Raw genomic sequence first — 288,358 nt, 5'->3', positions numbered from 1 at the left:
ACAGCCAGACTGGTCAGCAACATCCCCCTCCATAGTCACTGAATACCTTCGAAAACTCCACTGGCTCCCAGTCAACAAGAGTATAACGTTCATGCTCCTCACATGTGCCTACAAAGCTCTCCATGATGTAGGGTCAGCATAACTGAACCAGCCCCTCATTCCACATATTCGCCAGACAACTTCGCTGCACCTAAGTTGCCATTGCCATCGTCCCAAAGATCTACAAGACTAGAACTGGAGGAAGATCCTTCTCCTACCTCGCAACCAGGACCTGGAACACCATGCCCCTCTACCTTAGGCAATCCCCTTCACTGACCCAATTCAGGAAGGATCTAAATACTAGGTTTCTTCGACTGAACCTCCATGCCCAGATGGATCAGCAGCCCCCACCTCAGCAACGTATGCACTGCTATACAAACCCCTGATTGATTGATTGATTGGTATGTCTAAGTGTGAAAGCTCTCCATTAACAATTTAGAGGGGATTATAAATTGTAGTAATATTTTTGGTATCCAATGAAAATAATGAGGGGCTCTCTATCGACTTACACCAAGGTGAAGCAACATTTGCCTAGCACAAACTGAACAAATGCATATACTGTATTCATTCTTACATTGGGATTTGAAAAGGTCAGCTATTGATCATGTGATAGGAACAATTTCAAATAGGCATACCAGTTTTCCCAAGACCTTCCTAGCCCCATTAGCTAACATGCAGAGCCTGTGTGCATTTTTATACTTCCATATCAACCTGGCAAGAGGGTTTTCCGTTTGTTTACAAATAAGTCACCCCTAAGGTAGGCCCTGTATAACCCACAAAGCAGGGTGCAGTGTATTTAAAAGGCAGGACATGTTTTTCTAAGTTATACATGTCCACGTAGTGAAAACCCCCCCAAATTGCCACTTTCAGAAAGCTGACATTTACTTGCTTTAGCCATTTGGTGCCTGCTGCCTGTCTATGTTCAGTCTGGGTTGGGAGGCAACTGAGCTTTATGTGTTCCCCCTAGACAGTCACACGAAAAGGACTCTTAGGTGTGACTGCAGTATCTTCATGGGAGATTAGGAGGGAGGAACTGGGCAAAGTCACATGCTTACACCTGAATAGGCTGGGCCCTGTCCCCATTCATTGTGCTACATACCAACCTGTAGTGAGTCTGGAGCCAGGGCAGAAAGGTTGGACATCTATGCACTTCACACTTTTCTTTGAAGTCTCCTCCATTTCAAAGCCACAACTGTGTAAAAGTACTGGACCCATGACACCACAACTTCAATACACTTCTGGACCAGGAATACTCTGCCAGGAAGAAGAGGATCTGATGTGCTGCTCAAGGACTGCCACCCTGTTGGAACTGCTGGTTGCTGCACTCTTGCCTTGCTGTGTCGCCCCATTAATAATAATGGGGTGACCCATTATCCCTCAGAACTTGGGAAATCTAGTTGTATGCAACAACAATTTGTTCTGTCGGATAGATTATATGTCTATTACAAAACATTATGTTCCAACATTTCTTACAGAATTGGCAAATGAATTGTGCTTAATATGAACAAAATAATACTATACCACACCAACGAGAGGATTTTTAGGAAACAGTATATTATCAATCATATATCATGAAGTGATGCAAATAATAACATGTTACAGAAACACACAGAACCGTTACGAAACATATACAATAATGAAATGGAAAATACCGAAATGGACACAAATTAGGACTAAAACAGAATAAATACATACAACGTTACACAAGTTGACATAAATGACTCATTAAGGTGTCCCAAGGAAACAGATGTCTGTACAAGCAGATGCCCTTTTTAACTTGGAAATGAAACGATTTGACAGGTGTCAGTGAGGAATACTAATCAAAAATGTATAATGAGCGTGTACCTCAATCTCCACAGCAGTCTCACCTGTGAATATGGTGAAAGGTAACATCAACTGTAGGTATCTAGATCCGGCAATTAATGTAATATCAAGAAGTAAAACAGGGCCCTTGTCATTCTGGCCTAAATACAGAGAAACAATGGGGGGAAGAATTGGTAAGGGAAATTTATCAATCCCGGTAGTTTAAGATTTGTAATTACATAAGCCCGGTCCTTTGGTGGTCTTACCTTAGGAACCTGGGAGAAAATCATCCAAGGGTGTATTTATAGAGCTCACGATTTAGCTCTGAACAGCTAATGATGCATAAATCAATCTCTCTGAGATCCAAATTTAATTATCTGTGGACAAATGTTTACAAAATCATTGTAGTGAATAACCTTGTGACAAAAGACGATAATATAAAAAAAATCAGTTAAAAATGCTGGCCAGGGGCGTGGTCTGGCCACGAGAGAAGATGGCCGCCTGAGCTGTAAGTTCCGCTCCTTGACAGGCCCCAGACTCAGGCAGAGATCTTCTGTATGCTGCTGGGAGAACGCAATGGGTCCTCTCACCCCTCGTCTTCCCTCCATACAGCAGCGAAGCACTGATATCTACAGGCAGTGACTTGCCTGGAAAGCAAAATCCCATGCAGCGGGGTGCGGGCTCTGGGCCTGACATTTTGGCAGGAGCCTCATCCCTTGGGTTGAGGCGTTTCCCTACCCCCTCGTTCCTGTGTGCTGCAGCTCACACCCCACGGCCCGCCTCCTACACTGCATTGAGGGCGCCTCAGGGTGAGCGGTTCCCAGACCTGACCAGCAGCTGTGTGCTTGACTCTTCAGGAGGCTCTCCCAGAACCCCGCTTACCCCTGAGGATGGGCCTAGCACGGGCCCCAACATCAGAAGTGTATGGGTGGCACCGAGGAACCAGAAGCTGTGAGGCTGAAGTTCAATGTAATAGCCTCGACTCCAGCGGCCCCATTCTGCTCCTCAGACTCCACGGGTGCATTTTGCTCTCTACACTGTGCATGTTGGAGGACTGGGACGTACTGGAAGGGCCTAGCAGCTGCCTGGACATGTATAGGGGGTCCACACTTGCATGTACCCTCTTGCAGGTGAGCGGAGGGGCAGAGGGGACACACCTGCACACAGCAACACCACCCTCCTCCTCTTTCTCCCACAGACCCAAGACCCAGAGGGGCGGGAGCCAGACAAAAGGAGGCGGCTAGTGAAGTCTGGGACATCCCAGGGACTTTTCCTATTCCTGTACGCCCTACCTCAAGGCTAGCAGTGTTATACATGCCCCGTCATCCTCAGCCAACCAACGCTGCCTCGCTCCCCGAGACAGAGTGGGGAAAATGCCAGCCTTTACATCAGCCCATGCCAGCACTACTGCCCAATCTGGTGCATGCCCGTAATCTGTAGAGCATTGCTTTGTGCCCTGCTTACTACTGGACCCTGAGAGGGGTGGGAAGACGACCCCCCCCTGACTGTGTGCCAGACAGGAGCCAGTGTACTCTGCCTCCACGCCCCGGCGGGCTGCTGGACCCGCGGTGTCAGGACGGAATGGAGGAGAGGCTGGGCAAGGGGCCCCCTTTTCCGTGGCTTCTGGGGACAGCAAATCTTCCCTCCCTTGTACTATGAGCGTCGAAAGCAGTTTAGCCTAGATGCCATCCTCAATGAAGAATTGAGACAGCTGCATCCTCGGCCACAGACACCTCTAACTCGCCTACTAAAGTCATCTCTGGCACCGCCATCCCAAACACAGAGGAGGCCAACAACCCACCACCTTGATGGCTCTCTCTTGCTGAAACCAAATGCAATGGAACAGGAGGGAAGGACATTTTCACAACCCATAGGGCGAATGTCCACTAGCAAGCACCCAAGCAAGCCTTCCATATAACTTCTCTTTGCAGAAGCACTCAAACAGCCATGCACCATGGTCATGAAGTGTAAAGTTCCTCCCACGAGTACTGTATTACCTCCACTCAGGGCAAGAACATGGACCACATCCTACAAATATTGGCAGTAAGCCGGCACCTGGAAGGAATGTACTCTAACATCTCCACGCTTACGGAGGAGGCAAAATTGAATAGGTCAGACATTGTAGGTTTTGACATACAGGTGGAGGGACTGGTCCAAAGAGTGAAAGCAGTGGAAGGCAGACTTGACGAGGGTATGGAAAAGGACCATGAGCTCCTCTTCCTCTGCAGCAAACTCATGGACTTGAAGAACTGCAGTCGGAGGGACAATATTTGTTTTTTTGGATTCCTGGTAGCGGCGGAAGGAACAATTGCAAGGTATTTCTCAGAGACATTCTCCAGAGAATTACGGGTCTCACCTTTGAACTCCAACTGGAAATGCCAAGGGCACTCTGCATTGGCCCTCCCATGCAAGGACTCTGCGGCGCCAGTTTGAGCCCTCATTGCCTGTTTCCTGCGCCATGAACAAGTGCAACGCGGTACAAAAGGGGGTGGTGATGGACGGAGCATCTGAACCAATCAAACACTCATACCCAGTCAACAGATCTGCGTTTAATCCATCACCGTTCTTTTGCCCACTCTGCCACCCCAGTTCAGACATGGCCATATGCACAGTCTGACCCTGTGCCTCATGGGAACAGTCCAGCCCGAACTGCCAAGCCATACCTTCCCAGGACCAGATTCAAGCTTCCTAGGACAGGTTTCTGGCATTACAGCCGTCTTCAGCCAGGCTTGCTTGAATCCAGTGGCAAAGTGAGCAAGGGGCTCACGTCTGAGCATACCCTGCCAACTTATGGTGACAAAGCGTAACAAAAGGGGGTGGTGATGGACGGAGGTTTAATTCATCACCGTTCTTTAGCCCACTCTGCCACCCCAGTTCAGACATCAGTCTGACCCTGTGCCTCATGGGAACAGTCCAGCCCGAACTGCCAAGCCATGCCTTCCCTGGACTGGATTCTAGCTTCCTAGGACCGGTTTCTCAGATGTGAGTCCCATGCTCTCCACACCACTGGAGTCAAGCTGTCCTGGCTGAAGATGGCTGATAGCCAGAAACCGGTCCTAGGATGCTTGATTCCGGTCCAGGAAAGACATGGCTTTGCAGTTTGGGCTGGACTGTTCCCATGAGGCACATGGTCAAGGCTGATTTGCATATGGCCATGTCTGAACTGGGGTGGTGGGGAATGCAAAAAAAAGATTGAATTTAGGCCCAGATTTCTGTACTGGGGTGAATGTATGACATTGTTTTGCATTCTATCCATCAGCAGTTGTTTTTGCATTTGTGACCCCGAGTGGGATGGGTATGCTCAGACGTGAGTCCCATGCTCTCCACACCACTGGAGTCAAGCTATCCTGGCTGAAGATGGCTGATAGCCAGAAACCGGTCCTAGGATGCTTGTTTCCGGTCCAGGAAAGACATGGCTTGGCAGTACGGGCTGGACTGTTCCCATGAGGCACAGGGTCAAGCCTGATTTGCATATGGCCATGTCTGAACTGGGGTGGTGTGGAGTGCAAAAAAACGATGGATTTAGGCCCAGATCTCTGTACTGGGGTGAATGTATGACATTGTTCTGCATTCTGTCCATCAACTGTTGTTTTTGCATGAACAAGTGCAACAGCTGCTGTCTGCGGCTGATACTCAGGGTCCATTCACAGATCTGCATGACAGTGGACTTTTCCAGAGAGACCAATGACTGCCGCAAGTCCTTTCTCTCCCTTCAACCCCAGCTACGACAAATGGATACTAAATACGACCTCTATGAGCCTGCTTGCTTACGAATCACCAGGGACGGTGTCTCCAAGCACTTCAACGACCCAGAGGACCTGCCCCTGTTCCTGGACACTATTAAACAGCAGGACATGGAAGTTCGTTGCCCCACGACTGGACAAGAACACATCAATGGTTCCTCCCTCCTGCTCCGGGAGGCAGGTGACGAACCACTAGTGGGTCACCGAACCGAGGCAGAGACTAAGAGAGGGCAGTACGCCCCCAAGGGGACAAGGCCTTGGCCCTTCAGTCAGTGACTGCTTTTATCCACAAGCAAACCAGAGAAAAGTCTCACTCTCCTTTAGAAACCCATCTCTGAGGCGAAATAAGGGGATGAACTGTGTGCTGCTGTCCTCCTCCATTGATGTTATTTAGTACTGATGCTGCAATATGAGTCTTAGCAGTTTCCAGCCGTAGGACAGCTGAGTGTCACTATTATTCTCACTGTATCAGCTCCATGCATCATTGCCCACATTATCTGTGGTTGATGTTGATGTTATGGCCCTTGGTACTCCTATTAGGCTTCTTGCTTGCCTGATCACTGTTATGCTTATTGTTATGCTTACTCTTATGTTCCTTGTGGCATTGTACCATCCCCGTCTGTCTCTCTTCCCTCTCCCCTCCCCCTGGAGATGACAGCATTACATTCTTGTTGCCCCCTCCCCCTGTTAATACTATGGCACATCCATCATCATACTCCTTTGGCCCAAACCACCACCCATTTCCCTTCTTATAGTACGACCGATTAATTAAAGTTGGGCTCCCTTCTGCTTGGATGCATGCAGGGGCACGCGTGACTACTAGAACTGTGGGACATCCCCTCCGGAGCCAGCATTGTCTGTAAACACTGCCCTTGCCAGCCCATTCCTAGACCTAGCTGTTCAGGTAGGTTGGTCCGACATTGTGGAGTGTTTTGTGTGCGTGGGTGGGGAACTTGAAGGTGATCCTCTTGTCGATGGGGAGCCAGGGTAGGTTTCTCAGGTGGGGGTTTTAATTAGTACATTTAAAAAATAGTTTTCATTTATTTATAAAATGAAATAAAGTTTGTTAGTTTTGTATTCATTTACTTTTAATAAAATTTGGTATGTATTTTGCTTATATCTTTAGCACCAGTGAGGATTCTTCACAAAGCTTTCCAAAAAACAGTTTTTTGCACCTCAGCTTCCTCATAGAAAGTTCAGGGCAGACACAATAAGGGGTCCCAAAACATGTTTCCCCTAATCATCTTTTAATAGGTATATTAATCGCAGCTACACCTCACACCACTGAACTGATTTAGACCGCATTTCACAGAAAGCTAGCTCTTGGTCCATAAAAATTACTTTTGTACCTTGGGGTAAAACTGTCAGGTAGTTTTTGAGCAATTAATGTTCAAAACTTTGTACATATCACACAGTGGAGGATACATGGAACAGGCAGATCTCATTGTGAGATCTGAATGGCTACCACAACATCAACCAGGATGTGGTGGCAGCTATCTTAGGACTCGGGACTCAGCCCTGAGTCCTAGAATAAAGAATAAAAAACATAAGGGGTCAGAGTAGGCATAACCTGACCCCCTTGGCCTGGTGGTGGGTGCCTGTTATTAGGATTGACTGTTTGTGTATTATATTGTGCAAACCTGGAAAATTGTGGAACTAATCACTGAGGGAGCTCAGCTACCTCCACCACTATAAACCTGTTTTGTGATGGCCCATCACTACAGGGTCATGAAGTCATAGTGGCAGTCACCCATTCTATTGGTATTTTATCTACTAAGGTCCTACTCAAGTCTGCCATGGAAGTTCAAGGTAGGTAAATCAGACATGCACAGTGCAAAAACTCTCTGCGTGCCTGGGTGTCCTGGTCTTGTTCCTCAGAGCAGCAATCTTTAGGCAACATTGACTCTGATAACTAGAGCCTTGGTGTGGCCAAAAGTAGAAGAAAATTAAGGAGAGTGTTGTAGGAAGTTAAGGGCCAGATGTATCAAGAATTGGTTTTGCGATTCTTAAATAGCAAATGTAATGTGTGTAGGATTTGAAAAAAAATTGCGAATCCTACATATTCCTTAATAGCGAATAGCAAATTTCGATTCGCTATTAAGGAATACCTTCCCATTCATTCCTATGGACCTAGAGGCTTAGAGGCCCATAGGAATGAATCGGATTGCATTTGTGAGTACTAAATAGGTACTAGCAAATTGTGCATGCAATTTCAAGTGTGCAAGGGTGCCAAAAGGACAGCCAGTTGCACCCCTGAAATATGCACGTGTGCACATGTGGCACTGCGCCACATGCCACTTAGAAAAATGCTAACACGTAAATTTTTAAAGGAATTAGCAAATCACCACCAACTAGAATTTGGTGGTAATTTATGATTCCTAAAAGCCAGGTCACAATGTTTTCTTGCTTCCTGCATTGGATTTAAGGAATCACAAATTGCGATTCCCTAAATGCATTTGCAAAATAGGTAATCGCAAAAATTGCGATAACCTATTTAGCAAATGTCTTTTGGGATGATCCACCCCAACAGGCTTTTTCCCGTTCGCAAACGGGCCAATTCACAGAATCGGGCCATTATTGTTCAAATTCACCATTTAATCCTTCATCAGGTTGAAGGATAATCCAATTAGATTGTTTAGTTATTATACCATATATTCTCTCCAATGGGGATTGCCTAATGTATTTAGTTGTTTCTATATAGCTATAACATCTTTGCTCAATTCGTATCCAAGATACTTTCTGTCAGAACCCCCAAGGGTGCAGTACAATACTGCACTTAAAGATCTTACATTATCATTTTGTTCAGAAACAGATCTGGTTTAAGGCCATTTTCTTGTGTCATAGAGCTTTCCATAGCAAAGGCCCTTGATGTTCATTCAAGAAAGAGCCAGATGCTGCAACCAGAGGCGTGTGCTTCATTCAGCTGGAGGACACCATGCTACAACTGAAAGAATCCACTACTCTCTGGGTGGCATTGAAGCTGTGGAACTAACTTCTGTATAACCTATGGATGGAATATAATTGTAGGAAATTTGGCTTTTGATTGAGGTTGGTGACAAGGAACAAACACAATCCTTGTTAGGGTGTACCACAAACGTCACAAAATTTACTTGTGCTTAACCATCTTGTAGCTTGGCACAAAAGCAGTCAGGGTTAACTTAGAGATAAATGTTAAGCACTTATGCAACCCACAAATAGTAATAAAGTGAAAACACAACACAAGAGAAATTCTACACCAATTCAGAAACATAAAGTAACATTCTATAAATAAAATTATACCAGAAAAGCAAATATTCAATCACTAGAATCAGAGATATTAAAATTTAAGTTTTTAGATAAGCATAGTATCTAAAATCACAAAGCACCACTCGCAGTCATCTTGTCGTGTGAGACACAAGTTCAGGATGACTGCGATGGAGCATGAGTCAGATACAGGCACCAGGTTAGTCACGCTGAAACGGTTACCTTTTCAAAGTCTGGAATGAAGAGTCCAGTTCGCGGTAGAGAATGCTGCGAGGAGCAGGGAGAGCGGTGTGCATGGTCATCGCTTGAGCACCAAGAGCAGGCCTGACGTTGAGGGTTGGTCATCCCTGTGGCACGAAAGTCTGGTTGGGTGTCATGGATATTAATTCCCAGAGCTTTGCATTGATGGTCACCGCAAACTGTCTTTGCTGTAGCGCTGAGTGCAGATCTCGTGTTACCGATCATCAATGGTGGTCGCTGCTTTTGCTGGAACTTTGTTTGGCGGTCACCGCAGGCAGCAGAGTCTTAGAAAAAACTGCTTCGTTCACAGTCATGAAGTGCCCAAAAATTCTGGATTCCTCCTTTTCTTTCAGACTAATGCACTCTAATGCCAGCAAAGGGTCCATCATCCAGGGAGGCACCACTTGGGGATCAGGGACACACTCTAGCAGAGGCCAACAGGGCTCAGAAAGGTCCAGTTGTAGGTCAGGCAGGTCCAGTTCCAACACGTCATATGGACAGTCCTAGCTTGTTGTGTCTCTGTTTCACAAAACTGGAGGTCAGCCTGCTGGCCCTTGGAGTCACTCTGTTATGTATCATTTTAGGACCCTATCATAATTTTCCCGATTCATGCCCTTATATAGGTATAAATCACCAAGGGGCCAGATGTAGGTGGTCCAATACCGGTCTGTAATGGCCTAAATTACCGAATTTCGGCCATTACCGACCGGTATTGGGCATTTGGGATGTAGGTGGCCTAAATTGCAAATTCGGTAATTTACCGATTCGGTATTTTAAGGAATCTGTAAAAATAGCACTAAATGCTATAGGACATGAGCAGTAGCCAGCAGCCTGTTCCTTTGCTCCTGCAGTAGGATTGTTTCCACCAAATTACTATTTTTTTAAACTGGCACAAACACGTAAATTTGGAAATTTTCCAACCCAAGAGTAATGTGTAATTTCTCCAGTGGAATGAATGTTTCTCCCAGGTCTATTTAAACTTCATACCTTCTATGAATGAAGTAGTAAAGTTTGAACAAGACTAGGAAAGGAAATAGTAGAGTCTGAAAGGATGAGAAATCACTGTGTTCACTACATGCAACACAATCATGCAGGTTAAGTGGCCTAATAACTCTCCCCAGCCAATCACATCCCACCCAGCTTTCCCCTAAACAGGAAAATGTTAAAGAAGGCCAACCATAATTCCCAAGGATTTACTCTGTTTGTTGTAACCCCTGACAAAGTAGTACTTTGTGGTAGATGTGGCACAGGTCCCTCTAGCAATGAGTAAAACTAACATAACATGTCATTGCTTAAAATGTTCAGTATGGCTTAAGGCCTCATACATATTTCGTAATTTGTAATGGGTATATGGTATTTCATTTATCTACATTAACAATATAACAATGTTAGAGCATGTTTTGGTAGTGTAATTTTAGCATTAATGTTTTCAATTCATCAAATGAGGCATTTGAAAGAAGACACATGTTTTTGGATGAAGATGCAAGGCAATTCACACACTTCTATTCTGACATTATATCCCAGGGCCAATTTTTCCTAAAATTAGGTTGAAACATATTATATAATGGATGTTTACCAGCTTCACTAGCAGATAGTATCTTCAAAGATTCCAAAGACAGCATCTACCATAAACAGCCTGCACCAAGGTTGTGTTCTATCACTTATTATCTTGTTCTTTTGGGAACAGTGACATAAAGATGAGAACCAGTCTTGGTTAAGCAGACTAGAAAGATACTGGCAATGTACATGTGTGCTATCTGGGAAGCTCCTATTTAGGGCACAATGTTGATGCTACTGCAGCATTTATGTAGGAGAAGATAAACATAGGATTCCATTAAAGATTGTTCCATAATTTGTTTTCAGGTCACGTATTACTCACATAAAACAGGGCTTTAATATTTCAATAATGCCTTTTAAAATAGCACAGTGTGGATTTCTTGTGCGTATGCATCGTTCTGGAAAAAGAGTACTAGCACCCACTGGATATATAAATGTGTTTTTGAGAAAATACCTTTTTTCTAGTTATGAACCCCAATATTTGCATGTCTGGTTCTTTGGCTTTAGAATCCCCTACACTTTACCATTGTAAAGAGTGGTAAAGTATAGCACTTTCCCAGTAAAACATGTGCCATACAGTATAACTCTCTATCGGGCCTATTTACCTTCCTAGTGGTGCACTGTAAATGGTGCTTAAAATACACCTATAGCATTAGAATTATAATGTCATATAAGGCTGCAGAGTATAGTTACACCACCCTCACATGTGACAAAAACATAGGTGTGCCAGGAGGACCACTGGGTTCTGGCCAGGCAGCAGCATAAATGCACCGCAGAGACACACTTGACAGGGACAGATGCATGAAGGAAAAAACTCTTGGTAGGTATTTATAAATCACCCCTAAAGTGTGTCTTGAATGCCCACAGGGCAGGTTCTTAATATATAAAAACAGTGCATGCTACAAGCTTGGCTTTGTGAACCCTTAAAGTGAATTAAAAGCTAAAGCAAATGTTGCCGTGTAGGTTTTGTGTATTTTGTCCTAACATAGATGAGATTGAAATCTTAATTCAATATCAATGCTGATTTAGGAAATCAGGTTTGTGATACCTTTCAGTGAAAAGTAACTTTGCTAAAGTGTACTTTAAGCTGCCAGAGCTGGCTCAAAATCAGAGGTTAAGATGAGAATCACTTATAACTGAGCTATGACCTTACTAGATTCTGTTCATTAAGTTGGTTACTTTGTCATCTTCCCAAATTAACAACCCATTTTATGACATTGCAGAATCATAGGAAAAAGTATCAAATCTCAGATTCTGTATGTTCTTTGCACAAGAAAAGACAACCAGTTACATCTTCAGTGCAGCACCTCAATTGTAGAACTGGCTTGCCGAGAAGCAGGTACTTAATGACAGACATATTGAACAGTGACTGTATTTGTGCTTGGAGATTTCACAGTTATGGATATTCCAACCTTATGTATGTATGCTGCAGAACTTGCTTTAGTTACAAAATACTTGAATATGTCACTGTGGTATTGAAATCCATATTACCGTGCCAGTAATTTTAAACTGCAGCTTAATATCTTTGAAAAAGTTAAATTATGATAAATACATTTCTAGACCAGATTGTTTAGAATTGCTCAGTATTAATGCATTTCTACACATTGATCTGAAGCACACCATTACATAAACAGACTCTTTGCTAAAAATAGATCCAAAATGAAAACTACACTTTCTAGATTTAAAAAACATTCTAATTTATGGATTTGAAAAAAAAATCTCAGTCGGATGTACTGCCCTCATAAGTGGCCTCATAGTCCCTTATTAGGACTCGTCAAGGGGGGAGAGGGAGGCGATTACAGATCTGGATTGTTTTCTGCAAAACCTGCAATACTGGTATGTGCACAGTACCTACTGCTGTATGAAATCTGACTTTCCTGCATGGTTATTCCATATTTCTTCCCTTCTCTATGCACTTTACCACAGCTAACCAGGAGTAACATGCCTGTGTTCCCCCTTTAAACATGGTTAAATTGGTGTATTCCTAATTGACACATTTATCTCACCTTCACTACTTAGTATATGGTGTAGAAAATGCTTGCAGGGCTTGAAGATAAAAGCCACTTGTAGACTGCAGCACCTATTATGCCATCCACAGAGTGATCGTACAAAACATGGAGTCATGCTTACTAGTGTGGCCTGAGAGGAGGAACTGGAACCCTGATTGACAGACTTGTTAAAATCACCCTTTTGACAATAGGAAATCCTGATTTTAAATATTAAATGTCATCAGTAAGTGCAGCTTGCTCCTCACAAGGTAGCATACATAATATGTAAGAGTGGTACATGTGTGACATTAGAAAAGGCCCAATCGCCTAGTGACTATGCCCAAAATGACATTGTCACTGGTCAGGCTATAACTGGCACATAGGAAAAGTGAAATTATTGACATACACTTTGTTCAATAACGTTTGACCTGTCTCAGCTAGAGACTCAATTCAAAGACATATCTATGTTCAATTAGAAATCCAATTGAATAGTGAAGTTGGATTTGTATTAAATGTTTTGGTAATATAATGTTTAGAAGGTTCCCTTTAACCAGTCTGACACTGCTGGGGACTCATTTGCATTAGCGCTCCAGAAACAGCCCAGCCTGTATCAGGCCGGAATATGGTGTAAAAGAGGTGTGAAAACTGCCTACAGAGCAGGGATAGTGGCCTTGGATTGGGGATGTGTTTTGTTTCCCCTGGCATGAAAACCCAGAGGGGTGGGCCCAGGAATATGATTAACTTCAAAGAGTTATGTCCTTTCACAGTTAATGTCGGGGACACCTGGAAAAGCATCAGCTACTTGTTTCCCTTGTCAGGCTGGCTCCAAACCCAGTGGGAATAAAACTACCCCAGAACCAAGTTTGCATGACCACAGATGAAGGTACTGTTTATTAACCTGACCGCATTTCAAAAGGGTTTCTCCATGGAGTTTGGGAATAAGGTGCACTGTGGGATTGCTTGCAGTAGGGGAAACAGGAAGTGCTGCAAAAGTAGGTAGTGGGTCCCTGAGAACTTTTACTCCACTGGTTAAGGAAGAGACTTTGGTCACTGCAATCATACCAATAGGCAGGCATACATGTGGTACCACGAGGCACCATCTTCGGAGCTCTTTCTGGACCTGCAGATGATCAGAAGAGGACTGGATCTGCTATCTGTAACCTGTGAGGAGGCCTGAAGGACTGGACCCCCCTTGTGTCTAGAACAATGACGTGGACTGCAAGGGTCAGTTGGCTGACTTTGATTGTGGCTGCAGGGCCACAACAAGCAGCAAGAGCCCTTTCCCCTAAAGTGACCAGCTAACAGTGGCAATGAGACCTGGCCTGGACAGTGCTGTTGGCCTCTACCTGACACCCAGAGTCTCTAAGTTTCTTCTCCTGAGGTCCTTGAAGATTTAGAAGTGGAATCCAGTAGTTGCTTAACCACCAGAAGGAAGTATGGATACTTATCCTTTAGAGCTTCAGCAGGACCCCAGAAAATCAAAGATCCATGCACCTCCAAGAAAAAGACTAAGGCCAGATTCATCAAACAAAAATCCGCTCGCAAAGGGGCAGATTCTCGGTATCTGCCCCTTTGCAAGTGGTATTTTTGCATTTGGGAAGCATCATCTCCACATATCTAATTTAACGTGGGATATTTATTATTTGAATTATTTAAGTTTCATACTATTTTTGTGCTACATAAATACTTTACACAATGTCCTAAGTTACGCCTCTATGTTCCGTGGTCTATCTACTGGAAAGAATTGCTATTATTCCTTGAGGTGGACAGTTATCCACCCCAAATAATAAGCCAATGTGTTACAACTGCGATATCAGAAATGAACACACCACTTGTTATAAGGCTCTTTGTGTAATAAAATTAAAATTTTGGTTGGTGTGGTACGGGTCTATCACCAGCCCCGCCCGTACCTCCCGTTCTCGGACGCTCACCCTTCACGGCAGCTTGCGAGGAAGCGTCCTTGGACGCGGCCCTGACAACCAGCACCCCACCCCTCTCTGTCTTCCAGGGGCCAATCAGGAACGGACGACTCCCGGAACCACAACCACCTGATCCCGGAAGTCCCGCCTCGGAATCACCGCCGGAACCAGGAAAAAGCGGAAGCACAGACAGAGACACGTTCGGAGCAGCGATCTCGTGGCAGGCGGCTCGGACCGGCGTTGTAGCAGACCAGACGAAGGAAGAAGAAGAAGAGTGGAGCGAAGACTGGTGGAGTCCAGAGGAGGAGGCTGGAGAGCGGCCGCAACTCACTTGGGAGTTGCGGCGGAGCGTGTGAGTACTACCTAATCCACCTCAGTAGCACACTAGGTGCCTTGTAAATATTGTACCTCCCTCTCTCTTTAGTCGCACCAGGCCTGGCCTTCACTGTATAGACTTTGTATAGCACGTCACCACTTGTATAGCACGTAGTTCATAGGTTCCCGCTCACGATCCCTCACCTGACACCCTCTTCCTTTTCCCTTCCGATTCCGTCCCGCTACCCGTCCCTCACTGTCGCTCTCACCTCCTGTGCACTCCCGGTGCTGGTTACGGGACAAGAACCTAGCGAAACAGGCTGGACTAACCGCTCCTTGTGTTCTATCCCATTCCTCCGAGGACCGCCCAGTCCACCCCCTCACCGGAGTACCAGTTCCATCGCCCGAAGGAGACGACCGAACATCATCGCCAGGAGCTCCATTCCCGCAATACCTTCTCCCCGCTTGTAAAGACTTTGTTCTTGAGACAATTAAAGACCCATCATTGCACACTACATACGGCCTCCTTGCCTGATTTTCCGGCCCGCCATAGTTCCACGATCACAGTTGGAAAGTATTTTAGCGTACAATATTCTTTCTAATACAACATCAAATTTTCACTCATTGCTTAAAAATTTGGAAATACTGATGACCTCTTTCCATACACAGCAAATATTTTGGGAAGTTGCTCAGACTATGTGCCTGAATTCTTTTGTTAAAGACGCCTTGCTCCATGAATTAATCTGGCAATCTCATAATGACCAGGTACAGTGAGATTAAGTCAGCTTGGAAAGTTGTTTGCCTGCTGGGAACAATTTGGCCTTTAAAGACTAAGGGCCCAATGTAGGTAAAAGGCATTTATCGATTCGTAAATACCGAATTTTACCGATTCGGTATATACAAATCGATAAATGCTATGTAGGTATTTTTTCCAATTTTATTACTGAATCTGTAACATTCGGTAATTACCGAATCGGTATTTACCAATTCGGTAATTGCCATTTATTCCTATGGGCCGATTCGGTAAAATTACCGAATTTACAAGGGGGACAGGGTGTCACTTTGACACCCTGTTGCACCCCTGATTCAGGCTTGTGTGCCATGTGACACACATACGTGCCCTCAGGGCATGTATGTGTGCCACATGGCACATACATGCCCTTAGGGCATGTATGTGTGCCACATGGCACAGGTGTACATGCACAGATGTGCATGTACACACAAATTCGTTATTTACCGTCAAATAGTATTTGATGGTAAATAACGAATTTCTAAGGCCCTTTGGCACTGTTTTCAGTGCCACCTACATTTCAAATTATCGGTAATTTTGCAGAATCTGTAAATAAATGTTCCCGAATCGGTAATCTTGAAGCCCCCTACATCTGAAAATCCAAATACCGGTCGGTAACGGGCGAAATCGGCCATTACCGACCGGTATTTGCCGTCCTACATCTGGCCCCAAGGCTTTAAGAAAGTGATATCACAAGCAGCATATTTTGTATGTGTTTGTTAAAATGAAAACTCTGCCTTGATGCTAAAACTGTCCATGTTTGCAAATTGTGTGGGGTTTTAAGTGTGATCATGTACAATTAAAACAATAGGGTTGAAGACCAGATTGGTAGGGCTACAAATGGCAATGGCAACATTGAGAGAATGGATAAAATATTTTAAAATTTCACCTGTAAAAACATACATGGTAACCATGATTCTTAACGGCATTCAAGTGATGTTAAATGAGGCAAGAACAAGAAAACAGGCATGAATATTGGCTGCAAGAATGTCACTTTTACATTAATCATGCCCCTTACGTTTTTCACTTGATAAAATCATTTTTGCAACCTCAGTGATGGTTGCTAGCTCCTATCCTCCCAGAATTTGAATTATGTTATGCAGATTTGTAGAGCCTACTATCACCTGGGAGAGCATCCTGGGGCTGAGCAGGTGTGAGTCTTGCCAATCCTGGTGCCTAATGCAATTGCTCGATAAGCCAGACCTTCAGCTTCCTGCGGAATTCAAGAAGTAAGCTGTGACAGGTCATTCCACTCTTTAGGAGTGATGTAAGAGACGGCTCAACAACTGGTCTGGTTTTCCATATGCATGGGATGTGCACAACTAAGATTCCAGATGTGCAGAGTTGTCTGGAAGTTTTGTGAAGTAGATGCAATTGTTGAGTTTTAGACCTAGTCTTTTTGACAAGTTTATCCCCAGATGTTTTGCCTTTTGCCTCCTATTTTTCTGATCCTGCTTTTTTGGCTTTAGGATTCTTGGCACTTTACCACTGCTGATCAGTGATAAAGTGCACATGCTCTCTCAGTAAATTGTGATATGCTTGGTTATCCATGATTGGCATATTTGATTTACTGGTAAATCCCTAGTAAAGTTCACAGTGTGTGGTAGGGCCTGTCAATCAAATGCTACTAGTGGGCTTGCAGCACTGGTTGTGCCACCCATGTGAATATCCCTGTAAATGTATCTCAGATCTACCACTGTAGTGTCTGCATGAGCAATTGGTAACTGCCATGTTGTGCTGGCAAGTGCATCCATTTGCCAGGCCCAAACCTTCCCTCTGCTTACATGTAAGGCACCACTAAGGTAGCCCAAGGTACCCTCATGGGCAGGCTGTAGCGTTTGTGAAAGGTAGGACATGTACTAGTGTGTGTGATATGACCTGATAGTAAAATACAGTGTATTTCTTTTTTCACTGTTGAATGACTATCTGTCCTATAGGCTTATAATGGGGTTGCACTGTACCATATTTACATGTGTAACTTTCCATAGGGACAAAATCATGTTTGGACTCCCTGGACTCAGAATGTATTAACCCCCTTTTGGTAAAGGTGGTTTTTAAATCCTGTGTTTGAAAATGCCACTTTTAGAAAGTGCATGTGGGGAGCGTGATAAGCGCTCCACTCCCGGCTGCACTGCATGAGTGGATACTAGATCCTTAGCCTTCATTTTTTAGTTTTTTAAACATAATCCTTTTATCCTTTTTAAACAAACTCGTCCGATAGCTATTCACCAAATTTATCATGTTTTCAAGTCATCTTTCGAAAGTCCACACTGAACTTTAGGTGCTTTTTTGCTCAGTTTCTCATTATCACGTGTGCCCATCCGAGCCTCTTCAGAAATAACGATTACAAAAATGCACGAATTGGTTCCAAGCAGTCTTCTTTATTAACCCAATGCATTTCGGGCGTATAAAAGCCCTTCTTCAGGGGTAACTGTGAATTAACAAATATACATATTACATTTTGGTCATTACATTGATTAAATTAAAATAATCTGCATTCTGCGCACAATACTCTAAATGCTGTGGCTTCCCACCATTTCATTCATTTCATTATTTACCCTTTACCGATCAGATGAAATAAAACAGTGCTGTGAGTAACTGCTAATATTCACGGATCAACAACCTTTTCAGCCTCGGCTTTTTCCTCGAATCTGCATGCTCAAAAATCCCCATTTCTTTTCTTTACTCAGCCATGACACATATTACGTCTTTATCAAACTACATTGTTCAACACATATCAAAGATCTTTGGCCTGAACTTCTCGGGCCACCCACCCATTTCTCATAAACTATTTGCTGTTTCCAAACTAGCGGTCAAAGCCTTTGATTTTCAAGTCTACATGTATCACGTACCTGCTCATTTCGTATTAAACGCTGAAGAAATCAGGAGTGCAGACCACCTCATGCATTGTTTAACTTTTAGAAAGTGAGCATTTTCTTACTTCACCATTCTGTCTGCCTCTGGATGTTTGTGGATTTAGCGTGTGGTGTGTGGGTGAAAGGAGCTGAGATGTGCATTCACTCTAGACAGTCACTGATGGGGTTGAGGTGTGCCCTGCCATGCCTGGGTGACTCATCACAGGGCTGAATAGACATGGTCTGCATTTAAAGAGTGGGTGGAGTGTTACTTCCACCTGAATATGCCGTGTCTCCTTTTGAACAATGCTGTCAGCGCACCCTGTGTTCATTCTGCACCAGTGATTGCAGAACTGGTTTGGACTGGGTTCAGAGACCCTTGCCAGAAAGAGAACAAAGACATTTCGATGTATAAGTATTAGGCCTAAAAACCCTTTGGATTATTTTAAGGAACAAGAGGACCCTGCCAAGAAAAAGAGTGGAAGGACTGTGTGAGGAGAGCTGCCCTCTCTGAGTAAGGGGTAGGTTGGCCTGCAGTTGCTGCTTCCATCTGTGGTGGAGGAAAAGGATTGACTCTTTTTGCCCTGCTGTGGCATCCTACTTGCGAATGGAATCTCCAAGGGCCTCTGTGTGCTGGCCGCCTGTTTTTGGAAGACTCAGGGATATCAAAGTCTTCATTGTGCTTTTACTTTTACAGAGCTTTGTGTGCTTTTCTGTGCCAGCACTCGGGGTGCCTTGCTTTTGAAAGAGCGCTGTGTGTTTTGCTCCACTACAGCACCCTGATCTTCACCCTTTTATTTAACTATTTTTTTCTTATTATTGGAAAACCAAGCACGTATTGAGTGCTTCTCTTTATAGTTAGCGAATGGGAAGCAATGATTGTTTTGACCTTGCCCCTTGTCTTAGAACAGAAGGGAGGGGAGAGCTGGGTCACAGGAAGTGCTCCCCCTCTCCCAGGTGGTCTACTGTCAAAATTTCCTAATCAGCAGCCAAGCATCCCTGGGCTGCTACTGGATATCCCATGATAGGAGCAGGTGAGGCCCAACTGGCGGAGGATGCCGGAGCCTAGTGGGCTCCCAGCAGCAGCCATGGGCCATATCTAAATCAGAACCCCCACCAGTATAATCTCCAAGGTGGAGAGAGAACAAAGCTGATTGGCTTGAAGCTGCTGCAGCTCTAGACAGGAAGGAATCACGGCTGGGGATTCCGTTCCTCCCTCGCAGCGCGACATCACAGTAGGTGGGGCCAGCCGTCCAGGACAAGCCTCAGCAGCCCAAGGGAAAGCAAAAGGGCCCAGCAAGAGGCCTTGCAGGGAGCTGAGTCAGCTTGGCCTCATTGGTCAGGTACGGTAACTGTCCCATGTGGTAGTGGGCAGCTGCCTTGATCACAAGGGTGATTCTGCTCTCACGCGTGGGACCCTGGCAGGTCACCCTGCCAAGGAAATGGTCCTCCCCTTACCACCATACCTCCAGAAAAGCACGTAACATGGTCTCAGAATGTACGGGACATTGAAGGGGGCTGCAGCTGCCCCGCGCGTTCGTGAGCAACAGCAGTGTTGCTGCCTACCCTCTTTCTATGGCACCACAGTTCTGGGGAATTCTTTCCTGGTAGTTGCAGGGGGCACCCTCAATGGAGGATCCCCAGTTACAGGGTGAGATGTGGGGTCTCATGGTGAACAAGGTGACATGGAGCGTACCGCTGCTGGAGCGCTGAGCGCGCATTTTCGCGTATTCTAGCGATTTTAAAGAAACCTGTTCTTTATTTAGTTTAAATGTATTTTATTCTCCCCTGTTTTTATCCCTTACTTGCACTCTAATTGTTTGCTCACCGCCGCTTGTGTGGGTCCGGGTCCTGGGGTGGGCTGCCTGGTTCCAGGCGCCATCTTTGAGTGGGGTGACTGTCTGCTGGAGTTACCTTCAGCTGCCTGCGCTTTAGTGCGCAGTAGCCAGCGAGGAACGCCTATTTAAGGCGAGTCCTTTAGTTGCTCGCCCTGACAAGGAGCGTACCGCTGCTGGAGCGCTGAGCGCGCATTTTCGCGTATTCTAGCGATTTTAAAGAAACCTGTTCTTTATTTAGTTTAAATTTATTTTATTCTCCCCTGTTTTTATCCCTTACTTGCACTCTAATTGTTTGCTCACCGCCGCTTGTGTGGGTCCGGGTCCTGGGGTGGGCTGCCTGGTTCCAGGCGCCATCTTTGATTGGGGTGACTGTCTGCTGGAGTTACCTTCAGCTGCCTGCGCTTTAGTGCGCAGTAGCCAGCGAGGAACGCCTATTTAAGGCGAGTCCTTTAGTTGCTCGCCCTGACAAGGAGCGTACCGCTGCTGGAGCGCTGAGTGCGCATTTTCGCGTATTCTAGCGATTTTAAAGAAACCTGGTCTTTATTTAGTTATTTAGTTTAAATTTATTTTATTCTCCCCTGTTTTTATCCCTTACTTGCACTCTAATTGTTTGCTCACCGCCGCTTGTGTGGGTCCGGGTCCTGGGGTGGGCTGCCTGGTTCCAGGCGCCATCTTTGAGTGGGGTGACTGTCTGCTGGAGTTACCTTCAGCTGCCTGCGCTTTAGTGCGCAGTAGCCAGCGAGGAACGCCTATTTAAAGCTCCTCCCTTAACGTAGCGGGTTAGCGTAGCGGGCGCGCATTCGCGTGGCCGGAGTCGTGCCAGAGTCCTGCCCGTCTGCGCCCGTCCGTGCTAAGGCCGTGCGGGACGCTGCGGGTTGGTGGGCTTTGGCAGACGTTACATCTTCTTGCGCGCTGCTATGCTGACTTATTCCAGAGAGAGCCTATACTCCATCGGCCAGGTTAGTCATAGGTGTCATCTCCCGCCTGTTCATCCGCTCTGTGGCCCGTATCTGTGCCGCTGCGGTGGCTGGGCGCTTGACTCACCGGGGCTTGTCCTCTGGAAGGCTTCATTAGTTGCCCACCGCCCTAAGGGCTCTTTGCCCTTTCTGCGGGTCTTAAATCTGAATGTTAGATCAGCATTGAAACATCATCAAAATATTTACGATCTAATTGAGGATGAAGCCCCGGATGTTATGGCCATTACTGAAACTTGGCTTCAGGATGCGGATGCAGCTATTACCAATCTTGCATGTCCCCCTGACTATTCTATGTTTACTCTGAATAGATCTTCCAGAGGTGGCGGTATAGCTCTTATAGTCAGGTCGTGTTTTACCTGCGTATGGAGTGGCCTCAACATTGCCGGCTGTGAAAGTGCCTCTTATAAGATCTCAGTCAGCCCTGAGTTTACGCTCTCTGGGATGGTGGTGTATCGTCCGCCGGGTAGCGATGTGGTATTCGGAAATTCTTTCCCCGATGTTGTTGGCACACTGGTTACAGGGTGTTCCAACTATTCCATCCTGGGCGATCTGAACCTGCATTTTGACACCCCTTCCAACTTGACGGTACGCAGCATCTCCGCTGACTTAGAGGCCTGCCAGCTTCTTCAGCTGGTCTCTCAGCCTACTCATATAGGAGGACACATCCTCGATCCCTTTTTTACCAATCTACCGGAGACTAAGATTATATCTATTTCTCCGTTAGCTTGGACCCACCATTTTTTGGTGACTGTTCAGTGTCCTATCCCTATGACCCCCTCCACCCCTTTGGCGAGACGGGTGCCTAGGAGGCTCTGGAACAAACTCAGGCTAGAAGACCTTCATCGTCTTCTAGCGGAAGATCCGCTGGGCCCACTGAAAGGTGCGGAAGAGGAATACGACCTCTTTTGCTCTTGGATTACCAGGGCTCTCGACACTCTGATTCCCATCATATCGAGTAAGATCATTACGAGAGAGTCGAGTCCCTGGTACGACAGTACCTTGCGCGCCTTGAAGGGAGTTTGTAGACGGGCGGAAAGAGCATGGCGGAAGACGTATGGGGCTGATTTAAAAGCCGCATATGCTCTTTCCGTCAAAACCTATCATCGGGCTATTTGTCGAGCCCGAGCGGCATATTATGCTGCAGAAATACGTAACAGCTCAAACCCGTCGAAGACGATCTTTAAGGCCGTGAAAGATCTCGTGGTGAAGCGAACTTCCTCTGTGGTTGTGAGTTCCATCTCCCACTGTGAATCCCTTGCTTCATACTTTCTGGGAAAAGTCCAAGCAATCTATCGGGCATTCCCTAGCACAGGGATCAATTTGGGAAGTTCCAATGGGACGGTACATCACTCCACCCTGCTCTCTTTTCCCCCTCTGACTCCGGAGGGGTTTGACAAACTTGCTTTGCAAGTTAAATCTGGCTCTCCATCTGACCCAGTAAGACCGGCCCTCTTTAGAGACCAGGCCTTTATGGGACGCTCTGTTGTGTGTTCCCTTGTCAACCTCTCCTTGGAGTCGGGGGTGGTTCCAACTAAGTGGAAGCAGGCGGTGGTGTCCCCTATCATCAAGAAGCCTTCCTTGGACCCGTCTAGGCCTGAAAGTTATCGTCCCATCTCGCTGCTGCCCTGGCCGGCAAAGATAACAGAGACCCATGTCAACCGGGCCCTGTCAGAATACCTCACCCGAACCAATGTCCTTGACTCCACACAAAACGGCTTCCGTGCTGGGCACAGTACGGAGACCGCTCTTCTTGTGATGGTGGAACATCTCCGTGCGGTGTTGGATGCTGGTCAGACGGCGGCGCTGATATTGTTAGATCTCAGCGCCGCCTTCGATACGGTCTCCCACAGTATCCTCCTGCATCGGCTCGAGGAGATTGGTGTCGGCGGCCAGGCCTTGCAGTGGTTCCGCTCCTACCTCGGCAATCGTTCCTTCTGTGTTGCCATCCCTCCCTTCAAGTCCAATTTCCAGCCACTGGCCATGGGGGTTCCGCAGGGATCCTCGCTGAGCCCCACGTTGTTTAATCTATACGTGAGACCGCTGGCTGATGTCGCCAGGCAGTGGGGCCTAACTTTGGTCTCATATGCCGACGACACTCAGCTAGCGGTTACTCTCAGCGGGGATGCGGAACTAGATGCCCCCAGGTTTCAGGATGGACTGAAGGCGGTGGCTAGCTGGTTGACGGGGAACTGTCTCCAGCTGAATGCCACCAAGACAGAGGTTATGATTGTCGGAAGGGGAGTGGAACTTTGGGGTGACCATTGGTGGCCATTAGAGCTGGGACCAACCCCGACTCCGGTGTCGGAGTTGAAAAACTTGGGAGTCTGGTTGGATGCTGGTCTCACCTTTGTAGGACACACTAAAAGAACAGCTGCCTGCTGTTTTGGGCTGTTGAGAGGCTTAAGACCTGTTCTCAAATATTTTGATGCCCCAACCAGACAGCTAGTGATCCAGGCCACTGTTATCTCTCGCCTGGATTATGCTAGCTCTCTTCTGGCTGGGGCCAATCAGGCTGAGCTCACTCGCCTGCAAAGGGTGCAAAACGCTGCGGCCAGAGCAATTGTCGGCCTGCCCAGATTTTGTTCGGTGGCGAGTGTTCTTCGCTCCTTACACTGGCTCCCAGTGAGGAAGCGTATTCTTTTTAAGGTCCTATGTTTGACTTTTAAGACTCTGAGAGGCATAGGCCCTGAGATCATGTCTCGCTTCCTTTCCTTCTATGTCCCCACCCGCACCCTCCGCTCTCAAGGCCAGGCCTTTGTTGTAGTCCCCAGATACAGGCTCTGCCGTATGGGGGGACGCTCCTTCTGTGTAAAGGCGGCACTAGCGTGGAACTCTCTTCCGATGGAAATCCGTCTGCTGGAGGATCTTTTCGTTTTTCGGAAAGCCTTGAAAACTTTCCTGTTTTAGTTGCCTCTTTTCAGTCCCCAGCTTATTTTTGATGAGCTTTTCATTTAGTGTGGTCCCCTCTTAGTAGCCAGCTTCCTTCTGTTGTGTTATGTTCCTCCTTGTCAAATGCGCCAGGACGCTCCTTAGCTGGAGTAGCTGTGCGCACAACAAAAAATAATAACATAACATAACATAACATAACATGTCTTGTTAGGTATTGCTTAATGGTGGTAAAGTAATTGATACAACCAAATGTGCTATGAAAAATTGCCCTATGTCAAACTGATGATTTATGGTTGTTGCACCCTCATGACAAGTGCCTCGTGGAACAGTAATTTATGTGATTGTGACCTAATGTGTTCCATGCACCATACAAAGTGATATTCCGTCTAACTGGTATGTTCAAAACAAGTGTCTAGTGGCACAGCGACTTATGTGATGTGGTCTGATGTAAGTTACATGCTACGAAGTGATTTATGGCCTAATGTATTTTTATGTACATTACAAAGGCTAATGTGATATACCCTTGAGTGAAGTCTCTATTTGTGGTGTGGCTAGTGTGTAATTAGGGTGTGTGTGTATTGCGCAAAAGCTCTGTTAAGCTACCAAGGGGGTGAGCAGGGGTTACCTTGGGTGTGTAACTCCCTTACCCTGACTAAGAGTGGTGAGTTCTGCCGGGCTTAGGTGTATACCCTAGCCAACTAGACACCCGATTTCTAACATTGAGGTATGCTGGGCCAGTGTTATGTAGGCCATGAGTCGCATGATGAAGTGCTCTTCTTGAAAATCATGATTTCAGTCTTGAAGGAGTTCAGCTTAAGGCAGTTGTCCTTCTTTGAGTGCCGATTTTAGTCATGCAGGCATTGAACTTGGATTTGAGTACTGGATGTCTTGTCTGTAAGAGAGAGAATGAGTTGTGTCTCAACAACATAGGAGAGGATGTTAATCTGAGAGTGGATGATGCTGGCTAGAGGAATCAGAAAATAAGTTGAAGAGATCGGGCTTATGGAGGATCCTTACAGAACTTGTCAGATGAGGTCAGGGGAATTGGAGGTGTACTGTGCAAGGCAAACTCACTGACTCATTCCAGTTAGGAAGGAGCAGATACATCGGAGTATATGTACCTTGATTCCAATGTCATTTAGGCGATGGCTGCGAATGAGGTGGGAGACCATGTCAGAGGCTGCAGAGAGGTCCAGTAGTATGAGGGCTTCATGTCTCCTCTGTCTAGAGTCATGTGGATGTTGACCACGGGGGCAATGAGTGCAGTTTCCGTGCAGACAGAGTAGTATCAAGGAGTTGGTGGTAGTTGGAGAATTTAATGATGTGTCTGTTGATGTTTTTCTCTAAAACCATGGCCAAGAATGGTAGCAGGTAGATTGGTCTGTAGTTGGTGAGTTTTGAAGGGCCAGCAGATTGTCTCTTCAGAAATGGGAGGACAGTTGTGTGTTTCCAAGCATCTGGGAAGAGGTGGGGGCCTTCAGAATGGGTGTGAGCATGTCGCTGATGGATTGCAGTCCGTGGTAGACAGAATGGATCTCTGGGACCCTGAGTGGATGAACTTCATGAGGTGGTGCTTTCTTCTGGGGTAGTGATGGGCCATATGGTTAGCATTGGTTATTTGGATAATATCGTAAGGCATTTAGTGAGGTGTTTAGGGCCAGTTGCAGTTTGAAATTACTGTAAATTGGGTGATTTGGATGCTTAAGAATTGAAAGAGATTGCTGCAGGGGTCTTTCGAGGGGGTGATTGAGTTGGAGAAGGCCGCTGGTGAGGTGAAATCCTTCACAAAGGCAAATATTTATTTGCTTCAGTTGGTGCTGACATCAACGTGGTACACCACAGTGGCACGTTTGGTGGTTCAGATCATTTGGTGGTAGTGTTTCAGAGAGTTTTGAACTTGCTATTGCCTGTATTGCCTTAGCTCATTCTACTTTTGAGCTCCAGAATACCTGCTGCTGACCAGTCAAGAAAAGAATGAAACCTTTGAGGTTATCACCTAATGAACACGAACACAAATCAAAATTGGAAAACCCGGCAGAGAGGAAACTTGTAATATGCTTGGCCGGACGGTTGCGGCCCACCAAGCATATTGAGGCCTCTTATTGCCGCTCCTATGCCAGGGACCGACGGTTCACTTGTGGAGCCAGTGGACCTGGGGCGGTCCGACAACCTGAGTCTTAACAGGCGGTCGGACTGCCAGTGCATTGGTGGCTGCATCTGCCACCAGCGCGCCACCATGAGTCTGGCGGCCCAGACTCGTTATTGGGCCCTAAGGTTTTATGTTATCTGGATGTACAACAGAATGAACAAACAGCAACTTTATGCATTAAAACTAAGAAACCTCTATTGATGAAATTGACATTTATAATGGTGTTGTCAAGACTGCCAAATACCTGTTTTTATGCAAAGTTTTTGTCTGAGTTCTTTCTTGGATTGAGAAATACATTCTCAAGGCCCTTAAATTTCCTATCCTAGTTACACCTCATATCACGGACTGCTCTTTTTCTCCTATTTTTAAATTCAGCTTAAATGGTAGGTACACTATTTGTTGGTTTGCCTTGCCGCTTTCCTTTCTCTTATCCCTTATCTTTCTACACCAATTCCACCTCTGAATTTTCTGTTCTGTCACTAAATTTTGTGATGGTATCCAACTTGCTTCCCTCTTACTCACATCATACTTTTTCGTCCAGTATATGCACTCTTTACCTTCCATCTTACATATTTTGCATTGAAGTCTCTACATCACTTGATATATTCTCTGTTCCTACCTATATCTTGGTCATGATAGCAATAGAAATCAACCTTCAGTGATCTAATCCTATTCATTTTAAGTTTCATATTCCCGTTTCCCGTTGTCATTTTTGTGCAGAAATTTCGAATTTTTCTGTAGCTAACAAGTTTTATTGGATTTGATATCAGCCGCATGGACCTAGATTGTGAGTTATTTTTGTAAATATGCTCCCCAAAGGTAAATACCCTCGCATGTGGCAGATTTACTAATATAACTAATACAAGGAATAAACTAACGTTTACATTTACACTCACAGGTTTTAGGGGGCACTCTTGGAAACCTTTTGGGAATTATTTCCGACGACCATGCGTAGACTTTTCTCCTTAATAATATATACGACGCAACTTTGCATGTGAACATTCCATCACATTTGTGTAATTGCACCTATTTTCTTCATGGTGAAAATATGTTTCTTATTTATGGAGAAAATCTTTACTCACACCTTATACATATTGGGAGTGTTTCCATCCTATTCCTTCCTTAGATAGTGAATTATTCCAGCTCTTTCCAGGAATACATATCCGACTATTTTCAGGGAAGTAATGAGTTGGAAACACAAGTGTAAATACTCACAAACTCTCACGACTGTGGGTGTTTCTTGAATTTTCTTTGCATTCCTGCCCTGGAATGCACACTCCCCACAACTGGAATCAAATTTCCCATATAAAATACTTTATAATTTCGGGGGAGTAATGTGTATGGATAAATAGATTTACAAGCGCAAGTTTTCACTTTTAACACATTATTCGCGGTTTTAAATCAATACATCTTAATGTGTAAATTGTTAAGTATAGAAATGGCTACGTGAATCGGGTATATTGTTTTTTCTCCATTATATTTTTTTTTAAAAACGTGTTTTGTTGATTTTAGAAGTCAGTCTGAGTTGTTCAGATTGGGATTCCACAAATTAGAAAAACTTTCATTTTGAAAATAACTATCTAACACGCATTCATATGTTTAGGACGACTATCACGAGATGTACACAGTTTTCAATTGTAGAAATATGGATGGCAACATTGGCAAAGATAAGTTTATGAACGTTATCTCAGAACACAGTACCCCTCTTTAATTATCCCCAAAAAGAGGTGCTCACCTTCCTCGTACATGCCATTGCTTTATTTGTCTAGGAGAGTATTAATCAAAGGCCACCCTATCCTCGACCCTGCTGTGGGGAGTAATGAAGTCTTTGTGGGTTCGATAACAGGCTAAAGCACATGATCGATGGACCCAGGGATTAGTATGGTCTCCAGAGATGTCGGCACTGTCTTCCATGATGCACTGCTTGTGTGACCAGCTGGAAAGACCAGGAAAGGAAATACACCACAAGCAGCCGCGCTCAAAGATACTGCCACCTGAGGCAGAACAAATGAATAAAAAATGATGGCTTCCTCTGAAAAACCCTTTAGTTTGTCAATACAAATAATGTCTTATGTAGTCTAGTGATGAAACATAGTAATATTGGTCTCATGTTTGTTTTAGCTTGATTGCATTAGCTCTGTTCCTTGGAACAGCAATTCTTATTGGCATGGCGATTTGTAATTTTGCATCTCATTGCCCACGAATGGCTCTGAGCCAGTTTTCAGCTATATTATCCTGTCTCTTTTCAAATGCTCAATCTTGTACAGCGGCTGTTTTTCTGTTTAGCATGCTGCCTTTTACTTCACTCAATTTATAAGAAGGCCTGTCGTGCCTGTGCATATACGATAGTTAGAAAAAAAAAGAAAGACTAAATAGCAGCAGAGATAATCTTGAATTCTATGTTTTTGATTTATTGATATATCAGATTACAAGGCTGCTTCTTGGACAGCTGCTTGTATTCAAGGGGGCTTATTTATGAGCCCTTGCGTCACTTTTGCGCCGCTGGTGCGTCACTTTTTGTGACGCAGCAGCGGAATAACAAATTATCCTTGTTGCACCATATTTACAAAGTGACACATCTACCTAGATGTGTCACTTTGTAAACCCCTGCGCTACATTATACCTGCATCAGGTATAATGTATGCAGGGTGGGTGTTCCCACATAAGTAAGCATTGTAGAAGTGACGCAGTGAAATTTACAAGATTTCACTGCGCCACTTTTAGGGTGAAAATGCGTCAATACCTTACGCCTGCCTAACAGCAGGAGTAAGACTGGCGCAGGAGCTTTCACATGGGGCTTGCCCCATGTGAAAGGACACATTGCTGGAGTTGCGTCACTTGTGTGACACACTCCAGATATGCGTCACTTTTGCGCCTGCAGATACGTCCAAAATACGGACGTATCTGTAACTCCTTGCGACAAGGTGCGTCATACTGTAAATATGACGCATCCATCATGTCGCAAGGAGGGCGCACTGAGATGTGACGCATCGCTGCTTTCACGCAGCGATGCATCACTTCTCATAAATGAGGCCCTAGATGTTTTGTTGGCCAGTTAAGTGACTTTTTTGAATCTCACACTGGGATAATATGAGGGAAACATTAAGAAATAAACCTGAACCACAGAGGATTCAAGTGGCTTTACTTTAGTGGAGCATTTGTAAACATAGTAAGCAGCATAGTTCTTTATTATGCTCTGTTGATTTTTAGGAGAATGTTCAACCCATTCCAGTTATTGGTTTTCGATAGACATTACTTAACCCGGTAGACCACAGAGTCTACTACATCACAATACATTAACTGTCCACAGCTAAACTCCCTCTCCTATTTGCAGACTTTAACCCCTTCGACGCTCATCACAAGCTCAGCTCATCATGAGGTACACCTCTCGTACACTCATGACGAGCTGAGCTCGTCATGAACCCCGGGATTCCGCAATCTTCAGCGAACCGCGGTAAATCTGACCGCGTTGATGGTGTTCAGCTTACCTATGACCATGTTCACCTCTCTTCTGTCTTTTGGTTAGATTTGCACAATAGAAATGCCATATACATACAAACATTCATACATACATAGAGACAAAGACCAAGGCTAACAGCTACAGTTTTTATCAACAAGTGTACCGTTATGGGAAATGACTTGTTAAGGCTCGTCCTCAACTTGTTTCTTTCATACATGGTGATGATCCTTTGGCTACAGTTGCTTGAAACCTAGATCCAGGCACGTCACCTTCACAAAAGAAGCATCCAACACATATTAAAAAAGCTTAAACAGACTGGGGACCACATTTACTTCAGGGTTTCCATGTGGCAAATTCACATGAATTGGCGCAAAGTAGAGCCAAAACACTTTTATTGGTATTTACTTTCCAGCACAAAAGTAATTTTGTGCTTAAAATGTGCCCTTTTAATAGAACAAATAGTGGTTTGAGCTTATTTGATCCACTTTTTTGTCAAAGGTGTAACTTGGATGGATTTTAGCGCACGGACATCTTAATCCAATATACTAAATTAGGCAGACTGTCTTTGTGTAAAAAAATAACACCTCTTGAGGCAGACACTAACCAAGATAAATGCTTTAATTTCTCCAAACATTACACAAATCTGCTCCTAGCGCCTAATCTTAGACTTGAATACCACAATGTTAATAAATTGCATTTACAAGTAATGAATTGGACCTCGGGATTAGACTCATAGAGGAGGAGATTGGATAGCGTCCCTTGACTTTTTGACGTAGACTATGGGCTATCCCCAAAATACCAGCATACCAGTCTGAACTCAAGGTGATTTTTGGGCTCCCAGGGGTGGGAAAACTAACCTGGTTTGCACGCATAAAAGACCTGTGACTCAGACTAGGTCAGCCAAACCTATGGACTCTTCCTGAGGAAGTGTCCCCGACAATATCGCGGCTCAAAACTAGTTAAAACTTACAGACTGGTTAGATTGGCTGAAATTCAAGTGAGTACAAAACCAGGCCTTTTAACCTCTGATTACCTCAATTTTAAAGACCAGTATTCATTTGAGGCCTTCCTTGATGCTGTTCTTCCGTTCATAGCAAAAAACACAGTTGATGGACAGAATGTAGAACAATGTCATACATTCACCCCAGTACAAGGATCTGGGCCTAAATCCATCGTTTTTTTGCACTCCACACCACCCTGGGTTAGACACTGGCTATATGCAAATCAGCTCTGACCCTGTGCCTCATGGGAACAGTCCAGTCCGAAATACCAAGCCATGTCTTTCCCAGACCGGAACCAAGCATCCAAGGACCGGTTTCTGGCTATGAGCCTTCATCAGCCTGGATAGCTTGACTCCAGTGGTGTGGAGAGCCTGAGACTCACGTCTGAGCATACCCAGTCCACTCGGGGTGAAAATAGCAAAAAACACAGTTGATGGACAGAATGTAGAACAATGTCATACATTCACCCCAGTACAAGGATATGGGCCTAAATCCATAGTTTTTTGCACTCCACACCACCCTGGGTTAGACACTGGCAATATGCAAATCAGCTCTGACCCTGTGCCTCATGGGAACAGTCCAGTCCGAACTACCAAGCCATGTCTTTCCCAGACCGGAATCAAGCATCCAAGGACCGGTTTCTGGCTATCAGCCTTAATCAGCCTGGATAGCTTGACTCCAGTGGTGTGGAGAGCCTGGGACTCACGTCTTAGCATACCCAGCCGACTCGGGGTGAAAATAGCAAAAAACACAGTTGATGGACAGAATGTAGAACAATGTCATACATTCACCCCAGTACAAGGATCTGGGCCTAAATCCATCATTTTTTTGCACTCCACACCACCCTTAGACACTAGCTATATGCAAACCAGCTCTGACCCTGTGCCTCATGGGAACAGTCCAGTCCAAACTACCAAGCCATGTCTTTCCCAGACCGGAATCAAGCATCCATGGACCGGTTTCTGGCTATCAGCCTTCATCAGCCTGGATAGCTTGACTCCAGTGGTGTGGAGAGCCTGGGACTCACTTCTGAGCATACCCAGCCCACTCGGGGTGAAAATAGCAAAAAACACAGTTGATGGACAGAATGTAGAACAATGTCATACATTCACCCCAGTACAAGGATCTGGGCCTAAATCCATCGTTTTTTTGCTCTCCACACCACCCTGGGTTAGGCACTGGATATATGCTAATCAACTCTGACCCTGTGCCTCATGGGAACAGTCCAGTCCAAACTACCAAGCCATGATTTTCCCATACCGGAATCAAGCATCCAAGGACCGGTTTCTGGCTATCAGCCTTCATCAGCCTGGATAGCTTGACTCCAGTGGTGTGGAGAGCCTGGGACTCACGTCTGAGCATACCCAGCCCACTCGGGGTGAAAATAGCAAAAAACACAGTTGATGGACAGAATGTAAAACAATGTCATACATTCACCCCAGTACAAGGATCTGGGCCTATATCCATCGTTTTTTTGCACTCCAAACCACCCTGGGTTAGACACTGGCTATATGCAAATCAGCTCTGACCCTGTGCCTCATGGGAACAGTCCAGTCCGTACTACTAAGCTATGTCTTTCCCAGACCGGAATCAAGCATCCAAGAACCGGTTTCTGGCTATCAGCCTTCATCAGCCTGGATAGCTTGACTCCAGTGGTGTGGAGAGCCTGGGACTCACGTCTGAGCATACCCAGCCCACTCAGGGTGAAAATAGCAAAAAACACAGTTGATGGACAGAATGTAGAACAATGTCATACATTCACCCCAGTACAAGGATCTGGGCCTAAATCCATCGTTTTTTTGCACTCCACACCACCCTGGGTTAGACACTGGCTATGTGTGGGCTGGGTATGCTCAGACGTGAGTCCCAGGCTCTCCACACCACTGGAGTCAAGCTATCCAGGCTGATGAAAGCTGATAGCCAGAAACCGGTCCTTGGATGCTTGATTCCGGACTTGCGAATGACAGCTTGGTAGTTCGGACTGGACTGTTCCCATGAGGCACAGGGTCAGAGCTGATTTGCATATAGCCAGTGTCTGACCCAGGGTGGTGTGGAGTGCAAAAGAACAATGGATTTAGGCCCAGATCCTTGTACTGGGATGAATGTATGACATTGTTCTACATTCTGTCCATCAACTGTGTTTTTTGCAATTTTCACCCGAGTGGGCTGGGTATGCTCAGACGTGAGTCCCAGGCTCTCCACACCACTGGAGTCAAGCTATCCAGGCTGATGAAGGCTGATAGCCAGAAACCGATCCTTGGATGCATGATTCCGGTCTGGGAAAGACATGGCTTGGTAGTTCGGACTGGACTGTTCCCATGAGGCACAGGGTTAGAGCTGATTTGCATATAGCCAGTGTCTAACCCAGGGTGGTGTGGAGTGCAAAAGAACGATGGATTGAGGCCCAGATCCTTGTACTGGGATGAATGTATGACATTGTTCTACATTCTGTCCATCAACTGTGTTTTTTGCAATTTTCACCCCGAGTGGGCTGGGTATGCTCAGACGTGAGATCCAGGCTCTCCACACCACTGGAGTCAAGCTATCCAGGCTGATGAAGGCTGATAGCCAGAAACCGGTCCTTGGATGCTTGATTCCGGACTGGGAAAGACATGGCTTGGTAGTTCGGACTGGACTGTTCCCATGAGGCACAGGGTCAGAGCTGATTTGCATATAGCCAGTGTCTAACCCAGGGTGGTGTGGAGTGCAAAAGAACGATGGATTTAGGCCCAGATCCTTGTACTGGGATGAATGTATGACATTGTTCTACATTCTGTCCATCAACTGTGTTTTTTGCAATTTTCACCCCGAGTGGGCTGGGTATGCTCAGACGTGAGTCCCAGGCTCTCCACACCACTGGAGTCAAGCTATCCAGGCTGATGAAGGCTGATAGCCAGAAACCGGTCCTTGGATGCTTGATTCCGGACTGGGAAAGACATGGCTTGGTAGTTCGGACTGGACTGTTCCCATGAGGCACAGAGTCAGAGCTGATTTGCATATAGCCAGTGTCTAACCCAGGGTGGTGTGGAGTGCAAAAGAACGATGGATTTAGGCCCAGATCCTTGTACTGGGATGAATGTATGACATTGTTCTACATTCTGTCCATCAACTGTGTTTTTTGCAATGTTCATCCGTTCATGGTAAGGAAACTCTATGCCCAGTTTAGATTGGTTGTCTGCCGGTTCATGCATTTACAAGCAAATGGTCAAAAGATTCTCCTGTTGGATGTCCTGCTTGTAACAGCCAAGAAGAGTCACCCATTCTTGTTTTCTTCTTTTTCCCTGGATATAATGTAGCCAGGAGGTATTGGCTCTTACCAATATTCAGCAACTTGGGGTACAGGCAGTGCTGGTAGGCCTTTAGGGTTTTGAGAACTGACACTCATCCCCAGATTGTTTTTGCTGTGTCCTGTTTCCTCAACTCTATGTGGCAGAGGCGCCCCAAGTTTTTAAACTCAGCCGCGGTAGGTAGGGGAGTACCTGCCGGTGCGGTGACGTGGGGAGGGGCAGGGCGGGGGTTAGCAATGTATGGATAATGGAGGTTTGCAGGTAAGTAAACATTTAAATAAATCAAACAAATTTCATTGCGCGCACTGCATCCCCAAATGCAATGCAGTGCGCGCAACGAAATTCGTTTGATTTATTTAAATGTTTACTTACCTGCAAACCTCCATTAGCATGTAGTAACTATACAAGTGCAGTTTGTGAATAGGTTTTGCCTTATTCTGTAGCGGGAGGGGGGGTGTTCTTCCCTAAAGCCCTGCTAAACCCCTGTTTGCCATTGCCTCCTTTCTTTTTATGTCCCTCCCCTTTAGTAGTGAGTATTCCTCATTGTCCGGTCACTCCTAACTGTCCTTCCCACATTTAATACTGAAAAGTATATCTGCTTACATGAAGATCTCCTCATGGGGGGGGGGGGGGGGGGGGAAATGTGAGCTATGCAAATAAAAGATACAAGTGACGTAGACATTGACCATCACATGCAGGACTGTGAATTCTGTAGTGTGTTAGTAGTACTATTGTAGTACTATTAAGTATGCTGAAAATTGCAGTTTGTTCACAGGCCCAAATGAGTCTAGATTTCATACGGGTGAGAAAAGTATCAAAGATAACCACCGCCTACAACATTTTAAGTCATTGTTTGGGATGTTGCTTCACTCTAGGTCTCCGAATGATGGGCAATTACATGATTCTCTGCACAAATTATGCAATATAATTGAATATACAGTTTGTAATAAAATAGAATTGAACGCTTGCTAATATCTTAGTCATGTATGGAAACTCAATTTTCAGAATGTTTTCACACAGCAATGCAACCAATGAGCTGTTCTAATGGCAGCTGAGGAGCCGTATGCAACTGAATTATCTAAAACAAACCATGCATCTAGTTGCGGTGTACTGGTCTTTATGCATTACCACATGTGTGTTTTGCACGTGGCAATAGTGATATTCTATTATATGGCCTTTACAATGAACTCTGTACTAGAAACTTATGGCAGTCATTGGGATTTACACTCTCTCAGACCCGATTCGCAGGGTCCCTGGGCAAGAAGAGTATACTGGGCTTCGGCTGTGGGGTCTCGGTGTGTGCCTCTAATGTCTCTGAGTCCATCATATTATGGCTTCTGAATACTGTGCCAAATACAACACATTAAAAACTTAAAACATATTCGTAGCAATTATGTAGTGGCCCCGGGGCGTGGCAGGTGCTGAAGCACACACAAATAACCTGAAAGGACATCATAAGGCATTTTAAAGTATTTACATAAACCTTTCATTGAGCAGACTCAAGTATCAGAGAGCAAAAGCAATTGCTCCTGCAAACTAATTCTGGTTTTGTCATCACACAGAACTACATTTACATTTATCTTTCTGTATAGTATGGGCCTTCTGTTTAGTGACCTTATTGAAAGTCGTGCTTGAGTACAGGAAAGGGAAAAAGAAGGGCTAAGGATTTTTGTATAAAAAGTATCCTATCAGACATTAACTTTTGAAATTTTGCTTCCTACAGTGTGTAAACATTTGGAACTATTTGACAAGCATTGGAAGTACACAGGAGGTACATTTACCCTTTTTTCACCGATTTCTAGTACTGTGAAAGAAAATTAAAAGGAATTGATTTTACTTAGAAGTACACAAGGCAGAGAAATCTCTTATTAAAGTGCATTATTTTGTACTTTTAAAAGTTATCATCGTGGGCATGGCCAAGATGGTGAGCGGGTAAAACATGTTCTGCATCGTCTCCCCGCTCCCAAATGCCTCAATCTGCCCATAACTGCACAACACAGCCCTACAGGGTGTGAGAATAAGCACAGGAACACCTCCAGCCTGACAGTGCTACTTAGCAAAGGAGATTTGGGGCTGGAGGCTCGACTGTGATCCGCTCTGCAGTCTATGCGGTGGCGGGCCTGCTTGGAGAAAATGGTGGCCGAGCTCTGCTAGCCTAAGATGGACTCCAGATGGGAAATGAGCGGACAGGATCGGGGCCCATGTGGACCCCCAGGAAGGCAGCCAACTAAACCCTGACACCGCTTGGCGGAGGTGAGGAGCTCTAAGGGACAGCCCAAGCAGAGCTAGGAGCGAGATGGCAACAGCTGGACGCCGGAGCAGAGAAGGAGGAGACAGGCCTGGTAGGCCGATAAGGCTGCAGGATTAGTGCGGCAGTGACCGCACTAAACAGGGAGGTCCGAGGTATCCCTGTCAGAGCCCTAGGGTATCGGCCAGAGAATCAACTGGCGCCCAGATCCACTCCGCGGCTGACAGGGATACCTGCAGCTGGCGTCACGGATCAGAGGCGAGCGAAGCAGTAAAGCCTGGCCTGGGTGTGGCCTGGGGGGCAGTGAAGGCCGGGCCCACAGAAGAGGAGTTGGCGTTGAGAGCTCCGGAGCCCCGAGGAGCACAGCGGAGTACCAGCCAGATGCACCGGCTGGCACCCACAGGCCTGGAGACTGGAAGTCATGCGGGCCTGAGAGCCCCATAGTGAACCCGACCATCCTAGGGAGCATCGGAGAGGCCGGCAGCCCCCGCCGAGCTCAGTAGTGCGCAAGGGAGACCAGAGGCAGAGGGAGAGTATTTTATGGCCTATGCATGAGAGAGCGGGCGTGTTCAACGGGGGGGGGGGGGCGTGCTGGGTATTTAACAAACGGGCATAGAGGCCTTCGTGCCTAAAATGGCTGTCGTGTACGTGCGTGCATGGGCCTATGCTGGCGGGATGACACGGTCAATTCTTCGCGGTATTCGTTCTGCTTACAGCGAGGGGTATGGTGAACACAAATGAACGCCGCTTATGTACATATACATTGTCATTTTCCACAGGCCTGGGCAGACGCAACGCCAAGGTGGGCAGCAGCGGTGGGGTTCAGGCAGCACCAATGTAGCCGGGTGCAGCCGATGAGAGGGAAAGACACTGCCACCCATGCCCTAGTGATTCTCATCAGGTGGCAATGAGCAGCGGGTAACGGGGTCCAGCAGTCACAGTGTGGCTGAGGGGTAGTGCGGACTCCAAGGGGGCTGGCACCAATAGTAGGCCGGTGAACATAGGCCTCCCCCTGAATGGACAAAGCCCATTAACCGCGAGTAGCCCCATCGACAACAAGGGCGCTGCAGCAGCATTCTGCGGAGCTGGGCTGACCAGGTGGGATAGCGGCCAGGTGAGTCGATTGGCGCGTTTACGCCTGAGCACAGAGATTGGACAAGCAACTACTCATAGGCCACTGCAGAGTGACTGGGGAAGGCCGCTGGCCGTCCACAAAGACCAGGCAGCTGGGGAGAGGCCTATACGCCACCCAGCAGCAATTGATCCTTGTTCGGCGCCACAACATGATTTCAGGAGACAGGCGGAACCAGGGTGACCAGCTAAAAGGAGCGATGACGCAAGGCCTGTGGAGAGGGGCGAATGCCATAGCAGGATCATGGTAGACGGCCGCAAAGCTTAACGACCCTTAGTATCATAAGGAAAAAAGCGAGAGAATGAGACCAAGGAAGGGCCACATACTTAGACCCAGGAACGAGCTATCTCCCACAGCAACATTCAAGAAGAGACGGATAGGGGACGGACGGGTTTTGACGGAAGCCGTCTGCCCGGGGCAGAGACACACCAACCAGGTATTTTGACTGGTGCCCACGCATGATGGAGCGGCGGCAAAGCCAAAGCTCGGAGCAGACAACACCGCCAGAGGCACGATTAAGTTGGAAGCAGGGCGTTGCAAAGCTACACCCCAGATTCTTAACTCTCCCCGGCCTGGATGTGTTCGCTGTGGGGGAAAAAAGAGTGGACTCTCAAAGATATGTTGGCTAAGGCCCCAACGACGGACGGAAGAGATGATAGGTCCTCCCCTGAGAGGCACCTACAACTTGACCCGGAGAGCACTGAAGCCCCTGTCACCCATTCCTTTCTGGAGTCCTTATTCAACACCCTAGAGGAGCACTTCCTCACACTCAAAAGCGAAGTTGCAGGAGAGGTGAAAGTGATCTGAAGGGATGTCAACACGATCAGAGAAAGAGTGGCAGAGATAGAGTACCTGGAACAAAGCAGGGACGAGGAAGTGACAATACTCCAGCAAGAGGTGATCTGCCTGAGGGAGCAACAGTTGGACCTTCAGTCCGAAGCAGAGGATCTTGAAAATCGCTCTTGGCGAAATAAAATAAGGGTGAAGGGAGTACCGGCGGACGCAGAGGGAACAGATATGGTCCACTATCTGCAAGAGCTCTTCCGAGACATTTTGGGGGCCATGCCAAGCATAGAGATCCGTATTGGCCGGGCACAGAGTGGGGTTAAGAAGACAGGCCTCGGCGCCCCCGCCTGACATTTTAGCTTTTTTGCCGGACTACCCCTTAAAGAGCGTATTCTCCGAGAGGCAAGGGTGAAAAAAACACTCAAATATATGTGCCACTCCATAGCTCTTTATCAAGATTTGGTGGCTAATACTCTATAAAAGTGGCGAGACTTCAAGGAAGTAACCAGCCACCTGTGAGACAAAGGAGTGGCTTACTCATGGGGCTGCTCGTTCCATTTAATTTTCAAATGGGACAGCAAACTCCACCAAATCAGATCCTTTCAGGAGGCCTTCAAGATAGTCCGTTTATCATATTCTAACTCAGAGGAGCCAATCAGTCCGGAGCGCCATCCGGCAGGAGCGGACTGGCAAAGAGTCGGAAAGAAACGTTTTCCTGCAAACTCATTGGGGCCTGACCCTAATACTATGGCACAAGAGAGTAGCAGACCTCGAAGCAGTCCTGAAGGACACCGCGTCCCAAGATGACTCATGATCCCTGGTTGGGTTGCAACGATGATGATTAGTTGGGCTGGGGGTTGTCGGGGGTGAGGAGACAGGGATTCTTGGGCCATGATGTGTCCCTGCTTTCTTTCTTAGCAAGACGTGCGCGATCGGACCTGGCAGGCGATGGACATTACGGGGAGGGGTAGGGTGTTTAAGTTGGGGTTAGGGAGGGAAAAGGGGGAACTGGTGTGCTACAAGGTTCAGGATGGTTGTCGGGGCAGGGGACAGGGTTGTCACAGTTTGGTAAGGGGGAGAGTAGAGACCCGAGCTAAGCGAGAACACTCTTAGCGAAACGGTGGAGGGATTGTGTTGGGATCACATGACGCACGCTCCTTTACAAATTTTCACCCTCAACATTAAGGGCTTAAACAATCCTAATAAACGAAGGCCGTACTACCCTATTTAGAGAATTTAGGGGCGGAGATATGCCTACCGCAAGAGACCGACCTCCTCCCTAAGGATTGGCACCACATGAGATCTAGGGCATTCCCTCAGCAGTTCTTTTCCTCAGCACAAGATAAAAAGGCAAATGGTGGCGATTTTGGTGGCTAAGCGGTTTGCTGGGAAGGTGGTAGATAAAGTGGCGGACATAAAAGGGCGCCTTCTAGCTTACAAGTTCTGGGTTAGAGGATCACGCCTACAGGTCATACGCGTGGCTGGACTACATGCTAGGTACCACAGAACTTCAACACCTGGTCCAAGACATAGATATAGTACCAGGAGCACTCTCAGACCACGACACAGTGACAATGTCCCTTAGGGAGCCTCAACTATGGAACAGACCCAAGGGTTGGAGACTACGGGAAAACATGCTATATAGACCGGAGGTGAAAGCCCATACTTTTAAATGCATCACAGACTACCTTGAGCTGAACGATTTCCCCAATATATCCCGGGCCACTCTAAGGGGGCATTAAAAGCAGTGGTGCGTGGGAAACTAATTGAGATATCAGCGGCCGAAAACAAGGAGCGTAAGATTAAAAGAGAGCAGCTAATGGCGCAAGTTCTAGAACTACAGAGGGTACACAGCAGGACAGAGGCACCTAGGGTTTGGCGTCAGTTGAAGGCGGCACGGGCCCAACTGATGGGCATTGACTTAGACAGGGCTGAATATACAGAGCTAAGGCTCAAGCATTCATACTACATTGAGGGGGTCAAACAGGGCATATGTTGGCAAGCAATTAACGGGATTGCACCCAGCACATGAAAGTGCAGGCCATCATGTCGCACACCGGGAATGTAGAGGGAAGCGATGAAGAAATTGCGAACGTCTTTCTGGCAATCTTTGGCGAGCTATATCGTACAGATGCTCCACCTTGTTCCCACATAACCACCTACCTACAAGGCACACACATGACTGCGCTGAATCCAGGAAATACAGAATCTTTAGAAGCCTCAATCAGAGTGGATGAAGTGGTAGGAGCGATTTCTTGCATAAAACTCATGAAATTGCCCGGCCCAGATGACTTCTCAAATACTTCTGTTCTAGCTCCCCTTTTGACGCGCCTTTTTAATTCCTTTACGGGCCCAGGGGCGATCCCACAGGGTATGTTGGCAACCTCCATTGTAGTATTGCCAAAACCGGGGAAGGATAAAACGCTTTGTGGCTCCTTTAACCCGGTATCACTCTTGAACATAGATTTTAAACTATTAACAGGGATATTAGCAGCCCTTCTGGGGCCCCTCATGCCGGGCATCATAGAACCGGACCAGTCTGGCTTTATCGAAAACAGGCAAAGTAGTGATAACACCTAACACATCCTCCACTTGGTCGATAAAGCCCAGTGTACTAACATGAAAGCTCTTCTTCTATCGGTGGATGTCAAGAAGGCATTTGATCAGGTGGACTGGGACTACTTAGACCAGACTCTGGTACATTTCGGCCTACGAGAATGGTTCAGGGCATGGGTGTTGAGCTGTTATAATACACCCAGGGCGATTATTAGGGTCAATGGGGTCTCATCCCACTCCTTCGAGATCCAATGGGGGACACAACAGGGATGCCCACTGTCATCCCTCCTTTTTGCGTTATTCATTGAGTCATTGGCCCAGAGGATTAGGGTCAACCCCACAATTCTGGGTATCCCATTTGGGGGGGAAAGACACACGATTAGCCTTTATTCCGATGACATCAATGCATTCCTGGAGGCACCAGACCAATCGGTCCCGGCATTTCTGCAGGAACTGGAGTACTTTGGTAAGTTCTCGGGATTGAAAGTCAGTGTGGGGAAATCAATGGTTCTTTGGCTGAACCAGCAGGGGACAATCTCTATGTCAGGAGGGAGCACCTATAAGGGGATACAAGTTGTGACCGCTATGCGTATCTTGGAATTGCACTGGCCTCATCCGTAATAAAACGGTCAAGTTAAATTACTCCAAATTAATCACTCATATCACCATAAATCTGCAACAATGAGGACACCACCCATTCTCCCTCCTGGGAAGAATAGCGGCGATCAAAATGTCCATCCTTCCCAAGCGCTATATCTTTTTCAGACGATCCCACGGTGGAACCCGCCGGGTACTCTCCAGCAATTACAGCTGGGGATACAACACTTTGGGCAGGGGCACGACCTCGGATGCGAAAGGAATTAGGCTTCCTTATGCCCGACGAGGGAGGATTGGGGATTCTGTGTCTACTGGAATACTTTAGGGCAACGTAGCTCCGGTACTTTGTGGAATGGCATCTGCCAGAATCAGAAAAGAGATGGCTGTTCCAAGATAGAGTGCTAGCTAAACTCTCCCTCTGGAGAGTTCCTTTTCTCAAACGCATGGATAGGCCCTTACATCTAAAGGGATCACACACACTACTCCAGGTCTGGGATGGAGTCACTGACACAAAGGGTCTGTCGTCTTTTCCCTCACCCATGACTCCTCTGCAGGACAATACAGATTTTACACAGGGGCTAGACGAAAGAGCGTTTTCTGAGTGGAGGGGTACCGAGTGGAAAGCGTGCAGGACATTTTTTCGACCTTGATGGGATTATTTAATTCCCTGACCCTAAAGCAGATTATAGCCTTCCAGAAAAAGAACTGTTCCACTACCTGCAACTCCGGCATTGGCTCCTCCAGCTGTAGGTCTGGGCATATGTGAGCAGGAAATTGACAAAAAACGAAAGGTGACTGGTGACAAAGAATACGAATGATCTCTGAACTTTATGAGATGACGGGGTATATCATCAAAGCCATGAGATAATTATCGCTCAGCGCTCTTAGTGCAAGGATAATTATCGTCAACCAACTCTGAATTTTATCAGGGAGATAGCGTGCTATCAGCAACACTTATCTCCAAAGCGATAAAATTCAGAGCGCAAGCTGACAAATGTGCGATTATCGCTGGAAATACAGCGATAATCGCACAAGGTTTGGCAAAAGCTTGCTGATACGGCAAGACATACTTAGCCATGATATCCACCTTACATAGGATATCATGGCTAAGTCAGTTTTGAAACAGGCGTAAGGAAAGTAGCGATAACAGAGGTTATCGCTACTTTGCTTGTCGCTCTGCAGGTTAGCGTGCGTGTTAGACCTGGCATCTTTGGCGTGGTTACCCCTATCTTTTTGCCTCTACCTCCTGTATTTTTGATGCTGTGCTGGATTTCGTTTTTGCTGGTTTAGATGCTTTGGACACTCTGCCACTGCTGATCAGTGCCAGAGTGTAAGTGCTCCCTATGAAAAGTGGTATTCTGATTGGATATACATGTTTGGCATATTTGTATCACCATGAAGTCCCTAGTAAAGTGCACTGGGTGTGCCAGGGCTCGTGATGACAAATACTACAAGTGGGCCTGCAGCACTGATTGTGCCACCCACAGGAATAGCCCTAAAATGATGTCTCAGGCCTGACACTGCAGTGCCTGTGTGCAGTTTAGAACTGCTGTGTCCTCCTGGTCAGTGTCCCCACTGACTAGGCCTAACCCTTCCCTTTTTGTGCACATCAGTCACCCCTATGGAAGGCCCAAGGTACCCCCCCGGAGAGGGTGCAGTGTATGTAAAATGTAGAGCATGTACTAGTGCAGGTGACATGCTCTGGTAGTGAGTGGCAGCCATTTTCGTTTTTCACTACTGTAAGGCTATCTTGCTCCATAGGATAACATGGGGGATGCTGGCTGCAGTGGTTAACAGCATTTCTTCCCATAGGAACAAGATAGGACATAAGTATCTAGTATTCCTGAACTCAGAATTTAATAACAAATCTTTTAGGAAAGGTTGTTTTTAAATCCTGTGTTTGAGAACAGCACTTTTAGAAAGTTGCTGTTCTCTTGTCTGACCCTTCTGTGTGCCTGGGCCTGTTTGTGTTTTGACTGTCTGGTTTGAGAGTGACAGGGGCTGGGGGATTCCCCAGGAGGCTGGATGAGTTCGCACTAGGCTGAATGACTGCAATTGCAACTGGAGTGGTGGGAGGAGTTAGAACCTGGGCCTGAATAGGGCTGTGCCTGCCTTCCACAATGCTGGCTCCACCTCCTGCTGGGCGGCTGAGGACCCTGCCCCTCTCTCTGAAAGGTAAGATGCAGCCAGCAAAACAAAGTACTCAGGAACCACCCAGAACTGGTTCAGACCGGGCTCAGGGCCCACATGCACCAAGAGAGCAAAGACTTTGAGGGTATAAGTACAGGACCCCTGACACCAGAGAATTAGTTAATCCTGGAATCAAGAAGGAACCTCTGCCAAGGAGAAAGCTGAAACTGAAGAAGGAAGACTGTCCTGCTGTTGCTCTGCTGGACTGACCTGTTGCTTTGCTGCCAAGGAGAGGGGAAGGACTTTGCTGCTGAGCTGTGTCCCCAGTCTTGAAGGAATCTCCAAGGGCCTGAGTAGAGCTGGCTCCCTGTTCTGAAGTCCCAGGAACAAAAGGACTTCACCCCCTGCTTCCCTGAACTCTGCTGAGAGAGTTCTGTCCTTCCTAGAGGGCTTGATCTAGTTGTGGGGCCTCTGGAAGTTGTACCTGTGCTGGGAAGCTTGAAACTAAGCTTGAGAGACTTTTGAAACTGAAAAGTGTTGCATCGCTCGCTTGCGGAGCGCATCCCTGACAGTGCGAGAAGTTTCCCGCCGCTACGGAGGTCGAGATCGTCGCAGCGCCTGACGCCGCTGCCAGAGACGTCGCATCCTTCGTTTGCGGGACGCACCAGACCGGTGCGGGAGAATCGAACATCGCTGCGAGTATCGTCGCAGAGCCTGTCGTCGCTGGGTGAGAACGCTGCACCGCTTGCTTGCGGACCGCATCACGTTGCAGCGAGCATCGTCGCAGAACCATCGCATCGAGGAGCTGCGAGAAAGAGGATCGCCGCTGGACCGCCCATCGTCGCCCCGGAGATCGTCACAGCCCCTACGAGATCGTCCCATCGTGCCTTTGCGAGAACAGACTTCCTACGGAACCTACGCACCGGAAACCATACAAGTGGCCTTCCTCCCCTTACAGACCGGATTCGTCGCATCATGCCCGCTGCTGCAGTGGGACTGTCGCATCGCCTCCCCAGGGTCTCAGGAGCAACGCATCGCTTGTTTTCCACCGCACCAGCTTCTGCTTTTGGAACTTTGTTGCAACTAAAAGGTACTGTGAGTAAACGTGACGCAACTGTGAACTTTTCACGCATCAGTAGAGAATTCTATTGCAACGTAGAGAATTCTATCGCACCCTAAAGAATTTTAACGCAACCTTAAGAACTCTTTTGAAACCATATTCTTGAAATGTGTATGTTGGATTTTTGTTGTTTTGGTCTTGTGTAGTTTAGATTAAAATACCTTTATTTTCTAAACTGTTGTGGAGTCAGTTTGTGGTGTTTTCACTGTGTTACTGTGAGTGTTGGTACAAATACTTTACGCATTGCCTCTGGTTAGCCTAGATTGCTCGTGCCAAGCTACCTAGAGGGTGAGCAGGGGTTATCTCAGAGGGTTATCTCCTTGCCCTGACTAGAAGCAAGGGTCCCTATTTGGACAGTGGTACCTACCTCTGCCAACTAGAGACCCCCAGATCTAACATTGGTGGTCAGGCGGTGGGATTTGAACTTGTATTTGTACTTGACCCACAGTAATTGGTGTACATCACTAGTGAGTGCAGACCACTACGCCACCGAATACTACTGGTTTTTGATTTTTGATTCTATTTTTGAGTAACTCTTCAAAGCATCATGGCTGCAAAAGGAAAGGCACTCAGTGAGGGGGCAGAAGTAGTGCCAGAGTTTTCCATTGAGGATTTGTATTCCTACCCAGAAGACATCTTAAGCACTTCTGCCAGAAATTTGGGTGCCCCACAAGAGGCGCCAGGAAAGAGGAGCTGCAGAAAATCTTGAAGGCCCATTGGGTGGCACAAGAGGGAAATGATGATGTGGATGTAGAGAATAGTTTTCAAGTTGCAGATCTGCCAGTGGACAGAGTAGGCTCAGGAGCTGGCAGCAACCATTCCAGCAGGGGCCTCAGCCACTGCTGGAATGTTACAAGAAAACCAGAGAGTCAGAGAATATGAGTTAGAAGTTCTGAAAATGAAAATGAAGCAATTTGAAATGGATAAAGAGAGAGAAAAAAGGCGGCGGAGGAGAGCAAATGTGCCCGCGCCTTGGAGGACAAGAAATTGCTTCTGGCTCATGAGTTGAGCATGAGAGAACTGGATCTTAAAGCCAAGGAGGTGGATGCCGCTTCTAATGGTGGCAGCGCGCAGCCAGTGCAGGGGGGTAAAGTATACATTCCCAAGGACCTGGTGCAGAATTACCATAGGAGTGAGGATATTTAAGTAAGTAAGTAATAGCTTTATTTCGATTACAATTGATATCATAAAAGCATTACATAAACATTAAAACAGTTAAAAAGTGAACATTATAAAATACATAGCTATATGCAACACTTTAGGTATTTAGCTCAATAAAACAGTGTAGGATGGACTCAAACAAGGTAGGATAGTCTGTTAAGTCTAATACGCCATGCCCAGCCTAAAAACTTAGCCATTGCAATAGCGAACAGGGGACGAGGGTTTGATTTAAGAATTCCTAAGGCCTCCCTGTGCGACCTAGTCCCAAGGACTCTACAGAGTTGCTTCAGCCATCTGCTACGGGGTGCTGCATTAGGCCAAACATTCAAACAGCAGATGGGGAACTGTCTCTAATCTGTGTAAACAGCAAGGGCAAAAGGGAGAAGTCTGTGCCGGGACCTTCCAGTTGGCAGTCACAGTTCCCACTGGAAGGACGCCTACCCTGAATTTGTAATAAAGGGCCCTATCCCAAGGAACTGTGATAGAATCCAAATATGGCTCTCGTAAGTGCACATCTTTTACCAAAAGAAATTCTGTCGATGACCTACACAGGTTAGCGTCCTTTTTTCTGCCCTCAGACACCCAAGACCAGAATAACTTTTTTAATATTAACTTTGGCGGGGCAGATCTGTTGTCCCAATCATCCTCAAGGCCCAAGTTAATTAAGAGATGTTTGACTTCCCTTAGCCACTGAATCTTGGCCCAGCCGGGTGATGCAAGTATCTCTTTTAAGCCATCCGCATAGCTGGACAATTCAGGGACTCTCCAGATACAGGCCCATAGGAGGAGCGGGCGCAACCTCGCTTGATCACTGATCGAACAAATGCCCATATCTAGTAAAAGGGGAATAGTTGGTGTATTATGAGGAAGGGCCATTAAATCTTTGAGGAATTTATTTTCGGAGCGGGCCAGGTGGTCCACGTTCTGCACACCCCATAATTCTGCACCATAGAGAGCTGCACTAATTCCCCGTGCCCTGTAAATGTCCAGGGCCGGTGCAATTGGTTTGTGAGAGGAGCCACAATGTTTCTTAAGAAGGGCACCTGTCACTCTCTTATGGGACAGCAACATCTTTTGGAGATGGGATTTCCAACTCATGGAGTCGCAGAGACGGATGACAAGATAGTCGAACTCCTTGACCCTCTCGAGTGGGACTAGATCAAGTGTAGGTGATTTGACTGATTTCCTTGGGGGATTTAAAGCCAGGAACTTCGTCTTCCCCATGTTTATGACCAGACCTCTTGAATCACAGAAGGTTTTAAAGCTGTCTAGCAGACTCTGTAGGCCCGCTGGTGTCTTAGAGATCAGGAGGGTGTCATCTGCAAATAAGAGGGTAGGTGTTTTCTTCCCCGCCAGGGAGGGGGCATCTGCTGGATGTTGTAGCAGATGCTCCACCACTCCGTTGATATATAAACCGAGAACAGAGTAGATCCCCCGGAAGGCCATCCGGGCCCGCCGCTTCATTCGGGACCTGGCGCTTGATCGCCCATTCTACTTCTTTACATGTGAATTGGGAGTCCTCATTGGGCTCCGATTTACCCGGGGCGTGCTGACCCACCTCGATAGGGACATAGGCCTCGCTCACTGCATAAAGCTTAGAAAAATGATCAAGCCATGCTCCCTCAGTTATGTTACACGTTATGAGCGAGTCCGTAGGTTTGTCCTTGTTTCTTATTAAGTCCCAAAAGCCTTTGGAGTCCTTCCTAAGACCTGGTTGCCAGTAGATCCTGCCGGAACTGGTTCTCGTGTTCAGCCTTGGCCTTTGCCAAGATCTTTCTATAGTGACGCCTAGAGCAACTAATCTGAGCCCCATCCTTAGCTTTTACCGCCCTGATCAGTTCTTTTTTGGCGACACTACAGGCGTGCGAATACCAACCTGTGTTGCGCATTGGTCTACCATTTGCGCTGCGCCTTGAGCCTGAGGGGTAAGCCACAAAAAGTTCCCCCAACGCGGTGGTTGCTTCGTAAAACCAGTTAGGAACCTCAGGGTCACAGTCAATGGGTCCTAATAAGTCTAACCGCGTTGCGATGTTAGTCATTATAGATTTGGCCTCCCAGATCTTGGCGTCATTTGCCACAAAGGTATTCCATTTTAACCGTCTGGCACAATTAGAGGGGATTACTTCATGTGTTGTTTTCCAGACGTAAGGAGTTAGGGCTGAGGGAGCACCCTTCATGAGGGAAGACAAGGACAGGAGTAGAGGATTGTGGTCACTGACAGGGGACTGCATAACTTCCATATCGGTTAAGTGTGCCCAGAGTCTATAGTTCAACAGAATGAAGTCAATTCACGAGGAATGACCCACTCTATTGTATGTATGAGCTCCTAACTGGTCTGACTTAGTTCTACCATTGGTTGCCCTAAGGCCATGTTCCAGGCAGAGTACATTGAGGTCAATAGCATTTTGGGACCAGCTTCTAATAGGGGCCAGTGAGAGGGGTGGAATACCTCTCCAGGCATCATCCTCCCAAGTGCCCAATATATCTTCGCTAACCAGGGGTTCAAATGTGCAGTTGAAATCCCCTGCAAGTATCACTAAGGCATCGGGCGCGCAAGAACTAAGGCCCTCCTCAATACCCGTAGTGAACAGTGTTGATGTTCTACCCCTTGCCCCCCTAACATAGATGTTAAAGACTTCGAGGCTACTCCCCCCCTGTGGCATTCTAACAGAAATTCTCTGTAGATCCGGTGACTTATTAGCTATGTGCCTAATAGTAAGACCTAACGAGATATTTGCCCAAATAAGGAGACCGCCAGAAGGACGGCCTTTCCCTTCCTGTGATTGTGTTGCAAGAACAAAATAGGTGGTAAACCCCACCTTATGATATGGTTCCAGACACCAGGTTTCCTGGAATAGGCACAACCCGAAGTGTTCAATAAAGGAATTCCAATCGGGTATGTCTATGTTCCGGGCAAGGCCTGCTATATTCCAGCTGAGTACCTTCCGACCCTCCCCATCGGTTCTATTTAGGCCCTGCACCTGATCGTTTGCGGCGTGGACCAAAACAATACTAGGAGTTGTGCTGGGAACAGCACTAGAGGACTCAGCCGTAGTTAGGGCAACAATCTCAGTTGCGGGCTCCGCCACCGGAGAACAAGATAGCTCTCCCCCCGTGATCAACAGCGGTGATGGAATGTGACTGTTGGCCAGTTCGGGTGAAGGAGGTTCTGGGGGAATAAGTCCCTCTAACTGTAGCCTACCTGTTACAAACAGCTCCCCGGAAATGGGGTTACACTTGGCGTTGTCGTGAGATGGGACTACCTGGCTTGATTTGTTGTTGTTAAGGCGCTCAAGGATTATATCAGCTAGTCGGAATTCGGCTACTCTACCCTCATTAGGCAAAGCCCTATTTTCCGATGCATTGTGATTTTCAGGAATACATCGAGATTGCGCAGCAATAAGATGCTGTGGAGATGGGGGCAAGTCCTCAGGAAAAGCTGTACAAGGCGCATTATTAATGAGTCAATCGATATCTTCGAGACAGCCGAATCTATTGTAGGTAGGTGCCCCATCCCACCTACCTTGAGGATATTTATGCCTGGTTCACTTCATATGAGATTGCATTGAGGATGAATGGTGTGCCTGAACAGCATTGGGGGGCGGGCCTGTGGAAACATTTTGAGGCTTCTGGGAGGAGTACTCTAGAGCCCTTAGAATTAGCAGGTGCCATGACCTACCCCAACATGAAGGAGGCCTTATGTCTTAGGTATGGCCTTACCTCAGAGCAGTACAGACTGCAGTTTAGGAACTCCAAGAAGAGAGAGTCTGAGACTTGGATGGAGTGTGCGAATTTGTACTCGCGTGCACTGGAAGGTTGGATGAAGGGCAGTAAAGTAACTGATTTTAAGGGGTTGTTGCATTTAATCTGTTGGGAGCACTTGAGTAGTCTTTGTGTTCCAGAGCTGCACCAGCATCTTTTAGACAGCAAGCTGACAGACCCCATTGAGCTTGCTAAGGATGCGGACCGCTGGACCAGTACCAGGGTCCACAGAGGAATTGTGGGTACGACAGCTTAAGGTGGGCAGGGTCCCCAGCAGAAGAGTGGGGGGGACAAGGGTAATCAAAAGGAGTTCTCACAAGGGCCCCAATATAATTCCCAGGGAAAAGAGTCCTAACCCCCCAAACCTAAACAGCCATAGCCCTCAAAAGGCAGGCGGGACAATAGAGATAGAAGGAATAACCAGGGCCCCCCTACCTGCTATCACTGCAATGAGATGGGCCACATTGCTCCAAGTTGTCCCAAGAAGAAGACCGCACCCACTGGTGCTCCCGCCCCAGCGTTAGCTAGTGTAGCTTTGGGAGGGGATTTGGTTCTAGTAACAGGGGGGAGCTAGCAGTTATAACCTTGTCTCTCTAGGAGACCAAGAGATGGTCCAGGAAACCTTACTGTCCTCTAACACTAAGAAATATGGGCAGAAGGTGACCATCAATGGGAGGGAGATTGAGGCTCTGAGAGACACCGGAGCTAGCGTGACATCCGTGAGGTGTCAGTTGGTGTCCGAAGAGCAAATCATCCCTGGTGTACTCCGCCCTGTAGTGGCAGCTGACAGCTCAGTGCGCTTCAGCAAGCTGGCGCGTGTTCCCTTTGCATGGGGGGGAGTCTCTTGTCTTTTGGAGGTAGTTGTCAGTGATGCCTTGCCTGTAGGCTGTCTGTTAGGTAATGACCTCGAGAGTTCTCCATGGAAGGATGTAGAACACAGAACTCACTTGGAGATGTTGGGTTTGCCTGCGTGGATCTGTGTGTCCACACGTGCTATGACAGCCAGTAGGGGGGATTCAGCAGAACTGAAGCCTGAAACAGTGGCCCAGAGACCTGCCAGGAGAGGAAGAGGCAGAGGGCGTGGGAAACCAGCCCCAGCCGTTCCCACGGTCCAGGAGGAAGCAGAACCTGGGGGGGATGCCCTGGAACCAACAGGGGAACAGGTGGCCGAACTGGGATACTTACCTGAGCTGACCCTTTGGCAGCAGGAAGGTGATCCCTCCAGGGAGGAATTCTGCAAGGCGCAGAAGGAATGCCCTTCCCCCATTGGTCTGCGGCAACAGGCTGTAGATCAGGCAGCAGGTGGAGCAGCCAGAGATCACTTCATCTACTGGGAAGATGACTTGTTATATAGCGAGCCTAAGTTTGCTGAGCCCGGTGCAGCCCGTATGCTGGTGGTACCCGAGCGCTTCAGAAACTTCCTAATGGGTCTGGCTCATGACGTGCCTCTTGCAGGACATCTGGGGCAAGACAAGACCCTAAACCGGCTTGTCACCTACTTCTACTGGCCCCAGATGAGAAAGCATGTTGGTTCCTTTTACAGATCTTGCCAAACCTGTCAAGCCAGTGGCAAGATTGGAACAAAGTTGAAGGCACCCCTTCAACCCTTCCCAGTAGTGAGCACCCCTTTCGAGCGGGTGGGCATAGATATTGTAGGGCCCCTGGACCCCAAGACAGCCTTAGGTAACAGGTTCATCCTGGTCTTGGTGGACCATGCCACCCGGTACCAAGAAGCAGTCCCTCTCAGGACAATCACAGCACCTGTGGTGGGCCGTGCATTGATGGGGACCTTTTCCCGTGTGGGGTTACCCAGAGAGGTGGTCTCCGACCGGGGTACCAACTTCATCTCTAAGTACATGAAGTCTCTGTGGGAGGAGTGTGGGGTAACTTATAAGTTCACCACTCCTTGCCACCCTCAAGGAAATGAGTTGGTTGAAAGGTTCAACCGGACCCTGAAAGGTATGATTATGGGCCTAGCAGAGCCCATGAGACGGAAGTGGGACGTCTTGTTACCATGCCTGTTGTTTGCCTACAGGGAGGTGCCTCAGAAGTCCTTAGGGTTCAGTCCCTTTGAACTCCTGTATGGCCACCCTGTTAGAGGACCTCTCTCACTGGTGAAGGGGGGTTGGGAAAAGTCCCGTGGGAACACCCCCCTGGATGTGTTCAGCTATGTGCTGGCCATCCGAAACCAGACACAACGCTTCAGGAAGCTCGCTCAGGCGAACCTGGAAGCAAGCCAGGAAGAAATGAAAAGATGGTACGACCAGAATACAACTCTGGTCGAATTTCAACCTGGGCAGAAAGTGTGGGTGATGGCGCCAGTGGAGCCTTGTGCGCTCCAAGACAAGTGGACTGGGCCATATGAGGTGGTGGAAAGAAAGAGTGAGGTAACCAACCTGGTTAACCTGAGGACTCCCAGGCAGCCCCTGAGAGTCTTGCATGTAAACCGCCTCAAACCACACTTTGAGAGGTCTAAAGTGACTATGCTCATGGCTACAGATGCAGGAATGGAAGAGGATAGTGATCCTCTCCCTGACCTCCTAGCAGTTAAGGAGCAAGATGGGTCAGTGGATGGTGTGGTCCTCCTGCCCACCCTGACCCCAGAGCAGCAGAGGGACTGTCGCCAAGTGTTGGGTCAGTTCTCCTCCCTGTTCTCCCTGACCCCAGGTGTCACCAACTGGTGCGTCCATGACGTGGACACTGGAGACAGTCTGCCTGTGAAACACACATTTTACAGGGTAGCTGACAAGGTCAGGGCCAGCATCAAGGAAGAGGTTTCCAAGATGTTGGCGCTAGGGGTGATTGAGCCCTCCAGCAGCCCCTGGGCTAGCCCAGTGGTCTTGGTGCCCAAGAAAGCTGCTACGCCCGGTGGCCCTCCAGAACTCAGGTTTTGCGTGGACTACCGTGGGCTCAATGCGGTCACGAAGACTGACGCACACCCCATCGCCGGAGCTGATGAGCTCGTGGATCGGTTGGGAGCTGCCCAGTACCTCAGTACATTTGATTTGACTTCTGGGTACTGGCAGATTGCCTTAACTGATGGGGCCAAAGAGAGGTCAGAATTTTCAATGCCAGAGGGGCACTTCCAGTTCCGAGTCATGCCCTTTAGGTTGAAAAATGCCCCTGCCACCTTTCAGAGACTGGTCAACCAGGTACTGTCCGGGCTGGAGGAATTCAGCGCCGCATTCCTGGATGATATTGCTGTGTTCAGCTCCACGTGGGAGGAACACTTGCAACACCTCTGTGAAGTGTTGAAGGATCTGCAAAGGGCAGGCCTCACTATAAAGGCCAGCAAGTGCCAGATAGGGCAGGGATCTGTGGTGTATTTGGGACACCAGGTGGGGAGCGGCCAGGTGGCGCCCCTACAGGCAAAGATTGATACCATTCTGGCTTGGGAGCCCCCCAAGACCCAGACAGAGGTGAGAGCCTTTTTAGGACTCACCGGGTATTACAGACGGTTTGTCAAGGGATATGGCACCATTGTCGCCCCCTTGACAGAACTCACTTCCAAGAAGTTGCCCAAAAGAGTTGACTGGACTGACGCCTGCCAAACTGCTTTTGAAACCCTGAAAACTGCTATGTGCACAGCACCGGTGCTCAAGACACCTGACTTTTCCAGTGAGTTCATAGTACAGACAGACGCTTCAGAGCATGGTGTGGGAGCAGTACTCTCACAAATCACTGAGGAGGGAGGAGACCAGCCGGTAGCCTTCATTAGCAGGAGGCTACTCCCCAGGGAACAGAGGCGGAGTGCGATTGAGAGAGAGGCATTTGCTGTGATCTGGGCCCTGAAGAAGTTGAGGCCCTACCTGTTTGGGACTCACTTCCGTGTTCAGACCGACCACAGGCCCCTCAGATGGTTAATGCAAATGAGGGGTGAGAACCCAAAACTGTTGAGGTGGTCCATCTCCCTACAGGGAATGGACTTTACGGTGGAACACCGGCCTGGCACAGAACACGCCAATGCTGATGGTCTGTCCAGGTTTTTTCGCCTTAGTGAAGAGAACTCCCAAGAAGGTGGGCAGTTCTCCCCACTTTCAGCTGGAGGGGACACGTGTTAGACCTGGCATCTTTGGTGTGGTTTCCCCTATCTTTTTGTCTCTACCTCCTGTATTTTTGATGCTGTGCTGGATTTCGTTTTTGCTGGTTTAGATGCTTTGGACACTCTGCCACTGCTGATCAGTGCCAGAGTGTAAGTGCTCCCCATGTAAAGTGCTATTCTGATTGAATATACATGTTTGGCATATTTGTATCACCATGAAGTCCCTAGTAAAGTGCACTGGGTGTGCCAGGGCTGGTGATGACAAATACTACTAGTGGGCCTGCAGCACTGATTGTGCCACCCACAGGAGTAGCCCTAAAATGATGTCTCAGGCCTGACACTGCAGTGCCTGTGTGCAGTTTAGAACTGCTGTGTCATCCTGGTCAGTGTCCCCACTGACCAGGCCGTACCCTTACCTTTTTGTGCACATCAGTCACCCCTATGGAAGGCCCAAGGTACCGCCCTGGGCAGGGTGCAGTGTATGTAAAAGGTAGAGCATGTTTTAGTGCAGGTGACATGCTCTGGTAGTGAATGGCAGCCATTTCTTTTCGTTTTTCACTACTGTAAGGCTATCTTGCTCCATAGGTTAACATGGGGGATGCTAGATGCAGTGGTTAACAGCATTTCTTCCCATAGGAACAAGATAGGACATAAGTATCTAGTATCCCTGAACTCAGAATTTAATAACACATCTTTTAGGAAAGGTTGTTTTTAAATCCTGTGTTTGAGAACAGCACTTTTAGAAAGTTGCTGTTCTCTTGTCTGACCCTTCTGTGTGCCTGGGCCTGTTTGTGTATTGACTTTCTGGTTTGAGAGTGACAGGGGCTGGGGGATTCCCCAGGAGGCTGGATGAGTCAGCACTAGGCTGAATGACTGCAAATGCAACTAGAGCGGTGGGAGGAGTTAGCACCTGGGCCTAAATAGGGCTGTGCCTGCCTTCCACAATGCTGGCTCCACCTCCTGCTGGGCGGCTGAGGACCCTGCCCCTCACTCTGAAAGGAAAGATGCAGCCAGCAAAACAAAGTACTCTGGAACCACCCAGAACTGGTTCAGACCGGGCTCAGGGCCCACATGCACCAAGAGAACAAAGACTTTAGAGTTATAAGTACAGGACCCCTGACACCAGAGAATTAGATCATCCTGGAATCAAGAAGGAACCTCTGCCAAGGAGAAAGCTGAAACTGAAGAAGGAAGACTGTCCTGCTGTTGCTCTGCTTGTCTGACCTGTTGCTTTGCTGCCAAGGAGAGGGGAAGGACTTTGCTGCTGAGCTGTGTCCCCTGTCTTGAAGGAATCTCCAAGGGCCTGAGTAGAGCTGGCTCCCTGTTCTGAAGTCCCAGGAAGAAAAGGACTTCACCCCCAGCTTCCCTGAACTCTGCTGAGAGAGTTCTGTCCTTCCTAAAGTGCTTGATCCAGTTGTGGGGCCTCTGGAAGTTGTACCTGTGCTGGGAAGCTTGAAACTAAGCTTGAGAGACTTTTGAAACTGAAAAGTGTCGCATCGCTATGAGGAAAATTGAATTTTGCCTTGTCATGTGTGCCTACGTGTTCCCCATCCTATGTTATATGTGCATGATCGATATGCATATATCCCCCTATGATCGATTTAAGACGCAATTATAGTTGTGTCCAACTCTAGTATGCCAGTATCCAGTTCTCGTGAAAGCAACGAGTATTAGGCCTATGTTGCCAACGTTTTACATTATGCACGTTAATTCACTGCATTGTCCCCGTTTCTAGGCCTCAAAAGGGCCTGAGCACCAGATTCAAGCTCCAGTCTCCTGAACCCACTCCGAGGAGCGATGCAGCCCCCACCTGCATCCCTGACCCTTCACTTACTTCCTGCCAAGCAGCGCGGTGCCCGGCCTGGCTCTGCCTGCCTGTCTGCCAAGAATATGTTATGCTTCTAGTAATCAGTTCAGCTCTCCGTCTTCACATTCCTAAGCTACTGAACCGCATAAACATCTCCAGCTCTAGTCTAGTCTTTCTGTCTCCATGCAAGAGAATTACTGTATTAATATTCATGAAGATTCATAGCACACGCAATACATGTAGAATATATGCATGCACCAGCCTTAGTGTCAAGTAGCCTTTGCCCTGATAACTTTTAGATTCTATCAACATGTACTCCAAACACCAGATACCAGATATGCTATAGGTACATGTCGTCCTGACACCGCAGACTTTAGTCTCCTCTTCTAGTGCAGAAGTCATAGCCCCCAGTTCTCCCCGGTAACACGTCATTGCCCGTTTGCGCGCACCACTAGGTTAAAGGTCCCAGCTGCTCAGGTAGCCCCCTCCATGTTTCCGCCCATTCATGACACTTTTGTGACGTTCTCATCACATGTCTACGTGCACGCCCTGTGCACGCCTTCTTTTCACGCCCATGTCTTCTTATCTTACGCTTGTCACTAGTTACGCCTACTGTATGTAATGTAATAGAAATGTCTTACTATATATATGTTGAATTGTGATGAAACGGGTGCAGCTGCCTTCCTTCCTATTTTATTTCAGGCTGTCCCGTTCCAGTCCCTTCCCTTTTGCCTGAATAAAGCCTGTTCAACTCGGATACATCGGATCCTGCCTCTTATTTATTGAGCTATCTGTTATTGTCAATATATTCAAAAATAGTATCGGTAATTAATTATTTATTTACCACATAAAATGGCACCCGAATAGGGACGTGCCCCTTCCTCACGCGCTGGCGATGTACGCAGGTCCCCTGACCCTCTGCAGCCGTGACGGAACTCTACTGCGCACCGGCAGATATTTCTGCTTCAAGTCTCCCTCAGGCCCACGGAGGAGACGGAGACTGCAGTCCGGCATCCAGACGAAGCGGTGTGGAATGCGGTTCGTCCCGACCAGAGCCCAAGCCGAGAGTCAAGGTCCGAAGTATCCGGAGGCCCACCTGTTTCCGAAGTCCGAAGTTCGTAGTCCGACGTCGTAGCAGTCTAGTCCAGTCCGAGGCCTTCCAGTTTCTGCTTCCCGGTGAGTACCATTGCGGGGGAAGTATCTAGACAGGAACATTAGTTTGTTCCTGGTCCGATGGGTTTGGGTACACAGATCCAGTCCGAAGTATTCACCTAGGTGGGTACGGTATGATGTGTCTCTTTATGGGACCGGTATGTTCTGTACTGTTTTAGCAGTGCATCCAGTAATTCTAGTAAGTTTCGTTCTCGAGAAATTCATGTGTTCTGTTTTCAGTGTACCAGGTAGTATTTCTGTTCGAACTGTTTTTAATGTATTTCTATGTCGTGGTATGAGTGATTTGTTTGCCATATTATTACTGTGATTATTGTGTATTGTGTTCCAAGTGTATTACCGAAATGCCTCTGTTCTCGAAATTACGTCAGTTAAAGACCAGAAAAGGGTTACTCGAAGAAGCAGTTCCTGTCCCTCCTAGGGACAGTCCAGGACATTTTATGTATCACAAGTATGGCTTAGATGCCATAATATATCTAGACTTATGGGCGGACTATACCAAGGAACTAGAAGAGAAATATAGATGGCCCGTATCAGGTACATGGGATGCCGAGTGCATCATGAGAGTAGAAGAAGCATTATGGAAAAAGAAAGCCCGACAGTCCCAGAAAGATGCCATCGAGTTATGGCGCAAAGAATCTCATAAAAGAACCGAAAAAGAATTCAGAAAAACAGAATTAAGTAGGGAATCCTCAGAAAGAGCCCAAGAAAGGGAATTAATCGAAGAAGGTGAACGAGTTAGAACAGAACAGTCAGACAGAGGAATGCCCTTATTAAAGGCATGTATCCTCTTCTTGCCGAGGGCTTGCCAAAGGCAACCCCGGAAGTACCCGGTAATTTACCGCCGCCATTGGTCCCGATTAAACTACGTCATAAACAGACCGCAGCTGACATATTTCTTTCGTCCTATTTGGACGACACAGTCCCAGCCTATGCCAATCCTGTTCCGCCTGCTCCCGTTAATAATGTAATTCCTGTCCCGCCAACTACTGTTCCCGGGGGTCAAGTTCATATTCCAGCACCCCCGGACCAGCCCACAGTAAATGTACCCGTTTTGCCAGTCACTCTGCCAGCCCGTACAGTATTAACTGACAATTCCAGCTCAGGAGGGGCTGAAGGAGGTGCTCCTATCACCCCGCCTCAAGTTAGACGACTGACGGTGCATGACGTAGCGTTACAGCGTACGCCAAAAGTGGCGACATACACAGATCTCAAGCGACTTCTTACTGACTGTATATATGATCCAGTTCCAGGCGAAGATCACATGATCTTATATTCAGTACGTTTAAGACGGGTGGCCAGCTTTTTGATCACCCTGCCTGATATGAAGGAACATCTAAACAGAATATATCGTTTTGTCCGTACAGGAGAGAATCCAGGAAGTATTCACGAAGCTATGTCACAAAGGAAAGCCGAGGTTCAACTTATGATTTTAAAGTTCTTGATTAACTGTTTAATAAGAGAGCAAGATTATCCAGATAAAGACCAAGACGAGATGAAAGTCCTGACCAGGTGGAGTGACAATATAGCCGAGGGAAAACACAAGACACAAGGTAGTGTAGAGAGTATGTACAAGAAAATTCGTAAGGAAATAATACGTATACACCAGAAAGAGGAAGCAAAAAGAGCAACCGAGAAAGAATATGACTCTTCCAGTGAAGAGGTAGACAGCGAGAATCCTTCCAGAATAGCGTATGTAGGTAGAACTAGACTTATCGACCGACATTCACGCCTAGATTACAAGAAAGCTTTTCCTCCTCCAGTACCAGAACAGTGTTCTCTTGAGCAAGTATTCCAAGCCACCGATCACATTCTGAAATTACGAATTGGGTATAGCGAGCTTAGTACAATGCATGAACAAGAACTAGCCCGATCAGCAGTCCGATGGACTAGTGATTCTACCACGTTTCCAGACGAAATAGTGGCCCAAACGTTTCTGAAACTGCCCCCAGCCGAGCAACGTCTGGTGGGTATGTATATGATCCAGCACCTCATCACACTGTATGAGGATCAGCATTCCGATCCAGGTCCTCTACATGATGTACTGAACGAGTTACTCCTAAACAGATGGAAAGGTCTAGGTACCGATTTAATTAATGTTATATTAGAACAGCGCCACAAATTCAGAACGTTTCTGAATCCACATTTTGTTCCCGTTCCACCCCCAGAAAGAAAATCATTCTATATCGACAGACAGAATCCGTTACGAGAAGTACATCCAGTTAAGGTAGAAGGGGGTGGTCTAGAACGAGTATTTGTTTACACCCCTATCACGAAAATAGAACTCTTGGAAATGAAAAAGTGAATTCCCTGTCACGATAAAGATCCAGCAGGGTTTCACCGTGAATTAAAGGACATGCTCCGTATGGGAGAATACACGTATCCTGACATCATTAAAATGTTAAAGGTCCTGTGGCCTGCGGGCATATATGAAAAACTCAAAGAAAAAGAATGGGAGGTGGGAGAGAAAAAGATAGATTGGACAGCATTAGAAACTGAAGATAATACACGAGTACCAGGTACCGGTCTTGGGGATAAAGCTAAAGCTTTGCCCGAATTGTTAATACAAGTCTTGCCAAGATTACTAGCCACGAAAAAGGAAGATTGGGATGCCATCTCAGCCTGTAAACAGAAACAAGACGAAGATACTAGTGATTTTTATTCTAGATTTGAGAAATGTTTCATTATTAATAGTGGTCTGAAAACAAGTAGTGAATCGTATCCCCATCTTTTTGTTACCAAACTAGTCGAAAATTCAAGTCCACAAGTTAAAAATAGAGTACTGAAAGTCGAAAGTACCTGGCAAGCTAATACTCCGTCACAGATGCTCCAGATGCTCCAGTATCACCAGAACAGAATCAGGGAAGAGCAGGAACACGAAAAGAGACGTATGAAAGACACGAAAATGAAAGTATTAGTTGCACAGTCTGTTCCACAAGACAGTCAGAAGAGGGGTCCGAATCAAGCCAGTCATCCTGCAGCTCCCGTTAAAGGGACATGCAACTACTGTAAACAGCCAGGTCATTATATAAACGAATGTGCAGTTCTGAAACACAACATAGCTACTGGTAAAACGAAAGAAAGACCACGTCCGCATAGACAAGAACAAGTTTCACAGACTTCCCAGCCACCGCAGAATGCACAACAGACAGCTACAGTACCGCAGCCTATAGCTGCAACACAACACGTTACACAGCAGATGTACCAGTACGCACAGTCAGAGTATCCAGATTATCAGCCGTATTCATGAAACAGCCTAGAGAGGGAGGTAGGCTTGCCTCTCATCGAGATTCCTGTAGATCAAGAGGGTCCCTATGTACACAGTCAAGTATTAGGGAAAGACAGAAAGTTTCTGATTGATACAGGGGCAAGTAGGACTACCATCAGTCATGACGAGGTTCCAGGGGCTCCGCTCTCAGGCTCTAGAAATGTTTCCCTTGGATTTTCAGGAAAGCCTATTGTTAATGAAATATCGAAACCAGTTACTCTAGAAGTTGGTCCATTGTCCCGAACTACAGACTTGTTACTCACGAAATCATGTCCAGAAAATTTACTAGGCATTAAGACCCTGAAAGAATTAGGAGCAGTAATATGCTGCTCCCCAGAAGGGGTACGACTGTTCCTGAGAGATTTTAAAGGTCATTATGTATTACGTGATTTTGATCCAAGATTATTGAATGTACCGCAGCATTTATGGGAGCAAGGTCCAACTGATGTAGGTTGTATGCATATCACACCCCATCGTGTTACCCTGAAGCCAGGTGTTGTATTACCACGAATCCGACAGTACAAATTGCCACCTGAGGCTGTAGCAGCCTTATCCAAAATTATTGACGAGCTTATTGCTCAAGGAGTGGTTTTAGAGACTGACTCCAATATATGTAATTCTCCTATCATTCCGATTCTGAAACGTACTGATCCCAATGCACCTCCAGTTTATCGATTAGTGATTGACCTTCGAGAACTTAATAAATGCATCATACCCCAGTACCCAGTGGTTCCAGATATTTCTTCCCTATTGACTGCCATTGATTCCGAAGTTACGTTCTTTACAGTTATCGATCTCAAGAACGCATTCTTTAGTGTCCCCATTCATCCAGACAGCCAGTTCCTTTTCGGATTCTGTTTAAATGGAAGAAGCTATAAATTCACACGAGCACCTCAAGGTTTTACAGAAAGTCCTAGTATTTACAGTCAAGCACTTAAAAGACAACTAGACAATATTCACATGCCAACTGACACTGCCCTGCTCCAGTATGTCGATGATCTACTGATCACAGCCCGTTCTGAACGTGACTGCGAACGTGCGTCACTTACAGTTCTGTATTTTCTGGCCGAGATGGGGCACAAGGTGTCCCCTTCCAAATTGCAATTCTGTGTCCAGCAAGTGGTCTACTTAGGACACTTACTGTCCAAGAGGGGTAGGCAGTTGACACCTGACCGTATCCAGTTAATAGCACGTCTTCCACAGCCCAAGACTCAGAAGGAGGTACGAGCTTTCATCGGCCTCACTTCTTACTGTAGACAATGGATTCCTCAGTATGCATTTTTAGCCAAGCCACTGATACAGTTAACGACACAGGAGGCAGCCGTATCGACTGTCCTCCCTTGGACCCAGGAACATACACTTGTTTTCAATGAGTTAAAGAAAGCTTTATGTAATGCACCTGTTCTAGCAACACCAAACTACAGTAAGCCTTTTACACTTTTTGTCACTGAACGTGATGGTACTGCATTATCTGTTCTTACACAAGATCAAGCAGGACAATACAAGCCCTGTGCTTATTTTTCTAGCACATTAGATCCAGTGGCCCAGGCTCTGCCTGCGTGCCTCAAGTCAGTTGCAGCCACAGCTCTAGCTATCAGACAAAGTGATTCCATAGTGTTAGGACATTCCCTGACAGTACAAGTTCCACACTCCGTGGAAGTTCTTTTAAACCGAACACAGACTCAGCACTTGACAATTGCACGTTTAACAGGTTATGAACTGACACTGTTGCAGCCACACATAGAAATCAGACGCTGCAACATTTTAAATCCAGCTACACTGTTACCGTCAGTTACCTCTAATCCTGCCACACATGACTGTGTGGAAGTTGTTAACACTACGACAAAGCCAAGACAAGACTTGACAGACATTGCATTACCTAATCCCGACCTGACACTTTATGTGGATGGTTCATGTATGAGAACAAGTACAGGAGAACTAGTAGCCGCGTATGCAGTGACTACTGAAACCGAAGTTATAGAAACACATCGTATAGACACCCTGTCTGCTCAAGCAGCAGAGCTCGTCGCTCTGACCCAAGCCTGCATACGTGCCAAGAACCTGAAAGTTAACATATACACGGATTCACGTTATGCATTCGGAGTCGTACACGACTTTGGAGTGCTCTGGCAAGAAAGAGGTTTTATGACTTCTCATGGAACCAAGATTCAGCATGGCCCCCTCATTCAAGCTCTGTTAGATGCAATACATTTACCGACAGTTATCGCTATCATGAAGTGCAAGGCACATACGAAAGCCACTGATATAATTTCCCAGGGTAACGATCTAGCAGATCGAACAGCCAAGCTTACAGCCCAGACTCCAGACATTCCAGTTAACACCACACCGACACACATTCCAGATCAGACTACTTGTATGACAGTTAAGGACCCAACACAAGATGTAATAGATATACAGTTACATGCCACTCCAGAAGAAATCAAGAAATGGTCTGAACAAGGAGGGGTCCAGACAGATCAAGGATGGTTGACGAAGGGAAAAGCCACGTGGTTTCTCCCCGACTCTATGGTTCAAGTCATTATTAACACCGCACATAGTCCAGCACACTTAGGAGAAAAAGCCATGTTAGACAGTATTCAGAATCTCTGGTTCAACAAGCATTTACGAGCAGCAGCCAAGCAGAAAGTACGTACCTGCATGATCTGTTGTCAGTTCAATCCAGGTAAAGGTATCCCGGTGGAACAAGGTGGATTCCATCCTCCTGACCACCCTTTTGAAGTCCTCCAGATGGATTATATTCAGATGGAGCGATGTTGAGGTTTCAAGTATGTCCTCGTAGTTGTATGCACTTTGTCCAGGTGGACAGAAGCATATCCAGTTCCAGATTACACAGCCGCGACCACTGCCAGGCAGTTGGTTCGTGAGTATTTCCCCCGCTATGGATTACCTAGGGTCGTGTATTCAGATAACGGCCAGCCATTCTCATCCGAGCTCATGAAACAAGTTTCCCTTCTGTTAGGGTACCAGTGGAAGTTCCACTGTGTACGACATCCCGAAGCAGCCGGTCTCGTAGAGAGACATAACCAGACTCTGAAAATCCGAATCGCCAAAGTATGCGCAGAGAAAGGCGTAGATTGGATGGTAGCACTGCCAGTCGCCCTTTTCTATATGAGAATGGTTGCTCATTCCCGTTCAGGTCTATCTCCATATGAGATAGTGTTTGGTCGTCCCCCAAATATGTGGGGTACACCTAGACCCCGTACAATTACCGATGTTGACAGTAATATGCTGACAGATTATTTGGCCGCCTTGATGTCTGCACTACAATCTTGTCGTTCACAGGTTGCCGCTGCATTTCCAGACAACACCGAAGTGAAACCGCACGAGGTCGTTCCAGGTGACTTCGTCCTTGTGAGAAATTTTGATCGTTCAAGTCCGCTGGAGCCCCGCTGGAAGGAGCCCCGCCTTGTTCTTCTCACCACCCGGACAGCAGTGAAAGTCGAAAACAGAAAAGGGTGGCTACATGTGAGCCACGTAAAGAAATTTCATGGACTCAAACCAAAGACTTTTCTCAAAGACTGCCCCGTTCTCAAGGACTGCCCAGACACTGAATCTAAACTTCCCTTGTTAGAGAAAACTCCGCAGCAGGAGTATAAACAGAAATTGAGGTCTAGTAAGTCAGCCAGTTTAATTGTCTAAGTCCCTCTCGGGTGAAACGGTTAGACAGGTTCCTGACATGTATGAGATAGACCCACACAGTGAGAGAGTTAGTCAAAACTCTAAGAGATGTATCATTACTCTGTTCTTTCTATTATTTCTGAGTCTTATGGTTACTTGCATAAGTTATGCTTTACATTTATGTTTTCCTATTTCACATGTACATATGTTTTCTAATGTGACAGTAGAGCACACATTTAGTGACCTGCCTCCTCACGAGTTATCATATCGTCTTGCTATGCGTAATAATACTTTTATCCGAATGCTGCACTATTCACACCAGACCAGCAATGCCACTAATTGTTGGGTGTGTGGTCGACTCCCCCCTTTCCAGACACCGAAGGGAGTTCTGCCACTCTTTCCCTATCCGTTTTCACATAATGGTTCGTGTGGAGCATGGTCCACGTTAACGTCATCCTCAACTGATATGTCCCTTCTGAATCAAACATGTTTCCGAGACAAGCAAGGTCTTTCCCATAGAACAGGGTTAGATCTGGAAAATGAAGTATATGATTTAGGTAATTATTCCTCGAATTTCATGGTTCTGAATGTTCAGTCCGAGACTACTCCAGATTTGCCTGCTATTTCAGTTCTACCAGTTAAAGGCGAATTATGTGTCAGAAAGAATGGTTCTGCACATGTAGGACATAGTGATTGTACTACTATGGTCGAGTATAGTGACAGTGGGAAATCTATTTTCAAAGCCTCACGTCATTCTTATTTTGTGTGTGGTCAGACCGCATATGTACGTCTGCCCCTAGATTGGGATGGAACTTGTTACATTGCCTTCCTACTGCCACCAGTTTTCCTAGCCCCATCCGATTATCACAGAAACACACATCTAGTACACGTTAGACATAGAAGGGAGACTGAGTCCCCAATTGTCGATCAAACTGAAACTGCCTTAGAACAATATCAAGACTTCAATAAAGGTTTCTTTTTCTTCATAGGTCCTGTCCAGAATAGTAAGTTAATACGTAGGCTAACCAGAACCCTTGAAGCAGTAGTGAATGAGACTACTTCCGCTCTAGGTAATTTAACTGAAGAACAATCTGCTATTAGATTTGTCGTGCTCCAGAATCGTCTCGTTCTTGACGTCATACTGGCCGATAGAGGAGGAGCTTGTAGAGTCATCGGATCTAGTTGCTGCATTTTCATTCCTAATAACGCGCCGTCTGTTTATTCAGCTATAACCAGACTTCATAAAATTGCCCATCAGTTACACCAGAATCCAGGCACCTGGACATGGTCCGGTTGGCTCTGGAGTATAATATCTGCCTGGGGATGGAAAGTATTGTCATTCCTAGGTATAGCAGTAATGATCATATTCAGTTGCTGCCTATGTTTACAATGTGGGCCTGCGATTTGCGGCTTGTGTGCTACCTCTTGTATTCCTAGTCCTAAGTCCCGTTCCAAGACAATTCGAGACGAGCAAATGATGCTATATGAACAGATAGATGGTATCATGAATATTGATGTTTCCTGATGGAAACGTAGGGCACAAGGAGGGAATGAGGAAAATTGAATTTTGCCTTGTCATGTGTGCCTACGTGTTCCCCATCCTATGTTATATGTGCATGATCGATATGCATATATCCCCCTATGATCGATTTAAGACGCAATTATAGTTGTGTCCAACTCTAGTATGCCAGTATCCAGTTCTCGTGAAAGCAACGAGTATTAGGCCTATGTTGCCAACGTTTTACATTATGCACGTTAATTCACTGCATTGTCCCCGTTTCTAGGCCTCAAAAGGGCCTGAGCACCAGATTCAAGCTCCAGTCTCCTGAACCCACTCCGAGGAGCGATGCAGCCCCCACCTGCATCCCTGACCCTTCACTTACTTCCTGCCAAGCAGCGCGGTGCCCGGCCTGGCTCTGCCTGCCTGTCTGCCAAGAATATGTTATGCTTCTAGTTATCAGTTCAGCTCTCCGTCTTCACATTCCTAAGCTACTGAACCGCATAAACATCTCCAGCTCTAGTCTAGTCTTTCTGTCTCCATGCAAGAGAATTACTGTATTAATATTCATGAAGATTCATAGCACACGCAATACATGTAGAATATATGCATGCACCAGCCTTAGTGTCAAGTAGCCTTTGCCCTGATAACTTTTAGATTCTATCAACATGTACTCCAAACACCAGATACCAGATATGCTATAGGTACATGTCGTCCTGACACCGCAGACTTTAGTCTCCTCTTCTAGTGCAGAAGTCATAGCCCCCAGTTCTCCCCGGTAACACGTCATTGCCCGTTTGCGCGCACCACTAGGTTAAAGGTCCCAGCTGCTCAGGTAGCCCCCTCCATGTTTCCGCCCATTCATGACACTTTTGTGACGTTCTCATCACATGTCTACGTGCACGCCCTGTGCACGCCTTCTTTTCACGCCCATGTCTTCTTATCTTACGCTTGTCACTAGTTACGCCTACTGTATGTAATGTAATAGAAATGTCTTACTATATATATGTTGAATTGTGATGAAACGGGTGCAGCTGCCTTCCTTCCTATTTTATTTCAGGCTGTCCCGTTCCAGTCCCTTCCCTTTTGCCTGAATAAAGCCTGTTCAACTCGGATACATCGGATCCTGCCTCTTATTTATTGAGCTATCTGTTATTGTCAATATATTCAAAAATAGTATCGGTAATTAATTATTTATTTACCACAGCTCGCTTGCGGAACCCATCCCCGACAGTGCGAGAAGTTTCCCGCCGCTACGGAGGTCGAGATCGTCGTCGCATCCTTCGTTTGTGGGACGCACCAGACCAGTGCGGGAGAATCGAACATCGCTGCGAGTATCGTCACAGAGCCTGTCGTCGCTGGGTGAGAACGCTGCACCGCTTGCTTGTGGACCGCATCACGTCGCTGCGAGCATCGTCGCAGAACCATCGCATCGAGGAGCTGCGAGAGAGAGGATCACCGCTGGACCGCGCATCGTCGCCCCGGAGATCGTCGCAGCCCCTATGAGATCGTCGCATCGTGCCTTTGCGAGAACAGACTTCCTACGGAAACTACGCACCGGAATCCATACAAGTGGCCTTCCTCCCCTTACAGACCGGATTCGTCGCATCACGCCCGCTGCTGCAGCGGGAATGTCGCATCGCATCCCCAGGGTCTCAGGAGCAACGCATAGCTTGTTTTCCACCGCACCAGCTTCTGCTTTTGGAACTTTGTTGTAACTAAAAGGTACTGTGAGTAAACGTGACGCAACTGTGAACTTTTCATGCATCAGTCGAGAATTCTATCGCAACGTAGAGAATTCTATCGCACCCTAAAGAATTTTAACGCAACCTTAAGAACTCTTTTGAAACCATATTCTTGAAATGTGTATGTTGGATTTTTGTTGTTTTGGTTTTGTGTAGTTTAGATTAAAATACCTTTATTTTCTAAACTGTTGTGGAGTCAGTTTGTGGTGTTTTCACTGTGTTACTGTGAGTGTTGGTACAAATACTTTACGCATTGCCTCTGGTTAGCCTAGATTGCTCGTGCCAAGCTACCTAGAGGGTGAGCAGGGGTTATCTCAGAGGGTTATCTCCTTGCCCTGACTAGAAGCAAGGGTCCCTATTTGGACAGTGGTACCTACCTCTGCCAACTAGAGACCCCCAGATCTAACATTGGTGGTCAGGCGGTGGGATTTGAACTTGTATTTGTACTTGACCCACAGTAATTGGTGTACATCACTAGTGAGTGCAGACCACTACGCCACCGCATACTACTGGTTTTTGATTTTTGATTCTATTTTTGAGTAACTCTTCAAAGCATCATGGCTGCAAAAGGAAAGGCACTCAGTGAGGGGGCAGAAGTAGTGCCAGAGTTTTCCATTGAGGATTTGTATTCCTACCCAGAAGACATCTTAAGCACTTCTGCCAGAAATTTGGGTGCCCCACAAGAGGCGCCAGGAAAGAGGAGCTGCAGAAAATCTTGAAGGCCCATTGGGTGGCACAAGAGGGAAATGATGATGTGGATGTAGAGAATAGTTTTCAAGTTGCAGATCTGCCAGTGGACAGAGTAGGCTCAGGAGCTAGCAGCAACCATTCCAGCAGGGGCCTCAGCCCCTGCTGGAATGTTACAAGAAAACCAGAGAGTCAGAGAATATGAGTTAGAAGTTCTGAAAATGAAAATGAAAATGAAGCAATTTGAAATGGATAAAGAGAGAGAAAAAAGGCGGCGGAGGAGAGCAAATGTGCCCGCGCCTTGAAGGACAAGAAATTGCTTCTGGCTCATGAGTTGAGCATGAGAGAACTGGATCTTAAAGCCAAGGAGGTGGATGCCGCTTCTAATGGTGGCAGCGCGCAGCTAGTGCAGGGGGGTAAAGTATACATTCCCAAGGACCTGGTGCAGAATTACCATAGGAGTGAGGATATTTAAGTAAGTAAGTAATAGCTTTATTTCGATTACAATTGATATCATAAAAGCATTACATAAACATTAAAACAGTTAAAAAGTGAACATTATAAAATACATAGCTCTATGCAACACTTTAGGTATTTAGCTCAATAAAACAGTGTAGGATGGACTCAAACAAGGTAGGATAGTCTGTTAAGTCTAATACGCCATGCCCAGCCTAAAAACGTAGCCATTGCAATAGCGAACAGGGGACGAGGGTCCGTTTTAAGAATTCCTAAGGCCTCCCTGTGCGACCTAGTCCCAAGGACTCTACAGAGTGGCTTCAGCCATCTGCTATGGGGTGCTGCATTAGGCCAAACATTCAAACAGCAGATGGGGAACTGTCTCTAATCTGTGTAAACAGCAAGGGCAAAAGGGAGAAGTCTGTGCCGGGACCTTCCAGTTGGCAGTCACAGTTCCCACTGGAAGGACGCCTACCCTGAATTTGTAATAAAGGGCCCTATCCCAAGGAACTGTGATAGAATCCAAATATGGCTCTCGTAAGTGCACATCTTTTACCAAAAGAAATTCTGTCGATGACCTACACAGGTTAGCGTCCTTTTTTCTGCCCTCAGGCACCCAAGACCAGAATAACTTTTTTAATATTAACTTTGGCGGGGCAGATCTGTTGTCCCAATCATCCTCAAGGCCCAAGTTAATTAAGAGATGTTTGACTTCCCTTAGCCACTGAATCTTGGCCCAGCGGGCAATGCAAGTATCTCTTTTAAGCCATCCGCATAGCTGGACAATTCAGGGACTCTCCAGATACGGGCCCATAGGAGGAGCGGGCGTAACCTCGCTTGATCACTGATCGAACAAATGCCCATATCTAGTAAAAGGGGAAAAGTTGGAGTATTATGAGGAAGGGCCATTAAATCTTTGAGGAATTTATTTTCGGAGCGGGCCAGGTGGTCCACGTTCTGCACACCCCATAATTCTGCACCATAGAGAGCTGCACTAACACCCCGTGCCCTGTAAATGTCCAGGGACGGTGCAAGTGGTTTGTGAGAGGAGCCACGATGTTTCTTAAGAAGGGCACCTGTCACTCTCTTATGGGACAGCAACATCTTTTGGAGATGGGATTTCCAACTCATGGAGTCGCAGAGACGGATGCCAAGATAGTCGAACTCCTTGACCCTCTCGAGTGGGACTAGATCAAGTGTAGGTGATTTGACTGATTTCCTTGGGGGATTTAAAGCCAGGAACTTCGTCTTCCCCGTGTTTATGACCAGACCTCTTGAATCACAGAAGGTTTTAAAGCTGTTTAGCAGACTCTGTAGGCCCGCTGGTGTCTTAGAGATCAGGAGGGTGTCATCTGCAAATAAGAGGGTAGGTGTTTTCTTCCCCGCCAGGGAGGGGGCATCTGCTGGATGTTGTAGCAGATGCTCCACCACTCGGTTGATATATAACGAGAACAGAGTGGGGGCCAACACACAACCCTGGCGGACACCTCTATTTACAGGGATGCGTGATGTTTATTGTCCCTGGACTCCCCACCTGATCTGGGCAAAGTTGTCTGCGTGGAATTTTATCAGCATATCCAGCAGGTAAGGGGGAATGCCCAGTGTATCGAGAACACTCCAAAGCTGCTCTAGTGGGACCAGGTCAAAGGCAGTCCTAAGATCTATAAATGCAAGGTACAGGCTGCCTTTGCCCAGTACAACCACTTTCCAGTAGTGCATCAGCAAGCAGAGTGCTTGCTCGATCGTCCCCGTGCCAGTTCTAAAACCGGCTTGGAAGTCTGACAAAATATTGTTCTCTTCGATCCACTGCGTGATTCTTCCTAAGACAACCTTGCCTGCCACCTTCTGGGAACTGTCAAGGAGGCTTATGAGGCGATAATTGGCAGGGTCGTCCCTGTCCCCTTTCTTAAAGACAGGGACGACCTCAGCTCCCCTCCAAGAATCTGGTAAGGCCGCACCAGCCAAGCCAGCATTCATAACGGAAGCAATAAGTCTCCCCAACTTGACCAAATTAACACGGAGTAGATCCCCTGGAAGGCCATCCGGGCCCGCCGCTTTATTCGGGACCAGGCGCTTGATCGCCCATTCTACTTCTTTACATGTGAATTGGGAGTCCTCATTGGGCTCCGATTTACCCGGGGCGTGCTGACCCACCTCGATAGGGACATAGGCCTCGCTCACTGCATAAAGCTTAGAAAAATGATCAAGCCATGCTCCCTCAGTTATGCTACACGTTATGAGCGAATCCATAGGTTTGTCCTTGTTTCTTATTAAGTCCCAAAAGCCTTTGGAGTCCTTTCTAAGGCTGGCTGCCAGTAGATCCTGCCAGAACTGGTTCTCGTGTTCAGCCTTGGCCTTTGCCAAGATCTTTCTATAGTGTCGCCTAGCGCAACTAATCTGAGCCCCATCCTTAGCTTTTACTGCCCTGATCAGTTCTTTTTTGGCGAAACTACAGGCGTGCGAATACCAACCAGTGTTGCGCATTGGTCTACCATTTGCGCTGCGCCTTGAGCCTGAGGGGTAAGCCACAAACAGCTACCCCAACGCGGTGGTTGCTTCAGAAAACAAGTTAGGAACCTCAGGGTCACAGTCAATGGGTCCTAATAAGTCTAACCGCGTTGCGATGTTAGTCATTATAGATTTGGCCTCCCAGATCTTGGCGTCATTTGCCACAAAGGTATTCCATTTTAACCGTCTGGCACAATTAGAGGGGATTACTTCATGTGTTGTTTTCCAGACGTAAGGAGTTAGGGCTGAGGGAGCACCCTTCATGAGGGAAGACAAGGACAGGAGTAGAGGATTGTGGTCACTGACAGGGGACTGCATAACTTCCATATCGGTTAAGTGTGCCCAGAGTCTATAGTTCAACAGAATGAAGTCAATTCGCGAGGAATGACCCACTCTATTGTATGTATGAGCTCCTAACTGGTCTGACTTAGTTCTACCATTGGTGGCCCTAAGGCCATGTTCCAGGCAGAGTACATTGAGGTCAATAGCATTTTGGGACCAGCTTCTAATAGGGGCCAGTGAGAGGGGTGGAATACCTCTCCTGGCATCATCCTCCCAAGTGCCCAATATATCTTCGCTAGCCAGGGGTTCAAATGTGCAGTTGAAATCCCCTGCAAGTATCACTAAGGCATCGGGCGCGCAAGAACTAAGGCCCTCCTCAATACCCGTAGTGAACAGTGTTGATGTTCTACCCCTTGCCCCCCTAACATAGATGTTAAAGACTTCGAGGCTACTCCCCCCCTGTGGCATTCTAACAGAAATTCTCTGTAGATCCGGTGACTTATTAGCTATGTGCCTAATAGTAAGACCTAACGAGATATTTGCCCAAATAAGGGGACCGCCAGAAGGACGGCCTTTCCCTCCCTGTGATTGTGTTGCAGGAACAAAATAGGTGGTAAACCCCACCTTATGATATGGTTCCAGACACCAGGTTTCCTGGAATAGGCACAACCCAAAGTGTTCAATAAAGGAATTCCAATCGGGTATGTCTATGTTCCGGGCAAGGCCTGCTATATTCCAGCTGAGTACCTTCAGACCCTCCCCATCGGTTCTATTTAGGCCCTGCACCTGATCGTTTGCGGGGTGGACCAAAACAATACTAGGAGTTGTGCTGGGAACAGCACTAGAGGACTCAGCTGTAGTTAGGGCAACAATCTCAGTTGCGGGTTCCGCCACCGGAGAACAATATAGCTCTCCCCCCGTGATCAACAGCGGTGATGGAATGTGACTGTTGGCCAGTTCGGGTGAAGGAGGTTCTGGGGGAATAAGTCCCTCTAACTGTAGCCTACCTGTTACAAACAGCTCCCCGGAAATGGGGTTACACTTGGCGTTGTCGTGAGATGGGACTACCTGGCTTGATTTGTTGTTATTAAGGCGCTCAAGGATTATATCAGCTTGTCGGAATTCGGCTACTCTACCCTCATTAGGCAAAGCCCTATTTTCCGATGCATTGTGATTTTCAGGAATACATCGAGATTGCGCAGCAATAAGATGCTGTGGAGATGGGGGCAAGTCCTCAGGAAAAGCTGTACAAGGCGCATTATTAATGAGTCAATCGATATCTTCGAGACAGCCAAATCTATTGTAGGTAGGTGCCCCATCCCACCTCCCTTGAGGATATTAATGCCTGGTTCACTTCGTATGAGATTGCTTTGAGGTTGAATGGTGTGCCTGAACAGCATTGGGGGGCGGGTCTGTGGAAACATTTTGAGGCTTATGGGAGGAGTACTCTAGAGCCCTTAGAAATAGCAGGTGCCATGACCTACCCCAACATGAAGGAGGCCTTATGTCTTAGGTATGGCCTTACCTCAGAGCAGTACAGACTGCAGTTTAGGAACTCCAAGAAGAGAGAGTCTGAGACTTGGATGGAGTGTGTGAATTTGTACTCGCGTGCACTGGAAGGTTGGATGAAGGGCAGTAAAGTAACTGATTTTAAGGGGTTGTTGCATTTAATCAGTTGGGAGCACTTGAGTAGTCTTTGTGTTCCAGAGCTGCGCCAGCATCTTTTAGACAGCAAGCTGACAGACCCCATTGAGCTTGCTAAGGATGCGGACCGCTGGACCAGTACCAGGGTCCACAGAGGAATTGTGGGTACGACAGCTAAAGGTGGGCCGGGTCCCCAGCAGAAGAGTGGGGAGGACAAGGGTAATCAAAAGGAGTTCTCACAAGGGCCCCAAAATAATTCCCAGGGAAAAGAGTCCTAACCCCGCAAACCTAAACAGCCATGGCCCTCAAAGAGCAGGCGGGACAATAGAGATATAAGGAATAACCAGGGCACCCCTACCTGCTATCACTGCAATGAGGTGGGCCACATTGCTCCAAGTTGTCCCAAGAAGAAGACCGCACCCACTGGTGCTCCCGCCCCAGCGTTAGCTAGTGTAGCTTTGGGAGGGGATTTGGTTTCTAGTGACTGGGGGGAGCTAGCAGTTATAAACCTTGTCTCTCTAGGAGACCAAGAGATGGTCCAGGAAACCTTACTGTCCTCTAACACTAAGAAATATGGGCAGAAGGTGACCATCAATAGGAGGGAGATTGAGGCTCTGAGAGACACCGGAGCTAGCGTGACATCCGTGAGGTGTCAGTTGGTGTCCGAAGAGCAAATCATCCCTGGTGTACTCCGCCCTGTAGTGGCAGCTGACAGCTCAGTGTGCTTCAGCAAGCTGGCGCGTGTTCCCTTTGCATGGGGGGGAGTCTCTGGTCTTTTGGAGGTAGTTGTCAGTGATGCCTTGCCTGTAGACTGTCTGTTAGGTAATGACCTGGAGAGTTCTCCATGGAAGGATGTAGAACACAGAACTCACTTGGAAATGTTGGGTTTGCCTGCGTGGATCTGTGTGTCCACACGTGCTATGACAGCCAGTAGGGGGGATTCAGCAGAACTGGAGCCTGAAACAGTGGCCCTGAGACCTGCCAGGAGAGGAAGAGGCAGAGGGCGCGGGAAACCAGCCCCAGCCGTTCCCACGGTCCAGGAGGAAGCAGAACCTGAGGGGGATGCCCTGGAACCTACAGGGGAACAGGTGGCCGAACTGGGATACTTACCTGAGCTGACCCTTTGGCAGCAGGAAGGTGATCCCTCCAGGGAGGAATTCTGCAAAGCGCAGAAGGAATGCCCTTCCCTCATCGGTCTGCGGCAACAGGCTGTAGATCAGGCAGCAGGTGGAGCAGCCAGAGATCACTTCATCTACTGGGAAGATGACTTGTTATATAGCGAGCCTAAGTTTGCTGAGCCCGGTGCAGCCCCTGTGCTGGTGGTACCCGAGCGCTTCAGAAACTTCCTAATGGGTCTGGCTCATGACGTGCCTCTTGCAGGACATCTGGGGCAAGACAGGACCCTAAACCGGCTTGTCACCCACTTCTATTGGCCCCAGATGAGAAAGCATGTTGGTTCCTTTTGCAGATCTTGCCAAACCTGTCAAGCCAGTGGCAAGACTGGAACAAAGTTGAAGGCACCCCTTCAACCCTTCCCAGTAGTGAGCACCCCTTTCGAGCGGGTGGGCATAGACATTGTAGGGCACCTGGACCCCAAGACAGCCTTAGGCAACAGGTTCATCCTGGTCTTGGTGGACCATGCCACCCGGTACCCGGAAGCAGTCCCTCTCAGGACAATCACAGCACCTGTGGTGGGCCGTGCATTGATGGGGACCTTTTCCCGTGTGGGGTTCCCCAGATAGGTGGTCTCCGACCGGGGTACCAACTTCATCTCTAAGTACATGAAGTCTCTGTGGGAGGAGTGTGGGGTAACTTATAAGTTCACCACTCCCTGCCACCCTCAAGGAAATGGGTTGGTTGAAAGGTTCAACCGGACCCTGAAAGGTATGATTATGGGCCTAGCGGAGCCCATGAGACCGAAGTGGGACGTCTTGTTACCATGCCTGTTGTTTGCCTACAGGGAGGTGCCTCAGAAGTCCTTAGGGTTCAGTCCCTTTGAACTCCTGTATGGCCACCCTGTTAGAGGACCTCTCTCACTGGTGAAGGAGGGTTGGGAAAAGTCCCGTGGGAAAACCCCCCAGGATGTGTTCAGCTATGTGCTGGCCATCTGAAACCAGACACAACGCTTCAGGAAGCTCGCTCAGGCGAACCTGGAAGCAAGCCTGGAAGAAATGAAAAGATGGTATGACCAGAATACCACTCTGGTCGAATTTCAACCTGGGCAGAAAGTGTGGGTGATGGCGCCAGTGGAGCCTTGTGCGCTCCAAGACAAGTGGACTGGGCCATATGAGGTGGTGGAAAGGAAGAGTGAGGTAACCAACCTGGTTAACCTGAGGACTCCCAGGCAGCCCCTGAGAGTCTTGCATGTAAACCGCCTCAAACCACACTTTGAGAGGTCTGAAGTGACTATGCTCATGGCTACAGATGCAGGAATGGAAGAGGATAGTGATCCTCTCCCTGACCTCCTGGCAGTTAAGGAGCAAGATGGGTCAGTGGATGGTGTGGTCCTCTTGCCCACCCTGACCCCAGAGCAGCAGAGGGACTGTCGCCAAGTGTTGGGTCAGTTCTCCTCCCTGTTCTCCCTGACCCCAGGTGTCACCAACTGGTGCGTCCATGACGTGGACACTGGAGACAGTCTGCCTGTGAAACACAAATTTTACAGGGTAGCTGACAAGGTCAGGGCCAGCATCAAGGAAGAGGTTTCCAAGATGTTGGCGCTAGGGGTGATTGAGCCCTCCAGCAGCCCCAGGGCTAGTCCAGTGGTCTTGGTGCCCAAGAAAGCTGCTACGCCCGGTGGCCCTCCGGAACTCAGGTTTTGCGTGGACTACCGTGGGCTCAATGCGGTCACGAAGACTGACGCACACCCCATCGCCAGACCTGATGAACTCGTGGATCGGTTGGGAGCCGCCCAGTACCTCAGTACATTTGATTTGACTTCTGGGTACTGGCAGATTGCCTTAACTGATGGGGCCAAAGAGAGGTCAGCCTTTTTTAACGCCAGAGGGGCACTTCCAGTTCCGAGTCATGCCCTTTAGGTTGAAAAATGCCCCTGCCACCTTCCAGAGACTGGTCAACCAGGTACTGTCCGGGCTGGAGGAATTCAGCGCCGCATACCTGGATGATATTGCTGTGTTCAGCTCCACGTGGGAGGAACACTTGCAACACCTCTGTGAAGTGTTGAAGGCTCTGCAAAGGGCAGGCCTCACTATCAAGGCCAGCAAGTGCCAGATAGGGCAGGGATCTGTGGTGTATTTGGGACACCAGGTGGGGAGCGGCCAAGTGGCGCCCCTACAGGCAAAGATTGATACCATTCTGGCTTGGGAGCCCCCCAAGACCCAGACAGAGGTTAGAGCCTTTTTAGGACTCACCCGGTATTACAGACGGTTTGTCAAGGGATATGGCACCATTGTCGCCCCCTTAACAGAACTCACTTCCAAGAAGTGCCCAAAAGAGTTGACTGGACTGACGCCTGCCAAACTGCTTTTGAAACCCTGAAAACTGCTATGTGCACAGCACCGGTGCTCAAGGCACCTGACTTTTCCAGTGAGTTCATAGTACAGAGAGACGCTTCAGAGCATGGTGTGGGAGCAGTACTCTCACAAATCACTGAAGAGGGAGGAGACCAGCCGGTAGCCTTCATTAGCAGGAGACTACTCCCCAGGGAACAGAGGTGGAGTGCGATTGAGAGAGAGGCATTTGCTGTGATCTTGGCTCTGAAGAAGTTGAGGCCCTACCTGTTTGGGACTCACTTCCGTGTTCAGACCGACCACAGGCCCCTCAGATGGTTAATGCAAATGAGGGGCGAGAACCCAAAACTGTTGAGGTGGTCCATCTCCCTACAGGGAATGGACTTTACGATGGAACACCGCCCTGGTACAGAACACGCCAATGCTGATGGTCTGTCCAGGTTTTTTCACCTTAGTGAAGAGAACTCCCAAGAGGGTGGGCAGTTCTCCCCACTTTCAGCTGGAGGGGACACGTGTTAGACCTGGCATCTTTGTTGTGGTTTCCCCTATCTTTTTGTCTCTACCTCCTGTATTTTTGATGCTGTGCTGGATTTCGTTTTTGCTGGTTTAGATGCTTTGGACACTCTGCCACTGCTGATCAGTGCCAGAGTGTAAGTGCTCCCTATGTAAAGTGTTATTCTGATTGGATATACATGTTTGGCATATTTGTATCACCATGAAGTCCCTAGTAAAGTGCACTGGGTGTGCCAGGGCTGGTGATGACAAATACTACTAGTGGGCCTGCAGCACTGATTGTGCCACCCACAGGAGTAGCCCTAAAATGATGTCTCAGGCCTGACACTGCAGTGCCTGTGTGCAGTTTAGAACTGCCGTGTCCTCCTGGTCAGTGTCCCCACTGACCAGGCCTAACCCTTCCCTTTTTGTGCACATCAGTCACCCCTATGGAAGGCCCAAGGTACCGCCCTGGGCAGGGTGCAGTGTATGTAAAAGGTAGAGCATGTACTAGTGCAGGTGACATGCTCTGGTAGTGAATGGCAGCCATTTTCGTTTTTCACTACTGTAAGGCTATCTTGCTCCATAGGTTAACATGGGGGATGCTGGATGCAGTGGTTAACAGCATTTCTTCCCAAAGGAACAAGATAGGACATAAGTATCTAGTATCCCTGAACTCAGAATTTAATAACACATCTTTTAGGAAAGGTTGTTTTTAAATCCTGTGTTTGAGAACAGCACTTTTCGAAAGTTGCTGTTCTCTTGTCTGACCCTTCTGTGTGCCTGGGCCTGTTTGTGTATTGACTGTCTGGTTTGAGAGTGACAGGGGTTGGGGGATTCCCCAGGAGGCTGGATGAGTCAGCACTAGGCTGAATGACTGCAATTGCAACTGGAGTGGTGGGAGGAGTTAGCACCTGGGCTTGAATAGGGCTGTGCCTGCCTTCCACAATGCTGGCTCCACCTCCTGCTGGGAAGCTGAGGACCCTGCCCCTCACTCTGAAAGGAAAGATGCAGCCAGCAAAACAAAGTACTCTGGAACCACCCAGAACTGGTTCAGACCGGGCTCAGGGCCCACATGCACCAAGAGAACAAAGACTTTAGAGTTATAAGTACAGGACCCCTGACACCAGAGGATTAGATCATCCTGGAATCAAGAAAGAACCTCTGCCAAGGAGAAAGCTGAAACTGAAGAAGGAAGACTGTCCTGCTGTTGCTCTGCTTGTCTGACCTGTTGCTTTGCTGCCAAGGAGAGGGGAAGGACTTTGCTTCTGAGCTGTGTCCCCTGTCTTGAAGGAATCTCCAAGGGCCTGAGTAGAGCTGGCTCCCTGTTCTGAAGTCCCAGGAAGAAAAGGACTTCACCCCAGCTTCCCTGAACTCTGCTGAGAGAGTTCTGTCCTTCCTAGAGTGCTTGATCCAGTTGTGGGGCCTCTGGAAGTTGTACCTGTGCTGGGAAGCTTGAAACTAAGCTTGAGAGACTTTTGAAACTGAAAAGTGTCGCATCGCTCGCTTGCGGAACCCATCCCCGACAGTGCGAGAAGTTTCCCGCCGCTACGGAGGTCGAGATCGTCGTCGCATCCTTCGTTTGTGGGACGCACCAGACCGGTGCGGGAGAATCGAACATCGCTGCGAGTATCGTCGCAGAGCCTGTCGTCGCTGGGTGAGAACGCTGCACCGCTTGCTTGTGGACCGCATCACGTCGCTGCGAGCATCGTCGCAGAACCATCGCATCGAGGAGCTGCGAGAGAGAGGATCACCGCTGGACCACGCATCGTCGCCCCGGAGATCGTCGCAGCCCCTATGAGATCGTCGCATGGTGCCTTTGCGAGAACAGACTTCCTACGGAAACTACGCACCGGAATCCATACAAGTGGCCTTCCTCCCCTTACAGACCGGATTCGTCGCATCACGCCCACTGCTGCAGCGGGAATGTCGCATCGCATCCCCAGGGTCTCAGGAGCAATGCATAGCTTGTTTTCCACCGCACCAGCTTCTGCTTTTGGAACTTTGTTGTAACTAAAAGGTACTGTGAGTAAACGTGACACAACTGTGAACTTTTCACGCATCAGTCGAGAATTCTATCGCAACGTAGAGAATTCTATCGCACCCTAAAGAATTTTAACGCAACCTTAAGAACTCTTTTGAAACCATATTCTTGAACTGTGTATGTTGGATTTTTGTCGTTTTGGTCTTGTGTAGTTTAGATTAAAATACCTTTATTTTCTAAACTGTTGTGGAGTCAGTTTGTGGTGTTTTCACTGTGTTACTGTGAGTGTTGGTACAAATACTTTATGCATTGCCTCTGGTTAGCCTAGACTGATCGTGCCAAGCTACCTAGAGGGTGAGCAGGGGTTATCTCAGAGGGTTATCTCCTTGCCCTGACTAGAAGCAAGGGTCCCTATTCGGACAGTGGTACCTACCTCTGCCAACTAGCGAACCCCAGATCTAACATTGGTGGTCAGGCGGTGGGATTTGAACTTGTATTTGTACTTGACCCACAGTAATTGGTGTACATCACTAGTGAGTGCAGACCACTACGCCACCGCATACTACTGGTTTTTGATTTTTGATTCTATTTTTGAGTAACTCTTCAAAGCATCATGGCTGCAAAAGGAAAGGCACTCAGTGAGGGGGCAGAAGTAGTGCCAGAGTTTTCCATTGAGGATTTGTATTCCTACCCAGCAAGACATCTTAAGCACTTCTGCCAGAAATTTGGGTGCCCCGCAAGAGGCGCCAGGAAAGAGGAGCTGCAGAAAATCTTGAAGGCCCATTGGGTGGCACAAGAGGGAAATGATTATGTGGATGTAGAGAATAGTTTTCAAGTTGCAGATCTGCCAGTGGACAGAGTAGGCTCAGGAGCTAGCAGCAACCATTCCAGCAGGGGCCTCAGCCCCTGCTGGAATGTTACAAGAAAACCAGAGAGTCAGAGAATATGAGTTAGAAGTTCTGAAAATGAAAATGAAAATGAAGCAATTTGAAATGGATAAAGAGAGAGAAAAAAGGCGGCGGAGGAGAGCAAATGTGCCCGCGCCTTGGAGGACAAGAAATTGCTTCTGGCTCATGAGTTGAGCATGAGAGAACTGGATCTTAAAGCCAAGGAGGTGGATGCCGCTTCTAATGGTGGCAGCGCGCAGCCAGTGCAGGGGGGTAAAATATACATTCCCAAGGACCTGGTGCAGAATTACCATAGGAGTGAGGATATTTAAGTAAGTAAATAATAGCTTTATTTCGATTACAATTGATATCATAAAAGCATTACATAAACATTAAAACAGTTCAAGTTCAAGTTCAAGTTCATAAGCTTTTATTCGATTTGCACATACAAATCATACAAGCGTAATAAAATACATAATTTTATAATTTTAATACACAATAATCACACGGATAATACAAAAAAGGAGAGGGAGAGTAGGAAACATATGAAAGTGCTAGTGGGCAACAGTTAAAAAACAACTGATTAATACAACAATATAAAACGTTCATATGTGTACAGACAGGAAATCAGAGAATTTGTCATAACGAGTAAGGTTTCCTGGCAGCTGTACATTCCGACATAACAAATCCGGGCCGCTTGGACTTGCATAAAAGGGTAAATTTTGGAGTATAAAAAAGGGACCATACAATTCATATTGTAGACATCAACATATAAAAGTTAATCCTTATTTACGAAACTATTATAAAACTTTTATGTACAGACAGGGATGTGTAAGGTAATAGCAACACTATACAATTCCTGGCAGCTGTACATCACAGGTACAGACAGGTACGTATAAGAAGGTTTACAGTACTATACTTTTCCTGGCAGCTGTACATTTCAAAATATAGGTGGCCAAAAAGAAACAAATATCCACGTTCTCCAATGAGGATAGTAATGTCAGTGCAGCCTTTGTGGAACGAGTATTATACTTTATAAAAATGGGCTTGAGGTATTTTACCCTAAGAAAGTGAAAAAATCTACAAAAAGTAAAAAATGGCAACAACTCTGGCGTGAAGTATTGTCACACGGGCAGGGTGACTCAGATCTAACTTTCTGGTTTGGGAACGCAACAAGATGGTGAACGATACCCAGTCTGACACGAGTTAATACAAATTGATGCGAGGAGCGGGTCACGTTCACAAGGTAAGGTTGAAGCCCCGGAGTTAGTTTCAGGTCCTTATAGAACTTAACGGTGGCTAGCTTACCATATACTTTATCTCGCTCTGCCTTTTTAAAGTTTAGGAACGTTGACTTGATTTCTTTCTTAGGAATAGAAACTGCCTGCTCGGGATCAAGTGACACATCGATGTTAAATAAAAAGTGATACCAGAAGTGAATGTATCTCAACCACTGAATACGTGATGAGTGGTCCAAACCTATACAATCAAGGATAATATCTTGAGTGAATCGAGTCTCTGGCTTAGCCCAAATAGAACGCCACAGTAAGAGTGGCCGAACGGCTGCTAAGTCAGATATAAACTCGATCCCAACCTCATCATGAATCAATTGAACAGAGGCGGATTAAAACAGTTAAAAAGTAAACATTATAAAATACATAGCTCTATGCAACACTTTAGGTATTTAGCTCAATAAAACAGTGTAGGATGGACTCAAACAAGGTAGGATAGTCTGTTAAGTCTAATACGCCATGCCCAGCCTAAAAACTTAGCCATTGCAATAGCGAACAGGGGACGAGGGTCAGTTTTAAGAATTCCTAAGGCCTCCGTGTGCGACCTAGTCCCAAGGACTCTACAGAGTGGCTTCAGCCATCTGCTGCGGGGTGCTGCATTAGGCCAAACATTCAAACAGCAGATGGGGAACTGTCTCTAATCTGTGTAAACAGCAAGGGCAAAAGGGAGAAGTCTGTGCCGGGACCTTCCAGTTGGCAGTCACAGTTCCCACTGGAAGGACGCCTACCCTGAATTTGTAATAAAGGGCCCTATCCCAAGGAACTGTGATAGAATCCAAATATGGCTCTCGTAAGTGCTCATCTTTTACCAAAAGAAATTCTGTCGATGACCTACACAGGTTAGCGTCCTTTTTTCTGCCCTCAGACACCCAAGACCAGAATAACTTTTTTAATATTAACTTTGGCGGGGCAGATCTGTTGTCCCAATCATCCTCAAGGCCCAAGTTAATTAAGAGATGTTTGACTTCCCTTAGCCAAAGAATCTTGGCCCAGCCGGGCGATGCAAGTATCTCTTTTAAGCCATCCGCATAGCTGGACAATTCAGGGACTCTCCAGATACGGGCCCATAGGAGGAGCAGGCGCAACCTCGCTTGATCACTGATCGAACAAATGCCCATATCTAGTAAAAGGGGAATAGTTGGAGTATTATGAGGAAGGGCCATTAAATCTTTGAGGAATTTATTTTCAGAGCGGGCCAGGTGGTCCACGTTCTGCACACCCCATAATTCTGCACCATAGAGAGCTGCACTAACACCCCGTGCCCTGTAAATGTCCAGGGCCGGTACAATTGGTTTGTGAGAGGAGCCACAATGTTTCTTAAGAAGGGCACCTGTCACTCTCTTATGGGACAGCAACATCTTTTGGAGATGGGATTTCCAACTCATGGAGTCGCAGAGACGGATGCCAAGATAGTCGAACTCCTTGACCCTCTCGAGTGGGACTAGATCATGTGTAGGTGATTTGACTGATTTCCTTGGGGGATTTAAAGCCAGGAACTTCGTCTTCCCCGTGTTTATGACCAGACCTCTTGAATCACAGAAGGTTTTAAAGCTGTTTAGCAGACTCTGTAGGCCCACTGGTGTCTTAGAGATCAGGAGGGTGTCATCTGCAAATAAGAGGGTAGGTGTTTTCTTTCCCGCCAGGGAGGGGGCATCTGCTGGATGTTGTAGCAGATGCTCCACCACTCGGTTGATATATAACGAGAACAGAGTGGGGGCCAACACACAACCCTGGCGGACACCTCTATTTACAGGGATGCGTGATGTTTTTTGTCCCTGGACTCCCCACCTGATCTGGGCAAAGTTGTCTGCGTGGAATTTTATCAGCATATCCAGCAGGTAAGGGGGAATGCCCAGTGTATCGAGAACACTCCAAAGCTGCTCTAGTGGGACCAGGTCAAAGGCAGTCCTAAGATCTATAAATGCAAGGTACAGGCTGCCTTTGCCCAGTACAACCACTTTCCAGTAGTGCATCAGCAAGCAGAGTGCTTGCTCGATCGTCCCGGTGCCAGTTCTAAAACCGGCTTGGAAGTCTGACAAAATATTGTTCTCTTCGATCCACTGCGTGATACTTCCTAAGACAACCTTGCCTCCCACCTTCTGGGAACTGTCAAGGAGGCTTATGGGGCGATAATTGGCAGGGTCGTCCCTGTCCCCTTTCTTAAAGACAGGGACGACCTCAGCTCCCCTCCAAGAATCTGGTAAGGCCGCACCAGCCAAGCCAGCATTCATAACGGAAGCAATAAGTCTCCCCCACTCGACCAAATTAACACGGAGAAGATCCCCAGGAAGGCCATCCGGGGCCGCCGCTTTATTCGGGACCTGGCGCTTGATTGCCCATTCTACTTCTTTACATGTGAATTGGGAGTCCTCATTGGGCTTCGATTTACCCGGGGCGTGCTGACCCACCTCGATAGGGACATAGGCCTCGCTCACTGCATAAAGCTTAGAAAAATGATCAAGCCATGCTCCCTCAGTTATGTTACACGTTATGAGCGAGTCTGTAGGTTTGTCCTTGTTTCTTATTAAGTCCCACAAGCCTTTGGAGTCCTTCCTAAGGCTGGCTGCCAGTAGATCCTGCCAGAACTGGTTCTCGTGTTCAGCCTTGGCCTTTGCCAAGATCTTTCTATAGTGACGCCTAGCGCAACTAATCTGAGCCCCATCCTTAGCTTTTACCGCCCTGATCAGTTCTTTTTTGGCGACACTACAGGCGTGCGAATACCAACCCGTGTTGCGCATTGGTCTACCATTTGCGCTGCACCTTGACCCTGAGGGTTAAGCCACAAACAGTTCCCCCAACGCGGTGGTTGCTTCAGAAAACAAGTTAGGAACCTCAGGGTCACAGTCAATGGGTCCTAGTAAGTCTAACCGCATTGCGATGTTAGTCATTATAGATTTGGCCTCCCAGATCTTGGCGTCATTTGCCACAAAGGTATTCCATTTTAACCGTCTGGCACAATTAGAGGGGATTACTTCATGTGTTGTTTTCCAGACGTAAGGAGTTAGGGCTGAGGGAGCACCCTTCATGAGGGAAGACAAGGACAGGAGTAGAGGATTGTGGTCACTGACAGGGGACTGCATAACTTCCATATCGGTTAAGTGTGCCCAGAGTCTATAGTTCAACAGAATGAAGTCAATTCGCGAGGAATGACCCACTCTATTGTATGTATGAGCTCCTAACTGGTCTGACTTAGTACTACCATTGGTGGCCCTAAGGCCATGTTCCAGGCAGAGTACATTGAGGTCAATAGCATTTTGGGACCAGCTTCTAATAGGGGCCGGTGAGAGGGGTGGAATACCTCTCCTGGCATCATCCTCCCAAGTGCCCAATATATCTTCGCTAGCCAGGGGTTCAAATGTGCAGTTGAAATCCCCTGCAAGTATCACTAAGGCATCGGGCGCGCAAGAACTGAGGCCCTCCTCAATACCCGTGGTGGACAGTGTTGATGTTCCACCCCTTGCCCCCCTAACATAGATGTTAAAGACTTCGAGGCTACTCCCCCCCGTGGCATTCTAACAGAAATTCTCTGTAGATCCGGTGACTTATTAGCTATGTGCCTAATAGTAAGACCTAACAAGATATTTGCCCAAATAATGAGACCGCCAGAAGGACGGCCTTTCCCTCCCTGTGATTGTGTTGCAGGAACAAAATAGGTGGTAAACCCCACCTTATGATATGGTTCCAGACACCAGGTTTCCTGGAATAGGCACAACCCGAAGTGTTCAATAAAGGAATTCCAATCGGGTATTTTTATGTTCCGGGCAAGGCCTGCTATATTCCAGCTGAGTACCTTCAGACGCTCCCCATCGGTTCTATTTAGGCCATGCACCTGATCGTTTGCGGGGTGGACCAAAACAATACTAGGAGTTGTGCTGGGAACAGCACTCGAGGACTCAGCCGTAGTTAGGGCAACAATCTCAGTTGCGGGCTCCGCCACCGGAGAACAAGATAGCTCTCCCCCCGTGATCAACAGCGGTGATGGAATGTGACTGTTGGCCAGTTCGGGTGAAGGAGGTTCTGGGGGAATAAGTCCCTCTAACTGTAGCTTACCTGTTACAAACAGCTCCCCGGAAATGGGGTTACACTTGGCGTTGTCGTGAGATGGGACTACCTGGCTTGATTTGTTGTTGTTAAGGCGCTCAAGGATTATATCAGCTAGTCGGAATTCGGCTACTCTACCCTCATTAGGAAAAGCCCTATTTTCCGATGCATTGTGATTTTCAGGAATACATCGAGATTGCGCAGCAATAAGATGCTGTGGAGATGGGGGCAAGTCCTCAGGAAAAGCTGTACAAGGCGCATTATTAATGAGTCAATCGATATCTTCGAGACAGCCGAATCTATTGTAGGTAGGTGCCCCATCCCACCTCCCTTGAGGATATTTATGCCTGGTTCACTTCGTATGAGATTGCATTGAGGATGAATGGTGTGCCTGAACAGCATTGGGGGGCAGGCCTGTGGAAACATTTTGAGGCTTCTGGGAGGAGTACTCTAGAGCCCTTAGAGTTAGCAGGTGCCATGGCCTACCCCAACATGAAGGAGGACTTATGTCGTAGGTATGGCCTTACCTCAGAGCAGTACAGACTGCAGTTTAGGAACTCCAAGAAGAGAGAGTCTGAGACTTGGATGGAGTGTGTGAATTTGTACTCATGTGCACTGGAAGGTTGAATGAAGGGCAGTAAAGTAACTGATTTTAAGGGGTTGTTGCATTTAATCAGTTGGGAGCACTTGAGTAGTCTTTGTGTTCCAGAGCTGCGCCAGCATCTTTTGGACAGCAAGCTGACAGACCCCATTGAGCTAGCTAAGGATGCGGACCGCTGGACCAGTACCAGGGTCCACAGAGGAATTGTGGGTACGACAGCTAAAGGTGGGCAGGGTCCCCAGCAGAAGAGTGGGGGGGACAAGGGTAATCAAAAGGAGTTCTCACAAGGGCCCCAAAATATTTCCCGGGGAAAAGAGTCCTAACCCCCCAAACCTAAACAGCCATGGCCCTCAAAGGGCAGGCGGGACAATAGAGATAGAATGAATAACCAGGGCCCCCCTACCTGCTATCACTGCAATGAGGTGGGCCACATTGATCCAAGTTGTCCCAAGAAGAAGACCGCACTCACTGGTGCTCCCGCCCCGGCATTAGCTAGTGTAGCTTTGGGAGGGGATTTGGTTTCTAGTGACTGGGGGGAGCTAGCAGTTATAACCCTTGTCTCTCTAGGAGACCAAGAGATGGTCCAGGAAACCTTACTGTCCTCTAACACTAAGAAATATGGGCAGAAGGTGACCATCAATGGGAGGGAGATTGAGGCTCTGAGAGACACCGGAGCTAGCGTGACATCCGTGAGGTGTCAGTTGGTGTCCGAAGAGCAAATCATCCCTGGTGTACTCCGCCCTGTAGTGGCAGCTGACAGCTCAGTGCGCTTCAGCAAGCTGGCGCGTGTTCCCTTTGCATGGGGGGGAGTCTCTGGTCTTTTGGAGGTAGTAGTCAGTGATGCCTTGCCTGTAGACTGTCTGTTAGGTAATGACCTGGAGAGTTCTCCATGGAAGGATGTAGAACACAGAACTCACTTGGAGATGTTGGGTTTGCCTGCGTGGATCTGTGTGTACACACGTGCTATGACAGCCAGTAGGGGGGATTCAGCAGAACTGGAGCCTGAAACAGTGGCCCAGAGACCTGCCAGGAGAGGAAGAGGCAGAGGGCGCGGGAAACCAACCCCAGCCGTTCCCACGGTCCAGGAGGAAGCAGAACCTGAGGGGGATGCCCTGGAACCTACAGGGGAACAGGTGGCCGAACTGGGATACTTACCTGAGCTGACCCTTTGGCAGCAGGAAGGTGATCCCTCCAGGGAGGAATTCTGCAAGGCGCAGAAGGAATGCCCTTCCCTCATTGGTCTGCGGCAACAGGCTGTAGATCAGGCAGCAGGTGGAGCAGCCAGAGATCACTTCATCTACTGGGAAGATGACTTGTTATATAGCAAGCCTAAGTTTGCTGAGCCCGGTGCAGCCCGTGTGCTGGTGGTACCCGAGCGCTTCAGAAACTTCCTAATGGGTCTGGCTCATGACGTGCCTCTTGCAGGACATCTGGGGCAAGACAAGACCCTAAACCGGCTTGTCACCCACTTCTACTGGCCCCAGATGAGAAAGCATGTTGGTTCCTTTTGGAGATCTTGCCAAACCTGTCAAGCCAGTGGCAAGACTGGAACAAAGTTGAAGGCACCCCTTCAACCCTTCCCAGTAGTGAGCACCCCTTTCGAGCGGGTGGGCATAGACATTGTAGGGCCCCTGGACCCCAAGACAGCCTTAGGCAACAGGTTCATTCTGGTCTTGGTGGACCATGCCACCCGGTACCCGGAAGCAGTCCCTCTCAGGACAATCACAGCACCTGTGGTGGACCGTGCATTGATGGGGACCTTTTCCCGTGTGGGGTTCCCCAGAGAGGTGGTCTCCGACCGGGGTACCAACTTCATCTCTAAGTACATGAAGTCTCTGTGGGAGTAGTGTGGGGTAACTTATAAGTTCACCACTCCTTGCCACCCTCAAGGAAATGGGTTGGTTGAAAGGTTCAACCGGACCCTGAAAGGTATGATTATGGGCCTAGCAGAGCCCATGAGACCGAAGTGGGACGTCTTGTTACCATGCCTGTTGTTTGCCTACAGGAAGGTGCCTCAGAAGTCCTTAGGGTTCAGTCCCTTTGAACTCCTGTATGGCCACCCTGTTAGAGGACCTCTCTCACTGGTGAAGGAGGGTTGGGAAAAGTCCCGTGGGAAAACCCCCCAGGATGTGTTCAGCTATGTGCTTGCCATCCGAAACCAGACACAACGCTTCAGGAAGCTCGCTCAGGCAAACCTGGAAGCAAGCCAGGAAGAAATGAAAAGATGGTAGGACCAGAATACCACTCAGGTCGAATTTCAACCTGGGCAGAAAGTGTGGGTGATGGCGCCAGTGGAGCCTTATGCGCTCCAAGACAAGTAGACTGGGCCATATGAGGTGGTAGAAAGGAAGAGTGAGGTAACCAACCTGGTTAACCTGAGGACTCCCAGGCAGCCCCTGAGAGTTTTGCATGTAAACCGCCTCAAACCACACTTTGAGAGGTCTGAAGTGACTATGCTCATGGCTACAGATGCAGGAATGGAAGAGGATAGTGATCCTCTCCCTGACCTCCTGGCAGTTAAGGGGCAGGTAGGAGGTGAATCAGGAGATGCAAAAGGATGCAACAAAATGGCATCCAGTAATGAGAGGGAGAAGGAGTGAATAGTGGGAACAGTGGGGTGTCTCTTCCTTCAATGGGGAAGTGGGGGTTGAGGTTGTAGCATTTAGAAAAAAAGAGAGTTCTGACACAAAGTTTCACTGTTTCAGTATAATAATAGATTTGGAAAGAAATTGTCAATGTACAGGTAATTTTCATTGAAATTCAATATGCACTTTAGGTGGAGACTGAGCACTAGGCACGTTATGTCTTTTTTCCCAGGCATATATATACTTCTTTGCACTTTACATGTCGGCTGCTACAAACATCTGCTGCTTAACGTTAAAATTTCCACATTAGCTTTTGGGAAGTGTTTTTTTGTTTTCTTTTTTCCCAGTTTTCTGTCTGTTACGCTGCCAGGTATAGTAAATGAAGAATATACCTTAGGTGTCTCTGTTATTGAAGTGTTATGTTTCATCTGTTATCTAGAACTGTTGTTCAAATGCATAATTAGCACAATTCGCACTTTAAGTTTCCTAGTTTACAGTAAGAGTAGGCAACTATGTTATTGTAGAGCTATGTCTTTGCTGCTACTTAAAAACTGCTGCTCAATGCACAATTTGCACAATTTCTACAATTTCCACTTTTAATATGCAACTTTTAGCAAGAGAAGGCAACTGTCTTATGGTAGTGCTATGTTTCAGCTGCTATTTTAAACTGAAAGCTCAATGCACAATTTGCACAATCTGTACTTCTTAGGTTGCTAACTTTTAGGAAAAATACATTTTTTTTGTGAGGGATTGTCACAAGTCACTCTACGCATCCCAGCTTTTCTTGAATGTTGAATAGGAATACATTAACAATTTTGTCCTTTAATGCTAATAGCCTAAACAATAGACGCAAAGCCTATGCTGTAGAGAGCGGTCTCAAAGGGCTTTATCCTGACGTTATCTTTTTTTTTAAGAAACGCATTTCCAAAGTTTATCAGAGGCTAATAAAATTCTTAAGAATTGGGCGGGTTTTTATTGTTCATCTGTTTCGGGCTTTGCGCAGAGAGAAGTGAGTATTTTTTTAGGAAAACATATTCAATTTCATGGTAATGCTACACATTCAGATCCAGGTGGAAGATGGAAATTTGTGCATGGAAAATTAAATCAGCTAGATCTTTTACTAGCCAAAATCTATGCACCAGTGATAGATGATCCACTCCCCCATTCTACATCAAAACAAGCTTTATCGGGCATTCATGATCAGATCATATGGGGAGATGATTTTAATTTTCTACAGGATCCCTTAGTTGACTCCACTAAGATAGAAGGAAAACAAAATAAACCCTAGGTTTTTATCGCTCTGTCTAGTTGTAAACTCGATCTAGATATAGTAGACTATAGGCGACTTAAAAATCCAGCTAAACGTGGGTACTCCTGTTACTCAGCAAAATACGATTCAGCATCAAGAACAGACTGTTTTTTTACCTCACATAATCTTATAGTTAGTAAATATGAACATATTGTAAATGCCTTTTCTGATCAAGCCCTAATTAAAATGGAAGTCGCTGGAGGGAGCTTGGATGAAAATGCATTAAGAAGATGGCATTTTAATAAATGTAATTTATCAAATGGCTTGCTGTGCACAGAAAAAAGAACCCAAGTTCAGCTCCTTTTTCTATATAAATAAAGATTCTGCCCCAAATAATATAATCTGGGATGCATTTAAGGACATGTTAAGAGGTATAATTACCTCTAAGGAGATCCTGCAACAAAGGGCTAAAAGAGAGGAAAGATTGAAGATTGAAACAAGACTTGACCACACAAACCAGGTTTATATCAGAAACAGGGATCCTAGAAGTAAAAAGGAAGTAGTAGAAGTAAAAACACAAATGAGATAATTCTACTATGTGCTAGGCGAAATGGCAAGCAGAACCTACCTGCAAACAGTATATGAAGACAGCAAATACACAGGGAAGCTTTTATCCGGACAGGCAAAAGTAAAACAGGTTTGCAAAAGGATCGAAAGTATGTGGGATTATTCCACTAAAACATGTTTAAGTACTACGTCAGATATAGGTGAGGGCTTCCTTGAGCATTACAAGGTAATATACCAATCTAACTACCATGCACTTTATCCATCCACGTTTTCTTGCACAATTTGCCAATCCCTATTTTAGATAAAAACTTTCAAGAAGATTTGTTAGCTGATTTTACGAAGGATGAACTCTATTTAGTGATAAGCTATCTAGCTAATTGTAAAGCAACGGGGGAAGACAGCTTTCCCACAGAATTTGTTACAAAATTCGCAGCAACTCCTAATATTGAAATCCTAAATCTTGCAAATCATCTATTACAAGGGGGTGTTCCACCATTTTCTTTTCATACAGCAGTAGTGGTCAGCATTTAAAAAAAAGAGACGGCTACAAGACCACCCTCAAGGATCGCGGCAATGGAATCGGAGGAGGAATAGCCATCATCCACAAGTCCACCCTCAAGGTTGCCACCCATGCAGACAACACCCTCAACACCGTCGAACACCTGCACATCCAGATCCACACTGACCCCAACACCACCCTCAGAGGAACACACAGCTACAGATCCCCCCGACCCCGGGCTCAATTCAGCGACTCCATTGCCAACCTCGCCAGCACCCACACACTCGCCTCCACGGACTACATCCTCCTCGGCGACCTGAACTTCCACCTCGAGAACAACAACTATGCCAACTCCGCCACCCTGATCGTCAACCTCATCAACCTCGGCCTCAAACAACTCATCACCACACCCACCCATGCTGCCGGCCACACGCTAGATCCCGTCTTCTCCACAGGCACCCACGTCACCTTCGACCACACCACCGAACTCCACTGGACCGACCATCGCTGCATTCATTTCACCTTCAAGAAACTAACCACGCACCACCGCACCCAACAGCTGCCTTGCTGCTGCTGGAGCACAGTCACAGAAGACCGGCTGATAACCACCCTCGCCCAGAACCCACCAACCGACCCCACCAACCCAGACGCCACAGCCCGCAACCTCAGACAGTGGATCGACAACTGAGCCATCACCCTCGCCCCGCTCAAGAAACCCTCCAACAGCCACGCCAGCAAGAGAGCCACCTAGTTCACCGACGAGCTCCAGACCTCCAAACGCGCATGCCGGAGACTAGAGAAAAAAATGGCTCCACAAAGGCACACCGGACAACCACGCAGCCCACAAGCCCTCCACGTGCAGACACCACCACCTCATCAGATTAGCCAAGTGATCCTCCTTCAAAGACCGCTTGGACAACATCGCACACGACAGCAAAGAACTCTTCAGCATCGTAAAGGAACTCTCCAACCCCAGTGCCAAAGCCAGCGACATATCACCCTCACAAGAACTGTGTGGCTCACTAGCCATCTTCTTCCACCGCAAGATCGCTGACATCCACGACAGCTTCAACACCACAACCGCCCCAACCACGCCACACTCCACCTCCCCTGTAAACACCACCAGCGCCATCCGCCTGACCTCATGGTCCACCATCAACGACGATGAGACACGCAAGGTCAAAAACTCCATCCGCTTAGGATCTCCATCAGACCCGTGCCCACACCACATATTCAACAAAGCAGATGCAGCCATCGCACCCCAACAACTGAAGGTCATCAACATCTCCTTCGAAACAGCGACATTCCCGGAAAGCTGGAAGCACGCGGAAATCAACGCCCTCCTCAAGAAGCCCAAGGCAAACCCCAAGGACCTCAAGAACTTCCGGCCCATATCCCTGCTCCCGTTCCCGGGCAAAGGTCATCGAGAAAACCGTCAACAGGCAATTGGCCCGCCATCTGGAAGACAACAACATCTTGGACCCGTCCCAGTCCGGATTCAGACGAAACCACAGCACCGAGACAGCCCTCATCACCGCCACAGCGACATCTGGCACCAACTAGACAATTGTGAAACATGAGTTCTCATCCTCCTGGACCTGTCGGCCGCCTACAACACAGTCTGCCATCGCACTCTAAAGATACGCCTCTGAGAAGCCGGAATCCAAGAGAAGGCCCTTGACTGGACCACGTCCTTCCTTTCCGGCAGAACCCAAAGCGTCCGCCTCCCACCCTTCCAATCTGAAGCCACCGACATCATATGCAGCAGCCCCCAGGGCTCTTCCCAGAGCCCAACGCTGTTCAATATCTACATGGCCCCCCTCGCACGTGTGGCCCGTCATCACGACTTCAACATCATCTCCTACGCCGACGAAACCCATCTCATCCTCTCCCTCACCAAGGACCCACACACCGCCAAAAACAACCTCCACGAGGGAATGAAGACCGTCGCCGACTGGATGAGGAGCAACCATCTGAAGCTGAACTCAGACAAGACAGAGGTTCTTAATCTCGGACCCACCCCCTCAGCCTGGGACGACTTCTGGTGGCCGACCACACAGGGAACAGCATCGACACCCATCGACCATGCACGCAACCTAGGATTCATCCTCAACTCCTCCCTCTCCTTGGCTAAACAGGTCAACGCCATCTCCTCCTCCTGCTACAACACCCTCCGCATGCTCCGCAGGATCTACAAGTGGATCCCGACCAAAACAAGAAAAACGGTGAAACAGGACCTCGTCAGCAGCAGACTGGACTACGGCAACGCAATCTACACAGGAATCCCAGTCAAACACCTACGACGACTACAATTCATCCAAAACGCCTCCGCCAGACTGATCGTCAATGTCCCCCGCCGCAGCCACATCACCCCCCACCTGACAGACCTACACTGGCTCCCCGTCGACAAGAGGATCCCCTTCAAGCTCCTCACCCACACACACAAAGCACTACACAACTCCGGACCAGCCTACCTTAACAGCAGACTCAGCTTCTACACCACCACCCGCCAGCTCCGCTCCGCCAGCCTCACCCTCACCGCTGTCCCCCACATCACACAAATGACCTCCAGAAGCAGATGCTTCTCCTACCTCGCCGCCAAGACCTGGAACACCCTCCCTACCCACATAAGGCAGACCCAAGACCTACTCGCCTTCAGAAGACTCCTCAAGACCTGGCTCTTCGAGCAGTAGCAGCACCCGCCCCCTCCCCTCAGCACCTTGAGACCCTCACGGGTAAGTAGCGTGCTCTACAAGTACTCAGCTTGATTGATTGATTGAAAGACAGCGAGAACGTGAATTCCTATAGGCCTATTAACCTCCTAAATATTGACTACAAAATCTTTACTAAACTACTTACCAATAGACTAAACGAAATGGTTGGTCCACTTATTGGTATGGATCAGTGCGGCTTTGTTGCGGGGAGGCAGCTCCATACTAATACACATTTTCTATTAGAAGCACTATATTTCTCAAATGTAAACAAAACTGCGGCTCAGATCTGGTTTTTAGACGCAGAAAAGGTGTTCGACCTAGTTTCATGGGATTGTCTGTTTTTAGTTCTGGGAATGTTTAGTTTTCCAGAGGGATTTATTCATCTAATAGGACGGCTCTATACGAATTCACAGGTGCAAATTTGAATTCATTCATTAAATATATGCACATGCCAAATCAATAGAGACACTAGAAAAGGGTGTCCTCTTTCTCCGATTTTATTTGCGTTATTTATATTAGCAATAGCAATTATACAGAAAAAAAGGGAACACTGTCCCTGTTCAAGGGATGACAAACAAAAAATTTTACGCTGATGACATTGTCCTTTTTTTAAACTCAAAAAAAGATATCCAGGAGGGAATCATGAGGATTTTGTCCGAGTTTCAAGCAAAATGTGGTTATAGAATAAACAAGTCCAAAACCGAGATCATATTGTGTAATTGTTCGGTCAATTCCCTATTGCCAGAATTTAGTTCAGTATATAGCATTCCTCAAAAGAGATATTTAGGGATTCTTGTGACGGAGAAAGTAGATGATCAATTTTCATTTAAATTAAAACCTGTGAAAAAAAAACGCCTGTTAGCACGATGGAATCAGCTCCCATTCTTAATTCTAGGTTGAGTTGCACTAATTCGTATGGCTATTCTTCCATTATTTAACCCCTTCCACGCTCATGACGAGCTGGGCTCGTCATGCAGTAGCCTCCTGCTACACTGATGACGAGCCCAGCTCGTCATGAATAATGGTGTTCCTGGATTTACAGTACAGGGGAAAAATCCCCATAGCGTTCAAGTGGTTAACTTTCTTTTCAGCGCTGTTCCATGTGCACTACAAGGAGCTTTTTTTAAAGAGATAGATAGTATGTTCTCCTCATTTTTATGGTCACATAATGTACCGAAACTGGCACTTAGCACTTTAAATCACCCTGTTGCAGAAGGGGGGTTGTCGCTCCCAAATATTAGGAATTATTACTACGCAACTTTTGCACATCATAGTTTTATATTTTTCTTTTTGGACCCTCAGAGGGCAGATAATTTCTTTATGGAAAAGATCTTGAAGGAATACAATATTACTGACCCTACAATAATAACTAAATACCCTAATAAAGTATGATGTAAGGCTCGTCAATAGTTACTCATGCAAAAATTCCAGTTTTTAAAAAATGTCGGTATTCCAAGATTTACTAGCTCAACCATGCTGTTCAATTTTTTTTACGGGTGAAAGATGTTTTGTAGAGTCTAGTATTCTGAAAAAATGGGAAGAAAACGGGTATGTGCAAATCTGGAATTTTATTATAGGTAGTTCTTGGAAGCAATTGCCAGAGATCGAATTGCGGCTTCTGCATTCTAAAACAATCTTAAATTGGTCATTTATCAGAATAAAACCCTTGCTGGAAAAATCTGATATAAAAAATACCACAGTTAGAGTAAATATAAGTGAAGCCTTTGATTCCCCGATCCAACGGAGGGTCAGTGCCTGGGTGAAAAACTTTGAGGAAGATACATTTATTTTGCCATGTGATAAAATATGTGAAAGATGGTGGAAACGGGAAGGGATGCAGCTCTCAATGTCAACATGGAACAGAATTAACATCTTTAATGCATCAACACTTAAAGGCGCACATTTTAAGCACATGGAATTCTACTCAAAATGGCTGCTCTATAGGAGCCCTTCCTTCCTTCATAAGTTATATCCACAAATAGAGGATAGGTGTTTTCGCTGCGCAAAGGAGGGAGGGGGCACATGGTCGCATATTGTTTGGGAATGTCCAAAATGTAATGGTCTGTGGGAGGTAATTGAACTCTATCACAGAACCACCTTACACCTTTTAATATCCATTGATGCATCAATAGCAGTTCTGGGTTGTTCCCCCGATTGTTCTTTTTAAAAGATGAAAGCCTATACATCGCAGCATTGGTGGCAAGATCTTTAATTTTACAATGCTGGTGATCTGATATAGCTCCCTCTTTTCAGGCATGGAGAGCAAAATTAAATAAAATCAAAGAATTGGAAATAAAATATGCACTAAGATCAGGCTCAACAAAAAAGTTTGAGAAACGCTGGAGTCTTGTATGAACTCTCAATAAAAAACATTAAAAAAAACAACTGTAATCATACTTCACTAACTATACAATAACATGTAATGAATTGGAAAGTAATAGCAGGACTAATGTCTTCCAACCTGTAAAAATGTTAATGGATGCATTTAAACCAATACAAAAATAAAACAAATGTCAATGGCCAGTCCATTCATTCTCCATGTGCCACAGCACAATGCTGTGCTACCAAAAATGCCTTAATGACACTGCCAGGGAACTACTTCACAAAGTGGCATCCATTGGGCATAGCTAGCACCTTGAGGATGGTACTTGGGAAGGAGGGGCAAAGGTTTGGGGTGGGTTGCCCGTGGCAGGGGGCTTTTTGGTTTTGGGGGGTCTCTGGCTTGGTTTAGCTTTAGGAGGCTTTTTCTTTTTTTGTCTTTCTAGTGCTGGGTTCTGGTGGGCTGGGAAGGCTATTTCTAAGGGGTAGATTGGGAAGTAGAAGGGATGTTTCTGGGTGTGGACAGGGTTTTTGAGACTTTGGGAGGGGGCAGGATTCACAGGGGTAAGGACAAGGGCCAACGTGACAGATTCACAGTTAAAACAGGAAGGGTGTTTGGGATGTAGTTAAGTTTGGGAGGAAGAATGAGTGTAAGTGTGAGATCCGTCTGCTGTCTGCAATGTGTGTGGGTGACAGTGAGCATTTGCATTTTTTGTTGGGAGTGAGTTGAATGTGCTGTGCGTTGTGGAGGGGTCTGTGGCTGTTGGTGCGATGTCTGCGTGAATGCTGGGTGTTGTGAAGGGGATTATGGATATGAGTGTTTGGTCTGCGGGTATAGGTGTGACTGTGGAGGGCTCTGTAGCATTGCTATGGTGCCTTGGGGTATACTGGGAGTAGTGCAGGAGGTGAGTGTCTGCATGTTTATGTTTGATCTATTTTGAGGTTTTGCATGTGTGTGGGGTGCTTTTGTCTGTTGAAGTGTGTGCATGCTTAAGTATGCATCTGCTTGGAATAAGAAAGCGACTAGATAAAGTGGATGGGGAATGGGCAAGAGGGGAGGGTGGATGTTTGAGATGTGTGGAGGCTGCCATGAGGAAGGCGGTCAGAGCCTGAAAAGATCTCTGTAGACATGACATGGTAGTTTCAATGCCTTACAGGTAGACAACCTTCTGGGTCAGCTAATTACTTTACCCCGGATGTCATTCAGGAGTGCTGCCTGACCCACAGAGATGCTCCTCAAGAGGTAAATTGCTTCCTCACTCCGAGCAGCAGGCCTAACAGGGGTAGGGGCTGTTGTGCCTGAAGCGAAGGAGATCACTCCCCTCTTAGGAGAGCGGGAATGGGCCAGGGGGGTGATGATGGAACTGTGGGTGGCGGACAAGGATGAAGGTGAAACTGATCCTGTTGGGTCCACCACCACTCAGGAGAGTCAAACAGAGAATGACTCAGATGATGATGATGAGCTTGAGCTGATATCCTCCGGGACACTGCTGACAGTTTCCTGGTCACTGGGTCCCTTCGTGTCTGACATATCACGTCCTGAACTACTGTGACCAGCTATAGCCCCATCAACATTGGCCCCTTCTCCTCAACTTGTTGATGTATCTAAAATGACATGTAACATGGGTTTATTGCAGCTACATTTCTACACTTGACCATCACAAATGCACTGAAAACACTGAAGAAGTCCACATATAACACCACCTTCATGGTTTATTCTATAGGCTTCTAATTTAGCATGAGCACATACACGCATGTCATTTGACCTTCAAACAGGTGGGTCTGCTCATTTCATAACCCCAGACAGGCCAAAATGCAGTAATGGATTCTCTACACTCCATCTTCATGTCCATACTAAGATAGTTGATCACCTTGCATACTTTGGCCCTTTTTCCGTACCATTGTAAAGAGAAGTAGCCAAATAGGATGGAGCCAATTTTGACATTTTCACAATGCTCACAAAAGGCCCCGAATCAAACAAATGTAATTATTACTCATGACACATGAAGATGTCATGAAGGTTAAGTTGAACACTAATGTACCGTCATTTACTGTTGTGGCAGACATCATGTCACATGCAAATCCTCATTGCACACTGATGACACTTCGCACTCCAAATTACATCGTATGTCCAATACGTGAAAAGTCAAATGACAGCTGTGCACATGTAGTTTATCTATGTATCACATTTTTGCTGACAAAATGGCCTGAAAACAATGCGTTCCAAACATTTGAGAGATAGATACTCTGAATCCACTCAGCACAAGACTCTACACTGGCATATGAACATCCCCAATCCTCCTTGGTACAGGTGATTATGCCAGTCATAGATTATACATCACTAAACAAATACACTTATGAAGGTTTGGGTGTCTCTGAACATCTATAACATGAAGATGTGGGATCACTAGAGTCCCAATGGGCAGGCACATCACGCCACTCTTTGGTATTGCTTACTCAGATTGGCGTGTAAGAATCAGTGTAACCTACGATCCCCAATATTCTACATCTCACTCCCTCATGCATGTCATCAGTCTGTAACTGAGTGTTTAGAACACTATTGCAGAGTATTAGATAGTCATCCTTTTGCCCTGTTCTCCCTCATATTTTGCTTAATGTTACTGGTGGTAACTGACTGACTGTTCCCTGGCCTCTGCTGACAGGCCCATGCTATGTTTAATACACAACACATGTATAGGGAAACATAATGTATCAGGGTACACTTACAATGGGCCTTACAGATCCTATAAGTCCCTTGTAGGTAATGGGGCAAGGGTGATTTATCTACTTACAAGCCCTTGGTAGATAATAAGCAATTGGGTTAGGAAGCCCAGCAAACGTTATGCACTTTGCATGTGTCACTTGTGCAGAGTGGCAAAATGCAATCTTGAATTCTGCCTTTAGATGTAAATCCTTACAATTGGCATGAACTACCCTTTAAGCCCCTAGTAGATAATTGGACAGGGGGATTGAATCTACCTGTAAGACCCTAGTATATAATAGATCGTGGAAGTTTAGAGGGCAGCAGCCTTTGTGGCACTTGCAGGCATGCACTGCTGAGTGCCTGAGGTCATTTAAAAAGCAGCCCTCCTCTGCAGCAATGCTTCCAAAGGTACATTCACTGCAAACTAGGTTTTGGTGGTATGGATACTTTAGAAGTGATAATCTACATTATATTTACATAATGGGTACATCCTCAGTCTCCTCTAGGTTTCCCAGGGGTGGGGGTCGTGTAACTATAAGCAGGGTGCTTATAAAATATTTTTTATGAACCCTTCCATATACAATGATGATAACTGGCCCCGCCGGGTCGGAATTATAACCGGTGGAGCGACCTACACCACTTAACGACACGACTGCAAGCCCTGAGGAGTCGCGTTAACTGTGTTCCAAACGCGATGAAACACGTGTCGGCTGGCTTTTGGAACGATAAAAAATCTGCACAAAAATCTCTAAAGTCTAAAGAATCAACGAATATTGCTGCCTTTGTCTTCTTACTTTTTCTGTGTTCATGTTTACAATATGAATGTTATGATTACTGGTCATGTGTGCATAGGCAATTCCTGTTACTAGTTATTTGTGTGTCCTTGGAACGCACTTTTGAGCGGTTGTAGGGTTTCCCGCTTGCCAGTTGCACCATATAGACACTTTGAAACTATATACACTTCTGCGTATACTATAGGCTGAGCGCCTGGTATTTCTCTGAGAACCAATTGACCCTTTGTGGCTGAGCATTGAGTGGGAACACCCACAGCAGCACCCTTGGAACGCCCCTTCGACGCAAGGTGCTGAGTGTGAAAGGGCTGTATTTACAAGTAGAGGAAATGTCACCCAGGGTGGCTTTTCCTGTCCTTGTAAATATGGAGGAGCCCCCTATGCCACCAGTACGTCATGAAGCACTGGATGCACAGGGGGCTTGCAAATCTGCCCCTAAAAGGGATACATTACGAAAAAATTATCAGAGGCATTGTTTATCTATTAAAGTGTGGTTCAAAAACCTGACCGAACCAGAGCGACAAATGCATTGTGTTAGTCTATAAATGTATTGTGAACCTCTTTCTACATCTTTCATATTTGTATGTTATTTTATGTTTAATGAATGTCTTCAGTGTATGTTAAATATTGTAATTGTATATATTAAAATTTTTGATAAAAAGGTTTCTCATCTGAATAATATTATGATAGGAAAACAAAATGAACTGAAAGAAAATAAAAACTAAAAAGACTTTCAGACCAGACTGTTTAGGTCTTCTGGCCCCTTGTATGAATGTGTATTTTGAATGACAATCAGTATTGGCATTTTCTGTGTTTTTTCCTAGTATATTGGTCCGGCCTTACTGATTAAGGACCAAACCCTTTCTTGTTATTCCAGTCCGATAGCAGGCTTAAGAAAGGACTTTTCCGATGCTAGAGAGAAGAGTGCTAGGGAAATGAGCCACACTGGGAGTTGGTTTGGTTAGCACTGACTGCTGAGCTGAAATTTCAGCCATCATGGATTTTTGAAGGATAGTGCATTCTGGGACAAGAGGATGCCATACTTTGGAGGAAGTAGTCACGCGCCTGAGTTGCACGCTGCATCCCATTGGTCAGGGGTGCCTGCCTCTTGATGCCCAGAAGCTGAGAATAAATATTTGAGAGTTACTTAGCCTCTCGACTCTACTGTTGGAAACTAAAAGGAAGAGAAAGACTGACCTGATGGAATGTGAATTTGCACCCAAAGGCATGCAATCTGAATGACTGCGCCTGCTTCCGAATTTGTTACAAGAGCCCTGGGTACTGTGCCTTGCTTCAAGAACAATTACGGAGTATGGATTCCCTGTTGGTACAAGATAACAGAGCTCCCCTACATCATCCGCTCCTAGTGTCCCCATCCTGGAGTGTGTCAAGTGGACTTTTAAGGATTTGGCCAGGTGCATTGTGGGAAGTGTGGTCCATGCCTTCCCGAGATCATCCAGGAGATTCCAGACCTTTGGATTTCTGTTTTGGATACTTTAAACCTACAATGAGAACTACAGGAACCATCTCCTGAAGTTTGGAGAACTTTAGGGATCTTTTTGCAAAATGCTCCATAAGGTGACCGACCGCAAGAGTCAAGCGACTTCCAGGATTTGACCTGGACTCCCTGAAAATCAAGCCGGTGAACCCTCACCAAATTTGGCCTGGTGAAGAGCAGCGCAGGCCATAGGAAGAAAAAGCTCCAGAAATAATTTTAAGTGTGAAGGTTAAATATTGACCGGGGTCCTCCCGTTTAGTTTTCTGACCAGGGCTCCATCGCGGTTGGCCTAAAACTTTGACGTTGTGCTGGTCAAGCATGACCAGATTTCTCAGAATAGCACTATAAAGTGGTTAATCAATTTGATTTTTGTCATTTTAGTGTCTGTGGGTCCCTAAAAATATTTACTATTTTTATAATTTAGTGTGGGATTGTTATTGTGTATTGTGTCTTACTTAATTGATGTATTGGTATTTTTAAATGCTTTACATACCTTTCTCCCGAGTTAGGCCTGACTGCACGGTAACAGCTACCAAGGGTTGAGCAAGGAACTCATTTATTGAGACCTTTACTAGAACCTGTACTGTGGTAGTGGACGTATTACTGGTGGTAGGTTATTACTTACCCCTACCAACAACCCACTTTCCAACACAGATGAACCATCAACTGTCAAATGCTCACTGGCCAACATGTAGGCACTACTGCTGATGGCACCAGTGATGTTTGCACCCTCATGTCACTCACTGTATGACCAATATTTACCAATTGGAACTGATGTACAGTCACTACATGTACTTAGAACTCTATGCCATGTCACATGCAGTAGAGCCACCATAAAATGAAAGGCAGTAGTAAGGGAATAGCACTCCTCACACAAGCAACAGTAGTTGCCTGTGTGAAACACTTGTCATACAGATTTATTGAGAAAATGAGACGATTACTCACTTCACTCAGTCAGGCTTCTGCACAAAAGGGGGGAATTGGATGTGCACAGGACTCTGTTGTGCCCCAGCTCATAAAGACAATGAACAGAGCACATCAGCATGTGCCTACTACCATACTTAATACTAAGAATGACTCAGCGTGTGTGTGGCACATGGGCCACCACTAATATGGTTGGTGAAATGCATGTCTGTAATACTCAGATTTGGCAAGATGACATGTAATACTCTGGCCAGGGTTCACCCCCATGTCTCTGCTGTTGGACCTTGGTAATTTCCTACACTGACTGAGGCAGCCCACTAACATCATGTAGACTAGGGCCATCCTACATGGAATGTGGTATGTGGTATCATGACACAAAATACACCCTTTTAACTTCTTAAGGATAAACTACCTGTGCATGACTGTCTAGACACCTTTAATGCCAGGCCCACTGCATTGATGAATAAGGTCCATAGAGGGGCAAACCATAGTATTTACAACACCCTATGACACATGTCACAATGTAAGGGCTGGTATGTGTTCCACTAAGAGCTCACTCTCTGAGGGCTGTGTGAACATGTGAAGTACTCATTTGAATATCTTTGTAAGCTATTTTAAGTTTGTGCTGTTTGTACTGCCAGCACAGGGTAACCCTTGTGTCATATGTGGTACTGAAACATAGATGACTTTCAACATATCATTGTGTCTGTAGTGTAATATACTAGCAAGGCTGGGCTATTTTTTCCACATGACCCTCATATTTCCATCAATTCAATATAGAATAGTGAAACTTCTGGCCATTTCATATGTGAGCATAGAGTTGTGTGGCACTTTGTTGGTGTCTGCGAGGTACAGCTACCTCCCTAACAACTGTTTTACAAAGTGTGATGTGGCCTGAGTGATCTGTGGGATGGTACACTTGGCTAACTTAATCCTCAAATACTTATAACAGTATACAGAAATGGCTCATGGTGTGAAGCTGTACATGAAAAAGCACATATTACATTATGATATTTGAGAACTAGTTGTAGCTACCATGAACCTGAGCCCTGCATAGAGTTATGCATGTTTCACAAGTAGAAATCACCCTTACTACACATTCCAATAGTGGCCTTCTCACCAAAAGTCCACGGCCCCATAATCTAAGACATGTGTGCCCCATGTAGGAGCGACACAACTTATGCAATTAACATAAGGCTTGCAGTCTAATACTCAGAGGCACATTGTAGTCTATGGGAATACTAAGCAAGCAGTGAAATGGAGTTCAAAATGTATTTGAGAAACGTACCTGTTCCTCTGGTGAGCCATAGAGCTTGGCATACAGGGGAAGGACCTCATTCATCAGGGCATCCAGCTCCTCTGGAGTTTAGGGAGGGTCTCTCTCCCCTGTAGTGTATGCCATGATTGTTCCTAGAAGTCAAGTTCAAGTTTCAAAACTTTATTCCATTAAAAAAATCAATCATAAAAGCAAGCAGTGCATATACATCATAATAATACAGTATAATATGATTACCCCATAAAAACAGGTTTGGTGCAGCTCAATACAATAAAACTGAATGATTAAAAGACCATACTTTTCCTTGCGGCCACAGATTTCAAAATAAACGTAGCAGTATGAAAACAAATGTCAGGATCATCAAGAGAAAACAACATCCTCATTGCCGAATTTACTGTTGTAGTTGCCCGTTTTATAAATAGTGGTTTTAAATAGGCAACGCGAAGATGTTTATAGAGGTCACACATGAATAAAAAATGTACAGTACTCTGTTTGGTGACCCCATCGCATGGGCATGGAATAGAGGGATAATTTTTCATGGCTGGGAACGCAACCAAATGGTGGACAATTCCGAGTCTCAGTCTAATAAGGTCAAAACGGTGGGATGGTCTGGTGACAACCTTTAAGTATTCAGAAAAACCAGATGAGTCCCTATTGGAGTGATAATACTGAGGGATGGTTAACTGCATAGTAGAGTCTCTACGCACTTGAGCTTTCTTATGTAAATAGGAAAACTTAAGCTCTTTCTTTGAGATATCAGAGAAGCTCTCCTGATCAGCCAGGAGATTAAGATTGAATAAATCCCTGGCTGTTGTCACAACGTAGTTGATCCATGGGATCAGTGAGCTTTTGACTAGGCGGAGACAATCAGTAATAATGCTCCTAGTAAAGCTAGTTTCTTTCTTGTGCCAAATTGCTCTCCACACCAACATTGGTCTTAGACAAATTAGATCTGATAAAAACTCCAGGCCCAGTTCCTGGTATATTATCAGATTGGAGGCAGACGTAGGCAAGCATAACAATCTTTTTAAGAAACTATTTTCTTCTATTTGCAAATCCCCATGGCGACAATGCCCCCAGACTCCAGATCCGTAGAGCGTGATTGCAACGCATCTACAGCGGTATATATGGAGCATATCAAATATACGGCAGTCACCAAGCTTATTTGCGAATTTGAAAACTCCATGGGCGCTTTTAGACATCTTTGCTTGTACATTAGATATCTCCTGTGACCACATACCATTGCTACTAGAAGTAATGCCCAAATAACAAAATTTGACAGTTTCTATTTTTTGTCCTTCTATATAGAAAGATTTCAGTTTCCTCGTTTTCTTGCCACATGGCATAATAAGCGTTTTAGTATTATTAATTTTTAATTTTTTATCCTTGATAAAACCCGCAAACTTGTCCATCAGTTTCTGCAAACCACGGGGAGTTCTGGATAGGAGCTCTGAGTCGTCAGCATAAAGCAGGATGGGAACAGTCTGGCCATCAACCAACGGTGCATCAGAGTTAACCTGCTTAAGCTCGGAATCTATAGTATTAATGAAGAGGGAGAAGAGAAGGGGCGCAAGGACACAGCCTTGTCTAATGCCTAACTTCACGCTGATACAATCAGTACATTCCCCCCCTTGGCCATATCTAATGCGGGCTGAGAGTATAATCTGGCCAGGAAATAAAAAAATTCTGCTGGGGCACCTTGTTCTTATAGGGTTGCCCATAGCAGCGCGTGATCGACAAGGTCGAACGCGCTGCTCAAGTCAGCTAAACAGAGAAAAAGCGAGCCCTGCTTGGCACGGGTATACTTCCCTATTAAGAGATCTAAATGTATACATTGTTCTACGGTGCCAAGACCCTTTCGGAATCCAAATTGGGACCGCGCGAGGATACCACAGCCCTCGGCCCACTCTTCTAACCTGGCCAACAGCACCCGGCTCATAGTTTTGAGTGATGAATCTAAAAGGGAGATAGGGCGGTAGTTTTTGGCATCCGACCTATCCCCCTTTTTGTATATCGGAATGATTACTGATTCACCCCAACTAGGTGGAGTGCTTTCCATGACAGACCACAATGATGTATCTGCCTTATACAGGTCTATTGGAACCCCATCGAGACCAGGGGCTTTAGCTCCTTTGCTAGTTCTAATGGCGAGATCTACCTCCGATGCTGTAATACTTAGAGGGACTATTGGCCATGGGTCCGCCTCCGCCAGGTGTGAATCCACCACTCTCTGCGGGTCAAAAATACTAGTAAAGTGAGCAACCCAACAAGCCTCACTAACTTGGGCAGTGAGGACCGGGGTTTCATCACTCTTAAGAAAGGGACAGTTAACCGTATCCCAAAACAGTTTACTGTCCGATAGTTCAACGGCCTTGGTCAAGTTGTTCCATGCTTCTTCCCGTAGTTCCAGCTTTGGACGTTTTAAATGCACCTTATAAGCGGCCCTAAGGGTTAAAATACTCGACCTATCTCTGGGCCTACAGGATAGAGCCTTCTTAAGCATCTGCAATGACTTGGTACACAGAGAATCAAACCAACCCGTCATTGGTTTATGATTAGTATACTTGGTAATGGTCAGGGTATTTTCGACTATGTTATTAATCTTATTAAAACTGGTTAAAATACCACAAGAGTCTGTACCATCGTCCAGACAAATATACAGGTCGGGCAAGCATGCTGCAACAATCTTAATCAATAATTTTTCGGAATTGTCACCCTTCCATTTTATCCTATGACCATTTGGTCTACAAGGGGCAATATCGGCAACAACAGATTGGACTGCTGGTGCTTTATTACCCCATACAAGCAGTGTTACTGTGACACAATTATGGTCGCTGATCGCAAGATCCAGTACGACCGGTGTGTCACAGTACATACAAATGTCATTTGATACCAAGAGATGGTCAATGACTGTGGCTGTATTCCTCCCAGTGAAGGTAGGGGCTGGATTACCGTCACCATCTCCTAGAGGTTGCAACACAACCATGTCAAATTTTGAAAGGGCGGTGTTCAGAGACTATCCGTAGGGACTATGCTTAAAATGAAAATACCCTTCTCCTCTATCATCATATACCCCGCACACCTTGGTCAATGATAAGGGACACAATGGAATATTAAAATCCCCACCCCACAAAAATACAAAGTTAACATGGTTGGCCCGAACAATCCCATCCAAGGTCTTAACGACCTCACAAACCGCGGTCGTTTGCACAGAGTCAGGCAAATTATTATAGAAATTAATCAATAAGACATTACAGTCATTCTTATGTCTCAACCACAACAATTGGGCATAACTTCCAATCGTGACATATCTTATAACATGCACAGGAAGGTTAACAGAAAGCAAAATAAGTAAACCCCCTTTAGCTCTACCCATGTTTGAGCCTTGTGCAGGAAGGTTATAAGCGACATAACCGTCATAGGTGATGTCGTCTACACTCCAAGTCTCCTGCAGTCATAGGATGTCATGAGATTCCAAGGTTTCTTCCCAGCCCAGGACCCCTAGTTTGTTATTCCAACCAGCGATGTTCCAACTTGCTAGGTTATACCCTCGTCTGTCGTTGTGTGTCCCTGCCTCGGGCATAATATCGCTATCCCGAAATGTAGCATCTACTACCTCTATATTTACTAGATTGAGGGTTGGGTTACTGCATCCTTGCTGGTGGGGTGAACATGTGTTAATTGTGTTACCCTGGTCTACGTACTCGTGCGGTACTAGATCTTCATCTCCACTATGATCACGGTCCTCAATCATATTAGGTGGTACACAATCTAGCAACGTTAAGGTGTCCAGGGATCTTACTTCTACTCCCCCTATATCCTTGGAGTTTCCATATTCCTGGATGGGAAGGTTCCGAGAGATAGCATTTAGGGCTTGGGGGTCCTTCATTGGAATACCACCCACTAGGGGGGGTCAGATCTAAATTCTCCCCAGATATCTCTCCTAGTTTCTCCTCTGTTTTCTCCCTCAATGGTGGTCAATCTACCATCTCTAGGTAGCTATATCTATTCGCCATCGGGATACTACTCCAACCATCCCAGAAAGGAACCTCTCTGGGCCGATTCCTGGCAAAATTTCCCCCCACTCATCCCAGTCTGCACCCCGAAAACGGGGGCCCACTGTATGCCAAGTTCCTTCGCGGGACGGTCCATTACAGTTTCTGGAGGGATAGAAGAAGGAAAGATGTTGTGTACCTATACCGTTGTTAATATCAGCCTGTCCCCATGAGCAAATATAATCAACTGTTCGAGGGTCTTCAAAGTTGATAATGACACAGTCTCCCTGAATCGATTTCCTTCCATGCCCCACCCAAGGGGCCCTGCGGACCATGAGGATCTTACTCGACCAGATGAGCGGTAGTGGGCGGTTCGAGTTTAACCAGTGTTGGACCTTATTTTTTAGTGACCAACTGGATTCTGTGGCTGGATCAGCCAATTCCGGTCATCACAACCACGTAGGGCCTAACCTCGGGGGCAAATTAACGGGAAATCCTGTTGTCGGGGGGTCCCCTAACCCAAATACTGTTGGAATTTAAGGCAGGAGACTTAGGGGTCTTATTATTTTGTACCTGGTTTATCTGTGGAATTGGGTTTGGAGGTCTTTCTACAGTCTTATTATTTTGTTCCTGATTAGTCTGTGGGATTATGCTTGTAAGCCTTTCCACAGTGTGCCTGTCTTTTGCTATCAGGGGTATTGGTTTTACTACTGGCCCTGGAGGTGCTGATTTTTTGACTTGTTGGACAGTTGGTTTGTTACAAGTCTGATTGTTCTGCTTTTGGAGCCCATGATTTGGGGAATTTTTTAATTAGGGCAGTCAGTTCAGTTAACTGTGTTTCAATTTGTAACAATCTTGCTTCTACTGGGGTGAAACAGGATTTAAATAAATCCCGCATTTTTTTTTAGTAGTTGGCTATCAACCTCATTTACGTCATTACCCCCTAATGAAATAACCGATATATCCTGAGTGATGGGACCGGGGGTCTCCTCTGGGACTTGATTATGGGGCATCGTGCATCTATCATCCACCCTTCTCCATGCAGTATGGTCTTGCTTCTCTGCTTGATTATTTTGTGGCTCTCTAGTCTGTTGGGTTTTAGATTTTTTAGTTTTTTCCTTTTATTTCCGCACTGCACCCTCCCTCCTACCCCTCAGCTGTCTTGCTTCCTCTGATGTAATTTGGGTAGCTAAATCAGGGTTTTTTTCCAAATCCGAACTTAACTGGGAGTCGGATAGTAAATGCGAGGCTGATAAATCGACTATATTTGGGAGGGTATGGATGTCGGCACGGACTTCCATCAGCCCATGGTCCCTAACACGCTGAGGTGTTCTAGCGGTTGCCAAGAGGCCCAGGGAAGATCTTTTAGCATTGGCTAAGTCCTGGGACACTCTTCGTTCCATTATAGAAATACCTTGGTCTATGAAGCTATTTGCCCTAATAATAAAGCTGTCCAAAGGGCCTATCAGCTGGACCTCTCCTGCAGCTGTTTTGCTTCTACTTCCCCGTGTTGACATAGTGTAAGCCTTGGCGCTGGGTGTGATCCCTAGCATACTGGTTGCTACTTATATCGAATAAACTGGTTTGACGGATGTAAAATACAAAGTACATACAGTTTTGAATCAAGTCCAGTGTGGGGGCGATTAGAGGGGGGGCCCGGTCCGGTCTCACACGGTCTATAACGGGCTAAAACTGGCCCGCCCTTGGCCCGGGCTTCGCCCGGCGCGCGCCCACGCGCGTCCCGCGGTGCGGTAGCTATCAACTGTTAAGTGCGTTGAGGCAGGGGGGCATGTCTGGCCGGGAAGAGGCCGCAGCTGTGTTAGTATCCGGGCTGCTGGCCCTCACTGTCCCGGTATGCTCCGCACCAAAATCCGCCCACGGCACTCAAGAAAACTGCTGGCGAGCAGCTCCCGCGGAGCGGGGGCGCTAGCAGTAAAGAACAGGAGGCAGGGGGGCGTGTCCGCCCGGGAAGAGGCCGCAGCTGTGTTAGTATCCGGGCTGCTGGTCCTCGCAGTCCCGGTATGACCGCACCAATGTCCGCCCACGGCACACAAGAAAACTGCTGGTGAGCGGCACCCGCGGAGCGGGGGCCACGAGCAGTAAAGAACAGGAGGCAGGGGGGCGGGTCCGGCCGGGAAGAGGCCGCAGCTGTGTTAGTACCAGGGCTGCTGGTCCTCGCAGTCCCGGTATGCTCCGCACCAATGTCCGCCCACGGCACACAAGAAAACTGCTGGCCACGGCTCCCGCGGAGCGGGGGCCGCGAGCAGTAAAGAACAGGAGGCAGGGGGTGTGTCCGGCCGGGAAGAGGCCGCAGATGTGTTAGTATCCGGGCTGCTGGTCCTCGCAGTCCCGGTATGCTCTGCACCAATGTCCGCCCACGGCCCAACGTTCCCAGAAGTCATAAACAGCAGCTGAAATGGAGGAGCTGTTGATAGAAGCAGTGTCAGGAGGCAAGTGAGATTTTTTCCAACCACCGCATGTACTTCACATACACGTTCATCAGCTTTTGTGTACAAAGCAATTGGACATTGATCACCACTATTCCCAGCTTTAGCCTATGGCTGTGACTGCCATTCAAGCAACCAACCACCTTCTGGTTGCCTACCACCACCAGCATACCTTCAACATGTTCAATTAACAAGGTCAGGCATCTGCAATGTTAGTGGGTTGGAAAACTGTATTAGTGACAGTTAAGGGCGTCACCACTACTACAAATGAGGGCAAACATGTTTACCTTTGAAATGCTCCATACCCACATCATGTCTAGTACAAAACTTCAGCTGTGCAGTGCATTACTATGCACATGGGTAAAATATGTGCGGCGCACTGTACACCACGTATTTACATGGAAAGTTATGGTACCCTAACCATAGTGGCAATTTAACTTCTCTGAATTGATGATGTGCACAGTTCTGTTACAGTCCTCTGAAGACCACCTTGGGAATGACTGGTGGATGTTTAAGATATGACAATTATGATGTAAAATGTGTAATGCTTCATGAAGCATAAATGTTCAGGCACATGACTTTTGCCTTACTCTTCACATATGTTACTCTGCACACTGTGACTAATATACTTTTGTGTGTTTCCTCACATAGGTACCTTGGAAGAGGGAGGAGATGTCAGACTCCAGTGTATCACACATTTCCAGACCTAAACACCATGGAAGAGCGACGTGTTATCCAGAAGTTATGTTTGAATCATCAAACAATCTTGAATTTATGTCATTAGTTGGAGCCTGACCTCCTCATATCAATAATTCTACATCATTACCACCACTTGTTAAACTCATGTCAGCTTTAAATTGTTTGACCACAGGCTAATTTCAATTCAATACCACAGCCAGGTGGATTACGACAACCTATGTTCCATTGGGTACTCACTGATGTGCTAGCAGCACTTTGAGACATGTGACTAGCTACATCCAGTTCCACAGACGTGAGGATTTAACCACTGTGAAGGTGGATTTCTATGGCTGTGGTCACATCCCACATGTAATTTGATATATTGTTAGTACCCTGATTGCCTTAGTACCAACACAAGCCTGCGAGCAAATGTACCATAATAGGAGGCACTTCTATCACAATGCAAGTGGTCTTCTAACCGCGTTGGTACATCTCAAACTTCTGTGCCAGGTTAACAGGATCTGCACATGAATTCTTCATACTGTGAAACAGCACCATACCCCAGCTGATATCACAACTACTGCCAGAGAGGGACTTTCTTGTAGGTAAGTGTGATGTGTCCTAGATTTGTGTGGAAAATGTTAGGTAGTATGATCTGAAAGTATGTAACTAAATGTTGCCCTTCTGTCTATCTTCCATCTAGAAAACTCAGCATATTCCATCCGACCATAGTTGTTGACACCTCTGAGGATTCATCCAACCCATGGGACAGTTTGCTTCAACGAGACCCATGGACAAACACAGCTGTCCGTGGAGCAGGCTTTTGAGCTCCTGAAAGCAAGATTCATATGTCTGGACTGGACTGAGGGAGCCCTCATCTATTCACCCGGGAAAGCATGTAAGATAACCGTGACGTGCTGTGAAGACCCACTGGGTGGGGACTTAAAAATGCCAAAAAAAGATGATGAAAGTGGTGAAGAGGACAGAGCAAACTTGTGTCAAGATCTCATCCAAACCTACTATTCCTAAGTGTAAATATGTTGTGAGATGTGATAACTTTGACTATTCTTGCAACTCGTATAGTGAAATTGTAAGGAAGATGTTACTGCTACATACTAGGAATATCTGGGCAAATGTGTTTGTATTGTATGTGTACGTTTGTTCAGCTGTAAATGTTGTCTTAGACTGTCTTATCTAAATGTTGACAATGTGATGTGTGTCATATGTATGATTTCTTAGTTAATCTCTCTGTGTTGGTCTGTTTTAGGCACCTTCATCATGTCATCTTCATTTAACCATTTCAGAGTTGTGACATTAGCAGATATATGATGCTGTTTAGACGTATGTAGTGGACATGGATTGGCCCTGGGAATGTCTGTCACAGAGTTTTGGTATGCAAAGCCGGTACCAGGAAAGCTTGCACAGCAATAGAATGGAGGTTACCTAGCTTCCATCGGACTTGTTCCTTGTGGTGTGTTGGTCCTAATGCAATATGTGTGTGATCATGTGACCCAACACAATGTTGGGTTGTGCCCAATTTATGGCACCCTGCCTTCACATTGGCTAATGCCTCCTTGCCTATCAACTGGATGTAGCTGCTGCTGTGTCTAATTATTGTATGCCAAATTGCTTATAGCACACCACTGACATTTGTTTGTGAAATTCCACCAAATGCTAAAACTGGATTGAAATGGCCCTGTGGTCATAAACTGTTGTAATGACATGTGTCTATGTATTTCTTTTTTTGATGTAGGATTCCTTTTATGAGGTAAGCAATATGGATCATGCTGATGCTGTATACTTAATTTAATGTTTCCTGTTGTGTAGGATATTTTCAGATGTATCCCTTACTTCCATGCTGTGAACATCTGCAAGAGATTATGTGATCACTGACACAGAGTCTTCAGAGTCATGTATTATTTGCTATATGTCTAACATCATGTCAGCCTATGATTTGAAAATTGGTATAAAGATATGCTCAGCCCAGAAACTTGTATGTATGTGTTTTTGTGACATGGTAGTGATCCTGATTTGAATATTGTTTACATACAACATATCCATTCCAGAAGTCCTTAGTTTGACATTGCAAAGTTCACAGGGTAGTACATAGTATATTCACATTGTTATATGTGAGTATTACAAAAGGAGACAATGCTTTTGTGACGTGTGTTTTAAAGAAGTGAACAAGGATAAGATATAAAACTTACCATAAAATTATACAGTGCAAACAAAAAGTGAAGTCTTCAGTCATGGTTGATTAACAAATTGTAGTAAAGTCCAAATTATCAGGAGTCCAAAGTCCAACATACTCCTCCCATCAGGTATGGAAAAGTCGGCAGGAATAGTCTAACAAAGTGAATCTGTAGCACACACAGGAGGACATTTGCGGGAATGTTTCTTCTTGGAGGTGGTGGGTGTTTGCCATCCTGAGCTCCTGGATTTTTGCTTGAATGTGCTATCGGTATGGAAGAGAGTTAATCTGGAGCTGCTAAGACAAGGGTGTGTTCAGGCAAATCCTCCTCTGATAGGGCCTCCCTTCTGGTAGCTGCAGAGGTTCTTGATGGTCGGGATGTACTTGGACCATAGGAAGGAGTAAATGCTGGTGGATAAGCCCAGTAGAGGGTGGTGTTGATTTCCCGCAACATCCCAACCAGGGTGGCCACATCTGTGTGGATTCCAACCACCTCGGTGTGGATGCTGGCGACCTTGGTGTGGATGGCTGCAACCTCCTGTTATGTGTCTCTCGGCAGTCATTCATTTCCCAGATTTAGGTCAGTACCTGACCAATGACACTTTGGAAGACCTGGTAGACGTCCAGTACTTGGATGATGACAGGCTGAGTGTCTGTGGAGTCAGTGGGCTTAAACTACGGGACCACAGTTACCCTTCCATGATGCCTACCCCCACAGGACTGTGCCCTTGACACAGACTACATCCTCTCACTGGGTACTGGTTCCTCGATTACGAGGGTGATGTTAGCCATCTCAGAATCCAAGACTGGGGGGCACAGAACAGGACTTACTGTGCTAGGTGCACAGGTTGGGAGGGTAGTGGTTATCTGTGTTGTTGCAGTTAGGGTGGGAGGTGTTGTTGCGGGCACAGTGATCCCTACTGTTGGGGTCCACCCAGTCTTACCTGATGGGCCAGGACCATCATCTACATCCACCTCTTCAGGAGCGTTGACATAATTGAGGGCTACATCCTGAAGTGGAGAGGAACTCTGTGTGGTTTGCAACCTCTGTGCAGGTGCAGTGACAGATCGACTTGTTAAGAAATAGAGAACATTGCTAATAGTGGTAGTGAGGTATATACAGCCACGTAGTTTGTGTCAAAGTAAATGGGGACCTAGAATGGAGCAAAATAGATAGAGATTAGCATTGTCATCTATTTGTGTGGAGTTGAAGTTCCGTACTAGACATTTGTTAACATTCAATAGATGTAGTAGATTTCCGTAGCTCATTAGATGTGCCGATATGTGGACTTTTGGCTTTAGGGATAGACATCACATCTCCAAAACTGTCACAAACACAGTGTAGTGTCCATTCCAAGGCTTAGTTGTATCTAATACAGGCAAACGCCCAGGTTGGTTGTATATATAGCATTGTTCATCATGTGAGAAGTGCAGAGTCAAGGGGTCACCTGGCACTGCTATTGAACTGAGTTTCCTTCATGGCTCACAAATATCAGGGGTAGCCTCATGCCATAAATGCAGTGCAGGTGGATGCAGGGCACACCACTCTCCTTATCCTACTCTACCTTACTGCCGCATTCAACACCCTGTCTCCCTAGAGACTGGTGGAGTGTCTGAAGGAGATAGGGGTTGGAGATCGGGCCCTGACCTGTTTGCCTCATTTCTTAGTCAGCGGTCTCCAACCGTTACAATGGGAAATTTTTTCTCTGAGTCCTCCCCCCGTGTTTGCGGGGTGCCCCAGGGCTCTTCTTTGAGCCCCACCCTTTTTAATATCTACGTGGTCCCGCTGGCAAGGGTGGTGAAATCTTTCGGATTGGAGGTGTTGTCTTATGCGGACGACACCCAAATCATTATATCTATTACTCAAAAGGTCAGGGACTCTGTGAAAAATTTTAAAGACTGTATGACAGCGGTCTCCTCATGGATGGTTCAAAATTATCTTAAATTAAATGACGAGAAGACAGAAGTCCTGATTTTTGGGGACAACTCTGATATCTGGTCGAGTGAGTGGTTGCCCAATTCGCTGGGCACCTGTCCCACTCCTGTATCCTACGGGAAGAATCTAGGAGTTGTTGTCGATGACGGCCTTTCCATGACTCGTCAGGTCTCCAGAACAGTGGCCACCTGCTTTGGACTCATTCGAGTCATAAGAAAAATTTAACAGTTTCTGTCACTGGAAGCGCGGAAAAAGGTGGTTGTGGCCTTTATATTGGCCTGGTTGGACTACTGTAACGCCCTTTATCTTGGAATTACCAAGGGTCAGCTGCGCCGCCTTCAGCTGGTGCAAAATGCTGCGGTGAGGCTGGTGCTGAATCTTCCTAAGCGTCATTCGGCCTCATCTTCACTCTGTTCGTTGCACTGGCTCCCGGTGGACTGTAGAGTCTTGTTTAAAACCTTATGCCTTACCCACAATGCATACTATGGTCATGGTCCGGTGGGCATAAAAAATATCTTCCAATGGTACGCTCCCTCCAGAAACCTCAGGTCAGCTAATAAAAATCTGCTTGTGATTCCCAGATTTGAAAAGTTGAGATGGGGTGGGAGAGCTTTTTCGTTTGCGGCTGCCAAGGTGTGGAATTCTCTCCCTGTTTCCCTCACGGGCCAACAAGTTCATTCAATCTTTCGTTAAACCCTTAAGACCTGGTTGTTTCCGTGAGACAGGTCTGAGTACGAATGCTGGCTTTATTTGTAGGCTTGTCTGTCCACAGCGCCTTGATGCCCTTGGGCTAAGTCCGCGCTTAATAAATTGCCCTTTCATTCATTCATTCATTCATTCATTAATAGTTTCAGTTGAAGGGTCTAGGACACAATCAAGCCACCAAGTATTCTCATGTATATTTGAGTGGAGCATTGTCTGTACATTGCACAGTCCATGATGAGTGAAGATCGGTAGTAACATGGCAGACAAGTGAGAAGGGGCAATAGGAGTCTATCATCTTGGTTAGAGTTCCAGTCACAAGGCTTAATAGAAATGAATGGGAACTAATGTAACAAAAGTTGAGCAAATGCATGAAAAAATGTAAAAAAAAGTATTAACAATTTAAAATCTGTCAAAACATTAGGTCTGTGGTGGTTTGACCGCCAGGGGACTGCTGCTGCCGCCAGGGGTGGCACAGCGGTAAGTGCTGCTGCAGCACCATCAAGCATATTAGGAGTTTCCTCACCGCCACATTTTCCATGGCGGTGAGCCCTCTATGAATAGTGTGGCAGTGAGGTAACAAAGGGGGCCATACAGGACCCCTGTTGCCTCTGCAGCATGGGGAAGCATGCAGGGGGCACACGATGTGCCCCCTGAAAGCATGCACCCCCAGATTCCTGCAGAGCATGACCTTGACAGTCCATGTCCTGTGGGAACGTGCAATGGCATTCCCATTGCGGGGCCTTGCTAAGACTCATGCATGAGCCTAAGCACTGCACCGTAGTGGGCCAGCCACTGCAGGACAACCTGACCTGGATTTCAGTTGATAACACCTTTTAGATGGTTTGGTTGGTAACACTCCAAGCCTAACAGTCATTTTCCAACTTGAGAGCTTCCTCTGGTGTTGTCATACCCCCAATCTCCACCATTTTGGCCACTAGACTCAACATCTCTTAATTAATTTCGCCCATTAAGGAGGAGACAGAAGCAATCAACATTTATCATAGTAGCTTGGGTCATGACTGTGATTTCCTTGGACTTTAGGGGCAGTGGCAAAGAGATATTTACTTTAATTACAGCTCACTCAATTAGATGGATGGCTACCTCGAGGGAGGTATGGGCATGGATATAATAATGAATGCGTGTAAGGCAGCCACTTGGCTTATCCCCTCTAGATGCATGTCTGACTATATTCTGAATATGACACACAATTCTGAGCTGCCTTTTGATACTTCAGTTAAGAATGCCAGGTCACTGTAATGCAGAATTTATGATGCTAACTTTGTTTTAAGTTGTCTTTATTTAGTGACCACACATGTTTAAAAAAAAGTGGTAAATGATTAAATGTAGAGCAATCCAACTTCATTAGAGAAAACAAAATCCAATGAAACAATAACATTGTGAAAGTATATCGTAATGTTTGGAAACAGAACAATAGCCAGAAATTACACAGTAATTATTTGGAAATCACATTTTGTTACAAACCATGGGACATATTTAGGACTTATGTGGTGCAGGGCGGTGCAGCAGGTCACAGTGAGGTCACCTGGCACATCCCTGGCAATGTAGTGAATGCCCATGCGTTACATTACTCGAGATTTATGAAGTCACGCAGGGCCACACAAGGTGGTCTTTCATGGCTTCATAAATCTCATTTTACATTGTATTCCCCCATGTGACTAAGGGCCATATGTATCAAGGAACCAATTTGCTATTTTCTGTTATAGCGATTTCAGAATCACAAAATGGTATGTATCAAGAAAAATGCAATTTTTTAGCGATTTCTTGATATTCCTTAATTGCGAATTCGCAAATTGCGAATTCGCATTTAAGGAATACTTTCCCATTCATTTCTATCGGCCAGGAGGCCCTTAGGAAGGAAGGAATGGGAATTTTTTCTCAATTTGCGATTCGCAATTTGCAAATCGCAAATTGAGAATAATTTCAAGGGTGCTGGGGTGTCCAAAGGACACCCTGTTGCACCCCTGAAAAAAGCATGGGTGCACATGTGGTGCACATACATGCCTTAAGGGCATGTATGTGTGTCACGTGGCACTTTGAAAAATGCTGAAATGTGCATTTTTTAAGGAAATCCCAACTTACCACCAACCACCATAATTCTTTCATACATACCATTTTGCGAAAATGAGTTCGCAAACTTTTGCGAACCCATTTGATCGTGATACATATGGCCCTAAATATCTATCAGACTAATTGACCTATTAATGATTATATAACGTAAAAAGTCCGCCAGGAAGCGCTCTATGTTATACGCATTATTGCTCTGGCTTCCGGGTGAGTTAAACGGGCAACCATGTTTTCAATAAATGGACTAGGACCTATGACGCCTTTGCTATACAACACTGCAGCCAGGAAAACTTTCAGTACCGCTGTCCACTTTGTGAGAACTAAATGACCTCCGAAGCCTTTATCATCACGCCTAGTTTCCAGGGAGTATTGCTGCGCCATTTCACTTACGAGGAGCTGTGCAGCCATTTAAAATGATTGCTCTGCTTGCAGAAGAGTTATCAGTCTTTGAATTGGAATACTTCGGCGATGAAACCTTTGGAAATGCAAAGCTTATGTTTCTTTGTACGATTGTTACAATGAACTTGAACCGCCTAGCACAAATCAAGCGAGTACATCCAGAGTACAGTTGATCAGCCTGTTCCACAATGAGCAATTGTGAGGCCTTTTCTAATAAGTACCCATTAATTTATTGAGCTTGCGGTTTTAACATGCCTGGGCTGATTCTTTATAGGCCAACTCATTTTTTCCTCCTTTTCAGCTAAAATTAATTAACTGTAAAAACAGTATTTCTTCTGTTGAGCGAACCCAGCCTGTTCTTCGATGATAGCAAAAATAAGATATGCTTTTAACACGAGTCATATGGAGATGCATGTCTATGGGCTGATCCCTGCTTTGTCAATGAACACTCTTCGGTAATGCGGGCATCGTGCTGACTGTTATAATAGCTCAATATAAAAGATACAAAAAAAGCCAGAAACGCAGGGCTTCGACATGTTAATATCAGGATCCAAGGCCTCTCTCTTACTGCCACTAATGGAATTTATAATGTATTCCCGAGATTTTGCCTTTTTCATTTCGACTTGTCCATTTCCTATCTGGTGGCGAAACAAGGAAAGAAAGCAAGAGGGACGGAAGCCAATTACACAGGTTTGCTCCTTTTGATATCATGCCTGTTCGACAGTAACCCTGCTTCCCCTCTCCAGTCTAGGTGCAGAGCTACGCTGGCATATCTGTGCACAGCTCAAAAATAAATCATACATCTCAGAATTAGTTGGGCAGTAGGCTTATGCCTGCTCCTGCTGGGCTTTACACACCCACGCCTGATTCATGACAGCATCCGAAGCATTTATGGCGGTGTAATATTACCCTAAATCTAAAGATTGTCCCCCGCTTCCTAGAAATGCTGCAGTCATAGGTAGGTAGCTGTGTAATGTCACCAATATATTTTTAACGTTTTCTAAACGAAATCTATGTCCATGTGTTAGTGCTTACACATAATAGCAAATAGCATAATTTCGCGAATTTCGTGCTACACGTTATGAGACGTAAATGACGTAAATTAGGCCTTTACATGACGTTGTGCAATTACATTAATGTTCGTGGCAAAATCATAGGACAGGATTAAGGGAATAACGGGAGCATCTGGAGCGCGAGTAATTGTTGTTCGCAGCCATTGTGTTTTCACGCTATTTATTTGCATAAAACACTTGCATCAAAAATTGACATACGGATGCAATTTTCCGTAAAAAATAGTGCTATATAATGGACTTTTATTTCACATAATTGCACGTCATTTTTGCATACTTATTAGAAATTTTGCATACTTATTCAAAAGAGAATTATACAAATTTCGCACACCCCTAAAATGGTTCACTTACAAACGCTTCCCTTAGCTTCTAAACATTCTCCTTCATGACCCAGGCATATGTGAAAAGTATATTAACAAAAAGATAGCCAAAAAGTCTTCTAATGTGTACAGAACATTTAGGGGCTTATTTACAAGCCCCTTGGGCCACGCGTACATCACTTTTCCTTTGTTAAAAATGGCGCAAAAGTGGCGCAAGAGGCTTGTGATAAACCCCTATCTGTTTGATCCAAGTTCACTAATGTGACTGTTCGTATAACTCAAAAGTTTTATTCACATACTATTTGTCAATTCAATTCATGAAGCTTTATTCGGCACATATAAAATGACCATAAAAGCACATACAAAGTCGGTCACACATGGTATAAAAATGTACATCAGATTTCAGGGCAGCGAACAACCTAAAAAACAAACAAACATGATTGTTTGAAAATGCATACTTTTCCTAATATTAATACACTTAATTAAAAACGTTGCAGTATAAAAACAGATATCGACAGATTGTAAGTTAAAAAGTAGACTCATTGCCTGATTAACTGTGTGTACGCCATGTTTAACAAACAAAGATTTTAAGTAGGCAGTACGTAGGTTCGAGTACAGTTTACAAAACAGTAAAAAGTGCATAGTGCTCTGTTTTGATACGCCATCACACATACATGGCCCTAGTGGATGTCTCTTGAGATTCGGCAGGGCCGTTAAGTGGTGTGCTTTTCCGAACCTCAGTCTGGTCAGCACAAACTTGTGAGATGGTCTTGTCACCCCTACCAAATAACTGGGAAAACCTCCATCAGTGATATAACGGTTATAAAACATAACAGTTGTTAAGGATCCATAGGCTAGAGCTCGCTTCTTTGATTTATAAGCCAGGAATTTAGCTTTAAACTCTGTTTTGGGAATCTTAGAAGTTGCACTGGGGTCAGTCAGGACATTTAAATAGAATATCTCTGAGAAAAAAACAATGACTTATTTTAACCAGGATATGTTTAAATGTTTATCCAGTGAGATACAATCCTCAATAATCGATCTGTTAAAAGCTTTTTCTTCCTGAAGCCAAATTGACCGCCAAGTCATAAGTGGTCTCAGGGATAACAGATCCGTTAGAAAATTGGTATCCAATTCCCGGTGAATTAACTCAGTTGGGGTAGAAGTTGGTAAACACAGGAGCTTTTTTAAAAAAGAATTTTCCTCCTGTTGCCAGGGGTGGTCACTTCTGTGACCCCATACGCCTGCCCCATAGAGAGCAATAGAAATACATCTTGCTTGATATATTTTAAGCATGTCTCTAGTCCGTCTATCCCCCACCTTAGCAGCAAATCTAAAGATGCCATGAGCACTTTTTGCCATTTTAATAAGAATATTGCTAAATTCATCGGACCATCTTCTATCTTTGGAAAAGGTTATACCAAGATAGCAAAATTTGTCTACTTGTTGCACCATGACCTGATCTATAAAAAAGGTGTTTTGGAATTTGCTTCTTGCCCCGAATGTCATTGTATGCGTTTTCCCCTTATTAATGATTAATTTTCTATCATTAATAAAGTCAGAAAATCTATTAAGTAGACGCTGTAGACCCAGAGGGGTTCTAGAGAGCAGAACAGCGTCGTCTGCGTACAACAGCACGGGGACAGGTACACCTTTGATCTGGGGGGCATCAGCTTTGACATTTTTTAAAATCACGTTGATACCATTGATAAATAAAATAAAAAGTAGGGGGGCCAAAACACAGCCCTGTCTAATCCCTCTTTTTACATTAAATTTTGGGGTGCATTCACCTTTAACACCATAACGCACAGATGTTTGTAGTTTCCCATACAGCCTGGCGAGGAAAAAAATGATACCCTCTGGTGCTCCTAACTGAAGCAAGGTTGGCCACAAGATAGAGTGGTCAACCATGTCAAAAGCACTACTCAGGTCTGCAAGGCAAACATACAACGATTCTTGTTTTGCTTCAGTATATTTCCCGATCAGTAGATCAAGGTTTATACACTGATCGAATGTTCCCCGACCCTTTCTAAAACCATACTGGCTGTCGGCAAGAATACCCTCTTGCTCCACCCATTCCTCTAACCTAACCAGCATGACTCTACTCAGAATTTTGAGCGAGGAGTCAAGAAGGGTAATGGGGCGGTAGTTTTTCACATCAGATCGACTACCCTTTTTATATATTGGGATGATGATAGATTCCCCCCATGATTTGGGTGCCTCAGTACATATTGCAGCGTTAAAAGTGATAGCCAAAATAGGACTCTACATCTCAGGGGCTGTTTTAAAAACATCCACAGGGACTCCGTCAGGGCCCTGGGCTTTCCCCCTTACTAGCACGTATGGCAAGTTCAACTTCAGTGGCCGAAAATTCTAAAGGTAAAACAGCCCATCCTCCAGGGTTAGGATCCAGACAATTATTTGAATCAAAAATGGTTGAAAAATGGGCAACCCAGCCATCGCTTGTAATATTCTAGGTTAGCTCTGGCATATTTTCATCTTTCAGAAAAGGAGAGTTAATAGTAGCCCAGAACAAAGTAGTGTTAGATAATTCAGCGGCTTGGTTGAGAGAATCCCAGGCCAACTGCTGTAGCTCAGTCCTTCTCCGTTTCAGAGCGCGCTTATAATCTATTCTTAGCATATTTATAAGGTTAGCGTCCCTTGGTTTTTTAACGAGTGCATGTTTTAATTCAGTTAATAACCTAGTACATGTGTGGTCAAACCAACCTGGGCCATTTTTAGTCTGTGCCCGTTTGGGCCTAGTGAACCTGACATCAATTAATTTGTTAATATTATTAAAAGAAGATAAGACCTACAAATGATCATGATCATTGTCAAGGATAAAATTAATATCTAGCATACAGTCCCTGACAATGGAGCTAATTAGGTCATTGGCTTTGTCCCCTGCCCATCTTAATCTGACCCCATTGGGTCTATGTGGTTCCACATTATTGACTGTAATGCCTGTTTTGACAAAATTTCCAGCCCAGAAGGTTGTTTCCAGGATGATACAATTATGATCGCTGATCGGGGTTTCTACAATCCTTGGAACAGCACAACTAGAATTGATGTTAGAGGAAATAACAACATGATCAATAACGGAACTAGAATGCCCATTATTAAAGGTAGGAATAATTTCACCTTCTTTGCCATTGGCAAAGCCCATCATTTCCAGGTCATAGCAGCCCATAAATGAGTTTAGAACCTCACCATAGCTGTTATGGCCAAAATTCAAATCATCAAATCCGGCATTATTTGTGAACCCACAGACTTTTTGGGTAGAAAATTCACATAAAGAAATGTTAAAATCACCGACCCATATAGAATCAAAACAAACATTTACTTCAGAAATTAACTTTTCGATGGTACCTGCCAGATCAGATATTACTGTAACCTTTGAACTATCAAAGATATTATTATAGTAGTTTAGCAATAAAATATTTCGTCCTTGGTCCTCATATAACCAGAGAATCTGCACATGTGCTCCCACAGTTATATACCCCTTAACTACAATCGGATGATTATTAGACAGGAGTATCAATAGACCACCTTTAGTTCTTCCCGGTCCGGTCCCCTGCGCCGGAAGGTTATACGAGACAAACCCGTCAAAGTTAACATCATCCCGGCACCAAGTTTCTTGGAGGCACAATATATCAAAGGCATTAATCACATCCGACCACCCTAAGCCATTCCCCTTTGATTTCAGCCCTGCAATATTCCAGCTAGCGATTGTTATCCCTTTGCCACCTGTCCCAGTAGTAACAGATATTACAGTTCCATTGCTGACATTTTCCTCCTCCCTTTGGGTTCCACTAGGCAGGACCCTAGGGTCATTAATCAAGTCTAGGTTTACCACCGGGATCCGCTCGGCTACCACAGGGTTATTACTAACCTTGCCCACCAATGCATCAAGATCACCTCGTCTACCGTAGGATTGTCTCCAGCCTTGCTCATCGACGCATCTGGGGTCTCACACAAGGGGGACTCATGAGCCTGTTGAAGTCAATCGTTGGTGTCTAGGCTACTTAGTACATGGAAATGATTTTGCAACGGGATATCCAGACCGGGCCTATATATGAATGGCAATTACCTATGCCTGGTATTCCTGTTATCATTGGGGATAGCTTTGCTAAGGTGGCTATAGAAAAAACCAAGTGGGCGGGCATAGACAGTATTATCAGCAAATGTTAGGGATGCTGCTCTCAGCAAAACAGTTGCAGCATGTTGGGGGTGTTTAAAATTGATGATTACGCAATCGCCCCTGCAGCTCTTTATGGAATTGCCGATCCAGTTGACCCTTCTTGTTGTTAAAATCTGTTCAGAATATTCAACTGGAAACCCACACTGCCTATGTAGCCAGGAGACTGTTTTATTTTTTAGGGAGTCACGTGATTCTTGTTAGGGCTGGGTCATGCTAGTTTCAGCGGGCGGTACATTAGTTAGGACAACAACATAAGGGGCACAATCTGGGGGAAGATTGATAGAACGCTTCCTTCTCACTTCTGTCCACCCTTCTTTTTTCTCAGCCACAGTAGTGGTCTCATTAACCTGACCAATGCTAGGTGGACTAACTTGAGTCGCTGTCACATTAACAGTATGCCTCCCCTCTACTGAGGTTTTTTCCTCTGTGCTCACCCCAATGCCCCTCTCTGTGGTCTTAGATTTTCCGGCCAGAGTAATGTGAGAGTCCAAAAGGCCTCCTAATCTGACTACTTCAGCAGAAAGCATATCTAGTTTAGCCTCTAAGGGTTTAATAATACTTTCTAGTTTGGCATTGATGATGTTAACCAATAAATCTAATTGGTCTGTATTCACTTTAGCAGTACCTTCCTTTTCTATATCATCCTCCTCCCTTGCTGTATTTTAGGGGGGTTCCAACTCTTTTTTTATGCTGATTTCCCCCACGTCTGGTTGGAACTTTTCTACAAGCTCTGACTACTCTCCGTGGTGGAGAGGCATGTACTGAAGTATTAGAGGAATCCAAGGAGTTATCCAACACAACCTGGCTAGATGCTACTAATACAGGGGCCTCATTATCAGAAACATTCACATTTTCCGCCTTGTTGCTATCATCTAATGCAGTTACTCTCAAAGGGGTTGACGAAGTCGGTGGGCTACCACGACCTAGTGATAGTCGCCGATCATTGTTAATTTTCTTAACTACTTTGACTAGGTAATTATCCAGTGTGGCAGGCACTAGGGTTTTTTTCGCTGATTTTTGTTTGGACATTATGAAAAAACACCTACAGAACTTTCAAGCTAAATTAAAAACCAAAAGCTAACATGAATGATACAATGCAGTTATATTACCCAGTTTTAACATATTATAGTCTTTAAAATGGTATATTTAAATGTCTCACAGATTAAACGATGCAGGCACTGGCTGTCGGTAGGCCAGGATTTATGGCCCAGCCCAGCCTCATCCTGCCCCAGACTGCCACAGACTGTCCCGCCCTTGTCCAGGGCTTCTAACGCGATAATCCCACGCGCAACTCACGATGTGAGAGGCGTCACGTCTTCTTAAGCGCCTCCGGGCGCGCTGGTGGCGTGAGTGCTGCGCGCCTCCCCCGGGGCAGCTGGGAAAGGTAGTTCAGTTAGGTGAACTACAGCCATTGCCCTCACGGCGTGACAGGACCTGTCGTTCGATTTGCGGTGTCGCAGGTAGCAGGGATGTCGTTGCCCTCACGGCCAGTTGTCCGGTAAGTTACTTTGCCCCCAGGGGCTCAAGGCGCTCCATCTTCTTAAGCGCCTCCGGGCGCCCTGGTGGCGTGAGTGCTGCGCGCCTCCCCCAGGGCAGCTGGGAAAGGTAGTTCAGTTAGATGAACTGCAGCCATTGCCCTCACGGCATGACAGGACCTGCCATTCGATTTGCAGCATCGCAGGTACCAGGGATGCCGTTGCCCTCACGGCCAGTTGTCCGGTAAGTTACTTTGCCCCCAGGAGCTCAAGGCGCTCTGTCTTCTTAAGCGCCTCCGGGCGCGCTGGTGGCGTGAGTGCTGCGCGCCTCCCCCGGGGCAGCTGGGAAAGGTAGTTCAGTTAGGTGAACTACAGCCGTTGCCCTCACGGCGTGACAGGACCTGCCGTTCGATTTGCGGCGTCGCAGGTAGCAGGCATGCCGTTGCCCTCACGGCCAGGTGTCCGGTAACTTACTTTGCCCCCATACTATTTGTCATTAAACAACATGATCAAGCACAAAGATCATGCAGAACTCCGTATATTAAGATGGATGGTGTTTTTTAAACCATTCAACAGTAACTACAGATGTATTGTTGATGATCCCTCCTAAACAATGCCAGCCAACATGGGCTACGGCCCTGCTTGAGGCTTTTTCAAGGCTATATTCATATTATGAGAATGGGAGATTCTTCTTCGTATGCCAAAAAAGTCAAAAAAATCTCTTGAGGTTACACAAAAAGATGAGCAAGAACAACTATGCTGGTTAATAAGTATGTCCTATTCCTTCACGATCTGGCACAAATACATTTAGTTCATAAGCAACCACTAACAATTCCGTACCTTACGTGATGACGGGAATGAGGGCCGCTCAGGAATGTTAAGGACCCTTATAAGTCCTTATGAAGACCATGTCTCCGTGTTGGCGTGCCATGCACTTTGACCTCAGTAAAGGAAAGTTAACAAAAATGATGTGATAACTATTAATCGTAAAGTGCAGATTTTAGTTGTGCCGGTGAGAAGAGGAACGTTTTTCCAAAAATACCTTCAACAAAATGAAGAATATAAAAATGTGTATTTTCAAAACATCATACCATACCATGCATGCATACCATTACTCACGGCACGGAGCCTGGCTTTACTTGCACTCAGTTAAACTCTGACACTTGCTCGCAATTAGCATGGGATAAAATCCGCAGGAGAACTAACTTTAGGCTCCCGAACAACCAACAATACATCATCAGCTGCATCCATTAACAAAGGAAAAGTCAGTCCAGATGATCACACTTGCAGATTTATTCCCTGAAGGGAATTTTATTGAATATTCACACATAGAGAGTAACCATTACTGTGCAGCCATGGGTAGGTTACTCTACAGCTCTGATACTGCTAGATCTGAGCGCTGCCTTCAATACAGTGTCGCACAAGATCCTGCTGCAGAGCCTGAAGGAGGCTGGTTTTGGGTGCCTGGCCTTGGGCTGGTCTGTTTCCTTCCATTCCAAGTATCAGTGCCCCCTTTCAGGCCCAAAGTACATACCATTCATCAAGGAATCCCACAAGGATCGGCTCTTAGCCATACCTTACATTTACTTCCACCCTTTGGCTGCAGTGGCTAGGAGTAGACAACTAACTATGGTCTCATATGGTGACGACACACAGTTAGTCGTGGCTTTATCAAATGACTTTTTGCAGGACACGCTCAAATTCAGGGAGGACTCAACAGCCATAGCAGACTGGATGACTACCAACTGCCTCTAACTGAACGCAAGCAAATCAGAGATCCTGCAGGTAGGTGGAGACGTTGCACTGTGGAGTGAGCACTGGTGGCCATCTACTTTGGGCCAACCACCAGTCCCTAAGCAGGCAGTAAAAAATCTGGGAGTCTGGGTTGACTCCGCCCTTACCTTTCAGGCCCAAGCCAAAGTGGTTTCGGGGATATACTTTGGACTTTTACGTGGGCTTAAGCCATTGTTAGGTTTTTTCAATAGAAACATCTGGCAGGTCATTGTCCAGGCCAGTATTCTTTCTATTGAGTTTTTACGGGTGTAGCCCAGATAAAAACTACCAGGCCTGGGTCAATAGAGCAGTACGTGGTACAATGTGGTCGGAGTAGCTAAAGCTTTAAAGAGAAACTCTTACAAAAATTAGGTAGTACTCTTGCTTGTCCTTCCACTAGGTACTCCTTTTTGTCCTGATGAAGACCCCGCTGTGAGGCCATCACTCACCCTCCTTGTCACTGGGGTCGAAACGTAGACCGTCGTACTTCCTCTTACATGCTCATAGGCCTAAAATGTTATAAATTACAGGATACATATGAGCAATGTATATTCATGAACTTATTGACCGTCATTTGGCTGTAAAGGTCTACTTGTAAATAGTGTGTATTGTATTATATGTCACAAACACCTTTACCCTGTCCCCCACCTGCCAACTCACTTTCACTACTCCAGTACCTCTCCCTCTTCTCACACTGATGAGCACTATCAAAAAGTACTTGGTAACCATTTAACTAATGCTTTGAATACTAATTGCATCCAATGTTACAAGTATTAGGAAATTAAATATTTCCCTTTTCAAAATGCTTGCTCAAATGTGTGGTGATCTTTCTCCTCTTTCAAGCTTTAGCTACTCCGACCAGTATTCTTTCTAGGCTGGACTATGCCAGTTCATTCTATTTGGGGGCGGACAAAGCTGAGATTCTCCGCAACAAAGGGTGCAAAATGCAGCTGCCCGGACGCTACCCGGTCTGCCGAGAGCATGTCCTACAACCTGCGCCATCCGTAAACTGCACTGGCTGCCAGTGGTGAAACACACTGATTTCAAAACCCTCTGCATTGCACACAGAATTCTGAACCTGCAAGCTCCAGATATCTTGGCAAATCTCCTCTCACACTATGTACCCACTCGCCACCTACGCTTAATGGGCCAACACTTGTCTGTCGTCCCAAAGGTGAGAAAGATCCGAGCAGGAGGACACTCCTTCCGCGTCCTTGCTGCTAAACATTGGAACTCTCTCCCTGTGAGCATCAGGAGCATCAAAATTAATGCTCCATTTTGCAAAGCCATCAAAACATATATTTTCCCCGCTTAAGGGGTCTCTAGCGCTCGCTCCACGGTTTTCTTAGCAGTCTGCAGTATTAGCACCGGGACGCCCCTTTGCCGGGGCAGCTGTGCGCTATATAAATCTACTAACATATCTCTACTATATGCTACTAGCATTGTGTGGGGAAAGTATTTCCTCCTTTAAACTAGAACCAAAAGCTTGCAAAACTGTCATTGCTACTTACCCTAACCACCACTAAACAAATTATCACAAAGATTTATAAAGCAATACAAAAAGAAATTCCCATCATAATCTCCAATGCCAGAGATAAATGAGAAGCAGATCTTCAAACCGTCCTATCTGGTAAAGTCTGGCATTTCTGCTGTGCAGACAGGGGCCATCTCTTTTGGCTACAGATTTAGGTTGCTTCATTTGAAATTTTAGCACCAACTGTACAGTACCCCGCTATACTTAAACAACAGGGTCTAATGGATGACTCTCTCCACTTACATTGCTATTGGTGATGAGTAGGGTTATCACACTGTTGTATTCTGGATTGATGTGATGTGACACATGATATGGGCAGGGAAAGTAATTACAGTTTCATTGATGCATGTTGATCTGCAGGTATGGTGAATGATTGCTGTTTCTATGTGTGCTGCACAATGCAGTACACATGTAAAACCAATGTAGCTTTGGGAATGTTAGAATTTTATTTTAAGCATGTTGGGGGCAATGTTTTTCCTCGCATACATTGCTTTCTGCTGCCCCTGTTGCCTGACCATTGTGAGTACAGGGCAGCATGACTTTCTATTTGTGTTTTCAGGGTCAACAGACATAAACAACATCCATTACCCTAAACAATCACACCATGTGCAGTGTGTAGGTGGGCTGTGATTACATGGTAGTGGATTTCCACTGGCTTCTTAGTGGTACTCACCCCCATCACCACACCAATGTCACATCTTGTGCAATTTGCAGGGTCATGTGTGCTTGGGAATATGCCCCTCAGATTTTCACATGCTGTTCCGTTTGGTATTGTTGGAGGGGTTTGTTTGTGTGAGGATATTTACAGACAGAACTGCGTATTTGGTCACTGACACTGTTGACTTTCGCAAAATACTTGTTTCCATGCACATCAAGGTGTAAGGGGCATCTCACACCAGGACTGGGAGTACTGTAGAATACTATTATCTGTATGCACATGCGTACACTTTTGAGTAGATGCCATCATTTTCTCATGAGGGATGATGGTGACCTGTGGCAAGTTGACATGCATCAGTCCTAGATTGTTATTCTTGCTTGGTGTCATGCTTATATTGTTATACTTCTTTACAGGGACATTAGAGTTTCTGTGAGCATGGCACACAGCCAAGACATGTTGATAATGTTTTGGGGACACATTCCTGATCTTCGTTGTCCATGCACTGTACTGTTGTAGGTATATCCCCCCTGCTCATGGTATAACATCACATTATGCCTCAAGTATGCAGAGTTTGTGCATTGTGCGGAATAAGCAAAGGGTCACATTGACTGGAGATATGGCAGAGTGTTACATTGGCATCCTTACCTCAGCCCCACACACATACAAATTGTCTACATAGTGCTGCATCGCTTTGACCACACTATGATGATGCAACATGAACGAGACCGATGATGTTCAGCTTGTTCTGGAGATGCAGTCCTGGGTCCACCAAGTAAGAAAGCAAGTAGTGTGTTTTGAAACCATAAAAACACGCATTGCCACAACACAGTCAACATGCATCCTTCTGTCTAAAAGGTGCATATCCCACAATGCACAAAATCGGCATACTTGAGGTATAATGTGATGTCATACCGTGAGCAGGGGGATATGCCTACAACAGAACAGTGCATGTGCGTGGTGTTGAGGAAAGGAGGCCAATGTGACACTCTGCCACATCTCCAGTCAATGTGCCCTTTTGCTTGTTCATATTGCCCTTATTTTGTAGTCTCAAGCAAATGTTTCTTTAGCTGTATTTTTTATAACTTTTCTGTGCAGATTTTATAGTCTATGACACCACCAATAAGAGTTTTGCAATGTATTCATTGACTATAGTGATATGTGGCTATACCCTCAGGTACAATAGTATCTGGGACAAGACCTGCAGTCATTGTGGATATGCGCTTAGGATATTTATTTGGGCATGAGTTACATTGGTTCCATCCACCCCTGTCCCCCAGTCCCTGGTTATTTGCTTACCCAGTTTTGTAAAAGAATTTGTGAGCATAAATCGCGGATAAGATGTAAAGTGATGCAACAACTTCTGGTTCAGCTACGCCTCAAGAAGGGTCACACATAAGTCATATTTACCTGCACAGTCCCGGAGGTCACTAGTCAAGATATATGGGGAGACAGCATGGAAAGACTCTGTAGCATATTGAGACTATAAGCACTAGGACCCTCTTGGTTCTGGGGCAGCCTCTAGACAGGAACTGCATAGTAAGAGGATAGGCGTCAGAGTGTCTTCATTAAAAAGTATGATGTAATGTTCAGAGTGTCAGTGTATGCTGAAGATTAAAGTAAGGTTTGAGCACAGCTTCTGTGTGGCATATTTCATCGGCATGCTCCAGGGCTCAGAAAGATGCTACATCTGTTGTTGAGTAAGAGATACGTGCCCAGAAGAAAACAAGACTGCTTTCCCTGAGAGTTTGCAATGAAAAGCAATCTGCGACTGGCACATGTGGAGTCCAAGCCCTTCTCTATCCCATACACTTCCAAAGAAGGAGTCAAAGGCCTTGCAGAAGGGCATATTCAAAACACCTGTCAAAAAATCACCGGTGAGCTCAATGGTAAAGACACTGCCCTGAACCCTGAACACAGAGCAATATTCAGACAAAGCAAATACAATGGCAGGGACAACCAGGTATGAAAAACAGAAACCCACTCACTGTCAAGGACAAGTCATGTGAGTTCAAATCTCTGATCGGACATAGATACACAGACTTAAGCAGAGGTTGCCAGTCCTGCTTGGTGTGACGAACGCTGTCTGAATAGCATATGCTCCTAATGACAGCAGTAGGGAGTCCGGAATAAACCACAGCTGTGCTCCTTAAAAAAACACCACCTTTTGACAGTTCTAAGAAGCAGAACATTGGTGCCAGGTGGGCTGCGTGGATCAAAACACTCGATTAATTCAAAGGTGTGCTAGAAAAAGTAGATGAAAAGAAGGTCATCATTTACTTGAAAAACCTTGCAGTAGACCGGGTGAAAGAAGCGCTAGACAAGATTTCACAAATCGAAGCAAAATTATTCCAAAAGTTAAAAAAAGCATTGGAGGCCAAGTTCAACCCAATGCTAATTGTTGACTAAGAAAGATACATCTTCAACCAAGCTCAACAACAGGTTGGTGAAACAATGGATGAGTTTGTTGAAAGACTTGATACACTCATTAAGCATTGCAAGCTCTGTAACTTCACCAATGAAGAAGCCATGGGTCCCAGAATCATCAATAGCTGCCTTTCCGATTAGTTTAGAAGATGAATGTTAAGAAAAACACATAGTTTAGAAAAATGCAGATGACCAACAAGCTGCTCATATGTAAGTGGAACAGCCCAAATGAATCAACTAACCCCGGGTGGAATTCCCGTAGATACAGTACGCGAAATGCCAAAAAAACTCTGTCGCACTATGCAGAGCTCTGAGAGCGGCGGAGTACAGTAGAAAAATGCAGTTCATGGCGATTGCACAGTGCCGGATGCTTGTCCGCACTGTGCAATCATTGCGAACAGCACCATGCACAATGCAAGCTTACCTTTTCTGCCACAAGTAGATTTTTACTTGAGCAGCAGCTTTCTCAATGTGAACAGGCAGTTTCTCAACGTGAGCGGTCGCGAGCATACGTGACTGCTCGCAATGAGAAACCTGACCCCCCCTCCGGTTGAGAAATCTCGCCGTGAGGTTTATTTTCCACGCTCCCGCTTGCTAACTTTATGTTGGCGATCACGAACGAGAAAAAATCTCGCCGGGATGTGGATTTTACTCGCTCACGCTCGCCAACTTGACATTGGTGAACACGAGGGGGGAAAAATACTCTGCTCCACAAAGCAGAGTTTTTCGGAACTCTGCAAGCACCACGTAACATTGAGTGCGGGAAACTTCGTGAGCGGAGTTTACTGCCCAGGGTTAGAATCAACCCCGACCATGAAAAGCAACCCCCTGCAAAAAAATAGATGCAAGTAAGTTGACATCTTTAAAGAAATCGAAATATGCCTCAAATGTGGATTTTCATTTCCACATGAAGGTGAATGTTCAGCCATTGGGAAGACCTGCAAAGGTTGTGCAAAAGAGACCCTTTTCATAGTTGTGTGCTAAAGAAAAAAACAAATGCATCACAATTAGGGGTGGGTGGAATTTGCGTAATCGCGTTACGCAAATCTTCACAAAACGGTAAGAAATCTCTGCGAACACGCAGAAATTCCGCTAACACGCGGAATTGCTTGTTCGCGATGCTATTTTACTGTTCGCAATCGGTGTTTGCGTGCTCAGGGGGAAATATCTTGCGAACACGCATTTTAGAACGCGAACAAGCAAAGCATTTCGCGAAATCGCGGGATGGAGATTTTTGGGCAGTTTTCCGTGGAACACAAAATTACCCAAATTTCGCGAATGGAACGGAATTTGCCACCCAGGCCTAAGCACAATGGGAGGCCAAGATGGGCGCAAAAACATTCCAGAGGCACTCTCGCCACACCCAGTAAACCAGAAAGGAACATCAGCTGTGACAAGTGGAAACAAGGCTAGATCAAACCTCAGCTTACAAAGGCTCTTCAACATCACTGTTGAGTACTGATGAAGAAGATGGGTTAGCGCTGATGGTATCTACCAAAGTGCGAGTTAGCGGCTGTAAGGAAGACCACGGTTAAAAGGATCACCCAATAACTTTCATCATAGACAGTGGTGCTTTGATTAATATCATACAAGTGGAAAAGTTTAACAGCCCGTCTCCAGTTCCTCACCTCACTTTATCAGGCAGGAAGATATACACCTGGACCATGTCTAACACAGTGGCCATCTGAATGCTCAGAAACACATTGTGGCCTATTCCAGCCAGAGTCTGTCTGAGACAGAACGTGTTTACTCTCAGCCGGAGAAGGAAAGTCTGGCTGTGGTGTCAGCCTATGAACATTTTGCTGTATTCCTCTAAGGAAAATGATTTTATGTTGTCACAGACCACCAGGGGTTACTCACAATTTTTGGAAACCTGAAGGCCAAGATGCCCCTCTCACATTGAGAGATGGGGGTTAGGACTTCAAGAAATTGACTATGAGATTGTACATTAACCAAGGAAAGATACAAAAAATACCAGATTACTTTTCACAAGTGCAGCTGCATCATCAAAGTTCAACATCCAAGAGACCTGAAGCCTATTTTAACTTTATTGTGAGATCCAGCATGCAAGAGGCTGTATCAGTGGAATAAATCATTTCTGCCACCAACAGTGATAGAGGCATTATTGTCTCAAAGAAATTATTACTATGCAATCACTGAAAAGTTCCTGGCCTCTAACTGATGATTTTGAATTTAAAAAAACTCAAAAAAGTACAGGATGAGCTATTAGTCCCCCATGAAGGCGCGATCCTTTAGAGGCTTGAGAAACGTCATATCTGAAAGCCTAAGACCGCAGATCATCAAGCCTGCACATGAAGGATACCACAGTGTTTTAGCTGCTGTTAGAATTTGGTTTCTGGTTGGCAAAGGTATGTACCCTGTCCAAGCAGTAACCACAATCCTAGTCATGGAAAGGCAAATATACACCTTAAATGAACCTGTGCTCACCCTCTGGTAGCTAGGCAGAGAGCAGTCAGGCTTAACTTGAAAGGCAATGTGTAAAGTATTTGTGCAACACTTTAATTATGGTAACATAGTGAAAACACCACAGCAAGACTCCTCATCAGCTTACAACAATAGAGAATATTTATCTAAGTAAAACAAGCCCAGAATAAGAAAAATACAATCAGTAGAAGTCGAGATATGAACTTTTAAAAATTAAATAAAAAACAGTGCCTAGAAGTCAAAAGCGGTAAAAGTTTGCTGGTGGTCGCACTATACCAGGGTGAATCCAAAGTTCAGGCCAACCATTGTGCAGGGCAGGCTGGCTATAAGTCCCAGGCAGGTCCTGCAGAAAAAGTACCTTGCATAGTGCAAGCATCCGCATCAAAGCCTCGCTGTGTCATTCCGATTCACACAGTCGGGTCAATGCATCAGAGTCAAGCCTCTCAGCGGCGTCTTCGGATCCACACTGTGTTATCATCAAACCTTGCCATCAAGACCAGTTTCAAACAGTGAAAAGGGGTCACTGCATTGAATTTAGCAGAAAACAGCTGCAGAACCCACTTTTGAGGCTTGTAGGGGACACCTCAGGCTAGGATAGGGCTCACAGATGGCTGAGTCCAGCAGCACCAGTAGCATTACAAGAAGTCTTTTGTGACCTTGACACTTCAGATCACAGGAGGTAAGCCAGCAATCCCTTGGAGAAACTTGGGTTCAAGGATGCAGAGAGCAGACCCAGTCCCTCTCACTTCCAGGCAAGACGCAGTAGGCAGCTGGCCAACACAGCAGAGCAGGTAGCAAAGATGTAGTTCCTCCTACAGCACAGCAGCTCTTTTTCCAGAGAGAATGTCCTTGCTTCAATCAAAGTCCTGATTAGGTGGTGCTGTGCGTTCAGTACGTATACCCAAGCATGTCTTTCAAGTTGGAGAGGCTTCAAAGACGTCTTGAAGATCACATGTTCTCTGCCTTTCCTGCCCTCGCTCCAGACTCATTACAGGGGGGTAAGCAACTCTTTGTGTTGGTACAGGTACAAGTGTCAACTCCTCCCTCCCAATCTACCTCAGCCTGGTGATGGGCCATCAGGATGCAAATGTTACTCCTGTTTCCCTTTGTGTGACTGTCTAGGGGTAATAATCAAAGCCCAGCTGTCACCTAAGCCAAACGTGCATACAGAGACAAACGGAGACACAGAATGGTTAACGTAAGAAAATGCCAACTTTCTAAAAGTAAAGAAACCTAGGACTAAATCCTGGCCTGCGTGTGCACTACAAAAAACACTCAAAGAGTGTAAACACAATGTAAACAACACTTGAAACAACAATATCAAAACGTAAACACTTGAAGGTAATACGTAAATGTCCATGATCATTGGGGTTCTGTCTTCAAAAGGAAGCAACCAAACTCCACCTTTTGGCTCATCAAATTTGTATTTATACAACAAGTAAAACAATAAACTTTATTGCAGAAAGTGAAATGTTTCTCACAATGCATTTCAGGCTTAGAACAATAGCCCTTCGTCAGGGGCATCTGTAAAAAATAATATGTGTGTCAATGCATTCATTGCACCAGTAGCATTACAAGAAGTCTTTTGTGACCTTGACACTTCAGATCACAGGAGGTAAGCCAGCAATCCCTTGGAGAAACTTGGGTTCAAGGATGCAGAGAGCAGACCCAGTCCCTCTCACTTCCAGGCAAGACGCAGTAGGCAGCTGGCCAACACAGCAGAGCAGGTAGCAAAGATGTAGTTCCTCCTACAGCACAGCAGCTCTTTTTCCAGAGAGAATGTCCTTGCTTCAATCAAAGTCCTGATTAGGTGGTGCTGTGCGTTCAGTACGTATACCCAAGCATGTCTTTCAAGTTGGAGAGGCTTCAAAGACGTCTTGAAGATCACATGTTCTCTGCCTTTCCTGCCCTCGCTCCAGACTCATTACAGGGGGGTAAGCAACTCTTTGTGTTGGTACAGGTACAAGTGTCAACTCCTCCCTCCCAATCTACCTCAGCCTGGTGATGGGCCATCAGGATGCAAATGTTACTCCTGTTTCCCTTTGTGTGACTGTCTAGGGGTAATAATCAAAGCCCAGCTGTCACCTAAGCCAAACGTGCATACAGAGACAAACGGAGACACAGAATGGTTAACGTAAGAAAATGCCAACTTTCTAAAAGTAAAGAAACCTAGGACTAAATCCTGGCCTGCGTGTGCACTACAAAAAACACTCAAAGAGTGTAAACACAATGTAAACAACACTTGAAACTACAATATCAAAACGTAAACACTTGAAGGTAATACGTAAATGTCCATGATCATTGGGGTTCTGTCTTCAAAAGGAAGCAACCAAACTCCACCTTCTGGCTCATCAAATTTGTATTTATACAACAAGTAAAACAATAAACTTTATTGCAGAAACTGAAATGTTTCTCACAATGCATTTCAGGCTTAGAACAATAGCCCTTCGTCAGGGGCATCTGTAAAAAATAATATGTGTGTCAATGCATTCATTGCAATATATAATTACATGCATTTCAGCAAACATGTATGACAGTACAGCTCAAAGAACCAAAAATTACATACTAAGATGACTAAAAGCTCTGTGGACAGTCAAAAAGTCCAAGACTCCTGAGGTAATGAGAAAAATGTGCGTAAAAACCACAAGCTAAACACATCAAGATTCATGCTGACATTTAGGACATACAACCAAGATCAAGATTTAGACAAAGTTCGGTGTGTACGAAAAGAAATGGCGTGAACCAAAATGAGAAACTCAAAAGAATAAAACCATGGAATCTGCAATTCAGAAGTGCGATGTGTGTGAAGCATACGTGAACAGTGTAACATGCTAAACAAAGGGTCTCAAAAGAAGGGCTGTAAAAGTAAAAAAACGCATACCTTGTAGCAAGAAATCCTACAAAAAATCAAGCCAATGACCGCAAGGTCTCCGGTCTGTATCAAGAAACCCACTATGAGGGAACAGTGCAAATCTTAGTGAAACAAAGAAGAAAACGAAGGCTGAAACCTCGACTTACCGGCTCTGCACGAATAGCAGTGAGCCAGTTGAAGTTACACCCAGTTACTCAGCGCGCAGCCTAAAACTCTTGTTAATCGTGAACAAACGTACAACAGTGGCGCGTATGCGCTATATGCGACGTGTGGAATCCAACCCGGAAGTGCAGATGAGAAGACTCGACGGAGTCCATAGAAATAAACAACTTGTGAAATAGTGGTGAAGACAGACTCAACCACGGGTGCTAAATGCAAAAGAACCTGACCGGTTGCCAAAAAGTAAATAAAAAGTGAAATGTGCAATTAACAAAGGGGTGATCCATGCGAACAGAAACCAGAGACTATCAATATCTGGAAGACATGATGCACATTGAGCGTTAATAATGTAAACATGATACAGCTCACTAACATGAATAGCAAAGGAATACAATTACACAAATAGAGAGGCATCAATGCCAACAAGAAATATATCAAATGCACAAGTACGAAAAAAGTCACAAATACAGCATCAGATCATGTGCATGATGACAAACGACTAAGTTGCTCATGTACAGTATATTATACCTATTTAGCAAAATTTAGGATCCTCTGCATTAAAAGCAATGAGTGATTACAAAGAAAGATGGTGAAAAAATAAATGAGTCAAAAATACAGAAAGCAGTTCTCCAAACCAACAGTTGTATTTGAAAATGATGCCTAAATCTGTCAGGAAAATACATTACATAAAACACCAAAATGGAATCCTGTCATTTAAACCTCTAGAGGTCATGGCGTCGAGAAAACATATCCAATACGTTTCACGTTGGGCTAGTATCTTAGACATGTCTTTATCCGCCTGCAGAGTTACCACCTCAAGAATGGTGTATCAGAGTTGAGCAATGGTATGATAGTAATCAAGCCAAAGACACACCACAGGTGAACTTAAAGTCTTTGTTCGTATTCGGCTCTTATGTTCTGTGATTCTGGTATGTAAAGATCTTCTGTCTTGCCCATGTAGTATAAGCTACATGGACAGCGGATAGCATAAATGACATGATGGCTATTGCAGTCAGCTGAGAATTGTAATTTTATGAGTTTTCCTGTCAAAGGGTGGGTGATATGAGTACTAACTAATACATTTATACAATGAGAGCAATTATGGCAAGTACGCATGCCTTTGTACTCAATGGTCTCAGTTGTGATTGATTTAGATAGCAGCTCTCTCAGATTCTTAGACCTTTTATAAGGAAAAGTAGATGGGGAGAGAAAATGCCTTGAAAGTCTGGTTCCAATTGTAGTAGCTCCCAACGTTTGAGAATCACACTTCTAATAGCTGGAGATAAAGTTGAGAAAGTGGACACAAAAACTTCTCTTTTAGTTGATTCTTTGACTCTTTTCCATAATAACTCATCCCAGTTCTGATCGTGCAACGTCTCTCAGCGTCATCCAAGATCTCAGCCAGATAACCTTGTTGGGCAAAATTGGTTTTATATTCTTGTATAATCACATGAAGTTGTGAGGCATTGGATTCAATCCGTTTAGCTCGCAAAAATTGGGAATAGGGAAGGTGTTTCTTATGAGACGGAGGGTGGAAACTTCAAAACAAAAGAGAGTTATTGTGATCAGTGGGTTTCTTAAATAGTGAAGTCTTGATGGTTGTACCCTCAATGTCAATGTTGACATCCAGGTATGACAATCGATGCTGATCCATGAGGAATGTGAACTTAATGCGAGGATGTCTAGTATTCAAAAGTGACAAATTCTCAGAAAGAGAAGCTGCTGTACCCTGCCAAATGATAAGGATGTAATCTATGTGTCCTCTGTAGAGTAATAGATTGTCTGTCCAATTCCTGTCTGACAAGATGTGATCAAACTTAAACTTCATCATAAAGATGTTAGTGTAGCTGGGGGGCCCCAGAAAAACCCATTGATGTTCCATTGAATTGAAGACAAAATCGATCTTGCCATTTAAAATAACTGTGGTATAGAAAGAACTGCAGTATCTCCAGTAGGAAAATGTTATCTGCCTCTAGATCGTCTTGTTGAAGAAGAGCCCACTCAACAGCTTCAATACCTTCAGAATGTGGTATAGAGGTATACAGGGCAACCACGTCAACAGTACATAACCAAATGTCTGAACCTGCAGGTAACTCAACCTGTTGGAGCAATTGTAAAAAATGGGTCGTACTTTGCAAATATGTGGAGCCACCTTGTACGATACTTTTCAAAAATTAATCCAAGTAATGACCAAGTGGTTCATGTAATGACTCGCACCGGAGACAATGGGCTTTAGGGAAGGGTCATTCAAACATTTATGGATTTTTGGAAGCACGTGCACAAAAGGGCATCGTGGATAATGTGTGAACAGAAATTGTCGAGTTTTTTCTAAGATCCAACCCATGTCCTGTGCATGTATCAAAATCTTCATTAGAGTACCTAGAAACTCCTCAGTCAGATATTGAGGTAATGGCAGATACCTAGAGTCATCAAGTAGCATTGCAGTGAGCTTGTTCTCATAGAAATTGCGGTCCATGACGACCAAAGCACCCCCTTTGTCAGCTGGTGAAACAACAAGTTTAATATTCTTTCTGAGTGTTGTTAAAGCTTGACTATTCTGATTTAATGAATTGGAGCTATTGGTAGACATATGTGGCAGTTTCTTTAAATCTGATCTGACCAGAGTCTCAAATGCATCAATAACCTTATAAGACGTTGGTGCCACAAAAGTGCTCTTGGGTTTAAATTCACGAAACTGTTGAACTTCATGATACTGTCGAGTGTGTTCAGAGTTAGCAAAATAATCGTGCAGCCGCAATTTCCTCAAAAATTTGTAGAGAGCGATGTCGGTCTCAAAAGTTTTTGAATGATGTGTAGGTACGAATGAAACTCCTTGTAGTTAGGACTGCATCTTGTGTCTTAGTCAAAGTACATGAAGAAATATTGATTACAATTGTTTCTTCCTTCTTCTGCCAATGTGGTTGGTTTTACTGAATCAGTACCCTCTGCAGGTCTTGTTGTGTTGCCCGTGGAAGAATTTAAACCGAAGAACACTTTTGTGGCACCTACATCCCATAAGGTCATTGATGCATTTGAGACTCTTGTCAGATCGGATTTGAAAAAACTAACACATATGTCTACCAAGCGCTCCAATTTTTCCAAGCAGGATAGCCAAGCTTTAAAGACACTCAGAAAGAATACTAAACTTGTTGTTTCACCAGCTGACAAAGGGGGTGCTTTGGTCATCATGGACCGCAATTTCTATGAGAACAATATCAATGCCATGCTACTTGATGAATCTACATATCTGCCATTAATTACCTCAAGATCCAACTGAAGAGTTTCTAGGTACTCTAATGAAGATTTTGATACATGCACAGGACATGGGTTGGATCTCAGAAAAAAATCAACAATTTTTGTTCACACGTTATCCACAGCGCCATTTTGTGTACATGCTTCCAAAAAATCCATAAATGTTTGAATGACCCTCCCCTTAGGCCCTTTGTCTCCGGGTGCGGGTCGTTACATGAACCTCGTGGTCATTACTTGAATTTATTTTTGCAAACTATCGTACAAGGTGGCACCACATATTTGCAAGATACCACCCGTCTTTTACAATTGCTCCAACCGGTTGAGTTACCCGCAGATTCAGAAAATTGGTTATATACTGTTGACGTGGTGGCCCTGTATGCCTCTATACCACATTCTGAAGGTATTGAAGCTGTTGAGAGGGCTCTTCTTCAACAAGAAGATCTACAGGCAATAAGATCTTTCTTCTGGAGCTACTGCAGTTCTCTTTATACCACAGTTATTTTAAAATGACAAGATCAATTTTTTTCTTCAATCCAATGGGACATCAATGGGTTTTTCGTGGGCCCCCAGCTATGCCAACATCTTTATGATGAAGTTTGAGCTTGATCGCATCTCATCAGACAATCCATTACTCTACTGTAGATACATAGATGCCATCCTTATCATTTGGCAGGGTACAGCAGCTTCTCTGACTGAGAATATGTCACTTTTGAATACTAGACATCTCACATTAAGTACACATTCCTCAAGGATCAGCATTGATTGGCATACCTAGATGTCAACATTGACATCGAGAGTACAACCATCAAGACTACAATAGCAAGCCCGTTTGCGACCGGACCACGCCTAGTGCCAGCCATGCTGCCTGTGCGGCTTACCAAACAAAGGTAACTCTATGGCCCAGACATAAGTTGATGGCTTTGAAGGCTAAACCTTGCTCCACAGCTCACAAGTGCAACTTGATACTTGATCAGCCTATAAACCCTTGTCTGGAGTGCAATTGAGTGCCAGATGAGATCAGTAAGACCAGAGCCCCTAGCGATCCAATAACTACTACACGAGCGCAGAGAGACTCTAGTGACAACATTAGGGCAGGTCTAATAAACTGTAGATCCCTGTCTAAACACGCAGAGGATCTTTGGCTACTTCTGGCTGAGGGGGAGTTTGAGATCCTATTTCTCACAGAAACATGGTTGAAAGATGACGCTCTCACAGCCGTGGCACTCACCATCCCGGCGGGCTTTACAATTTGCTGTTCAAATAGACAAGGAGTAAAAAGAGGAGGTGGAATAGCGATTATCCTGAAAGACACCTGGGAGATTGCATGGTCTGCACTAACTAATATGGGTGGGGTGGAAGTTCTTAATTTTTGTATTAAAACTCACCCTACAACCTCCTTCGCAGGCCTTCTAATATACAGACCTCCCGACTGCTTAACCCCTATCCACGAAGATCTCTGCAATTACATTGCTCAGAAATCTTTTTTATTCTCCTATTTCATGGCACTGGGGGATTTTAATCTTCATGTTGATAACCTTTCCTGCACTCAAGCCAGGCAAGTAGTGTCCCTCCTTGAGAAAGCCAACCCCTCCCTATCCACTAATCTCCCGAAACACAAAGCAGGGCATTTCCTGGATCTCGTTTTCTCTAACATACCATCTCTAAAAAGCAAAACCCTGAGACAGCTGGAGTGGTCCGATCACTTCCTTGTCCCTTTCTCCTCTAATCTGGCTAAATCCCATTCCCCAGATAGCTCCTGCTATTTCGTGAAAAAAAATTGGAAAAAACTGACTGTTAAATTCTTGGACCCTGCGCTGCTGGCCAGTCAACCTGCTCTCTCTGGGGACCCAAACGCTGACTCTGTGACACTTCATAAGTGGATCGCGGAGGAAGTGGAGGTCACTGCCCCAGCAAAAATAATGAAATCCTTCAGGAAATCGCCCTACGCCCCCTGGTTTTCAGAGAAGCTGAGAAGCATGAAAAGTAGATGTAAGCATCTGGAGAGACACTGGAGAGTGAATTACGACAGCGCTGCTAAAATGCCTACAAAAAATTTCTAAAAGAATTGCACAAGTCTATGAAGAAAGCCAGGAAAGATTACATAGCTAACTGTATTGGGGAGGCTGGTAAATCTAATAAAGTTATTTTTAAGGTTGTTAATTCCTTCCTTAAACCCCGTGTGTTGTTGATTGACGTTCAACCCTCAGTGGCACTATGTGAGGAATTATCAGAGTTCTTCGATAATAAAATACGGAAGATATACAACAAATTTTCGGCCGCAGTTGAAACGGCTAAACCTGACTTACGGATAAGAAAAAATCCCACACCTCTCCTCTCTAATTTCAGTCTGATAACGCAGAAGGAAGCCCTGGTAGCCATTCAGAACTGCACTTTAGGATCACTGGAGGACCCATGCCCTCCAAAATTGTGGAAGGAGCTAGCTAACTCATCCTCTCAGGCTATGTCTGAAATGTGGATCACCTCCATGTCCGAAGGCATTTTTTCGGACTTATGGAAGCATGCAACGCTACTACCCCTCAAGAAGAAATCTGATGTTGACTCGGTGAGCTCAATAGCTATAGACCAATTTCTCTATTGGCTGCACCTGCAAAAATGCTGGAAAAAATAGTGCAGAAACAGCTGGCCAGCTTTATTGAGAGCCACAACATCCTGCATGATACACAATCAGGGTTTTGCGCGGGATTCAGCACGTAAACTGCACTAATAGAGGTGGCGGACTCAGTCAGGATGGAGTTGGATTCAGGGGCATCAGCTATGCTGGTGCTCCTGGATCGCTCTGCAGCATTTGATATGGTGGCCCACTCCATCCTGGGCCAGCGCCTTCAGGATCTGGGAATTGAGAACACAGCCCTGCTGTGGCTTAAATCTTTCCTCTTTGGACGTACGCAGAGGGTAGCGCTTCAAACCCATCAGACCAAATGCAAGCCCCTATGGTGTGGGGTCCCTCAAGGGTCAGCCCCGAGCCCACTGCTTTTTTAACATTTATTTGGCACCTTTATTTTCAGTGATTGCCAACTGGGGAGTGAAGGCGATCTCGTACGCCGAACACACCCAGCTGGTATTTCCTTTTAAAGATTTGTCAAGTGCCTCTTTCCTGAATTTTAAGAGTTGCTTAAAAGACGTAGCGCAATGGATTAATAACAGCAAACTCAAGTTGAATTGCCGACTAAATGGAGGTGTTGTTCTTCAGCAACAACCAACCTCCTTCCGCGGATCTTTGGTGGCCGGAGGAAATGGGTTGCCCCGCCACCCTCGCAGGATGCGCAAAAAACCTGGGCCTAAAATGGCAGGCGGATCTATCTCTCTCGGGCCAAATTCAGCAGGTGACAGGCGCTTGCTTTGGTGGTCTGAAGAATCTGCGCAAAGTCTTGCACCTTTTCCCAGAAAACTGCCGTCGCTCCGTAGTTGATGCCACAGTGACCTCCCGCCAGGATTACGCGAATGCCCTTTATCTAGGACTTCCTGCGTACCAGATAAAGAAACTGCAGCTGGTCCAAAATGCGGCCGCTAGATTGCTCAAACATGACCCATTCAAGCAACATATCTCTCCGCACCTCAAAGAATTGCATTGGTTGCCGGTCACCAACAGAATAAAGTTCAGGGCCCTTACCGTAGCCTTTCGGGCATTTCATGGAGCCTGCCCCAATTATCTGAAGCAGAGGCCTTGGTGCGTACAAACAGCCTCGCTTATTTAGCTCTAGCTCCCAGAATCTGCTATGCATCCCCCGAGTTAGGAAAGCTCAACTGGGTGGCAGATCCTTTACGGTCAGGGCTGCCATGCTTTGGATTTCCCTGCCCAACATAATGTGACAAATCACCTCTGAAACTATTTTCAGGAAATCAATTAAAATTTGGCTTTTTAATCTGGACTAACCTGCTGTACTTTCTGCTGCTAGCAGGTCATCCTGTATGCCACGTGTTGTTGTAGCGCCGGGACACCTCCTAGGAGATAGCTGTTCGCGCTTTATAAATTACAGTATTATTAGTATTATTATTATTCAAAAAATCCACTGATCGCAATAACTCCGTTTTGTTTTAAAGTTTCCACTCTCCGTCTGTTAAGAAACACCTTCCCTATTCCCAATTTTTGCGAGCTAAATGGATTGAATCAGATGCCTCACAACTTCCAGTTATTATGCAAGAATACAAGACCAATTTTGCCCAACGAGGTTATCCGGATGAGATCTTGGATGACACTGTGAGACGTGTGCATGATCAGAAATGGGATGAGTTATTACGGAAAAGAGTCAAAGAATCAACCAAAAGGAGTTTTTGTGTCTACTTTCTCAACTTCATCTCCAGCTATTTGAAGTGTGATTCTTAAACGTTGGAAGCTACTCCAACTGGAACCAGACTTTCAAGGCATTTTCTGTCAACCACCTATTTTTGCTTACAAACGGTCTAAGAATCTGAGAGAGCAGCTATCTAAATTAATCACACCTGAGACCATTGAATACAAGGGCTTGTGTACATGCCATAATTGCTCTCAATGTAATAAAGTATTGGTTGGTACTCATATCACCCATCCTTGAACAGGAAAACTCATAAATTAACAATTCTCAGCTGACTGCAATAGCCATCATTAATTTATGCTATCCGCTGCCAGTGTAACTTATACTACGTGGGCAAAACGGAAAGATCTTTACGTACCAGAATCACAGAACATAAGAACCGAATACAAACGAAGACTTTAAGTTCACCTCTGGTAGCTCACTGCTTTCACCACCATCATACCATTGCTCAACTCAGATAATCCATTCTTGAGGTGATAGCTCTGCAGGTGTATCAAGACATTTCTAAGAAACTAGCCCAATGTGAAACGTATTGGATACGTTTTCTTGACACCATAACTCCTAGAAGTTTAAATGACAGGATTGAATTTTCGTGTTTTCTGTAATGTATTTTCCTAACAGATTTAGGCATAATTTTTTAATACCACCATTGGTTTGGGGTACTGCGTTCTGTATGTTTGACTTATTTATTTTTTGACCACGTTCCTTTTAATCACTAATTGCTTTTCAAGCAGAGGATCCTCAATTTTGATAAATATGTATAATACAAAGTACATGACCAACTTAGTCGTTTGGCATCATGCACATGACTGATGCTATATTTGTGACGCTTTTCGTGCTCGTGTGTTTGATATATTGCTTGTTAATTACAAAAAGGGGGTCGTGATGGAAAGGAAACAAGCTTCCGGGGACCGGTTTCTGGCATTACAGCCGTCTTCGGCCCGGCTTGCTTGAATCCTGATGGTGCAATGAGCAAGGGACTCATGTCTGAGCATACCCTTCCACACTCATGGTGGCCAAAATAATTACAAAAAGGGGGTGGTGATGGACAGAGTATCTGAGTTAATCAGAACACTCCTACCCAGTCAACAGATCAGGGCTTGATCCATCACCGTTTTTTAGCTCACTGCACCGTCCCAGTTCAGAACCTGGCTATATGCAAATTAGTCTGTCCCTGGCCCAGTGCATCATGGGAACAGGGCAGACCAACCTACCAAGCCAATTCTTCTCTGGAAAGGAAACAAGCTTCCGGTGACCGGTTTCTGGCATTACAGCCGTCTTAGGCCCGGCTTGCTTGAATCCTGATGGTGCAATGAGCAAGGGACTCATGTCTGAGCATACCCTTCCACACTCATGGTGGCCAAAATAATTACAAAAAGGGGGTGGTGATGGACAGAGTATCTGAGTTAATCAGAACACTCCTACCCAGTCAACAGATCAGGGCTTGATCCATCACCGTTTTTAGCTCACTGCACCATCCCAGTTCAGAACCTGGCTATATGCAAATTAGTCTGTCCCTGGCCCAGTGCATCATGGGAACAGGGCAGACCAACCTACCAAGCCAATTCTTCTCTGGAAAGGAAACAGGCTTCCGGGGACCGGTTTCTGGCATTACAGCCGTCTTCGGCCCGGCTTGCTTGAATCCTGATGGTGCAATGAGCAAGGGACTCATGTCTGAGCATACCCTTCCACACTCATGGTGGCCAAAATAATTACAAAAAGGGGGTGGTGATGGACAGAGTATCTGAGTTAATCAGAACACTCCTACCCAGTGAACAGATCAGGGCTTGATCCATCACCGTTTTTTTAGCTCACTGCACCATCCCAGTTCAGAACCTGGCTATATGCAAATTAGTCTGTCCCTGGCCCAGTGCATCATGGGAACAGGGCAGACCAACCTACCAAGCCAATTCTTCTCTGGAAAGGAAACAAGCTTCCGGGGACCGGTTTCTGGCATTACAGCCGTCTTCGGCCCGGCTTGCTTGAATCCTGATGGTGCAATGAGCAAGGGACTCATGTCTGAGCATACCCTTCCACACTCATGGTGGCCAAAATAATTAGAAAAAGGGGGTGGGGATGGACAGAGTATCTGAGTTAATCAGAACACTCCTACCCAGTCAACAGATCAGGGCTTGATCCATCACCGTTTTTTAGCTCACTGCACCATCCCAGTTCAGAACCTGGCTATATGCAAATTAGTCTGTCCCTGGCCCAGTGCATCATGGGAACAGGGCAGACCAACCTACCAAGCCAATTCTTCTCTGGAAAGGAAACAAGCTTCCGGGGACCGGTTTCTGGCATTACAGCCGTCTTCGGCCCGGCTTGCTTGAATCCTGATGGTGCAATGAGCAAGGGACTCATGTCTGAGCATACCCTTCCACACTCATGGTGGCCAAAATAATTACAAAAAGGGGGTGGTGATGGACAGAGTATCTGAATTAATCAGAACACTCCTACCCAGTCAACAGATCAGGGCTTGATCCATCACTGTTTTTTAGCTCACTGCACCATCCCAGTTCAGAACCTGGCTATATGCAAATTAGTCTGTCCCTGGCCCAGTGCATCATGGGAACAGGGCAGACCAACCTACCAAGCTAATTCTTCTCTGGAAAGGAAACAAGCTTCCGGGGACCGGTTTCTGGCATTACAGCCGTCTTCGGCCCGGCTTGCTTGAATCCTGATGGTGCAATGAGCAAGGGACTCATGTCTGAGCATACCCTTCCACACTCATGGTGGCCAAAATAATTACAAAAAGGGGGTGGTGATGGACAGAGTATCTGAGTTAATCAGAACACTCCTACCCAGTCAACAGATCAGGGCTTGATCCATCACCGTTTTTTAGCTCACTGCACCTTCCCAGTTCAGAACCTGGCTATATGCAAATTAGTCTGTCCCTGGCCCAGTGCATCATGGGAACAGGGCAGACCAACCTACCAAGCCAATTCTTCTCTGGAAAGGAAACAAGCTTCCGGGGACCGGTTTCTGGCATTACAGCCGTCTTCGGCCCGGCTTGCTTGAATCCTGATGGTGCAATGAGCAAGGGACTCATGTCTGAGCATACCCTTCCACACTCATGGTGGCCAAAATAATTAGAAAAAGGGGGTGGGGATGGACAGAGTATCTGAGTTAATCAGAACACTCCTACCCAGTCAACAGATCAGGGCTTGATCCATCACCGTTTTTTAGCTCACTGCACCATCCCAGTTCAGAACCTGGCTATATGCAAATTAGTCTGTCCCTGGCCCAGTGCATCATGGGAACAGGGCAGACCAACCTACCAAGCCAATTCTTCTCTGGAAAGGAAACAAGCTTCCGGGGACCGGTTTCTGGCATTACAGCCGTCTTCGGCCCGGCTTGCTTGAATCCTGATGGTGCAATGAGCAAGGGACTCATGTCTGAGCATACCCTTCCACACTCATGGTGGCCAAAATAATTACAAAAAGGGGGTGGTGATGGACAGAGTATCTGAATTAATCAGAACACTCCTACCCAGTCAACAGATCAGGGCTTGATCCATCACTGTTTTTTAGCTCACTGCACCATCCCAGTTCAGAACCTGGCTATATGCAAATTAGTCTGTCCCTGGCCCAGTGCATCATGGGAACAGGGCAGACCAACCTACCAAGCTAATTCTTCTCTGGAAAGGAAACAAGCTTCCGGGGACCGGTTTCTGGCATTACAGCCGTCTTCGGCCCGGCTTGCTTGAATCCTGATGGTGCAATGAGCAAGGGACTCATGTCTGAGCATACCCTTCCACACTCATGGTGGCCAAAATAATTACAAAAAGGGGGTGGTGATGGACAGAGTATCTGAGTTAATCAGAACACTCCTACCCAGTCAACAGATCAGGGCTTGATCCATCACCGTTTTTTAGCTCACTGCACCTTCCCAGTTCAGAACCTGGCTATATGCAAATTAGTCTGTCCCTGGCCCAGTGCATCATGGGAACAGGGCAGACCAACCTACCAAGCCAATTCTTCTCTGGAAAGGAAACAAGCTTCCGGGGACCGGTTTCTGGCATTACAGCCGTCTTCGGCCCGGCTTGCTTGAATCCTGATGGTGCAATGAGCAAGGGACTCATGTCTGAGCATACCCTTCCACACTCATGGTGGCCAAAATAATTACAAAAAGGGGGTGGTGATGGACAGAGTATCTGAGTTAATCAGAACACTCCTACCCAGTCAACAGATCAGGGCTTGATCCATCACCGTTTTTTAGCTCACTGCACCATCCCAGTTCAGAACCTGGCTATATGCAAATTAGTCTGTCCCTGGCCCAGTGCATTATGGGGGAACAGGGCCGACCAACCTACCAAACCAATTCTTCTCTGGAAAGGAAACAAGCTTCCGGGGACCGGTTTCTGGCATTACAGCCGTCTTCGGCCCGGCTTGCTTGAATCCTGATGGTGCAATGAGCAAGGGACTCATGTCTGAGCATACCCTTCCACATTCATGGTGGCCAAAATAATTACAAAAAGGGGGTGGTGATGGACAGAGTATCTGAGTTAATCAGAACACTCCTACCCAGTCAACAGATCAGGGCTTGATCCATCACCGTTTTTTAGCTCACTGCACCATCCCAGTTCAGAACCTGGCTATATGCAAATTAGTCTGTCCCTGGCCCAGTGCATCATGGGAACAGGGCAGACCAACCTACCAAGCCAATTCTTCTCTGGAAAGGAAACAAGCTTCCAGGGACCGGTTTCTGGCATTACAGCCGTCTTCGGCCCGGCTTGCTTGAATCCTGATGGTGCAATGAGCAAGGGACTCATGTCTGAGCATACCCTTCCACACTCATGGTGGCCAAAATAATTACAAAAAGGGGGTGGTGATGGACAGAGTATCTGAGTTAATCAGAACACTCCTACCCAGTCAACAGATCAGGGCTTGATCCATCACCGTTTTTTAGCTCACTGCACCATCCCAGTTCAGAACCTGGCTATATGCAAATTAGTCTGTCCCTGGCCCAGTGCATCATGGGAACAGGGCAGACCAACCTACCAAGCCAATTCTTCTCTGGAAAGGAAACAAGCTTCCGGGGACCGGTTTCTGGCATTACAGCCGTCTTCGGCCCGGCTTGCTTGAATCCTGATGGTGCAATGAGCAAGGGACTCATGTCTGAGCATACCCTTCCACACTCAAGCTTCCAGGGACCGGTTTCTGGCATTACAGCCGTCTTCGGCCCGGCTTGCTTGAATCCTGATGGTGCAATGAGCAAGGGACTCATGTCTGAGCATACCCTTCCACACTCATGGTGGCCAAAATAATTACAAAAAGGGGGTGGTGATGGACAGAGTATCTGAGTTAATCAGAACACTCCTACCCAGTCAACAGATCAGGGCTTGATCCATCACCGTTTTTTAGCTCACTGCACCATCCCAGTTCAGAACCTGGCTATATGCAAATTAGTCTGTCCCTGGCCCAGTGCATCATGGGAACAGGGCAGACCAACCTACCAAGCCAATTCTTCTCTGGAAAGGAAACAAGCTTCCGGGGACCGGTTTCTGGCATTACAGCCGTCTTCGGCCCGGCTTGCTTGAATCCTGATGGTGCAATGAGCAAGGGACTCATGTCTGAGCATACCCTTCCACACTCATGGTGGCCAAAATAATTACAAAAAGGGGGTGGTGATGGACAGAGTATCTGAGTTAATCAGAACACTCCTACACAGTCAACAGATCAGGGCTTGATCCATCACCGTTTTTTAGCTCACTGCACCATCCCAGTTCAGAACCTGGCTATATGCAAATTAGTCTGTCCCTGGCCCAGTGCATCATGGGAACAGGGCAGACCAACCTACCAAGCCAATTCTTCTCTGGAAAGGAAACAAGCTTCCGGGGACCGGTTTCTGGCATTACAGCCGTCTTCGGCCCGGCTTGCTTAAATCCTGATGGTGCAATGAGCAAGGGACTCATGTCTGAGCATACCCTTCCACACTCATGGTGGCCAAAATAATTACAAAAAGGGGGTGGTGATGGACAGAGTATCTGAGTTAATCAGAACACTCCTACCCAGTCAACAGATCAGGGCTTGATCCATCACCGTTTTTTAGCTCACTGCACCATCCCAGTTCAGAACCTGGCTATATGCAAATTAGTCTGTCCCTGGCCCAGTGCATCAAGGGAACAGGGCAGGCCAACCTACCAAGCCAATTCTTCTCTGGAAAGGAAACAAGCTTCCGGGGACCGGTTTCTGGCATTACAGCCGTCTTCGGCCCGGCTTGCTTGAATCCTGATGGTGCAATGAGCAAGGGACTCATGTCTGAGCATACCCTTCCACCCTCTTGGTGGCCAAAATAATTACAAAAAGGGGGTGGTGATGGACAGAGTATCTGAGTTAATCAGAACACTCCTACCCAGTCAACAGATCAGGGCTTGATCTATCACCGTTTTTTAGCTCACTGCACCATCCCAGTTCAGAACCTGGCTATATGCAAATTAGTCTGTCCCTGGCCCAGTGCATCATTGGAACAGGGCAGACCAACCTACCAAGCCAATTCTTCTCTGGAAAGGAAACAAGCTTCCGGGGACCGGTTTCTGGCATTACAGCCGTCTTCGGCCCGGCTTGCTTGAATCCTGATGGTGCAATGAGCAAGGGACTCATGTCTGAGCATACCCTTCCACACTCATGGTGGCCAAAATAATTACAAAAAGGGGGTGGTGATGGACAGAGTATCTGAGTTAATCAGAACACTCCTACCCAGTCAACAGATCAGGGCTTGATCCATCACCGTTTTTTAGCTCACTGCACCATCCCAGTTCAGAACCTGGCTATATGCAAATTAGTCTGTCCCTGGCCCAGTGCATCATGGGAACAGGGCAGACCAACCTACCAAGCCAATTCTTCTCTGGAAAGGAAACAAGCTTCCGGGGACCGGTTTCTGGCATTACAGCCGTCTTCGGCCCGGCTTGCTTGAATCCTGATGTTGCAATGAGCAAGGGACTCATGTCTGAGCATACCCTTCCATACTCATGGTGGCCAAAATAATTACAAAAAGGGGGTGGTGATGGACAGAGTATCTGAGTTAATCAGAACACTCCTACCCAGTCAACAGATCAGGGCTTGATCCATCACCGTTTTTTAGCTCACTGCACCATCCCAGTTCAGAACCTGGCTATATGCAAATTAGTCTGTCCCTGGCCCAGTGCATCATGGGAACAGGGCAGACCAACCTACCAAGCCAATTCTTCTCTGGAAAGGAAACAAGCTTCCGGGGACCGGTTTCTGGCATTACAGCCATCTTCGGCCCGGCTTGCTTGAATCCTGATGGTGCAATGAGCAAGGGACTCATGTCTGAGCATACCCTTCCACACTCATGGTGGCCAAAATAATTACAAAAAGGGGGTGGTGATGGACAGAGTATCTGAGTTATTCAGAACACTCCTACCCAGTCAACAGATCAGGGCTTGATCCATCACCGTTTTTTAGCTCACTGCACCATCCCAGTTCAGAACCTGGCCATATGCAAATTAGTCTGTCCCTGGCCCAGTGCATCATGGGAACAGGGCAGACCAACCTACCAAGCCAATTCTTCTCTGGAAAGGAAACAAGCTTCCGGGGACCGGTTTCTGGCATTACAGCCGTCTTCGGCCCGGCTTGCTTGAATCCTGATGGTGCAATGAGCAAGGGACTCATGTCTGAGCATACCCTTCCACACTCATGGTGGCCAAAATAATTACAAAAAGGGGGTGGTGATGGACAGAGTATCTGAGTTAATCAGAACACTCCTACCCAGTGAACAGATCAGGGCTTGATCCATCACCGTTTTTTTAGCTCACTGCACCATCCCAGTTCAGAACCTGGCTATATGCAAATTAGTCTATCCCTGGCCCAGTGCATCATGGGAACAGGGCAGACCAACCTACCAAGCCAATTCTTCTCTGGAAAGGAAACAAGCTTCCGGGGACCGGTTTCTGGCATTACAGCCGTCTTCGGCCCGGCTTGCTTGAATCCTGATGGTGCAATGAGCAAGGGACTCATGTTTGAGCATACCCTTCCACTCTCATGGTGGCCAAAATAATTACAAAAAGGGGGTGGTGATGGACAGAGTATCTGAGTTAATCAGAACACTCCTACCCAGTCAACAGATCAGGGCTTGATCCATCACCGTTTTTTAGCTCACTGCACCATCCCAGTTCAGAACCTGGCTATATGCAAATTAGTCCGTCCCTGGCCCAGTGCATCATGGGAACAGGGCAGACCAACCTACCAAGCCAATTCTTCTCTGGAAAGGAAACAAGCTTCCGGGGACCGGTTTCTGGCATTACAGCCGTCTTCGGCCCGGCTTGCTTGAATCCTGATGGTGCAATGAGCAAGGGACTCATGTCTGAGCATACCCTTCCACACTCATGGTGGCCAAAATAATTACAAAAAGGGGGTGGTGATGGACAGAGTATCTGAGTTAATCAGAACACTCCTACCCAGTCAACAGATCAGGGCTTGATCCATCACCGTTTTTTAGCTCACTGCACCATCCCAGTTCAGAACCTGGCTATATGCAAATGAGTCTGTCCCTGGCCTAGTGCATCATGGGAACATAATGTGACAAATCACCTCTGAAACTATTTTCAGGAAATCAATTAAAATGTGGCTTTTTAATCTGGACTAACCTGCTGTACTTTCTGCTGCTAGCAGGTCATCCTGTATGCCACGTGTTGTTGTAGCGCCGGGACACCTCCTAGGAGATAGCTGTTCGCGCTTTACAAATTACAGTATTATTAGTATTATTATTATTCAAAAAATCCACTGATCGCAATAACTCCGTTTTGTTTTAAAGTTTCCACTCTCCGTCTGTTAAGAAACACCTTCCCTATTCCCAATTTTTGCGAGCTAAATGGATTGAATCAGATGCCTCACAACTTCCAGTTATTATGCAAGAATACAAGACCAATTTTGCCCAACGAGGTTATCCGGATGAGATCTTGGATGACACTGTGAGACGTGTGCATGATCAGAAATGGGATGAGTTATTACGGAAAAGAGTCAAAGAATCAACTAAAAGGAGGTTTGTGTCTACTTTCTCAACTTCATCTCCAGCTATTAGAAGTGTGATTCTTAAACGTTGGAAGCTACTCCAACTGGAACCAGACTTTCAAGGCATTTTCTGTCAACCACCTATTTTTGCTTACAAACGGTCTAAGAATCAGAGATAGCAGCTATCTAAATTAATCACACCTGAGACCGTTGAGTACAAGGGCTTGTGTACATGCCATAATTGCTCTCAATGTAATAAAGTATTGGTTGGTACTCATATCACCCATCCTTGAACAGGAACACTCATAAATTAACAATTCTCAGCTGACTGCAATAGCCATCATTAATTTATGCTATCCGCTGCCAGTGTAACTTATACTACGTGGGCAACACGGAAAGATCTTTACGTACCAGAATCACAGAACATAAGAACCGAATACAAACGAAGACTTTAAGTTCACCTCTGGTAGCTCACTGGTTTCACCACCATCATACAATTGCACAACTCAGATAATCCATTCTTGAGGTGATAGCTCTGCAGGTGTATCAAGACATTTCTAAGAAACTAGCCCAATGTGAAACGTATTGGATACGTTTTCTTGACACCATAACTCCTAGAAGTTTAAATGACAGGATTGAATTTTCGTGTTTTCTGTAATGTATTTTCCTAACAGATTTAGGCATAATTTTTTAATACCACCATTGGTTTGGGGTACTGCGTTCTGTATGTTTGACTTATTTATTTTTTGACCACGTTCCTTTTAATCACTAATTGCTTTTCAAGCAGAGGATCCTCAATTTTGATAAATATGTATAATACACTGTACATGAGCAACTTAGTCGTTTGGCATCATGCACATGACTGATGCTATATTTGTGACGCTTTTCGTGCTCGTGTGTTTGATATATTGCTTGTTGGCATTTTATGCCTTTCTATATGTGGAATTGTATTACTTTGGTATGCATGTTACTGAGCTGTATCATATTTACATTATTAACGCTCAATGTGCATCATGTCTTCCAGATAATGATAGTCTCTGGTTTCTGTTCGCATGGATCACCCTTTTGTTAATTGCACATTTCACTTTTTATTTACTTTTTGGCAAACGTTCAGGTTCTTTTGCATTCAGCACCCGTGGTTGAGTCTTTTTTTACCACTCTTTCACAAGTTGTTTATTTCTATGGACACCATTGAGCCTTCTCATCTGCACTTCCGGGTTGGATTCCACATGTGCATGTAGCACATGTGCGCCACTGTTGTACGTTTGTTCACGATTAACACGAGTTTTAGGCTGTGCGCTGGGTAATTGGGTGTAACTTCAACTGGATCGCTGCTATTCGTGCGGAGCCGTTAAGTCATGTTTTCAGCCTTTGTTTTCTTCTTTGTTTCACTGACATTTGCTCTGTTCACTCATATTGGGTTTTTTATACAGAACAGGAGCCTTTGCGGTCATTGGCCTGATTTTTTGTAGGATATCTTGCTACAAGGTATGCGTCATTTTACTTTTACAGCACTTCTTTCGAGACCGTTTGTTCAGCATGTTACATTGTTTATGTATGCTTCACACACATAGTTGCACTTCTGAGTTGCAGATTCCGTGGTATTATTCCTTTGAGTTGCTTATTTTGGTTCACGCCATTTTGTTTTCGTATACATCAGACTTTGTCTAAATCTCGATCTTGGTTGTATGTCCTAAATGTCAGCACAAACCATGCACATGATCTGATTTAGCTTGTGCTTTTTACGAACATTTTTCTCTTTAGCTCAGGAGTCTTGGACTTTTTGACTGTCTTCAGAGCTTTTAGTCATCATAGCATGTAATTTTATGGTTCTTTGAGCTGTACTGTCATACATGTTTGCTGAAATTCATGTAATTATATATTGCGCTGAATACATAGACACACATATTATTGTTTACAGATTCCCCTGACCAAGGGCTATTGTTCTAAGCCCAAAATGCAATGGGAGGAACAATTCAGGTTTTGCAAGAAATTTGATTGTTTTTCTTGTTGAATAAATATGAATTTGACGAGCCAAAAGGTGGAGTTTGGTTGCTTCCTTTTGAAGACGAAATCTCGATCAACATGGACATTTGTATTTCACCTTGTATTTACATTATTTTTACATTGTGTTTACACTATTTGAGTGTTTTTTGTAGTGCACACGGAGGCCAGGACTAAGTCCTAGGTTTCTTTATGTCATTTGAATGAGGAGGATTGGGCAGACCCTCCTCTGCTGGTGCACACATTACTACTTTACTGTTGTTTACATTATTGAGTGGGTTTTCTTTTATACTTTCCCCAAGTGCATTAGGCTAGCTCTAGCTAAACTTTCTAAAAGTGACATTTTCGGACTTACAATTGAAATCCAACTTCACCATAAGTTGTTATATTAAATTGTGCATCCAGAGACACCAAACTCCAAATCTCTATCTTTTCCCAATTGGAAATTATACTTCAAATATTTTTTAAGGCAATCCTATTGTTAACCTATGGGAGAGATAGTCCTTGCAGTAGTGAAAAATTAATGTAGCTGTTTTCCAAAACCAGGACAGATAAAACTCAAAATTACATGTCCTACCTTTGAAATACATTGCACTTTGCCCATAGGGCTGCCAGGGCCTACCTTGTGGGTGACCTATATGTAATAAAAGGGAAGGTTTGGCCACGGAAAGTAGGTTAACTTGCCAGGTCAAAATGGCAGTTTTAAACTGCACACACTGGCTCTGCAGTGGCATGCCTGGGCCATGTTTAAAAGGCCACTTTTAACATTTAATATACACGCCCTGGGCACATGTAGTGCACTTTACTAGGAAATTACTTATACGTAAATAAATATGCCAATTGTGGATAAACTAATGTTACAACATTTTAGGGAGAGAGTATATGCACTTTAGCACTGGTTAGCAGTGGTAAAGGTCCAAGTGTCTTAAAGCTAACAAAAAATAGTTCAGAAAAAGGGGAGGAGGAAGGTAAAATGTTTGGGGGTAAGCCTACAGAAAGGGCATGGTCCAACAGCTACTTAAAGAGCCCTACAATATCAAGTGTGGTTCCCTTGGCTAGATGAGCGAGTCGAGAAGGAGCTAATGGCATGCCACATTTTCAATTGTTGATCTACGTAGATGACACAGCACCCGGTGACAAAGTCTGACCTTCCTGCCCATACTTGGGAGAGGGTTGTTGTTGGCTTCTTTGGGCCTTTAGGAAATGGACATCATCTCATGGTAGTGATCAACGAATATTTGCGTTTTATTTTGATGGAAGACTTTTCTTCATCAAATCATGCCAAAGTCATAAAACTACTTGATGGCACATTTGCAACATGGGGCATCCCTGATATTCTCAATAACCCACCCTTTAATAGCAGAGAGTTCAAATACTTTCTTGTTTGACTGAACATCAAACACCAAAATAGTACACCCCTCCGGCCCCAAGCCAAAGGTATAATTGAATGATTCATTTGAACCCTCAAGAGAGTCATTCAATGAGGGTCCATGGAAGGAATCAAAACTGAACCAAGCATTGTCTCAGGACCTTTGAACCTATCGATAAACTCCTCATTCCACAACTGGGGAGAGTACAGCCCTCTTGCTATTTGGGGGCACGAACAGAGCAAAACTACCTCAATAGATCTTGGATCGATCGTTGAGCACCAACCATGTTCCAAACACTGATGCGACTCCAAAAAATGAAATGAAAACCTATACAGAACAGTGTTGCCATGACCAGGAAATAGTCTTTGATGAAGGAAACTAGATACTGTTTAAACAGAGACCAAAAGCGAAAACAGGCACTTCTTTTGCCGCTGATTCTCTAGAAGTTGTGTTACTTTAAGGACAACTGGTGACAGCACATGGTCCTATACAGACTATCACTCGGGACACATCACATTCTAAACACCTACTATATCATTGTCGAGCTCTGAAACCATGTGAGAGCATACCCCGCCAGCAGGTCCAGCTGAAGAACTTGACCCTAAGTCGCTGTTCCCATATCAACGTGGACCTCAATCATCTTGTATCACCTGAGCTGGCAGACAAGTGCGAGCATCTCTCCAACTAATTGCAGACAAGTGATTTTCAATGCTGTTTGCAACTTTCTATTTAACAAATGAGGAGATTTAGCATATTGAGACTATACAAACTGGGACCTTTGTAGGGCAGACTCTGGATGGTAACTGCATAATAGGCGAGAAGGTGTCAGGGTGTGGTCAGTAAAAAGTATGATGTAATGTTCAGTCTGGGTGTGTATGCTAAAGAATAAAGTAAGGTTTGACCGTAGCTACTGTGTGGCATAGTTCATCTACATGCTCTAGGGTTGGGGAAAATGCTACAGATTCCTACTGAGAAGACATGCTAGATTTAATTAGAACTTTAAGACCACATCATGCGGTGTTACTAAGTGAATGAAGAATCGTACAAAATACTTAAACAACATTAATAGTGATGATGAGACCATCTACACTGCATAGATGATGGAACCATCTATGCTCTGAGGCTCCAATCGACCCCTACCCCCACCACCTGCTCAACCTCTGACTGAACACAATCAGCATGGAACTCTCAGCAGCCTCAACACCTCCATCAACACAACAGCCTTGCTGGACAGAAGGAAACATGTGGAAGTCAGACCCCTCCACAAGAAAGCCTCCGCCGATCCCAGCGATCTAAAAAAATAGCGATTGATCTCCCTGCACCTCTACTCACTAAAGTCCTCGGGAAAGTCGTCAATCAACAACTCACCGAATTCCTGAAACAAAACCACTTACTGGATGCCTCCCAATCAGTATTCTGAGCCAACCACAGCACTGGGACTGGGCTGATTGCTGCCACTGACGACATCAGAACCCTCGTTGACCACGGAGAATCTGTGGCCATAATCCTCCTTGATCTCTCTGCTGTGCTCAACAAAGTCTCCCACAACATCCTCATCAAGAGACTCGACAACATTGTCATACAACAAGATGCCCTCAAGTGTATCACCTCCTTCCTTACTGGACTCACACAGAGTATCCAGCTGCTTCCCTTCACCGCTGCACCCAAGGAAACCATATGCCATGTACCCTAAGGATCATCACTCAGCCCATCTTATTCAATATCTATCTGACCCACCTCGCAGACATCATCAGATCTCACAGCCTCAACATAATCTCCTACACAGACAATGCTCAACTTATCACCTCGCTCACCAATGTCCCCACCAGTGCCTCTACCAACTTCTCCAGCACCATGACCATTGTAGCCAACTGAATAAGAAACAACTGCCTTCGACTGAACTCCAACAAGACAGTGGTTCTGATATTCGTAAACACCGCCTCTGCCTGGGACCACACCTGGTGGCCGGCTGAACTTGGACCAACCCCTACACCTACAGACCATGGACCAAACCTAGGGATCACCCACAATAGCAAACTAATCATGAAATGATAAGTCAATGCATTTGCATCCTCCTGCTTCCACATTCTTTGCATGCTACGCAGAATCTTCACCTGAAACACAGTGAACACCAGAAAGACCATCACTCAAGCACTCATCACAAGCAGCCCGACTATGGAAACGTTCTCAACACCATTATCAACACCCAGCTTCTCAGAAGCCTCCAGACCATACAGAACGTGGCAGCCAGACTCATTCTGGACCTTCACAAACGGTCACACATCACCCCCCACCTCAGAAACCTCCACTGGCACCCCATCCAGAAGGGATGCCAGGTCAATAACTTCATCCCGGTGTCGGCGGCAGGGTAGGTCAGAGTCCTTGGAGCGATTTAATTGCCAGACCCATTCGGTGTCCTTTTACCGCCGGCCACTGTTGCATACAATTTTACATACAGTTTAGGTCTACTATGAAGACAATGGGGTATGTAGTTTTACACTTACCTACCAGTGTAGATAGTATGACTTCCTGATCCTGTAGAAGCGTCTTGATCTTTAATGACTTTACAGACACAAAACATGTCGATCATCAGTTAGTAGGGCCCTCACAACTAGCCACATCGCGACTAGGTTTTTGGCCCCTCTCCACCTTTTTTACTAGACAGTTTACCTACGGAATAAAATTGGTTTAGGACTAACTGACCTATTTTAACTCACTCAACCCTACATCTACACTCACTAGGTACCTCACCCCCACTGCACCCACCGGCAGGAACAAAAGATCCCCGATAAAGAGCCCTGGTATCGGGTGCCCGTCAGGTATTGCAGCGCCGACCTGACGAGGGGCAGGCTCAAAGGATGAAGCATGACACATAGCTTGCTGGGTGTATGAGAGCCCTAGTTCCGAAAGGAGAATTCCCCCTCCTTCATGCACACACCAGTGGTCTCTTTTGAGACCCTTGTACCGGTTCCTATTACCCATTTTAACTACTAGAGAGGAACTCCATACCATTATTTTCAATAAGGTCAATAACTTCACTCACACCTGCAAAGCCCAACACAATCAAAGACCATCCTACATCAATCATCACCTAAGATTCCACCAAACCTCCAAACTCCTGCACTCCTCCTCTCTCGCCCTCATCCACACCCCCGCATCCGTCGCAGACGCATCGGGGCCAGCTGCTTCTCCTACATCACTGCCAAACCCTGGAATGACATACCCCTCCATACAACATCCTCACCTGGCAGAATTCAGGGAAAGAGTCAATACGTAGCTGTTCGATGGAGACAAGGCATCGTCAATGCCCAGATACCCCTAGGGATGACAATGCTGCCCTTTACAAATGCGAATTGATTGATAGAAGGACATATTACATTTCTATGGTTTTCCAGTGAGTGGTCACCTCCAAACCAACCTCAATTGGACGTCTGCTCATGATTAAATGCATCAATTGGAAGAGTCATGGCTAATTTTAATGATAATAATGATATTACTGTGACGAAAATGTAAAGTGTCCTGGATTAGAACAAAATGGGAAGGCGCACCAGAAAGTAGTGATAGTTCATTGCGTATATGCAAATGTATCCTTTATTGTATTTCTTTGTTCCAATTACTCCTGGAACTTCATCAGGGCTTGAGATAATTTCAGGCAGGTGTTCTCTTTAGAATATATATACCTAATCGTCCTTCACAATTTTTTACGGTGTGAGAGTCCTTGTTCAATACTAAGCCACTCAGATTCGGTAATCTCTGGTATTTACCAAAGAGGTTAATAAGCAATTCTGTTTCATTCCATGATAAGTATCTCTTGTGTCTGTGGAAGTGGAAAAAATCTGCGTTGGCTGGATTTTATTGGTCTAGTACGGAAGAAGTACAATAAAGGATATATTTGCATATATGCAATAGACTATAATTTCTTTTTGGTGTACCTTCCCATTTTGTTCTGACCTTTGATCTGCTGGATGGTGGCACCAAACAGCGGCAGGTACTGGACAGGTTGTGGACAGGACATTATACAATATATGAACTATTATTGATGTTCAGTTGTTTTAGTCCACCGTTGGTTTATGTTTTCAGTGTAAAATGTCCTGTTTAGTTTATAATACACTCGATCGAATGTCAAGAAAATATCATCCCAAAATGCGCCACTGGTATATTACCATGATTACACAGAGCCGTGAGTCAACCATGAGCAGAGATAAAAGAAGGACAAAATACATTCTTGCCCCCACTAACAGTACAATGACAATAACTCATTGTTGAGTGAATATAGGAAAATAGATGTAAGATCAGCCAAAACTGAACTACTTTTGGATGTTGTACCCAAAGTCTTCCACCCCATCCACAAGCCATACTGATTTGCTGTGCACTGCCTTATAGTGCTTTAATGAGGTAAAGGATTCAACAAGCCATCTGGATTGGGTGTAAGAGTTCATAGAGGTTCAAAGTCTTCGATAGACATTTAGGGCTACAACAATAATACAGACTGACAGGTGCGGTTCCTCCATAATGGTGGAGGAGCTTCGCCCCACTGCAGACTCATGTAAAATAAAATGGAAAAAAAACAATTAATAAAACTGCTTTATTGTCATTTTATTTTACACTGCAGCCATAGCGGAATCTTGAGTGCAGGGCCATCCTCTTAGGGACAGCAACAAGAGACGGACTGGTCACGGGGCACTGCAAGTGAGCATGTCAGTTTGGCCGGCCGTCTTAGGACAGCGAAACCGACATGCACACTTGGATATCTCCAGGCTGTTGCTTGGAGATATCAGCAGGGCTCAGTAGCACAGGCTCACTGCTGGAGAGCGTAACTAGCCCGCTCAGCCCAATCCCGGCGCTCCTCTCATGCCATATAGTACCAGCATGGGAGCAGCATCTGGGTTGGCACAGGGGAGTCTGTGAGTGTGTGGAAAAGTAAATTTTGCCATGTTTCGTGTCCCTACGCCTCATCCATCATATGTTATGTGTGCATGACCAATATGCATATGTTATTCCCCATGTCCGATTAATGACGCAATTCCAGTTGTGTCCACCTCTAGTATGTCATTTTCCAGTCCTCGTGAATACTACGAATATCAGGCCTATGTAAAGCTATGTTGCCATGTTTTCTAGTGTGCACGTTATTCCATAATAAAGTCCCCGTTTCCAGGCCTCAAAAGGGCCCGGACATCAGATTCAGCTCCTGTCTCCTGAAAGCCTCGCTGAGGAGCGATACAGCCCCCACCTGTATCCTCGACCCTTCACTTACTTCCTGCCTCACAGTGCCCGGTGCAGCTTGGCTCTGCCTCTGAGTCTGCCAAAAGTATGTTATAGTTCCAGTTATCAGTTCAGTCCTTCTTCTCTGCATTCCTAAGCTACTGAACTGCATCAATAGTTTCCGTCATTGTCTAGCCTATTCGGCTCCACGTTAGAGAAATACTGTATTAATGGTCATTTAATATTCTTCATCACGCACTACATGTAGAATAATGCATGGTCCAGTCTTAGAATCAAGTTAGCTTTTCCCCTCATGACTTCTAGTTTATATCAACATGTTCCCTAAACATCAGATACCAGATAGGGTTTAGGTACATGTCGCTCCGACCCTCCAGACTCTAGTCTCTGCTTCTAGCACAGAGTTCATAGCCCCCAGCTTCTCCTAGTAACACGTCATTGCCAGTTTACGCGCACCATTAGGTTAGAGGTCCCGGCTCCTTAGGTAGCCCCCTCTTATGTTTCCGCCCATTCATGACATATTCTGTTACGTTTGCATCACATGTCCATGTATACTCCCAGTTACACCTACTTTTACTGTTATCTCTCGCGACTGCTACGCGTCACGCCTTCTGCTCCACCCACTGTTACGCCTACTGCAATGTAATGCTATGTGTTTGCGCTATGTATATAAGTTGATGTATTATTATTGAAAGTGAGCGCGCTCATTCCAGATCAAGCCCCGGCAGCTGCTGGGCCCCGGTTGTCCTGCCGGGCCCTGTTACCCCTGTTCCTATGCAGGTTGTCCTGATCCTGTCCTTATGCTGTAATAAACCTGCAGAAACTCCTACTACCTCGAATCTTGACTCTTATTTTATTGAGCTATCTGTTATTCATTCATTCATTCAAAAATAGATCCGGTATTATTTATTTATATACCACATAATGGCGCCCGAACAGGGACTTGCCCTTTCCCCACGCGTCGGTGAAGCCACGCCGACCCCCTGACCCTCTGCAGTCGTGACGGAACCATACCGTGCACTGGCAGATATTTCTGCTTCAAGTATCCCTCAGGCCCACGGAGGAGACGGAGGAGGCGGTCCAGCATCCGAACGAGACGGTGGAGGAACGCGGCGAGTCCCGACCAGAGCCCAAGCCGAGAGTCCAAGGTCCGAGGTATCCGGAGGCCCACCTGTAACTGAAGTCCGAAGTTCGTCGTCCGTCGTCCAGTCCAGTCCGAGGCCTTCCGTTCCGTGCTGCCCGGTGAGTACCATTGCTGGGGTAGTATCTAGACAGGACCAATCTAAATTGACTCCTGGTCCGTGGGTTGGTGGTGCCCAGACTCACAAACGAAGTGTTCACCTAGGTGGATACGGGTCTTGATGCGTCCCTTTATGGGACCGGTATGTTCCGTACTGTTATAGCAGTGCATCCAGTAACTCTAGTCTGTTCCGTTCTCGAGAAATTCTGTTCTGTTCTGTTCTCAGTATTCCAGGTAATATTCTGTTCAAACTGTTATTTATAATGTTCTTCATGTATTGTAATGTTGTGGTATGAGTGTGACGTGATTTCGTGTTTTTATTGTGTATTGTATTGTGTCCAGATTACAGTTCAGTCATGCCTATATTTCCCAAGTTACGTCAGTTAAAAACTAGAAAGGGTCTGCTGGAAGAAGCAGTTCCTGTCCCGCCCAGGGACAGTCCAGGTCATTTTATGTATCAGAAACATGGCATAAGCGCCATAATGTATCTAGATTTATGGGTAGAGTATACCAAACAGTTAGAAGAAAAGTATAGATGGCCCGTATCGGGTACATGGGATGCCGAATGTATCATGCGAGTAGAAGAAGCATTATGGAAAAAGAAAGCCAGACAGTCACAAAAGGATGCCATCGAGTTATGGCGCAAGGAAGCTCATAAAAGAACCGAAAAGGAAGTCAGAAAGTCGGAGTTAAGTAGAGAATCCCAAGAACGAGCCCAAGAAAGAGAATTAATCGAGATAGGTGAACAAGTCAAAGCCGAACAGTCAGACAGACAGAGGCATGCCCTCATTAAGGGTATGTATCCTCTTCTTGCCGAAGGTTTGCCAAAAGCGACCCCAGAGGCATCTAGTAATTTCCCGCCACCATTAGTTCCGACCAAGCTACGTCACAAACCAACCGCAGCTGATATTTTTATTTCGTCCTATCTGGACGACACAGTCCCCGAATATGCAAATCCTGTTCGCGCTCCGCCAGTCCCTGTAAATCAGGCACTTCCTGCTCCTTCAGACACCGGGGTGCCCTTAACAGCTCCCCCGGTCCAGCCCGCCATACAAGTCCAGCCCACGTTACAATTACCGACCCTGCCAGGACGAAGAATGTCAGTCGACGATTCTAGTCTAGGGGCCGCAGGAGGAGGTCTTCCTCAAACCCCGCCGCCACACAAGCGTTTAACATTACTCGAATTACATGCTCAAGCGTTACAGCGCACGCCCAAACATCAGTCTGTTACAGAAATCAGGCAAACCCTTAACGAATGTGTCTATGATCCAGTTCCAGGCGAATATAATATGGTTTTATATTCCTTACGTGTAAGGAGAGTGACCGAGTATCTAGTCACCTTACCGAATATGAAAGAAGATCTAGACAGAATATATCGTTTCATCCGTACAGGGGATGATCCAGAAAGTATTGGCGAGATTATGTCTCAAAGGAAAGCCGAGATTCAGCTCATGATATTAAAGTTCCTGATCAATTGTCTAATAAGAGAACAAGATTACCCGTCTAAAGATTCCGCCGAGATGAAAATTCTGACAAGGTGGAGTGATAATATAGCCGAGGGTAAGCACAAGACCGTCGGTGCCATGGAGAGTATGTACAAGAAAATTCGTAAAGAAATAATAAGGTTACACGACCAGCGTAAAGCAGCACAAGTAAGCGAGAAAGAAAGTATCTCTGATCCTGAAGAGGAAGACGAGAATTCCGCCAGAATAGCGTATGTAGGAAGATCTAGATTTCCAGATCGCCATTTACGCCTAGAACGCAAGTCTATTTTTCATCATCCAGCACCAGAACAAGGTTCTCTAGAACAAGTATTTCAAGCTACCGATCACATTCTGAAATCACGAATCGGTTACAGTGAGTTAAGTACCATGCATGAACAAGAACTAGCCCGGTCAGCAGTCCGATGGATTACTGATTCTACCACTTTTCCAGACGAAATAGTGGCACAAATGTTCCTGAAACTGCCCCCAGCCGAGCAACGACTGGTGGGTATGTATATGATCCAGCACCTCATTACTCTGTATGAGGGTCAACATTCTGATCCAGGTCCGTTGCATGATATCCTGAACGAGTTACTCCAGTATAGATGGAGAGGTCTAGGTACCGATTTAATTAGTGTCATTCTAGAACAGCGCCACAAATATAGAACGTTTTTGAACCCGCATTTTGTTCATGTCTCACCCCCAGAAAGTAAATCATTTTACATAGACAGACAGAATCCGTTACGAGAAGTCCACCCAGTCAGAGGGACGGGTGGCGAAATGCAACGAGTGTTTGTATACACTCCGATTTCAAAGATGGAACTTCTTGAAATGAAGAAATTAATTCCCTGTCATGACAAAGATCCAGCAGGGTTCCATAGAGAATTAAAAGACATGCTCCGTATGGGAGAATATACTTACCCAGATATCATTAAAATGTTAAAGGTCCTGTTACCCGCAAGGGTGTATGAAAAGTTAAAGGAAAAAGAATGGGAGGTGGGAGAGAAAAAGATCGATTGGGCAGCTCTAGAAGCTGAAGACAAGGCACGAGTACCAGGTACCGGTCTTGGAGATAAATGTAAAGAATTACCAGAATTACTGATTCAAGTTTTACCCAGATTATTGACAACTAGGAAGGAAGACTGGGATGCAATCTCAGCCTGTAAACAGAAACAAGATGAAGATATTAGTGATTTTTATTCTAGATTTGAAAAATGTTTCAGTATCAACAGTGGTCTCAAGACAAGTAGTGAGTCATACCCTCACCTTTTTGTTACCAAATTAGTCAAGAATTCAAGTCCACAAATTAGAAACCGAGTTTTGAAAGTCGAAAGCACCTGGCAAGCAAATACCCCGTCCCAGATGCTCCAGATGCTCCAGTATCACCAGAATAGAATCAGGGAAGAGCAAGAACACGAAAGAAAACGTATGAAAGACACAAAAATGAAAGTGCTAGTTGCACAATCTGTTCCTCAAGACAGTCAGAAGAGGGGTCCGAATCAAGCCAGTCATCCTGCAGCTCCCGTTAAAGGGAACTGCAATTATTGTAAACAGCCAGGTCATTTTATAAACGAGTGTGCAGTTCTGAAACATAACATAGCTACTGGTAAGACTAAAGAAAGACCACGTCCGCCTAGACAAGAACAAGTTTCACAGATTCCTCAGTCACAGAATGCACAACAGACAGTTTCCGCACCGCAGCCTATTGCTGCAACACAGCACGTTACATCGCAGATGTACCAGTATGCTCAGACAGAGTATCCAGAGTACCAGCCATATTCATGAAACAGCCTAGAGAGGGAGGTAGGCTTGCCTCTCATCGAGATACCTGTAGATCAAGAAGGTCCCTATGTTCACAGTCAAGTATTAGGGAAAGACAGAAAGTTTTTGATCGATACAGGGGCAAGTAGGACCACAATTAGTCATGCCGAAGTTCCAGGGGCTCCGCTCTCAGGCTCAAGAAATGTTTCCCTTGGGTTTTCAGGAAAGCCAATAGTTAATGAGATATCAAAGCCAGTCACTCTAGAAGTAGGTCCATTGTCCCGTACTACTGATCTGTTACTTACTAAGTCATGTCCAGAAAACCTATTAGGCATTAAGACACTGAAAGAATTAGGTGCAGTTATTTGCTGTTCCCCAGAGGGAATACGTCTGTTCCTACGTGACTTTAAGGGTCACTATGTATTACGTGATTTTGATTCCAGATTGTCTAATGTCCCGCAGCATCTATGGGCGCAAGGTCCAACTGATGTAGGTTACATGCAAATCACACCCCATCGTGTGACTCTCAAGCCAGGTGTAGTGTTACCCCGAATCAGACAGTACAGATTGCCACCTGAGGCTGTAGCAGCCTTATCCAAAATTATTGACGAGCTCATGGCTCAAGGAGTAGTTGTAGAAACTGACTCCAATGTATGCAATTCTCCGATCATTCCAGTCATGAAACGTACTGATCCAAATGCACCCCCAGTATATCGATTAGTGATTGATTTACGAGAGCTTAACAAATGTATTATTCCTCAGTACCCAGTTGTCCCAGATATCTCTTCCCTGTTAACTGCTATTGATTCCGAAGCCATGTTTTTCACAGTCATCGATCTCAAGAATGCATTTTTCAGTGTTCCGATTCATCCAGACAGCCAGTTTCTTTTCGGATTTTGTTTAAATGGAAGGAGCTATATGTTTACACGCGCTCCTCAAGGTTTCACAGAAAGTCCTAGTATTTACAGTCAAGCACTCAAGAGACAACTAGACAACATTCACATGCCAACTGACACTGCCCTGCTCCAGTATGTCGATGATCTACTGATCACAGCCCGTTCTGAACGTGACTGCGAGCGAGCGTCACTGACAGTTTTGTATTTCCTTGCCGAGATGGGGCACAAGGTGTCACCTTCGAAGCTTCAATTCTGTGTCCAGCAAGTGGTATACTTAGGACACTTGCTGTCCAAGAGGGGTAGGCAGTTGACACCAGACCGTATCCAGTTAATAGCGAGTCTTCCCCAGCCCAGAACCCAGAAGGAGGTACGTGCCTTTATCGGCCTTACTTCTTATTGTAGACAATGGATTCCCCAGTATGCATTTCTAGCCAAGCCACTGATACAGTTAACGACACAGGAGGCAGCCGTATCGACTGTCCTCCCTTGGACATCTGAACATACACTTAGTTTCAACGAGTTAAAGAAAGCCCTATGTCAAGCTCCAGTTCTAGCCACACCGAACTACAGTAAGCCTTTTACACTTTTCGTTACTGAACGCGAAGGTACAGCATTATCTGTTCTTACACAAGATCAAGCAGGACAATACAAGCCCTGTGCTTATTTTTCGAGCACATTAGATCCAGTCGCCCAGGCGTTGCCTGCGTGCCTCAAGTCAGTTGCAGCCACAGCACTAGCAATCAGACAAAGTGATTCCATAGTTTTAGGACACTCCCTGACAGTACAAGTTCCACATTCCGTGGAAGTTCTTTTAAACCGAACACAAACACAGCACTTGACAATTGCACGTTTAACAGGTTATGAATTGACACTGTTCCAACCACACATAGAAATTAGACGCTGCAACGTTCTGAATCCTGCTACACTGTTACCATCAGTTAGTTCAAATCTTGCCACACACGATTGTGTGGAAGTAGTCAACATCACGACAAAGCCAAGACAAGACCTGACAGATATTCCGTTACCAGATCCCGACCTGACACTTTATGTGGATGTTTCATGTATGAGAACTAGTACAGGAGAACTAGTCGCCGCGTATGCAGTGACTACCGACACCGAAGTTATTGAAACACACCGTATTGACACCCTGTCTGCTCAAGCAGCAGAGCTAGTCGCTCTGACACAAGCCTGTATACATGCCAAGAACCTGAAAGTTAATGTTTACACAGATTCACGTTACGCATTCGGAGTTGTACACGACTTCGGAGTGCTCTGGCAGGAGAGAGGTTTCATGACTTCTCATGGAACCAAGATTCAGCATGGTCTCCTTATTCAAGCCCTGTTAGATGCCATACATTTACCGACATCTATTGCTATCATGAAGTGCAAAGCACATACGAAAGATACCGACATTATTTCCCAAGGTAATGATCTAGCAGACCGCACAGCCAAGCTTACAGCACAGACTCCAGACATTCCAGTTAACATGACACATACTCCAGATCCGATTACATGCATGACAGTTAAGGACCCTACACAAGACGTCATAGATATACAGTTACATGCTACTCCCGAAGAAATCAAGCAATGGTCTGAACAAGGAGGGGTCCAGACAGATCAAGGATGGTTAACGAAGGGTAGAGCCACATGGTTTCTCCCCGATTCTATGGTTCAAGTCATTATCAATACCGCACATAGTCCAGCACATTTAGGAGAAAAAGCTATGTTAGATAGTATCCAGAACATTTGGTTCAACAAGCATTTACGAGCTGCAGCCAAGCAGAAAGTCCGTACCTGTATGATATGTTGTCAGTTTAATCCAGGTAAAAGTGTCCCGGTGGAACAAGGTGGTTTCCAGCCCCCTGACCACCCTTTTGAGGTCCTCCAGATGGATTATATTCAGATGGAGCGATGTCGAGGTTTCAAGTATGTCCTTGTAGTTGTATGCGCTTTGTCCAGGTGGACAGAAGCATATCCAGTCCCAGATTACACAGCCGCGACCACTGCCAAGCAGTTGGTTCGTGAATTCTTCCCTAGATATGGACTCCCGAGAGTCGTATATTCTGATAACGGCCAGCCATTCTCCTCTGAACTGATGAAGCACGTTTCCCTGTTGTTAGGGTACCAGTGGAAGTTTCATTGTGTACGCCATCCTGAAGCAGCCGGTCTAGTCGAGAGACATAATCAAACCCTGAAAATCCGTATTGCCAAAGTCTGTAAAGAAAAAGGTGTGGACTGGCTAGTAGCTCTGCCAGTCGCTTTGTTTTATATGCGCATGGTCGCACATTCCAGATCAGGTCTGTCCCCGTATGAGGTCGTATTCGGCCGCCCCCCTAACATGTGGGGTACTCCTAGACCCCGAAGTATTACCGATGTTTCATGTAATATGCTGACAGATTACCTAGCTTCCTTGATGTCTGCCCTCAACTCATGTCGTTCACAGGTTGCCGCCGCATTTCCAGACAATACCGAGGTGGCACCGCATGAAATCGTTCCAGGTTCCCTAGTGATGGTCCGGAATTTCGACAGATCAAGTCCGTTGGAGCCTCGTTGGAAGGAGCCACGTCAGGTCCTCTTGACCACCCGTACCGCCGTCAAGTTGGAAGGCAGAAAAGGATGGATCCACCTTTCTCATATTAAACTTTTCAATGGATTGAAACCGGTTTCTAAAAACATTTCCAAGGATTCCCAAGATTCTAAAGACTGTCAAAACATTGTTTTAAAGGACTGTCCCGCAAAAGACATTACTACAACCCCTCCCTGGTTAGAGAAAACTCCGCAACAGGAGTATAAGTTAAAGCTCAGGTCTAGTAAAATAAGTCAGTCAGTTTGATTGTATAAGTCCTCCCCTAGGTGAAACGGTTAGACTGTTTCTGACATGTATAAAATAGACCCCCATAGTGAGAGAGTTAGTCGAAGTTCAATTCAATGTATCGTTTTTCTGAGTTTCATATTATTAATCAGCATTTTGATTTCCTGCACCAGCTATGCGTTCTATCTGTATTTTCCAGTTCCTCATGTAAATATGTCTGCTAATGCTACAGTAGAGCACACGTTTAGTGATCTGCCTCCTCACGAATATTCATACCGCCTTGCTATGCGCAACAACACATTTATCCGTATGTTACATTACTCACACCAGACCAGCAATGCCACTAATTGTTGGGTGTGTGGTCGACTCCCCCCTTTCCAGACACCGAAGGGAGTTCTGCCACTCTTTCCTTATCCATTTTCACATAATGGTTCGTGTGGAGCATGGTCCACGTTAACGTCATCCTCAACAGATATGTCTTTTCTTAACAGTACATGTTTTCCAGACAAGCAAGGTCTCCCCCACAGAACAGGTTTAGATCTAGAAAATGAAGTTTATAATTTAGGTAATTATTCGTCGAATTTCATGGTCCTGAATGTTCAGTCTGATACTACTCCAGACTTACCTGCTATTTCAGTATTACCTGTCAAAGGCGAATTATGTGTCCGTAGTTATGGTTCCATACATGTAGGTCATAGTGATTGTACTACTGTTATCCAGTATAGTGACAGTGGGAAATCTGTTTTCAAAGCTTCACGTCATTCTTATTTTATTTGTGGTCAAACCGCATATGTCCGTCTGCCCCTCGATTGGGAAGGAACCTGTTACATTGCTTTCCTACTGCCACCTGTTTTCCTAGCCCCATCTGATTATCACAGAAACACACATCTAGTACACATTAGACATAGAAGGGAGTCCCCAATTGTCGATTATACTGAAACTACTCTAGAACAGTATACAGATTTCAATAAAGGTTTCTTCTTCTTTGTAGGACCTGTCCAGAATAGTAAACTGATCCGTAGGTTAACAAGAACCCTTGAAGCTGTAGTAAATGAGACTGCCTCTGCCCTAGGTAACCTAACCGAAGAACAATCTGCTATGAGATTTGTCGTTTTGCAAAATCGTCTCGTCCTTGACGTCATACTGGCCGATAGGGGCGGGGCCTGTAGAGTCATCGGATCTAGTTGCTGCATTTTCATTCCAAATAACGCGCCGTCTGTTTATTCAGCTATAACCAGACTCCATAAAATTGCCCATCTGTTACACCAAGATCCAGGCACCTGGACATGGTCCGGTTGGTTCTGGAATATAATTTCCGTATGGGGATGGAAAGTCCTGTCTTTTCTAGGTATTGCAGTAGCGATCATATTTAGCTGCTGCCTCAGTATACAATGTGGCCCTGCGATTTGCAGCATGTGCGCTACCTCTTGTATTCCTAGTCCCAAGCCCCGTTCTAAATCCCGTTCCAAGGCAATTCGAGACGAGCAAATGGTACTGTATGAAATGATAGATGGTATCATGAAAATTGATGTTTCCTGATGGAAACGTAGTGACAAGGAGGGAATGTGGAAAAGTAAATTTTGCCATGTTTCGTGTCCCTACGCCTCATCCATCATATGTTATGTGTGCATGACCAATATGCATATGTTATTCCCCATGTCCGATTAATGACGCAATTCCAGTTGTGTCCACCTCTAGTATGTCATTTTCCAGTCCTCGTGAATACTACGAATATCAGGCCTATGTAAAGCTATGTTGCCATGTTTTCTAGTGTGCACGTTATTCCATAATAAAGTCCCCGTTTCCAGGCCTCAAAAGGGCCCGGACATCAGATTCAGCTCCTGTCTCCTGAAAGCCTCGCTGAGGAGCGATACAGCCCCCACCTGTATCCTCGACCCTTCACTTACTTCCTGCCTCACAGTGCCCGGTGCAGCTTGGCTCTGCCTCTGAGTCTGCCAAAAGTATGTTATAGTTCCAGTTATCAGTTCAGTCCTTCTTCTCTGCATTCCTAAGCTACTGAACTGCATCAATAGTTTCCGTCATTGTCTAGCCTATTCGGCTCCACGTTAGAGAAATACTGTATTAATGGTCATTTAATATTCTTCATCACGCACTACATGTAGAATAATGCATGGTCCAGTCTTAGAATCAAGTTAGCTTTTCCCCTCATGACTTCTAGTTTATATCAACATGTTCCCTAAACATCAGATACCAGATAGGGTTTAGGTACATGTCGCTCCGACCCTCCAGACTCTAGTCTCTGCTCCTAGCACAGAGTTCATAGCCCCCAGCTTCTCCTAGTAACACGTCATTGCCAGTTTACGCGCACCATTAGGTTAGAGGTCCCGGCTCCTTAGGTAGCCCCCTCCTATGTTTCCGCCCATTCATGACATATTCTGTTACGTTTGCATCACATGTCCATGTATACTCCCAGTTACACCTACTTTTACTGTTATCTCTCGCGACTGCTACGCGTCACGCCTTCTGCTCCACCCACTGTTACGCCTACTGCAATGTAATGCTATGTGTTTGCGCTATGTATATAAGTTGATGTATTATTATTGAAAGTGAGCGCGCTCATTCCAGATCAAGCCCCGGCAGCTGCTGGGCCCCGGTTGTCCTGCCGGGCCCTGTTACCCCTGTTCCTATGCAGGTTGTCCTGATCCTGTCCTTATGCTGTAATAAACCTGCAGAAACTCCTACTACCTCGAATCTTGACTCTTATTTTATTGAGCTATCTGTTATTCATTCATTCATTCAAAAATAGATCCGGTATTATTTATTTATATACCACAAGTGCATCAGGAGTGTAAGATTTGGAATACCCGGATGCTCCACCACTTTTCCCTGCTAGTGGCTGCGACTGCATACTGATGAGGTAATCAATGTGAAAAGGTTCTGGAGGTGAGTACAAAAATAAATCACTCTTTTGAAATGTATGGCACAGGGAGTTGTCATTCTTTCAATCTATAATCCATACCCAAACGTTGACTTATGATAGGTGCAAGGCTTGAATACGGAGTGAAGAATTTCATGAATATTAATTTTGTTTTCAGTTTGATACTTTAATCTGTGCCCTTTTGTTGTTTTTTTACACCCCTTATTTTCTATAGCGCATGGAAACAATTGATACTTTTGGCACTAGGACAATTGATAGGTAGGACTGCACTTATTACTCTTTGTGTGGACCACATTTCTACATCTACTCTTGTAATAAGACACCCCTCCCGCCTTTTTCTTCAGACACAGGCTACACCAATGTCCTTGTGCATCAACACCAAACAGGAGAGACTGTAATTTAACAGATATGGACGCAATGAGTTAACGTATGTGCTTCCTACCAAGGTGTATCTTTCTGTATTTCGGTGTATTAAAAACATGTATAGTTCTTTCAGATATTCATTTTTGAGGCATATACACGCACATCATAGGGCACCCTGCACTTTTTCCCCAGTAATGATTGAAACTAATCATGACCTTATCCAGACAGCTATATGGTTTCTGCAAAATACATGTACTATAAACATATGTATTGTCAATGCTATTTATTTGCTCCATTGCATTAATTACATTGATTTGCAGTGTAAACAAGATTGTAGAATCAGGCTAAAAGAGGGTTCTCTATTTCAATTTGGTTTCCGAACTATAAAATGTCACTTTTCAGGCCATAAAAGGTTTGCCACTTGCCTTACTGGGCTACCATGCAGGAAGAATGTAAAGATTTCTGAGGCCCTATTTATACCATATGGGGTATTTTTTAAAGCACAGTGACTTCCCTTTTATGTTGCTGCCACAACGTAAGCCTTCTCTTAAATGTTTTGTTGGATGCTCCCGCTGGCATATTTTCAGCTGCAGATGCACTTTGCTTGCTCCAGGGCACCTGTGTACAGTACAGAGGGACAGCATTGTTCCTCCTGATCTGTGCATTGAGCACTAAGCTCTCTACCAAACCCGGAACGTACTCCTTCCGTGCCAGACTGGTTAGCCACTGTCTCCGTGACTATGCTTCCAGAAACACAGGTGCAGGGAGTGGGAGCTGAGAACAGTGGTGCTCACAGTCGCGGCCCGTGCAGGCAAGCACAGTAGGTTGGTGAGGCCGGGTGGGGGGGTATTTCGATGGACGATGACGAGGGAAATATAATAATTTATTTAATTTTCCTTGCCATTGTCTTGCGGTGCTTACCTGCATGGGCCGTGGATGGGTGCTATTGAGCCATGGGGATCCCACCTCCTGAGCGGTCCTAATCTGATGCCCCCTGGACAGAATGCAGATGCAGTCCTCCAACCTCTATTTGGGGTGATTTGAAAATAAAACATAGCAATGGTGCCCAGAGCTTGGTCAGTCACCTGGGAAACTCACAGACTTATGGGCTCACTGGGGATTTATAGAACTCCCCACTTGGAATTTGCTTACTGCTGCAGGTACTCCCACTCACAGGGAAGTGGTGATGTTTTTCCATAGCACAGAACATGAGCATCTCAGTTTTTGAAGACTTTCACTGGCCCCCTAGTGCCAAATCCAGTGGGGATTCGTGTTCCAGAAACCATTAGCACTTTTCTGACCCTCAAAATGTTGCAGGTTTGTGGAAAGACTTTTGAATCCTTCCTGCAGCTTTTTAAACTTCAATGAAGCATCAGTGGACTATATGGGCCTGAATCTGCCCTTGTGTCCAGTTCTGCTACTGTACTGATCTTGAGTCTTCTGACAGAAGGACCTCAAAGTCCTCAAAACAGACCATCCTCTCACCATACACTCCCCAAGCACCTAAGGTCTTCCACAACTTCAAGGTACCTGTGTGTCCATCCACAACAGGACCAGTCTACAGATTTACAAAGGGATCCTTACCTTCAGGATCATTAGCAAGTCCATCCTCCACTGTCCTCAAGTGGGAGTTAGGGAGCTAGCTGCGCCACTTTTGATGGCACTGTCCAACAAGATCACAAAGATTTGCAGTGTTCCCCATTCCTGACAGGGGTTTAAATATGTGATGTGTCCAACTCCTTCATTTTCTTTGTTTCCTCTTCCTGGTCTCTCTCTGACCACAGTGAGACCATCCATCCAGTGCCTGTTAGAGAGGGAAAATTAATGAGCTTAGAGAAAATTCTCCCTTGGGCCTTCTTTTCTCACCAGACGGCTAATTCCCTCAATGTGGTCTTATTTTTCAAGGAGAGCTGTGAACTGCTAGCTGACCAGTGGAGTCCTTAGTAAAGTGCACTATGCGTGCCAGGGCTGGTAATGCAAATGCTACTAGTGGGCCTGCAACACTAAATGTGCCATCCACACAAGTAGTCTTAAAAAGGGAACTCAGGCTTGCCACTGCAATGCATGCACCCAGGTGCCCATGATCACAGGGCACTTCTTTTGAGGGTCTCAGGCTGCACAAAGCACACACACATAGTGCCGCTGAAACTCTCCTTGAAACCTTTGTGTTCCTGAGTTTCCGCAACAGGGAGCCAGCTCACCTCGGGCCCTTGGGGATCAGTTACTTCAGGACACAGCACACAGCAAAGTCCTTTCAAGCAGGGGGACATAGCACAAAGCAAAGTCCCTTAAGCCTCTCCTTGGTTAAAGCAGGAAATTGCAGGCCAGCCACAGAACACACAGCAAGGGTCAGTCCTTTCCTTCAGTCTCTTCAGTTGTTTCTTCCTTGGCAAAGGTTTGTCTTGACCACAAAGTAGCTTCAGTCTTGTTCACTCTTGATCAAGCAATCTCTCCCAAATTCAGGGACTTCAGCTCTCATAGTTATACCCCCTTTGAAGTCTTTGTGTTCAGGGGGCACTGAGCCCTGTTCAAACCAGTTCTGGGCACCTCCCTGCCAGTGACACCTTCTTCCTTTGATTAGTGGCAGTCTGGATTCTCAATCACTCAGCAGGAGATGGGACCATTGTTTTATGGCAGCAACCCAGGCTTCTTCATTTCTGGGGCTACTCCTCCCCCCCACACTCCAGATGTAGGCCAGCCTGTTGCTGTCTCACCTCAGCCCCTGGGTCAAGACATTCCCCAGATCCTATCACTTTGAAATCCAGGCAGTTAATCCACAACCAGGCAGAGACGCACAGAAATTTTAGAGCACCCAAATCCAGCCACTTCTAAAAGAGTGGCTTTTAAACACACAATGCAAAAACCACATTCATAAAAGAATGTGTTATTACATTGTGAGTTCGGGCACACTAAACTTCATATCTCCATCTTAAGACTTTGGGAAAATAGGCTGGAAAACATATTACACAGCCTCCCCATTCTATCCTATGGGCAAGATGGCCTTTCCACAAAGAAAAACGAAATGGAGATTAGTTTACTGTCAGGACATGGTACACATCTCAGTACATAACCTACCTTTCACATGCACTGGACCCTGTCAAGGGGTTACCCTGGACATAACATTGGGGTGGCTGAGGTGCATAGAAAGGGAAGGTTAAGGTCTGGCAAGTGGGTGTACTTGTCAAAACAACATGGCAGGTTAGCAAACTGCATGCAGGGGCTGCAGTGGCAGGCCTGAGTTCCCTTTTTAAGGCTACTTGTGTGCGTGGCACAATTAGTGCTGCAGGCCCACTAGTAGCATTTGCATTACCAGCCCTGGCACGCATAGTGCACTTTACTAAGGACTTTAGTAGTAAGGCAAACAATACCAATCATGGACAGCTAATCACCATTACTCTTTACACAGGGAGCACTTGCACTTTGACACTGATTAGCAGTGGCAAAGTGTCCCAAGCATCTAAGTTGGCAACACCATGTCAGAAAAAAGATCTAGGGGGAAAGCAAAAGGTTTAAGGAACTTTAGCCAAAAAGGGCCAAGTCCAACAACTTTGAATACATTTCAGCAGTTTTTTCAAACTGAGTGTTTGGCATTTGTTTTAATTCACAGTCAGGCCTGCTCATGGAAATGTAGGTTTGCCTAAAGTGTGCGGAACAGTTTATTGCAACTGTTTACTGTGGGGCATTATGTTCCTTAATGTTTAGCATGCCATACATTTAGTACTAAGCACCTGAACTACGTTCTTATAGTCACATGTATGTGTATCTTCACTAATACTTTTCTACTTGGCAAAGCACTTTTCCTTGCCATGTATCGTTGCAGTGGTTTTAAAACTGCAGCCTAGCCTGTGCACAGAGGTGCTTTCTGAAACCATATCCTTTAGTTGTATATGAATATTTATTAACTTACAACAGCCATCATAAGTAATTTAACTTCTAAAATCCTATGCACTTCCCGTGTCAAGTTTCCATGGCCATACTCAGTAGCGTGGAGGCAGGTACACACACACACATTGTCTTACAAAAAAGAACACACACATTCACACCCACCCAAATGAGCACTCACATCCGAGTTCACATACACCAACCATTCACGAGCAAATACACATGTGCGCACCCATTCACAGCACACACATACACATATCAATCAATCAATCAATCATGCCATTTATAAAGTGCACTACATACCTGTGAGGGTCTCAAGGCGCTGGGAGGGTGCTGCTAGTAATCGAAGAGCAAGGTCTTGAGGAGTCTTATGATGGCCAGTAGGTCCTGGGTCTGTCGTAGGTTGGTGGGGAGGGTCTTTCAGGTCCCCCAGAGCCCTGGGGTATGCCGCAGATGAGTTCGGTGGCAATGGAGTGGAAGGGGGGGAGGCGGAGGCTCTGAGTTCTCCTGGAGAGTGAGGATGTGGCGTGTTCGTAGTGTGCAGTGGCAGACCGTATCGAAGGAGGCGGACAGGTCCAGGAGGATGAGGCTTGCTGTTTCTCCGTTGTCAAGCAGGGTCCTGATGTCATCGGTGGCGGCGATGAGGGCAGTTACGGTTCTGTGGTTGCTACGGAACCCGGACTAGGACGGGTCCAGGGTGCTGTTCTCCTCGAGGAAGCGGGTCAGTTGTTTGCTGACGATTTTCTCAGTGACCTTCGCCGGGAACAAGAGCAGGGAAATGGGTCGGATGTTCTTGAGGTCCTTGGGGTGCGCCTTGGGTTTCTTGAGTAAGGTGGTGATCTCGGCATGCTTTCAGCTGTCTGGGAAGGTTGCTGTCTCGAAGGAGATGTTGATTACTTTCCGGAGGTGGGGTGCGATGGCTATGCTGGCTTTGTTGAAGATGTGGTGAGGGCATGGGTCTCACGGTGATCCGAAGGGGATGGTGTTCATGATCTCGCTGGTGTCCTCGTCGTTGATGCTGGTCCAGGAGAGCAGGCGGTTGGTGCAGGTGGTGGTCGTGGGGACAGTGGTTGTCAGGGCGGTTGTGGCGTTGAAGCTGTTGTGGATGATGGTGGTCTTTCGGTGGAAGAAGGTGGCCAGCGCGTCGCACAGGTCTTGCGAAGGCGGGATGTCGTTGGTGTTGGAGCTGGGGTTGGAGAGTTCCTTCACGATGTTGAAGAGCTCTTTGCTGTTGTGTGCGTTGTTATCCAGGCGGTCTTTGAATGAGGACCTCTTGGTGGCTCTGATGAGTTGATGGTGTCTGCGGGTGGTGTTCTTTTGGGCTGCGTAGATGTCCTGTGTTCGTTCGCGGAGTCAGATCTTCTCCAGTTTTCTGCATGTTCGTTTGGAGGCCTGGAGGTCTTCGGTGAACCAGGTGGCTTTCTTGTTGGTGTTGCTTTTGGAGGGTGTCTTGAGCAGGGCGAGGGTGTTGGTGCAGTCATTGATCCATTCTCTGAGGTTGCGGGCGGCGGTGTCGGGGTCGATGAAGTCAGTGGGTGGGCTCTGAGCGAGGGTGGTGGTTAGCTGGTCATCTGTGACCTTGCTCCAGCAGTATTGAGGCCTCTGATGGATGCGGTGGTGCGTGGTGGGCTTCCTGATGGTGAATTGGATGCAGTGGTGGTCAGCCCAGTGGGGTTTGGTGGTGTGGTTGAAGGAGGCGTGGGGCTTGCGGTGAAGATAGGGTCGAGCGTGTGGCTGGTGGCGTGGGTTGGTGTTGTCACAATCTGTCTGAGTCCGAGGTTGGCAAGGTTGTCGATCAGGGTGGTCGAGTTGTTCTCGAGCAGAAAATTCAGGAACCTGAGGAGGATGTAGTCCCTGGAGGCGGGGGCGTGGGTGCTGATGAAGTCGGCGATGGAGTCGCTGAACTTTGGTCGGGGTCCGGGGTGGTCTGTAGACGAGGGTTCCTCTGAGGGTGGTGTTGGGGTTGGTGTGAATCTGGAAGTGCATGTGTTCGGCGGTGCTGAGGGTGTCGTCAGTGTTGGTCGATACTCTAATGGTGTTCCTGTGGATAATGTTGATTCCTCCTCCTAGGCCGTTGATGGGGTCCCTGCGGATGATCTTGTAGCCTTCCGGGGTGGATATGGCGATGTCGGGAGCTGATGTGGGGTTCAGCCAGGTCTCCATCAGGAAGGCTACGTCTGGGGAGGTAGAGTCGAGTAGGTCCCATAGTTCAACGGCGTGTTTGCGGGTGGAGCAGATGTTGAGGAGTATGCATCTGAGGTAGTTGGGTCCTTCGGTTGATGGGTTTGTGGGCCGAGTGCTGGTGAAGCTGCAGTTCCGGCAGGTGAAGGGTCCTTGGGTGCACTTCGGGGTGGCCTGGTAGCAGGTGTGTTCTCATCCGGGGTTGAGTGCGTGGAGGGTGCTTGCATCATAGCACTGTCAGGCTCTGTGGTGTTTGTGGGGGCCAGGGGTTCTGGCACTGGGCACAGTCAAAGCGCGGACTGGCACAGACAGGCTTGCTTTTGCTCTAAAGCAGCTCTGCTGGCCTGGTTCTCTGGCTCTAAAGCAGCTCTGCTGACCTGGTTATCTCCCTTTAAAGCAGCTCTGCTGACCTGGTTTCTCTGGCTCTACAGCAGCTCTGCTGACCTGGTTCTCTGGCTCTAGAGCAGCTCTGCTGAACTATTTCTTAGGCTCTAGAGCAGCTCTGCTGACCTGATTCTCTGGCTCTACAACAGCTCTGCTGATCTGGTTCTATGGCTCTAAAGCAGTTCTGCTGACCTTGTTCTCTGGCTACAGAGCAGCTCTGCTGACCTGGTCCCCTGGCTCTAAAGCAGCTCTGCTGACCTGGTTCTGTCCCTCTAAAGCAGCTCTGCTGACCTGGTTCTATCGCTCTAAAGCAGCTCTACTGACCTGGTTTCTCTGGCTTTACAGCAGGTCTGCTGACCTGGTTCTCTGGTTCTAGAGCAGCTCTGCTGACCTGGTTCTCTGGCTCTAAAGTAGCACTGCTGACCTGGTTCTATGGCTCTAAAGCAGCTCTGCTGACCTGGTTCTCTGGCTCTAGAGCAGCTCTGCTCACCTCGTTCTCTGGCTCTAAAGCAGCTCTGCTGACCTGGTTCTCTCCTTCTAAATCAGCGCTGCTGACCTGATTCTCTGCCTCTAGAGCAGCTCTGCTGACCTGGTTCTATGGCTCTAAAGCAGTTCTGCTGAACTAGTTCTTAGGCTCTAGAGCAGCTCTGCTGAACTAGTTCTTAGGCTCTAGAGCAGCTCTGCTGACCTGGTTCTCTGGCTCTACAGCAGCTCTGCTGATCTGGTTCTATGGCTCTAAAGCAGTTCTGCTGACCTTGTTCTCTGGCTCCAGAGCAGCTCTGCTGACCTGGTCCATTGGCTCTAAAGAAAGCTCTGCTGACTTGGTTCTGTCCCTCTAAAGCAGCTCTGCTGACCTGGTTCTATCGCTCTAAAGCAGCTCTACTGACCTGGTTTCTCTGGCTTTACAGCAGTTCTGCTGACCCGGTTCTCTGGTTCTAGAGCAGCTCTGCTGACCTGGTTCTCTGGCTCTAAAGTAGCACTGCTGACCTGGTTCTATGGCTCTAAAGCAACTCTGCTGACCTGGTTCTATGGCTCTAGAGCAGCTCTGCTGACCTGGTTCTCTGGCTCTAAAGCAGCTCTGCTGACCTGGTTCTCTCCTTCTAAATCAGCTCTGCTGACCTGATTCTCTGCCTCTAGAGCAGCTCTCATGACCTGGTTCTCTCCATCTAAAGCAGATGTGCTCACCTGGTTCTCTGGCTCTAGAGCATCTCTGCTGACCTGGTTCTTTGGCTCTAAAGGAGCTCTGCTGACCTGGTTCGGTGGCTCTAAAGCAGTTCTGCTGACCTGGTTCTCTGGCACTAGAGCAGCAACCTAGTATACCTCCTGTCAGTCTCATGCAGTTCGTCAATCAGCCATTCAGCACTATGTTCTTATTGTATCACTCTGCCAATACCTAAGCACTTATGGTGCAGATTTACAAGCCCCCTGCGCCACCAGTACATCACTTTTTGTAACGTAGTGATGTTGCTGGTGACTACTCCATATTTACAAGGAGAGGAAAAGCCACCCTGCTGACTTTTTCTCTCCTTGAAAATACGACCTATTCAAATGCAGCACTTTGCGATGAAGGGGCGTTCCATGGGTGTTGCTGTGTCCGTTCGCACACAACACTCATGGAATAACACATATCAAGACTTACGAGAAAGTGTAAATCTGTAAATACGTGTGAATGGTGCGCCACCCTATAGGTGGTGTAGCAAGGCACAACATGGACAAATATTATCATTTCTTCTCGTTTTTTCCTCTTTCAATGCATGCTGCATTCCACAGTACACATTGAAGGAGGAAAATGCCTTTAGTTATTGTTTTTGTGCAGGAAGTAGTCCCTTCCTGCTCAAAAACAATCTCCACACGACACAGATATCCTTGCACCATGGTGCAAGGGTGCCTGCGTCACTGCATAGCTGCAGTTTGTGTGTTAGTGCAGAAGGAGCACAGAATTACGACATATTCCTGTAAGCATGTCACATCCCTGTGCTTCAGAAGTTCTGCAGCGCGGTGCAGCTAATTCACGCTGCAGCACTTCCTCATAGATCGGCCCCAATAAATTCACCATACAGTACTAATGCATTCTTTCAGTCAATCATGCTCTACGCATACATCCAACCAAACTTTCAGACATTACCATGCAATTATAGTTCTTTTTTAAACCAGATAAGGTAATTCTTAAATTTTTTTTTCTTCTGTTTTTTGCTTTCTATTTTTTTGTAGTTTTTTAATAATTTTGTACTTTTTTGGGTGTTTTTTAAAAATTGAACAAAAAAGGAACTAAGTAAACAGTAAGCTTTTGGAATTCAACATCATTCCAAAAACAAAAAAATTAAAACAAATTAGCATTTGTGGTTCCGTTGAGCTTCACAAATAGCGTCCACTGACTGTTCGCCATAAAAGATGATGGTTTTGCACTTAGTGCAGTGCTGCTGCAGAAAAGCAAATTCTGGGCGAATGTCTACTGGTGGTGCTGAAGTGGACGCTCCAAAGGTGCTAGCATTGCCTGGTAGTGGATTTTTTTGCTGCATGCCTAAACGTGGGCGTAAAATCGGTTTCTTTCGCGGAATTTGCGTATTTTTGGCACTTTTGCGGCCCAAAAATCCATAAATTCGTAAGCTTGCGGATTTTTTTGCTTGGTCGCGCTTAAAAAATACAATATTGCGCGCACGGCGTTGACTTACCGTGATTCTGAGTCCGCCGAGTTGTTTTTTTCCTGGTTTTCGTGTGCTGCCCCATTTTGGATCTTGCTGCGTGATCGCGCAAGAGTTTTTCGACCGCAATTACGTCATCGCGGTCCGCCATCTTGCACAGCGAGAGTTTGACAACGCGAGTACGTCATAAGGGCCCGCGATCACGCATCGCGGGAGTAAACAATGCCGAACACGTAGATGCGGCGCGCAGCTGACTTCCGGAGGGAGATTTGAACAGCTCGCTTTCCCGAACTCGCTACTTAGACCGAGCGAGCTTGAGGCTCAGTGATACCTCTTTGACACGGCACAGAGCATGAATCGACATTGTACTTGCTAGCGCCCAGCACTTGTGTATTTTAGCCCTATGCTCAGGCATTATTAGGTTGCTTTATGTATTTTTAAATTGTGACTTTTAAAATTGATTTATCATACTGAGTCTGCCGCATTGATTTGGCGCATACTTGCACTCTCATTCTGCACTTACCCATCCACTACAGAGGAGGGAATTGGGCATTTGGAGTCGGACTCGTCCTCGAGCACCAGCCGCCATCTTGGGGCTGCCTCGGGACGTGTTCTAGCTCCTCTCCACTTCCGGGAGAGAGCTACTTAGTCCTCTCTCGCCAGGATGCGCAGCGGACGGGCGCAGCGGGCGCGCGCCGAAGACGCGCCTAAGACAAGCCCGTCTGCGCCCGTCCGAGCCAGCTCCGGGCCCAGGGCCAACCCCCTGTCCCTGCTGCCATCCAAGATTCTATACCAACATTAATCTACACCTCCGATCAGCTGGGAGGGATGAACCCAGGGTTAGGTAGTTTTTGTCAGACGCTACCGTTTTCTAAAGACCTAACTCACATTGTGCCATCATGTTCGGGCTGTCAATATACCCTCCCGCTGCCATTACCTGCAGCCAATCACACTTCTTATTCACCTCCAATTACCAATGCTCAATCTCAAATGGGACAGCATTTTAGAGCAGCACTGATCAACTCTCGCTCCCTCCCTAAACATAGTTTATCTATTCGGGAATGTATTATCAACCAGGAATTGGATATTCTTTTCATTACCGAATCCTGGGGAGATGAGGCTTCAGGCCCAGACTTTGTCTCGGCTACCCCTGAAGGCTATTGTGTCGTTAGACAAGATAGAACTTCTGGGCGAGGTGGTGGCTTAGCCATCATCCATAAAGATGTCTATCGGACAAAATGTGAGCATATTCCAACCCTAAACTGCGAAGCCATTGCATTCGCTATTAATCTCACGCAGAAACAAGCCTTTAAAGGAACATTGGTTTATAGGCCACCAGGGCCTCGCACAAAATTTTTAGCCGCACTCACAGAAATCACTGAAGCAGTTATAGGATCCTTGGATTATACAATCCTTGGGGATCTTAACTTTCCGTTGGAAGATATGGAAATTAAAGATACAGCCCAACTTATCACAGACATGCAAGCAATAGGAATGCAACAGTTGGTGAGGGGCCCCACGCATGAAGCCGGCCATACTCTGGATGGCCTGTTTACTAATAATCCGGGCATCGACTTGGTGGCAGTACTACCATTGGTATGGTCTGACCACCAAGCAATCATCTTTAGAATTCAAGCAGTACAATCGAACCCCCCCCAGACCAAAGTCCGGTCGTCACTAGACATACGAGCTTGGAAATATGCCGATATTCCACATCTTTCAAACTTTCTAAGGACCTCGATCCCGGAGAGTTCTTGTGATCCTGAAATCTTGTCCACTAACTTTCAGGGATGGTTACTAAAGGCAGCCAATCAAGTGGCACCTGAGAAATCTTATCGCCCAAATAGAGCTAAACCATCGGCCCAGTGGTTCACAGAGGAGCTGCGTCTCCAGCGTCAGTACTGTAGAAACCTAGAAAGACGCTGGAGAAAGAATTACAGTCCCTCCGCTAAGCAAACTTATAAAGATCTATAAGAAAGCCATCACCACTCAAAAAAACACATTTTTTACTGGTCAAATTGAACAGGCCCAGAATTCAGCGAGGATGTTATTCCAGGTGGTGAATTCTCTTTCTATCCCTCCCACTGGACCTGTAATTGAGCACTCTCAGGAACTCTGTAATTCGTTGGCTACTTTCTTTGCCACTAAGGTAATGGACATTTACTCCATCTTCCCACAGCAACCAGCAGCAGTCAGGACTGATCCATCCTCTCACTTGGCGGTGACCCTTCCTTCTTTTTCTGGCTTTAAGCTAGTGACTGAAGATCAGGTTAGCATACTAGCTGCCAAGATCAAATCAGGTTCTCCGCTTGATCCATGCCCTCCAGATATAATGAATCAACTGCATAATACCATTTCACAGCCACTTACCACCATTTGTAATGCCATCTTCAAGACAGGCGTCTACCCAGAGATCTGGAAGAAGGCCATTATAAAACCTCTACTCAAAAAGCCTTCCTTAGACCCCACTATCACGGCCAACTACAGACCCATTGCATGCCTTCCCTTTCCCGCTAAAATCGTAGAGGCCATTATGAATCAGCAGCTCTCAGAGTTCATTGAACAACACGAACTCTTGGATGATACGCAATTCGGTTTCCGGAGGGGACACGGAACCGAAACAGCGCTGATAAAGGCCTCCGATGAAATTAGAGAAATTTTGGATTTGGGAGGAGCAGCAGTGCTCATTCTGTTGGATCTCTCGGCGGCTTTCGACACGGTCGACCATGCTATCTTGGTCGACCGTGTCGCAGCCCTGGGGATCAACCATCTGGCCAAAGATCTCATAGCTTCTTTTCTAGCTAACCGCAAACAGGCAGTTAAATTGGGCAATTATTACTCATCGACTTCTAAACTGCCATGCGGGTCCCCCAAGGATCGTCGCTGAGTCCGGCGCTTTTTAACATTTATTTCGCAGACTTGGCAAGGGTCATAAAATCTCATGGGATGCGTTTAACTACCTACGCTGATGACACCCAACTTGTGCTGGCGGTGCATAAAAATGGACCAACGGTGGCTGCTAAGTTTCAGGAGGGGATACTAGAGATACAAGCATGGATGCATAGTAATTGCCTAAAACTGAATGCGGAGAAAACGGAGGTTATGACCTTTGGTAACATCTCTCCGGAATGGTCCCTGACTTGGTGGCCGACTCAGATGGGTCCTCTTCCGGTCCCAGTCGCAAAGGTCAGGAATCTTGGAGTGATCTTTGATAAACAACTATCATTCAAACATCATGTAAACAAGGTTGTCTCAGGTGCCTTCTTTACGCTGAAAAAGATCAAAAAACTGCTACCGTACTTACCAGCATCAGCTGGAAAAACCCTAATTTCCACCTTGGTGTTTTCCAAGCTTGATTACGGAAATGCCCTCTTTTTCAACACTCATAAATATATTCTGAACAAGCTCCAATCTGTTCAAAATATGGCAGCCAGAATCCTTCTCAACATTCCAAGGCGCCAGTCCACCTTGGCAGCTATACGCCATCTTCATTGGCTAAGAGTGGAGTGCAGGATCAAATTTAAGGCCTTATGCATTGCCTATAAGGCCATTCATCATACTGGCCCAAAGTTTTTAAAGGAGGCATTTCAGGTACATACCCCTATAAGGAACCTAAGATCAGCAGCTAGTTGTCTACTATTTGTTCCCCGAACAAGAACTGCCACCTGGGGAGACAGACGATTCTTGGTAGCAACTCCTAGATTGTGGAATTCTCTCCCTCCTCATATCAAAACTGCCCCCACTCTCATCTGTTTCCGTAAGGCCTTGAAGACCTGGCTCTTCAACCAATAAGTTTGTGTGCTGATTACCGTATCCTAGAGTATCTTCTGCGCCTAGACACCCTCGGGTATTAGCTGCGCAATAAAAATCCTATAAATAAAATAAATAAATAAATAAAAATTGCAATTCTGCACAAGAAATCCACCGCAGGCAGCATAAATTTGAGATTTTACAAGTAAGTTGGTGTTGTTTGTTTGGGGCATTGCAGTTGCAGCAACTACAATTTTAAAACTTTTACACAACCTTAAAAAAAATATATTGTGGGTAGCCACAGTATCCAGTCGGCCCAGGGTTAGACATCGGTGCATGATACAACTTTTTCTTTGAGTTTTTTTTAACTTAAATCTCATTTATGTCATTGAATTTTAGCTCACTATATGTGGAATTTTTATTTTTTATTTTGGGGTGCCAGTAAAGCCACACTAGCCAGTAGGCCCAGGGGTAGTGAGTGGTGCATGGACCAAGTCTTTCTGTGGGGTGTCTTGAATTTAAACATCATTGAGGGCATGGATGGCATTGGATTGTGGTGATTTTTATGTGTTTTTTTACTTTTTTGGGGTGTTGTTGGGGCCTGGCCATGTGGGTGGGGGCCATTTTGAGGCCTGGTCCAGGCAGGGCCTGGCCATGTGTTGGGGGTCAAGGGGCCATTTTGAAGCCAAGCAGTGTGCTCAGGCCTGCACCCAGTTTGCCTTGCTTTCATCCATTATGCCCAGGGGTACACAGTGGTGCATGGACCAAGTCTTTCTGTGGGGTGTCTTGAATTTAAACATCATTGAGGGCATGTATGGCATTGGATTGTTGTGATTTTTGTGTGTTTTTCAACTTTGTGGGGTGTTGTTGGAGCCTGGCCATGTGGGTGGGGGACAAGGGGACATTTTGAAGCCGGGCAGTGTGCTCTGAGCCATGGGCCTGCACCCAGCCTGCCCTGCTTTCACCCATTATGCCCAGGGGTAGTGAGTGGTGCATGGACCAAGGCTTTGTGTGGGGCCTCTTGAATTTAAACATCATTGAGGGCATGGATGCCATTGGATTGTGTTGATTTTTCTGTATTTTTTTTACTTTTTGGGGTGTTTAACTGATGTTCCTCTGGCTTCCTTTGCTTTTAGGTGCACAAGAGAACCACCAGTGCCGGGAAAAAGTCCTGCAGTGGTGTGTGCAGCACAATGTCACGTGACCTCACGTGTGGCCACAGACAAGACAACTCTGCAACTCGTGCCACTGCGGCCTGCTGTTCTGACATTTGAAGAAGATGGGCCCAAAGAAAGGTGGCCGTAGTGCCTGAGCGAAAAAAGTTGCCACTGCCAGTAAGAGGGAGCAGAAGAAGCAAGTGGCACCACCTACTAAGGAGACTGGTGGGCCCACCGACACCTTTCTTGGGGGAAAAAAAACTACGCCTGCAGCAGCAGCAGTGTCTGCCGGTGACCAAGCCTGAAGCAGCACCTCCGCTTCATTGGGCTCAGTGCCACCACGCCTAGTTAGGTCCAAGAACATGAGTGCTGCTGAGGCAACCACTTTAGTTTCTCAATCACCATCGACCAGTGATGTTGGCTCATCACAAGAAAGTACCATCCAATCAACGCCGGGTGTAACTCAGCTGACGAGTGTTCAACAACCACAGCCACAACGACAACCACAGGTGCAACTAGTACAAGCGCAAGTACATGGGCAAGGAGAGGCCCAAGGAGAGGCGCAAGTAGAGACGCAAGCAGAGGCGCAAGTAGAGGCGCAAGGAGAGGCACATGGAGAGGTGCATGGATAGGTGTAACTAGAGGTTCATGGAACGGGACAACTGCCTACAACGCTTGTTCCTCCAGAAGTAGGGGCACATCAGGAAATTGATATTCAAGCGGAGGTATCGTCCGAGGAAGACACTCCTCCTGATGATGATCCATTTTCTTCCAGCTCCCCAGCAAGAAAAAGGTCAAGGAGGGCTGCTACTACTACTACCACAAGTTCTTCTTCAAGCCCCCTTCATTCTGATGACCTTGATCTTGATTGGAACCCACCAATGCAGTCTGAGAGTGAGGCACGCCATGAGCCGACAAAGGTAGCTAAGCCTAAAAGGAAGGTTCCCGCAAGGCTTCCACTTATGGGTGATGACAATGAACAAGAAGTGGTGTCTTCTGCTGCTGATGAACAGTCTGACGACGACCCAGTCATCACAAACGTCACTCCAGCCCCAGCGGGCATGCAGCAGACAGACATTTTCACCCTACCCCGAATGGCTGCTGAGCGGGATGTGGGCGGCGTGGCACTGGTACCACCACCAACGCAGTTAACTACAACACCAACACGAACTACAGCTTCCATATTTTTTAGTCAGAAGGGCCGGCAGGGACCTCCATCCAGCTTGACCTCCATTACCTCAAGTAGTGGTGCTGTAAGTGAACAACAGAAACAAATTCAGCCACGCCCATCCTCCACTTCATCTGGCATTGAAACTCAAAGTAGCACCTCCACCACCAGCAGACATCTCCAGTCCCCAGTTTGGGACTTCTTGACTGTTAGCCAAAAGGCGGAAAACATGGTCGTTTGTTTGATTTGTAAAATATTAGTTAGTCGGGGTAAGCTTGGTACCAACTACGATACCTGAGGCCAGAGAGATCATCTCAAAAAACACCACACTATCCAGTGGGAGGCACACCTAAGAAACATCCGGGAAGCCAAAAGTAGAACTGATCCAAATGTATCCATTCACATTGAATCTGATGTTGACGAGGGGCTGATTGTGCAGGGGGGAAGTCAAGAACCGACCGACATTTTTTCTCGTACACCCAGTACCCCTGGCATCAGCACTGCAGTGGTAGTGCCCACACCCTCTACCCCTGCAATATGTATGAGGCACACTAAGAGTCTGGGAGAGACACCAATGTGAAAAAGTACATCAACGAGCCCAACGGGTTTGAAGAAGTCTGCATCATCATCATCACGTAAAACGGTCCAGCCCACCATTAGAAGCATGTTTTGGTCGGATGCGCCACTTGAACGCAACCACCCAATGGCACCTCTGTATAACGCAAAGCTGGCTAAAATGCTAGCGCTGGACCTTCTCCCTCTTTCTTTCGTGGAAGGGGTGGGTTTTCTAGAATTTATGGCAACAGTCTGCCCTAAATGGAAGGTTCCTAGCCGGTCCTATTTTGCCAGGGTTGCTGTTCCAGCACTACATCAAGTTGTGCTGGAGGTAATTGGCGCAACTATTCTGAAGAGTGCTGTTCACACTATCCAGCTGACAACAGACATGTGGACCAGTTGCCAAGCCCTTGATTACTTGTGCATCACTGCACACTGGGTCTCTTTTGCAGGGGTTAAAGACCAGTTAAAAGCAGGTGTTGACACGGACACAGTTTTTCAAGCTACCTAGAAACATGCAACAGTAGGCATGTTTGCCATGGAGAAAACTCACACTGCACCTAACCTTTTGGATGAGTTTGATAGGAAGGTCTATGAAGGGCTGCATCCAAGAAATCGCATAGTTGGTTATGTTTCCAAGGACAATGGCAGTAATATAGTTAAGGCCATGCAGGATGGTGAGTACTTCAGAGTGCCGTGTTTGGCGCACAGTATTAACATCCTGATGCAAGATTTCTTTAAAAAAGGAAACACAGTCAGCAAGTTACTGACCACCTGCCGAAGAATCTGCACACATTTCAGCCATTCTTTTAAGGCACGGAAGCAGCTTAGGAGCATTCAACATGAACGTAGACTGTTAGTCAAAGGACTCATCCAGGAGGTGGCAACACGTTGGAACTCAACCTTTTACATACTTGAGCGCCTGTCTGAGCAGTGGGGGGTAATAAAGGATTGTTTCTATAAACTGGGTTCTACTATGAAAGACATGAGGCTAGAGTTGGAGGAATGGAAGCTAGTTGCAAGCCTGACAGACATGCTTCGTCCTTTTGAGGTCTTCACGCGTGAAGTCAGCAGGGAGGACTGTTCTTTGGGCAAAGCTATCCCATTGTTGGTCATGCTAGAGTACCAACTGAAGGTGGTGTCTTCAATGTTCCGAGATGATGCTGAAAAGCAATATGCTTATCAGTTGGCGGAAAGGTTATTAAGCCGCCTAGTTGACAATGAAAGGCTTAAAAACATACATACAGAACAACATTACATTTGTGCCACTATTCTGGATCCACGGTACAAAAAGGCAGTGGCCAGCAAAGCATTCATTCCTTTTGATGAAGCAGATGTTTCAAAGTACAAACATTTGCTAGCTGTGTTAGCCATTCGGTTAGAAAAAGAACGGCAGAAAATTGATGGAGCCGGCAGAAGTACAACTGAATCAGCAGGCCATCCAGCGTCAAGTTCCACTTCTGAATCAGTGGCCGAAGGGAGTCACTTTCCCTTACAGCTGTTAACGACACCAGCAACCGTATCATCATCCTCACCTGCACCAGGCCCAGCCATAATATTGTAGGAAGCGGATTGACTAAATCATCAAGGGTTTGCTCGTTCCAGTGATGCAAAGGCCACAGATGGTACGCAAAGTGGAGCAACCCTGGAGAACCTTGAGTCGACGGTGCAGGCCTATCTGGATGACCCAACAGAGGTCTTTGTTAATCAGAACCCATTGCTGTATTGGTATAGAAAAAGGCCTCTATGGCGACTGATCATCAACCTGGCTCTAACTTATTTGTCTTGCCCACTCGCAAGCGTGTCTTCTGAACGTGTTTTCAGTGCTGCTGGTGCCATTGTAACTTCGAAAAGGACCCGCCTCTCGCCCAAAAATGTGGAGAGGTTAATACTGATCAAGATGAATCAGCACTTCATATCACCAGATTACAAAATACGTGAATGCACGCAGAAAGAAGAGGACACCGACTTAGGTGACGGAAGTTCTTCTTTCTTGTGTTTGAGTTTAAAACATTTATAGAGCGCACGTTCACCTGGCAGTTTCATGGCGCTGAAGTGTACCGGGCCCAGAGAACAAGAAGTCAGGAGAGAGGCAGAACAGAACAATTATAGTGGAAAGGCCTGTGTAAAAAGAAAAGTTTTTAGCGCCTTTCGGAAATAAGAATATTGAGTAGAAGATCTGTGGTGGGCGGGAAGAGAGTTCCAGAAAACGGGGGCAAGTGTGGAAAATTTCGTGCCCCCCCCATTTTTTGCGCCTAAAGCGGGGGACCGTCAACAGATATTGGGAGGATGAGCGCAACTCCCTGACAGGGGCATAAACTTTGATTTCCGAAGAAATGAAGGCAGGGGCTGCACCAGCCCTTGCCTGAAAAGTAATGCAGCCCATCTTGAACTGAGCTCGTTCTCGGATAGGAAGCCAGTGCAAGGACTTAAGAAGTGGAGTGACGTGGTGGGATTTGGACAAATTGTAAACCAGGCGAGCGGCCTGGTTTTGGACCAACTGTAATCGCCGCAGACTGTAAGCGGGCATGCCACAGTAAAGTGCATTACCATAATCGAGGCGAGATATTACCATCACCAGGACTGTACGTTTTAAAGCGGAAAATGAGAAGAAGCGGGAGACTTTGCGAATAGTGCGCAGTGAAAGGAAGGAGGAGGACACCACTAGGCTGACCTGGGAGTGCAAGGTAAGTTGGTCGTTCAGCTTAATCCCAAGGGTTTTCACAGAAGAGGATAGAGAAGGGGAGGGACCCAGGGAAGGGGGCCAAAAGAGAGAAGTCCAGGGACTGGAGCAACCACCTGTCAGAACCAGCTCAGTTTTGTCTGGGTTTAACTTCAGGTGGTTGTAGTTCATCCAGTCCTGGATAAAAATCATAACGGTCTGGAACTTAAGCATGGAGTCAGGGGATGGGGACAGATTAGAAATAAGCTGAAGGTCATCCGCATAATTGTGGACGGAGACCTCCATTTGCTGAAGGGCAAAAATAAGAGGGGAAATATACAAATTAAATAAAAGAGGGGAGAGGGAAGAGCCCTGAGGAACCCCGCATTGTACCTTCTGGAAGTCCGCCAAAAAGTCACCCAGGCGCACTGCCTGGGTGCGGTCCCTCAGGAAGGAGGACAGCCAGACCAAGGCCGTACCTCCAACCCCCGCCGCCCTGACACGGGAAAGTAGGATGGAATAGTTAACCGTGTCAAAGGCGGCGGAAAGGTCAAGGAGGACCAGGGCCTGGGGATGGTTAGTGTCCATACCCTCTCCGAGGTTGTCAAGGACCGATAACACTACGGACTCCTTAGAGTGTGCGGGGCGAAAACCAGCCTGACGGGGGGCTAAAACGCCGTTCTCCTCCACAAAGGTACTGAGCGCTCTGATCACGTGGCGCTCAAGTGCCTTCCCCAGAAAAAGCAACAAGGAAATGGGGCGGTAGTTGGCAGGAGTGGAGGGATCTGCGCCAGGTTTTTTAAGGATGGGGACAATAATGGCCGATTTAAGAGATTGAGTAACAGTGCCCTGAGCTAGTGAGCTGTTAAGAAAATTTTGAGGGGGCTGCACACATACAGAGTAAATGTGCTTAAGAATGTGGGCAGGGCAGATGTCTAACGGGGAGCCTGATTTAACCGTAGGAAGGAGGGAAAGAAAAGACTCTTCCGTCAAGAGGGGGAACGAATCAAGACGTGCCCCTACTGATGGACACTGGGGATCAACAAAAGAAAGAGGGGGGGAAGGGATATTGGCTTTAATGTTGGAGATTTTGTCCAGAAAGTAAGTGTTGAGGGAGTCACATAGGTCCTGGGAAGGGGAAGGTTTTAGGGTAACTCTGTTAGAAAAGGCGAGATTATGTACAATAGAGAAAATTTCTTAGCTGACCTACTCCCGTCTCAATTCATAGAGTTTGAGGATGAGCTCTACTTCCCTGACACTGAGGCCTGAAAATTACTTCCTTTTTTTCGTCCTTATTCACTTTTATTCCTGTGTGTCTTTCTGTGTTTTGCAACTTTTACCACAACAAAACTCTAATCAACTAATCACAACAAGGCCATCAGCAGCACTGTCTTAATCTTATTTTCCTTCTTGATTTGAAGGTGCAGCAGTCTGCATTCCTGAGGTTCACAAGTTCTAAACTCAATCATGCTCCTCTATACTCCTCCTCCAGACTCCCCCTATCCATTTCCCTCAAGGCATATGGATGGATTAAGCAGAATAAATAAACTTTGTCTTCTTAGACGAGTCCCCTCAAGTGGGACTTAAATTATTGACTGACTACATGCTTGCTGATTGCTGACAGAGTTACTTCTGAAATTGACAGGAGAGGCTGCCCTGTGGGCCCTCACTTTCCGAAGAAGATGCGGACAAAAAGTAGAACAGGTAATGAATAATGAGAAGATGGCATGCAGTGGACAGCAATGGCTGTCTGTCTCTGATGAAACCAATTGCTGTTTCTTTTTTGTGCATGAAATGAATCATATGTCTTGTCTTAGTTATTATTTAATCTTTTACACAGTAATTGCAACTCCTGACAGAAGTATTTCCTTATCTAATCACTCTGCTGAAACATAAGTCCTTATAAACGTATCCTGCTGTCAACTACTAGCACTCTAGGAACCTATTCATTGTCTATGCACTTGCAGAATGACTCAGGCATTGAGACAAGCAGTGTTACAGTCAAATGTGCACAATATATGCGGTCCCTTAACCCCTTGCAGACTTCTGAGTCACCTAAGCACTTATAAATTTACTGAGAACTCTGTTTGCAGCCCTGTCATCTTTCTAGTTACAAGTGATGTTCTTATAGAATGACCTACGCACCAACACAAGTACATGTACAATATTCTGTGCGCAATCCCTACAAACCTCTAAGCAGATACATATATTAACACACTCCACTAAATACTGAAGTAGTACTCATGCAACCTAGTATACCTCCTGTCAGTCTCATGCAGTTCGTCACTCAGCCATTCAGCACTATGTTCTTATTGTATCACTCTGCCAATACCTAAGCACTTATGGTGCAGATTTACAAGCCCCCTGCGCCACCAGTACATCACTTTTTGTAACGTAGTGATGTTGCTGGTGACTACTCCATATTTACAAGGAGAGGAAAAGCCACCCTGCGTGACTTTTTCTCTCCTTGAAAATACGACCTATTCAAACGCAGCACTTTGCGTTGAAGGGGCGTTCCATGGGTGTTGCTGTGTCTGTTCCCACACAACACCCATGGAATAACACATATCAAGACTTACGAGAAAGTGTAAATCTGTAAATACGTGTGAATGGTGCGCCACCCTATAGGTGGTGTAGCAAGGCACAACATGGAGAAATATTTTCATTTCTCCTCGTTTTTTCCTCTTTCAATGCATGCTGCATTCCACAGCACACATTGAAGGAGGAAAATGCCTTTAGTTATTGTTTTTGTGCAGGAAGTAGTCCCTTCCTGCTCAAAAACAATCTCCACACGACACAGATATCCTTGCACCATGGTGCAAGGGTGCCTGCATCACTGCATGGCTGCAGTTTGAGTGTTAGTGCAGAAGGAGCACAGAATTGCGACATATTCATGTAAGCATGTCACATCCCTGTGCTTCAGAAGTTCTGCAGCGCGGTGCAGCTAAAGGGCTTGTGGTGTCACGCTGCAGCACTTCATCTTAGATCTTCCCCAATAAATTCACCATACAGTACTAATGCATTCTTTCAGTCAATCATGCTCTACACATACATCCAACCAAACTTTCAGACATTACCATGCAATTATAGTTCTTTTTCAAACTAGATAAGGTAATTCTGAACTTTTTTTTCTTCTGTTTTTTGCTTTCTATTTTTTTTGTAGTTTTTTTTATAATTTTGTTCTTTTTTGGGTGTTTTTTAAAAATTGAACAAAAAAGGAACTAAGTAAACAGTAAGCTTTTGGAATTCAACATCATTCCAAAAACAAAAAAATTAAAACAAATTAGCATTTGTGGTTCCGTTGAGCTTCACAAATAGCGTCCACTAACTGTTCGCCATAACAGATGGATATTTGTATTTGAGGACTTTTTGGACTTTGGAGTTTTTGGATCACTTTTGGATTTGAGATTTTACAAGTAAGTTGGTGTTGTTTGTTTGGGGCATTGCAGTTGCTGCAACTACAATTTTAAAACTTTTTCACAACCTTAAAAAAATATGTTGTGGGTAGGCACAGTATCCAGTCGGCCCAGGGTTAGTCATCGGTGCATGATACAACTTTTTCTTTGAGTTTTGTTGAACTTAAATCTCATTTATGTCATTGAATTTCAGCTCACTATATGTGGAATTTTTATTTTTTATTTTGGGGTGCCTGTAAAGCCACACTAGCCTGTAGGCCCAGGGGTAGTGAGTGGTGCATGGACCAAGTCTTTCTGTGGGGTGTCTTGAATTTAAACATCATTGAGGGCATGGATGGCATTGGATTGTGGTGATTTTTGTGTGTTTTTCGACTTTTTGGGGGTGTTGTTGGGGCCTGGCCATGTGGGTGGGGGGCATTTTGAGGCCTGGTCCAGGCAGGGCCTGGCCATGTGTTGGGGGACAAGGGGCCATTTTGAAGCCAGGCAGTGTGCTCTGAGCCATAGGCCTGCACCCAGCCTGCCCTGCTTTTACCCATTATGCCCAGGGGTAGTGAGTGGTGCATGGACCAAGGCTTTGTGTGGGGCCTCTTGAATTTAAACATTATTGAGGGCATGGATGCCATTGGATTGTGTTGATTTTTCTGTGTTTATTTACTTTTTGGGGTGTTTAACTGATGTTCCTCTGGCTTCCTTTGCTTTTAGGTGCACTAGAGAACCACCAGTGCCAGGAAGAAGTCCTGCAGTGGTGTGTGCAGCACAATGTCACGTGACGTCACGTGTGGCCACAGACAAGACAACTCTGCAACTCGTGCCACTGCGGCCTGCTGTTCTGACATTTGAAGAAGATGGGCCCAAAGAAAGGTGGCCGTAGTGCCTGAGAGAAAAAAGTTGCCACTGCCAGTAAGAGGGAGCAGAAGAAGCAAGTGGCACCACCTACTAAGGAGACAGGTGGGCCCACCGACACCTTTTTTGGGAGAAAAAAAACTACGCCTGCAGCAGCAGCAGTGTCTGCCGGTGACCAAGCTGGAAGCAGCACGTCCGCTTCATTGGGCTCAGTGCCACCACGCCAAGTAAGGTCCAAGAACATGAGTGCTGCTGAGGCAACCACTTTAGTTTCTCAATCACCATCGACCAGTGATGTTGGCTCATCACAAGAAAGTACCATCCAATCAACGCCGGGTGTAATTCAGCTGACGAGTGTTCAACAACCACAGCCACAACGACAACCACAGGTGCAACTAGTACAAGCGCAAGTACATGGGCAAGGAGAGGCCCAAGGAGAGGCGCAAGTAGAGACGCAAGCAGAGGCGCAAGTAGAGGCGCAAGGAGAGGCACATGGAGAGGTGCATGGATAGGTGTAACTAGAGGTTCATGGAACGGGACAACTGCCTACAACGCTTGTTCCTCCAGAAGTAGGGGCACATCAGGAAATTGATATTCAAGCGGAGGTATCATCCGAGGAAGACACTCCTCCTGATTAACCCTGGGCGAAGCACTATGCTACGCTCGCATAGTTCGCGAAGTTTGCGCAACTTCGCACTACGCGAGCTGCACGTAGCACAGTGCGAACACGCGTAGCGCAGCATAGCATAGTGCAGCGGTCATTTTTTGCTTGTTCGCGGTCCTCAACGTCATGTTCACGACCGCGAGCAAGCAAAATGACATCCTGGCGAGACTCTCAATGCGGGGCGGTCAGGTTTCTCATTGCGAGTGGTCGTGCATGCTCGCGACCGCTCGTGATGAGAAACTACCAGTTTGCGTTGAGAAAGCTGCCGCTCGAGTAAAAACCTACTCGAGCAGCAGAAAACTACAGCTCGCACTGTGCAAGATGCCGTTTTCAATGATTGCACAGTGCCGGATGCTTGTTCGCACTGTGCAATCATTGAAAATGCATCTTGCACAGTGCGAACATGCTACTACGCAGTTCGCGCAGTGCTACGTGAAGTTCGCGTAGTGCGAAGTGCACTTCGCGTAGCTTCACGAAGCGCTACTACGCAAACTACGCCCAGGGTTACTCCTGATGATGATCCATTTCTTCCAGATCCCCAGCAAGAAAAAGGTCAAGGAGGGCTGCTACTACTACTACTACCACAAGTTCTTCTTCAAACCCCCTTCATTCTGATGACCTTGATCTTGATTGGAACCCACCAATGCAGTCTGAGAGTGAGGCACGCCAAAAGCCGACAAAGGTAGCTAAGCCTAAAAGGAAGGATCCCCGAGGCTTCCACTTATGGGTGATGACGACGAACAAGAAGTGGTGTCTTCTGCTGCTGATGAACAGTCTGACGACGACCCAGTCATCACAAACGTCACTCCAGCCCCAGCGGGCATGCAGCAAACAGACATTTTCACCCTATCCCGAATGTCTGCTGAGCGGGATGTGGGCGGCGTGGCACTGGTACCACCACCAACACAGTTAACTACAACACCAACACAAACTACAGCTTCCATATTTTTTAGTCAGAAGGGCCGGCAGGGGCCTCCATCCAGCTCGACCTCCATTACCTCAAGTAGTGGTGCTGTAAGTGAACAACAGAAACAAACTCAGCCACGCCCATCCTCCACTTCATCTGGCATTGAAACTCAAAGTAGCACCTCCACCACCAGCAGACATCTCCAGTCCCCAGTTTGGGACTTCTTTACTGTTAGCCAAAAGGCGGAAAACATGGTTGTTTGTTTGATTTGTAAAATATTAGTTAGTCGGGGTAAGCTTGGTACCAACTATGATACCTGAGGCCAGAGAGATCATCTTAAAAAACACCACACTATCCAGTGGGAGGCACACCTAAGGCACACCTAAGGAACATCCGGGAAGCCAAAAGTAGAACTGATCCAAATGTATCCATTCACATTGCATCTGATGTTGACGAGGAGCTGATTGTGCAGGGGGAAGTCAAGAACCAACCAACATTTTTTCTCGTACACCCAGTACCCCTGGCAGCAGCACTGCAGTGGTAGTGCCCACACCCTCTACCCCTGCAACATGTATGAGACACACTAAGAGTCTGGGAGAGACACCAATGTGAAAAAGTACATCAACGAGCCCAACGGGTTTGAAGAAGTCTGCATCATCATCATCACGTAAAACGGTCCAGCCCACCATTAGAATCATGTTTTGGTTGGATGCGCCACTTGAACGCAACCACCCAATGGCACGTCTGTATAACGCAAAGCTGGCTAAAATGCTAGCGCTGGACCTTCTCCCTTTTTCTTTCTTGGAAGGGGTGGGTTTTCTAGAATTTAAGGCATCAGTCTGCCCTAAATGGAAGGTTCCTAGCCGGTCCTATTTTGCCAGGGTTGCTGTTCCAGCACTACATCAAGATGTGCTGGAGGTGATTGGCGCAACTATTCTGAAGAGTGCTGTTCACACTATCCAGCTGACAACAGACATGTGGACCAGTTGCCAAGCCCTTGATTACATGTGCATCACTGCACACTGGGTCTCTTTTGCAGGGGTTAAAGACCAGTTAAAAGCAGGTGTTGACACGGACACAGTTATTCAAGCTACTCAGAAACATGCAACAGTAGCCATGTTTGCCATGGAGAAAACTCACACTGCACCTAACCTTTTGAATGAGTTTGATAGGAAGGTCTATGAAGGGCTGCATCCAAGAAATCGCATAGTTGGTTATGTTTCCACGGACAATGGCAGTAATATAGTTAAGTGATCAAAAGTTACCACCTCGTTTTTATTCATAATAAGGTAAGATATACTAGGCAAATAATAATAATATATAGATGAACTAAACGCTTTTTCCATCAGATAACAAAACAAAACTCGTCCATAGCCCTACCCTCCCTTTCACGGTTTACCAATAAAGTCCCTCTTAAATAAACAACTCTTTTCAGGTACATAGTCCCAGCATAAACACGTACTTATTGTTGTAACCTCAAATACCCTCTGCTTGTGACCCATCATTTCAGCTCTACTCTCATAAAGCTTCGTCAATGTGGCTTATCTTTTAGTCTTCACATTCACTATTTCCTTGTTTTCATCTTTCTCTACTCTTCCTTCATTCCCTACACTATTTCCATGGAAATGAATCATGATTCTATATACCAATTAGTCTACCATATGTTAGTAGTAGACATCTGTTAGAAGAAAATGTTAATAGCGGCATATCATGTTATATTTATCAAGTGAAAGGCAACGTACTGTACAACTCATTATTTTATGTATATGCACTTTAATTTTATAATATGTACAATTTAAAAAAATATATATATATTGTTCGCTTGTTTTTAGATTGACTACCAAAGATGGTATTTTCCTGATGAAGACACGCCTGTGTTGAAACGCGTAGAAGAAACCGTCTTGGCGCCCAATATGATTGGGCTATTATCATCCATATTGATTTATATTGTACTAAATTATTGATTTATATAAAACTTCTTTTACCCTAGGTATCTTTAAGTTCACACATGACAAAGTGTTTTTATCATTGCATATCGACTTTATTAAATTTAATACTTTTGTTACTCTTGGTGCACAATTTGTCTTGTTTACTCACATTGCCTTTCTCTAATATCTTGCCTGGGCCTGTTACCTTGCTCATATAGTAATATAGTTACCAGAAGCAAGATGGCCGCCTGGTAAGAGCTCCAGTCCGGAGCTCCTAGTGCCTGGGATCCCTTTTTGGGATTATCCCGGACAGCACCCATCTGCGCTGTACAAAAACAAGTAACTGGATTTACAGCAAGAAACAGGTTTTACATAAAAGTAACTGGATTGCAAAACACTCACCGGAAACTGCAGCGGAGCCCTGGACGGTGGGGCGAGCTGGGGAGAGGACTGCTGCTCGACGCTGGACATCGGAGGAGTTGGAGTCCGGGATCCCTTGGAGGCGTCGCTCGGTTCCAGTGTCTGCACCGGACCGGTGAGGACTCCAGCGCTGGCTACGTCGGGAGTTCACCGTGATGGCTGGGCTGCCCACAGGAGGGCTACTGGCAAGCTGTGACCCGACCCATCTCCGCTGAAGCTGGGGAGGCTGTGGGGGCGTCGCTGGGGCCCTGCACACCGCTTGCCACTCCGGAGGATCGCCGTGGGTGCTGGGCTGCTCACGGGAGGGATGCTGGCGTTCTGTGGCTCCGCCCGTCACCGCTGGAGCTGGGGAGAACGCCCGTGACGGCAACGGACCTGAGGACACACCGGGGACCTGGCAGCCCCGAGGAGAGTGTCTCCACCTCGCCACCACCCCTGCAGGCATTGAGGGGGTAGGCTCCGCGGGGCATGACCGGAGCGTGCCAAATCCAGCTCGGCTGGTCTGTCCCCCTGCGCCTCTCTGTGACGACACCTGGGGAGCTGAGCACCTGATGGTCGTGAGGCTGAAGGAGGCGAGGGACAGAGCGGACTGGCGGAGAGCGGGCGAGTCTGGGCTTCCCAGTCTGGCTGATATTCGCGGGCTGTGATCGGCGTGTCCTGCCCGGACGGGGGAAGGGCAGCTCGTCCTCCGCCTGCAACAGCTATCGTGCTAGGAGTGGGGGAGAGGATCTAGGGGTCTGGCTTGGCTCTCCCTCTCACCCCGATCACAACGTTCATCACACCGCTCACCCAGCTTCTGGGGGTGAGCTAGGCAAGGAGGAAGGATTTGCCTTGGGGAGGATCTGCCCTGATCTGCTCAATGAGCTGCTCTGATCTGCGATCCTCTACACGCTCACGTTTCTTTCTCTATTGGGTGTGCTGCATGGATGCAATACTTGGGAGCAGTGACGGCCGGTGAGCCTGTCGACCTGGGCACCACTACATCGGTGTTATGCAAACGCTGGCAAATAAGGTCGTATTTGCTCCTGCTGCGGGGATTGCAGATCGCTTGCCAAAGTGAAGGCTGATTAAGGTATTTACTGCCCCAATACTTTTTGCTGGATAAGATACTTTTTCTGCCCCACTCGATTTCCCTAGTGATTCATCCTGTATAAAAAAAAAAAAACTATTGTCCTCAAAATGGCCGGGGCCATAAACTGAACACTCTACCCCCGCCTGAACATACGATGCCCCTCAGCAGCTCCTCCTCAGATAACAAATCTGAGATAAGACTCCCCTTGGTATGCAGGACCCTGAGCCAGCCGGAATGGAATCTGAAACTGCTCTGCCCTGCTATCAAAACAGCAACAACTAAAAGAGGACTAATGACTACATCCCCCTACTTGGTGGCCATCTTTAAACTACTCTTGCTCTCTTTGGCGGCCATCATGGACTAGTCCTTCTGACCATTATTTACTATCGGTACGAAGGTCTCCACTTAGCTCTGTAGTTAAATATTGGTGTTCTTAAATATTTGTCTTTTACTGCGGGATGTATTATTATTGTATTTTACAATTTATGTAACCTGGTGCTCTTGATATGTTTAAGTATCCACCTTTTACTACAGTATTATACTACTACTGGTACCCTACACCTTACGCAACTTACACCCATCGTCACTTTTACCCACTGACAGTGCACTGAGTGCTACCTCATATTCTAGTGTCGTACTTGTTATTGCTGTAATTTGTTTGCACATATATGGGATTCAGTAATTCTTTAATAGTCTAGCCCTATTCTCATACTATATATATGGTAAGCTGCACATATCTCACCTTTATCCCTATCTCTCACTGTTCGCTACCTCACTTACTTGTTGGTTTGTCGATGTAAGGTACCTCACGATGTTGCACTGATTACTATTATTACTACCTCAGCCACCTCGTTTAGTCATGTAAGCTGCTCCCTGCCACCTTCTACACCTAGAATACACCGCTGCTACCTCGTACACGCTGATGTGTAAATATGATTCCACCTAACCGGTTCTACCTCTCATAGTTTGTACATGATGTAAGTTGACTGCTACCTTGCATATAGGATACATTAAGTAAGCTGCACCTATGCATTCTTGTTCTTGGAGTGCACTGACTTCTACCTCTTACACATTGATGCACTGACTCCTACCTCTTACACACTGATCACTCACAAGTGTCACTCCTTTGCACTGTAATTAGCGGCTGACAGTTTTTATTGTCGTCCTATCTCCTACACCCAACATCACAGCCTTCTAAAATGGAGCTCAAAGGCACGCACACTTTTAGAATTAACTACCCTCCCACACTGACCAAAAAAGCCACTAAACGTTTTAAACATAACTTCTTGAGGTCGCACCCTGAAACACCCTTTGCCGACACCTACTTCTCACAGGGCAATGGAGCCCTGAATACTGATATCATCTTCCACACCTCACGCAGAGCCCAATGGAGAAAAACGTTCCTATCCGTACTCACCGTCTCCACCACCAGGAAAACATCTCATGGCCTAACTCTCTCTATCACACCTTCCCACCTCTTCCCTGGCAGGACTACCATTACTATCTACAATAACGGGATTGTCCTAATTCAGTCCACGGATAAGAACCTGGAACTGCTAGACAACCTGTTCCCCAAGTTTAAAGAACACCTTTCCATGCTGCGGACCCCCACCCAGAACTCCACCAGCATTACCACCCCTGACATCGCAGCCCCCACCTACAACATCCATACCCCTAGTACCCCAGTAAATGGCCCACCTGCTGTTAACACCCCTCACTCCCCAAGAACAGTCATAAATGTCCTCACCCCATATACTAGCCGCCCCACTAACATGACCCATCATACCCCCACTCATACCTCCCCATCCCTCTCCCCCCCGACATAACAACTCCCACTCACAACACGCCACCATCTGATCACACCATCGCTCGGAGCTTATCCACCCCCTCCTCCCTTCCCCCCCACGGCAGACCCATATCCCCCCCCAGCCCTCTCCCCACTCCCACACACGAGTCTCCCACATCTGACATATTAACTTTCACCCACACGCCACCATCTGCACACACCACCATTTGGAGTTTATCCACCCCCCCTCCCATCCCCCCCACGGCGGACACCTCTCCCTCCACAGCTCCCTCCCCACTCCCACCCAAGACACTCTCACCCTCCCAACAAAAGATACAGAACATACCGCCTCTCCTACCTCAGCATCCCCCTCTCTTCCACCTCCTATTCTCAGCCCCCACTTCCCTCCTGTCTCCCCCACTATCTTCAGCCTTCACTCACTCTTCTACCCAACGGCTCCGTCTCCCACTGTCGTCACTTCCCATGCCTCCCACCGACCTCCCATTTCACCTACTTCACCCACGCCCCTCGCCCACAAAAAGGCCCCCACTTTGAATGCCATCCCACTCCTTAGCACCACAGAACCCTCCAACAACACTAGTATATCCACCCCCTCGTTACCCTGCTCGCTTTCCAGCTCACTACTCAATGACTCACCAATGGCTCTCACCACAAACACCATCCCTAATCCACCTCCTGACCAGACTTTATACACCCTCCAGCAAGTCAAAGAGGATATTCTACAAATCAAAAAAGATGTCCACGCAATAAAAGAGCTTCTCTCCTCACAGCCCAGTCTACCTCCCACCATCCCTCTACCCCACAAACGACGCACCCTCCCTACATACACTCGCCTCCAACGACACCCGCGCTGGCCAACTATCCCCGTTCGCACTAACGCCCACCGCCCCCGTCGTGTCCTCAACACATTGTCGGACCGTGACCTATGCTCTCTACTACGCTCTTATGGCCCAGGTCCGGTAAAACGCATATCCAACACACACATCCCCATACCCACAATTCTTACAAACCCTCTGAGGCTCCCAACACTCAACAACAGAGGTTCCGTCCCTAACAACCTCAGAAAAGTTCCCCTCACACTAGAAAGCTCGACCACCCTTCTCTCTCCCAAACTCAAATGCATCCTACTCAATTGTAGATCGGCCCAGAGACACTCCTCCGACATCACTGATCTCGTCTCAGCTAGGGATCTGGACCTAGCCATTCTAACTGAAACGTGGCTTACTGAAGCCTCTGCCCCGATTATGGACATACTAGTCCCCCCAATTATCACATCATCAGGCTGGACAGGTCTCCTGGCAAGACGGGCGGGGGAATTGCATGCATTTTTAGGAGCAACCTCTCCGTTACTAAAGTCACCCCCCCCTCCCTCCCCTCCAGTGAACTCCTCTGCCTCGACATCACCAGCGAGGGCAAACAAGTTTGTGCTTTACATCTCATCTATCACCCGCCTGGTGACAATCTCATATTCACCCAACAACTCATGGACATGATCACTTCCAATGCCGGTCGGCAGACCACCCAAGTCTACCTGGGTGACTTCAATCTCCACTGGAACGATCAGAAAGATGCAGTGGTGAATGGCCTCAAAACCTTCCTTAATGCGCTTGACCTCACCCAAATATGCGATAGACCAACACACGACAAAGGCTCGATACTCGATCTCATCATTGCCAAAGAGAACTCCACACAACTGGAGGCGATTCAACCCTGCGACTGGTCTGATCACCATATTATCACCTTCTTTATCAATGAAAAAGTTAAACTTAACCCAGCTCAACCAATCAAATCCAAAACATGGAAAAGGGACATGAAGAACCTCAACCCCTCTACCCTGCCTCCCCACATCAGCAATCTCCTCCTTCCCCCTTCAGGTGCCTCGGATGTTCAATCACTGATGGACCACTACCTTGACTCTATGAACACAGTAGTCAATGAAGTCGCCCCACTGCAACTGAAGAGAGTCTCCACCAAAACCTCTAATCCTTGGTATGATGATAGTCTCAATGACGACAGGCGTACTATGCGAATGGCAGAGCGCACGTGGAGATCGGACCCTTCAGCACTTCACCTCAAAAGGCTTAAGAACAAGAGAAATGCCTACTTCAGGAAAATTAAGCGCACAAAGGCGGACTTCTTTAGACGCCAGTTGGACCAAGCAAAAAACAGGCCAAGAAAGCTGTTCGAACTAATCAAGACCCAAACAAAGACACAACCCCTACAATCAAACAGCACAACTAGTGACACCCCACACTGAGAAGCCTTCTCTGCTTTCTTTAAGATAAAGACTGACAATATAAGAAATGACCTCATCATAGATGTAAGTCGATTCCCCAACAACACCAGAATGTCTTACACTCAACTTAAAAACAAGGCATCTTGGCTGCACTTCGATACCTACTCGGAAGAAGAAATACACAAACTGCTCTGCACCTTGAAGCCCTCTAATCACCTCACAGACCCTCTACCTGCTAGTGTAGTAAAAGACTTCATCCCCTTGCTCCTCCCTCTCTGGACCAAAATCGTCAACAGCTCCCTGCAACAAGGCCTCATTCCGGACTCCCTCAAGGTGGGGCAAGTCACGCCTATACTCAAGAAACCCACAGCTGATCCGTCTGACCTAAACAATTACCGGCCCATCACCAATATCCCCACCCTGGCCAAACTGCTGGAAAAATGTGTCCAACTACAACTAACTAAACACATTGACCAATTTGACCTCCTCAACCCTCATCAATCAGGCTTCCGAGCGAAACATAGCACGGAAACAGCTATGACACACATAATTGATGACGCCCTCCAAATTCTTGATCGCAATGAGTCCTGCCTCCTCATCCTTCTTGATCTCTCGTCAGCATTTGACACGGTCAAACATGAGAACTTGCTAGAGCTGCTAAGCACTAGAATGGGTCTATCGGGAACTGTTCTCAAATGGTTTTCGTCCTTCCTTCACAACCGGTCACAGAAGTTCAAGATCGACAATGTGCTATCTACACCTGTGCCTGCAGATCTAGGTGTTCCACAAGGATCCTCTCTCTCCCCCACACTGTTCAACCTCGTCATGGAACCACTCGCCACCTTGCTCCAAGCTTCCAATGTCCAATTCCATATGTACGCCGACGACACTCAACTCTACCTAAAGCTACAATCCCCGGAAGACATCAAACATCTGAATTCCACGCTCATAAACACTCAATCGTGGCTGGCAGACAATCACCTCAAACTAAATGCTCTGAAAACCGAGTTCCTACTCATCTCACCCCCGGCGAAAATTTCCACCACCCAAACATGGCTCAATAACCTAACAGCACTCAATGTCCAACCTACCATCGTGGATTCGGCGAAATCCCTAGGCATCACCCTCGATGCCAAGCTCAACATGCAGCAGCACGTTAGCAAAGCCACAAAAGCAGCTCATTTCCAGATCAACACATTGAGGAAAATTAAACCCTTCCTCCCTGCTGAAGACTTCCAAAATGTGGTACAAGCTTTAGTCATCCCTCGAATAGACTACGGACTCGTGGCCCTCAGCGGACTCCCGCTATCCACAACTGCACCCTTAAGAGCCTCCCTGAACGCTGCAGCGAGACTCATAACTGGCTCAAAAAAGCATTCGCATATATCCCCAGACTTAAAGGCTCTAAAATGGCTACCTTTTGAAGCCAGAATACAGTTAAAAATTGCAGTTATGACACACGCGGCCGTGCACCACAATGCACCCAACTACCTCGCTCAAAAGCTGTCTATATCAGGAGGTTCGAGATCCAATAGAAGTTCAAAAAACTTACTCCTGAAACCTCGTAGATTCCGGAAAGAGAAAACATACAAGCGCTCCTTCTCTGGAATGGCACCCAGGATCTGGAATGCGCTCCCGCCTGAAACCAGGCTGATCTCCGCTGCACTCTTCAAGAAAGAGGTGAAAACCATCCTTCTGGCCAAGATCTCCTGAACACTATTGGTGCTGGATCGGAGACTCTGCATTGCTTTGTATCACTGTTCACCTGTCCTCTGGCACTATACTTCTAACTTGTTGGTGTCACTACCAATATATGATACACGTTGGATTACTGATTCACTCTCCTGATACCCTCACTCAGTGTTCTCTCTACACTAAGGCTTTGATATAAGCCATTCACACACCCAAGGTGCACCTGAACACCTCTGTGTTGAGATCAATGACTTGTACCGTCTTATATTACTTGTTTACCTGAGTGTATATTGATATGCCTTATGTATGTTACTATTATCCTATCATATTAGTGACTATTATACTGCTCCCATTATCTCTGTTCACTCCCACTGCCCCTACCCTGTCTTTGTGAAGCGCTCTGATATCTGTAAGGATCTTGTTCGCGCTATATAAAACTTTGAATAAATAAATAAAATAAATAAATAGTTAAGGCCATGCAGGATGGTGAGTACTTAAGAGTGCCGTGTTTGGCGCACAGTATTAACATCGTGGTGCAAGATTTCTTGAAAAAAGAAAACACAGTCAGCAAGTTACTGACCACCTGCCGAAGAATCTGCACACATTTTAGCCATTCTTTTAAGGACCGGAAGCAGCTGAGGAGCATTCAACATGAACGTAGACTGTTAGTCAAAGGACTCATCCAGGAGGTGGCAACACGTTGGAACTCAACCTTTTACATACTTGAGCGCCTGTCTGAGCAGTGGGGGGTAATAAAGGATTATTTCTATAAACTGGGTTCTACTATGAAAGACATGAGGCTAGAGTTGGAGGAATGGAAGCTAGTTGCAAGCCTGACAGACATGCTTCGTCCTTTTGAGGTATTCACGCGTGAAGTCAGCAGGGAGCTATCCCATTGTTGGTCATGCTAGAGCACCAACTGAAGGCGGTGTCTTCAATGTTCCGAGATGATGCTGAAAAGCAAGATGCTTATCAGTTAGCGGAAAGATTATTAAGCCGCCTAGTTGACAATGAAAGGCTTAAAAACATACATACTGAACAACATTACATTTGTGCCACTATTCTGGATCCACGGTACAAAAAGGCAGTGGCCAGCAAAGCATTCAATCCTTTTGATGAAGCAGATGTTTCAAAGTACAAACATTTGCTAGCTGTGTTAGCCATTCGGTTAGAAAAAGAGCGGCAGAAAATTGATGGAGCCGGTAGAAGTACAACTGAATCAGCAGGCCATCCAGCGTCAAGTTCCACTTCTGAATCAGTGGCCAAAGGGAGTCACTTTCCCTCACAGCTGTTAACGACACCAGCAACCGTATCATCCTCCTCACCTGCACCAGGCCCAGCCATATTATTGTCGGAAGCGGATTGACTAACTCATCAAGGGTTTGTTTGTTCCAGTGATGCAAAGGCCACAGATGGTACGCAAAGTGGAGCAACCCTGGAGAACCTTGAGTCGATGGTGCAGGCCTATCTGGATAACCCAACAGAGGACTTTGTTAATTGCTGTATTGGTATAGAAAAAGGCCTCTATGGCGACTGATCATCAACCTGGCTCTAACTTATTTGTCTTGCCCACTCGCAAGCGTGACTTCTGAACGTGTTTTCAGTGCTGCTGGTGCCATTGTAACTTCGAAAAGGACCCGCCTCTCGCCCAAAATTGTGGAGAGGTTAACACTGATCAAGATGAATCAGCACTTCATATCACCAGATTACAAAATACGTGAATGCACGCAGAAAGAAGAGGACACCGACTTAGGTGACGGAAGTTCTTCTCTCTTAGCTGACCTACTCCCGTCTGAATTCATAGAGTTTGAGGATGAGCTCTACTTCCCTGACACCGAGGCCTGAAAATTACTTCCTTTTTTTTCGTCCTTATTCACTTTTCTTCCTGTGTGTCTTTCTGTGTTTTGCAACTTTTACCACAACAAATCTCTAATCACCTAATCACAACAAGTCCATCAGCAGCACTGTCTTCATCTTATTTTCCTTATTGATTTGAAGGTGCCGCAGTCTGCATTCCTGAGGTTCACAAATTCTAAACTCAATCATGCTCCTCTATACTCCTCCTCCAGACTACCCCTATCCATTTCCCTCAAGGCAGATGGATGGATTATGCAGAATAAATAAACTTTGTCTTCTTAGACGAGTCCCCTCAAGTGGGACTTAAATTACTGACTGACTACATGCTTGCTGATTGCTGACAGAGTTACTTCTGAAATTGACAGGAGAGGCTGCCCTGTGGGCCCTCACTTTCCGAAGAAGATGCGGACAAAAAGTAGAACAGGTAATGAATAATGAGAAGATGGCATGCAGTGGACAGCAATGGCTGTCTGTCTCTGATGAAACCAATTGCTGTTTCTTTTTTGTGCATGAAATGAATCATATGTCTTGTCTTAGTTATTATTTAATCTTTTACACAGTAATTGCAACTCATGTCTACTACGCTGTTTTTTTTTTACCTTGTTTACTTCAAATTATACTTCAACTTCAGGGCCCACTATGTTGCATTTTGCAATATACAAAATGTCCTTGGAGTGGACTCACTTGCCAATATACCATGATGATTGATTAAATAATATATCTTTTTTCTTTACAGTCACTCACTGCGATGGATGGATGATCAGCGTCGGTTTACAGAAGAACTATGGCCAATTTGTGAGTGACAAACAGGTAAACCAGTCTACAACAACTACTACAGCAGAACTACATGTCTGTCTATTCGTGGTATGTAGTGGTCGAGGGCGAGGCAGTGCACTGTTGTTGTTATGCCAGGCAGAGTCCACTCCACTCCAGACAGCAGTTCATGTAAAATTGGGGCTATGTGGCTTGCTGCATACAATTAGATATGCTTTGTCTGTCTGTGACAAAGAGCCTAGGTATGCTACATCAGGTTGCTTCACTCAGTGGTGCCTGCCTTGACAGTCTGCATGGCCCTGCCTCAAGCTTGGGCCAAACATCCGTTATGTTTGCAACATTTGTTGTTTTAATGTCGCAAAATTACTGAAAATTCACAAATTCTTGAGTGGAACAGATTTTTGGCCCATACTTGCGGCAGGGCCATGCAGACGGTCAAGGCAGGCACCACTGAGTGAAGCATCCTGATGTAGTATACCTAGGCTCTTTGACACAGACAGACAAAGCATATCTAGGGTTTAGGGTTCAGTACGATTTACTAGGGTTTTTGGGTTTAAGTTGGTAGGGTTCCCGTGGAGTCTAGGGCTCAGGACCCGATGCAGGCTCGTTCATAATGATGCTGGCAAGGTTTTAGGGGGGTTTGGCGTTCTTTGGTCCAAAATTGGCAGAATGTTGGCCTTTTCTGTTGTTTTGCGGGTGCGTGTGTTTGGGTAAAAAGTGAAAACTATACGTAGACCTTCTTCTTCTTCTTCGCAGAGCGCAGTGGTTCGATTTTGTCTGCCTTGCTGAGATTCTTGGGAATCGCTGGAACAAGTGTCCAGGTAAGTTTCAAGAGGATCGAAGTAGTGGAAGTGCTGAAAACAGCAATTTTGTGTGAACGGCTCAATTTGCCATGTTTTGGATATATCAGTAGTGCATGTTTTTGGGGGGCAGTTTGGGGGTGTTCTAGATTTGTAGTGGTGGGTTTATGGGTCTGGGAGCACTGCTGGGAAGGTCTAATTTTGATTGCAAGTGGTTTGAAGAAAATCCATGGTGGAAAAGGGGAGTTAGGGCCTAGCTGCAGAGAGCGTTTGGAGTGATTTTGACTGGTAGGCCTCAAATTTTCTAAGTGTGGGATTTCCCATTTTTGCTTTTGGCCTGTTTGGGGGTGTTCTACTTTTTTGTGAGTGGGTTGAGGGGTCTGGGGGCAATGCTGGGAAGGTCTAATATCTGCTGCAAGTGGTTTGAAGAAAATCCATGGTGAAAAAGCGTTTCCTTTTTAGCTCACTTACGTGTTTTTGGGTAGCTTTTTGGGGGGGTTCTAGGTTTTTGGGGGTGGGCTGGGGGGTCTGGGATTACTGCTGGGAAGGTCTAATTTTGATTGCAAGTGGTTTGAAGAAAATTCATGGTGAAAAAGGGGAGTTAGGGCCTAGCTGCAGAGCGCATTTGGAGTGCTTTTGACTGGTAGGCCACAAATTTTCTAAGTGTGGGATTTTCCATTTTTGCTTTTGGCCTGTTTGGGAGTGTTCTACTTTTTTGCGGGTGGGTTGAGGAGTCTGGGGGCAATGCTGGGAAGGTCTAATATCGAATGCAAGTGGTTTGGAGAAAATCCATTCTGAAAAAGGTTTTCCTTTTTAGCTCACTTGCGTGTTTTTGGGGGGCTTTTTGGGGGTTCTAGGTTTTTGGGTGTGGGCTGGGGGTTCTGGGAGCACTGCTGGGAAGATCTAATTTTTATTGTAAGTGGTTTCAAGAAAGTCCCTTTGCCATGGTCCTGACCGAAAGAAGAAAAGAATAGGGGAAAAAAATAAATAAAATGAAACAGAGAGGTAAACAAAAAAGTAGTTATTAAAGTAACAAAAAGTTGAAAAAAAACACAAAATATAGATCTAGACAAATAGAGAGATAGATAATGAGCAAAAAAGAGCAAAAAAAGTTCAAAGAAACAAAGGATTGCAAAGATTAAAAGAAGATAGAAAAGCCATGCCCAGAACCATAGCAATGAATGAAAAACAAGATGGCCGCACCCATTGAGGACCGCGTGGGTAAGTTAGCGCGATATTTCCCCCTGCGAGCACGCAAAAACACACGCGAACTCTTAATAGCGCGCCGCACACAACGCGAGATTGCCAATAGCGCCGGAAACGGAAATACGCAACGCGCACAAGATTGCCGCGCCCATGTACGACCGCATGGGTAACTTCGTGTTCGGTGTGCTGCAAGCAGCCCGCTAATGCGCAAAAAACCCCGCGAACACGCAAAAAAAAATTGCACGAATTTGCGGATTATGCGGATCGCGAATTCAATTTCGCGCGAATTTGCGGGCCGCAAATTCGCAAATTTTGCCCATACTTATGCACACCTCATTTCTTCTAGTGCCAGATTCTTCGGATGAATGGTCCGCAGATGTTTATACATACTCGCTGTTACACAGGAGTATTTCTTGTCACTGCCTCGCTACAGGACCCTGTCACACAGCAAGCATGTGACTTTTCTTGCTATTACCTTTTTTTCTCCGGCAGGAAAGGTGAAATATTTCCATACCACAGATTCAGGCCTCTGCTTGGGTGGATCTTACTCCAAGATATCTTCACCTGAAAAATGATGCCATTTTTCCAATGCAATTTTTTAAAAACACCAAAGAAATTCCAAAAGCAGCTCTGGAAGAAGAAGAGATGTCTCTCATCAACTGCTCCAAACATAATAATGAAAATGGGTGGGGTCCTTCAATAGTTGCAGTGGGAAATGTTATGAACCAAACAAATCTTTTTTTTTGAGGTCACATGGGGTCCGAGCACCGTGCACTCACGAAGCGTGCACCCAACGCAACTTTGCGTATCATAATATGCATGTGTCGCGAATGTGCGGGAGCAGGAGTCACGGACCGGTTGCATACAGGTGGCGCACACCACGTAACATTGTACGTATACGACGGAACTGAAAAAAACACGCACTCGTTGCTCACCATACGCGGATCCTTCATGACTTTTCCAAAATGGTAGCTACAATACGCGGACCTGCTGCACTAGATATACTTTGAGTGCGCAACTCCCCAAAAAATTCTGAAAAAAAATTAAAAAAGAAAATTATATAAATAGATTAAAATACAAAAAAAACTAAATAATTACCAATATTTCAGTTTTAGATTTATTGTAATTTTTTTTTCAATTTTCAGAAAAATATATAATGTTGTTTAATAAATAAAATATTTATAAATAAACAGTTATAACTACTCTTGCACTTAAAAATTAGCATTTAAAAAACCTTTCAAATCCACTGAAAAAGCCATAGGTTTCAGAGAGGTTATAGTTACAAATTAGCATTTAAAAAACGTTTGAAATTCACTGGAAACACCATAAGTTTCAGAGGCGTTATAGTTAGGAATTAGCATTTAAAAAGCCTTTGAAATTCACTGAAAAAACCATTGGTTTCATGAGTGTTATAGTTAGCTAGACATTTCACTCCTACAAAACCATAGAAATTCCTCCGTTATAATTAGTTGTGCTAACTATAACTTGAGTGCCTGCAATGCACTGCTGATGATGTCACATATTATATAATTCATGACATGGTCAGTGACATCACTCATGACATAAGTGATGACATCTCAAATGACATCACTGATGAAATCACTGATGACATCATCCATGTGACAATCTGAAACTCCTTATCACTATGAGTGGGTGGAATTTCTGTGGTTGCGTTACATGCAGTCACTGATCAATGGTAACACTATCAAATGTACTCATACACCTATATAGACATTGACACATCAGCAGTCATCCTAGTTATTCAGTGATGCTACTCACTCATGAAAAGAATCAATCACACTTAAATGTACCCACCTACACAGTTACACACAAGACACCTGATTTATACATACACATAGTAAATCATAGTTACTGTGTTAAAAAATCACTATTACAATTATACAATTATTCATACAGTTACTCTCACAATCACTGACTCTTACGTATACTTATTTATATACACCAATTCACATATATAGGGCCTTTCATTTTTCTACTTTAATGGAGATGTACCACTGACACATATATTCACTTACCAACACACACAAAAAACACACTCAGACGCCCAAACAACTGTTTCGATAAACACTCTTAAACCCATATGCCTAGACAATCAACCACTCGCACATCTATGCTTAGAGTTACAACTCCCCCACCCAACTACAGATACACTCAGTCTCCCTTACAAATACTCAGCCAACTAATCAATAACTAAAATAGACACTCATGTAGTTAGTGACCAATTGATGCAGCAGGTTATACAACAACAGAGACAGTGATACACACATTCACATAGTTTGGTTACTAACCCATATATTTAATGAGACACATTTAATTACTCACTGACACAAACAGTCATACAGCTACTAAATCCTCCATCCAGACAGTTATTTATCCACTCAATCTTCAATACATATAGGTATATATATATATATATAATAGATATTTAAATTTCAAACAAAACAACATTCACTGGATGATGTCATCAGTAATGTCATTTGAGATGTCATCAGTGATGTCATCAGTGATGTCACTGACTATGTCATGAATGATGTAATATGTGACATCATCAACAGTGCATTGCCGGAGCGTGAGTTATAGTTAGCACAACTAACTATAACAGAGGAATTTCTATGGTTTTGTATGAGTGAAATGTCCAGCTCACTATAACACTAATGAAACCTATGGTTTTTTCAGTGAATTACCTACTGGCGGTCGCCAGTAGGTATATATAGTTAGGATTTTTTCTCTATGGGTTTTTTGAAAATTCTATGTCTAATAACTTTGGCGTTTGTGGACGGAATTGGCTGAAATTTTCAGGAAAATGGCACATTTTGTTTCTGAGCAGCCCTTGAAAATTTGGGGGGGGTTCGTCCAGTGGGGGCCGAGAAAAAAGGGGGGTCCCAAAACGTGTTTTTAACATTGAGTTTTCCATAGGGCGGTTGGCCTCACTTTTAGCCCGAACGGCTGAATGGATTTGCACGAAACTTGGCAAAATTGTAGGGACTGGTAGCCCGATGTGCCTTTTGTAGGTCTCAATATATGTGCTCCAGTGGATTTTGAGAAATTAACGTTTAAAAAAAGATATATATCTGTAACAGCGGACCGGTTAGCGCTCTGGTTCGCGGACTTTTCGCGCAACGGAGCTTTGTGAAGCGAAGCTGATTGGTTCTCCGGCGTCTGTCAACATTCCAAACAGTCCGTAGCGGCCGCCATCTTGTCTCTCGGTAGGATCGAGAGACAAGAGGAGGTCAAAACAAAGGGGGAAATAACTATAAGGGGGCATAGTAGATCCTCGCTGACCCCCTAGGTTTGATGTGGAGGTTTTAAAAGGGCCCCGCGGGGCAAAAAAAAATAATAAAAATAATAATTGAACGGCTGAATGGATTTGCACGAAACTTGGCAAAATATTAGGGACTGGTAGCCCGATGTGCCTTTGCTAGGTCTCAATATATGTGCTCCAGTGGATTTTGAGAAATTAACGTTCAAAAAAAGATATATATCTGTAACAGCGCTCCGCTTCGCGTAACGGAGGTTTGCGAAGCTGATTGGTCATTCTGTCACTGGGCTATAGTTGGGCTACATCTGGCTGATATTTGGGCTACATTTGTTTTTTTGTGTGTCTGGCGGCCATCTTTGGGCTACATTGGGCTACATTGGGCTTCATTGGGCTACATTCGGCTAATTAGCAAATAGCTCATCGCAAACTAGGAATGGTAAAGAATCGCTATTTATTCCTTAAAGTTCGCTATTTAGGAAATGCAAATAACTTTGATGATACATATGGCGGTTCATCTCTAACAAGATAAGAAGCATAGGGATAGATTTATGATGACTGGCGCATCACCAGGGATGTGTTAGTCATTCTGTGCCGCTGTTCCGTCACCTATGGTGTGCTGCATTTACAATGCGGCGCATCACGGGGCAAAAACAGCACAGATGCGTGATGTATCTGTGCCGTAAAGGTGGCGCATTGCTGGAGTTGTATCGCAAGTGTGATGAAGGTCCAGCAAGGGTCGGGGGTGCCCCTGTCGCAGGGTTTCTGTTCTCACACAGAACTGTGGACAGAGGATTGGAACCTCGGCGAATTAGGGTGTCCCAAAACTCACGTTAGTAATCAAAAACTATTTAGCAAGCTAGGTACAGTGTCACATTGGATATAACAAACTCTCAATGTTTAGACAATCCATAATATGAACTTATAGTACCTCAGGATACGTGGAACTCATGAACAGTCGGTCGTTATATATTTCTTAGAAACCAGAACATGGAGTTAAGAAGAACACATGTGTATTTGAAATGTTTATTTACTAATGCCGTCTTCTCAGGCGTAGTACCTTAGATAATAAAAGTACACATATTATCAGTAGCAAAATTACCAGCATAGTTACTAATACATAAAAAGTGAATGGTGATAGTATGTTAACATGCTGTAAATGAATAAGAGTTAGCAACACTTATAAGCAGCCGCGGGCCGTGGAGGGAGTTACGGTGAGGCAGGGAGGCGGGGAGGGGGAGAAGCAGGGTGGAGAATACAAGTACACATATTATCAGTAGCAAAATTACCAGCATAGTTACTAGTACATAAAAAGCGAATGGTGACAGTATGTTAACATGCTGTAAATGAATAAGAGTTAGCAACACTTATAAGCAGCCGCGGGCCGTGGAGGGAGTTACGGTGGGGCAGGGAGGCGGGGAGGGGGAGGGGCAAGGTAGAGAGGGCTCCACCCTGCTTCTCCCCCTCCCCGCCTCCCTGCCTCACCGTAACTCCCTCCACGGCCCGCGGCTGCTTATATCTCACCCTCCCTAATACACATATTATATTATTTGCTAAGAAGGTCTCTTTGTGTTGGTTTAGGGCGTGCCCATACTTTAGTGTCTTAGATTTGAAGGAATCACATCAGCATACACCAGCTCTCTCTTCATGTGAACCGCATCAACTGTTGTGTATGTGTGTTCGGCAAAGCAATATAAAACCCGCCTCATGCCCAGAATTGGCAGAAGTTGCACTTATGTTATGAGTATGAAGTCGTGGAGATCAGACCTCATAACAATTCTGTATCGTGTTGTTCTTGAAACTTTAGCACTCGCTGTACAGATATAGTTTAACAAGTAAAGCAGATAGTAGACCAATAACATATTATTCTCATGTAAACCACGATGAACTACTAGGTGGAAAGCTAAAGCAACAACTAAATGTCGTGTGCAGAAGTTGCAAAAAAGGAAAAATGGCGTTTAAACCGGTAATGAGCCCATGCTAACTTAACACGGTGTAAAGATATCCAGGACCTAGATGACACCTCCTCATGATCCGGAAACGAACTGAATAAGATAATAGAAGTGCCATCTCATGAGAGCAGATTGCAAGTTTATATGTGGACGGTCCGCAAGGTAAAGCATTAAAAACTAGGAAAATTCAATGCTAAAGAAAAATAAAACAGCCAAGTACTTTATCGAGTCTTAAGCCAATAGGCAAGGTAAATAATAAAAACTTGACAATTAAGTCAATGAATTGTCAATGAAATGCTAGTACTCAGCATATGAAACATGAAAAAGGTCTATGACATAACTGTGTATGCAAAATAAGCTGCAACAGCCTCCAACAGGAAGTCACCGTCTTCATCCGAAAACAGTTCAGCCATCCAATTTAAAAGCGGAAAAGAACATACGTGCTCTCCCAGCACCGGATCCTCTATCACCATCAGAGGACAGCTCGGTGGGTTTTCAAGAAAGCTGTGTTCCAAGAAAGACTGTGCTGCCGCCAGTAAATTCCAGGGACCAAGTAGTCCATGCATCAATGCCACAGCCATAATCCTTTCGCCAGGACAAATCAACTCGTGAGTAATGATAGGAGTCATCAGCTGATTAAAGTCGACGTCAGGAGAAACCGGTCCGCAGAGACACAAATCAATGGCCCAATCGAAATCACAGGTCAGGCAGTGAAATACAGGCTGGACACAGGTGAAGTAGGAGAACCGAAAAGATAATCCATATGCCGTGCTTAATATCGCCAACGGCATTGTGCCATAATATTCTAGCATGCGATTGCGGAACAGTGTCAGCAGCTGCAGGGTCGGAGGTTGCATAGGAGGGACATCCATATTTAAAAATGTAAAAAAGCACAAGAGCGTCCGCTGGTAATGCAAGTAAAAATGCAATCCACGAACCAGAGTGGAGAAAATGGAATGAAAGGGAGCAGGGATGACTCCAAAGATTTTCTCAAATGAAGTCACGAGACCACTGGTAACAACTTTAAAAAAGTGTGCCAGGGATTTTGTGGAGGATGCGTTAAAGATAGTCGGAAACATGTTGCTGAAATTGAAAGGCAAACCTGTGTACGGGTGTTCGCTATGTGAAGTACGAAAGTTTCACGGGCCGAACTCAAGGCCACCTCTCTCTGAGACAAAAGAGCTCTTATTCTTGTCATGCCGTTGAAATGTGTCCCAAGGTTGGTATTTGTGGCCAGATTGAAAACTCCCTATGTTCATGTGTGGGAGGAAATAGAACATTTCTGCAGCAAATAACCCGTTCACTTACTGTTACGATAAAAGGAATACTTTTAATTAACTCAGAACAATCTTCATTATTGAGCATCAAATAACTACCATTTTCCAACAACTTGAACGTGGGGATGATAGCAGGAACTGGCGTGCCTTGCAACACGCAAGCCATATTTGGTCGGTGTTTGTTGCATGAATCGTGTAACTGTATGTGCCTACACATTAGTGAATGATCTGGCGTCTCAGTGCATTCCTCTCCATTCAGATAAACTTCTTGATCATCTTTGAAACATCTGTATGTGTATGGAAGCGACCAGACCTCATGAACAAAAGCACTACCTAAAGGTTCATAAAGACCTATTGGTATATATTTCATACAATTTGAAAACTTATATAAAGCAAAAGGCAGCGTTATTAAACCGTGGATAAGGCATGTTGCCAAAAAACCCGCAATCCTCTGCTGATGATGTCACTGAGCATGTCATGAATGATGTAATATGTGACATCATCAGTAGTGGATTATGGGTAATAGTATCTCTAGTTTACTCCCCTATAGCTGTCTTTCTTTTAACATAAGTGTGTGTTTCCTTCCCTTATACTTACTGTTTTTGGTTCGCTTCCAGTTCGCGTACCAGCGAGCGAACTAGGAAGCGAACTAAGAGAAATAGAGGTTGGCACAGTTCCAAATATTGTACCAATTTTTTAATAACGGGGAGGTAGTTCTGAAAAGAACTTTTTTTTTTATTTTTCTGAACATTTTTTTAATGTTTTTGAATTTTTCGGAACAGTTTTATATTTTTTTGGGTTTTTCTTGGAGGGGGCAATGAAAACGATTCATTGTAAAGGGCTCAACAGGAGCAACAAAACAAAAAAAAGAAGTATTTATTATTTTGGGCGTTTCGGACAAACTTGCATATGATAGTCAATAGCTCTGTTGATCAGAGTGATGCTTCTTTCTCCGTAGGAAATGAATCCATCGCAAAATACGCAGGTGTGTTTTACTTCACCAAATCTCATTTGTATATTTGGCACCATCTCCCTGCCCTCTGGTCCCGTTACTTCCGGTACAACAGATCTTCTGGCCATAATAGGGAGATTATCTAGGTCGTTCCGAAACTGTGCAGCACTGTAGTTGTTAGGATGCCACCTAGTCATATGGCGATGCATTGTGTAGTTTCCGAAACTGTATTTTTTGTCGGTCCCTCTGGACAGTCTATCTTGACATATAAGGCAAGTTACGTATCTTGCATTTACTTTTTTCTGACCTTTGGGAATTTTAAAAAATTGCCAAATGAAGTTTTCTTTCCGGTGAGACGTCTTGGGCTGCTCAGGCAAAAACTGCCTCTCTTCGTGCTCGTCCTCCTGTTCCTCTTCTTCTTCTTCTTGTTGAATTACAACTTGAGCAGGTGGTCCACTCTTCCTTGGATGTGGTGGAGGTGGTGGGGAAGCACCAGCTGAAGCTACTAAAGAAGCCATTGCTCAGTGATCACAAAGGGTCTTTCTCTCACAATGATGAAAGTCAGAGTGAGGAAAGAAGGAGGGATTTTCATCATTTGGGAAAAACAAGAGTTCTCAACCAATCAAAAGTGTTCATTTTAGATTATATGACCTAGTCTTACATCATTAGGAAACCAAAAGTGAAATGAACCAATGAAAAGTGTTATTACCAAGTCACATGACTTGCTGTGTTTACGTTAAGCGCTTTGCAGGGCCTCCCGGTTTGCTTCCAGAAACCTGCGCTTTGGCACTCGCTTCGCGTACCAGTTCGCTAACGTAGCACGTCATATGACGTATCACGCGACAACGTGGAACGTCATGCGGACGGGAGGCGTCACGATGTTGTTTTCTAACGCGGCACTTGCGGTAAAGAAACGTTTACCGGCTCGCGGTCTATTTCGCGGCATCAAGGTCAGCTAACGGGAAGCTTCCCGATTCGCGAAGCGGGAACGAAGAAAAAAAAATATTTTAAAAAAAAATTATTCATAAACATATAAAATATATTTTTGGATTTAAAGAAGAATACATTTTACAGCTACAGATATTAGCTGTTAAAAAAACAATGAAATTCACAGAAAAAACCATAGGTTATAGACCATATATAGTTAGGAATTAGCATTTACAAAACCTTGAAAATTCACTGAAAAAACCATAGGTTATAGACCATATATAGTTAGGAATTAGCATTTAGAAAACCTTATTTCACTCACACAAAACCATTGAAATTCCATATATAGTTAGTTGCACTAACTATATATCGCGCACCCGCAATCCACTGCTGATGATGTCACATATTACATCATTCATGACATGGTCAGTGACATCACTGATGACATCACTGATGACAACATCCAGTGATTATGTGTTTCTGTAAAGTTTAAATATGTTTTACATATTGAAGAATGAGTGGATGTATAAGTGTCTGAATGAAGGTTTTAGTAGGTGCGTGATTGACTGTATGAGTGAGTGATTAAATGCGTCTTACTAAATGCACGGGTTAGTGACTAAACTGTCTGAAAGTGTGCATCAGTATGTCTGTTGTTGTGCAAGCTGCTGCATGTGTTGATCAGTAGCTATATAAGTAGCTATATGGGTTATTGATTGGTTGCACAAGTATTTGTATGGGAGACTGAGTGTGTGTATGGCTGGCTGGGAGGTGTGTGACTCTGTGCAGATCAATGTGTACTTGTATCAGTGATTCTATAAGAGAGTAAGTATGTGTTAGTATATGTTTGAAAATGTAAGGTACTCTATGTTTAACTGTGTAGATTAGAAAATGGAAGTGTGATTGATTCTTTACAGGACTGACTAGGTGTGTGAGTAACTCCATGGATGAGTGGCAGAGTGTGAGTGTCTGTATAGGTGTATGAGTGCATATGATAGTGTTGTAAAGATGAGTGATTGTATGTATGAATGATTGTATGGGTGAATGAGTGAATGTGTGTGTAGACGTAGGAATCAGTGAATGCGTATGTAGTAACTAGTATTGGTGTGTCAATGGTTTCAAAAATTATACTCTGTATTTAACACTGGGTGTAACAGAGGTTATATTAAAGTTGAGGAGATGCATTGTATTGTCACATTAATGATATCATCATTGATGTGACCATTGATGTCAAAAGAGATATCATCAGTGATGTCATTTGAGATGTCATCAGTGATGTCATCAGTGATGTCACTGACCATGTCATGAATGATGTAATATGTGACATCATCAGCAGTGGATTGCGGGTGCGCGATATATAGTTAGTGCAACTAACTATATATGGAATTTCAATGGTTTTGTGTGAGTGAAATAAGGTTTTCTAAATGCTAATTCCTAACTATATATGGTCTATAACCTATGGTTTTTTCAGTGAATATATATATACTTGTATCTCGAGGATATATATATCGTTGCAGTGGTTTTAAAACTGCAGCCGAACCTGTGCACAGACACGTATTTGTATATAAGTGTACACTTACCTATATATGTATATATAATTACATTCACAGAATTTTGGTATCCAATATTATGATGGCAAACATTTTGTGGCATGATATATAAAAAATCATATTCTGTTACCTTACTATTCAGGTACAAAATGAAACAATAAACTATAGAAATAGAAATACCGGAAATGACAACTAGAGAAAAAAATGAAGAGAACCCGATGGAGTACTAGTAAACTCATAAAAGATTCTAATCACTATGTGAAAGGTGTCGTTGCCTTAGTCTGTTTGCTTTATTGACTAACCTCTCCACGTAATGTCTGTTGACGAGTCATTAACAAATGTCCCAATGCAAATGTATTTCAACCATCCATTTTATTTGTGGTATTTACTAAGGTTTGTGGTGTCGGAAAATAGCTGAGTGAGCGACCACTACATAAACTGCACAGCATCGCAATGATTTGTGTGGCCTCTTCTTGTTTGTACTAAGGTGGCATTTAATGCCAATATACATTTTTTGTGGTGTGCTATTTTCCGACATTTTTGTTGGAAGCGGCCACTGCTGTTTTGCAGGGCACAAAAATACCGTTCTTGTCTCCTGCAAAAATTCATGGAGTAAAACAACATACTGGTAGAAATCTTTAGTACGGTGAAAACAAGTATCTCAGTGCTAGATTGTAATTCAGTGCCAAATATTAACTTGACACGCTCAAAGAAACAAAACGCACAGCGAAATGAATACACTTGTGAAGCATATTTGAAATTTACGAGAATGACAATGGCTGGCAGCGGTATTTAATCTGGATGTAACTTGCTCATTAAACTGATTACCGTCATCTAGTTCTATGCTTTCTGCACCCTACAGTCATGCTGCCATCAATTACATATTTAATAGATGTGTGATGGGCTTCCCCCCTACACTAAGTATGGTTCCTGTTGAACTGTGAACTGTACAAGTTCCCCCGCCACTCTCTCCTCTTCTCCTCCTCAGCTTTGAATCCAACATCAGAGGGTGAATTTAGAAACAGCACATACATGATCCATACCTTCCTGCAAAGAATAATATTTAATTTAACGTGATTAATTTTGCATGCAATCTCTTATGTACATTTCGATGGAGGCATCTTTAAAGAAATCCATATTAAGCTCTTTTGTAAAATTCAAACTGCTCTGCAGTTGTTCTAGAGACAAATCAGAAGCTCCGCCTTACTTGCACTGCTGTGCTTGAACCAGATCACTAGTGGAGATCTTGTCTCAGCCGGCCTGGGCAGGACTGATGCGGCTCACACAAACGGTGCATCTACTTTGTAGAATGCCTTCCACAAAATGCTGACTGTGTGGCTTGTTCAAGTAACTAGAGATTAATATTTCTGAAGTAGCCTCTATTCATCTTTCAGTCCTGTCCAGAATAATCCGTCTGTTCGGGTAACATCTAGGGGCAGATTTATGTTAACTGGCGCATCCCCAGGGATGCGCCAGTTAATGTGCGCCAGAGTGCGCCACTGCTCCGCCACCCATGGTGCGCCGCATTTACAATGCAGCGCACCATGGTGCAAGGCAGTGAAGATGCGTGACGCATCTCTCGGCGTACGGGCGGCGCATTGCAGGAGTCATGTCGCAAGTGCGACATGACTCCTGCAATGCACAGGGGCCACCTCTTCAATGCATGGTGCGTCACCCTTACGCCTGCTTCAAGCAGGCGTAAGGAATTGACGTAGAAAGTGACTGAGTGAAATCTCATAGATTTCACTCAGCCACTTTTAGGAGGCGTTCCTGCGCAGGAACGCCCCTCCCTGCACAGGAACGCCTCCTTATGGCGCAGGGGTTTCCAACGTGACGCATCTCCTAGATACTTCACGTTGTAAATAGGGCGCATTGTTTGCGCCGCCGTTGCGTCACATTACGTGACGCAATTGCGGCGCAAAGAGGCGCAACGGCCTCATAAATCTGCCCCCTAGTGACTAGAGTGTATCCTGTCCGTCCTCACCGTGGGGTGTGTTCTAATTTTACCTGTGAACGGCCACCATCATACTAACTAGAAATTGAACTTTGTGACATTGTGAAGCATTACCCTCTTAAACAAACTGGGGGTTTTGCTCAAGTGCTTACAAAGTGTAAAATGTAATCATAAGCAAATACAACCATCATATTGCCAAAGTGCCTATTTATTGTAATGGGATGCTTCATAAAAACACCCAAGGGAATTATTACCTTCATATGGCACTACAAACACCCAAGTTTGAAATTCGACCCTCTAAGGTTAGTTTACACCTATAATTGGGGAGACATGCACTGCCAGATTTGTAAAGGTATGATCTGGCAGCACAGCTGTATTACCTGACCCTCTGGTTGGATGATAACCCTATCCATGATAAGAAGTCATAGAATGCCTATCATTAACAAAGGCCATTGGACCAGTTGTTTACATCTGCACCGGGGACAACAAGGGAAGCAACGTACCTAGCATCACACATAATTGACATATAGCACTGGGTTAAGTCACGTATCCTAAGAACTACACCGTTCCATGAGGAATTGTCCTGGTCATGCTATTGGGGGATAAGGAAGCTAAACATGTAAAGTCAAAGAGGTAGGATAGATCTAAGGGCTGCACTAAGCTCGCAGACCTATATGATGATAAAGAGAATTCACATTGGAGCATGCTAGAGAAATAGTTGGTAGGCCGATAGGTCATATCCTTTCTCTGCTAGCTGACATGGAAGTTCGACACCTGGAAGAGCATTCCTGGTATGCCAATATCCACCAAATATATGGCGCCTGGGCGGAGAAAAAGAGGAGCAATAGTTGAGAGCTAATTTAAAAAAAGAACACATATACAGTGAAGGAAACACCTGGGCAAAGACGTTTCACTACTCCACAGAAATAACCAATAATATAATACTAGATGTTGGTATATCCAATGGAAATGCACACATAGACCCTACCATATACCTGAAAAGCGGCATAAAATCTCCTCCCATGACTGTGACTCATTAGGTGTGGAGCTGTGATCTCATAGGACAGTTTTTGGCTAGGGTGAGCGAATTAAAACATGTCAAACAGTGGGTAACATGTACTAAATATTGAGCAGTGTATTCTGGTACATCACCCCTGACCCAAACTTCCAAACTTCAAAAAGGCAGATAACAAATTTGATACACTTTGCCTGGTCCTGGCAAACAGGCAGGTCAAGATACATTGTCTTCGTGAAAGCAGGCAGCTTGCTTCAACGTGGGAGGAGGATGTGCGTGAGTGTTGTTTAACTGAAGAAAGAAGGATGCAGCTGGTGCCTGTGGTGTTCCATTTGGCACTGGCCCACAAAGATCACACGAGACGGGTAGGTGCTACAACGCTTCTTTATTCTATTGCGAGGTCTCAGTGCATGCAGGCACTACCTTCGTCCTCGTTGGTATATCGAATAATGCCCAGTCCCCGTTCCCTGAATGGAAGTGATGTCCAGTGGCAAGTTCCCTCCCCTTGTGTTCTGTGCAGGGTTCTTGTGCCCCCTGAACATCGCGCCAACATCTCCCCATTTTGTGTAAAAACAATGCTGAAAAGGAACAAATGAAAAGAGCAATAATTATAAGACAGTGAAAGAGAACGAAAATGAAAAAGATAGAGAGAGAGAGAGAGTAAAAGAGAGAGATAAAAGAAAACCCAATCACGAAATAAACACACACACTGCACTGACAACCAATGATGATCATTGTTCTCTTTGTCTCTTATGTTGGTGAACCTTCTGTCTCATTTTTATAGTTTCTCAATGAGCCTTTTTTGTCTTCCGCTCACTCTCTTGGGGAGGAAGATTTATGTTTCCTCAATTGGTATCTCCCCGGTTGCTCAAGCTCTGTCTAGTACTTCTGTGAGGTACTCCTTCCATGCCTTCCTCAACTTAATCTTTGATGCTCTCTGTAGTGTCCTGCCAGGACAGAGTCTAGTTGTTCTCCAGTGTAACCATACACTGTGCACCCACCCACCACAGACGTCACTGGGTCAGGTGACACTGCTAATAAAAGAGGCTGAGCGCACGTGCTCGTGGCCAGAATTACCATCACTAAATGGTGTCCCGTGTCGCAGTTATTCACATCATGGGGGCCTAGGGCCCCATCTTTACATTGGCGACGAGGGCGGACGCTAGCCACGAGTGCCGCAGCTGAAAAACCCCGGAAAAGAAGGAGGGAACTACCCATGTGAAGGGCACCCCCTCGGGGAAGCGGCGCCGGCCGCCGAGAGGCCCGCGGGGTGTGTGCCGTGCCCCGGGCCTAAAGGTCCATGAAGAGGTGACCGGGAGCCCATCCAGCACCTCCCGTGCCCAGCGTGTGTGCCATCCCCCCCCTGCCTGGGGCGAAGAGAGAGCCATGCAGAGCCCACCCGCATCGGCTGCCACCGAGCCGGACCTGAATGCCCCCACAGATGCGGCAACCAACGCGGAGCCACCCGCGACGGAGTGAAAGGCCCGTAGGCCGAAGGTGAGCCCGGGCTATACATGCTGCCTGGGGGGCGCGCAAGCCAGAAGCGACCCCCCCACCTAACTGTACATTAAGCAGAGCCCACCCGCATAGTTATGGCGGCCCCCTATGAACATTGAAGAAAGCAGCGCCAGCGGAGCCCACCCGCGGCATGCCTGCAGTGTCCCCCCGCCGCGCTGCGTGTGTGAAGTGAGGCTGCGGCGGCGGGGTGAATGAACTTCAAAGAAGCGACCACTGCGTGTAGATAGCTACCGGGCACGAAGTAAACGAAGCAGTGCGGCGTTGACCCCCCCCTGCGCTGCCTGCGGTGTGGAAAGGCCTGCTGGGGGAGAAAGACAATCATGGTGATCGAATGCCCAGGAAGCCCGTGTGACAAGAGAGGCCCGTGTGCCGCCAGTGAGCACCGCTGTGAATGCAAACTTTGCCCCGGCAACACGAGTGGTCCTTGACGCCAGCTACTGCGACCCACAGCGAAGTGTAGCCGAGCCCACCCCCGCCCCGAGCAACGTGTGTACAGAGCGGCTGCTGCGGGCGGGAAGAGTGCAAACAGAACACACCCGCAAGGCGAAAATAACCCTATCTACCGCATCGCCGACAGTCCGTAAGAGCCGCGCTGGCCGCTCCTCACACAGTGTGTACCGAGTGAAGCTAACACCCCCCCAATGCAAAGGCAGCGTGGGAACCAAGGAGCTGCCGGGCGCCAATTCACGAAGCGGAGCACATCCAGGGGTATTGTGGCCGCGGGAACTATTTCCTCCTCCTCCCTCCTCATGAAGCCCCAACTGAAGACAAAGAAACTCACCGGAGCAGGCTGGGGAGGACTGGAGCTCGGTGAGCAGCCGGGACCAGCAGCGAGTAAGGTTCCTGGATGGAGGTTCCACAAGTTACCCTGCACTGCCCTCTAGTGGCCGTAGGGAGCAATTGCAGGCAGAGAAAGGATCCCAAGGAATAGGAACACGCCTTGGACGAACCAACAGAAAATATTCTGGATAAGAAAGCCTGCAGCAAAACAAACTGATGATTGCAGCCCACCCACAGTGATGCTCATAGTGGAGTCAAGCCACGACACCGACAACGACAGGGATCAAGTGCAAGAGAGCACCAGGAGTACAGAAAGCACCCAAAGAGCAAATCAAGAAACAACGGTCAGCACAGCGACACTAGAAGCGCAGACACGTACTAGAAGCGCAGGTACGCACCAGAAGCGCAAGAACCATTACAGGAGACCGCAAGGAACGAGCCAGGAGTGCAAGAACTCCACGCCCACATGCCAGGACAGCGCAGCACTGTGCCGGGACGTGCCAGGAGCACCAGAAATCAGGAGCGCCAGAGTGACGCTGCATAGCGACACGCCAATGCCACAGGACAGCGCACAAAGGTCCCCGAGAGAGACAGCGATGTCTCACAGCAACCAGAGCACCATCATCAGCAAGCATGACGGCATGCCTAAGCGAAGGTACAAGGAGCGGTGATGCAACCCTCCTCCGCACGGATGAAGCGCGCCAACGCCAAAACACCGTGACGGTGAACAGCGACCACGAAGAAGATAGCACAGCATGACGACTCATGCCGAAGGTAAAGCTGACCACCCAGTCTGGTCACCAAAGAAAAAAAGAAGAAGCAACTGAGAAGATGGCGACAACCGGTCCAATCACTAGAAGAGAAGAACAGTGTCTGAGAGCCGTGCCCAGACCAGAGAGAAACAGGTGGAGTGCACGCTGCCTGGAGAAGACTGGCTGGGAAGACCAAGACAGTACAGTGACCGGATCACGTCGCAAGAAGGAACAGGGAGAAGAAGGGCTCGACGCCATAAAGAAAAGGAAGAAGGAACAGTAGAGCCAAAGGAACCCGACGAGACAGGAGAGTCATGATGGGAATGACCAAGGATTAAAGGCTATAGAAGTGATCAAGTAACAGGAAGATACGACGACAGGTCTAGTCACCAAGCCAAGTGAAGACAGTGTCCCACCACATGGACAAGACCAAGGGGAAACCATGTAGAGGGCCCGCTACATGGAGAAGCCTGGTTAGCATGAGTAAGCAAGAAAGAAAACCGGACCGCGTCGAGGAAGAGAATAAAAAGGAAGAATGGAGTATCACAACATCACTCCACCGAGGAAGAAAGAGACATCATTCAACACACTGGAACATCCATGATGTCAAAGGAGCATCGCACCATCCCTGTGGATCCCAGTAATCCCGACAACCTGCACCTGAGGAGACCAACCACCGAAGAGTTGTATGGGTTCCCTGTGAACCTGAAGCTTGCCGAAGCAGAGCATACCCGAGCACTAGACAATCCACCCTTGTGGACTACACAAGACTCGACTGTGGCCATGTCCGAAGTTCCGCAGCGACCCGCACAGCCCATGCGATTAAGTGGCAGTCCAGGGAACAAGGGCCTTGGCGGAATTCCTGTGACAGAGGAATGCGTATGGGAGAGGTGTAGCAGCGGCAGCTCCACGACAGGCTACAGGAAGCACGAAGGCCCCATGTGAACACCTGGCACCGAGAAACGGTCTGAAGAAGGCACTAAACTCATGTCCTAATGGCAAGACCATCCTGGCGATGACATCAACCCCTGAGCGACTTGGCGGTGAGTCCGTTGGCAGTTCCTCAGCGACGCCTTTGCGCGGCTCATGCGAAGCCCCGCACGGTCCACCCGGTACCATCGCGTCCAGCAGGTGGGTCCTCCCAGCGACTCTAGTGAGAGAAGAGTCCAAGCAGGAGAGGCCAATCTTCGAGGCTCCAGTGAGAGAGGAGTCAGGCAAGAAAGGCAAGTCGGAAGGCACTCGACCGGCAGGAGGTGTGGAAGCATCAAGATCAGCGAGTCCAAGGAAAGACCTCTCGTGCCATAGTCGTCTCCAGCAACCAACAAGCGTTGTCATCCACTGGACTAGGAACACCTGCGAGATCCCTCAAGGGTCACATCCATTCAGCTCCCGATGCTCCAAGTGATGAACACTGTAGATAAGCATCAACGCAGCAAGACAAGGTTGATCTGAAGTACACCGCTGAGGTGAAGCTCATCTGATTGACTTTGCAGTCCAGAACTTTTGACATTTCCCAGCCAATCGCCTGAAGAGAATCCGTTGGGGGCTGTATATTTCTGTCGTTCTGTTTTCTTGCAGGTTGGACATTCATTTTTCCTTTCCTTAAATTTTGGGAGGGATGTAGTGTCCTGCCAGGACACAGTCTAGTTGTTCTCCAGTGTAACCATACACTGTGCACTCACCCACCACAGACGTCACTGGGTCAGGTGACGCTGCTAATAAAAGAGGCCGAGCGCACATGCTCGTGGCCAGAATTACCATCCCCAACTGGTGTACTGTGTCGCAGTTATTCACATCATGGGGGCCTAGGGCCCCATCTTTACAGTCTCTGCCTTGTTTCTTGGTGCTGTATCTCCTACTTTGTTTTCTGATGTTAGGAATCCTTCGAAAAATGAGCTATTCCTTGTGAGGCAGTAAGGTCCTGATGCTGCTATAATGGGCCCTTGTTATGTTTGTTACTGTTAGTGATTCACTCGAGAAAGGACTGTCCGACTTCCTTGTTTGCCTTCTGGCGCACTAGTACTAGATCACCTTGCTTCAAGTCAGATGCTGTTGCATGATGCGTTGGTTTACTGTTTCATTTTCGTCTTTGCCTCTTGATCCCCTTTAGCAATGTCACTCTGTTCCAGTGGCGCTTTTGCATCCAGTTGAGGCAATCTTGTTCTGTTTGTTCTCCCGAGCACCATTCTGCTGGTCGTCTTCCCGTGAAACTGTGAGAGGTCTTGCGGTAGTCTCACAGTATTTGGCCCAGGGATTGGACCACTGAGATCTGCACCATTTCGGCAAGTGGGACAGCCTTTTTAATGTTGCCCATGAACCTTTCTACCATGCTGTTTGCTTATGGCCACAGCGGTGTTATTTTCCTGTGATGAATTCCCAGTTATGCCATGAACCTGCAAAATTCTTCCCCTGAAAATGGTGGTCCATTGGCTGTCTTCAGTGTCTGTGGTGCACCCCGTGCTGCAATATGTCATCTAGTGTTGGTAGGGTGGCCATTGCTGGTGTACATGACACTTGTCATACTATGGGAAACCGGGAGTATTCATTGATGGTTACTAGCACGGAGCCTCTGGTGTCCAGATGCCTATTAAAGTCAGTGGCCATTGTAATCACACCACCCCGGGGAGGTCAGACATGCGTAGTTGTTCTTGCTTTTCTGGTCTTCCCATTATCAGGCATAAGTGACAGTTCATGATGATATCTTCCACCAAACGATCAAGTTCCGGAAACCATACCTTTCCATTAGCATTTTTTTTTGCTACAATGCCCCTGTGAGACTCATGTGCCAGGCATATGGTCTGCCGCCGCAGTATTTCTGGTATCACTATCCTTGTTCCTTGAAGTAGAATTCTGTGTCCGTCCTCTTGTATTTGTTTGAAAGCCAGCATTTCTTTTCTTCTTACTCCTTCACTTGTTGGACTGCTGTTATTTACATGTCTCCACCTCTGTTTCTGTATTGAGCTTTTGACTGCTTGTAGCATGAAATCATCAATTGTTTTTTGCACCAGTTCATCGATTGTTGCTGGAACAGGTGTGTTTTGTTGCAGCATGAAATTGAGGTACTCCTCAGCCATGGGCCTGGTCTCTGGCCCACATGGTAGGGGATGCTGTGACATGTACTCAGCAGAGTTATGCTCTTTTTCTGGTCTGTGCACTATTTTGAAGTCCTAGTCCATGAGTTGTATCCCCCACCTTTCAAAGCACTGTGGACTTTTTGCATTCGGGTTTTCATATATCGTCACTAGTGCCTTGTAGTCCATCACGAATGTGAATGACTTCCCGTAGATGAACATGTGATAGTGTTCACATCCCCACACTACTGCTAGTCTCTCTTTCTCTGGTTTCGAGTATGTTGTTTCTATGTCTGACAGGCTCCTACTTGCATATGTAACAATCTGTCTGGGCAAGTCTTTTCCTGGCATATGTTTTTGCAAGAATGGTTTCCTAGCCCATCAGGCTGGCATCAACAGTGAGCTCAGTGCATAGCGAGGCGTTGAAGTAGGTGAGGTGGTCCACTGATGTGAGTGCATACCTGGTGTCTTTAAGTGCCAGTCGCACTCCATGATCCAGAGGAATGACTGGCCCAATTATGTTAGTTCACAAAGTGCAGTGCTCACTGTGGCAAAATCCCTAACGTAGCGAGCACAGTCGGTCAGCAGCACAAGGAATGACCTCACCTCTGATGCATCTGCTGGGGGCCTTGTTTTGCACAGCAATTCTACTTTGCTGGGATCCGGTCTCATTCCTTTCTGTGAAAAGATGTGACCAAAGAACACTAGTTCTCCCTTCCACATCTTGCATTTGTCTTCTTTTAAAGTCAGGCCAGCAAGTGCTAGCTGACTGAAGACTTCTCGTAGTGACTTATCATGCTTCTGGTCTGAGAGACCGATTACCAAGATTTCGTTGCTGTAGTTTGACTGTTTTACACTGGCCTGAACACCCACCTCACCATCTCTTGAAAGATTTCTGTAGCTGATGATATTCCAAAACGTAGTCAATTGTAGTGAAAGAGACCCTGTTGAGGGGAGAACGTTGTGATGTAGTGTGATTGTGGATCATGCTCCAGTTGATGGTAGCCTTTGAACAGATCCAGTTTTGAGAATATGCAGGCTGCGGTGAGGCAGCTGATCATGTTGTTCAAATGAGGGCCTGGATGCCTTTCTCTTTCAATTGCCGTGTTTGGTATGCGCATGTCGACACAGATGCAAATTTTTGTTGTGTTTTTATTTGTTACTGCCACTATCGGACATACCCATGAAGTTGGTCCATCTGACCACTCTATGATATCTTGTGTCAGTAGGCTCCTTAATTCTTCTTCCACCTGTAGTCGTAAGTGCACGGGCACTCTTCTGTGATGTTGAGCCACTGACTTGACAGCTTTGTTGATGTGCAGTGTCATTTGCATGTCTTTCATCTTCCATAGTCCTTTTAGTATTGCAGGGTGTTCTCTCAGAATGCTGTGATACTCCGACATGTGATATGTCTTGGCTAGGAGACCCATCCCTTGAGCAGCGACATTGCCTGAAATACATGGTGCTGATATGTCTCCGTGTAGGATATGCACTTCTTCTTGTACAGACCTCTCCTTGTATGTTAGTTTCTCTAGAAATTTCCCTTTGTTTACCACTGGTTTCATCGTACCCCAGGTGAAGACATCAACAGTGTACTGTGACAACAGAGGCTTTCGTCTTCTCATACTCCGATATGCACATGAGGTTGCATGTGGCAGCACTCTCCAGTACAAATTTTGCTGCATGACTTCCAACCTCAATGTCCACCGTCACTGTCTCCTTTATCTGTTGTTGGCCCCTGATCTGGATCTGTTCGGGCCTGCGATCTCATGCTGGGGCGTCTGCCATTTGGTATAGTTGTTGCATGATCTCACATGCATTTGTGCTGTCAGAGTCAGCTGACCGGCTGCGGTTTTGTGTTCCCATGTGCAGTGAGTATCTGCTTGGCATTGCTTAGTTAGTCAGGTCGCCCTTCCTCCATTTTGAACTGTTCGCCAATTCAAACACTTGAAAAGTGGTTTTCTCTGTAGCATTTTTGACACTTGTGTCCCAGGGCAGGCATCAACATACAGGAATTCTAATCTGCAGCGATACCATGTCTTGTCTTGTTTCTGCTTCTATGGTAGTGTTTTGTAATGTGTGCTGCTGTTCCCAGCAATGCGATTAGCTTGTTCCATCATCCGTGCTCTCCCGTTTTCCATCTGCATGGAATGTGACATAGCTCTGGCCTCCGTACATGCCACTGTTAATATTTTTTCCAGTGAGTGTGGTTCCTTTAGTATTCTTGTGCGAAATCTGACAGACTGACAACCTTTGATGATGCGCAGCCTTATTGCTGCCTAATTGTCAATTTGATGAAATTTGCTGTACGTGACCAGTTTGAGCAACCTGGTCACAAAGTTGTCAAGGGATTTCTCTGCTCGTTGGCATGCTGTGTTAAACGTGTAGCCTTCGCAGTCTACATTCCTCTTTGGGTCAAACTTGTCGGTGCAACACCTAGTTAGCCCTTTGTAAGTAGTGATTGACTCTAATGGGAGTGTTACAAGCAGATCCTCAACCTCATCGCAAACTAAGTTCAAAAATAGATCCTTATATTGGTCATCTGTGTTGTTTTTGCACGTGGCACACATGTAGCCTTCAAACTGTCTGATTCACCTTTCTCAGGGCACACGTTTTGTACGCGGCTCAGAGAGGTTGGCGGAAAATTGCGCTTGCAGTTGCGCTTTCGTTTCTTTCCTTCATCATGTCTTTGGATGCAAGGATCTCGTTATTAATTTACAGGTAGTACCTTTATTTTATTATTATTATGTTGTTGTTGGTATATTGCTTTTGTAGTTATTAATTTGCTGGTGGTGCTTTTTTATGCTTGAAAACCACTGTGCTCAGTAGTGGGACTCAGTACTCGAGTTTGTGCAACAACATTCAGTGATTTGTGTAACACTATAATCCCAGAAATAATCTGACATCAAATCTGACTTCTTTTTTTAAATTCTCCTTGAGTGGCCTCTTTTAAAAATAGTAATTTTTACCCCTATGCTATCCAACACCGTCAGTACTGTTGCACTCACTGGAGTGGGAATAGTCATTTTAACCCCTACGCTATCCAACACTTTCCCTACTGTTGCGCTCCCTGGAGTGGGAATAGTAATTTTAACCCCACCCCTACGCTATCCAACACTTTCCCTACTGTTGCGCTTCCTGGAGTGGGAATAGTCATTTTAACCCCTACGCTATCCAACACTTTCCCTACTGTTGTGCTCACTGGAGTGGGAATAGTAATTTTACCCCCTTGCTATCCAACACTTTTCCTACTGTTGCGCTCCCTGGAGTGGGAATAGTATTTTTGCCCCTACGCTATCCAACACTTTCCCTATTGTTGCACTACCTAGAGTGGGAATATAAATGGTTACCCCTATGCTATCCAACACTTTCCCTACTGTTGAACTCCCTGGGGTGGGAATTGTAATTTTTACCCCTACGCTATCCAACACTTTCCCTACTGTTGCACTCACTGGGGTGGGAATAGTAAATGTTACCCCTACACTATCCAACATTTTCCCTACTGTTGCACTGTTTGGAGTTGGAATAGTAATTGTATTACTTCCGCTATCTAATATTTTTTGTAATAATTTAGTTAATGTAGTATATAATTAATATTAAAAATATTTTTAAAAAAACAATATTTTTTAATTTGTTATATCTATTTATTTAATTTGTATTTATAATATTGATTTATGTGTATAGATGTACTTATAATTTATATGACATTTAAAAAAAAGATGTTATTAAAACAATTATTAAAAATGATTAATAAGTAATTATATATATTATATGTATATGTTTAATTTATTTTTACATTACATATATATTTCTTATAATTTTTAAACATTGAAAAATATTTTTAACTATGTTTATTTTAATTATATGTATTGTTTACTTTATTTTACATAATTTTTTAACTTAAATAAAAAACAATATTTAAAAAAAAAAAGATTTCTCGATATTTTTGTACTTACCATGATGTAGATAGGATGTTGATAGTCTTGGCTTCAATATACTTGGGTTGATATTTTTGTAGGTCGATATTTTGACCTTCGATATTCTGTCAGTGATTCCTCCAGCAAGGCACTGAAGGGTTGGGGAGGGGCAGTAAAGTGAGTGATTTTAATGGCAGCATAATCTGATTTTTAGGGAGCACATTTTCACTAACTGCGTAACAGAATTGCACCAATACTGACAAGCTGACTAAGCCCAGTGAGCTTGCAAAGGAGGCAGATCTCTCGGTAAGCACCAGAGTGTCCAAGAAGGCATCTGGGGGGATTTCCAAAAGGATGATCTGGGTCTCCAACAGATGAAGGAATGGGGGACAACAATAAAGTACAATGGTTCGCACAAGGACCCCAAAACAGTCAGGGAAAGGGTTCCCAGCCTCAATTTGGCCAAATGAAGGAGTTTGTGGACAATAAGACAGAAACATTTGTTCCCAAATACTATGAGTGTTTTTGATATGGGCACATGAAGGGCGATGTCAAGTGTCCCAAGAGAGCTAAGCCCCTACACTGGTGGGCAGATCCAATGGTTGGTAGTGTAGCACCCGGGGAGGATATTGCCCAAGTTAGAGTGAGGGAGAGAGCAAAGATTACCTTAGTGTCCCTGAGTGGCAAAGAGTTAGTGCCCAAAGCCCACATACCTGCTAAAACGTCTGTCAGGAACCAAGACAGGACCACCGGAGTCGATGATAACCCAACGCCCTCCCGCTAGTCCACCACCTGAAGAACTAGAACTCCTCTAGGCAGTGTACCAGCAGGGGGCAAAGGGGAAGTGAAGAGACAAGAGAGACAGTCTGGAGTGATTGAAGATGTTGAACACCCGATTGGATCAGCTGAGTTGAGTTGCTGTGCCTGCAGTGGATAAATAAACCTCATAAACATGCATATCACATTTTACAAAGTACTTGATTTGTTTATTTTAAAATACACTTCATGCCAATTAGGTCCAGACTATTGCATCTCTCTATTATGATGAGGTGTAGTCGATAAACTTCTGTATCTAGAATTAGAAGACCACACTATTAGCCTATTGCTACGAACTCTTACTGTGATTCAGTTATTTTATTTTCTATTAAGAATTACCTCCACTACTCATTAATTTGCTGGAAAACCTACATCCGGCTTTGTTCCTTTGTCAAAATAAACTAGAAGGAACTAATAAGAGTCTTTGCTTTGGTCAAGAAATAAATTAAGCCTTTTGACTCAGAATGGTCATAAATAAGAACCTCTCGGATAGACTTCCATTGGTGTATGACACCTCTCACCACCGCTACTCAGGAGCTAATTCTCTAGGCTGGTTACTGCTCAAATGAAGTTCACAAAGCTTCTGTCTTCATGACTGGTGCAGATGCGTGTGCTCTCACGTTGCGCATGCGTTCAGGAATCAATATAGAAAACCAATAACATGAAACTGAAAGATGGCGCCACTCGCGTCTGAACTATAATTATCCTAAAACAAATTTTTACAAGGCCTTAACTCAAGAAACCGGAATGCGCTAAGACGAAAGCACCGTGCTTCGTCACACAGACGATTGAAGTGCACAGCTCCTATTTAGAACAAACACGTTATGCACCTGGACAGGTGCGAGTCCACAATAACTAGACTGCTGACGCATTTCCCTGTGGGCATCAGCTGCTGCCATGTTTGAATTCTGAATGGTCAAGATACATTGTTTCAAAAAGTGTTTGGTTACTCGTAAATTCTTCTTCTTGTGCCGTCCCTTCCTATTTCTTCCAAAACTAGTGTTTTTTACACTCATCAGTCTGGGTGTTGTCTGACAGATCGTGACAACTTCCAAGTAAAGGCAGTGGGTCACCATCAATGGGCAGAGGGTGGAGGCTCTTAGAGACACAGGAGTCAGCATGTCTACTGTAAGGTATCATCTGGTTTCTTCAGAGCAGGTAGTCCCCAATACATTTCACCAGGTTGTAGTAGCAAACAACTGTGAGAGTCACTAGTATATCCCATTAGCTTTGATTCCCCTTGAGTGGGGCAGAGGTCCTCAGATTCTCTTAAAGTAGTGGTAAGCCCTGCCTATACATTGACTTTTGAGCAATGGCCAGGAGCTCACTATCTGGAAGGAAGTGGAGCTCAGATCACACTTGGAGAAGTTAGGGTTGCGTGAGTGGGTGTGCATGGCCACTGTGTCCATAAAGCCTGAGAGGGGAGTCAAGGAGGCATGGAGCCTGGACAAATTGCCCAGGCAACTCCCAAAAAGAGAAAGTGCAGGGGGCATGTGAAATCAGCCCCTGAAACTCACACAGTCCAGGAAGCAGGGACAGCTGAGGAGGCCGCCTTGGCTCCTTACTATGCAGTATGCAGGAAATGGCTGCCCTAGGTGACCTGTTTGAGCTTGCTGGATGGGATGCTAAATGTGGAGCCACCAGGAAGGAGTTCTTTAGAGCTCAGAAAGAGGGCAGAACTCTAGAGGGTTTAAGGTGGCAAGCTGAGGAGTAGGCAGCTTGTGACACCTCTGGAGATCTCCTTTTCTATTGGAAGAATGACCTCCTAAATATGCAGTGTGTGTGTGTGTGTGTGTGTGTGTGCGCGTGTGTGTATGCAGTGTGTGTATGCAGTGTGTGTGTGTGCCTAATGGTGTGTGTGTGTGTGTATGCAGTGTGTGTGCGTGTTTGTGTGTGTGCGCATGTGTGAGTGTGGCTGTGTGTGCGCGTGCAAATGAGAGAGGCGAGAGGCTGCTGAATGTTGAACAGGAGATGTACATGGCGCCGGGCTGGGCGTGCGTGTCCTAGAGATGAAATCGGCGAGGGAAAGCGCGTACCCATCCCCTGTCCAACATTCCCGGCAAGCTGACAACAATAGGTCTTTCGCTGGATGCAGCGCTTCACGCTGCTAACACCAGCGAGACCTAATAAAGAAATGGATGGGCCATGAAACATATGCACCCCCTGCGTCTGTTAAAGCTGTCATCTATGTCATTATTATGCTACTGAACATGTTTTCTATGGAAGCACAAAGGGGTTTTTCCAAGTAAGTCCCGACGCAAACATTCAGGGCAGCCGCCAAGAATCTCAATGGTGCAGCCAGTCTTACAGGGCTCAAATCATGTTCTGCAGTAACAACACTTCATATCTATCTGTACATGTTCTTGGTCTCTCTTCTTATGTTCAAGAAGATTTTTGAGGCACAGTCACTAAAACAAGTTAAACGTGGCCTCTATGTGTCAATATGTGAATTATTACAATGATTCTGTGCTCGCATTTTTCACCCAGCTATTAACGTCTTACATGCTGGGATAGAGGCTTTGTAATATAGAATCATTCACTTGTTCAACCTCATGCTCAAACTCTTTTGATGGCTACCGATGTGCAATCTTTCTAGAGCATCCACCTGGCAACGTTTAGAGCCTTCTCTTGTGATGGTTGCCTGCTCCCTCTTTTGCTACCAGCATCCCTGGCCATGGACACTTTAGGATTCTTTGGCCATCGAGTTACCCATTGATGCAGGGGCTCCCACTTGTATTGCACATCATGTGTCCTGCTGTCTATGACCACTGCTGGTCTGAAATTCGAAAAGGGCTACTCTGTCACATATTCTGCTGACTCTCCAATTCCAGATCCACTCACCCATCCTATACTGCTTTGTAACTCCTGATAATGATTGTACAATTCCACGTCTACTCAGCTTTCCTCCAGAACACCACTGTCATCACTATTCCTCTAGTTTAATATTAGCTTTTATGTGGAAATGATTTTTTTTTTACTAACACAAATAATATTACAACCCACTGCAATTAATATACTCAGCCTTCTTGAGGACAGCCCACTAGCATATCTAGGGCCAGCTTTCCAGTCCCACTTTTCCGCTTATGGCTGATGGTTATTCTCCAATCACGTAAGTGACATCCAAACTAAGCCCACTAAGGTGTTCAAATCTCAGAAGTGCTACGGAGGCTCTTTTGCAAGGATCTCTGAGTTCCAGCACTGGGGTGCATCAATCAAAGTACCCCAGGGCCGGGCTGCCCAGTTGTAAACCTTTACTGCTCTCGCACAGTGGTTTTCAGAGTCACCAGGCATTGTTCAGCAGCCTAGCTGTGCTCCACGTAGCGGGAAACTATGTTTGCTGCAGCCGTCATCCTCAGCGATCCTCCAATGAGCCAATTCTCTCCTGGGATCTGGAGGTTGGTCTCTCATGCTTCTGTATAGGGGAGATGAAATAGTTGCTTTTACTCCCCAAGCTTCACCACCCACAGTGTCTTCTCGACTGAATGTGGATTCAGGATGATGGCCCTGTTCTTTCTTCACAGACACTCCCTCCCTACATTCAGCATGTTAATGGTGATGGCCCTTTCTACTCACAGTGCCCCCACCTGGCATATGGAGGCATCACAATATGGTGATGGCTGTCTTTGGGTCGTGGCATTGTATCATGCAACGTCCCTCCATCTTTAACAATTCAGCACAGAGGGCTGTTTCCTTTGTCCTTCGCAATGGCTCCCAGCCGTCCCAGTGGACTTTGAACAAGGGCTGGCAGCCTGACCGGTGCAGCGGTTCCGATGGACCAAAATATCACACATTGCTCCTGGATCAACGCAATGGGGTCCCCACTGGACCTCGATCCCTCCAAGTTCTTTTCTTCACCTAACAGGGACCACTTTTCTTGGTTCAGGCAGAAGCTGGTGCTACAGACTGCAGATGCCATTATTAATCCTCCTAGGTGATATCCCCGCATTTAGAATGGGAAAGTGGCAGCTTCCTAGAACCCAGTCCTGGTCACAATGGCCAGGGCTCATGTTGAGGTTCTTCATCTGATGTACAGCTTCACAATTTGGGGATCTCAAGCTCCCCTTTCTAAAATCATTTTCCAGATATCCTTGTGATTTAGTGTATCTGTCTTTGCAGTTCATGTTCTGGAGGTTGTCCACTCCTTTGTTGTGCTTGTCCTCTAGAAAGATTTCTATCAAAGCAGGACCGTTTCCAATCTTGATAGCACACTTCAAGGGAGTACCTAGACCTTTGCACCTAGATGTAAGCGTTAGTGAAATGTGCATCAAAAGCTTCCAAAGAGCCCCAGCTCGCCTCATTATGTCTTTATCTACCACATCACCTTTCTTAGATGTGCCCAGCACTCCTGACTAGTGACCTTTCCGAATCAAAGAGACCCTATTAATGTAGTCTAAAGAGCATGGCTCTTTCTTCCTCCAATGCGTGTCCCACTAAGCGTTTAGGATTGCAGCAATATACACAACTGTCTGGGGGAAGCCCCTACCCCTTCTCACTCCTCCAACAAGCCATGGGTCTCCCAAATTAGAACCCTTTTCTATGTTGCCTTTCACCAACTGATAGTAGCACTTTGGGCACCACTCCCTACCTAGCAGACTGCAGTCGATGAGACAGGCCTAGGACATAGCACACACCCATGATCTGTTTTTGCTCAGGGCCAAAGATTATTACCAAGGATCCAGCTAGCACCACAGCTTGGGCACTAAGGACAGGGATGCACGGCAATCATCACGAATTTCTCAAAAAATTACACAAATTTGCCCCTAGGTCTTAATTTTGGAATTGAATGCCACCATGTTATATTGCGTAAGCTACAACTCTGACATCGTTCTACAAGGTGTGTTTTCCCACCAATGGGTGACCTATGTCAACTTGGTTCAATGCACCAGTGATAAATGCGAAAGACAGGATATTGTAGCACTGCAGAATGCTAATCAATGTGTTATTGAGATAGAGGCATCGCTTTTGGGTTACTAACCATCCCTATAAAGGGCTAAGGAGCACTATGCTAACAGTAACTCACCTATTTCGTTAGTCACAGTATCACACACCAACTAGACTAAGAAGAATGAACACTTTGAAGTGATAAGTATTTATTACTACAGGAATAACCTGATTCTCAGTACATCTAAAATAACTTCACAGAATACTATATAACCAACAAGAAGGCATGTTATGAACAAGTATAAAATGAAAATTTCTAACGTGCTTAAAATGTCATCTAGTACCTAAAACCTTAATATCTCCTTTAGCGGTGCATTAAGCGTTCGATTACGAGTTTGGCGGTGTGGCAATAAGTACACCCTGCAGCCACACCTTAAAACCTTTGATGATGCAGAAAACTCCAAGGTCAGCAGAGTTTTTTCCCTGCTATTGCTCGCAAACAGTAAGTTTGAGCGCAAGCTGCTGCTCGGGTAGAATTTCCACCCGAGCGGCAGGAAGACCAGCACAAACTGCAGTTCGCACTGCACTCTGTCACTTGCGGAACTTCGCAGAGTTTTGTTTGTCATTTTGCTGAGTTCCGCATAGCACAACTACGCCCAGCCCTGTTGGCTGGATGCTTCCAAATTCTCGTGCCCCTCTTCCATGCCCTGTATCCCTTCTGCATGTATATAGCTTTCTCCAAGTTGTATGTAGCCAGCAAGCACAAGCAATTTTTGAGCAGAGGGGGGTACCAGGACTAGCCAGGCTGATGCAATGCACAAACTATTCACAGCCATTGCTATGCTTAATAAAGCACCTCCTTCCTCTTCATTCAAGCTAGATATGCCAACCTGGAGTTGTATTTTCTCTTTAAAAAATCAATTCATCTCTTTGATCAAAGGGCCAAGCTCTATACATAGCGAACATGTGAACTATGTCTGCCTTATTTAATGTCATCATGGCCTGTGCACTCCTTTCTCCTCGCTCCATTTAGCTATCTGATACGGTGTATAATAAAGTTCAAAACAGGTCTTATAGTACTCTACTTGAAGGTTAGTGTGTATTAAAATTGCCTGGGTATTTAAAAAGACCCTTCGAAAGGTTACACTAGTGATATCAAACTTCTCCTGCCAATTAATGGCGCATCTTTCCATGTCATCTTTCATACATTCATTCAGCAATTTATATACACTTCCAGTCCTGGGTGGAGTAGGCAGTATTAGTTTATCCACAAGTTCATTCTTCCCAAAACTCTCTACCCCACCCCCCATTTTCTTTAGGTAATCTCTGATTTGAAGATATTTAAAAAAATCTCTATGGGTAAGAACAAATTTCAACATCAGTTCCTCATATGCCTTTATAGCAGTAGGGAATAAAAACAGACTAATTGCTTAATTCCAACCTTTTTCCAGTTCTTAGAGTGGAGATCGTTAAAAATATCTGGTGGATTTCCATTCCTCCATACCAGAGTATAATATTTCAACCTCTCCAACCCAACTAGATGCCGTAGAGATGCCATATTTTAAAGGCTGTAAGTAATGTCTTAAAATGCACCCTTTTGTAGTATCCATAATTGTTATTGTTATTGTTATTGTTATTTCCGGTTTATATAGCGCCAACTCACCGGCAGGTCTCAAGGCGCTTATGACCGAAAGGCACAACAACTTATTTGGCAGGATGAAGAAAATACCAGAGTGTAGCTAGACTGAGCTCAAAGCCTCCCTGAATAGAATTGTTTTTAGGGTTTTCCTGAAACGAAAGAGGTTACCTTCTTTACGGAGGGGCTCAGGTAGTTTGTTCCGGATTTTAGGTATCAAAACAGAGAAAGATCTCCCGCCTTTTGTGGCCAATCTGAACCGGGGGAAAACAAGCAACTGTGCATCTGAAGACCTAAGTCTTCGTTCAGGTTTGTACACCTCCAGCCGTTTCTTAATATAGGCAGGTGCTTGCCCATAGATTGCCTTATGGGCTATACATAGGCTTTTAAAATCAGACCTTTGCCTAATGGGCAGCCAATGGAGGCTCTGTAGCAACGGAGAGGCATGGGATCTTCTTGGGAGCCTGAAAATAAGTCGTGCAGCGTCATTTAGGGCGTCCTGCAATCTATTGGTCAAGGTTTTTGGAAGACCTAAATAGAGCGCATTCCCATAGTCCAGCCTCGAAATTATTGTAGCAGAAACTACAGTGCGAAGCATGGACCGGAAAAGAATGGGGGCTAATTTGCGCAGCTGTCTGATTAGACCAGTACAGGTCCCTACTAAGGAGGAAATCTGACTGACCATTGACAGTTCGCAGTCAATCTTGATACCCAGGCTTTTCACCTTATCAGCTGGTTTAGGGGTGGAACCTAATTCCTAGGGCCAGTACAAGTCACTCCATGGAGAACATATGGATGATACCACTAAAACCTCTGTTTTTTCAGGATTAATCTTCAGAAGATGCATGGTCATCCAACTGACTATGTATCTAAGAACATCCTGCGCATGGTTCTGAGCCGGCACTGTGTTGTCTATGCTCAATAACAGCTGGGTGTCGTCAGCATAGTTAAATACACGACAACCCATCTTTCCCAGGGAGTTAATCAATGGTTGCAGGTACAGGTTGAATAGGAGTGGGGATAGTGCGGAGCCCTGAGGGACCCCACACGTCAAATTTCCCACCTCCGATACCTTATCCCCCAGCTGAATCCTCTGTGTCCTCCCTAACAGAAAGGATTTCAGCCACCGGTAGGCTGTGTCCCGAATCCCGAAATTGGCCAGTCTATCCAAGAGCAGGGTATGGCTGACAGTATCGAACGCCGCTGATAGGTCTAAAAGTATCAGGGCACTTGGCTTCTTACTGTCAGCCATCCCTCTAAGCTCATCCAGCACCGAGACCATCACCAACTCGGTGCTGTGATGTGCACGAAACCCTGCCTGAAGCTCATGGAGGAGATGGTGTGACTCCAGGAACGAGGCCAGGGATTTCAGCACATGTTGTTCAAGGATTTTGGACAAGAACGGGAGTTGGGAGATGGGCCTGTAATTCTTCAAAGTCTTAGGATCGGCTCCTGATTTCTTTATTAAAGGCTTCACTCGAGCTTCTTTGAAGCTGGCTGGTAACCGCCCTATTTCTAGTGAGTTGTTCAGAAGAGAGAGGATGTGGTCTTCTAGAATAGGGCGTGCCTGCTGGAGATCCTGATTTAATTTTGCTCATGAGTTGCTCAAGACTCATCGCGTCAATCAGTGGAAAATTTGAAATATGGGCTTCCACAGGGATCTGGGCAGCCCGTGACTTGATAAATCCAGTCACGGTACCATTCCTAATATCCCGTAAGATGGAATCTACCTTCTCCAGAAAGTAGTTTTGGAAGGTGTTGCAACTAATTGTTGTTTCCATATTTTCGTTTTTTTCGCTCAATTCAGTTAATATTTTGAAAGTTGCCTTCTGGACATTTTCAGCCTGATTTATACGATTTTCATAGTATTTTGGTTTAGTGTCCAGGATGAGCTTTTTGTAGATGTTGAGCAAGTTTTTATATTGCTCTCGAGCTTCTTCATCTTTTTTCTCCTCCAGTTTCTTTCTGCATTACGGAGCTTCTTTTTGTGCTCCCTCAAGGCTGGTGTAAACCATGGGGCTCCCTTTCCAGCTCCTTTAACTCTTTGTTGCTTCTCTGGTGCAATCAGATCAATCGCTCTAGTCAGACTGCACACTATGTCCCTATACTCCTGATCTACATCAGTATTGGGGGCTATTGGTTGAACAAGTTCCGAGAGGGTTGATGTCAAGGTATGTGAGTCAACTTTCTTCCATTGACGGACCTTCTTCATTTTAGGTGGTAATTGCATCAGCTTCGCGTTGATGGGGACATCACAATAGATTAAGTGGTGATCCGACCAGATAATGGGTGAGATCCTCAAAAGAGCTACCTTGGGATCTAGAGTCCAGATAAGATTAAGGATATGTCCTTTTATATGTGTTGGGGTTTCTACCAACTGTCTAAAGCCCAGTGCGGACAGGGTAGTCTCCAAGAAGCGGGCTGCTGGTTCTTTTATTTCCTTATCCCAGTGTAAGTTAAAATCTCCGGTTACTACTACATTTTTATATCGTGAACAGATGTCAGATATAGTAGACATAAATGAATCATTAAAAACTGGGGTAGAGTTAGGCGGGCGATAAACTGTGAGGATCACCAGACACAGATTATCAAACATAATCTTTACTGCGAGCATGTCGGCTAAATCCACAGTTTCTGACAGTATTTTAGTTACTATTAAGGTTTTCTTAAATAGAATTGCTACTCCCCCCCTCGGGCGTTATTCGCATGATTATGCCATACTATATCATACTCACTCGGAATGGCGGATATAATATCAGGTAGTGAATTGTCCCCGAGCCAGGTCTCGGTGAGAGTTAAGACGTCAATATCTTCGTCTTGGAGCAGGGTAAAGATCTCGAGATTGTGTCTATGCAAAGACCGTGTATTTAAACAGGTCAGCTTCAGGGAGCATGGATGAGATACAAATCTACCTATAGGTGTTCTTAGAATGGACATAGCGTCCAGTTTGGCCATAATAGCTGGGTCCAAAGACTGTCCCCCCTTATCTAGTTGGTGTAACTCTTCCGAGGAATAGATACTCCGCCGACCAAGAGTCAGGGCCCCCGCGCCCGTCCGTGCGCGGACGGGCGCAGACGGGCTGGACTCTGGCGTGACTCCGGCGTGTTCACGCTGCGCGTCAGGATGGCCGCCCTAAATACCTGTCAATAAAACACTAGCGCGGCAACAAAGATGGCGCCACCGAGCGTCCCGTAATTCCCCTAAGATGGCCGCCGGTGAGAAGAGGGGTGGAAAAGGACCCGCAAAATGCGGTGCTTTCGTCAATTTTAACGTGCAAGTGAGTGGGATTGGCCTAGTTAAAACCAGGGGAAAAATAACAAAAAAATGAAATAAAATACAAAATGGGTATTTAAAATACTTCCTCTTGCCAACACAATATTTCTGCTTAAGCGCGATCTCTCTAAGCGCTGCAATATTAGGTAGCGCGCCCTATCTGGTCTAGCTGGTGCCATAGACATCCCCATGCATCAAAGCCAATCACTAGTTCCCAAGGGGTAGGATAAGTTGTTCTCCCCTGCTGGTATCGACCCCCAAATATGCTGTATATTCTGTCAATGAGGCTTCCCACCAGTGTAACTTAAAGTTAGTAATAACCAACCCGCCACGCACCCTGGGTAATGATAAACATTTAAAGTGTAACTGATAAATTCCCTATCGCAAGGGGGGTACGCCAAGGGTGTGTACTTGCCCCTACACTCTCTTCTCACTATACATCAACAGGGTGATCAGCTATTTTGAACAGCAACCAACCGATGCCCCCAAGTTGGATGGCAAGCTGATCCCCCTGTTGATGTTTGCTGATGACACGCTATTGATTTCGAAGACACAGCAGGGCCTCCAGAAGGCCGTTGGAGTCTTTGAAGCTTTCTGTAATGACCATGGTCTTGTCATTAATACATCTAAGACAAAGTTCATGGTCCTACACAAAAACAAATACGCCAGAGGGAAGGTGGTAATGGATGGGGTTCAACTGGAGCAGACCCAAGTATTTAATTATCTGGGCATAACCTTATCATCCAAATTAGACTGGAAACAGCACACCAACCAGCTGATCACGAAGCACGCACAATTGACAGGAGCACTCACTAAGGAATTTTACTTATCTCATACCAGTCCAATCACCCCGGTTCTAAAGATTTACGACGCCAAAGTTGGAGCAGCAGTTCTTTATGGGGCGGAACTGTGGGGGCTCAGTAACTTAAAAAGGTTGACGGGTGCGCAAAATACATTTTTGCGCAACATCACAGGCTAACCGGCTTCCACTCCATTGATTCCTCTCCACTATGATCTAGGGTCTCATGGCCTCGAGGATATGGCCAGATACAGATCGGTTGCCTACTGGAGGAGATTATGGGTCACCCCAGAACTCTCCCAGTATGCACGGGCCTTCCTCGAGGTGAGAGACTCCGATAAGCCCCATAAAATACTATGGATGAAGGAGGTAAAAGCAATATATAAGGCTATGGGATTATCTCCATTGTGGGATGACCCAGTAGGGAATCCTTTTCCACCTAGAAAAACATTTCGAGACCTGTACTGGAACATGCTGGAGGCAAAGAGATTTGGCCGCTGTATTGAACCATCTTTTACGCAGATTTCCTAGAACTTAAGCATTCTCCGGCCTTTGAGGCTTATTGGGACTGGATTACCATCCCAGGGGACAGGAAGAAATATCATCAGATTTGGGTGGGAACATTACCACTAAATGCTCTCACTGCAAAATGGCGTGGGGGACAAGGTTCGGCCTGTCCCTTTTGTCCCGATCAGCGGGAAGTCATTGGGCACGTTCTCTTTGCCTGTCCAGAATATAAGGTACCTAGGAGATCTTGGTTAAAACCTATTTGTGTCCAGTTAGGTCTCAAAACGGGTTGTGAGGCTGTCAGGATTTTACGAACTGACAACCCCCAAGCCGTAGTTATAGCCATAGCTAAATTCCTCCACTGGATGTGGATAATTTGGGCCCGTAAAATGAGCCTACAGTAATTTCGGCCTATGACACCTGAGACTGTAAAATGTTCTCAGTGATTAATGTACCTAGTGATCAATTTTAAAATATTTTTTTTAAAGAATGAAATGAATTATATATCTATGTTCCTTTTTTTCTTCTTTTTAACATAACTTATTTAATGACTGTAATCTATGGGTTTTATGTTTGGCGGTAGGCCAATAATTGTTAATTGAGAGTTGAAGTGACGAACTGTGGATTTTATTAGCTGTCAATGAAGGGTAATTTTAAAATATTAAATTGTAACTGTCTTTTATGATTGAAAAAAATCAAAATAAAGACTTTTTGAATTTGAATTTGATAAACATTTAAATTATCTTCTTGACCTCATAAAAGCCCAGATAAATCGTGCAAAAATGGTCTCACATTTCTTAAACCAGAAGTTTGAAATGGCAAGGGGTATTTTACTAAAAAAATATAATAGTTTAGGAAAAAATACCATTTTAATTGGATTGCTTCTACCAATAAGTGTTAAATGTAGGTGGTTCATCTTTTTTAGAGCTTTTCCAGTCTCCTCTGCACACATCCCCAGGTTTTCCTTTACCACCTCATCAAGGTTAGAGCTAATCTTAATCCCTAAATATATTGCTTTCTTAACTACCCGATTATCATCAAAGGAAACAAATTCATTATTAACTATCCTGATTCACGGGATACTCTCATAAAGCACCATATTTCCGGGCTTCCTCTTCTATTGCCCCAATCCCCTCTTCAGGATACTGTGTAACTAAAGCTATATCATCAGCATAAGCCAATACTTTGGTACTCAAATTGCACAATGGGGGGAATATTATGGGCCAATTCCAGATGTTTTAAAAAGGGGTCTTATATAGCACAAAAAGGAGTGGTGAGCAGGGACACCCCGGTCATGTCCCTCTCATGATTTTAAAGGGCTCTGTCATTTACCCATTTATAAGAGCTCTAGCTTATATAAAAACCTTGTCCCTATCCCTTTTCTTTGCATGGTTGTCCAGAGGAACTGCCAGGAGACCCTATCAAAAACGTTTTCGGCTTCAAGAAAAATTCCCACCATAAGGTCTCTTGACACTTGACTAATATCAAACAGGGTAATAACACTTCTGATGGGCTCAATTGAACCCCTACCAGGGATAAAGCCATGCTGTCCCTCAAATACTATCCTGTGTATAAATTATGACAGGCATGTGTCTAAACTTTTGGAATATATTTTGACATGCCCGCTAATTATGGTTTTTGGGCGATAGGAGCCCAGTTCACAGACTGGTTTATCTTTCTTAGGAAAGACTATGATCTTTGCCAGAGTCCAGGATTTTAGCAGCGCCACTCCTTCCGACGTCTGTAAAAACAGAGATGCCATCATTTCTTTTAATTCCACACCAAAGAACGTGTAGAATTCTGTGGGGATTAAGTCTGGCCCTCCGCTTTACCTCTGCGTATATTTGACGTTGCTTCTGTAATTTCATCCCAGTTTAATGGGCAGTCTAAAATCTCCCTTTCTTCCTGTAATAGAAAAACTGTCATAGATAAATCCAAGATTGACTTATTACATTCTTATGCTGCCTCCCTTTTCCCTCCATATCTTCAGTGTAGAGTGCCTGGTAAAACTTGTAAAAAGCTGCTCGATTTCCCTTGATTCTGATACTAGCCCTTGTATGGGATCCCTCACTGACAAAATTTCACTGCTTGTCAACTCTTGCCTCATTCTTTAAGCTAGTAGGTGTCCAACCCATTCACTACGTTTGTACCTTTCCTCGCAATAAACTATTGTTTTATCTAGTGCCTTATTTAATAACCTTCCCCGAATTACTGCCACTTCAGCCTGAGCTTCCTCGTAGAGCAATAACCATGCCTTCTTCTGCCTGGCCCAAATTTTGCTGGTTAAAGCACAACGTATCCTTTTACTTTTTCCTTTTTCTAATTGAAAATTGTATTGTTTCACCCCAGACACCAGCTCTTAAGGTTGAACTGAGTCCTGGGCACACATATACGATCAAAAGTTAATACTCTTTGGGGCTATACACTCCAGCGAGAGACGAGCAACGAAGTGGACCTCGAACCGCCAGGCTCAACTCCTCTACGGATGTACCCGCTCGTAGTTCTCCCCTTTACCCTAGTACCAGATGGCCATACCGGCAGCAGAGTACCCATGCCCGGGTTGGAATTATCACTGGTCACTAAATTCTTACAACAAGCGCTTTAAGCCCTGAAGAGTCTCAGGCTTCGACCTGTTGACAAAACACGTGTCGGCTGGCGTTTCTCGGCACAAAATCTGGGGTCCGCTCCTTCATATGTCCAACTTAGGCCTCATCTAGTAATAGGGTTCTCTCAAAAGTCCAAGTGGAATTTCTTTCAGAGGCCCTCCACACTGTACCTTTGATAATAATGGGCTATGGTCTGAGTGAAATCTTGGGAATTACTCAATTGTACTTTTATGCAGAATTGTAGATGATACAAATAAAGAATCCAACCTTACATGCTTCTGATGCAGAATTGTAGATGATACAAAAAAGAATCCAACCTTACATGCTTCTGATGCAGGGAAGAATGGTGAGTAAACCTGTGTTCTGGCGCTCTCTTTACTGACCATGCATCGCCTATTCTATGTATCTGTAACAGATTGCTTAGTGCTTGGAACACTTTGGGCTTCCTTCCCTTGTATTTTTGGCCATGTGCCCAGTCACAAGCAGGATTTATTTAAAAATCTCTGCATAGAATTATAGGAAGTGGCCAATGTGCTAATTCATTAGCTACCCATTCTAATAGAGAAGGATTGTCTATATTGCTACCATAAAAGTAAGATAGAGTGAAATAACACAACCCTGGGGCTCTACAATCAGCTATAACCCAGTGTCCTAACACATCAGCACATACTTGTGTAAATTGAATTCACTTATTACTAGCTAGTAGTGCAATCCCCCTTGTTAAAGTTCCCTGGGTCGTTGCCCCCAGTATGCTATAGTCAAGATGTTTTAAAAGACCTTCCTACGTGCCCTAAAGTGGGTTTCTTGCTGGCAGAAAATGTCTGCCTGTAATGAGTACAAACCTTATGACACTGTCTGCCTCTTTTTTAAATCATGTAAGCCTCAAATATTCACTGTAGCTATCCATAATCTTCACACTCTCTTAATGTCTTTAGTTTACAACATGTTTTATACAAAAATTCCCAACCAACACAAAAAAGCCCCACCCAAACCATTGCCTTCCTTTGTCATCCCGCACCACCCACCAAATGAGCCACCGTATCATTGCCTCCCTCCTTCCCTCCATTCCGGCCCCCCACCAACCCCAAACACATAGGCAATCAGGCATAGCCTGAGCAATGTATGACTGACACTCTGCCCCACCATCTCCCTCTTCATACTGATAGCCCCTAAGCTCTTTTAAATTGCTCTGCCCCCCTTATAATCGTTACAGTCAACATATATATAACATAGGGTTCACCCTTTTATCTGAGGGGGCCTTTACATTCTTCTTTTTTCCTAATTTCTTCCAGGTATTCCTGTACTTGCACCTCAGATGTAAAACTGTGTGTTGTTCCTTTAAAGTTCATTTTCAGTCTAGCCAGATTCTGGAAGAAGACCTCAGCCCCAAGTTTTTGAAAGGGAGAAAACAGTTACCGTAAACGTCATCATCTTTCAACTGTTTTGTGTGCAAAATCTGGTCTAACGAAGAATGAAACACCCTTACTGGATTTCAGAGCATTACGATGGGCTTGATCAAACACTAGTTACCTTAGTAAAAAGTTTCTCAAAAAGACCAGCATAGCTCCAGGTTTTTCTCTCATATCTTGGGGATGTTTCTTCAAGAATAAAGGTAAATAGTGAGCCCTCTGTATTTCTGAATCCCAATCCCTGTTCGCTTGGTCAGGGAATGCACCTCTCAGAGGATTGCTGCCTTCCAAGCCTTCCGGAATCCCTTGGAAGCGCAGATTATTTATTCACTGGCGGTTTTCTTGGTCTTCTAGTTTACCCATAATATCTGTCATAGCTGCACTTTGGACAGTGCATTGCAGCTTTAAAGGTTCACCTCAGCTTCTAGTGCCTCCGTCCGTGTTTCAACAGTGGCTAAGCGGTTAACAATTTATCTTCACGTTTTATTCATATTGCGGTTCTCTGTTTGAACTTTTTTTGTGGCAACTCTTGCTCTGCGTCCTTCATTTCTATTTTCTTCTTACACCTGTTTAATAGGTATGAAGATAGTTGTCAGGGAGGGCTCCTTATTCAGTCTCCTCAGTGCCCTCTTCCGCTCCCTCCGTCTGAGGCAATATCTGAGTAATCCCTCTTGAGCTGTTTACTGGTGCTTCTTTTCAAGCTTTCTCTTCTTTTTTTCTTTTTACTAATTGATTTCTTTTATTTGTGTTTGTTGATTATCCTCAATTGATGTACTGCTGCTGGTATCAGATAGAGCCTCACCACTCGAGGGAGTGTCCTCTTACCCAGAGACATCAGAATCATCAGTCAGTGAGTAAACTTCCTCACCAAGAAGCTCAGGTTAGAGGGCTCCTGCCTACAGGCATGTTAATCTAGAGGGACTTGTGCTTAGGGGTGTCACTAGCTTGCTTTCCCCCAGATCTTTCTTCTCCTGACATATCGCCTTAGTATATGGTCTTTGTGCCATAGGCGCTGATTAATTCTTAGCTTCACTCCTTACAGATTTCTCTATGGGTATATCCAATGCGATACCAGGGGGGTTAAATCATTGGTTTCACCAATCATAAGTCTCGCATCCTCCTCCCCTTTCCATTATTGTCATCATCCCCAATCTCCTTTATCAGGAGTTTTACCCCCTTCTGCTAGTGATATATTATGTTTCTGTGAGTCTCCTGAAAAACTTTTAAACATAGAGTCAACAGCAGGTTGTTCAAGCCCCCCTTCTGCCTGTGGTGTAGACTTTGCAGCAGCTGTTTTTTTGCCTCCGGTTTCTTGCTTCTATTTACCATTTCCTCCATGCTGTCTTAGGTCGGGTAGCTGATTATCCCCCGTGGACACTCCATTATTGCAGGATATTCCTGCGATCTGCACCTTCGCAGCTTTCCTGCCTCTGAACAGCATCCGAAAAGTCAGTGGTTTACTTTGGAGCTGTGCAACCGTGGAATCCAGCCAGCAAAAATGAACAATGAAGAAGCGATGCAGCAGTAAGCCGTAATGAGACTTCCAGCACTTCCCCCCGGCAGACGCGCTCTCAGCAGTTAGTCAAATTTGCTTCCAGGCTGCGCATTGACTACCGGATCGTAGATCCATCGAACCATCTTTACCATTCAGTCAGCCCTTATTCATTTTAAGTGCTGTTCTTCACTTTTAATCTTAAAAACTCCTATCTTGGCTTCTACTTATTACATTTTTATTCTTTTGGAATTGTTTTATTTATAAAACTGAGCTCTATGTTTCCAAACTGGTGTGGAATCTGTTTTTGGTGTTTTCACTGTGTTACTGTTTGAAGTGTGGCACAATTACTTTATACATTGCCTTTTAAGTTAAGCCTGACTGCTCTGTGCCAAACTACCAGAGGGTGAGCATAGGAAAATTTAGGGTGTGTTGTGACTTACCCTGACTAAGATTGTGGTTCCAGCTTGGTCTGGGTGCATACCTCTGCCAATCAGAAACCCAATTGCTAACAGCTACTTATTAAACCTACGTATGTATGTATGCATGTATGCATTTGTATGGTATTTATATAGCACAAACCAAGCCAATAGTCAGCAGAGAGCTCTAAATGGTCAAAGACAATCATAAAAGTCAACAAGTGAGTGAGATAGGAAGCTGGGTTGTGGAGCGGAAATGCATTATGATGAAGTCTTCTTTAAATAAGTGACTCTTACACCTGTTCCTAAAATGGAATAGCGCTGGGGAAGTCCTGGTGGATATGGGGATGTTTTTCAAGATGCTGAGTGCACAGCTGGAATAGCCTGAAGTCTTGTCTACTTTTTTATACTTCTTAATCCACAGTCTGATAGTGTCCTGGCTGTGGGTGTGCTGAGATCTACCAGAGATTAGTTTTTCTGCAAGATAAGTAGGGGTGCTGGTTGTGATGGCTTTGCAAATGATGCAGTTTTGAAGATGGTACAGGCTGGCTAATGTACCCATCAGAGTTCAATCAGGATAGGGATGGTGTAATCATATTTCTTCTGGCACTGGACAAGACATGCTGCCCCTAAAGGTTGTCAGTGTGTAGTCTGTGAGGCCATGCAATAGTGCATTACCACCCTCTGGTTACTGCCCTGTTGGATGCAGGCGACTTCCCCACCATGCTCCAGCACACATAAGATAGCGGGGACATTAGCCACTCTTTACAAAACAAAAATGGAAACTCTCACTTCAGGATTGTCATAACAGCATTGGGTAAAATTTGCTTGTGAATGCATACACACTTTTAAGCACTCCTGTCTTCACACCAAGACTTGAACTCAGTTTCTCATGAGTCTCTGTCCTTCATGAGTCTGACTGCAAGAAGCTAATGTCTGACATTAATGATTGAATCATGGGGCATGCAAATACACCCCTTCTCCAGCGTAGCTGTTTTTCTATTTCAGATGACACCAGGAAGATGGTCCTGCCTTCTACGCAGCATATTTGTACCAGTCGCCCAGTCTTTCTGAGCCTTCCTGCATGGTTCCAGGAAGGAATTCTGGGATCCCGCTGCTAACGCAGACTCAGACTAGCGCTCGTTTATCTATGGGGTGCTATCCACCTGGTCTTATCAGTGTTCACCTAGATTCCCTGAAAGGATTGCACAGATGGGAGACAGCACTCCTCCTTGTCTGCAGCACTCTGAGAAGCATTATATATGCCTGGATTTACCCAGTCCCACAGTGGCAATCTGATAAGCTCCAATCAACCCTTAGACGCCTGCAAGGTGGTCATGTTTCTCAAAGGAGTTCCAGTGAGCTAAGTGCCGGTTATAGTTCACTTTTTGCATGTGCATCATGGCTTTCTGTTCATCTAGGATGTATATTTGTGACAGAGAGCTGTATCTCTTGCTTGACATTTTTCTCATAACATCTAGGATTCAAAGGCACAGTGTTTCTTTGCAGAATACTTTTTCGGTCACTGGGAGAAGTGAGCGTTTTCACTTTCCCATCTCGAAACTGTTGCGTTTCTTAGGAATAAGGCTCATCAACTTATGTACAACAGTTTCATGGCACATGTAAGTGTGTGTATACTGTGAATGTGGCAGATGAGTGTGTGGAAGAGGATGACTATAAGAGCGCACACCTTATTCCTTTATCACTCTCTCCCTTTCCACTGACAACAGGTTGCACCAGTGAATTATTCCCCTCACAAGCTATTCCTGGAGAAGTATCCAGTTGAACCTGGAAATCGGGCCGTTCCTGACTGCCAAGAGCACCTAGACTGTAGTCTCTTTGTTTTATCCATTCCCTTGGTTGAGCTTCCTGATGAGCAGTGAAATCTGTTCCTCAGGCAGTACACAGAGGGGAGTGGTCGGACTGTTAGTGCTTGTACTATACAAAATTCTTACCTAGTCTGACACATCCATATGTAAAAGTACAAGGCCTTAAACAGCAGCTTTCAAGTACTTTTCTCGAGAAATGGTTTGTATTCCTTTAGAAGAGAGAGCAGGTACCAGGCCATCTTTCTTTTTTGGCAATGTGTTCCGCGTGTGGGCGGAATTCCGCCCGTACGCTGGGTTTTTCAAAATCGCACTTTACGTGACGAGCTGGGCTCGTCATGAGCGTGCGAGGAGGCTACGCCATGACGAGCCCAGCTCGTCATGAGCGTCGAAGGGGTTAAGAGAGAGGTTGATGCCCAGGGTGAACCCAAGTGACTTGGCATTTGGTGAATGTTGGTGTTTGGCAGACCATTGCTGTATTTTACACGAAGGGATCGGTGTAGGAATTGATGCATGCTTTGTGTCATTGAAGTGCTGTTGGATCTGCTGCATTTATTTATTGAAGAAGAGGTTGATAGCATTGCTCTTTTCTGTGTAGTGAGGAACAGGTGGATCTGACAAGGAGTTGATGCTGTGCTTGACCATCTAAAACAGCACTCTGCTTTTGTTGGTGGCTTCATTGATGGTGTTGTTATAGTCCTTTGATTTGTCGTGATGAGCTGTCAGTGTGTTGACTGGCAGGACCTCGGTATCAAGATATCCTCAGGACTTCTGTTTTTCTTCTATTTTCTTTCCTGTCTACGGATGGATGGTTTATTGTCAGAAATGTCTTTAGCATACCAGCGTGCTGTAGGGTTTGGCATGCACTTGCATGTTCTAATTGGGTCGTGGACATTCACATAGCTTTCCCAAAAATTATTCAGGCACTCCTCATAAATGTGTCAGTCGACAATGTGTGGTTTTAGCTACTCACTCAGCCTAGCTTCTAAATATAAAGTAATGTTCATCAAAAACATTGAAATTTCCCCTGGATTTCAACTTCATATCATCACAAACATAACAGAAAGATTATCTTCCGCAATATAAAATAGTCTTTCTATTATGTGTAAGCTTTGGGAAGTAGCAATGAGTGGGCTGCTAACTAGGGAAGTGAAGATAATGTGTACCTCAAGGGGTGGAGCTGCTGAACATAGTTGGATTTGGGAAATCCTCCTAATATTCAGGTATCAAAACTGACAAATGGAAGTTTGTGGGTTGCTCTTAATGTTAGAGAATCACCCCAAAATATCTGTGTCAGTTTTTCAATGGTCATGCAATTAGTTGCATTTGAAGGAAAACGGGGCAAACCCTCCAGCTTCAGAGATGTCATCAATAACAAATAAGAAGAAATGTTAAAAGCACCCTCAAATTATACACATTAGGTGTTAAGATATCATTAGAGACTTCCTTAGCTTCAGGAATAAAACATAGTTGTTCAGAAGAATCCATACATATTTTGCATATCGAAGCATTGCGTTTCTCATTACCAATACCAAACACCTCTTCAGTGTCTAGATTCACTTCACTTCGGGCGGAAATTGTCATTTTTATAGATATCGATTCTGGAAAGCGATGAGCTTGTTGCAGCCAGCATATTAATTTTTGCTGGCTAGTGGTCTCTATTTTGAGGATCATGTCAAGTTTAGAAGTTGGTCGCTTAGCAATCCATGAATTGGTTTTGGTTGCCTCTGGTGTGTTGACTTTGTCCTCCTTGGATGTAGTTGCGCGTGTTTCCATACTTGCAGTGCAAATAGGTGATTTTTACCGGGTGGTGGGGAGGGGGGCAAATGTGGCCTTAAGCTTCAGTTGTGTGAGTGTCTCAAGTACCTGACTATTTTAGAATCCTAATATATGAGAATTGTTTGAGATTGTGATCATAATGCTGTGGTAGAATTGTAAGAATTGGAACACAGGTTTCAGGGATATAAAGGGGAATTTTACGTTGTTTGGTCAGTTGTTTTAGTAAGTTAAAATGCTGGCCAAAAGTATTAAGGTACTCATGGTATTCCAAGGTTGTGAGCTTGCCATTTGCGTGAAAGCTTATACCAAGAGTAACTTTATTTCAAACTTCAAGGTGCCACACAACATGTAGCCACAATTGGACTTGGTTGCTGTTGACTTTGAAAAAGCCACACCTGAATGTTCAATAGTATTTAGTTTGGCAACATGATTAAATCCTGAGGGTGTGAATAGGGTTTCCTGTGATCTCATGTTCTTTATTAAGTTGGCTGAACATTTCATTGGACTTGATGCTGTAAGAAATACATTTTAAAAGCAAATTTTCGAGACGCACATCATTTTAGAATTGCACCTTACAATGCATTTAAATATTGCAGAAATGTTCCCACATAGACATATAACACGTAGGAAAAATGTGCCTGCTTTAAACGTACAAAGAATCATTTTAGAGTGCATTTAAACTCTGCTAAAGGACCCCTAAGTAAATCAATTATAGGCAGAATATGCTTTCTTTAAAACGTAAGAAAAATAACTTAAAGACATTTTTTTACTAGGCTATCATTCTTAATGTGCTTCTGTAAATAGGCCCAAGCTATATTTCTTGCTTGCAGCATCCTGCTAAAGAATGTGCTGACTTCAAGATTATGTTATTTTGCTTCACCACACCATATTAGATCATCTTGGTATAACAATGAACCTTGCTTTGGATTCATAATCAATCAATCAATCAATCAATCAATCAAAGCATTTGTAAAGCACTTGTATAGCGCGCTACTCTCCCGGAGGGTCTCAAGGCGCTTGAGGGGGTCCGCTACTGCTCGAACAGCCAGGTCTTGAGCTGTTTCCTGAAGGCGAGGTGGTCCTGGGTCAGGCGGAGGTGGGTCGGGAGGGTGTTCCAGGTCTTGGCGGCGAGGTAGGAGAAGGACCTTCCCCCTGTGGTAGCTCTTCGGATGCGGAGGACGGCGGCGAGGGCGTGGCCGGTCGAATGAAGCTGGCGTTTGGGAGCGTAGAAATTGAGACGGCTGTTGAGGTATCCTGGTCCTTGGTTGTGCAGGGCTTTGTGTGCGTGGGTGAGGAGACGGAAGGTGATTCTCTTGTTGACCGGGAGCCAGTGCAGGTCCTGCAGGTGTCCAGAGATGTGGTTGCGACGGGGGATGTCCAGGATGAGTCTTGCTGAGGCGTTCTGGATCCGCTGGAGTCTCTTCTGGAGTTTGGCGGTGATTCCGGCGTAGAGGGAGTTGCCGTAGTCCAGTCGGCGTGGGTGACTGTCTTCCTGGTCTCGGCGGGGATCCACCGGAAGATCTTGCGTAGCATGCGTAGGATGTTGAAGCACGACGAGGAGACGGCGTTGACTTGACTGGTCATGGAGAGGGATGAGTCCAGGATGAAGCCCAGGTTGCGTGCGAGGTCTGTTGGTTTGGGTGCGCTGCCGAGGGCCGGAGGCCACCAGGAGTCGTCCCAGGCGGAGGGTGAGGATCCCAGGATGAGGACTTCCGTCTTGTCCGAGTTCAGTTTCAGGCGGCTGTTCTTCACCCAGTCGGCTACCTCCTTCATCCCTTCGTGTAGGTTGGCTCTGGCGGTGGCGGGGTCGTTGGTGAGGGAGAGGATCAGCTGGGTGTCGTCGGCGTAGGAGATGATGTTGAGGTTGTGCTGTCGTGCGATGGCTGCGAGGGGACTCATGTAGACGTTGAAGAGGGTTGGACTGAGCGAGGAGCCTTGAGGAACGCCGCAGATGACTTCGGTGGCTTCTGATCTGAACGGGGGGAGGCGGACTCTCTGTGTCGTTCCGGCGAGGAAGGAGATGGTCCACTGCAGCGCCTTCTCCCGGATTCCGACGTTGCTGAGGCGCTGTACTAGGGTACGGTGGCAGACGGTGTCGAAGGCCGCGGAGAGGTCTAGGAGGATGAGGGCCGCTGTTTCTCCGTTGTCGAGCAGAGCTCGGATGTCATCGGTGGCTGCGATCAGGGCGGTCTCGGTGCTGTGGTTGGCCCTGAAGCCAGACTGCTACAATGATTAAGAATATGAATTTAGATATATTTTATGCATGGTTATCTAGGACATTGTCAGTAGATTTGCTTTATTGCCTTTGACTAGTCTTTTGTATTCACAATGGTACATGAGCTCATCTATTAGTTTAGGTAAGGAGGGTCTCATGAGAACTTTCCTCCATGTATTGATGCACACATCAATTGTTTAAAAATATACTGGGGTGAATTCTTAGCAAGGGAACCGGGAGGAGAACCAGCAGATGTGGACTACACCATCAGATGAGCGGTTTCCATTGGAGAAGCGCATCATACTCCAGCTAATTTTCATTACATTGTTGGGTGAATTTATATTATATTGAGTGTTCCTAGTTAGAGAGATAGGAGACACCTTAGTATGGGAGAGTTGCTCTATTGTTTCTGTATGCTACTGCTGACAGTGACTTTACTTTCTTTTGTCTTGATTCTCTTTGATCAATGCTACTGTAATGATCATTTCACTACCACTGACATTTGAATGCTTGCTACTGCAGCTGTGGGGAACTTGGCTGAGTTTCTAGAACAAATCTCTATGGGAAGTTCTAGTCTTTAACTCTGCTCCGAAATCTTGCTCTTTTCTAGAAAGAACTCTTTGTGGGTTTCTTTACATATGGTAGGTTAGGTACTTTAGCTAGTTTAGTTACATATCTCTTTTATGGAAAACTTTGTATGATTTATGCTGTCTCTAATTATTCTTTTATTCAGCATTTGATTTCTGTAGTCTGGACTAACTGGAATAAAGATGATAAAACTATACTAATCCTTCAAGGTAAATAATGGGTTATAACCTGCCACCTTTATTGTATTTATATAGTTACTTCCTACACGACATGTCCAATGGTGCGTTCTACTCCCCCTGTGTTCTTAGAACTTTGGTTTTCCTTTAGAATCCCTAAGAATGCACCTTAGAATGTTGGTGAGTGTGCCTGAGGAATTTGGACTTGGCGGTTGAGAATCTCTTATCTACAAATAAACCCACGTTTGACCTTTCTGCGTGTCTTGGATTTAATTAATTCATTTGGCGGCGATTGAGGACTGCAGCTTAGGGGGCAGATGGGATTCCACCCCTGAATATTTTGCCAGTCCATGACTTTCACCCTCTGTTATACTGGAAATTACAGAGCACCAATACTACATTCCTCACATTACCTCTACAGTCTCTGCAGTGGCTCCGGTGCGTTTTCTCCATTTCGAATATCTCGTTTTTGGCAGCACTGATTGAAATTCCTTCACAGAACCTGATCATCTTCTGAAGGTGATGTGTTTCTCTAAGAGCGAGTGAGGTCCGCAGCCGTGTTTATACAGAGCGTGTAGTGTGATGAGCACCTGCATTGTGTTCCAGAAGATTACGTCTCAAGCTGTACCGGTGTGGTTCCACCCCTTTTGAGAAGCTGTGTGGAGTTCTCCGAAGCAGCATCCGCAATTAATGGCTGCGCAGTGCTTCCCGGAAGAGCGCCTTCATCAAAGCTGTGTGGTGTGGTTTCACCTTTCCTTAGCAGCAGTATGGAGAGACAACTGCACAGTGCACGTTTGGAAAGACTAAGGTGGTGGCTATAGTGTTTGCGTCTTCCGGCGTGTTTCTCCTTTCTTGAGGGTTTGTCAAGGATCTGAGGTAAAGTCAAAGGGAGGATCAGTGCCCTCACATCTTGAAATAACTCCTCTCAAGGTAGGAGCTTAGTGTTCGAATTCCTAGCTCACTCAGTTTATAGTGAGTCTTATTTTTATCTTTTCATCAGTAGTATCTCTACTAATCTGTCTTGCTGATGTTCCGCAAACGCTGACAGGCACAGCTTTATTTTGCCTGCAGCATGTATACATACATTCTTATCCTCATACTCAAATATTCAAACATCTATACAAGGATTTGTATGGTGGGGAGACTTTGTTATCCTTTTCAGACTGACTTTTGATTTACATACCTGCAGCTTTATCTTAGTCATACGCTGCCAGGCACAGCTAACAACACATGCAACTTATTTTATTACAATATAGCTTCCTCAGTATAGTAAGTGTTTAGCATATTTATATTTTATGCTGCTCAATTTCATCCAGTGTATTTTGTTTTCCTTTTGTTCAGTCTAATAAGAAGGTTTGTGGGAGAAGCATTGCATAGCAGGTGTACATCCTCTCTTTAGACATGTCTGTAGCAAATGTGAACCAACCTCCACCATTTTTGAATGAAGATGGCGAAACTGATATTCCTTGGAACAGATGGGTTAAAATACTTCATTCCTATTTAATTGCTATTGGGGATGAGAAGTTTTCATCTGTAAGGAAACAACATATTTTGTGGCATAATTTGGAGATTCAAGGAAGGAAAGTTTATGAAGATATAGCTGACAATGGGATGGGGGATGGAGAAGGGGAGGAGGATGTGTTCACTACTACTCTAAGAAAATTGGGTACCCATTTTAAAGATAAGATAAACATGGTAAGGAACTAATGTACAAGTTACCTCCTATGTAGCTACCTTGAGAGGATTAGCAGCAATATGTGAGTTTGGAGTTTTAACTGATTCTTTGAGCAGGGATTAATTAGTTCATTGTACTAATCATCACAAGGTACAAGAAAGATTATTACCTCAAAATCCTAACCTAGAAGAAACTGTAACAATAGCAAAATCTATTGAGCATACTGCTTTTTCTGTAAGAGGAATGAAAATAAGTCAGGATGGCAATAGTGAAGATAAGGATATAAATGTTATAATGATGATAACCAAGTTTTCAGAGTGCAAGATACTCAGCAGGGGATTAAATCCAAATCAAAAAAATAAAGTGTTAAATGTTACAGATGTGGAAATTTTAATCATCTGGATGTGTCCTGCTAGAAGTGCAACAAAGAAGGACATTTTGCTAAAATGAGTAAGTCAATGGATTTGGAAAAAGATGTGCATGTGGTTCAGGTGGAATCTGATTTAGTACCAAAAGAAAACTGATTCATATTTCAAATACACAATCAAGTCTAGGAAGAAAAGGTCAGATATCCTGTTTGTGAAATCCAACTAGATGGAAAGAATGTAAGTGCATTCGCAGATTCATGTTCTCCAAACTCTCTAGCTGACAAGGGACCAGTTAGTGAAATGTTCAGTGATAATGAATATACTTTAGAGGAGCCTGACATACATCCTGGGGGGGTATAACAAGGATACCATTCCCTTGAAAAGTATGGCCAGGATGGGAATTACTTTAAAAGGCAGACATACCATAGGAAATGTTTATATTACAGAAAAAGGGAGTAATTTACTAGGATGGAAACACCAGAGAGATTTAGGTATTACCTTAGACCCCAATAATGAGGAACACATGTTGCCTATAGACAGGACCTTAATAGTGATGGGTGTGTGTTAAGAATTTCCTGAAGAGTTTACAGACAAGATAGGGATGTTAAAAAACTATGTACATAAGATTCAACTCAAAACTGAAGTGGTTCAGGTTATACCTAAAACTAGATCGATTCCTTTACTTATGCAGAAACCATTAAAAAAGGAGCTAGAGAAATTGAAGGATCAAGTTATCAATAAAGTGCTAGAGAGATCAGAATAGTTGGCTCCAATTGTTATACCATCTAAAACGGAAGGGAAGGATATCTGCGTGTGTGGATTTGAGGAGTTTAAATGCTAACATAAGGATGGACAGATATCCTCTCCCTAAAATGAATGAAATGCCTTCAGGTTGCTTTGTATCTGGACTCACAGATACTCACAGCTTTTAACACTCCTTTTGGCACATACGGGTTCCTAAGAATGCTGTTTGGCCTTGCTTCAGCTGCAGCTGCATTCCAGAGAATTGTACAGCATGGATCACTTACATAATATCAATGACACAAATATAGAACTACCAAAATATCGAGGAAAAAATATAGAATGCAAAAATATCGAATTCCTATCTCCAAACAGGTAAGTACAAAAATATTGAATAAAAAATATCGTTGTAAAAAATATAGTTAGTCAAAATATCGAATTTTTTTAAATGTCTTAAAAGTAATTTAAAATGTATGAAATAATAAATATAATTACCTTAACCATACTTAAACTACTTAAATAACCTTAAAATTAATAAATAATTAATGTAAGTTAAAAAAAACGTACAATTTGATTTTCTAATACATATATATATCTGAACGTAATATTAATAAAAAAATATACAATATTTTTACCGTAGGATAGCGGGAGGGTGAAGTTTACTATTACCACTCCAGTGAGTGCAACAGTAGAGAAAGCGTTGGATAGCGTAGGTGTAAAAATTACTATTCCCACTCCAGTGAGTGCAACAGTAGGGAGAGCGTTGGATAGCGGGAGGGAAATAGTTACTATTCCCACTCCAGAGAGTGCAACAGAAGAGAAAGTGTTGGATAGCGTAGGGGTAAAAATTACTATTCCCACTCCAGTGAGTGCAACAGTAGGGAAAGCGTTGGATAGGGGAAGGGTAAGAATTACTATTCCCACTCCAAGGAGTGCAACAGTAAGGAAAGCGTTGGATAGCGTTGGGGTAAAAATTACTATTCCCACTCCAGTGCAACAGTAGGAAAAGCGTTAGATAGCGGGAGGGTAAAAATTACTATTCTCACTCCAGAGAGTGCAACAGTAGGGAAAGCGTTGGATAGCGTAGGGGTAAAAATTCCTATTCCCACTCCAGCGAGTGCAAAAGTAGGAAAAGCGTTGGATAGCGTAGGGGTAAAAATTACTATTCCCACTCCAGAGAGTGCAACAGTAGGGAAAACGTTAGATAGCGTAGAACTAGAAATTACTATTCCCACTCCAGAAATTGCAACAGTAAGGAAAGCGTTGGATAGCGTAGGGGTAAAATTTACTACTCCCCCTCCAGTGAGTGCAACAGTAGGAAAAGCGTTGGATGGCATAGGGGTAAAAATTACTATTCCCACTCCAGAGAGTGCAACAGTAGGGAAAGCGTTGGATAGCGCAGATGTAAAAATTACTATTCCCACTCCTGGGAGTGCAACAGTAGGGAAATCGTTGGATAGCGTAGGGGTAAAAATTACTATTCCCACTCCAGTGAGTGCAACAGAAGGAAAAGCGTTGGATAGCGTAGGGGTAAAAATTACTATTCCCACTCCTGGGAGTGCAACAGTAGGGAAATCGTTGGATAGCGTAGGGGTAAAAATTACTATTCCCACTCCAGAGAGTGCAATAGTAGGGAGAGCGTTGGATAGTGTTGATGTAAAAATGACTATTCCCACTCCAGTGAGTGCAACAATAGGGAAAGCATTGGATAGCGTAGGATAAAAATTACTATTCCCACTCCAGAGAGTGCAACAGTAGGGAAAACATTGGATAGCGTAGGGGTAAAAATTACTATTCCCATTCTAGACAGTGAAACAGTAGGGAAAGCGTTGGATAGGGTAGGGGTAAAAATTACTATTCCCACTCCAGAGAGTGCAACAGTAGGGAAAGCATTGGATAGCGTAGAGCTAAAAATTACTATTCCCACTCCAGAGAGTGCAACAGTAGGGAAAGCGTTGGATAGCGTAGGGGTATAAATTACTATTCCCACTCCAGTGAGTGAAACAGTAGGGAAAGTAAATACTTCATATAATAATTAAAATAAATTTAATATTAATACCAATTACAAATTAATTAAAAATAATTACCAATTTAATATAATATATTAATTAATCAATTAAAAATACAAATAAAAAGTATTTTTTTTTAAATTACCTATTAATACAACTTAATTACCAATTACAATTAATTAATTAGCAATTGAAAAATAATGAACAATTAATTCAAAATAAATACCAATAAATAAAAAAATTAATCAATTATAATTAAATTACTTCCCACCCTATTCCCCTATAAACCCACAACCCGCTACAGAAAATAAATTAACAAAATTAACATAATTATCAATTAATAAATTAAGTAAAATTAATGACCAATTAAAATTTAATTAATTAGCAATTAAAAATTAATTAACAATGAATTCAATATAAATACCAATTAATACATTGAAAATTTTAAATTATAATTAAATTACTTCCCACCCTATTCCCCTATAAGCCCCTATAAACCCACAACCCGCTACAGAATTAAAATTACGCAAAAATTAATTTAATACCATAAAATTCATTACTTAAAATAAATTATAAAACAAATATACACTTTTCACACATATACTAACATAAAGAACACTTTAAAAAATGCGATATTATTAAAAATTCGATATATTTAATACCTATATTATGTACTTCGCTATTTTGACTTTCTATATTTATGTAAATCGCTATTAACTTATTTACCTCAAATTCGATATTTTGTCCATTAAATTCCATATTTTTGTTGTCTATAGTCTGTCCATTCGATATTTTGTCCATTCTATATTTTTAATTCGATATTACTGCAATTCTATATTTTTAACTTGATATTTTGACTGTATACCGTGCAGCATGTCTAGAAGGGAGTGGATAATAGCATATGTTTCCATGATAATATCCTTATCTATGGGTCCAATGAGGAAGAGCACAACCGCAACTTGAGGAGAGTGTGTGAGAAACTTAAGGAGGCAAATCTTACTATCAAGAAAAATAAATGTAAATTAGGTGTGGCATCTGTGGATTTTCTAGGCCATACCCTTTCCAGTGAAGGGATAAAACCTGAAAACAGGACAGCCTAGTTATGGTCTTATCACATCACTCATAACAGTGTAACACGTTATTCTCCATTCTGTTTATTGAGAGGTCGCAAGCCAGGTCCAAAATTAACTCCAGATTAGTTGCTTGAAAATATCTCATTCAAATGGAATAGACAGGACAGAGAGAAAATGTGGGCTCATCATAAGAAATATAAGCAAGACCATGATGACAGATGGGGTGTTACACAATGTCAATGGAAGGTGGGACAATGGGTCCTTACAAATACAATAAATACTACCGTCCTGAGAGAATAAAAGAAGTTGGGAAAATGTAGTAACTATGGCAGATGGATGTTTGTGGAGCATGGATACATTGGTTCCACATTTTGAACAAATTAGTCACCACAAGTTTGACTGCAATATTCATGTTCAACCCACCATGAGTGATGTTAGACAAAGAAGGAAAGTATGTTCTCCTAGGTGGCACAAAGATTTTGTATTTTATTAAGTTTCTGTTCTCTTGTTTTCAACTTTACAAGAATACTTTTCACGTTCATTTTTTCCCCTCTTTTATTTTGTTTCCCTCATATTATGTTGCTCTATTGTTTAATAAGAGAGAAGTGTTATAACTTGCCACCTTCATTGGATTTATATAGTTAATTCCTCCATACATGTCCAATGGTATGTTCTGCTCCCCCTGTGTTATTAGAACTTTGGTTCTCCTTTAGAACTCCTAAGAGTGCACTTTAGAATGTTGGTGAGTGTGCCTGAGGAAGTTTGATTTGGCGGTTGGGAATCTCTCATCTACAAATAAACCCATGTTTGGTCTTTCCACATGTTCTGGCTTTAATTACTTCATAAAGGTTTAGAAACTTCTACAATTTTGCATCATTGACTGTAAATAGTGAACTTGACAGTTGATGGTATTTATGGCATGTTCTTTTGTTCCTTGCTCCATTTGCAACGCTAACTTGGCGATGCTGCACGCCCAAGGTAAATTGTTTTATTTATGTAATTACTTACCTTACTCCTGTCCATCATATGTCAGACTCCACTACCCACCCACCCTGCCCCTACCCAACCGTAACCCACTGCCCCACAGCACTCCCTCGGCAAGCCGCCACTGGACCTACAACAACAATGAGCCTGACAAAAAACTAACTTTGCTGCATGTGTGTCAGCATCGATGGGACAACTGAAGGCTAACTCACGGCAAAAGAAATGGGGCAGCTCACCCTGTTCAGTTATGGCAGACAACAATTGGAATAAACTTCCTGTGGCCCTTAGATCAATCAGTATTTGTAAAGCATGGCTTGTTACCCAGGGGGTATCCAGGTGCTGGAGTATGGTGAGCCTCAGTTGAATAGCCAGGTCTCGAGTCCCCTCCTGAAGTTGGTGAGTGAGTGAGAGGTTCGGATGTGGAGTGTTAGGTTGTTCTGTAGTGTAGTTCCTATCATCCCAATAGGCTCTGCGCATTGGAATAATATCTTCAATAGTATAGACCTAGGGCAGAGGTTAACTAGGTCTTCTACCGACGATATTAGACTTAAGGTTTTGTGTTTGCCAGCTAGCTCAGAGTTCACTAGAAACTTTCTCGAATAGGCAAGGAGGATTTTAACCTCCCTGGATAGACAAGAAGGGATTTAGTTTCTGACAACCATAGAACATGGCAACTTTGCTCTCCCCTAATCAAGAGTGTATCTCTAGAGTCGTGTGAAAACAAAAGACAACTTATTTTAATCAGTCAGTTCAGTGCATTCTTAGTTTCACCAGATTGTAGAGAAAAGGAAGAGACGGGCGTGTTCAATAAAAGATGTTATTTATTGATCAGTCTCCTTTCTCATACAAGAGAAAGGAATCGCTATTATTGTAATACTTATAGTTAAGTAAAGTACATACAGTAAAGACAGAATTATAAAATAATACTGTAAAAGCATTGATATGGTTTCTAAGCCATATGATACCTTAAAATGGATAAAATAGATACATACATATATACATTTGACTAATCATACTCAACTGTTGCTTCTAACCACGCCTACCCCAGTGTACCTGACCTAAGCCTAATACGTGGGCGGGAGTAGATAAGTAGCAGTTTAAGTTAAGTTTGTTTGCCAAGGGACTGATTCGAGAATTCTCTGCAAGGGGTTATTCAGTTCTGTACCTGAGATCTAGAATGATGGAGGGCTGGTATCTCTTATCCCAGGTCTTGATATTCCAGCTGCCTGCGAGGGCTGCTTGGAAGCGCCGGAGCTGGATTTCTCAGCAGGAGAAAGGCAGCGTCTCGTTCTCAGCGCGTCAGGAAGGCGGGGCAGCGCCTGTGGGCTTCGCTCTCTGCTGGGCTCCTCGGCACGTCTCGCTGCTCCGATCTCGTCACCACCGCATGTGTTTGCTTAAGGCAATGTCGGTAATATTTATACCTGAAAGGTGCCGAGATTGACGTAAGGATGGACATATATACGTCAATAAGGATGTCATATGAACGGGCTCGTTCGCACATTCTTTTGCTGAAGTTCTCTGTGAAATCAAAACAATGGCTATGGGAATTTCCCAGGTCGCTGTAGGTTTGATTTGTTTTGAGAACTCCGTATGCCTTATCAGGGGCTGGAGGAATATCGCTTGTCTAATTAGATGGCATGCGTTATGACCTAATCAGATAACGCGCTTCTGTGCCGTGGTGTGGCTTAATCAGATAATGGTTTTTGCACCGTTGGATGGCTGCTAGTTAATTATTAACCAGACCAGGGTCAGGAATAGGGGAATCGATACAGTACCTATAGGAATACATCACACCCACTCCACGTAGACTATGTCCATATTTACAAATCTAGGCATAGTGAAACCAGTAGCGTTTGTGTATATCGTACACCCCAAAATACATTCATATGTATCCTGAAAATTTTGAACTACGAGACATACGAAACATAATCACATGTACTATCACGTCTACCATATGCACAAGCAGTCTAATAATGCTAAACATATAACGCATATTTTAAATTTATCATGAAAAAATGCGAAAAATACACATGAAATGGCTCTTAATACAGAAAAAAAGTGCGAGACCATTTCATCACAATCATAAAGTTATGTATAATAGTGCTAGAGGATAGCGAATGTCTCGTGACTACCTAAAATAGAAATTTAGTTCTCTAAGAATAATGTCTACTTTAAGCAGAAGATAAGTGTCCCAAAAATTCGTAAATATTTTTGAATTGGGGAGAAAAAAAAAACTCTTGTAGTCTGAAAAAATGATGAGAGAAAATATTTTCATATCGTTTTTCGAAAAGTTGAAGGCCAATTTCAGCATGTAGGGAACTCCGAGTGCTAATTTGCTCAAAGTTATTCCTGCTGCTCTGGTGAAAACATCATATCATTTAGACTGTTGAAAAAACTGTCAACAGCTTCTTGCGTAAGTTCCACTAATTCGGAAAAGGTTGTTACCATGCATTCATGAGCCTGATCATGATTGTCTCCATTGATGTTTTGATCAGCATAGCTGACTGAAGGTCGTACCTGATCGATGCTGCTTTCATCTTGTGCTTCACTACCCCTCAATCGTAGTGGTGAAGTCTCCACGAATGCCGTCATCAGGATTGGTAGACGCTGGGGACAGCACAATGCATGAGCCGTTACCGGACCCAACAAGGTATCTGCGTCCATTGGCACATCCGATAGTAGTGCCAGACAGGTGTCCAACACGCATTTTTCGCCGCATAGCAAGCACCTTAATACAGGCATAACACAACTTTGCCACATTGGTCTAAATGAAAGAGACCAAGTCATGTTCAGGTCTCTAAGCCGGGATAGTCCAAGGATTTTAGTTACCCGGTCCCCCGGTAGCCAATGGCTAGGATCATTTCTTCCCTTGTCGCAGGTGTTTTGTCTGTGACATGGTTTGCCATAGCGAAATAACAGGATCAAAAATAGAATACCCGCTACTAGTCCCAAAAGGAGTGGAAGTCCGCCAAAAATGGAATGGACAAAGTCTGGAAAAATACCCAGGATGGCTTTGAATGGAGTTAAAGCACCCGAAAACACTGCTTTAAATACACTGGAGACACCAGTGGTATCAGAAATATTTAAGATTTCGTTCAGTATTTCTGCGAAATGTATGGGGGAATTAGATGATAATAATGAATGAATCTCTTCTGTTGTCCTTGCAACTTGGAGATCATACGTTTCTTTTGATGACGTGAGCCTGGTCGGCGTCTCTAGGAGCACAGTCTTCATTCTGCTTAAAGTATCTATTCGAATAGAAGCAATTTTCAAATCGGGCCATAACCTTGCCTCCCTGTCTGGAGAATCGTTCGGGAACAATACTCGTTCACAGCACATGACCTTCCTAGTCACGGTTATGAGATAAGGTTTTTCGGGCAGCAAACTACAACATCTGCATTCTACTATTAGAATGTAACTCCCGTTCGAGAGTCTCCTAAAGAATGGTTCTATTCGTGTTGCAGGTGTGCCTAGCTGGTAACATGAAAGGTTATTTGAAGTCCCTTCACAGGCTCCATGCAAACTAATACCCTGACACAGAAGTGTACCGCTTAGTGATCTTGCACAATTATCGCCACTGAGAAACACTTTCTGGCCTTTATTACTGACACATTTGTGTGTATAGGGCAAGTTCCATATTGACTTAATGTACCCTTTACCCAACCTTTCATACTGGCCTGCCTGTATATATTTTTGGCAGAATTGAAACTGGAAAGTAGTTATCGGAATATTTATTATTCCATGTATTATCCATTCAATGACAGGTCGTTCTGACATTGTTAATGGTAATCTCTCAAGTTTTTCAATGCTCAGAATTGTATAGTCAGCACCCTTCTGTGCCAAACTGATTTGTTTATCAGTAAGGTTAAAGATATTAAATAATGACGTTGTGTTGATTAAACGCCAAGGCACATAGCCAGAACGCAGATTTTGTAACGTCCAGCCAAGCTGTACAATAGAACGCAATTGGGACTGACCGTGTTGTAACATCAGTAAGTCTTGCGATATTATATCGATTGCTGAAGACACAATGCTGTCCAGAGAATATATTCTGGAGGACAGAGTCATTAACCCATTGTCCACCACAGAAATTGATTTTTCCAAATTAATACGGTCAATTTCCCGTATTTTTTCTGCTGTCTCAATTTGAGTTACTTTCCAAACTTCGTTATAAGCTGCATATATAGAGGCCACTATGAAACGTTTTTGACGCTGTTTGCGTGGTCCCAATATGAAATCACGCAAGTCAGCACCTTCTGTAAGTAAAGTTAGGTGTTGCTTAATTTCAGCCAGTGTGGACGTTCGTAGCCATTGAAGGCAGAGCTTGCCCACGCTGTAGGTGGTTACTATCCCTGGATGTTGTCTTTGGGAATATCTAGGGTCTGGCCTAGTCAATGTGAACCCCTGTATTTTGTTCAGGAATCTGTCTTGACAGTTATTTGTATCTGTGGGCCAGATCAACCATTTTTTCCATTCAGGATGTGTTCTGTTTTGGTTTAATATATGGTTTACGTCTATCTCAACATCTATAGAGCTATTACTGTTCACTGTTGGCTTTGGAATAGACGGTTTGTTCAAATCTTTGATTTTGGCTAAGCCAAGACAGGTAGTTTGTTGAATAGTGTCATTCAAAAATATAATTTGTTCTGGGATCATGCAGGCTCTAAACAATGATTCTATACCTTGTACTTGCCAATCTCTTGTACCCCAAACAGTTTTTGCTTCAATATTATTGTTCCAGAAATCAAACCCAAATGTATTCATTTGTTCAAAGAATGAATCGGAATATATCAATTTTGTGTTTGTAAGCATGGTCTTCATACCTGTCTTATTTGACAATTTGAAATAAAATGTTTCTGCATTACTTGTGTTAAACCCTGAAAAGTATGAATATTTATCATAAAATGTTTTTGAGCTGTCTTTTGGAGGAGTAGCACAATGTTCCCATTGGTTATAATTTAAAACATTTCTAGGTTGAGCAGATTTATGTAGATAATGGTTACCATAGTGGTTGTAGCAGAACATCTGATCATAATTAGACGAACCCTGCAAATAATCATATTCTGTAAATTTAGCAGACATCACAAGATCAGACATCATATCATTAATACTTTCAAAGTCCCAATCATCAGCAAATGAGCTCGGTTTTACAAAGTCACTCAATGAGATCTTGAATTGGTGTGGATACTTCAGGATTTCAACCGGACCATAGATTTCATAATCAGTTTTGTCCCATGCTACACCGCCTGGTATAGGATTGGCTGTGAAGTTCACTGAAGAAAGTTCTCTTTTCTCGATGTGTGAAGATGTGTGTGGTTTAAGGACCAAGTTGATTTTCTGGCTTGCTGTGTCCATTATAGCATATTTTCCTTCAATGAAATGTCCCAAGCATAGTACCATGATGAGCCAAAGAATGAGGATAAATGCACCGAAGGCCACCCAAAATTCAATCCATGGAGAAATCAGATAGGTTTCTTTCAGCTGTTGAAAAAGCTCCTTAGCTTTGTCTTTAAAAGTTTTTGTTGATGGCTGTTTCTTTGCTTCACTCAGGTCTTCAGATGAATCATCGAAGTTGATGAAGTAGCCGGATGCTGTTCTGTCAATTGTTCCAATTGCTTTTGGATTTTGCTTTGTTTCATTAGCAAAGTCTGCAGTTACATCATCATAGGTTGTTGTTTCTTGATGAAAAGTTTTAATTTGGGTTTTAAGAGGTTCAAGTTCCATTGCTTTGTTGCATAGTCCTTGTTGATTCACTGTAGATTTTCCAAATGTGATCAGTCTTCCAGTTTGAGCCTCTGTATTCGTAGCAAACATTGGTGTTCTGCTACTTCTTGGGAGTCCACTTGGCCTACTGTTTGTTATCGGCCACATGATTGTGGTTTAACCAGGTCGATGGATATAACTCGGTTCTCCTTTTTACCAGCAAGGGGCGGTAGTACTACTGATCTTGTCCCGTTGACAGACAAGACAGGAACTGCTTTTCTGTAAGAAGGCCCAAATTCCTTCTTTACCGCGATCTTCTCTCTGACTAGATCCCCGACTTTTGGAATCCAGACAGGCCTTGCTGGGACAGGTGGTTTCTCTTCAGTGGTTGTTGGCTGTTGTTTCAACTTTATGTTGCTCAGGTCTTTTCTTGTTTCATTTAAGTCCTGTAAAATAGCCAAACGATCTTTGATATCAAAGCTTTTGTCTTTAACCACTGAAGTCTGACTATCAAGATCTTGGATCATCATTCTAGTCCCGAACAATAGTTCGTACGGACTGAACCCTTTCAGAGAATTCCTTGGCAGGTTATTTAGACTACGTTGGACACTTATTAAATGTTTGACCCACCCAACTCCCGAACCTAATACCTTTTCCGTTATAGATTGCTCTATGTCTTGGTTTTTTCTTTACACCATCCCGTATCCCTCAGGAAGGAAGTGAGTAGAGTCCCGCTATGCTATGCTCATTTGGCCATGCTTCCCCATAAGCTTGAGGGCTACAGGGAATACATTATTCATAACGTAGCATGCTTCTAGCGTATATGCCATTATAGACTCGCAAATCCTTTTATAACAGTCCAGACGTCAGCCGAGCGCTGGGGTCTACATTATACGTGAAAATGTGTCTTTTTATGTTAATATAACGTTTTTTCGTGATGGGTACTTTCTTATTGTTGTTGTTTTTCTGGAGCGAAGTGCCATGGCAATAGTCCTCCTCGCTCGCCACTGCGATCTCTATTGCAGTCTGGGCAGTTTTTTACAAAAATGTGATGATGCAGGCTCATGCCTGGCCACCAGTACACTGATTGTAATTCTTCCAGAGAATCTTTTTGCTTAAGGTGTCTGAGACCCTCACCCATATGTGCGTCTGCTATTAACAAGCCTCTCCTGTCCGTGTTTGGAATTACTCTATCCCCCACTCCAGGGATTCGAGCAAAAGGGACTGAGTTTGCATCGATTATGTATGTATAATTGAGTGGATAATTGATCGGTAGCGCTGAGCAGTCGCCTCTTGATGACGTTTTCACCTCCAGCACAGTTTCACCGTCAATGTGTTTTACTGCACGCTTTTTTGTAGCTACGGAAGCCGATTTTGTTGCTTCCGCTGTGGCTGTCTCAGCCAATGAATTCCCTGCAACGTGAACGCCATCACGCTGATGACTCAGTGAATGTATCACGTGAGTTTTTGGTAGTTCTTTCTTTAAAAGAACTAATTGTTCCCAAAGCGCTTTCTGCTTTATTGTGGCACCTGTGTCATCTTTGTAACCGTTTTTAATCCATTTCTGTAAGTTGTTATTGTATGATTTGACGCAGTAATACGAATCACACACTATAAGTGTCGGGAATTCGCGATCGGCATTATCTAGCGCCATTTTCAATGCTAATATTTCAGTTTGTTGTTCTGAATTATTCTCCACTGAGTGTGTTTTTGTAAGTAGAGGTCTTAATTTACCTCCGCGCCACACTTCCTTTACAATTTCACACGTGGCGTTGTAAGCCAGCTCTCCCCAAACTGAGGGTTGAGCATATCCGTCTGTATATATTACACAGGCGTACTGTCGTAAAGGCAGAATGTCGATTGGCAGAGGGTATTCTCTCTCATATTTTAGAAATTTTAATTCTCTCATTTCCGGGTCAAAATAGTATTTTACTTTGTCTGTAGCAACAGAATTTACCCATTGTAACCATTCTGGATTCAGTGCCGTTGTCGGTAAATTACATGGTGTTGTTAATGCCTCAAAAGCTGATTCGGCTGTTCTGACTGTAACCTGTCTACCGTCGGCTTGGTATTTTTCTTTTGCTACAGCTGTTTGAACCGCATGAACAATGCTTTCCTTAATGCTGAACCTTTTTTCAACTTCTGTGTACAAATGTGATTTGTATGCTATTGGTACCTTCTCTCCTTCATTAGAGGTCAGGTATGTGAATCCGCATCTTCCTGGGATGACTCGAATCACAAGGTTGCGTGTTTTGTCACGTGTTTGTAATTTTGTTTTAATTAACATATCTGTTTGTAAAGATCTCAAAATTTCTGTGTGTTTTTGAGTCCAATGGATTCTTTTAAAATCTGGTTGTATTAGATCATAGAGAGGTTTAATTCTCTCTGCATGATTTATAATGTAAGTTCTTCCGAAATTTAGGAAGCCTAGAATTGATTGTAAGTTTTTTAGTGTTCTAGGTGCTTGGATTACAGCACATTTCTCTAGGAAATTGTCAGCCAGGCTTTTGCCTTCACTTGATAGTTCATATCCTAAAAATAGGACAGTTAGATGGGCAATTCTTGACTTTTTAAAGTTGAATTTGTAACCCTCTGCTGCAAACCCAAGTATTATGGTGTTCACTCTCTTCAAGTGAGTGTCCAAGTCATCATCTGTTAGATAGATGTCGTCGACATAAGATAATGCCTCGTCATCATATGTTTGTAGTAATTCAGTTACTCTCGCTGAGAATAATCCTGGGCTGTTCTTGAACCCCTGGGGCAAACGGCAGAAATTTTTTTGCGTGCCATTTATTGAGAACGCCGTCAAATATCTGCTCTCTGGTGCTATATTTTGACAAAAGAATCCATTAGAAATGTCTAATGTGGTTTTGTATTTTTTTCGCACTATGTTATTCATTAGTGCAGCACTATGCGAGTTTTGTACCGCAAATGTTTTGTAACATGAGTTAAGGTGTCTGTAGTCCAAAACAAGACGATATGAATTGTCTGGCTTGGAGACAGGAAACAAAGGGTTGTTCATTTGTGAGGTGCAAGTTTCAATCACCCGCTGGTATTCAAGTTGATCTAGGATCTCTTTTACCTGTTTTTTAGCTTCTTGCTTAATCGGGTACTGCCTCTGTGCAGTAGGTTGTGATTTTAACTGGATTTTGTGAGGAGGAGAGTCCTCATCCCATCCCACATGATTTTTATATAAGGCAGGGGCTTGAGCTACTGCCCACTTTCTTGCAAGTGTATATTTTTTATGAATTGGAATATGGTTTGAGAAGGCAGGCATAATTATTTCTTCGCCATGTGGGCACTCCCTGACAAACTCTGGAAGCCAGTCTCGTTCAGCTAGAAGGATGCCATAGCCCTTGGAGAGATTATCCCAAAATAGACCCCTTATTTTTCTAGTCTTATCCCCCTCTATACGCAATGTTATTTCATATATTTTATGAGGTTTGCTAACTCTGGTATCTGCAGTTTCCACCTGAATGTATTCATTCGTGTCCACTGTCTCCAGATGATTCATAAGGACTTTGCGAGCTATGCTCACTTCTGCTGCGCTGTCTAGCATTGTCTGAGCCCATTCTCCGTTTTTCAGCTGTGTCCTCAGTATTCTCGGCATTGTTAATTACTTTAATACTGGCTACCTTCTTTTTTGGAAATTGTAATTTTTTATTCTGATGAGCAGGTTCTTTGTCTTTGGACTTGACGTGCTCTTCCCTGTGTTCTGATCGTCCTCTTCTTTCCGATTTCTGCGAGGAAGTCTGAAAAGATTGAGAGGGACGTGTATCAATATCTTGATATCTATCAGTTTTTTTTATATTATCCCTATTTCTAAGGTTGTATTTTTTCACAGAGGGCTCCCTTTGGGGAGACTTGCATCCTTGATCAGGAGATCTTTCTCTCCGCCGAGGAGACCTTCCTCTGGACTGGAATCTTTTTCCTTTAGGATTGGATTGCTTATTTCCATCCCAGCTCTTTTTTTGAGTGTTTAAATTATTTTTTATAAATACCTTTTCAGGACTTTCAACTAGTTGAGGTTTCACTGGTATTCCACCCAAACTATCTCTTCCTAGTTCTTCATAGGATTTTTCTATGATTCTGGCAATTTCAGATGGTTGGTCTGCTATATTTGTCTCTTTTAACCTCTGGCGAATCGCCACATTTGCTGCTTCTCCCTTTAGGTTGGCTAATAATATTGTCGAGACCTGCTTGAAATCTTTCAGTAGTTTCATACCGAGAGTTAAAGCGGGTTCTGGACCGTATTCATCTTGAATCTGTTTTAGCACATCTGGTATTACTGACATGGATGGTACACCATGTGTTTTTGTGTAAATGGAAGCAAAGACTGTTCCCCAAGTGTCACAGTCCTCCATATGTGGTGCGATTCCCATTGGAAGACAGATAGTCAGAATCCTATGTTTCTCAACAGGGGTGGTATCTGGAAACACCGCCTCTATTTGAGTGATTTTTTGTGCTAGCCAGAAAGGAATTTGTTCCCGTTTTGCGGGTACTTTACCTAGACAGGACTGTATGTTTTGAGGTGTAATTTTATTTGTGTTCCCCTGATGAGTGGTCAGCTGTGGAATTTTAATTGCTGGTTGGATTGTTGAAGTCCGCATTACATATTGGACTAATTGTCTATGTATTTTTATTAATTGTTTTAGCTGTGCTAAAATCTCTGGTGCAGGCATTTCTTCAATGTCTGGATGTGGTGTATATCCGGCTAGGACCGGCCACGTTGCTCCTGGTCTACCTAGTGGATCGAGCCTGGTGATGTGATTATTATGTTTTAGGGCGCCATGAAACAAGAGCAGGTGCTCTTGGAATTTGAGTGGTATTTCCACTTCCTCAAAAGGAGTGTACTCATTAGGAGGTTCCTCTATTTTGTAATAGTGGAAGTCCTTTGTTACAGCGTTTGCTGCTGGAAAGTTTATCCATGAATAGAATACCTCTGTCTGCCGATATTCGTGTGCCTCAATTACGAATATGACTGTACCACCTCTTGGTGTCAGTCCATTTTCTATAAGTTTTAGGGTTATAGATTTCCTTATGTTGACCGGGATGAGTTATGACCTAATCAGATAACGCGCTTCTGTGCCGTGGTGTGGCTTAATCAGATAACGGTTTTTGCACCGTTGGATGGCTGCTAGTTAATTATTAACCAGACCAGGGTCAGGAATAGGGGAATCGATACAGTACCTATAGGAATACATCACAGTTCCAGGACATAGTGGCGAGGTAGGAGAAGGAACGACCTATGCAGTGGCTTTGTCGGATGCAGGGGATGTATGCAAGGGCAAGGGAAAAGGACTGAAATTGTCTGGTTGGTTGGTGGAAGGTCAGCCGGTCGTTTATGTAAGAGGGTCAAGAGATATAGAGGGCTTTGTAGGCTCAGTCAGAAGTTGAACTGGCATCTCTTCATGGTTGGGTGCCAGTGGAGGCTTCTATGGTGGAGGGTATCACTGGTCTGTTTAGGGAGGTCAAAGATGAGTCTTGCTGCAGTGTTCTGCATGGTCTGTAATCATTTGTGGAGGTGGGTGGTTGTACAGTTATAAAGTGCATTCCAAAAGTCCTGTGGGCTGGTAATGAGGGCTTGAGACACCATTTTCCTTGTGCTGGTGTGGATCCACTTGAAAATCTGCCAAAGGCTGTGTAAGCAGGAGGAGGCTACCTCATTGACCTGATCCTTTATGGACAGATTGCTGACCAGGATGATGCAGAGGTTGCAGTCATGGTTGGTGGGAGTAAGCGAGGTTCCGAGTGCTACGGGCCACCATGTGTCATCCCATGGGGAGGTGTGTCTTCCAAAGATGAGGACTTCCATCTTATCTGTGTTTAGTTGCTGGCAGCTGGATCTCATCAAGTTGGCAACGTTGGTCATGGTATTCTGGAAATTTCACCTGGTGGCGGCGGTGTCTTCCATGAGGGAGAAGCTGAGTTGGCTGTCATCGGCATATGAGAAGATGTTTAAATCAAATGTATTTATTTATTTATTTATTTAACGATTTGTAGAGCGCCTGGTGATCTGGAGGCATCCCCGCGCTATAAGAACTTGCGTTGGCCAAAAGAGAAAATTGGCTTATTTGGGAAAGAGAAGGGTTTTGAGCTGTTTGCGGAAGCGTAAGTGGCAGGGTTCCAGCAGGCAGTGGGGGAGCGAGTTCCAACCTAAGGATGCTTTTACTGAAATGCGCCGACCCCCAGTGCGAACCCTCCTGAATTTGGGGACATTAGCCAGACGCTCATTGTCCGAGCGCAAGGATCTCGAGGCTTTGTACGGGGTGACCATGTCTCTCAGGATGGAAGGGCATTGACCGTTGAGGAGTTTGTGGGCGATGCACATTGCCTTAAACTCTAGCCTCTCTCGCACTGGAAGCCAGTGGAGAGCCTTAAGCGCTGGTCTGGCAAAGGCTCTAGAGGGAAGACTCAACAGCATCCGGGCAGCCGCATTTTGGGTACGTTGTAGCTTGGCCAGGGTAGATTCGGGGGCTCCTAAATAGACGGCATTGCTGTAGTCCAATCGTGCAAGGATCAGTCCTTGAACCAGGAGTTTCCTAGATGGGGGAGGGAGCAGCGGAAGGATCTTGCGGACTGATCGCATGAGTCCGAAGCAGGTTCCCGCTGTTTTGGTTGCCTGGGTTTTCATGGACAGGTCTGGTTCGAGCCAGACCTCCAGACTCTTGATTTCCTTCTTCGGGGCGGGCACCTCACCCAAAGCATCGGGCCAAACAGATGATGGAATTGCTGACCATTTCTTGCCCATCAGCATGACTTCAGTTTTAGACCTGTTGAGTTTGAGTGAGGACTCGCACATCCAGAGGTGGATTTCCTGGAGGCAGTGCAAGAGATTGTCTGGGCAGTGGTCAAGATGTGAGAGCGAGACGACCAGTTGCGTGTCGTCCGCATAACTCACAATCTTGATGCCGAAGGGGCAACTATGTCCTCTAAAGGGGCCATATAGGCGCTAAACAGGGTGGGACTAAGTGAGGACCCCTGGGGCACCCCGTTAGTCAGAGGCAGGGAATCAGAGCGGGAGTTGCCATCCCAGACCTGGAACGAACGGCCCGACAGAAATGACTCTATCCAGGCCAACGCGGTACCCCCGAGTCCCGCCCTGGCCAGCCGGTGGAGCAGGACACGGTGGTTCACGGTGTGAAAGGCTGCACTAATGTCCAGGAGGATCACTGCCACTGACCCCCCTGAATCTAAAATGCACCTAGCCTCCTCGATGACTGCGAGGAGGGCAGTGTCCGTGCCTTGGGACGGAACCCAGTTTGGGACCGACGCAGCAAGTTATTAGATTCCAGGAACTGGGACAGCTGGACGTTGACCAGTTTTTCGGCCATTTTGCTGATGCCCGGGAGGAGCGAGATCGGTCTGTAGTTGGCCAGGTCGGTGGGGTCCAATTGGGGTTTTTTAAGAAGGGCTTTAACTACCGCCCCCTTCCAGCTGGGAGGGACGGAGCCTTGGGACAGCGAGGTGTTGATCAGCTCCATGATAGAGGACACGATCGCAGGGGCAACTGCTTTCAGGAATCTCATGGGAGCAGGGTCATGCGGGGAGCCGCTTTTCACCTTGGCCAGAGTCTTTCCAACCTCGTCCAGAGAAACCGCCCTAAAAGTGGTCAGCTGTGGGTGAGAGGTGTCTCCTGGGCGGGTGTCAGGCGCAGCGATGTCCCTGTAGGTTAGCTGGCTAGGCTGCGGGAGTGAGGCTAGGATGTGGGAGATTTTGGAGTCAAAGTAGTTTGCAAGTTCATTGCTCCTGCCCGGAAGGTTCCTGTTAGGTGAGGGGGGTTGTGGTATTTTTAGGAGCTCTTTGGCAATGAGGTAGCATTCTCTCGCCGAGTTGGTGGCATTTTTTATCCTCTCGTCGTAGTAAGAAGCTTTAGTAAGTTTCAGAGCAGCTTTATATGCTCTCACCGACCTTCGGTAGGCGTCCTTACTAGAATGGAGCCAGTCCTTTCTCCACAGTCGCTCCGCTTTTTTACATTCCTTGCGGAGGGTTCTGAGTTCTGGGCTGAACCATGGGGCTGACCCTGTCTTTCCGTTTTTATCTTCGTGGGTTTTTATAGGGAGGATAGAATCGAGAGAGTTGGCGATCCACTTCCTGAAATTGCTGTCCGCTATGACAGGATCCTCTGAGGGAGCGGGGGTTGTTGATTCCAGGGCTCTGGCCCAGTCCTCTGTTGAGAGTCTGGACCATGCCCTGTCCCGGGTATAGGTGACAGGCTTATGGGGCTTTCTGAATTCTCCTGGCCAGAAAAGAGGGACCAAAAAGTGGTCCGTCCAGGGGAGGGGGCAAGAAGCTTTAGCCTGGAGGGTGTGAACATTAGTAAAAACTGGGTCTAGCAGGTGGCCCTTGATGTGGGTGGCTCCAGAGTTGGCCAGTTGGAGACCATAGGCAGCCAGGTCTAGAATCAGGTCGGCAGCCCCTGTGTCTAGGGGGTCATCAAAATGGATATTAAGGTCCCCTAGCACAGTGAAGTTAGGTGTGGAATGGGCCAGTGCTGATATCGATTCTAGTAGGGCGCTAGCAAAGGGCCCAAAATGCCCGGGGGGCGATACACCAGGAGGCCTGCCAGAGAGGTTGTCGGGGCCAGCTGGATGGTAAAGTGGCAGCTCTCTGAGTCCATGATGTGTGCATCGCTGATTCTGCAAGAGAAGTGATCCCTGTGCAGGATGGCTAGTCCGCCTCCTCTGCCAGAGGGACGTAATTGGGACTGGATGAGGAAACCCGGGGGCAGGGCTGAGACCACATCCGAATCCGAGTGTGTAGTGAGCCAAGTTTCCGTGAGGAACAGGATGTCTAGCTCATGGTCCACAAGCAGGTGATTGATAAGCAGGGCGTGCATGGGGAGCGACCTGCAGTTCAGTTCTGCTAGTTTTAGGCCAGAGTGTAAGGTCGGTGCATGAGTAAGTTGTAAATGGACTGGGTGGCAGAGTGCACAATTTATAAAGAGTCCATCTGAGTCTTTTACATAATTACACATTGTGTTATTTGTGGATCTAAGACTTAGAAGGGCCCGACGCGAGTAACTCACCCTCTTGGGGTCTGAACCCGGCATAGGGTCTGGCCCTGAGCCCGTTCGAGCGCGGACGGGCGCAGACGGGCTTGCCTTAGGCGCTCCGTCGGCGCGCAAACGGCGCTCCCGCTGCGCTCGTCCGCTGCGCTTCCTGGCCTGGCACATTTTATAGCTGGTTGCTGGAGGGGGCGGCCAGGAGGCGTGGCCTAAAGGGGGCATGGCCACCGTCCTCGCGGTGCCGAGTTCATTGGGGGCGTAGGAGGGGGTCAAGGCAGCGTGGTAGCGCTAAGGACTGCTGCCCGTGCCGAGTGCCGCTCTACAGTGCCCAGGTAGGAATAGAAAGTGATTTTTAAAACAGAGTAAATCTGAACACAAATATTTTAAAAATAGAGAACAACAGTCCCGGCTTTCCGCCTCAGTACACAACAAGATCTGCGCGCCAGGTGCTCGTAGTCAGCGTTTTAAGCTGGCGCTAGAAGGGGGCGTGGCCTAAAGGGGGCGTGGCCACCATCCTCGCGGTGCCGAGTTCGTTGGGGGCGTAGGAGGGGGTCAAGGCAGCGTGGTAGCGCTAAGGACTGCTGCCCGTGCCGAGTGCCGCTCTACAATGCCCAGGTAGGAATAGAGAGTGATTTTTAAAACAGAGTAGATCTGAACACAAATATTTTAAAAATAGAGAACAACAGTCCGCCTCAGGACACAACAAATCAAAATCAGGTGTATGTTAAGCGTTACTACTCACCCGTAAGGGACTCAAGGCGCTGGGGGGTGGGTAGTGGGGGTGTTGGTAGGGTTTACAGGTTCCAGTCCATCAAGGAGGGGATCTGTTGAAGAGCCAGGTTTTGAGGTTTCTTGCGAAGATGGGGAGTGATGTTATCTGTCTGAGGTGGAGCGGAAGGTCGTTCCAGGCTCTGGCCGCGCGGAAGGAGAAGGTGCGGCCTCCCGATCTGTTCTTTCTGGTGCAGGGGACCACGGCGTAGGAGAGCTGGGATGATTGTAGGGTGCTTTGGGGTGCGTGGAATTTGAGTCGGCTGTTCAGGTATGCTGGTCCGGTGTTGTGGAGGGCCTTGTGAACGTGGGTTAGCATCTTGAAGGTGACTCTAGCTTCGATGGGGAGTCTGTGGCATGTGCGCAGTTGCTGGGAGATGTGGCAGTGTCTTGGCAGGTTGAGGACCAGTCTGTGGATGGTGGGTGTTCTGAAGGTGAAGTGGACGCATCAATGGTCAGTCTATGGGAGTTCGCTGGTGTGACTGAAGGTGATGGAGTTTCCTGTTGTAAAGAGGGGGTCGAGGGTGTGTCCTGCTGAGTGTGTGAGTTCGGTCACAATCAATGTTGTGGAGGTTGTCCAAGAGGGATGTGGTGCTGGGGTCCAGTTGGTTGTCGAGGTGGAAGTTGAGGTCTCCCAGTAGGGTGTAGTTGGTGGACGCGATGGCATGCGGGGAGAAATGTCCGTGATGGAGTTGGTAAAAAGTCTGCAGGGTCCAGGGGGTCGGTGGATGAGGGTTCCTCGGAGGGTGGAGGTAGGGCTGGCCAGTATCTTAAGGTTAAGGTGTTCCATCAGGTCTGTGGGCTCGTCGGGGAGTGTGCTCAGGTGTAGGGTGGATTTGTGGATAATGCCGATTCCTCGTCCTGGGCAGGTGGGGGGGTAATTCCTGGAGATCTTGTATCCTTGGGGAATGGTGATGGCGATGTCCGGTCCCGAGGTGGTGTTGGTCGAGGTTTTGGTAAAGAATTTCACATCCCAGGTAGTGCTGTCGAGGAAGTTCCAGATTTCCGTGGTGTGTTTGTGGAGGGATTGGACGTTGAGGAGGATGCATTGCAGGGTCTTCGGTTGAGTTTGAAGATGTGGATGATTTCAGTGAAAGGAGTCATGTAGACATTGAAGAGGGTGGGGCTGAGGGATGATCCCTGGGGGACTAAGCAGATGATTCTTTTGGGCTCTGAGGTAAATGTTGGAAGGCGGATTTTCTGTGTTCATCCTGAGAGGAAGGAGGTGATCCATTTGAGTGCGTTTCCTCGGATGTCGATGTGGTGGAGTCTGGTCATGATGGTGTGGTGGGGTATGATGTTGAAGCCCACTGAGAGGTTAAGGAGGATCAATGCTGCTGTCTAAGCACAGTCAAGGAGTGCTCTGATGTCGTTAGTTGTGGCTATTAAGGCTGTCTCTGCTATGGTTGAAGAAGAAGACACTGTGAGGCCTCAAGTAGGTTGTTTCCTTCCAGGTGTTTGGGGAGCTCACGGTTGATGGCTTTCTCCAGGACCTTGGTCGGGAGAGGGAGCAGTGAGAAGGGTCGGTAGTTCATGAGGTCGCTGGTGTCGATGGAAGGTGCGTTCATGGGGGATTTCACCTGTGTGTTTCCAGACTTTGGGGAAGGTGGCAGTAGAGATGGCTGAGTTGAAGATGGTGGTGAGAGTCCTGCCGATTTCCTTCTGTCTCAGGTTGAAGGCGTGGTTGGAGCAAGGGTCTGCTGCTGTTCCAGAGTGGATGGAGATAATGATTGCTGAGGTGATTGGTGTGGTGAGTGGAGTTGAATCGGTGGGATGGCTTGGGATCAAAGTCGCTGTAGATGTCTGATATCTTATCGTGGAACTGGTCTTCCAGGGAGTCATAGAGGCCTTGCGAAGGGTAGATTGTGGTCTTGGCAACAGATGAGTGAGAGAACTCTTTGATAATGCTGAAGAATTCTTTTGTGTGGTTGGTGCTAGCCTTGATGCGGGTGACTGTTGTCTCTCTAGTTATTTGCACCTGTGTTAGCAGGCCCTAAGTTAGGGGGTGAACCAGCTGAAATGTTTGCTGGAACACAGGTGCTGGCCATATTCAAGGGGGCGATGATGCCTGCTCAGTTGGAAATCCAGTCAGAGAAATTTTGGATGTCTCTATCAAGGTTGCTGTATGTATGGGGTCTGTTAGCAATGAGGGAAATGGCCCACTGGGTCTTGGTGATGTTAGTTCCATCTACAGCAAGCGGGGGCGTGGATTGTGGGACTACTGCATTAGTGAAGTGGACAATGTTGTGGTACATCAAGATGATTTCAGTGACATCACTGATTCTGTTGCTGGCTGTTAGGATGGGGTCTAGGGTGTGTCATGCATGGTCAGTGGGGCTGGTGACTAGTTGTGTGAGTCCGATGTTACTCATGCTTTCCAGGAGGTTGGAGAAGTTGGTGTCATTGGGGTCATCGAGGTGAAAATTGAGGTCACCGAGAGAGAAGTAGTGCCTGAAGCCTGAAGTTGATAGCCTGGGATGATGAGATAGGAGATTGCTTTACTAAAGGCATGGTCAGTATTCAAGGGTTCCTCTGATGGTGGTGTTTGCATTGATCAGAATTTGGAAGTTGAAATATTCCATGATTGATGAAATGTCATCTTTGTTGGTGGTGCATTGGAGGGTCTCCTTTTGTATGATGGCAAGGCCTCCTCCATGTTTGCTGGCATGGTCTCTGTGTATCATCTTGTTGCAGTGGAGTGTTGCGATCAAGATGTCGGATGTTCAGGACGGTGTGAGCCAGGTCTCAATGATGAACATCACGTTGGGGTGGAAGTTGTGATGGTGTACCAGAATTCAGTGGTGTGCTTGCATAGGGATAGAAGGTTGAGAAACATGCACTGCAGCTGTCCTGGAGGGTTGCAGGTCAGCTGTGTAGGGGCAGAAAGGGTATCAGTGCTGCAGGAGAATCAGCATGTCTGGCAGGCAAAAGCCATTCCATTCATTTTTGGTAGGAAATGCAGCAGTTATCGCAACCTACGGGGGCCAGGCACATAGCTCGGCAGTGGTGTGGTAACAGTTGGCAGGAGAGACAGGGTTTATGGTGCTGGATTCTGTCCAGGCACACACAGGCACAGACGGGCTTGCCTTAGGTACGCCTTTAGCGTGCTGGGGGTGCAGACACGCAGCGGCCTGCATAAGTAGTCCTGTAAGGTGGGCAGAGCAGTCGGGGAGGCAGGAGCCTGGGATCAGGAAAACTACAGTGAGGTAAAACGGTGGGAAGAGGGCAGACCGAGCGCACTGATGGGACCCATGGAATTGCCAAAAGTTGTTTACAATGCAACATTATGCTACAACGGCAAATAAAAGAAGTAAAGTAAAACTAACACAACATTAACTGCCCAAACAGTATGAAGAGCAAGAAGGAGTGAGCACTCTAGGCTGCAGGATCGAACAGGGGGTCTCAGGACTCGAGGCAGGGGCACTAGACTACGGCACCAGACCAAAGTTGGGAGGCAAGGAGTGGTGCTGAAACCAGGGAGTTAAGGGCTACTCACCGCAGCTGTGCAGCATTCTGCATAAGTAGTCCTGGGAGGTGTGCAGGGATGTCAGTTAGGCTGTGTTCAGGAAACCTACAGTGATGAAAAAACTGCAAAAAGACCATGGGGCCGAGCGTGCTGATGGGGTCCTGGGAAGCTGCCAAAAATGGCCTAACAATGAACTAGAAGCAAATAAAGTAGAGTAAAACGAACTCAAACTGACTGCCCAAACAGTGCAAAGAGCAAGATGGAGCAAGAACCCGGGGCCATGGGATGGAGCCAGCAGTCGGGAGGCACTAGGCCAAGGCTGCAGGGTAAAGTGCACAAGCAGGGGAAGTAAGGGCTACTCCCGTATCCCCGACACAAAGATCTTCCTCAAACGACTGGAACAACAAAGACTAAGCCGGTTTCTCCCCTCCTTTTAGCATTAGTCCTAGCAGCGGGACACTCAAGCATGTAGCGGTGTTCTTTACAAATCCCAATATTCATTCATTGGAAATTGTGTCTGTGATCAAGTTAACAATCCTAGAAGAATTAAAAGACACCTGTACATTATATTGATAGTTTAACTGTGTGCGAACCACCATACTTCATGTGACATGCATACATTGTGGAAGAGGTCCCAGATTATCCGATTCTGGGAACATGAGTATTTCAATCGGGTTACAAAATTGTGAAATCCAAATGAGTTGCTCAATGATGAGGTGCATCTAAATTAAGCCTGGGAGGTGAACTCTGCTTCCAAAAACTCTGCTTCTTGTAGCGTAGCAGAGTTCTTTCCTTGCTCGCACTCGTCAGCGATAGGTTGACGTGCGCAAGCAAGGAAAATTAACCTCCTGTGCGCTTTTTCCTCATTCGGGAGTTCTCAACGCGGGTAGTCAGATTTCTCAATGCGAGTGGCCATGTATGCTCGTGACCGCTCGCATTGAGAAACAGTCCTTTTGCATTGAGAAAGCTGCAGCTCGAGTAGAAAATCTACTCTAGCGGCAAAAATGAAGCAGCGCCCGCTTGCGCTGTGCACGGTGCCGTTCGCAATAATTACACAGCACGGAGAAACACCTGCCACTAAAAATTAGAATGAACTGCATTTTTCTCATGCACTCCACCGCTTGCAGTACTCCACATAGCGAGGAATAGTTGTTTTTGCACTCCACAAACACTGCCTAGGGTTAATATAAATCAGTAATAAATCACAGCAATCAAGCCATAATCTACCTTGGTAGAAAAAAAACTGAATTCACCATGTATAAAAAAGTAAAATGGAATAAAAGAACAATGGATTCCCTTACGCTGTGTGAACTTATGAAAAAGGTTCCATGTCCAAGGTGAACAATTTGTTGTATATAGTAGGATGTTTAATTGTGTTTATTTATGTGATTTTATGTTGTGTTTCAGAGATGTAAATTAATAACATGGAGTGTATTTGAATGTGTAGGCAGGTGTTTGTAATCAAATTTAAAATGAGCAAGATGTGATTAGATTTATTACCCAGTGAAAATGTTTTTTTTAATTGTGGATGAAGTGTGTTGTACATACATTTGTTTATCCAGTACACCATTTTTTTATACTTAGTTCAATTCCCTACGTTACGTGGGGTGAAATGGGTGACAACTTCCTTTTCATCTTATTTTTGCATCTTGTCCTTGTGAGGTGTGCTGGGGTTTACTGCAATTTAGATTTTTTAAAATTCACAGTTATACACAATATTTGGTGCCGTGTTGCATCTGTATATGCTTTGGTGCACATTTATGAGTATTGTGGTGTTGGGCAGCGCATCAAGTTACCGTAATGAACTGTGCTGCATCACAAGAGAAGGGCAGGAATGTGCTGTATTTATCCAATACGGCACATGCCTGTCTCCTCCCCCACTGGTGCCATTTGGGCAGCCAAGCGCCAACTCAGGCATGAGTGACAGTGTTGTGGGTAGGATTCTTTTTGTGCAGGAAGGGGCAACTTTACGCACAAAAATAATTCATAGAGGCGTTTGTCTTCTTTCTATGTGTGCTACAGAAACCAACACAAATTACAAGAGGAAAAAAACAAAGAGAAATAAAGATATTTCTCCTTGTTACACCTCTCCTGAGGAGGCATATCTTTTTGGAGCATTCCAGGTTTACCAGGTTTGGTAAATCTGGGAATGCATCAAAAACCATGTGATATGTGTGAGAACACCCACCATATTACTCATGCCATGCCTCCCTAGCGCAGAGTAATGCAACACTGTGATTTGCGCTGCATTGCATTACTCCATATTTTTTACCAATTCTAAGCCACGCAAAGTTACTTTGCATGGCTTCATATATATGACTTAGATGTTTGTGTTGTGCATGTGCCATGTTGCATGGTGCAAGCATGATGCAAGCCCTCATAAATATGCCCCTTTGAATATCTGTCATGATCATGGGTGAGCCTTATATGGTTCGCTATTACGAAGACCAGCAAACAACATTTTTGGAGAATCCCTCCTTGTTGAATGGAGAAAAGGAGACTGTCTCTAGTATAAACATAGACACACTTTTATAACATCTGAAACACTTAAAAAAGAAACACTTTGAAACTCAGTTACATCCTCAAGTTATTCTAGAACATCTGAGTTATAGCACCATCCCACTAGGATTACAAGTTAAGAAAATGCTGGTAATCTTTAACTATGACAAACAATATTTATTACAATTTAGTTGAGAAGGCACTTATTACTCAAGACATAGGCTGGCCCTTTCTATAGAGACAGCACTTTAGATTAGTGAATCCAAACTGAAGGAAATTGAAAGTATAGAAAAATAAATTGAGGAGGACCCTTTTATACAAGAAGCCATGGTCTAAAAAAACTATTTTTGAATTTAAGACCTTTACTGAGAACCAAAAATCTGCAAAGGTTGCTAGAGATATTAAGAACTATAACATAGAAAATATATACCCATAAGTATAACTCTCTCCCAAATCTGAGGTTTCAGTATCAAGGTTGATACTGTAAACGATTCATAACATTCTCTGAAACTTCGTCAGACTCCAGCCACGAAGGCCCAGAATCCACTTGTTTCAGTTTCCCACATCCCAGCGCCTAACCTCTTTTTGGTAGAGGTAGCAGGAGAGAAAGAGTGGAGGAGGAAGATGACCAATTCAAGATACAGGGAATTCAGAACAAGAAGAAGTCTTTACAGAAGATAGATGGTCACAAAAAGATTAAAAAGAAAACATGGTGTTATATGAACCTCTTACAGTATCATCTGTCTGAGATACAAAAATCAGTTCTTAATAAAGAGCTTCCATTTGTACCCTCATCTTTGCAAGACTCCATTGAGATTAAAACCAAGGTCATCTAGTTCTTCTGGAAAATTTGACAAAAAAATCTTCTTTTCATGCATTGATGATGCTGTCGGACACAATTCTAGAGGTCTTAAAAACATATCCAATTGTTGCCCAGCAGCTTCGATAATGCCACCCCAAATTTTGGTGTTTGAAAACTCTATACCAAAGGAAATTGATCAGCTTAATAGTAGGCAAGTACATTATAAATCAAATTGAAAAAAATAGGAGTTCCAAGCAATACAACAATTGGCAAAAAATAGTAGTTATGTGATCAAAACAGGAGACAAAGGTGGCAGGATAGTAATACTAAACAGCAATAAGTATGATCAGGAGGTTTTACGCCAAGTAAGTAATAGAAATCATTACCGTCAAATCAAAGAAGACCTAACTGTAGAACAAGCTGCCAAGATTAAAAAACCACACTACTAGCATTAGAGGAAGGGTGGATTTGTCAAAAAGAATATGCATTTTTGAACAGGAAGTTCTCTCATATGCCTGTTATTTAAATTTTCCTGAAGATCCACAAAGAATCCAGTAATCTTCCAGGACGACCAATCATCTCAGGCTGTGGTTCCCTTCTTGAAACTCTGACCCAGGTCATAGACTTTTTTTTCTCAAACCCTTTGTCAACAAGACTGATGCATATGTGAGAGCTTCCATGGTTCTCATTAATTAAATAGAAGGGGAAATTTTTGGCACCTCAGAAGACCTTTTTGTGACCTTCAACATCGAGGGAGGCCCTGTATACCAACATCCCTCAGGATGAAGCAATCACAGTCCTCGCTGAGGTGATGATTTGAAAGGTACGCACCCATCAAGTGCCTTCAGCGTTTTTATCTAATCCTGTGTCTATTTGCCTTAAAAATATAGTTCTCCTTCAAGAACGCAAATTAAAGGCATCTCTAATGGTGTTAGCATTGCTCGAGAAATAGCAAATTTGTTTATGGCCTTTTTTGAAAATAAGTGGCTCTTTGTGACAGATAATCCTTACAGACAGGCTATACAAAATTGGTATTGCAGAACTGCACTAATAAAGTGGCTATTTTAGGAACGTAAATGTCTTGGTAGACATATTGATGCATAAAGGTGTCATGGGCACTCATATGCATGCTGGGTTACCCCATACCAAGATCCAAGTTACCCTATCCAGAGTACTCACTTGGGCAGACTGCATTGGCCGCTGGCGCAGTTTACACCACAACAGGGCCCCCAAGACATGGATCAGAGAGGTGGAGTGGACTGATATAGAAGACGAGTGTGGGACAAAAAACCTAACCCAGAAAGCGCTGTAAAAAACATAACCAGAGAGCGCTCCTATGAATGTATGTGGCAAAAAGTGCACAAATGTATTTGGCAAAATGGCTGAATTCATGTCTGCTTAGAGCTCTTTGATGTTACACTATGATGTTAAATGTGCATCCATGTTTGCTTCACTTGGTATGCAAGTAGTATGCCATGCAAGTTCTGTCTGAGCTCTATTGTCCACAATGCCCTGGGACAAAACCAACACAGAGCTCACATTAGATCCATAAGTCATGGTGACCATATTGCCCTAGCTTCTTCGTGCGGCCATCCTGCTTTAGCGTGAGATCGCACCCAATAACATTTTATGAGGGACATCCAGATCCAGCCTCCAAGCATTCCCATTCAGTCACCGCTTGCACTGTGGAACACCAAGCGAATACAGAAGAACAGAACTCTTGAG

The sequence above is a fragment of the Lissotriton helveticus genome, chromosome 3_1 (genome assembly GCF_964261635.1).
Source record: "Lissotriton helveticus chromosome 3_1, aLisHel1.1, whole genome shotgun sequence".
NCBI lineage: Eukaryota > Metazoa > Chordata > Amphibia > Caudata > Salamandridae > Lissotriton > Lissotriton helveticus.
Note: the sequence above shows the minus strand (reverse complement) of the source record.